General features: G+C 36.5%; 1 long non-coding RNA gene and 1 other non-coding gene across 3 annotated transcripts; one reads left to right on the top strand and one right to left on the bottom strand.

The window, feature by feature from the left end:
• Positions 1-157,420: 157,420 nt before the first annotated feature.
• LOC141515181 (uncharacterized) lies at positions 157,421-265,141 on the bottom strand. Of its 2 annotated transcripts, none has more exons than XR_012476236.1 (3): positions 264,035-265,141; positions 171,977-172,093; positions 157,421-159,251 (listed from the first exon to the last, which is right to left on the bottom strand). It is a non-coding gene; the product is annotated as an uncharacterized LOC141515181 (long non-coding RNA). The 2 variants fall into 2 exon arrangements; XR_012476237.1 differs by lacking the exon at positions 264,035-265,141 and adding an exon at positions 182,225-182,609.
• On the top strand, positions 162,208-162,311 carry LOC141515681 (U6 spliceosomal RNA). The gene has a single exon (XR_012476439.1). It is a non-coding gene; the product is annotated as a U6 spliceosomal RNA (small nuclear RNA).
• Positions 265,142-288,358: the final 23,217 nt, after the last annotated feature.

Genomic DNA, 288,358 nt, shown 5'->3' with positions numbered 1-288,358 from the left:
AAATTTCCTCAGCTGCCTCTTTTTCACCATAAATACCTTCTTCCATTTTTCTGATGAGATTGTCTCTCCCTGAAGTGGTTCTTGCCTGCTGAATCTGTTCTGTCTTTCAATTAACTTCTTTACAACCATCTGACCTTCCTCTCACCCCCTTGGGATACCTGACCCTTCCTGCACCTGCTTCAGGAAAAGACCCTGATTCTGCAATATGCCAGTAAAAAAAAAAGCCACGAAATCCCACCCACCTGCTCCATTCATTTCCCTTGTTTCCTCTTTTCTTTTAAATTATTACCATTTCTGTTCAATCAATCAACACATATTTATTACAGCTGCCATATGGCAGATCCTGAGTGAAACATGGAAGAGGAGAAACATAAAAACAAGAACCAAAAATCTCTGCCTTCAAAGAGCTGACATTCTATAGGGGAAACAACATATATTTAAGAATGTCTTTTTGATACAAAATATACGTAAAAGACCTAGATGGGGTCTCCTTTAATTACTTTTGTTGGAGATGATATAAAGATCAGAAGACTTGAGAAAGACTTAGACATAATCCAGTCTCTTTTCTTCAGGCAGAAATAGTGGTTTGGGGGGTTTTTCTTTTTTAGCATTTTTATCATTTCATGATTTTTTGGTGAATATGGGTAATCCCCTAACACAGATCCCTATGAGATGCTAGGAAAGAAAGGGAACAATCATTTGTCCATGACTTTATGGGGGGGTCAGACACAATTCTAATATCACATTTGATCCTTACAACAACCCTAGGAGGAAGGTGCTATTATTATCCCTATACACAGATGAGGAAACTGAGATTAAATGACTTGCCCAGAGTTGCATCAAGGTGGTGAAGTAGATAGAGTGCTAGTTCTGAAGTTAGGAAAACTCATGACTTCAAATCTTACTTGCTTGGGCAAGTCACTTAACCCTGTTTGCCTCAGTCTCCTCATCTGTTAAATGAGCTGGAGAAGGAAATGACCAACCATTCAAGTACCTTTGCCAAGAAAACTCCAAATGGAGTCACAAAAATGTTGGACATGACTGAATATCAACAACAAAAGGGTAATACAGATAGTCTGAGGTCACATTTGAATTCAAATACTCCTGATTCCAGGTTGGGTGTTCTATTCATGATGCCACCTACAATAAAAATAGTGAAAGGTAGTGTGATGTAATGTAGATAGAGTAATGAACTTGAAATTAGGGAGATATGATTTCAAATCATGCTTCAGATACTAGATATATGATGCTAGGCATCTAATTTAATCACTTTGGGTCTCGGTTTCCTTGTCTATAAATTAAAGAAGTTGGACCTGATGACTTCTAAGATTCTTTTTAGCTCTAAATTTATGATTATGGGATAGGGAGCAAGGGAGAAGAAATCATTCTTTTATCTGATAATAAGAGTCTTCTCATTGGGTTCAACTGGACATAGAAGTAATGGAAACATAGTTCCTTCTTGGGTCTATATTCAGCATCTTTCTTGTTTAGTTAGATCTGCCAAGTTTGCTGTTAGAATCTATGAGAACTCAAAGCCCCTTGGAAGAATCATAATAGGACTCTAAGGGATGGGTTGTTTCTCCTCCATTTGTGTGATCTCATCAATGTGTGATGAGATCTAGTGATGTGGTTCTTATCTACAGAGAAGGGAGAACAGAAAAGTTAGGGGATTAGAAGTCATTTCAATTATGGATAGGTTGAAAGAATATTTAGGTAGGTTTAACCTGAAAAAAATACTTTTCATAGGGGAAGGGGAGATATGATAACTATCTTTAAGCATCTGAAGGGATGTCAAAAGAATTAGATTCGATTTGTCTAGTCAAAAAGCACAGAAGTTGGAGAACTGGATGAAAATTAAAGAGAGGTAGATTTTGGCTTGACATGAAAAAAAAACAATCTTCCTAATAATCTAAGAATAAAATGAAATGGCCTGCCTTGACAAGTCATGAGTCTATCATAATTAGGGACCTTCAAATGGAAGCTGAATGACTATTATTTAGGTATGGAAGATTATTGTTCAGTTTTGCATTGGACTACCTTGCCTCCACCATCACTTAGTACTCTGAAATTCTGAGATTTTATGCTTCCTATTTTATAAGTGAGAAAATTGAAGCAATGCCCAATATAGAGCTAGTAGGTGTCATAACCAGGACTATAATCTAGGCATTCTTATTTATTATATTAAATTATTTTCATTTATTATTTCAATTATTTTTAAATTAAATTTTTTCTTTACATTTTGAGTTCCTAATTCTCTTCTTCCCTTTAGTCCATTCCCCGTCCATTGACAAGGCGAGCAAAATGGCATCAATTATACATGTGAAGTCATGCAAAACATATATAAACCATGTTAAAAAAAGTGAAAAATATGCTTTAATCTGTACTTAGTTTATCAGTTTTATCTCTGGAGGTAGCTAGCATATTGCAACATGAATCCTTTGGAACTGTCTTGGGTTATTATCTCCATCAGAGTAGTTAAATCTTTCACAGTTGATCATCCTTACAATACTATTGTTACTCTGAGCAGTGTTCTCCTGGTTCTGTTCACTTCTCTTTGCACCAGTTCATATAAGTCTTCCTAAGTTTCTCTGAAACATTCTGCTAATCATTTTTCCTAGAACAATAGTATACCATCACAATCATATGCTACCACATTTTTAGCCACTTTCTAGTTGATGAACATCCCCTCAATTTCCAATTCTTTACCACCACAAAACAAAGCTGCTGTAAATATTTTTTTTACATATAGATTCTTTGGAATATAGACCTAGTACTGGTATTTCTGGGTCCAAGGCTATGCACAGATATATACCCTTTGGCCATAGTTTCAAAAAATTTCTCATAATTGTTGGACTAGTTTAAAACATACTATTAGTGTGTTAGTGTCCCAATTACTTCACATTTCCTTCAGCATTTGCCATTTTTCTTCTTAGCCCAATCTGATAGGTGTGAGGTAAAATGTCTCAGAGTATGTTAGCGTCCCAGTTTTTCCCATATTTCCTTTAGCATTTGTCAGTTTCTTTCTTTAATGCTAGCCCAGTCTGATAGGTCTGTCTCAGAATTGTTGTAATTTTTATTTATTTAATCAATAGTGATTTGGAACATTTTTCATGTGACTTTTGATAGTTTTGATTTCTTCTTCTGAAAGCTTAAGTCCCTTGATAATTTATCAATTGGTTCACAGTTTTGTAAATTTGGCTTAATTCCCTATATATTTGAGAAACAAGTCTTTGATCAGAGAAACTGGTTGTAAAGTCTGCAGCTCTCCCCCCCTCCCCAATTTCCTGTTTTCCTTCTAATTTTGGTTATGTTAGTTTTTGTTTGTGAAAAAAAATGGCATTCTGATTTTCATGTGCTTTTAAAATTCAGAACTGGAGAGAATTAAGAGTTATCCAGTCCAACCTTAACTTGAGCAGGAATTCTTTTAATGACATCCCTAATAAATGGTTTATCCAAACTTCTCTTGAGGGGTAGCTAGGTGGCACAGTGGATAAAGCCCTGGAGTCAGGAGTACCTGGGTTCAAATCCAGTCTCAGACACTTAATAATTACCTAGCTGTGTGGCCTTGGGCAAGCCACTTAACCCCATTTGCCTTGCAAAAACCTAAAAAAACAAAACAAAACAAATTTCACTTGAAGCTTCTGATGATGAGGCACTCAATACTAGCCAATGTACTTTGTTCCATTCTTGTACTATTCTAATTTTTAGGAATAATTCTGGGAAACTTTAAACTGATTTTTTTAATTTCTGAAAACTTTTGAATTTTCAATATTGAAAAATATTTTACTGACATTTGTTTCTCTGCTATGTCCATCCATCGGCCCTAGAGTGACTGAGGTCAAACAGAAAAAATAGTATAATTTCTCTCAATCAATCTATCAGCAGTCATTTATTAATAAAGTGCCTACTGAATGTTAGGCACTGTGCCTAAATTATATTTGTTGCTTTTTTTTGGCTATCCCTTCATTCTGTTGAGTCATATTATTAGGATAAGCACCATATTTTGGGGGGAACAGCTGAGATAGTATTTGAAGGTACAGTTAAGTAAAACTTCCTAATATAATGATTGCCAATTTTCTAATAATATAGTTAATTATTTGATATGGATAGGTATTTTAGCCTTAGTAGTGTGAAACCATACCTTTATATTCAGCTTTAATTTTGACATCTTTTTTTATCTTCATTTGTATTTTGAAGTCATTTTGCATAATTATTTTCTGTTTCTTCTTTCTTTACTCTCATAAGTCTTTTCATGTTCCCTTTAATTCTTGATATGATTATGGACTTAAAACTGGAAAGGAACTTTGATACTCATTGCTCCCCTTCATTTTAGAGATGAGGAAACTGAGGCTTAAGGATAGTATATGAATTATTCAAGTTCACACAGAGGGAAGCATTAGAACAGAATTTGAACCAAGGTCCTCTCACTCTTACCCTGTACTTTTCACTATACAATGCTGTCTCTAAGTTGAAGGAATAAATGACTTATTTATGCCTTTATTATTGATTTCCTCAAAAGCAATGTACCTCCTTTCTATTCATTTTCTGATGTTTTTCTTTCCTTGATTTTAAACAGGAAAAGGAGAAAAAGGTGTTCTATATGGCTTCACCCAGTTATACTGTTTCAGAGAAAATCTGAAAACCAATGTAAAATCTAATGGGGAACAGAAGACTTAGGTGGGGATACTTGATTCAAATACTTTTCAAGTATTTATTTGAAGGACCGTTATGAGGAAGAGAGATTAGACTTATTTTGCTTGGACGTAGAGAGACTTAGGAGCAGCGAAACATGAAAAATCATTTTCTAGCAATTGGAAGTGCTTCCAGAGTAGCATGGGATGCCCTGAAAGGAAAAAAAAATATTGAGTTCCTCATGAATGGTGGCCTTTAGGAGGGGGCTGGAAGACTACTTGTTGAAGATATTTATTGCTTTCTTCCTTTTTTCCCACAAGACCACAGAGACAGGATGTAAGTATAAATTCTAATACCTGGCTAAATCTCTGGATAATTTCTGAATCTGAGAGTTGGAAGAAACCTCAGAGGCAAACTGGCAAGCTCCTACTTTATCAGAAATATAAAATCCAGTGATTACCTAACAAAGTGTTGGAATCTGCACTTGCTATCCTTTTTCTCTGAGGACTTGTAGAAAAAAAAAAGAAAGGGAGAAATAGAAACCCTAGCCTTAAAAGAGTCTCTGTTTTAATTCAGCTTTGTACATCTCTTCCCAGGGGAAAGTATAGGCACTCGATTTTAGATAATACTTTCCAGTTTTACTTCCAAAGGCAAAAGAAGGGCAGTTCTAGCAGCTGGATGGCTTCCCACCTCCATTCTGTCCTTGGAGACATGTGGCCCATTAAAAAGAGCCCACAGATTCCATGTCAACAGATGTATCTCACATTTATTCAGGGTACAATGGATAGTATGACTCACTGTACTGCTAATGCAATCTTTTTTTATTTAGAAATTATATCTTAAGTTTGTACAGACAAAAGAGATTAATCAAGCTATTTTAGGGACAGAGGAAGAAGTTGGTGAATGTATGACTAGCACTATATAGGTATAAAAGACGGAGTTTGATTTTCGACTTAAAATTTTCCTAGACTAATAAAATCCAGGAACTGGAAGGGATTTTTGAAATCCTTCAGTCCAACCTGTACCTTAAACATGAGGTCTTTCCACTGCATCCTGGACTTCATGTGAAGAGTTTTTATGGTACAGGAAACTTAGTCTATTCCATTTTGGGACAGCTTTAATGGATGTTAGGAAAAATTTCCTTTTATTGAAATTAAATCTGTCTTCCTACAATTTCCACCTACAGCTTCTGGTTTTGCCCTCTTGGGTCAACCATAAGAAGTTTAATAGTTCTCCCATGTGACAACTCTTCAACTTCTTAGAATTAGGAGGGGGTATGGCATAATGGAAAGAGTAGGATAGAAGCAGATTTTGTATTTGGACTAAGCAGACTTAAGTTCAGATCCAGTGTCCCTCTCTGACTACCCAGATGCCTTTGGGCAAGTAGCCAAAAGTCCTTGGGCCTCAGTCTCCTCATCTTTAAAATGAGGGCTTTGGACTATATGATCTCTGATGTTCCTTTCAACTCTAAATCTATGGTTTTATGAGCCTCAAAATGGGTAATGTTCTTTTTTCCTTCCCCGAGTCTTCTCCATTTCACATTTAATATCCCCAATTCCTTCAACAAGTTTTGTTAGAGTTTAGTTTTAAATACCATTCATCATCCTTATAGCTCCACTTTGTGCATGGTCTGGTTTGTATCTTCTCTTTTATATGACACCTAACACTGTACATAGCATTTCTATTGTAGTCTGAAGGGAGCAGAGATGGCCTTTTGAGTTAATGGATCTTGAATAACCTGAGAAATTTGTGTTGAATTTTGGTGATTTGAGCTTTGGGCTGTCATAGTAGGAGGGGAACAATTTACCAATTGTCCTTTAGGATGCCACAAAAAGACTGTTTCATATGCCTTAAATGTGGATTAAACTCACATAGTTCTGACTTTATTACAATATTGTAAGATTTAAAATTTCAGGCTCCTAAATTTTAGGCAAAACTTTGCCAAATGCCTCAGTAATAAAAACGAACAAGTAAAAGCTACTATCCTTACAACAGCTCTGTAGGGGTGGTTAATATAAACAATATTATTCCCATTTTGAGAGTTTAGGAAACAGAGACTCAGAGAAGTTTAAATGCCTTGAACAGGGGTCACACATCTACTAACTGAGAGGACCACACCCTGAATAGACTTTCTAGCTCTTAGACCATTTCTGTTCCATATGATAGTGCTGTGCTTTTCCCAGGGCCTTTTCTTTGCAGTCCTCTGTGCCTAGGGATAGCTATGAACCCTTTCCTTACTCCTTTCGAAGCTAATCCAATGTTATACCACAGTGGAAGATTCACTTGTCTCTAGGCTTAGATGACATGGATTCAAATCTTACCTCTCATGACTGCTATCTATGGGACTTTGGACAAGTCATTTAACTACCCTTGGTCTCAGTTTACTATATGAAAAAAAAAGAGGGAGGGGTTGTACTAGAGGGCTTCTGAGGTCCCTTGGTATATGATTTGATGGTTTCCTTCCCCCTTCTCCTTCTTTTTCCTCTTCCCCTTTCCTTCCTTCTCACTTCACAGATGAGGAAATTGAGACAAATAGAAGTTAAGTGACTTGCCCAAACTTAGTAATATAGGTAAGATTTAAACAAGTCTTCTGATTACTAATCCAATGTTCAAATTGACAGAGAGCACTATCCAACTTGGCATTTTTTTGGGGGGGATGTTATGTGGGTCTTAAGTATGGCTAAAGACTTTTAGGAAATTCCAGGCAGTCTAGCAAAACTAACATATCAACTGAGTGTTAAGCCTTATGCTATGTTTTATTCCCATAGTACCCAACTCCAACACCCCAAAACAGAGTTAGATGCATTTTTCCATTTTCTTTGTTTTTTTTCTGTTAATTTTCCTTTGCATTTAAATTATCATTTTTATTTTCCTGCTCCTGCTTCCTTCACTCTTTCTCAGTTCATTGAAGTTTTCCAGGCACTTCTTGTATCTTTCATATTCTTCATTTCTATTGCATAGCCCTAGATATTTCTTCTAAATCCATCCATAGATCCATTGAAATGAGTTGGATATGGGTCTGTGAGTCTTTTTGAATAATTCCTCTTCTCAGTAAGTGTTGATGGCCTGACTTCTCATCCCTAGTGATTTTTGCCCTTATCCTCTCACAAATCCTTTCAGGAGAACCTACCCTAATTCACTAGAGGTCTTCCCTTAAGTTTTTAGGATTCCCTTGGCATCAGTTGAATAGGTAATCGATCCATCTGTTATGCCTCACCTTTGCTACATGACTGGCTGCCTTCTGATCAGACATCCCCTTGAGGATATCTCACTTTTTGCATTCAAATGAACCTTGGAAATAGACTACAGTCCACTAATATTCACCATGCATCTCTCCATTGCCTCCTGGGAGTCTTGAAATTTTGATCCCTTGAAAACTGAAGAATTCCTTATTTGTAGTGAACAGGCATCATCAGAATAATGTTAGTGATTTTTTTTCTTGTATTCATTCCCCACCCCCTTACACAAAAGAACAAATTTCAACATTCACTTCCAAAACCTTGTGTTACAAACCCTTTCCCTTCCTCCCCCTCCCCACTCCCCCACATTGAGAAAACAAGTTACTTGATATAGGTCGAAAGTATGTAGTCATGAAACACATTACCACAATAGTCATGTTGTAAATGTAAACATAACCCTCCCTCCCCATCCTCCCTTCTGCACAAAAAAAAGAGAAATCTCAAGAAAAATAAAGTGAAAAATAAATACGCTTCAATCTATATTCAGATACCATCAAGCTCTGTCTTTGGGATGGATAGGATTCTTTATCATAAGTCCTTTGCAGTTCTTTTGGAGTAGGTTATTCACAGCTGATCATCCTGTAATATTGCTGTTTGTATCTAGTACATTTCCCATTGCATCATGTAATTTTTTTTTTACTGAGAGTATCCTGTTCATCATTTCCCATAATAAAACATCATTTTATCTCAATCACATACCACAATTTGTTCAGTCACTCCCCAATTTAGTGATTTTGAAAAGTGTACTTTTGTATTATTCTAGAAAATGCTATTTGTTTTCCAAAATGTTACATGGCCTGGTCTCTTTCTTCTCTCTTGACTCATTGTCCATTTGCATTTTCTATCTAAGATATATATCACCAGATTATAGTGGCATTCAAGCATATCTTTTTTTTTTTAAATGGCCATACTTTTTTTTTAGGTTGTTTGTAAGGCAAATGGGGTTAAGTGGCTTGCCCAAGGCCACATGGCTAGGTAATTATTAAGTGTCTGAGGTCAGATTTGAAACCAGGTACTCCTGACTCCAAGGCCAGTGCTCTATTCACTGCTCCATCTAGCTGCCCATTCAAGCATATCTTACCATGCTAAAGAAAAATTTGGCATTTTGTGTTACAGTTTTCATTTTTTTAAGTGAAACTTTGTTCTTGATTAAAAACATGCTTAGTTAAGTTTTGATTTCTTTAATTTGAAGGATAAAAAGAATGTCTTTCATTATTAAACATTTAATAGGTATTTGAGGAAGAGAAATACTCTAGGTTCATTCCCTAAGAAAATGTGTGATATATATATGTATGCCACTTATATTGCTAGGAACATATATAGTCTTCATAGATAGAGAAACATATGGATAGACAGACTGGTAGACAAGATAGACAGATGGATGGACAGAGAGACATACAGCTAGATGGACGGATAGATGAATGAATAGATGGATAGATGGATGGAAGGATAGATGAATAGATAAATACATAGATGTATGGGTAGATGAACAGATAGATAGCCAGCCAGATAGATAGATAGATAGATAGATAGATAGATAGATAGATAGAAAGGCAGATAGATGAGCAGGTAGGTAGGTAGATAGATTAATTACTATTATGGGTCGTCCTTTGAACTGAACGTCATAATGAGGACAATAAGATGTTTTGTAGTCCTCATTAAGCAGATGTGATTGAGGCTTATGTGCAGTTTAGAGTCTGAATAAACTATCTCGGTTTTTAATATGTTTATTTCTAATGTCTAACACATAGTAGACACTTGATACATGGATTTTTTTGATTGTTTAATTTTTGTTAGAAATTTGACATAGTGTTCTGCACATAGTAGATAATATACTATGTAGTAGATAATATACTATGTGCGGAACACTATGTCAAATTTCTAACAAAAATTGAACAATCAAAAAAATCTATGTATCAAGTATCTACTATATGTGTTAGACAAAATCTGTTAACCCAGTCAGTGCTAGCCATCTGCACAATGAATGGTAAAGCAGGCAAATTGACCTTTTTTTTGCCATCCCCCATTACAACAAGGGGTCTGATCCCTTAAGTGAGCCAGTCTCTTATTCTGGAAGATTTTTGGTTTCTTGGTTGGATTAGAACCTGACTTGTTATCATGGCAACAGCCAAGTACTAGGAGGAAAACAATCTGATTAAGCTACATGAGAATATTTACATTTTGGAACACCCACTCAATCTGCAAATATTTCTCAAATCTCTATTAGATATACAGATCTGTGCTAGACAATGAGGACATACATAAAAAAAGAATAAAACAGCCCCTTTTGTACAATAGTGGTAGAATGCTAGACTTGGAATCCGTTACATTTGAGTTAGAGTCCTGTCTCAAATCCTCAATAATTGTATGATAGTCACTAAACCACTCTAGGTCTCAATTTCTTCACCTGTAAAGTGGGAATAATAATAGTAGCTGCCTATTGCTATAAGGCTCAAATAAGATAATGTGTGCAAAATACTTTGTAAATTGTAAAAATATTTTTTGGAGATAACCCTGTTTTCCAGAGCTAAGACCCACAAGCCTTTTTTCTTCCTTCCCTTCCTTTTTTCTGCCTTTCTTTCTTCTTTGTCTCTTCTCTTTTTATCTTTCTTTCTCTTCCCTCTCTCCTATTTTTTTCTCTCTGTTTCTGTCACTCTGTCTCTATCTCTATACGTTTCTGATTGTCTCTTTGTCTTTCTTATTCTTTCTTTTCTTTTCTCTGCTTCTATCTCTTAGTCCCTATTTCTTCTTAGTCCCTATTGCTTCTTTCTTCCTTTCTTTCCCTTGTCTTTTTCTCTTCTCTCTGACTTTCTCTTTCCTTTTTCTCTCTCTTTGTTCTTTTCCCTCTTCTCTGTCTCTTCTTTTTATCTATCTCTCCTCTGTATTTTCATCTGCTCTTTCTCTTCTATTCTTTTTCTCTCTCTTGCTCTCCCTTCTTGTTCTCCAACTCTTTATCCATCTCTCCTCTCCTCCTAAAGGTTCTTTTCAACTATGAATTTTGTTTTCTAATTCATTTTCCTCACCAAGAATGGGGTTTTCCAATCATCAAGACAGTATTTCCAATGTAATTAAAACTAAATGATCAGTGTTGTCACAAACCAAAGGCTATCCAAATTTATACTCCTATATATCAGGTTTCATCATGTTACTTCCCTGCTCAAGAATTTTCTTTAGTGACTTGCTATTATATTTATGAAAATCCATAAACCTTTTACTCATTTCTAAAATATACAGAGAACTGAGTCATATTTATAAAAAAGCCATTCCCCAATTGACAAATGGTCAAAGGATATGCAAAGGCAATTTTCAGATAAGGAGATCAAAACAATCTATAGTCATATGAAAAATTGCTCTAAGTCATTACTTATTAGAGAAATGCAAATTAAAGCTTCTCTGAGGTACTACCTCACACCTCTCAGACTGGCCAATATGACCAGAAAGGATAATGATTATTGTTGGAAGGGTTGTGGGAAATCTAGGACACTATTACACTGTTGGTGGAGCTGTGAACTCATCCAGCCTTTCTGGAGAGAAATTTGGAACTACGCCCAAAGGGCAACAAAAAATGTGCATACCCTTTGATCCAGCAATACCACTACTGGGTCTATACTCTGAACAGATGATGAAAAAGGGTAAAAACATCACTTGTACAAAAATATTCATAGCAGCCCTGTTTGTGATGGCAAAGAATTGGAAACCAAGTAAATGTCCTTCAATTGGGGAATGGCTTAGCAAACTGTGGTATACGTATGTGATAGAACAGTATTGTTCTATTAGAAACCAGGAGGGACGGTATTTCAGGGAAGCCTGGAGGGATTTGCATGAACTGATGCTGAGGGAGATGAGCAGAACCAGAAAAGCACTATACAACCTTGATGGACTCGCTCATTCCATTAATGCAACAATCAGGGACAATTTGGGGCTGCTATGGAGAATACCATATGAATCCAGAGAAAGAACTGTGGAGTTTGAACAAAGACCAAGGACTATTACCTTAAATTTACCATAAAAACCCCTGATATCTTATTGTCTGATCCTGCTATCTCTTATACTTTATGTTTCTTCCTTCAGGATATGATTTCTCTCTCATCACACTCAATTTGGAACAATGGAATACCATGAAAACAATGTAAAGACCAACAAATTGCCTTCTTTGGGAGTGAGGGAAGGGAAGTAAGATTAGGGGGAAAATTGTAAAACTCAAAATAAATAAAATCTTTTTAAAAAAAAAGAAAATACATAAACCTTTTGCTTGGTTTCTTAGAATCCTTCCCAATCTGACTCCAGCCTGATTAATATTATTCTTTTCTTAGTTGCTCTGTAATCTCACCAATAACAGCTAGGTGGTGCAATGAGTGTAGCACTGGGCCTGGAGTCAATAAGGAGTCAATAAAACCTGAGTTCAAATCCAGCCCTAGACATTTACTACTTATGTGACCTTGGGAAAGTCACTTAACCTTGTATGTCTCAGTTTCCTCATATGTTAGATGAGCTAGAGAAGGAAATGACAAAATAACTCCATTATCTTTGCCAACTCCAAATGGGGTCATAGAGAGTTAGATATGATGAGAATGGGTAAACCAACAACTTTAACCAAACTGACCTTTTTGCTGTTGCCTCTATATAAGGTTCCATCCCCTCGTTCTGTGATTTGCACAGGCGAATTTAACCCTAGTCTAGAATGTTCCCTCTTCATCATTAACTCTTGGAAACTGTAGCTTTCTTCAAGGCTTATAGCTCAAGTGTGACCCTCTTGTAGAATCCCTTCCTATTTCCCCCAATTGTTAATACCATTCCCCACTAAAAGATCTACTTTACATTTTTATATACATAATTATATATATATATATATATAATATATACTCATAATTTGTTGTGTTTTCTATAGAAATTAAAATTCTATTATATCACCCATATTTATACATACTTACATAAATATGTATATATACATTTGTATAAAACTTTACTTTATAAATTATTTCCCTTTGAACTTAAAACAAGGTCCTGCCCCAAGAGTAAGCTCTCTGAAGGCAAAAACTATCTCAATTTTTACATGTTTATTTTTTAATATCTAGCACATATAGTAGGCACTTAATACATAGATTTTTTTTTCAATTGCTTAATAATATTCTACCAGTTTTTCTGAGTTTCCCATGAAGTGGAAAGTTCCTTCTACTTCCTTCCTCCCCATCAGCAATGTACCACTCCTGAAGGTTTCTGTACATTCCATCAGACAAATGAGCCTCCGTGTTCAGGGTTAGCCTGACCCAGCCCAAGGTCCTTTCACATAATACTGAGAAATGACAAAGGAATTGGAAAATTACACAACTCTTCTTTTAGTAACTTCAGTCTTTTGCTAGAATAATAACCCTTTAGCCATCAGGGGCTGAATCCTTCATTTTTGCAGGAAGTTAGTATATCCTTGAGTTTTCCATGTCTTTTCTTGCCAGCTGTAGGCATTAAAGGCTGTTTATAGGGTCAAGGGAGCCCTTTCTACTCTGTCTAGATAAAGACTTAGCAAGAGCCCCAGCAGAAACTGAGTCAAGACCACCCACTTATTTCACATAGTCCAGTAAAGAGCAGATGATGATTTGATGAACAGTGGTGACCTAGAGGAAAATGTATGCATGTAGCAAATTACTAATTAACCACACAGCTTTGCTATATAAATACCTTTGAATTTCCACTTCCAGATTTCTGGAAAAGCACTACTCAGAATGACTATAAGGTTCTACTGTTAAACTCTGTAGAAAATTTAAGACAAGAAAATAGTTTTTTGTTTTTAAAACATACATTTTGTGGTTTTTTGTTTTTTTTTATTCTCAGACTATCTATCTGAATTCTTTCTTCCAGAGAGCAACATCTCATTCCAAGATCCTGTAAAAATTTGATAGTATATGCAATGTCCCAAACTCATCATCTTTCACCTCTATAAAAAGTGAGTGTGTGGGAAATGCTTTCTCATATATCATCTTGTGGTCAAGCTTAATCATTATAATTTTGAAGCGTTCTGTTTCAATTTTTTCAAGAAATGAAACTTTTTTCTCTTCTGAGCATTCAAATATTAAAATAAATCAATGAATAAAATCCCACCTTTATTATGAAAATAACTGTTCACGACCATTTCTGTGTTTCATTTTAATTATCCACCAACTTAGAGCCTCTAATTGTGCCTTATGGGGTGAGAATGCTACCATCTGTGGACTCTGTGATGCATTGAGGAGGGGGAGGCTGCTAAGGACTCTGACTTGATGATGCTGAGAAAAATCTGGCTTTGGATTCATTGCTTTGTAATCATCAAGAATTATTTCTCTTGGATTGGACCCCACAGAAGTCCCCAGAATAACCCAGAAATAGCCCACTAAGATTCTTGAAGGAATGCTCTGTTACATTCAAAGGAGGTTGCTAAGAATTCAGTACCACTGTTATTCTGCCAACATGTTTTTTTCCCCAGGATCTTTCAAGATGGCCCTAGAGAGTACCACTGAGTCTGTCTTGAATTTGTTTGAAGCCTTAGTTTTATTTCTAAGTGTTTTCCATCTGTCTTCTCATTTTATCCTCAAGAAAACCTTGTCACATAGATAGGCCTGGGTCAGTTCTAGATACATTAGAGGGGGGAAATCATCAAACTGAAGTGACAAGGGATGAGAAGGGGACAGGAGAACACAGGAAAGTTCTTGAAAGAATGAGGAGGAAGAAAAGACTTAGGAGGGATTTGACAGTTGTTTTCAACTTCCAAAGGAGTATCCAGAAGAAGAGGGATTAAATTAGTCAACCCAAGTCACCTGCTGGAGCATATGACCAACTGTCTATCAAGCATCATCTAGTGACTATTCCGGAGACTTCTCAAACTTAACATGTTTTAAATAATAACTGACATTTATATTTCAATTAAAAGTTTGCAAATTACATTACATACATTATTACAGTTGTTTCTTATAACAACCCTGAGGATATGAGTATTACCGGTATTTATAACCATTTTTCAGATGAGGAAATGGACCCACAAAGAAGTTGATTTGTCTAGTTAGACAACTGGAAGATGCCAGAAAATGGGATGTGAACCCAGGCTTTCTTTGAACCCAAGACCAATTTCCAATGTTTGATCTACCATGTATACCATTTCACTTTGCTCCTGAACCTACCTCTTTTTCTCACTTTTCTAGTTTTGTGTTGGGTTCCATTAACCTTCTAATCACAAATGTTCTAAACTTTGGAGTCATCCTTGAGTCTTCACTGTCACTCATTCCTTAGAATCAGTCACCAATTCTTGCTGATCTTTCCTCTACAACATCTCCTACCTCCAACCCTTTCTTGTTGGATGTTCATCTTGTGGTTCTCATCAATTCAATCCCTCTTTGGGTTTCTCCTACACTAGGCAGTGGTCCCTAAATGCGAAAATCTCCCTACCTTCAGGTATTCCCCTCTCCAATCCATTTATACTTGACATAGCTGCCAAATTCCTGTGGCACAGGTCTGAACTTGTCACTCCCCTACTTGGGAATCTAATATCTCTAGTATTAACATTATAGAAAATACATTGCAATCTCCTCTAATTATCATTTGAAGATCTTCAGAATCGACTTCCAGTCATTCTTTCCAGAATTATTGTCTCTCTGTCTCTGTCTCTCTCTCTCTCTCTCTCTCTCTCTCTCTCTCTCTCTCTCTCTCTCATTTTCACTCCATATTTGCTTCATCCTGTCTTGACCCTTTCCTTACAGATAATATTCTACCTTCCATTGGCATGCCTTCAGGAAGTCTCTGTCATTCCTGGAATTCATTGCTCCTCAGGGCTCTCTTTTGATATCCCCCAGTGTGAGAGAGTAGGTGCTGAATCATCTTCATCATCATCATCATTAGCATTTATGTAGCATTTTAGGATTTGAAAAGCATTTGTTTGGAGAGTGATTGATTTTATTAGAAAGGATACTCTTTCCATAGATGCTGATTGTAACACCTTCATCTTAATATAGAGGGAATGAATGAATGAATGAATGAATGAATAACCAAACAAACAAGCATTTATTAAGTCCCTACCATGTGCCAGATGCTCCTGTGGGCAGAAAAAAATGTCACCTTGATGACCATCTTTCCTGGTTATGAATTTAACTGCTCTATTCCTTGGAAGAACCCCGTTGCTTGGCTTGCCACCTGTCCGAGCTTTTGTCACAATATGGCATCAGAGTAATATAGTAGTGGAGAATATTATTATCCATAAAATCATTATCATTGTTAAATAATTGGTCAGCTCTATATTTAGTCATTAGATGTCACTATCCAATGGTTTCCATTTAGTAGTGAGCAGACCCCTTAGTGGTAGTACAAAGATGTGTGCGAAAAAATGCATAACTATGAAGAATTTGACAAGTAGGATATTAAATTCCTCTGAGGAATCACAACACTTGTTTTTGTCATTGTTGGAAGGGATTCACTCAACAATTAACAATAGGAACAACAAAATCCATAGGAAACCTCTTCTCAAATTCTTAAATAACAAATGCAACCATGTGCAAGGGAAAGAATCCAGAAGATCTGGGTTTGAATCCTGTCTCTGACACTTACTGACCATATTACCTTGGGACAAATTACTTAACCTTTTTTTTTAAGTTTTTTTTTTTTTTTTTTAGCAAGACAGTGAGGTTAAGTGGCTTGCCCAAGGCCACACAGCTAGGTAATTATTAAGTGTCTGAGGCCGGATTTGAACACAGGTACTCCTGACTCCAGGGCTGGTGCTCTATCCACTGTGCCACCCCAAATTACTTAACTTTTTAGAGCCTCTGTAACGCCATCTGTAAAATGGGGGTAATTGTGCTATCTATATCATACAGTTGTTGGGAAGACCAGGTGAGATCACAAGAAGGTGCCTTATTACTTGGGAAGTTCTCTCTAACAATCAAGCATCTTAGATCTAGAATTGAAAAAGACCTAAGAGGTTGACCCAACTCCTCATTTTTTAGCTGACCACACTGTTCAAAGTCACCCAGGTAGTAAGCCTCAGTGGGATTTGAACTCATATCTCTAACTCTAAGCTAGTGCTCTTTTAAATTTTCACTGACTCAGTGGCAATGAGTGAATACTGGCAGTATTTTCATTTGGCTCTGTTTTACTGTTAATATTTGTATTATCTTTGAAAGGCCTTGGTTTGTTTTAGCACAGTTTAGGAACTTAAAAAATGTGAATTGAAATGAAGCAAAATCATTTGTGGAGGAACTCCTGGGAAGGTACTGGTCACTATCCAATCCAGTAATGCTTGCATTCTGACCTCTCATTTTTATTTCAAGAGTTCACCGGTATATAGACCTACAATCAAGGCAAAGAGTCTCCATTGAATTGTTTTTCTAAAACTAATCCCCAAGCATTTAATAAGCACCAATTTGAAATTATATAAGAAGAAGCTTTGAATGGTGGATATGTAGAGGGCTAGTCTTAGAATCAGGAAGACTTGGATTCAAATCTTCTCTTTGAAAAATATTAGATATATAATTCTGGGGCAAATCCCTTAACCTCCCAGTGCTTCTAGATAGCTTTCTAAAACTCTTTTAAGTTGTTAGGGAATTGTTGATCTGCATTAGAGGAGGGAGTCTCCATAGTGAGAGCTCACCATGCAGATAAAAATCACAGACTTGTAGAACACCATGTCAGGATGCTGTTTTGACTCATATTTTCATTCTTCTTTTGGTTTTGAAAGCATGGATTTATTAGAAAGCATTATGGTCCAATGGTGAGAGTCCTGGACTTGGAGTTTTGGTTTTTCCTTATCTATAAAACAAAAATGGTAATATCTTCAGAACTTACCTAATAATATTCTTGGGGAAGTTTTATGGGGGAGGGGAATATATGAGATGACATATGTGAAATGATGTCTAAACTTTGAAATGTTATGCAAAATGCCAATTATTCTTAATAAGCAACCCTCCCCTCCCCCACCAAAGTGTTCATGAATGTTAGTTATACTTTGCTTCAGGAATGCTGATTATTGGGTAAAACCAGAAAATGAACAAGCTGGGACATCTTCTATGGAAGGCAAGTTTGAACTATGATGTCTTGACTTCTGGCATGTATGGTATCCGTGGTGCATTTCCCCATGAATTTTACTGATTGGTCACATGTCAGCAAATTTGTTTAGTCATTTATCTGTCTATATGAAGGGATGCACGTCCACAGATTTTACACAAAATATTCAAGGAAATTGTATATCTTTTTCCATAACTGGTTTCTAAGGTTGAGACTAGGCCAAGTTTTAATGGAATAAATAACCACATTTGTCATATTTTAGCATGGGATCAGATTATGGAAAGTCCTAAATTCTCATCAGAGAAGTTTATATTTGAACAGAGTTGCAAAAAGGAAATTATTGAGCAGAAGAATGAAAGATGAAAATAGTCTTTAAGAAATTTGAACCTGCAAGAACCATCTAGACCAGGTGTCTAGTAGACTTCAGCCAATCCAATGGTAGAGGAATGCCCAGAATTTGAAACTAAACTTTTAACTTCATAGAAATGAAATTTAAAAACCCAAGAATATCAAGCCAAATGGGTGTGTGTGTGTGTGTGTGCGCGCGCTCACAGAGTAAAAAAGAGAGAGGGGGTACCAAGAAAGAATGCAGAAGTCATTTTAGGATTCAGGTTATCAGTCAGAGGTAATTCTATCTTCTCTCTGAGACCCCCATGGAAGCAAGTCTTCCCAACCTGCACAAGATTTACCATTTTTGCAGGTCTAAGAAGCAATGATCCCTGGATTGGATGCAGTTTATGTGTCTTGAAATGGTTAAATCATACTTGTGACTAAGCTTTCTTTCCAAGATGCAATCAGATACCTTGGAGTCATTATTTTTGAATATGTTTGTTTGGATTTTAGAAGTGAACTTCCTGGTTTGGCCTGAAGGGTTTATAAGGGTTGTGACCAATCATTCATTATGATTTAGCCCATAACAAGATAGATTGCTAATTAAGGTTAGATTGGTTAGGGATATACTAACACCAGTAACATAAAGACCTGCTGCTTTGAGGATGTGGGAGGTGATTAGGTATTAACTTTCCTCCCAAAGGGGCCTTAGCTCTGAAATCACATGGAAAACTCCAGCCTAAAGAGGAGAATACAGGCTTTTCACAATCTCAGCTCATTCCTCTCCAACCTCAGAGGAGAACTTTGAGGGAGATCTCTAAAACAAAGCTCAGTTAGAAATGCCTAATATCTCAGGTCTTCCACAAAGCATTTACCAGGATCCATTCTAGAAAGACACTTAATGGACCAAATTTATCAGGCATAGGACAGCTATTTATTTATTTCATCACACACACACACACACAGAGTGCTTAAAATGCCCATAAAGCACTGACAAATACTTGAATAAAAAGCCTCCAACTACTATTATTCTCTTTCAGGAGATTGATAGTTAAAACAAAAAAAAAAAAAAAACATGAAACACTTTGTGGACCTGTTAAACAGACTTAACCTTTGTATTGGCTCTACGTTGTCTGAGGATCTCATTCAAGGTTATCTTTTGGAGACCCAGAGTATGACTTGGTTTCATAATCTCTTGGAAATAGGTATCTTGCCTCTACTTCTGGCATTGGAAGAATTTTCTTCCCCTACTCATAGAAGCTCAGACTCCTATCATGGAGGACAGAGAGCGAGAGCGAGAGCGAGAGTGAGAGAGAACAAGAGAGAGAGAGAAAAAGCGAGAGAGAGAGAGAGAGAGAGAGCAAGAGAGAGAGAGAGAACGAGAGAGAGAGAGAGAGAGAGAGAGAGAGAGAGAGAGAGAGAGAGAGAGAGAGAGAGAGAGAGAGAGAGAGAGGTCAAGTTGTAGGTATTATTGGGAGTGACTCTATCATGGGGCCATTGAAAGGGGAGAGAGAACATGTACAATTTCTTGGAAAGTACTTCCATACATCAGAACAGACTGGTTCCCCTGATTACTGCCATGGGCACCATTTTACTTTGTGCAGGTGTCTTTTATCTGCATGTACCAACATGGTAATTACAGGACTTCCTGTAATCAGATTTGAGCCCCCTTTGAGCTCTATTTTTATCTTAAAAATCAGAGTCAAACAAACTGGTTCAGGACTTAGTTGAGAAACTATTTCAGTTAAAGATATGCTAGACTTCTCCCCTAGGCAGTCACTCTTGAATGGAAGGCAAAAACTAGGTGGAAAAATCCCAGTGAGATTCAAAGGTCAGGAAAAACAGATTTTGTCGTTCAATTGTTTTTCAGTTGTAGCCAACTTTGTGACCCGACCCCATTTGGTGTTTTCTTGGCAAAGACAGTGGAGTGTACTAACAAAAATGGAGTCCTCATTCTTCTCTGGACCTTATGTCACAGGAAGTTAAATAGTCAGGTAGATCAAGAAGGAACTTCACACTTAGGATTTTATCCAAAGGACCTCTGCTCAAGGTTAGAGAAAACCAGGAACTTTTTTATTCCTACAAATATACGTAGATGATCATTAAGATTACTCAGATGGCAATTTTAGAAGTTGAAAGGTTTATTTTTTCCATTTTTTTGCCTGACTTTCCATTTGGATGAGGTTACTAATCTTACTTCTTGGAGAAAATGAAAGCATTACTTGGAGATCCAATTCTTTCCATGATTAATTTCATTTTTAACATTTTAACATTTAGAACAGAGTAATATTTAGAAGGGCTGGTGTGAGATGCATCAAAGCACAGTGAAAATAGCATTGGAAAATGGATCCAAAGACTTAGTTTCCAGTTCCAGTTCTATTACTTGCTGATCTTTGGGCTGTCAATAAAAATTGTCTGGGCTTTCAGATTCCTCAGTTATAGGCTTAGAGTGCAAAGAAACTTTGGAAATCTTTGAGATTAAGGACTTCATTTTGTGGATGATGAAATTCAGGTAATTTGCCTCAAGTCACATAAGTGGCAAATAAGGGAGAAAGGTAACATTTGAACCCACGTCCTTTGATTCCATATTGAGCACCCATTCTTGAGAAGGATCTGGACTATACCCAGTGAGGTTCCTTCCAGACATAATTTTGCAGTTCTAAGAGATATCATGAGAGTAGCATTTCTGTGATTAGAAAGTGATTTTTCTAGGATCCCAGAATTGGAGCAGGAAGGGACCTCAGAGTATAACCCAACCTTTTTATTTTACAGATGAATCAGAGAGGTTGTGACTTAGTTAAGTTAAACCAATGATAAGTGTCTAAGGCATAATTTCAACCCAGGTCTTCCTGACTTTGACTAAGACAACTAGATGGCCCAATAGAAATAATACCACATTTGGCGTTAGGAAGATTGGTCTCTGACATTTATTTACTTTGTGTCCCTGTGTAAGTCACTTAATCTTGTTCGTCTCTGCTTCATCTTCTCTAAAATGAGTTGGAGAAAGAAATGGCAAACTGCTCCATTGACTTTGCCAAGAAAATCCCCAAATAGGGTCATGAGGAGTCAGACACAACTGAACGATGACTGAACAAGAACAACACAACGACAACTTCCTGACTTTAAATGTAGCTCTCCTTTGCTCCACAAAGCTCTCGGCCTGATTGACTCTTCACTCCATAGATAGAGATGCAGCAAGATGGAAGGGAGGCAGTCATTTGTTTATGGTCATAGAATTAAAGATCTTTATTTGGAAAGGAGCTCAGAGGTCATTAGTCCAACCCCTCTACTTTAAAGATGAAGAAAATATGGACCAGAGAAGGACAGAGAGTCACAAATATGAGTTAGAAAAAGAGCTCAGAAGTCATAAAATACAAATGGTATAATAGATAGACTCTTGTACTTGGAGTGCCAAAGACTTGATTCAATTACCACCTCATCTACTTACTAGCTGTGTGACACTTGCCCTATCCAGACCTCAGTTTCCTCATCTGTAAGGATAGCTAGATGGCACAATAGGTAGAGCACTGCCCTAAGATTGGGAGGATCTGAGTTCAAACTTGACATCAGATATTTACTAGCTGTGTGACCTTGGGCAAGTTACTTAACCCAGATTTCCTCACATCCAGTTATCTCCAGTCATTTTGATTCATATCTGGCCAATGGACCCAGAGAAGAAAGTGAGGCTAGTGACTTAGCATAGCATCCCCCCTCATTCAAATCAAATTCATGTGTATGTTGTGGCATCACCTCCCTGATGTCATGGACTTCTTTGAGAATGAAGGACAAAAGTCATCACTCCTCATCTATGAAATGAGAAGTTTGGACTTGAAGACAATTTGGGTCCATTTCAACCCAAGATGTATGGTTCCTCCATTTCATAGATGAAGAAACTGAGTCCCAGAGAGATGTCACACTACTAGTAAATAGTATTCAATCACTTCACCACATCATTAAGACTTCACCTTTGTAGTCAGAAGGGACAGGAAAAGGCATAATAATAATAAAGAATAATCCCTTTAGAATTAACTAGGAGATGCAGTGAATAGATCTCTAGGTTTGAAGTCAGGAAGATCTGAATTCAAAACCTGTTTGAGACACTGAGACCCTGGGTTAGTCACTGAACTTCTGTCTGCCTCAGTATTCTCCACTGTAAAATGAGAATAAACATTGTGTTTTTCTTGGCAAGGATACTGAAATGGTTTGTCATTTCCTTCTCCAGCTCATTTTACAAGGAAACTGAGAAAAACAGGACAAGTGACTTGTCCAGGGTCATACAGCTAGTATCTGATGCCAGATTCGAACTCATGCAGCATTTTATCCACTGTTCCATCTAGTTACCCATATAAAGTTTAATTATTATTAATTATCACCATCATCATCATCATTATTATTAGCTATGTGACTCTGGGCAAGTTACTTAACCTCTGTCTGCCTCAGTTTCTTCAATTGTGAAATGAAGATAATAATAACACTTACCTCTCAGCATTGTTGTGAGGATCAAATGAGAAAATGTTTGTAAAGTGCTTAGCACAGTGGGTTAATAATTGCTTGTTTTCTTTCTTTCTTCCCTTCTATTAAAATAATCAGTTGTTTTCTTTTATACTCTGATCACCACCCCTAGTACTAAGAGGATGTATATAGCCAATACGGTTTAGTGGAAAGAGCCCTGGCCTCTGGAGGCAGAGGACCTGAGTTCAGATCCCATCTCTGACATTACCAGTATGATTACAAGTCATTTAATCCCTTTGGGCCTCAGTTTACTGATGATGGTGTTGGATTGCATGGCCTCTGGGGTCCCTCTTTACCTCCACTGTCCTGATAGAGGTTGACTAAGGTGGATCAGTGACTTCTTTGATTACACATCTTAGGAAGTTGTCCAAGGCTAAGTGGTCAAAGTTAGATGAGTTGCCTAGGGCCACCTAGTCACCAAATCTCAGTGGCAAAATTTGAATCTGAGTCTTTCTGTCTTTAATGCCAGCATTCTATTGGTGAATGCTAGGTAATGCAAGTGCAATCAGGAGGACCTGAGTTAAAATATAGTCTCAGACACTTGCCACTTAGTAGCTAGCTGTACGACCTTGGGCTAATCACTTCACCCTGATTGCTTTGCATCCAGGGCCATCTCCAGTCCTCCTGATTCATATCTGGTCACTGGACTCCAAAGGAGAAAGTGAGGCTGATGACTTCAAAAAGCACCTTCTCACTCAAATCCAATTCATTTGCTTGTCATGGCGTCACCTCTCTGATAGCTTTCCAGAATGAAGGACAAACACTATCCTCTAGTAGAACTTTATAAAGCATGTTACCTTGATTATCTTATTTGATCCTCACTGATGATTAAGTAGCATCATCCCCATTTAAAGATGAAGGTCCTGAACTCCCTTACTCCTCCAAAGGAAAAGTGACCTGTCCAAGGCCATGCAATTAGTATTTCAAACCCAGCTCTTCTGACTCAAAACCAATCACTCTCTTTACTACACCAAGATGGCAACACTTTGGGTATCTTTCCAGAAAGGATCCTGTTAATCCCCTTTGAGAAGACCCAAGACTTGAAGCAAAGTAGAGAAGCGGACCCAAATGGTTGATGGAGATACTCACTCTGAATTTGTTTTCCTCCAGAACCCTTTCCTTTGGGAAGGTCTATGAGTCAATGTTGAAGTTAGCTATTAATGGCTAGAACTGGCTGGACACCTGAGAATATTCCATCAGTGGGACCGCATTCCCTGTGCTGAACAACTCTGCTTTCGTCTGTATTGATTTCCACTAAAGCAAGTTATCTGAACTGCTGAGCTTCCTGTTGGCTCTGCTCTTTGGCCAGTGATGCAAAGACAAAGCTTGCTTCAGCCCCCCCCCCCCCCAAGGATCTAGTTACTTACAACAGAATCAGCACAGCTGTGGCATCAACAACATCCAAATGCCAACATTGAGAAGAGGGAAGAAGCTATTTGGGTACCACATGAGGTCATTTAGTACTTCATCTTTTTTTTTTTTTTTGGTAAATTGGAGCAGTGTTTTGGATAACAATTATTAGTCATAATACTATGGTTGAATATGTTCATTTGGAACTCTTAGATCTGGTTTTCTTGAGGATGCTTACTTTCTATATGGGATTCCCCACAATCTCCATTCCTGTCCATTGCATCAGATTCCAGGGATGAGTTGATTTGCACAAAGCATGTCCAGTTGGCATTTTATATATAGTCAGACAGATTTGCGTCTGTAGTAGTTTTCTCTCTTTTGACATGCTCATCAGTGACCTTACCCCATTAGCAAATGGCTCTGACTTTTTGAATAATTATTTAACATTTTAAAAATTTGCTAGATTCCAATACCTCATGGAAGCAGCCTTGCTTAATGGATAGAATTTGTAAATAAGCATTAATTAAACACTTACTGTATGCTAAAAAAAATGTAGGACAGGACCAAGAAGACCTGAGTTCAAGTCCTATTTCAGACTACTTATAAACTCTGTATGGTCGAGTTACTTAACTTCTATCTACTTCAGTTGTCTCATCTGTAATGGGTATTATAGCACCTTCAGCACAAGTGACTATTCAATGAAGTATTATGTGCAAAGCAATCTGCAGACCTTAAAGTTGTATGTAAATACAAGATATAATTATTGTTGCTATAGGTTTTATTATATTTAAGATATTATATAATTTCATATAAAATATTTTAAATATATTCTTGTTATAAACATTATACATTTAATACTTTAGTGTCCTGTGAACACCAAGGTACTCAACTGATGAAAACTTGATAACTACTCTTTAGGGAATGGAATGATTTTTTTTCCTTTTTCTTTCCATTTAATTTTCTTTTGCTACTAATAGAAAATGGTGGAATTCCCCAAGAGGTCTTAGAAAAATATGACTCCATTGAATAGTGAATAGGGTTTTATGTTCATAGTATGAGGAATTGAAAGAAAGGTTGTGTTGAAGGGACAGATTAGAGAACTATAGGCAGTGGGGAAAATGATTGTTGGAGACCTTGGTTTCAATATTTTAAATCTGTTAGAGGATGCTTGTGGTTTCCAATATATGAACCACAAATCTTGTAGCTATTGAAAGGGTTAAAGAATGTATTTGTCCACTAAGAATGACCGTTTTGTCTATTCATTTTTATTTTGCTCCAAGTAAATCTATATCCTGACTCAGTGTAATGAATAAGAAAACATACTTCCTGTGGGCTGAATCAGCAATCTGTCTCATTCATACACATACGACTATTTTTCAAATGTAGGCAGATGCGAGTATTAACAAAACACAAAGTCATTGAAAAACTCTGCTAGCCCTTCCTTGGACACCATGGTGGTTCAGTGAATAAGAGTACTGAGCCTGGAATCAAAAAATCTCCTCCTGTGTGTAATTTTTGACCTCAGACACTTACTTACTAACTATATGACCTTGAATAAGTCACTTGACCCTGTTTGCCTCAATTTCCTCATCTGTCAAATGAGTCAGAGAGGAAATGGCAAATCACTCCAGTATCTTTGCCAAGAAAATCTAAAATGGGGTCATGAAGACTCGGATATGACTGAAATGACTCATCATTAACAGGAACAAACCTCTTCCTGCTTTGTAGAGGTGGGGCACAATGCATGTGAAATATTTCATATACTGTTATATTGCTCAGATTTCTCTGAACCGTTCCCCGCCCCCTGCCACCCCCCCTTTTTTTTCTTTGCAATGAGATCACTCAATAGGTAGGGAAGAATGAGAATGAAGATGATTAAAAATTAACTTTATCAATAGAACTTTTTAAAAAGTTTTGCTGTCTATACACAATGACTACAATGCTTTAAATGTAAGAGGAAAAAAGCAAAAGAATGCTTTATGTTTTTAAAGATCAAACTTAATATAATGATCAAAGGAGAGATGAGAAGATATACTTTCCTTTTTTTTCTATACAAAGACAAAAGGTCTGTGGGTATGGATTATTACCTCTCTTGTCCAATTCAGTTCATAAGTTAGTTTTCCTTCTTATTTTTTCTTTTCCATTTTATTCTTTGATACAAATGTACCTCTTAGCCCAAGGTCCATTTATGTAAGACTCTTCTCATTGGCTAAGATTGATTACTCAATGTTCCAAGCCCATGAAAGGGGCAGTATTTTTTTGTTGTTTGTTTTTTGCAAGGCAATGGGGTTAAGTGACTTGCCCAAGGTCACACAACTAAGTAACGATTAAGTGCCTGGATTCAGATTTGAATTCAAGTCCTCCTGGAGCCGGAGCTGGTGCTCTATCCACTGCACTACTTAACTGTCCCCCTTCCTTGCTTCTTAATGAGAGTTTGCCCCATTTCCAGATATTGTTAAATGATTGGTTCTCTGTGTTATGGTCAGCAGCAGGAATTGGTCAAATTTTTCTGAGGGTCACAGGAAAGAATGAGGAGAAATTGCTTTTAGCCAAACTGAACCAAGTCACATGTCCTCTGTTGAACAATGGGGCATTCTTGCTAGGTTTAAATCTCTTCCTCCCACCCCCAGTTTGTTAATAAAGTAATAAAACTTGGAGTTGGTGAAGCAGACACCTGGCACACTGGTCATACAGTTCAGCTTTACATTGTAATCAGCTCATCCCTGGGGCTGAAAATAGCATCATTACCCACAGTGGAGAAAATGTGAGAGTGCAGGAAGGAAGACAATACTTAGCCTGCTCTGGTAACATACACCCTGCCAACCATGCTGTGGATGATCCCACAAATTGCATACATGGGAAAGTCATGCCCCCCCTCCCACCTCTCCAATATGTTGTGTCAGGAAAGACCTACACAGTTCTCTAGGATGGAGGGATGCCAAGTGCCAGGTCAGAGGACAAAATACTTTCAAGTTTCCTTGGGTTACTAGTTTCAGCTCTCACACATTCTTCTGCCAAGCTTCATGACCAGTGATATTGAGGCTGAGGAGTGAATCCAGATTTGGAAACATAAGAAGGGAGTCCTGGGTTCTCCTCTGAAGTAGTGTCAGATCTTATAAGAATGAAGCTATATGTGGTCTGGATTGAAGGATAAAGAACTGAGGGATTACAAATTCAAATCCAGCACTAGCTTGAAAAGAAAGGACACGGGAAGTCACTACCTCAACCGGCTGGGACTAGTCCAGGACTATTTGTCTTGGCTGGTGACTTTTGTCTTTACAAGACCCAACTCAAACATACAATTGCAGTTAAATTAATAGGGACAGAGACTGGACCTGTGATTTTCTTGGTTTAGCCAATGAAGGTTGGCACTTTTTCTGCAACTTACAGTCTTAGAAAGTAGTCTATTTGAGGAATCAAACTTGTGGTCATTCCTGAATGTGCCCAGAACCAGATTAAAATGTAATTGGGAAATGTTTAATAAAATAAACAAAAATACAATATAACATGGATAATGATAATTTGTGGTTTTCTAAATTAATATGTGGCCTGCCTGAAGGGGTTTGTTTCTATTTGAGTTTGACAGTCCTGGTACAATAAGAAGAATGAGAGGTTAAGTAGCTTGCCCAGTGTCACAGAGCCAATAGCTATCAGAGGTAAGATTTGAACCAGGCTTTCCCTACTTCAATGACAACCTTCTATCTAATATGACACCACCATCACCATCATCATCACTAACACCACCATTACTACTACCACCACCACCACCATCTCTATCATCATTAGCATCATCATCGCCACCACCACCACCTCCACCATCATTAGCATCATCATCACCACCACCACTACCACCACCACCACCTCTATTATCATCATTACCACTGTCACAACATACTTAGCACTTTAAGATTTGCAAAGCACTTTATATGTAATATCTCATTTGATCCTTAAAACAGGTCTGAGTGGTTGGTGCTTTTCTTATTCGCATTTTACAGACAAGGAAACTGAGGCTGAATGTTTACATGACTTTTCTAAGATCATACAGCTAGTAACTGAGGCAGAATTTGAAGGTGTCTTGCTTAACCTAAGTTCAGCACTGTATCCACTGAACAACCAATTTACCAATAGCTGAGTTATCTAACTGCTTCTAGCTGTCATTGAAAAAGTGTTCTAAGGTTTGCAATAATTATAATTATAATAATTATCACTTTGAAATAATAACAATAGCTAGTATTTATATAGTATTTTAATCCTTAGAAATCATTTTGTGTATTTCATTTGATTTTCACAACAATCCTATGTGGTAGGTTTTTATAGAGGAGTAAACTGAGGCTGAGGAAGGCTAAGTGAACAATAATTTTGTGAGCTATGTGCTAATGTTGTACCCATTTTTCAGGTGAAGAATTTGAGACTCAGAAAAATTAAGAGATTTACCCAAGGTCACAAAGCTCCTCAGGAACAATCCAGCATTTGATATACCCAGTGAGCTCCTTGTTGTGTTACAAGTGTTTTTATCTGCATCTTACAAATGAGGAAGATGCTGGAATTCTGCTACCAGGGACACACTATAGTTGGGGGGTTTTATAGGTATCAAGTTCAAAACTCTCTCCTGTCCATCATACTGTCCCTCTTTTTCTATTGTACAGTGAAATCAGAAGAGCTAGGTTTGAGTGTTGTCTCTGATCCTTGCTCGTTAGGTTTGAATTTGGACAGCTCCTTTAACATTTCTCGTTTATTTTCTCAAGAGTATTATGTGTATACAGCAGCAGCAATATTGTTTTAAGAACAACTTAGAGTAAATGAGTTATTTTGACTACTATAAATACCCAAATTAACTATAGAGGATTTATTTGTTTGTTTTTTGCAAGGCAATAGGGTTAAATGGCTTTCCCAAGGCCACACAGCTAGGTAATTATTAAGTGTATGAGGTTGGATTTGAACTCAGGGACTCTTGACTCCAGGGCCGGTGCTCTATCCACTGCGCCACCTAGCTGCTCCTCTACAGAGGATTTATAAAAGAAGATATAATCTTCATCCAAAGAAAGAAGTAATAAATAGAAGTATAAATAAAATGCTTTCACATACATATGTAAATACATGTTTGTATACATACCAATATATCTAAATATATAGGTAAATATGCATGTATATTTGTGTCTAATGGTAGCCATCTCTAGGGTAGAGGAGAGAAAAGGAAAAAAGAAATTTATAGGATAACTTTATTATATAGATAAAAGGAATAGCAAGTGGTACATAATAGATTTGCAGTTTTATGTGAATCATCTTTTTTAAAACAAGACTATGATAAGGAAATGTCTGTTTTAGTTCATAAATTAAAAATAAAATAAAAGTTTAAAGAGAGCATTAGGGGTATAATTTATCTTTGTCATATCTAACTCACAGGGTCTTTGTAAAGGTCAAATGAACTAGCTGAAATAAAGCAATAAATAAAGACAAACTGCTAGTCATCATTACCAGTATAGTTACCATCATGCTGAATAGTGAGTAACGACCCCCAATAGAATTCAATTTTATAGATTCTGTGTCTAGTTGTTACAGCACAAAACAATTGTGGGCAATGGGGACATGTTGTCCCCAGAATTTTTGAGAATAAGTGAATCTCTGAGTTAGAAAGAACCGCTAACCTTTGCTTGGAGAGGTACAGTGAAGTGTGCCCACTAACTCTTGAGACTGTCTATTCCATTCTTGGAATGATTAGATAATTGAAATGAGCCTCTCTTTAGCTTTCCCTCCTTGAGTTTGTTCTGTTCTCTGGGGTCAAGTAGAATCAAGGTAATTTCTCTTCCACTTGAAGTCAGTTACCATGTTTTCCATTAGCAAATTTTATTTACCCAAGACTGAGCATCCCCAGTTTATTCAACCAGTACTCATATGATATCCTGATTCTTTTTTATGCTTTACTGTAATCATTTAAAAATTTATTTTTTTTATTAACACCAGCCTATTTCTCTCTCTTTTCACCTCTTTTTCCCATTGGGGAAAATAAAGTAGAAAACAAAAGAAAAACAATTATGTATTATTAAGTAAAACAGACTCCCACATTGGCCATATTTTTAAAAAATCAATTTTCTGCTTTTTAAATTTTTTCCAACTAAATTCTTCAAGGTATAGCTTATCTAAATAACTGGGAAATGGGGGCAGGGAGAGGAAGGCATTTTAGATAGAAGGATAAAGTCATAGAATTGAATCTGTATGTCTAGGTACTGTCAGGCTAACTGGCTGGGCTGGCTCAAGGGGAATCTCTGAAGGTGATTAAATGAGCTCATAAGTTAACATAGCTCTCCCTCTGTATGGCGGAAGAGAGAAGAAAGCAGTTTTGCTTAGATTTAGATTTAGAGCTGGAAGAAACTTTGGAGGTCATCTAATCCAATTTTCTCATTTCATAACATCAGCATACTTAGGATAGAGTCATTAAGTAACTGCCTTCATATTCCCCCAGAAATTAAGTGGAGAACTGAGATTCTTTTCCTCTGCTTCACTTTGTTTCTTAATTATATATGGTGATATAATGTATCCACACTCCAACTTTGTTATTATTATTATTATTATTATTATTATTATTATTATTATTACTGTTATTCATCATTGTTTGGAGCATTTATATCATTATTACTAGCACCATTATCATTATTGCAATCGTTGTTTACAGCATTAAGACACAGGCTTTGTTGGTATCAATCATGGCAATCAAAGCAATGAGAACTGGCATTCCCTAAAGTCAAGAATTAGCTGGTTGGGCCAGTCACTTATCCCCATTGCCTTGGAAAAAACCCAAAAAACAAATACTAAAATAATGAAGAATTAGCTGGACAATCTCTCTACTATTATTTCTTACATGGAAAAAATACAACCAAATATACATATATATTTATGTATATATATATATATATATATTTCTATATTTACATATAGATAAGTTTTCTTTGCAAAGTCAACATACAATAAACATTTATTAAATTCTTACTTTGGGTTAGGTACAATGCTCAATGCTGGAGTTATTGAGAAAGTGGGTTTAAAATATATGTAGCATTCTACTCTATCTTCTCTTCTGCTCTTTCTGAAGCTAACACTAATGGGGCCTGATCATAGGATCAGGAGTATTTAAAGCTGAAGTGACTGATTAAAATGACCTCAGACTCATTTAGGGAAACTCTACATTTCTGACTTTCTCTCTGTTTTCACCTTTTCCGACTTGCCATTGTGTTGGTGACAGAATGCCCTGTCATTTCCTCATCCATCTCCTTACAGTTGCCCTTATAATAATCTGCTGTTATTGTTGCCAGCTGTTTGCTAATTATCTTCCAGGTGTGTCCCTGGAGATTTCAGATTAGCGGGGCAGATGGCATGCTCCATTTCTAAATGGGTACAAAACAGGTGTTATCAATCACATACTGTTCGTCAAAAAATTAATCTACAAATATTTTTGAGTCCCTCCTAAAAGCTAGGGCTTCTTTATTAAAGTATGTCAACATTAAGAAACAATTCGGGAGAAGGGAAAAAGAGTGCATATTGGGAAGAGTACTAGACCTCAAGTCAGGAGCCATCTTGATCTCAATCTTGCCTCTGACACTCTTTTTTAAAATTTTTTTTTAATTTAAGGCAGTAGGATTAAGTGCCTTCCCCAAGGTCACACAGCTAGGCAATTATTATGTGTCTGAGGCTGGATTTGAACTCGGGTCCTCCTGACTCCAGGGCCGGGTGCTCTATCTACTGCATCACCTAGCTGCCCTCTGACACTTTCCAGCTGTTACCATAGGCAAGTCAGTTAATTTCTCTGGTTATGAGTCTCAGATGAGATAAAGGGCATGAAGGAGTCTCCAAATCGAAGATCCACTATATATTTCCCTGAAGGAAAAGAAGAGACATTCAAGGTCAAGGGTTTGTATTTTCTTTTTTATTTTCCCCCAATGGGAAAAATAGGCCAAAAGAGACTCCAAGGTTATGTAAAGGGAATCATAGACACACTAAAACTTTGGTCCTCGGGGCTTTTAAGACCCATTCTCCATCAGTTACTTTTTTTTCCTCTCTTTACTTTGATATCCACACTTACAAAGACATAGATATATACAGTGTTTTATGCAATGTTATATTTTTATCATAGATTCACAACAATTATTTTATGTTGAGATTTGATGGCTTGATTATATGATGTCATTATCTTCAATAATTTTCTCTGTATGGAAAAACATTTGCAATGGGAAATATTCCTTTTATTTTTTTTCAAAGGTGGGGCTTTGACTTGTCAATAATGATGACTCAATGATAGATAACTGATGGCTGGACTGCCCATGTGATATCAAGAGGATGAATGGAAGTCATTGGCATACATGGTAGATCTTCCCATGGCAGACCTATGAAAAGATATGGGCAAGAGTTTTGCAGGCTTGGTAGGCATGGATGATATAATCTGTCTACATGGAAGGAATAACCATACTGACAAGGTCCCAAAGCTACTGAAATATTGAAAGAGAAGGATGTTCCTTTTACTTCATTATTTCCATTATTATTGAAGATATTACTTCATTATTTCTATTTCTATTATTATTATTATTATTATTATTATTATTATTATTATGGTTCAATTGTGAGAGTAAGAATAAAAAGGATCATTTCTGAGCTTATGGCAAGTCTTAAACAAGTTATAACACCAAGACAGGCAAACTGATTTGCTCTGTGGAAAGCCCAGGAGGACTTTCCTTATTGCTATTTGTCCTTCATTTTGGTAGAGGACCATTGACATTGCAGGATGATGTTTTGACTCACGGGTGAATTGGATTTAAATGAGAGAGAGTTGTACAAAGTTATCAGCCCTCATTCTCTTTTCCAGAGTAAGTACAGTGGTGGGACAAAAGTCAAATAGACTGGTGATGGCCCAGAGGATGACGTCTGACTTAGCTTGCCTCCATAGCACCTACTTCTTCATGGCTTATTCACCCATTCCACCAGGGGAATTCTTCACATGCTCAAGGTAGACACTCCGAAATCATTAACAGGTTTGGGCCCTAGTGGTTACACTCAGCCTGGTTAAGCTCATATGCAGAGAGGCTTCTGTACTTGCTGCAGCTTTTTAGAGCCACAGGAGGAGAGTTAAATACTAGGTAGACACTAATGTGGACGAGCATCCCTATAAGGAACTCGGCAAGCCCTTATGCTAGAGGTCCTAGTCTTCCTTGAATACCCCCTACACCCCTATGTACACCTATAGACAAAGAAAATATTATACACTTTTATAGTCCACGGTCGGTGCCTTATTGTATCCTTAGAATGTCTTTACAGCAAAATTATATATGTGATAGCCTTTAACAACATGTAATGGATAAATGATATTATTCAGTTGAATAATAATTCAATGACTAATAAAGTCAATTAATTCCTTTTACTTTCTTTTAGTTTTTGTGCCAAGAACGTTACTGGCACTCTCATCTTCTTAGTCCCTTAGACTTAAAACAATAATTACCTTTTGGCACTTCCCTCTCTTCCATGGCCCTCTCCCAACCCCAATATCTGGCAATTGTGAATAATCCCAATCAATTCTAATTTTGCCAAGTCTGTGATATATATCCCTTCCTCTTCACTGACCCTCAATCCAGTCCCTCATTGACTTTTCCTTGACTATTGTAATAACATTCTAATCATTTAATCTTTTCTCCCTCCAGTCCATCTTTCACACAGCTGCCAAATCAATCCTTCAAGGGCACAGGTCTGCCTCTACTGTTCGGAAGTTTTCAATATTGTCCCTTTGACTGCAGGACATAATCCAACCATCTAGGCCGGATATTTAGTTCTATTTGACTCCCTCAGCCTACTTTCATTCTCCTCCTCTATTTGAGACCTAAGTTCCAGGCAAACTGGGTCACTAGGACTTAGTCCAGGGCTTAACACAAAGAGGACAGTCCACCGATCTCTCCCTTCCAGAAGAAGGGCTTGGTACACATTTCTGCCTTATCTGGGTTGAAATCCATCTCTTCCTTCAGGGTTCAGCTCATGAGTGATCCTATTCTTCATGAAGTGGTCCCTGATCTCACCAGTTAGAAACTTCTTCTTTTTCGCATCTCCTCAGAATGTTTTAGTTCGTTTTTGTCTCTAATACAGGCTGCCTTGTATCATTCTATATTTGTGTCCATTTCTATCGGCCTCCAGTCCCCCAATTTGTAATCTTCATACAGAGACTTTGTCTTTCGTTCCTAAATCCCCAGCCCCCAACACAATGATGCGTGCAGTAGGTACTTAATAAGTATTAGTTGCATTAATGAGCATGGTGATTTGACCAATCATTCAGTAAATATTTATTAAATGTCTAGCTTGCCAGTCATTGTACTAAGTGCTGGAATACAAAGACAAAAGGGAAATAATTCCTTCCCCTGAGTAGCTTACATTTTAATGGGAGAGAAGATATGTACACAATAAATATACAGGGGAATCAGGCTAGAATTGGGATTTCATTGTTACAGAGAACTCCCAAGTGAGGAAATTCCTTTTATTAAGGCAAGTCAACACCTCTGTATTTCGTAGTTTTAGAGCATTGTCTAGAACATTGAGCACTTACATGACTTGCCTAAGGACACAGTCCATGCCAGAGGTGAGACTTGAACCTAGGCTTTTGTAGTTTCAAGACTAGTTTTTTCTTTATCAAATATATATTCATCAACACCCAAACATATATATATATATATATATATATATATATACATATATATATATATATATGTATGTTTATTTGCAAGATAATGTCCAAAGTCACACAGATAATTATTAAATGTCTGAGGTCAAATTTGCACTCAGATCCTCCTGATTTTGGGGCCAGTGTTCTGTCCACTGAGCCATGTATCTGCCCCCCACATACATGTTTAATCTATATCTATATGTCTATCTATATATGTATATTTATATGTATAAATATATGGGCAAAAAGTTCAAATCATCGTAAATCTATGTATAAATTCTAGGTAGTTTGGGAGGAAGGGCATTGAAATGGAAATGGCTAGGAATCAGATGACTCAATGGATAGAGCCTCGAGTGTGGATCAGGAAGATCTGAGTTCAAATCTTTCCTCAGATACTTGCTAGCTGTATGGTCCTGGGCAAACCACTTAACTCTGCCTCAGTTTCCTGTAAAATGAGCCAGTGAAGCAAATGTTAAAACCACTCCAGTATCTCTGGCAAAAAACCAACAAATCCAAATAGGGTCAAGACTGAAATGATTCAACAATAGTAAATTAACTTGAGGTCCATAGGCTATACCACCCCCCCCACTGCAATACCAAAAATGCAAAGATAGATGTCAGAATCTCTGAAAACCTGGATGTGAAAGAAAACATTACATCTTTATTTTCATTATCCTATAACTGAAATTTAGCATTTCTTTGGAAATAGGCAGGAAACATTATTCCGAGCAAGGGTTCAGAGACTTGACTAGAATGCTAGAGATCCATAGCAGCCCTAATGGAAGTGATGCTTGAGTTGACTTGGAAGGAGACCAGGTAATTGAGGGGGGGGAAAGAATTCCAAATATTAAGGGTCAGCCGGAGCAAAACACACACACACAGCAGTCTCAGAAACGGAAGGAAGCCCAGTCTTGATTTAACATAGTCTGTAAAGAGGTAAAAAGTCCTGGTTTAGAGATTAAGTGCCTTGAATTGCATTTCTACTACTTGTTACCTGTGCAGCCTTAAGTATATCATGGCTTGTCTATGCCTCAGTTTCTTGAGATGAAAAATAAGGGATTATCCCAAAGACTTCTTCCTCTGATCCTAAATCCTATAGCTGGAAAGAGCAATGCTGACTCACCACAATACTTCTAACAAGTCACCATCAACTCCTTGCTCTAACATCACTAACAACACCAATTTCTTCATTTCCTGAGGCAATTCATTTCCTTTTTGGAGAGCTTCAATTGTTCAGAAATTTTCCTTTTTTTAAAACTGAAATATGTCTTCCTGTAACTTCCACCTACTCTTACTATTACTAGTTCTGTCTCCTGGGGCCAAACAGAATTGACCTAATTCCTTTTTGCATATTGGCTTCCTGAATTTCAACATTTCCTTCCACTAAGAAATTTTAAGACTACTCTTTAACATGATCCCTACTAGAGCAGGACAGGCCACCCGGCATCATGTCTGACAAATGCTTTCCCTAGATCCTGTCAAATTCCTTCCTTCCTTCCTTCCTTCCTTCCTTCCTTCCTTCCTTCCTTCCTTTCTTTTCTTCTTTCTTTCCTTCTTTCTTTCTCAGTTCTCTAGGCAACTCTCAAAGACTATATGTTACAGAAAATAAAAATGATTACTATTCCTATAGTGCTCTAAGATTGAAAAATACTTCTGCTATATTACCTCATATAGAGTCAGTGAAGTAGGTGCTATTATTTATTCCCATTTGTACAGCTGAGAAAACTGAGGTTAAGAGGTTAAATGGTTTTTCCAGAATCATACACTAAGTGATGCATCTGAGATAGATTTTGAAGTTAGTTCTTTTTGGACTCCAGGCCTAGGTTTCTATTCAAAACTGCAAGGTGGGAAGGAATTTCCTTAGGATTGAAGTCTCCTAATCCAGTGAAATCATAGGTCTCACCTTTATACTTAGTGTCTCTGCCAATAAAACCAACTCTTGGAGGTCCTTTGCTTTGCACAATACATAATAGGCACTAAATAAATGCTTGGGGATGTATTGTCAGAGAGAGCTGGGACATGATCCTCTGGGGGCCTACACTTCAAACCCCTTCTTCCTCTGTTGCAGTTGGCTAAGATAACTGAGATCCCAGGATCTAGTCAGCATTCTGCCTTATTTCTGAGCTTGCTGAGCGTGCCAGCAGACTCACTCAGCTTTTGCTTAGGGCAGACTTTTCCATCTTTGACAGAGATAGCGATGGCAACTATTTTGGGAACTCTGATTGAATCTCTGCAAAATTCTGTGTACACTGGGAGATGACCTGAAGCTGCTGCTGTTCATAAGTCTACATTCCCACACATCTCCATCACCGGAATCTCACCGAATCTGTCAATGACTTTCCTGTGGGGAGGTAGAGACAGAAGAGTGTTTGAGGCCTTTTCTAACTACCGGATGTTAGGTGAAGGGTGAGGTTTCCAAGCCTTCCAAAAAAAAAGTCCTTTTTGCCTCTTGGCCCACTGATGATGACTTCTCAATTATCTGCTTGCACATTCTTTCCTGCTTGGTAATTAGTACCAGCTGTCTCAACTTAAAAGGGAGGAATCCCTTTGAAATCCTCCCTATCCTCCATGCAAATGTGCCACTGAAACGTGATAATTAGGAACTGGACCGACTACCACAGAGCCATGCGTTTCCTGTGAATGCTGTTGGAGGGGAAGAAAACATCTGTTGGGTTGTGTGCCTTTTAATTTTCAAAATGATATTTTTTCATAAAAAATATGTAACAACAAAGGAGGCAGTGTGATTCAGTGGTAGAAAGACCAGTGACTCTCTAGGTGCAATGAATGAATGTACTTTCCCTTCTGCCATTTATTAACTATATGGCTTTGGGCCTCAGTTTCCTCTTTTGTAAAATGAAGAGGTTGACTTAAATGACCTCCAACTTCCAACTCTAGATTTGCAAACCTATTATCTAGGGCAGAGGTTTCTTATGTTTTTAAGTTTTTCCAATTACTGAGGTAGTTTTCAACATTAGTCTTTTTTATAAACTTTTGACTTCCACATTTTTTCTATTTCTTCTCTTCCCTCCCCCTTCCCCATGACACAGTAATCTGATATAGAGTGTTCCAATATTTCCATATTAGTCATGATGTGAAAGAAGAATCAGAACTAATGGGGAAAAAGACATATGAAAAGAAAAAAACAAAACAAGTTTTTAAAATATTTTGTTTTTCCAACTATGTGCAACAGTAGTTTTCAATAATCATTTTTTGCAAGGTTTTGAGTTTCACATTTCTCTCCTCTCTTAAATCCGTAGAACAGACATTCTATGGGGTCTATGGACTTTTAGGGGATCCATAGGGAAATATATTACTCTTTAATTTCAATATAATCAGTTTCCTTTGTTATCATTTTATGCATCAGAAACACTATTTTCAGAAATATTCCTTAGGTTTTACCAGACTGCCAACAGGCCCATGATGATTACAAAAAAGAGGAGGTGATGAACCTTTAGGAATAGCAAGGTAGCACAGTAGATAGACTTCAGGGTCTGGGGTCAGGCAGACTCATCCTCCTGAATTCAAATCCAGACTCAGACACTAGCAGTGTGACCCTGGGCAAGCCAAGTTTGCCTCAGTTTCTTCATCTGTAAAATGAGTTGGAGAAGGTAATGACAAATCGCTCCAATATTTTTTTCCAAGAAAAACCCCAAATGGGGTCATGAAGAATGAGACTCAACTGAAAAATGAACCCTCAGGTTGGGATTTAACCTTGACAAATAATCTCTTTGGAGCACTGGAGTTAGGCAGAGCAAGTCTTTTAATCCTGATTGTACAGATGGAGACTCAGAGAGATAATGTGTTTGCCAATGATCACATAGCCAGTAAGAACCTGAGTCAGAATTTGAATTTGGGTCTCTTGTGTCCAATTACTTTCTATGGCAAATCAGGATCTGTTATTCACACAAAGGCAGCATGACCAGTGGGTTAATTTGCAACTGACTGGGAGATTCTGAAGACCAATTTACAATTTAAGTCATTGGACAGAGGGACTTCTAAGGCAAAATGAAACAATCCCTGTTCTCAAGGAATTTACATTCTATTCTACAGAGAAAGAATATAAGTTTTTCTGTTTGAGGCAGACCTTACCCCATCTTCATAGTGTCACTTTTTGTTGTAGGACCCTGCGGAAGAATATAAATCTTAAACTTGGTTGGCTAAGTAACATAGTGGATAGAGTGTTGAGCCTGAAGTCAGGAAGATAGGAGTTCAAAACCAGCCTCAAATACTTACTAGCTATGTGACCCTTGGGCAAGTCATTTAACCTCTGCCTCAATTTCCTTATCTGTAAAATGGGGAAAACATAACACCTATCTCTCAGAGTTGTTGTGAGGATAAAATAAGAAATATTTTGTTAAAGTCCTTAGCATATTGCCAGACACATAGAAATATTCCTTTGTTGTTCAGTGGTTTTTAGTTGTGTGGAGCTTTATGACCACACTTGGGATTTCCTTGACAAAGATCCTGGAGTGGATATGATATGAAACAATATAATACAAACATAATAATATGTTATAACATGTTATAATATGCTATAATATAAGGCATGGCATTATATGACATAGTAAAATTAATATGATATAATGTAATAACAGTTCATTTTACAAATGAAGAAACTGGGGCAAACACAGTGAAGTGATTTGCCCAGGGTGACACAGGTAGTTCTGAAGTCAGATTTCAATTCATTAAGATGGTTCTTTCTGATTCCATTCTCTCCATTGCACCACATAGCTACCCTACATAAATAGATGTTTGCTGTTAACTAAGCCTAGTAAACTGTCATAATATATACTCTTCTGGCATGGATACTACAAACATCTTAGCAAAGACTATTATATACCTGCTTTACTTATTCATCCCAGAATTTTAGAGTTCTAAGGGATGTCTGATATCCTCTATGAGTCTAATCTACTCTACTCCATGCCCTCTATTCCATAAAGAAGGGTCATTCAGTCTTTGCTTAAACTCCTTCAAAGATGAGTAATCCAACATCACCAACAGTTCTTACTATAGTTTAATTATGGTGGTGAGAAAGTTTTTCTTTACTAAACTTGGCTCTTTGCAGATTCTACTCAATTTTCTAAGGACAAAGAAAATTGATGGCATTTACAGATCCTGAGTGGGTCATATGTGTACTGTTCTCCTTAACTGAACCTATTTATTCTGATAACTTGAAGATAAGCATGGCCAGGAGAAGAGCTCTAATGATGTTTGTTTCATTATAATTATGAAACCACTCAGTTGTGTCTTCCCCATCATTTACTCAAGTGGTTGCTAAGTAATTTCCAATCCAATCACACAATTAACATGAATGGAGCTGACTGCTAGCTGGCCAGGAAATGCTTCTCTCATCACTCATTCACATATTAAGAGTTGTCATAAATTGTGATTGGTCATGGTGAAAGATGCTTTTCTCATTTTTCAATAAATAAAAATAAAGGATTGCACAAAGTTTGCCTAAATACTGTTCCATCCATTTTTAAATTTGGCTTCTCATTTAGCACTATATAGTATGGTATGGTATGGTATGGTATGGTATGGTATGGTATGGTATGGTATGGTATGGCATGGCATGGCATGGCATGATATAGATTATGGTATAATACAGTATAAAATAATTGAGTCTAGACTAGTGTCATATAATATGGGTATGATATGAAACAATATAACACAATAATGTTATAAAGCATGGCATTTCATGACATAATAGAATTAATAAAATATGATATAATATAATACTATGATAAAAGGGAGTGATTGAAGAACCAAGGAATCCTAAATTCAAGTCTCTTCTCTGACATATATATATATATATATATATATATATATATATATATATTTAATAGTGAGGCCCTAGACAAATAACTTATCAGTATTCTAGATAACTATTGAATGCTGTAATTTTCAGAGAAGGTGGTAAGCTTCGATTAGTCAAAGAAGTTTCTTATCTAGAGCTCTCTATGCTAATTAAATCATAGGTCTAGTCCCACCCAAATAATGATAATATATAATATGGCATGATATACAGTTTCATATTTTATGGGTCTATAAGTCATAAACATCACAATCTGCAAGGAAATAAAATTCAGGATGACACTAAGGGCAATGGGAGGAAATAGGGTGGGAATAAGCAGGTTATAAAATATTGCAAAAGATAATTGCTTAAAGGATGTAATAATCATGGAGATAAATGGTCAGAATAGGATATAATTAAACAGTTTCCTAAGAAAGAAGCCAGAGTTATCAATAGTGACATGAAAAATGCTCCAAATCACTAAAAATGAGAGAAATTTAAGTTAAAGTAACTTTGAGGTTTCACCTCATGCCTATTAGATTGGGGAAAAAAGTCAAAAAATGAAAAAAGACAAGTGATGGAAAGACTATGGGAAAATAGACACAAGTTTCTAAACATGCACGTATTTGATCTAGCAAAACTGAATTGTCCCATATATTCTTTTTTTTTTTTTTAGTTATTTGCAAGGCAATGGGGTTAAGTGGCTTGCCCAAGGCCACACAGCTAGGTAATTATTAAGTGTCTGAGGCTGGATTTGAACTCAGGTACTCCTGACTTCAGGGCTGGTGCTCTATCCATTGCGCCACCTAGCCACCCATTTTTTCTTTTTTTTTAAAGGTGTTTTCTTCCCAGGGTAGGGATATAGATTTGGGAAGGAGAAAAAATAGATTATTTTTGTTAGTTAAAAACAATTAAATTAACTTAAATATTAAAGGAAAAAATAGAAGGCATGACAAGGAAACAAAGATGAATCGATCATATAGTAATTCCATAGGTTAACTGATATACAATCTTCTTGCTCAATGTAGTTAGGTGGTGCGGTGAATAGAGTACCAGTCCTGGAGACAGGAGGACCTGAGTTCAAGTCTCACCTCAGGTACTTAATAGCAATGTGACCTTGGACAAGTAACTTAATCTTGATTGCTTCATATCCTGGGTCAACTCCAGTCATCCTGATTCCTATCTAGCTACTGGACCCAGATGGGTCTGGAGGAGAAAGAGAGACTGGTGACTTAGCACACCATCACCTCACTCAAATCCGTTCACTTACTTATCATGGCACCACCTCCCTGATGAAAAAGAAAGACAAACATCAATCAAAAAATCCAGAGGCAGGTCCCTAGATCATTGGGTGGACCCCTGTGCTGGATTTTTGGGAAGACACAGACAAGATTTGTACAAGGTATGGTTACCATTTGAATCATTGACTACACAAATGGGATCATGGATTTGTCCAAGGGTAACAGGAATAAAGGGTAAAGGGGAATCTGCTAAAAGAGAATAGTTGTATTTCTTTCTTAAAGGATGTAATAATCGGGGTGGCTAGGTGGTACAGTGGATAGAGCACCGGCCCTAGAGTCAGGAGTACCTGAGTTCAAATCAGCCTCAGACACTTAATAATTACCTAATTGTGTGGCCTTGGGCAAGCCACTTAACCCCATTGCCTTGCAAAAACCTAAAAAAAAAAAGGATGTAATAATCATGGAAAGATATGGCCAGCAAAAGATATACATCCAAGGGAAATCTGAGGGAATGGTAATTATTTAGTTCGGAGAAGAGAAGACTAAGGGATTATTATAAAGTGAAGCGTGTTCAAAGGGTTCTCTGTCTCTTGTGACCATCCAATAGTGGATACCGTTGTTGCTGTTTTTGTTGTTAACTTAACTAAGCCTAGTAAACTTTCATAAATTATACAAAGGAATGATAAGAAAGAGAGAGACCTGACATTTTCCTCCACCAAAACAAGTCTCCTGCTTCTCTGAAATCTAATCTTAAGAGATGACTGGGACACTGAGACATTGTGTGACTTGCCCTTGGTTCACCCAGATGCTAATTCTCTGAGGTGAGACCTAAACTCTGATCTTCCTCCAAGGAAAGTTTTCTCTATTTGTTGAGTCAAAGTGAGCACACAAGTTAAGTTATAAAAACACATTCTTTCTGTCTCGATAATTAGGAATATTTTTATTTTTAAAAGCATCAAATTGAAAAAACCAACACTCTAGTAGCTGAGTCAAAACCACAGCTCCTATTATAAATTATTTTTAACTCATAGGAAGACTTGCTTTTGCAGAGACATTTTAAGATATTTTCCAGCTTGAGATAGATAAAGCAACTTGGGAAAAAAACCCTTAGATTTCCAGGGAAGGAAATCGGGGGGGGGGGGGATTATAGAATTCCTTTTGTGCCCAATTCTAATTTCACATATCTCTTTAACTAGTATTTTTGTCACTTGGCTTTTCTGTCATAGGGGAAAGCTGTGTGATATATAGACTAATGTATCATAGGTTATGCAGCTCTACTCTGATTCAAAATGAAGCTTTACCTGATGGAATTACACTTTTATGTATTTGGCATCTTGCAGGTTGACCTTTCACATCCAGGGCTTGACTTCTCCAAATGAGGATTTTTCTGATTTAAATAAGACTGGTTGAAGTTCAATATGTGGCAGCCCTTGATTCCTCTGACATTGTCATTTATCTTCTTGGTGTTAACCAGTAAGAAGTCTGACCTAATGAAATGGGCTCAAGGGCAAAGATGATCCCATTTGGTGCTGGCTTCCTGCTACTCTAAATTCCTTCAACCCTTGAACTTTTTTTCCCATTTCCTGACCAGACAATTCTTATTCTGTTTTATTGCTGGGGAAAGACCCTGGATTTAGAGTCAGAGAAGGTGAATTTAAATTCAACTCTGCTTCTTACTGTGTGTTTGAAAGAAACAACTAAAATTTGGTTCAAACAGATAGTAAATTGCTAAGGAGAGATTTGAACCCAGGGACAGGATGTCTACTATGGCATGCTCCCTCTTCAAATGATCTGAAAGGACCTAGAAATAAAAGAGATTGTATGGACATTTGTCTTTCTTTTTAAACTTGGCAGAGAAAAAATGATATATGAATCAGCTGTAAAGTTGGGCTAACTCTTAAAGGTTCTTGTAGGATGATTCAAAAATTCCCTCTAAAGTGATGGAATAGTGATGCCCATCTATGTGGGCGACTGATACATTTCCTTTTTGGGTGGATTAAAAATATACATGCATTGATGTTTTTTGTTTTTACATCATCTTCTTTTCTGAGTATATTTCTTACCCCTCATATTCATTGTTTCAAAGTAAGAGGTGGGAAGAGATTAAGCAAAACAAGAGAACACATCTCCTGAGTTTCATAGTGTATATCATTCTCCACCTCCATAGTGCCCACCTCCCATTTCCGTAAAGAAAGAAAGAAGGGGCAGGTAGGTGGTGCAGTAGATAGAGTACCAGCCCTGAAGTCAGGGGTACCTGAGTTCAAATCCGGCCTCAGAAACTTAATAATTACCTAGAGTGTGACCTTAGGCAAATTACTTAACCCCATTGGCTTGTCAAAAAAAGAAAGAAAGAAAGAAGATGCATATAAAATATGCATCTCTTTTTCTAGTTTTGTTTGGATTTTATGACTGCACATAGCAACTGATAAAATGTATATCATATTATTATATTTATTAATTATAGTACAGTATATTATGTTATATTAGTAGCTAAGCAGCTCTGTGGGTGAGATTGCAGGATTTTAAATCATGAAGATCTGAGTTCAAATTCAGTTATAGATATATGATAATACTTATCTCCCACAGTTTTTATGAGGATCAGTTAGATGATATTTCTTTCTTTCTTTTTTTTTTTAGGTTTTTGCAAAGCAAATAGGGTTAAGTGGCTTGCCCAAGGCCACATTGCTAGGTAATTTTTATTAAGTGTCTGAGGCCAGATTTGAACCCAGGTACACCTGACTCCAAGGCCGGTGCTCTATTCACTGTGCCACCTAGTCACCCTGGATGATATTTCTAAAGCAATTTGTGAACTTTAAAACGCTATATAAATGCTAGCATTATTATTTTTATTATCGTTATTATTGGTGTTTTAAAAATTAAGTTGAACTAATTAGATGTTATTGTTGTTGAGAATTTTACCATTATGCCTGAAGATACTTGGAGACATTTTAGATATTGCAGGATCCTTGATTTAGTGCTCATCTCATGTCCTTTTGGCAGTGAGGCGGCACCATAGAGTGCAGGACCTGGGACCAGGAAGGCTCATCTTCTGGAGTTCAAATCTAGCTTCAGACACTCACCAGCTGTGTAGCCCTGGGCAAGTCACTTAACCCTATTTGCCTCAGTTTCCTCATTTGCTAAATGAGATGAATACATGGTGAACCACTCTAGCATATTTGCCAAGAAAACCCCAAATGGGCCCTTGAAGACATGACTCAACAACTTTGTGATAATCCTTTTGTCTTCTCTTCTCCAAACTAAATAACGATCATTCCCTCAGCTTTCCCTTGGATGGATCTTCTAAGTTTGAATTTTTTTCAAATATTTGCCATCAAATGTTTGACTGTTGAAGACCTTAATGATGATATAAAAGAAACCCTATTCATATCCAGGCAGAACAAGTGAAGGAAATTTTAATTTTGGTCAAGACTAGGCTCTGAGAAAATTTTTTAGGAACAATTAAGTGTCTAGGACATCTTGAGTTTAGATTTGACTTCAGACACTTTAACTGTGAGACCCTGAACAAGGTATTTAACACCATTTGCCTCAGTTTCCTCCTCTGTAAAAAGTGGATAATTACAGCACCTACCTCTTAGAATTGTTGAGATCCAATGGAATAGCATGGAGTAAACTTTGATGTATCATACAAATGTTAGCTATAATTATAATCCAGTTTTTCTCTGATAGAATAGTTTTTTTAGGAATTGAATGAATCTCATTCCATTTCAAACAGATTCACTATGGGGTTGAGCAAAATAAGATACTGTTTGAATCATAGTTTGGGGGTGGGGGGAGGGAAAGAAACATTTTGGCAAATTAGTGCTATTCTGACCAGTCTTTAATTCATAGTTTAATTCAAAAACTCATAAAAAAGACATTACTTCTAAGAGAGCATGTAGAATGTTATATTTTTGACTTTGTTTTCTCACTTTCTAACATAGGAACAGACATATTAGGTGCTCAATACATGGGGGCTGGTTGGTTGATTGACAGGAGAGGTCATGTAGTAGAATCTCATTTTACAAATGAGGAAACAGATTAAGAGAGTTAAGTTATACAAGATCACACGGAAAGATGGTGTAGGACCTTGGTTCACCTATTGGTCTTGCCATTTATAGCCTATGTGCCCTGGGCAAGTCACTTTCCCCCCTGTGGGATCCAGTTTTCTCATCTGCAAACAAAATGACCTCTAAGGTCGCTTCTCCTTCTAGATCTGTGATTGGAGAAGAGAGGGAGTGGCAGAGGTTGAATTTGAACCCAAGACCTTGATTCCATCTAGCATGCTTGCTATAGTGCTACACTAAAGCCAGGGTCAAAGATAATATCCATAGTCTGAGATGACTATGATTTAATGAGAGATATCATATATATATATATATATATATATATGTATATATATATATATGTGTGTGTGTGTGTGTGTGTGTGTGTGTTCATATTTGTGTTTGTATGTGTACCTATGTATGCATATGAATACATGTATAGCTAGGTGGTGAAGTGGTTATAATCCTGGGCCTGGAGTTCAAGAGACCAGTTCAAATCTGATCTCAGGCACCTAAGTAGCTATAAGACCCTGGGCAAGTGGTTTAACCTCTGCTTCAATTTATCTTAATTTGCTCAGCTAAAAATGAGACTAATAACAGCATCTACCTCCAAAGGTTGTTGTGAGAATCGAACGAGATAATATTTGCACTATATAAATGTTAGTTATTATTATCTATGTGTATATATAAACACATTTATCTTTATGTATGTATATATCTGTCTCTGTGCCTATCTCTATATCTATATTCCTATATATCTATTTATCTAAGCCTTGATATAGCTGTCTATATAACTATGTTTCTATCTCTGTGTGTAGTTATGTTACTTATATATCCATCCATCCATCCATCCATCTTTCCATCCATCCATCCATCCATCCATCCATCCATCCATCCATCCATCCATCCTTCCTTCCTTCCTTCCTTCCATCCATCCATCCATCCATCCACCCACCTATCCATCCATCCATCCATCCATCCATCCTTCCTTCCTTCCATCCATCCATCCACCCATCCATCCATCCATCCATCCACCCACCCATCCACCCATCCATCCACCCATCCATCCACCCACCCATCCATCCATCCATCCATCCATCCACCCACCCACCCATCCACCCACCCATCCATCCACCCATCCATCCACCCACCCACCCATCCACCCACCCATCCATCCATCCATCCATCCATCCATCCATCCACCCACCCACCCATCCATCCACCCATCCATCCATCCATCCATCCATCCATCCATCCATCCATCCATCCTTCCTTCCTTCCTTCCATCCATCCATCCATCCATCCATCCACCCACCCACCCATCCACCCACCCATCCATCCACCCATCCATCCACCCACCCACCCATCCACCCATCCATCCATCCATCCATCCATCCATCCATCCATCCATCCATCCTTCCTTCCTTCCTTCCATCCATCCATCCACCCACCCACCCATCCATCCATCCATCCACCCATCCATCCATCCATCCATCCATCCATCCATCCATCCATCCATCCATCCACTGATTGATTCAATCATCTACCCACCTATCTGTCTCTGTATATAAACAATGTATTTATCTATCTAGGTAACTATCATTATATACACACAAAGTGTCATGATCTAGCCTACAATATAACATAATTATTTGTATTATTATGTCTGTCAGTGTGCTTAGGGTGTGGCTCAGGTATACTGGCACATCCTAAAGGGGCATTTTCATCTGACCTTTGAATTCCCTTCTCCCCTCCATTTGATCTCATACCTGATGCATGCCCTATTCATAGCTTTGGTAGAAGCATGGAATTTAGAGTGAGAAAGACCCTTATATATCATTAAACCCAACCCTCTCATTTGAAAGATGGGTAAACTGAGGCAAAGTGACTGCCCAGGATCAGCCACAGAGTTGGAATCCAGGTGCTCTGTCTGCAGAACAGAGCTTCACTTTGGGGTAGGGGTATCTTGTTAGAAATCCTGCATTATCATCATGGATTAGATTTGAGTGAGGGGGTATTATGCTAAGTCACCAGCCTCACTTTCTCCTCCAGAGTGAGGTGACCACATATGAATCAGGATGAATGGAGATGATCCTGGGTGGGAGGCAGTCAGAGTTAAGTGACTTGCCCAAGGTCACACAGTTAATATGTATCAATTATCTGAGACTGACTTTGAACTCAGGTCCTCCTGACTCCAAGGCCAGTGGTCTATCTAGTGCAACACCTAACTGCTGGGAATACAAAGGAAGGCAAAAGACAATCTATGCTCTCAAGAAGCTCAAGGTCTAATGGGAGAGACATTGTGAGAACAACTCTCAGTGATCAACTGAAAGAAGGGCTGGCATTAAGAGTGATCAGGAAGGAGTGGTTAGGTGGTGTAGTGGATAAAGCACCAGCCCTGGAGTTAGGAGTACCTGGGTTCAAATCTGGCCTCAGACACTTCATAATTACCTAGCTGTGTGGCCTTGGGCAAGCCACTTAACCCCATTTGCCTTGCAAAAATCTAAAAAAAATAGTTAAAAAAAGAGAGTGATCAGGAAAGGCTTCTCCCCAGAAGGCAGGATATTAGCTGGGACTTGAAGGAATCTAGGGAAGTTAAAAGATGGAGATGATGAAGAGGGAAAGAATGCCAAACATGGTGGGGGGGGGGAGTAGCCAGTGAAAATGCTTGGAGTTAGGAGAGTTTCTCGTCTGAAGATTAGCAAGGAATTAGCGTCATTGAATTATTTAGCATATAGGGTTTGGGAAAAAGGTGTAAAAAGAATGGAAGGGTAGGAGAGGGCCAAGTTCACATAGTAGTCATTTAAAATGTTTGTTTAATTAAATTGAATAATCCTCATCAAGAGATCCTGGGTTTAAGCCATGCCTTTGGAACATTTTGGTTTGTGTGACCCATAGCAAGTCACTTAGTATTAGACAACCCTTTAAGAATAAGAGTTTCATCTGCATTGTTAGAGGGATTTCCCTCCTTGAGATTTCCCGACACTAATAAAAATCACAGGCCTACGACGACACCAACAACAACAAAATCAATAACTGTTTAGGAGACCTATTCAACACATAGTATCATTTTAGGCATTGCTATGCATCACTGCATTCGAATTTTTAAATATGGTTAATTAAAATAGACTATTCACATTTGTCTCTTAATAGGCAATCTGGAATTATGTGGATTTAATAATTATACATCTGAATCATTTTCACTTACATAGAGATGAATAATATTATATTTCATTAAATCATATCTTACTGATTCCTCTCTACCCAAAGCTCGTTTTTTTCCCCTCCTACACTATCTTTTCTCTTATTTTCAATTATTCTCTTTGTACTTATTCAAGGTATATACTTCTATGGACTTTTTCTTTCTCTCTGCAGAATATAACCCTTTGAGGGCAGATGTATTTTCATCTCTGTTTTCATTCTGCCAATGTCTAGCCCAGTAGCTGGAACTTTTAGTGGTGTCTGACTTTTCATGACTCCATTCTGGAGTGGGTCGACCATTTCCTTCTCCAGAATTCCCATTTTACATTTATAGTAGGTATTTGATAAATACTTATTATTTGATTAATAATTAAGGAGGAATATGGCAGGTATGAGCATTTCCCAATATAATATAAAAGCATAGGAGAAGTTCTGTAAGGGATGGCACACAAGGCATATATGGCCACAAAAGAGGATGGACTAGAGGTGACTTATTGATAGCTTTTTCTGTTCTTTACTTGCTCTGTTAGGAGAAGTTGAAGGTCTCCTGCACATGGGTTTGGACACTTTGTATAGCAAACATATAGGAGGAGATGGGCAAGAGTCCACAGCACAGGTTAGCATGGGTGGAGGGAATGTCCACTTCTATGAAGTCATCTATTGCTTACTGAAATATTTTACTGAAAATTGCCACCCAATGATTCTAGACTGGTAGTATTTTTATACCCCCTAGTGGTTGTATGGAATATTGAATTAGCCCAGAACGGAACATTCAAAGAGGGCTCTGGGAGAATCTGAGACATCTGGATAGGTCTGCAAAAAGGTAAGATTAGGGTCCATTCACTTTGGCACTAAGGCAGGGTAGAGGCAGGACTCTACATAGAACAAAGGTGATTCAGGATGATGTTGAATGTTGTTCAATTATTTCAGTCTTGTCTAACTCTTTGTGGCCTCATTTGGGGTTTTCTTGGCAAGTACACTGAAGTTGTTTGCCATTTCCTTATCCAGGTCATTTTATATATGAAGAAACTGAGGCAAACAGGGTGAAGTGACTTGCTCAGTGTTACATAGCCAGTAAGTTAACTGGATTTGAACTCAAGTCTTCCTGACTCCAGTTCTGTGCTCTATCCACTGTTACCTAGCTGCCTTCTGGTGAAGATTCAAATAGAAAACTGATCTTTATTTTGGTCTTTCTATTCCACAAATATTTTGGGGGAACTAATTGTGGGAAGGACCTTGCATTTGGGGGATGTGCTTGGTGAGTTAGGAATAGATGTAGAATAGTAACTAGACAGAGTACTGGATTTGAAATCAGAGTTCAAATCCTTCCTTTCAGTCCCCTCCTTTCCCCTTCTCTCCTCTCCTTGCCGCTCCTTTCTTTCTCTGTCTTTCTATTTCTGTCTCTGCCTCTCAATACATATCTATATAATATATTATTATATATTATATATCATTCAATTCATTTGCTCTGAGCTGCAGTTTTCTCATCTGCAAAATGAGGAGGTTGGACTAGATGGTCCCTAAGATTCTTTCTAACTCAAACTCTATAATCCTCTGACCTAAGTTTGCCTGATTTTTTTCTCCTCCTCAAGCTGCTCTGCATGGGTGAAGTTTGAGAGGAAGTGGCCAGTGAAGAGAGTGAATTCTTACTGGAAATGTTTCCTCTTTCCCAGCTTCTTACTGGGGAGAGACATTCTCAGGAACCCTGATTTTTGTATCAAATGAATCACTGCTCCTCATCCATGCTTTGTGTTATGCAAGTCTCCATTTTTAACTTCTATAAGACCCCAGGCAACTCAGTCTCTTAGAGATTTAGGTTCCTCATTTGTAAATAGGAATAATATCCCCCATCTGCCTGAGTAGAACTCTGGACTACAATGGTTCCATGAAATTCATTGTAGCTCTAAGATCTATGATCCTACAACAGTCTTTCCTTAGAAAGTCAAAGTGATGCAATGAGTTGGAGACAAAGGACCAGAATTTAGACCTATGGCCTTGCTACTTTCTACTCAAAATGGTTTTGGATGAGTCATTTAATCTCTATGGAACTCAGCTTAGTTACCTGGAAATGAGAAGGTTGAATTGTGTATAATTTTGAAATTTCATATATTCATTTGTTTATATTCATATATGTAAATTTCTTCACATATTGAAATGTGTGTTTGTTGATAATTGTAATGTTAGAAATACATGAAATATTCTAAAAAAAGGAAAACTTTTTATTTTTAGGTTTTTGCAAGGCAAATGGGGTTAAGTGACTTGCCCAAGGCCACACAGCTAGGTAATTATTAAGTGTCTGAGGCCGGATTTGAACTCAGGTACTCCTGACTCCAGGGCCAGTGCTCTATCCACTGTGCCACCTAACCACCCCTGAAAACATTCTTGATCATGAAAATGAAAGACTTGTGGATGATAGTAAGATAACAACTATGGCTCAAAGATTGAATGGGGTGATCTCTGGAGTATCATCATGCTTAAGTTCTATGATTGTATGTAATCTCAAAAAATCAAATATAGCATGACTTTTTATAAGTAATGGAGGATATATTGGTGGACCATGAAACAGCTGTTTAACAAAAGAGAGGACTTTCCCACAGGATACTGAAATTTATGAGGAGGCAATAGCATTTGCAATACTTCTTTCTCAACAGATCGTTGGCCAAATTCAGTCCAATACTACCTTTAGCGAAGATTCATTAAAATAGTGAATTACCAATTGCAGCTTCCTGCCTCAAAAAAGCCATTTCCCTTGGGTCTTCTCCTGAAGGTCAACTTCTCAGGTGTGGGCTGTCAGCTGTGGATTATGTCCCAGGGATCTCTTCCCAAGAGGGGTGGAAATCTTCCTACACCTTTCAAGAGTTTCCAGTTGTCTTTGGTCCTGTTCACCCAGGGAAAATTTCATTGCTTCCTGGAGTATTGGAAGGTTTACTATTTTAAATATTATTATCTAAGGGAAGAGGAAATATCAATGTTTTGGAGAGAACAATGGAGTTGGAATCAGAGAAACCAGGTCCAAATCTCACCTCTTGTCATTTATTCTCCATCCTCCCTATATCACCTTGCACATTATCAGTTCATCATCTTTGGACCTCAGTTTCTCATTTATAAAATATGAGGGATTGGAGGTGATGGCTTTGAAAGTCCCTTGCATCTCTAAAAATAAATGATTCTATGAATAGGAGAAGAGAGAGAGAGAGAGGACAAACATTGCTATAAGGAGATATAGGGCTCTTTGATCCTTTTCCAAATTTGTTTCATTTTCATAAGACATTTACATGTCTTCACATAATTTCTTTTAATAATGACTTCATTTTTTGTATGTCCTTCCCTCTCTCTCTCTCCCCTCCTCCCTCCTCCTGTGTTTTTTCCCAGTTCTTATAATTCAGGTGCTTTTCCCCCTCAGGAAAGAACAGAATTACAGGTCTCCGTGACTATTCTAGCAGGCCTTTAATCAATATGAATCAAAGTTAGAACTAGGCTTCTTGAATCCCTTGCTATTAATCTCGTTCTGTGTTATATTAGATTATTTTTTATTTCCTATCCTTCACCTAGTTTAGGATAGAGTGTTGTATCATGTCTCACAACAATTTTTTTTAAGCCTTAGGGATTTGAAAACTCTTGTAAGTCTGATTTTTTCTGGCTGAATCTCCTTTACAGCTGTCTTTTTTGTATCAAATCTATTAAGTTCATGTCCACAGTGTTTTTGCCTGGTCTCTTCACAGGGAGTGTTGAACAAGGAGATAATCATAAGTTCTGAGAGTGTTCCTTCCCAATTTATCACTGGTAATATTTTATCATCCCACAGATGGAAAATGGGCATAAGATCATTTAAAAAAAAGTAAAAATGAATAATTTTGTTCCTTTTTGAAATTTTAAATGAAAGTTCAAAATTTTTCTAAGTTAATAAGATAGTTATTTATATTACCTGTCCGTGTCTCTTTTGTCTTAGATTTCTTGACCAGCTTCAGTGCAAAAGCAAGAATACTGGCTTGAATTTTAAGCCTACTCTTTTGGTTTTAGGACCTCTCTGAGCCTCAGTTTCCTTATCTATCAAATCTAGATGATAACCCAGGTCCCAGTCTGGTTTGTGGTAAGTATCTAATAAATGGGTGTTGATTAAATGATTGATTTCAACCCAAGGACTACTGACCTTGGTGACTTTGGTCTACACCAGCATTTGATATTGCAATAGGGAATTAGGGATTAGGGAAGCCATTGCGTTAAGGAGAAATATTGATCTCAGTACTTAGACTCTTGTGGTAGTGGTGGTAGAGAAAACTGCCCTGGCCACTTATAGAGGTTCTTCCTTCTCCTGGTTCATGGTTCAGTTTATTAAGATAATGCAGCAGAGAGTTTCTTATAGCTTCTTACAGAAAATGCTGGGGAAATGGTGAATCATTTCTATTCTCTGGTTCTTTTTTGCTTTATTGGTCAGAGCAAGAGGCTGCAAGGTTAATTACTGTTATTTAAAAATTTAAATGTTTTGACTCCTGTTATTTTGTTATTATTGTTATCATCATCATTATTAGCAATGGTTTATAGATAAACATAATTTTTAGAGTATCCTAAATTTGAGTTTTTGCTATAGTGAGTATGAGAAGAAAAGGAATCTTGTGAATATTTGAGCTAAATTCAGCTGGTTTGGGAAATCACCATCCCAACAGATTACTGGGGGCCTCAAAACCCAGTCTCCGAGAGTTCAACCTAGGCCTTATCCTTGACTCCTCATTCTTTCTAACTCTAAGTCAATCTCTTGCCATGTCCTGTCAATTCTACTTTTTCAAAAATCTCTGCCTATTTGCCCCCTTCTCTCTTGTGATACTGCAACCACTAAACCCTCATTATTAACAATTGTACTATTGCGATATCTTTCTGATTGGTATACACATCTTATTTTTCTCCCTATACCAGTCCATCTTCTATTCAGTTAACAAATTGATCTTCTTCAAACCACAGATCTGATTTGACCATGTCACCTTCCCCCTACCCAAATAAACTCTAGTCACTTTCTGTTGATTCCAGGATCAAAATAAAAATAAAAGAAAATTCTGGCTTTCAAAGTCTTTCCTAATCTGGCCCCTTTCCACCTTCCCAGCGTTCTAATACCTTACTTCTTCTCTACCCCTTAATATACCCTACACATTCTGCAATCAGGGACAGTAGTTTCCTTTCTGTTCCTTTCCAAAGTACTCCATCTCCTTCTACTCAGAACATTTTAACTGTCTGCCTTACCAGAAATGCTCCTCATTTCTATCTTTCTTTGGGTCTCAGCTAAATCTCAACAATGAAGACTTTCCTGCATTCAATGTTAATGTCTGCTCTGTTGATTATTTCCACTGGATCTTGACTATATTTTGAATCCATATTGAAAGATTGTTAGAAAGATTATTGTCCTTTGGAATCAAAGAAGACTATAGCATCAAATGAATGATGGCACGGCATGTACGTTATGTTGATTATGATGAGGGGAATGCTGGGGAAAGACATCCTTCTCACTGTCAGAATTATCTTCACCCCATGACCTGATCTAGTATGAAACAAGGTGTCTGGTGATGATCCAGAGGCTGTGGGTGTCCTTGCCCTTATGGATATGTGTCTCTCCCATTAATCTTGTTTTTATCTTATCCCTCCTGTTAGAGTCTTTTGAGACTAGGGACTTTCACCTTTCTTTGTTTTCCCAATATTACAAAATATTCATTGACTGACTTCCTCTTGGAGGCTAGACTAGTAAGAATTTTATTTTTGTTGAAAAATGTGGAAGTCATCCAATTCTGGGGAAATGGGACCTTTGACTTGGACCAAATCTCTCAAGTTAATTTAATTAAATACATGAGGACTGGTCAGTTTTTCATCACAGGTCTGTAGGTTCTTTTCTTTATTGATTGGAGAGGCAAAGGGGAGTAGATCATTCAAGAGGTCACACTTTGAGTCAACCATATGCGACACTATGAAATCATTTGTTTAACTCTTCTTTCTGAACTTATCAATCATTGGTTGAGTCACATGAAAGCTACCCTTAGAATGCTTTGATTCTACGTTTCTATTTTAGCCTGTCTATTAGGCTCCAGACAGAGTTAAATCGCTTTTTGTCGTTGTAGCAAAATGGACAAGTGCGCCCCTATTGCCACCATGTAAAATTGCTTGATAAAGACAATTCCAGGAGCAGATCTGTAAGTTTTCAGAGAGTGTCAATCCCCTTATTCCTTTTTGAAAAGGAAATATTAATCTTGCTCTAGCTGCCTTAGGGTGATCAGTCCTACATTTCATTAAAAGTTTGTGGATTTTTGTTAGCAGGTTTTCCTAATCTGGTTTTAATGATTCTCAAAATGTACAGACTGGCATTAGATTTTCTTAATTGTCTTACATGTTTCCTTCCCATTAAAATTTGGTGCCGATAAGATTTTTAGCAAATACAGTTGCAACTATTTCTTATTTAAAATAATAGATTTATGCTTTATATGAACTCCCTGAAGGAGACCAAAGTATTCACAAGAAACTCTTTACCTATTGTTACAATCTGGTCCCTGAATTCCAGTTTGAAATCTTCATTCTCTATCTTTCCTTAGCATAGGTTAATGATTTTATATTTATTGGGTCAAAATGATATTTGGATTTCAATGGAGAAAGATTCTATTAGGTGAAGTTGTTTAATGTGCTTTTTCCATGGATCAAGATAACTTGCCATCCATATACAAATAATTAATAATATGTTTTGGTGCAACTCTAACTGGAAGCCATGCACAGTTCTGTTTAGAACTAATGATAATGAGTTTGAGGCTACAGAGACCCATAAATGGAACCCATGAAGAGGGAAATCATTCTGCAAATGGGGTCAGCCAGTACAAAGGCAGAGAAATGTGAGGAGTTCGTAGAATGCAGTGTTTAAGAGACAACAAAGTAGGACAGTATGGCTGAATGCGAAAGTGAGAAGAGAAAAGTGTTGTGTAAGAAGACGAGAAAAATAGATCATATATAGCAATTCCATGGCTGTATTCACTACTTGAATGTTGGCGAGTAGGGGAGAGATATGGTCAGAACCAAAGTTTAGCAACTGTGTGAAGAAGGGGTTGGGAAAAACTCATCCTGTCTCAAAGCAGAGATAACGGGGGGATATTAAGACCACACACTCTATACATTTTCAGAAAGTATTTCAATATTGAATGGCTTTACTTAATTGCTTTTATCTGTTACAAAGGAACATCCTTCAAAGGTGGTTCTGACTAGCCAGTTCAATCTGACTGCAGCATCGGAGTCATATAACAGCCATACAAAGAAACAAAATCAACATATATATATATAAAATCTATATCTATCTCTATCTCTATATCATCTATCTCTATCTCTATCATCTCTATCTCATCTCTATCTCTCTCTATCTCTATATCTCTATCTCTATCTCTATCTCTATCTCTATCATCATCTATATCATCTCTCTCTCTCTCTCTCTCTCTCTCTCTATATATATATATATATATATATATATATATATTAGATTTTTGCAAGGCAAATAGGGTTAAGTGGCTTGCCCAAGGGTAATTATTAAGAGTCTGAGGCTGGATTTGAACTCAAGTACTCCTGATTCCAGGGCTGGTGCTCTATCCACTGTGCCACCTAGCTGCCCAATTACATATACTTGAATAACCAGGAGTGTGCTGGTAAATGGGGCAGCTTTGTGGTAGAGTACCAAATCTGAAATCAGCAAGACTTGTCTTCCTGAGCTTACATCTGACTTCAGACTAGCTAATGTGACCCCAGGCAAGTCACTTAATTTCCTTATGTCAAATAAGCTGGAGAAGAACTGTCAAACCCCTCCTGTTTCATTATCAAGAAAATCTCAAATTGGTTTCATTGAGAGTTGGACAAGATGGCAATGACTGAACAATTACAACAAAAAAAAAGTGCTGGTGAATGTTTCACAGCTGGTTTTCTGAAAAATCAAATCAAATAAAAAAATTTAGCCATGACACATTTTTAAGTTTAATCTGGATTACAAATGTTTCCACCTTCATTTTTATTATGTCTAAAGAATGAACTAAACAATAAAATCAAGCTCTGATTTTCAGTATTTATTGATTTTCATTTTGCTGAAAATTTAGCTTTGGACTCTGACTAGCCATTTCAGTATGGCTCCAGTACACCCCTGGGTATGGCAGTCATACAAAGAAAAAAAAAATCAATAAATAATTTTTTTAAATAGGGGGAGAAAATTTGATCACTATGACTTTCTTCCTTCCTTCCTTCCTCTCTCTCTTTCTTTCTCTTTCTTTCTCTCTTTCTCTCTTTCTCTCTTTCTCTCTTTCTCTCTTTCTTTCTTTCTTTCTTTCTTTCTTTCTTTCTTTCTTTCTTTCTTTCTTTCTTTCTTTCTTTCTTTCTTTCTGTTTTTGTAAGGTAATTGGGTTAAGTGTCTTTCCCAAGATCACATAGCTAGGTAATTATTAAGTGCCTGAGGTTGGATTTGAACTCAGATCCTTCTGACAGTACTGTCAGTACTCTATCCACTGTGCCACCTAACTGTCCACTATGATCTTTTCCAGGTCTACATCTATGTTTATATGTTCCATACTTGTATTTCCAGGGCACTTTCTTACAAATCTTGTCATTTCTACCTTCTGAATACCTCTTGCATTTGTCTTCTTCTCTTCATTCACATAATCACAACCATATTTTAGACCCTCCATCATCACCTAGACTCTTTCTTTTATCTCTAACTCATTCTGCTGCCTCAAGTCTCTTTTCAACTCAAACTGTGAATTTTCTAAAAGGGAGGTCTAATCAAGTCTCTTTTCATCCCTTCTCCCTCCTGTAAGCCTCCTATCACTGGGTACACAGTAAGCCTACAATAAATGCTTATAGACATACCTGACTAATCAGTTCATTGGATCAGAAGAAATTTCACATCTTTCTCTTTTTCCCTTTCTTTTCTATTCTGGAAATGTCCTAGATCCCATAGAGAAGAAGAAGAAGAAAAGGCAATGTTCTCTCTTCCCAAACCTTTTAAGAGACTTCTAAGAGTGTCTCTAAGCATTTGGAAAATTCAGATTTGAAAGCTATCTAGTCTGACCTGGGTGCTTGTGCCAGTGACGGGGGTCCATAAACCAATTCAAATAGGCCCCTGGAAACCTGAGGTGCTGCTTTTCCTCTTCAGCTGACTCAGATTACCTGATCACTGTTGAGTGAACTGCCTGGCATTTGGAAATAGCTGACTGCAATCAAGAGCCCAGCAGTTTAGAGTGCTGATTCTGTACTAATTGCTTGCACAATTACCTCTTCCCCCACCGGTACATTCTTGCTAATAAGAATTGCTCAGAGTCGGGGATACACTGGCTAATGGTACCTGGATTTAAATTCTGATGACCTAGGGACCAGGTATTTTCCCCATAGGGCCCTTAAGCTATAGCTTGCCTCCTTCCCACTGGAAACAAGCTTGGGGGTGCTGACCCTGAGAAGTTTGTGAAACTTCTTCATGTGAGATGGAAAGACAGAGGAGACAGAGAAAGAGACAGAGGGAAGCTTGGAAGGAGGGGGCAAAGAAGGAGGAGAAGAAAAGGAGAAGAAAGAAGAAAAGGAGGAGAAGAAAGAGAAGTAAGAAGAGGAGGAGGAAAAGAAGAAAAAGAAGAAGGAGGAGGAGGGGAGAAGAAGAAGGAGGAGGAAAAGGAGGAGAAAGAAAAGAAGAAGGAGAAGAAAGAAGAGAAGGAGAAGAAGAAAGAAGAGGAAAAAGGAGGAGGAGAAGAAAGAAGAGAAAAAGGAGGAGACAAAGGAGAAGAAAGAAGAGGAAAAGGAGAAGAAGGAAGAAGAAAGAAAAGGAGAGGAGAAGGAGATGAAGAAAAAAGAGAGAAAAAGAAGGAGAAGAAGAGAAGAAAGAGAAAAAGAAAGAGAAGAAGAAAAGGAGAAAAGAAGGAGAAAGAAGAAAAGAAGAAGAAAGAAGAAATGGAGAACAAAGAGGATATGAAGAAAAGAAGAAGGAAGACAATATGAAGAAGAAATGGAAGAGAGGAAGAAAAAGAAGGGGAAGAAGAAAAAGATGAGAAGTAAGAGGAAAAGAAGAAAGAAGAAAAGAAAAGAAGGAAGAAGAAAAGAAGGAGAAGAAGAAAAGGAGGAGAAGAAGGAGGAGGAGGAGGAGAAAGAAGAGAAGGAGGAGAAGAAAGAAAAGACAAGAAGAAAGAGAAGAAGAGGAGAAAGAGGAGAAGAAGGAGAAGGAAGAAGAAGAAAGAAAAAAGGAGAGAGAAGGAGAAGAAAAGAAGAGGAGAAAAAAGAGAAAAAGAAAGAAGAAAAGGAGGAGAAGAGGAGAAAGAAAAAACAAGAAGAGAAAGGAGATAAAAGGAGAAAAAAGAAGAAAAGAAGAAAGGAGAAGAAAAGGAGGAGAAGAAAAGGAGGAGAAGAAAGAAGAAGGAGGAGGAGAAGAAAGAAAATAAGAGAAGGAAGAAGACATGAAGAAAAGAAAGAGAAGAAGAAAAAAGAAGGAAAAGAAGAAAAAGAATGAGAAGAAGTAGGAGAAAAGAAGAAAGAATAAAAGAAGAGAAGGAAGAAGAAAAGGAGAAGAAACAAAAGAGGAAGAGGAGGAGAAGAAAAAGGAGGAGGAGCAGGAGGAAATGGCATAGAAATAGAGGAGACAGAAAAACAGACTCAGAGGAAAGAGATAGAGACAGAGAAGCAAGCAGACAGACAGACAGACAAAGAGACAGAACAGAGAAGGAAGGAAAACAGGGAGGGAGCAGGGGAGAAAGAGAGGAAACAGAAGGAAGGAAAGAAGGAAGGAAAGAAGGAAAAGAAAGACAGAAAAAAGAAAGAAAGAGAAAGAAAAAAGAAGGAAAGAAAGGAAGGAAGGAGAGAGAAATAGAGAGAAACAGAGAGAAATGAAAAACAAAAAGAGACAAAGGAAAGAAATAAAGACAGGCAGGGAGAGCAAAGAGAGAGGGAAGGAAGATGAAGATGAAGGAGGGAGGGAGGGAGGGAGAGAGAGAGAGAGAGAGAGAGAGAGAGAGAGAGAGAGAGAGAGAGAGAGAGAGAGAGTGAGTCAATTGACAGACTCCTGTCTTTGACTATCTCAGTTGGAAATCTTTGAATAGCAAATGTCTTTGTTTCATTCAGATCAGAAGGCCATAGATTTAAAAACCAGAAAGATGCTCAGAGGTCATCTAATCCAACTCCTTTATTTTATAGATGAGGAAATGGAGATCTAGGGAGATAAAATGACTTACCCTCAGTGGCACCAACAGTAAAGAAACAGCTGGAATTTAAACCCACAACCTATGATCCTCAGGGGCAGCTTGGGGGCTCCATAGTGCTCAGAGCACCAGCCCTGGAGTCAGGAACTCATCTTCCTGAGTTCAAATTTGGTCTTAGACACTTACTAACCATGTGACCCTGGGCAAGTCACTTCACCCTTTTTTGCCTCAGTTTCCTCATCTGTAAAATTATCTGCAGATGGAAATGGCAAACTTCTGTAGTATCTCTGCCAAGAAAATTCCTAATAGGATCACAGAGAGATGGCCATGACTGAAAATGACCTTACCTCTGATTGTAAAATGACCTAACCCAGTGCTTTTCCATACTGTATCATAATGCTTCATGCATGAAGCAGCTTCTTTAAGACTCTGGTTTTTTTTTTTAATGATTTTCTTTGCTAGGGAAGATTCTATGGTCAGTCTTCATCCAGAATATAGATTTTAGCTTGGGGGTCGCCAAGGGGGTTCCCAGATGATATCTGAAGGTCTTTGAAGTTGGATGAAGAAAAAGACAATACATCTTCCTTTTCATTAACCTTTGGCTGTAATTTACCATTTACTTTAAATCTTTAAAAGCATGATTCCGAGACACATGCTTCTGTGGGCTTTCCCAGACTACCAAAAAGATCCAGGCCATCCTAAAAAGCTTAGGAACGCCAGGACTAGAGGGAAAACAAATTACCAATGTCAAAGCAGCCTGTCTAATTGTTGTATCCAATTTGAGCAGCTTGGGAGCTGGCTGTGATGGATCACTGGGTAGAGCTGTGCTGCAGAGGTATCGATCTTATTGGGTAAATGTCTCTCAACTGTTGGGAAATACCCCCAGAGGACAGGAAGGTCACAGCATCCCAGGGAAGAGGGCATCATTGCTCATGAGACATGCAGCCAGCCCAGTTCAACTCAGTTCAACACTTGAGGCTTTCACCTTAGCTGACATCCACCCACTAACGTTCTGATGAAAAGCTCAGTGCCAACCGACGGGGGTGGCATGAACCTCATTGCATATTCATGCTTCCATCTCAGTAAAGCGATTAAAGGTAGAAGGAACCCAATTTCATCTAGGTTCTCTTGCAAGCATAGCCCCCTGTTTAACAGACATCCAGGAGGGTGGTGCCATGAACAGATGGGTCACGGTTTTCCTGCTTCACAATGCAGCAGTTTGAGTCATCTGCTCATTTTCTTTTTAATGAACATATTTTGGTCCTTCTATGTGGGAGAAGGAGCTGGCATTTCCACCTACTCAATCAAGGAGGGAAACTCTCCATGGAGGTTTCCTTGATATTAGGAAAAGCTTCCTAAGAAGTAGCGATGTTCCAAAGTGGTGGTGGGCTGCATCACGTGATAGAGGCAGAGATGTGACTGGACTGAAAAGAACCAAGTTCAAATCCTGTCTCAGACACTGTAAACCTGGGCAAGTTACTGTAACCTCTTTTTGCCTTGGTTTCCTCTCTTGTAGAATGGATATAGCAACATGACAAAGATTGTCCTAAGACATTTTTTTTTGTAAATTCTGAAGGACCGAGTCAATGGAAGCCACCTTTTGTGAGGCAGCATGATATAGTGGCTAGTTTGGGCTGGAAGTCAAGGAGATGTGGGTTCAAATCTTGTTTCTGAAATATTCTGGTTTTGTAATCTGGGTGAATCACTTCATCACTATTCAAGAGTATTCACTCCTAAGCCTAATAGAAAGAGATAAGGAATTTCTTTCCAGGAAGTTCCCAGAGACAGAGACAAGAGACAGAAATAGTCAGGGAGAGAAAGAAGTAGAGACACTGTGATCTCTTCTAACTCACAGGTCAGGTTCCCTTCTATTCTCCTTCCTCCCCAAACAAAGCAAAACAAATTCCTCTTTGTGTAGCTCTTATTACAAGGTGCAGTTGCAGTCTTGTTTTAAGCTCTGACTTTGACATTCTGAACCTCAATATACTCAGCTGTAAAATGGGAATTCGAATACTTGTATTACTTACTTTCTAAGTATGGTTGCAAGGAACATGCTTTATATATGTTAAGTTTCTCAGTTCCTGTAAATGATAACTTTCTTTTTTCAGTTATCTGATTTATTCTGAAATCTTTTCTCATTCTTAAAAAACGTCACTTCTTTTGACTTTCCGTTTCTTGTATCCTTGAATTAGGATTCTTTGTTTTTAGCTTCCACAGTGATTGATTCTTATTGATTCATATTTTTACAACCTTTGTCAACATGAGAAATCGTTGAACTGTTCAGATTCTTAATCTTTAAGATGAAGAAGAAAGACCTGGAATAGCTTGGGTTTCATCCATTTCTAAATCCATAATCCTAAATGGGAAGCATCCCATAATCAACTCTTCTTTGATCTATTATTATTTTTGATTCAGAAAAAAGTTACTTGCTTCATGTAACTCTGTGTGTGTGTGTGTGTGCGTGTGTGTGCGTGCGCGCATGTGCGTGTGTATGTATGTGTGTTCACGGAGGGGTAGTGAAGAGTAATTTTATATAGTCATTTTGTTGCCTTCTGTGTAATTTGTCAAATGACTGTCTATCTATCTATCTATCTATCTATCTAAATAACTACAGCTCAATTTGAGAAGTTAGTCATTTCTGGACAAGTTCTAGGCTTGGCAATAGGTTTTTTTTTTCTTTTCTCTTTTTTCCTGAAGTAAGGCACTGTGTAGATACTTCCCTCTAGAGTCAGAAGACTAATGTTGAAACCATTATCTTATAATGTAATTTTGTTATCTCTTATACTTTATTTTTTTTCCTCAAGGATATGATTTCTTTCCCATCACATTCAACACAGATCAGTGTAGACCATGGAAACAGTGTAAAGACTAACAGACTGCCTTCTGTGGGGGGTAGGGGGCAGGAAGTGAGATTAGGGGAAAAATTGTAAAACTCGGGGTGGCTAGGTGGTACAGTGGATAGAGCACTGGCCCTGGAGTCAGGAATACCTGAGTTCAAATCCGGCCTCAGACACTTAATAATTACTTAGCTGTGTGGCCTTGGGTAAGCCACTTAACCCCATTGCCTTGCAAAAAAAAAGAAAAGAAAAGAAAAAGAAAATCTAAAATAATTGTAAAACTCAAAATTAAAAAATAAATTTTTAAAAAAACTAAGGCTAAGTTTGTTTATATCCCCTGTCTCCACCACCCTCCTTTCCCTGCCCCCAAGCTAACTACTTGTGTGACTAAATTATTTAACCTTTCTGGGTTCTACCATATGTAAAATAAAAGAGATTAGACTCTCTTGTTCTCTGGGCTCTCTTGTGACTCTAGAACTATGCACTATGGTTCCAGAATGAAATACAAGACTCCAGATGTTGTCTAATTAGGGCAGAGCAGAATTGGGAAGGAGACTAGAGGAGCCAAAGAGAGATAGGAGAGACAAATCCATATGTATTTTATTGTCCTATATAAAAAGGTCAGGCTGATAAAAGAGGACCTTAAGTGGTAATTTAGGGAAAGGGTAGAACAATAAAAGTGAAAAGAGAGATTGCAAAAGAAATAAAATGACAGACAGGTCTAATCCCATGACCAACAATAGAGGGGGTCACGAAAGAAATAATGCTACCATGTGTTTGTTGCTTGAGGGAATAGCCAAAGGTCAATAGTTTTTTAGAATTCTCCAGCCTGCATAACCATTCTTATTATATACAGAACAGACCATCTACTAGGGTGAGGTTAGATTGTCTCTTAATCCCTTTTCTATTTAAGAAAATAGAGCACTGGGGAGATTTATCTCATTCAAGGAACTTTGAAAAGTCCAAAGAATTAAAACAGTCAGAGTATGAGTTAGTTGACAGTTGAACTTGGAGCCCCAGGGAGATAATAGAGGACAAGGCAGTTAAAATACATGTGGTTCAGTTTAGATAATCAAAAGTCAGTAGTCATTTTTTAAGGACCTACTATTTTGTGGGGCTTTGTGTTAGATGCTGGTATACAAAGTCAAAAAATGATACAATCTCCATTCTCAAAGAACCTACCTTTGATCAGGAGAGAGAGAGAGAGAGAGAGAGAGAGAGAGAGAGAGAGAGAGAGAGAGAGAGAGAGAGACTGACTGTGACCTCTTCTGACTCTAAAATCTCTGATAAAATAGCCCTGACTTTTCTTACTTATAAAGTAGGAATTTTGGTGGAGAGCCAGAGACCAAGACAGAGACAGATAAAGAGACAGAACATGAAAAACAGAGGAGAGGGAGGGAGGGAGGGAGGGAGGGAGAGAGAGAGAGAGACAGAGAGAGAGAGAGAGAGAGAGAGAGAGAGAGAGAGAGAGAGAGAACTATAGGTTGGACGATTCTTGAGGCTATTGAGAGGAGGAGGGGGACCATTTCCTACATGTCAAGAGCTTGTTTAAAGCAGAGGTAGGAAGTCATTTGTTGAATATAAGGAGTAGTGAGGAGGCCAAACTGGTTGGAATGGAGGAATATGGGCTGTCAAGCCTTCTCTCATCAGTGCTATGGGTCAGGCACCAAGGGATATAAAGTTCAAATAAAGGGGGTCTTGTCCTTTGGGAACTGATTTTTTTTAATTGAACTTTCCTTTTTATAATTTTTTTATTAAAGATTTTATTTATTTTGAGTTTTACAATTTTTCCCCCAATCTTACTTCCCTCCCCCACCCCCCACAGAAAGCAATTTGTCAGTCTTTACATTGTTTCCATGGTATACATTGATCCAAATTGAGTGTGATGAGAGGGAAATCATATCCTTAAGGAAGAAACATAAAGTATAAGAGATAACAAGATCAGACAATAAGATAGCAGTTTTTTTCCCCCTAAATTAAAGGTAATAGTCCTTGGTCTTTGTTCAAACTCTAGAGTTCTTTCTGTGGATACAGATGGTATTCTCCATTGCAGACAGCCCAAAATTGTCCCTGATTGTTGCACTGATAGAATGAGCAAGTCCATCAAGGTTGATCATCACCCTCATGTCACTGCTAGGGTGTCCAGTGTTTTTCTGGTTCTGCTCATCTCACTCAGCATCAGTTCATGCAAATCCCTCCAGGCTTCCCTGAATTCCCATCCCTCTTGGTTTCTAATAGAACAATAGTGTTCCATCACATACATATACCACAGTTTACTAATTCATTCCCCAATTGAAGGACATTTACTTGATTTCCAATTCTTTGCCACCACAAACAGGGCTGCTATGAATATTTTTGTACAAGTGATGTTTTTACCCTTTTTCATCATCTATTCAGGGTATAGACCCAGTAATGGTATTGCTGGGTCAAAGGGTATGCACATTTTTGTTGCCCTTTGGGCATAGTTCCAAATTTCTCTCCAGAAAGTCTGGATGAGTTCACAGCTCCACCAACAGTGTAATAGTGTCCCAGATTTCCCACAACCCTTCCAACAATGACCATTATCCTTTCTGGTCATATTGGCCAGTCTGAGAGGTGTGGTGGTACCTCAGAGAAGCTTTAATTTGCATTTCTCTAATAAGTAATGATTTAGAGCAGTTTTTCATATACCTATGGATCGCTTTGATCTCCTCATCTGTAAATTGCCTTTGCATATCCTTTGACCATTTCTCAATTGGGGAATGGCTTTTTTTTTTTAAAAATATGATTCAGTTCTCTGTATATTTTATAAATGAGTCCTTTGTCAGAAACACTAGTTGTAAAGATTGTTTCCCAGTTTACTACATTTCTTTTGATCTTGGTTACAGTGGTTTCATCTGTGCAAAAGCTTTTTAATTTAATGTAATCAAAATCATCTAGTTTGGGAACTGATGTTTTAAGGGGAAACAACTTGTGTTTACCTCAAGAAATCCCTTTGGAAGGATGCAGGAAAGATCTCATATAAAAGGTAATACTTGAACAGAACTAACAGAGTTAGAGATTCCAATATGTGACAACAAGAAGTGAGGCCTTTCTGGCTTTAGGAATAGCCTGGGCAAAGTCTCAGCAATAGGAGATGGAGTACTATATATACAAAGCAGCAAGTATGACAGTTTGGCTAGGATATAGAGTACATGAAGGGGGTTAAACAGCTTGAAAGGTTGAAAGAATAGGATTGAGAGAAAGTTTTGAAGGAATTTAAAAGCTAAACAGAAGGATTTGTAACTCAGAAACAATAGGCAACTTCTTGAGCCTGGGAACAGCTTGATCAGACATGCACTTTTTTTCCTTTCAATTTTTTTCCAAATATATGCAAAAAATAAATTTTCGACATTCATCCTTTTACAAGCTTTTGAGTTCCATGTTTTTTCTACCCTTTCCTCCCTCTTCCCATGGCAGTGAGCGATTTGATATAGGTTGTAAATGTACAATCCTATTTAACATATTTCCATATTTATTTAGATATTTACTTTCACAATAGCACCTTGGAAACTGTGGTATGTAGACTCCAATGCAAAAGCTATTACAGTAATCTGTAATCAAAGGTTAATACAGTAATAAATGAGAACATTCACTTATTCAGGCCTGATATTTATTTCTGAAGTCTTGGAGAGTGGGAATAGCTGCATTCCATGATGTCATCATCGAAGATCATTGACATACCTGAATAGTCCTAATGTCCATTGTGGGTTTATCACAATATGAAAAGTATAAAACTATTGTTACTATCAGTCATTTTTTAGTTGTGTTCAACTCTCCCTGACCCTATATGGGGTATTCTTGGCAAAGAGACCAGAGTGGTTTGCCATTTCCTTATCCAATTCTTACAGCCAAGGGAACTGAGGCAAACAAGATTAAGAGACTTGCCCAGGGTCATGAAGTGAGTAAGTGTCCAGATATGAACACAGGTAAATGTGTCTTCCTGATTCCAGATCTGGAACTCTATCCACTGTACTATCTAGCTGCCCCTGTGAAAAGTATGAAAGCCCTATATAAATAGGAATTATGAAAGGAAAATTAAATGATAGCTTCCATTAGTATAGTCATTACTGTATTTGACAGTCCTGTTATTTTTGTCTAGGCAATCTGATTTATTAGGTGCTGAGAAGATGTTTATGCTGCATCACAGAAACTACTTTCATAATTGGGTCTGTAATCAAAAGTGTCAGACACTTCTGTATTTTCAAATGAATTTGCCTATCACCCAGTATGAGCCCTGTGGCGATTTGGCATCTGTCACATGGAAGCATTGCAAAATAAAACTGATTTAGTTATGGTGACCATTTCTCTGGCCAAAGTTCAGGATTTTATGTTTATCTTTGCCCTGTTCCCACAGACAGAAGCACCAAAAAACAGGACCAAATAGTTCCATTTTGTACAGTCCACCACTGCTCTCTGAGCACAGGAGAGACAAGGAGACACTAGAAAAGACCTTTCCAGAAGACGGGGGTGGGGGTGGGGGTGGTATTGATGGGAAGGGAGACTTTGTCTTTCTGTGGCTTCCCTGGGTTTACATTTGTTTGAAGGAGTTATCATTCCCTGGATCCAGGCACTCTGGCAAACCCACTAAAAATGTTGATGCTAATTAAGAATATGCATAAGAAGGAGCAAATATTTAAATTTTTCAGGTGTTCATTTCTATATGTATGCAGTATTTTCCATCTACCATAGAAGGCTTTTAGGCCACTATGTGGCATAGTGACTAGTGCCAAGCCTGGAGTTTGGAAGATTTCTGAATTCAAATCTGTTCTCAGACACTTAGCTGGGTGACCCTGGACAAGTCACTTAAGACTGTTTGTCTCAGTTTCCTCATATTTAAAATTACCTGGAGAAGGAAGTTTCTCACCACTCTAGGATCTTTGCCAAGAAAATCCCAAGTGGGGTCATAAAGAGTCAGACACGATTAAAACAACTGAACAACAACAATGGGAACTTTTGCTCGAGTCTGTCTTGAACAACTTCTTGTGTGTAACCCTAGATCTTAGCTTGTTCCTCAGCAAAATGAGGGTATTTTAAAATCTATGATCATGTAGCCCCTGATTTCTTTACCTATTAAGAAGGAACTATGAAAATTCCACTATTACCTTCATGGGGTTGATTTTGGAATTAAATATAGTAATTATTTGGACAGACAGTATGAAGGAATGGTTGGAAGGCTTGTCTTGCAATCTGAGGACCTGAGTTGGTTGTTTATGTGAGACCATGGATAAGTCACTTACCCTCTAGTGCTTTAGACCTGTAATATTGAACTCAAATAGAAACAGATCCCTTTGGACCATGTATTGACTTGGAAAACCATAAGTTAATATCATCAGCAGCAACATCATCATCATCATCATCATCATCATCATCATCATCATCATCACTAATCTTTATACAATGCTTCCTGTGTGCCTTGGTTTCCTCAGACATTAAATGTGATAGAAACAGAAATGGGACCTCTCCAGTATCTTTGCCAAGAATGCTGCATTGGCAGCTAGGTTCCACAGACTGATCAACAGCACCATATAATTTGTGTCAGATACCATGTTAAATGTTTTATAATTATTATCTCATTTGATCCTCTTATTATCCCTATATTATAGATATTTGCCTATATATAGACTTGCCCAGTTATATGATCTCATACTGACAGGTAGCAAATAACTGATGTTGGATTTGAACTCAGGTTTTTCTGACTCCAGGTTCAGTGCTTCATCCATTGTACTCCCTATTATGATGAATTTTTATTTATTTTGTTAAACATTCCCCAGTTGCATTTCAGTCCAGTTTGGGTTCTGGAATTTTCCCGGCTGCCTGCAGAGGAGTTTGACACCTCTGTTTCAGGCATCTCTCTAAGACAGAGTTGCTGGTGTATTGCTATGGATAGAATCCTTCCATCCATAGAAAGAGTTTCCATACTGAAGGTTCCCCATAACTGATGAAATCTCAGATCTAGACCATTCTTTCCTCCTGTTTCTGACTCTCCAAAAGGGTCATTATGTGGATGGGTTTTGAAAATTATGAAATCCTTATGGAAAATAATAGGAAAGAAAATAGAGTTTTAAAAAGCTTATGATTATTTGGAATTCTATAGTTATTATATTACTTGCTCCTCACAGAAGTCCTGAGATGTAGGTAGTTTAATCTCTTATTAACTCCATGTTACAGATGAAGAAATTGAGTGAAAGGAAGTTAAGTGGCAGAATTGGAACTGAAGTCTTGGTTTTGTGACTAGAAGTTCATTCTCTACCTTGAGCACTCAAATGGATCTGTGATCTCATCTCTAGGGATCACCCTAACATCACCCTCCCATCCTTCAACAGAGTGAAAATTGCAGACTTGATTTCTTCAGTTGTCAGAAGGAGGCCAATAGGACAGGGGCTTTATCTAATCTTGTCCCACTGGCATCCCCCTCCCCTTAGTCTTGCCTTTATCACATGACGAGTCCATCTTCTCTTTCCATTGTACCTTTCCCCAATGACAATTTTTGTTTTTGTTCCTTTTTAAACTTCTTCACTGGTCATATATTAGGCCTGCTCTCCCACAATGGCCTTTTCCAATGCTGTCTGTATGTTATTCATTTTCAATTCTTCAAAGATTGATATGTCCCAAGTCTTATTCCCACGAACCAACATCAGTAAAATGTTGATATCAAAAAATTGAGTCTTTGTGTCCATGGGAAGCCAAAGGTTATTAAAGAGATGTACAATTTCCTAAAAGCAATGCTTCTACCACATCACACAGAAATTGAATTAGGGGACAAAATGTCAGCACCATAAAGTAAATGTCAGAGAAGAAGTAGGAGAGACAGAAATAGGGAAGTAAAAAGGAAACATGAGTTTTAGGGAAAAATAATTGGCTCTGTTTGACATATTGAGTTTGACGTGCCTATAGAACAAGGTTAAATGTGAGCTCTTTGAGAGAAGACTAATTTTCTGTATCTGCATCCTCTGTGCTCTCTGCTGGAGCATAATAATTGCTTGGAGATTGGTTGATCAAGATGGAGATGTCCAATAGGCAATTGGAAATGCTGATTATGGTCTTGTATTTTGAATTAGGAACTCTAGAATCAAAAGGAAAGTGGAGGTGTTAGCCTGGAGGTCCTATGTCCTATGTTACTCATTTTGATGGTAACAAAATGTTTTTAGAAAAATTTTGTGATTTCTTTCGAGATTATTCAACTGCTTGGTAGCAAAAATAAAAAAGGCAGATGGAGATTGCCTAAGGTTGAAGGTTAGTACAGTGAAAATCACAAAAGGTCAAGAGGTAAAGGAATACATGAATCATATCTTTCAAAATTGAACAGGGAGGAAAGTGAGAACAGAATAATGTTTACAGATAGAAAGAACTGATGAATAGGATCAAGCACAAATATTCATTTAATTTTTGAATGTCATTTTTCCCAATGACATGTAAATGAAATTTTCAACATTTGTTTCTTAAAATTTTAAGTTCCACATTCCCTTCTTCCTTCCTCTTTCCCTTCCCTGACATGGTAACTCATTTGATATAGTTTATATACCTGCAATCATGCAAAACATTTCCATATTAGTCATTTGAAAGAAAACACGACTTGTCCCCCCAAAAAATGCCACAAAAAATAAACAGAAAATTGGTATGATGTCTGCATTCAAATTTCATCAGTTCTTTCTCTGGAGGTGGACAGCATTTTTTTTCATGAATCCTTTGGAATTGTCTTAGATTGCCATATTACTGAGAATAGCTATATCATTCACAGTTGATCATCACACTATATTGTTGTTATGAAATCTAAGCATTCATTAGTTGCTTCCTATGGGCTAGTATTGTACAGGCTAAGGATAGAAAGACAAAAAATGAAACAATTCTTGTTCTCATGGAGTTTGCATTCTATCAGGGAAGATAATATGTGTATCTGTAAGCATATGCAGAATTAATATAAGGTAATTGGTAAAGGAGTTACTGGGAGTTAGGGGTTAGGGTAGAATCAGAAAAGTCAGCATGTAGGGGATGGGGCATAAGCTGTGTCTTCCCTATGAGGTAAGGGTAGTACCTCTTCCAGGCTTGAAGGATGGCCAGTGAAGACTCAGAGATGGAACACTTAGTACTGCGTATAAACCAGAGAATCCTGTTTTTCTTGACTATAAAATGCATGAAGAAGAGTAATGAACAATGACTTTGGAAAGCTAGATTGGGCCCTAATTGTAGAGGTCTTTAAGGGCTAAACAAAGAAAATCATATTTTATCATAGTTTCAAGATAGAACCACTGGAGGTTATTGAGTGCCTATGCTCTCTTAAGTTAGGAGAGCCCCTAGGGATAGAAGGTCCACAGTCAGCAATAAAATTGTCATATGAATTATCTTATACAAAACAGAAAGATCTGAGACATAATCTTTATTCAGTGACAAGTAGGAAGAGATGGAGCAGAAGAAACTAATCCATTGTGACACAGACCATAATGTGAGATAACAGGGTTTCATGCCATTGAAATGCTCATTAAATTGTTCCTGCAAATGTGAAGGTCTTATTTACAAAATTATCCAGCCTCCGGCCTCTGATCAAAGTTTGAGATGGCAATGTCGATCACATGGTAATATTGACTGTGACATGGCAGTTGTTTTACATTAGGATCTCAGTTCATTAACCCATCATCTTGCAAAATTAGAATTGTTCTTAATGCCTTTCAGATTTACCTGTCATCCTTATCTGTAGCAAGATCGTAGGAAATGCTGGCAGGACTTTAGGAGATCGAAATAAGATCAGACTAAAAGGAAATATGGAAACAGTCTTATTTGTTAGTTGTCTATCTAGTTGGTGTGTGTGTGTGTGTGTGTGTGTGTGTGTGTGTGTGTGTGTGTGTGTGTGTATGTGTGTGTGTATGGGGTGGAAGGGAGGAGAAATTACAGCTCTAGGTGCTCATTAAGCTCTTATCTATACAATTCAGATTTCTAAAGAGTAGTCGATAGTTTGGGCAAGGATATTGGCCTTCTGTTTAACCCTGTTCAATCCACTTTTGAAGTATTGTGCTTGGTTCTGGGTGCCGTATTTTAGGGAAGACATTGATAAACTGAAACATTTGGTGGAGGATGGGAAGATGGCTTTGGACTTGGTCTCTAAGTTCTTTCCCATCTCTAGCTCATGGATCCCTGACAAATGAGGTCCCTACTCTAAAACTAGTTAATCTAGAGGAAAAGACAAAAGGTATACTTTCTTTTTTCAACTTATAGCAGATGGTGCAGTGGACAGAACACCGACCCTGAAGTCAGGAGGAACTGAGTTCAAATCCAACACTTCTAACTGTGCCACCCTGGGCCGGCAACTTACCTCCCATTGCCTCACACCCAGGGCTATCTCCAGTCATCCTGTCCATATCTAACCACTGGACCCAGATGTCTCTGAAGGAAGAAGTGGGGCTGGTGATTTAGCACAGGTCCCCCCCCCACCACCACTCAAATTCAGCTCATGTACTTGTCATGGCATCAATTCCCTGATGTTATCCTTTTTCTTCAAGAAAGAAGGACAAACAATGACTATAGTGGCTGGAGAATTCTCAAGTTGTTTTAATAGTCTTTTAATTCCTCAAAATAGGGAGGAAGTAAAATGAGGAAATGATCATTCTGGACTTGGTTGTAAGATCTAAAAGAAATGACTGATTAGTAAAGTAGAAACAATGATAATAGCTAGCATTTAAGTTAGAAATTGCTTTATATGTTAATTCATTTGATCCTCACAATAATCCGGGGAGGAAGGTGCTACAGAAAAGGAAACTAATTTTACCCAGGATTACTTATTTTTATTTATTTTTAGTTTTTGCAAGGCAATGGGGTTAAGTAGTTCTCCCAAGGCCACACGGCTAGGTAATTATTAAGTGTCTGAAGTTGTATTTGAACTCAGGTCCTCCTGACTCCAGGGCAGGTGCTCTATCCACTGCACCACATAGCCACCCCTTGCCCAGTGTACTTGCCTCCCAGTACTGGGTTCTATCTACTTTACCACCTTGCTACCCTGAAATGATAGGATTATAATTGAACCTATAAATAAAGCCTATAAATGCTGATGAGATCACTGAGAGAATGTAAAGAGAAGAGGAAGGACCTGTGACAGAGTGCTGGAATACAACCATAGAAAGGGAAATTCCTATAAGAGTATATTTAACATGCTAAACATGAATTTACCCCAAGAACTAAATATTCTCAGTGGTATGGCATGAAGTATGAGTATGGAGGGGTTAAGTGAGAATAAAGAGTTGGGGATAGGGCCGCTAGGTGGCACAGTGGATAGAGCATGGAGTCAGAAGGACCTGAGTTCAAATCCAGCCTCAGACACTTAATAATTACAGAAATTATAATTGACAGCTACTCTATCCTAGAGACTGGGTGATTACTTTTTTTTTTAATGTTGTAGTGTGGATTCTCATTCAGGTCGGGTTAGATTAGGAGGTCTTCTGCTGTTTATATCAAGTTAGATTATTTTAAGTTTTAATTTTAAAGTGGAAATCCATAATCTCAAGTGCATTTGGAAAATGGCGACTGGAATTGGGAAGGAACATGAGGGTGTTCCATAAGAAAACCAGGTGAGTAATTAGGAATGTTTGACCTGGGAAATAAAGGAATCAATAGGAATGATTTAGTTGTCCTTGGATATATGGAAGGCTATCATGTGTAAGAGGTTTAAACTTGTTCTAACTGGCCAGAGAGGGTAGAAAAAGGAATGGTTGTTAGAAGTCTCAGTGAGGCAGCTTTCAGCTTGATATCATGAAAAACTTCCTGACCATTGGAGCCACCTCTTTAGTTTGTAGATTCTCCTCACCTGGAGGTCTTCATGGACAGCTTTTGTGATTATTTGTCACAAATTTTGAAAAGGATTAAAACTTATTCTTCAGAAGAATGACCTACTCAGACCTATACTCAAGGAATGTTATTTTGGTAGTTGTGTAGAGGATGGACCAGCAAAGGAAATATTAAGAAAGGCAGGGAGACCAGTTAGGAGGCAATTACAGTAGGCTACTTGAGGGGTGATATGGACAACTGGGACAATAGTTTTGTGGATAAAGAAAAGGAGACAGATGCATGAGATATTGTAGGTGGAGAACTGGCAAGATTTGACAAGTAAAAGGGGATATGAGGGTGGGGTGAGGGGCAGAGATGAGACGAGCTGATTATAAAGTTGGTAATTCAGAGGTTGAACAAGATAGCTTCCAGAGAACTTTTCTCATCTGGAGATTCTGTGATTTTATGAAGCTTTGCCTTCTGAACCATTTATCCATTGTTCCCAGTTTTGTCCTTAGAGTCAAGCTGTACAAATGTAATTCTTCTCTTACAAAGAATTTGCTCAAATTCTTGAGGACAGCTATCATGCCCCCCCCCCCCACTAGGAATCTTCTCCAAGGTAACATCTCCAGCTCTTTCCTCTCATCATTTTTTGAGTTTCTCTTTTCCTAGACTAACTCTTGTGGACATTTCCTTATTTCTCAATATATATATGTTTGCACAGTGATGGGATTAAGTGACTTTCCCAAGGTCATACACAGCTAAGTAAGTATTACATGTCTGAGGTCGGATTTGAACTCAGGTCCTCCTGACTACAGGGTTAGTGTTCTATCCACTATACCACTTACCTACCCCTTCTCATTATATTTCATAAATGTGGTGCCCTGAATTGAACAAAATACAAATGTATTCTGACAAGGGCAGGAAGCACCCAGTCCATATTTCTGGACTTGATATATACATGATTGCTATTTCTCAGTCTCTTTTGCTATACATCACTGGACTCATCATCTCTCATCCAACTCTTACTTGCAGCTCCAAGAAGCTATAGCAAATACTACTCCAGTAAAAACCATTTCAGCAGAAAGGCTAAATCAGATTGAGGTTAATTGACAGGTCTTAACTCATAGTTGAATTAGGGAGATGTTTACCCCCAATCATATGAAAACTAGCCCTGGCAGAATGGGCAGATAAGAATAAATTATTCCAATGGTCATGAAGACAGCTGGAGCAACTGCTATGACATGCTTAGAGTTTGCTGAGACGTAGAAGATGCCTAGATCATCCATGCATCCATAATTTGACTCTGGAAGAAAGAATGAGGCTTGCCTCACTTAAATACAATTCACATAAAAATCAAGCTATCATTGATCCTATTAAAAATGAGGGATGAACACCACCACCAACACCACCAACAACTTAACCTATTCTATTCCCTTCCTATGGTTGTATTCCAGCACTCTGTCACAGGTCCTCCTTCTTCTCTTTACATTCTCTCAGTGATCTCATCAGCATTTATAGGTTCAATTATAATTGTCATGCAGATGGCCCCCAAATCTATATATATATCTAAGCCATAGTTTTTTTTTTTGTACTCCAGTCTAGGTATTTGTTGGATATCTCTTCTTATATAGCCATAGCCATCTCAAATTTAACTTGCCTAAAATACTTTCTACTTAAACTCATTTTTCTAAGTACCCTATTTCTATCAAAGGTATCACTGACTCCCCCCAGTCACCAAAGTTTAAAACTTTTGAATCATACCCAATTCTTTCTTTTTAGGTTTTTTGTTTTTGCAAGGCAATGGGGTTAAGTGGCTTGCCCAAGGCCACATAGGTAATTATTAAGTGTCTGAGGCTGGATTTGAACTCAGGTACTCCTGCCTCTGTGCTCTATCCACTGTGCCACCTAGCGGCCCTATCCCCAACTCTTTATTCTCACTTAACCCCTCCCTACTCATACTTCATGCCACACCACTGAGAATATTTAGTTCTTGGGGTAAATTCATGTTTAGCATGTTAAATATACTCTTATAGGTTGCTTAAGGTTTAGAGAAAGTTCTTTTACTCAAAACATTCACATAAACTAGCATTTACTGCCTTATTTTTTATAGAGAACTTTCTTTTCTTTTTTCAATACTATTTTATTTTATTTTTTCCAATTACATGCAAAGATAGTTTTCAACATTTATCTTTTTTAAGCTTTTGAATTCCACATTTTCCCTTCCCTCCCCTCCCCTATTCCCATGACAATGAGTAATGATATAGCTAATACATGTACAATAATGTTTAACATATTTCCATGTTAGTCATATTGTGAAAGATGAATCAGAATTAAAAGAAAAATCATGAGAAAGGAAAAAATAAAGCAAGATTTTTTTGTTTTTTGTTGTTTTAGATTTTTCAAGGCAATGGGGTTCAGTGGCTTGTCCAAAGCCAGGCCAGATTTGAACTCAGGTACTCCTGACTCCAAGGCCAGTGCTCTATCCACTGTACCACCTAGCCGCCCAATAAAGCAAGATTTAAAAAGCAAAAGCTATGCTTTGATCTGTATTCAAATTCCATCGTTTTTTCTTTGGGTGTGGATGGCATTTCCCATCATGTCTTATACAACTGTCCATGATCACTGAACTGCTGAGAGGAGCTAAGCCCATCATAGTAGATTATCGCACCGTGTTGCAATATTGCCCTGCTTCTACTCACTTCGCTCAGCGTCACTTCATGCAAATCTTTCCAGGCTTTTCTGAAGTCTGCCTGTTGATGATTTCTTTCTTTCAGAACAACAGTATTGTATCACATTCATTTACCATAATTTGTTCACCCATCCCCCTGAAATTCCAATTCTTTGCCACTATGAAAAGAACTGCTATCATTTGCATGTGAGGTTTTTTTCCCCTTCTTGGAATATAGATCTAGTAGTGTTATTGCTGGATCAAAGAGCATGTGCAGTTTTATTGCCCTTTGGGCAGAGTCCCAGATTGTTCTCCAGAATGGCTGAATCAAGAGAACTTTCTTTTCTAAAGAATAAATACTTCAAGGAGGAATGATTTTTCCTCTAGGGAATCAGCAGCAAAGGTTAAAAGGTTGTTAGTTCCTCCCCCACCCCACCCTTGATCTCTTTTTCATTGATCAATGTTTCATTATTAACACAATCACCATACTAGGTTTAGCACTTTTTAATGACACTACTGCAATAGGACTACCAATTGGTCTCCAAGACTCGAATCTTTGCCTTTGTCGATTCATTTTCTACACCATTGCCAAAAGGACAACCCTAAAGCACCGCCTTGATGATGTCATTCTAACTCAGGGATCAATATATTATGGTGACTAGACAGTAAATAAATATTGGATTATGGATCATTTATAAAATATCCCCCTTTGTTAAGCATTGTTATTGTCTCAGATTCAGGTTTTCCTACTGAAGCATTTTCTGCAAGCTCCCTAGTTCCAAAGTCTCTTACTCACCGACTATGGTCTCTGAAAAAAAGAGTCCTCCAACTTCAAGGACCTAACCCTAGGATGCACTAGGTGAATAGGGGCTGGAGGAAAAGCAAATGTAGATTTATTTAATAAAATTAAATTATATTTAATATTGGGAAGATTTCCAAAGGAGGACTTTGGAACAGTAAAAGCAAACCCCAAAAATGCCTATCTAGTTCAGAGAAGTTTGTTCCTTGTACAGAATGTTTCAGAATTTCTTTTGAAGGCAAGGTGATAGACTATTACCTTTGTAGCTCCCTTCCCACACTGCAATGTTGCTGGCATTGCACTTTGCTGGGAAAGACACTTGCCTCTGATAATACCATGGCCTCACATGTGTTAAGCCAAACCTTTGTCATACTTCATGCCATATGACTGAGAATGTCTAACTCCTGGGGGGGGAAAGTAGGTGTTTAGCATGGTAAATATACTTTTATAGGACACTGATAAACCAGAGGTTTGGAGGAGATTCTATTAATCAAACAGCCATAGAAACTAGGGAGTTGCCATGTTACCTTGTTTTTGTAAAGCCCTTTCTTTTTTAAGTATAAATACTTCAAAGAGGAATGACTTTGGCAGTATGGGGACTCCCTCTACTGATGAAAGCATCATTTTTTATTAATAGGAATATTGTGGACAGGGAGGGGTGGGGAGAGAGAGAGACAGACAGAGACAGAGAGACAGAGAAAGAAACAGGGAGATAGAAAGAGTCAGTGAAAGATATAGATACAGAGACAGGTAGAAACAAAAGCAGAGACAAATAAAGAGACAGAATTACAATGAGAGAGGGGAAGGGGAGAGAGGAGAGAGGGGAGAGAGAGACAGAGACAGAGACAGACAGAGAGACAGAGACAGAGACAGAGAGACAGAAAGGAGATATACAGAGGCAAAGAAAGAGGAAGAGATGGAGAGATAAAGACAGAAACACAGAGGCAGAGGGTGATGAGAAAGATAGAACGATGTGAGTACCATACAAAGATAGACACAGAGAGAATCAGAGAACAGTCTGACTCTTTCTGAACACATTTTTTTTTTTTTGCTATGGATTAAAAACAACCCTTGCTTAGCCTGGACTTGAAACCTTTTTAGCTTGGTGAGGTATTGCAAAAATTTGTGTTCCAATGGGTGGAATCACCTCCATATCCTGTTGAGGCAGTAGGATTGGCAGAGAGAATAAAAACTTTCATCTTGCATTAGCATCAGTAGTAACAGTAATGCCCCTCAAAGCCCAATTCATTATCCAAGTCATCAAGAGTGAGGGTACACTAGCAATGCAAAGGAAATATAAAGCCAAGGAGGTGTCTACTGGAGATTTAAGATAGCTGGAGTCTGCTAGTAACTGTGAAGGGCAGGTGACAGGAACCCCGCAATGCTAGCAGATTGGTGATGTTGCTGATTGATTTTGTACCGTGGCCACTAAGGCTAAGAAATCAACGGTGTTACTGGCTAATCCTACTCAGAATCAAGACTGTCGTCCAGATACAAAAGACAGCAAAGCAATGACAGCCGTGATCCTTCATATTTTAGTATCGAGAGAAGGCAAGATGCATGGGAACAAACAAGAAACCACAATCTCCGACTTGTTATAAATGTCTCAGGACAGATGACTCTGACCACCAAAGTGGGCAAACCACAAGTATACATGAAATAGAGGGAAGACAGGAATTCTGTCAAGTAATCAGATTAGTAAGAAGCCTCACCCATTACAGTTAAGGGTTTTAACCTGCAATTGGAAGCAAAAGTCAAAGAGATAAGGTGATAGGCGCTAAAGCAACACATCAATCAATCAAACAATCATTCACCACCAATCAAAGATCTTATTACAGGGACTTGAGAAGCAATGAATTCAGAGAAAAGAGAGAAGCACTGAAACAGGAGAAGATTTCTAATCAAATCCACAGTCACAAAAAAAGTGCAACACAACAAAAATGCAGGCAAGATCCAGTGAGAAACCGAAAGCTTATGCATCATTGATATTAAAGAATGAAAGACAAGTATATCAAAGAAGGTGAATACCCTTCCAGGTCCTCTCTGAAAATGGAAAGCAGTGGGATTGGATAAGTTTCATAATTATTGGCTCAATTTACAAAGGTGCATGAATTATTGGCCCTTTACCGGTTTCTTCTAGACAAACCTGATGTTGATCTCACCTTTTTTTTTAATAGAAGACAATACTTATTTTTCATCAAAAGATGAAAACACCAGCAACTCCTTGGTAGGCAATGTCAACATGAACTCAGCCAATAATATGTTGACAAAGCACTGAACAAATGGCTGAGTCATGAACATTTGTTTGTGGAAACAGACTTGATGATAGTAATTCAGAGGTAGATCATTGCTGCCGGAAATTTTAGAAGGGTTTTCCTGACAAAAACATAGACTCAGTTATTGATGTGGAGTATACAAATAAATAGTAGTATAAGTTACTGATCTTTTCTTATGTGGACACTCTACTTCCTGAAAGGGGCAGGAAAAGGACATCTGTGTAAGGAAAAACAAAGAAAACAAGCTTGAGGAGAAAAAAAAAAAAGATGAGACCTAAGCAAAAGGAGCTAATTTATATCTGATCGTTTTTAGGACTTTGAAAATTCTAGCTGATAAACTCTGAATCAAAGAAATATTTAGTAACTATGGGACAAATGTCTATTGACTATTTGTATCATACTTGATAGACATGTGATTTGGGACTTTTAGCTTAAGATAGAGTTGGATTCTTATGTACAAGGATGCCCCTGGTTGGAGGCAGGAGAAGCCAGGGAATTAGATGGTATAAACTATTAAGAGAAGCTACTTGTGGAAATCAAGACATGAAAAGCCAAGAGAAGTAAGAAGTCTGCTAAACCAGTTGACTAGAAAAAAACAACAGAATGATACCTTAGATAGAATGCTGGACCTGGAGTCAGCTGAGTTCAAATCCAGCCTCCAATACTAGCTGTGTGACCTTGAGCAAGAAACTTAATCACTACATCACTACCTACCTCAGTTTCCTCATCTGTACAATGGGGATAATATTAAATAAAGTGCTCTGCAATTCATAAAGTGCTGTACTTAAAGTGTTACTTATCTTCATCATCATTATTATGCCAGCAGTTAGTGGATGCTGGGAACTGATCTGAATGGAGGAAAGTTTAGATATTAGTTGCTGATCAGAAAAAGCAAAATGCTTTTCTTTGTTCCCTCACTGAAACCTGGGAATGTGCAAGTAAGTTGTAAATTAATGGCAGTACCTCTGGGGACTATCTCTGACCTTCCAAGATGAGCATAGATGAGATGAATGGAATGAGTCTACTGAATAGATGAGGAAGTCTCTAGAGACTTGAAGACGGGAGTTGTCAATGACTATGCCCCATGGACTACACTGGAGGAGTACTTTGCTATAGTAAAAACCACACAACAATTCATTAGCATTTAAAAAGATTTAGAATCTACTGAAGACTTACCAACACAAGACTTTTTGGCTAAAATTAAATACCAGAAACTCATTATCTTGAGAAATCCCTGTACTATGGATGCAGATCTCAAAATATTTAGAGAATTCAACCAATATCTGTACTTGAACATGATCACTGAGTGTGATACAAACCAAACTGTTGCTCACACTGGCATATCACAATGCCTTGGCATAACAGTAACAAAAACTTAAGAACAAAATCTTTTTAAAAAATTCTCTATCACAAATACTCATAATCTCCAAACTGCATAGAATGAAAAATATTTCAAAATATAGAGTCCTGGCAGATGAGATCAAAATCATGTTGAAACAGGTTGAGGTAGATAGGTAGCTGGATAGCTTTCTTGTTGACCCCTCCACTATAGAATTGTATGCAGCCAAGGAGTTTTCAAAAAGATTACAAGGGGATCAATTTATATTCTGATATTTTTATTGCATTATAAAAAAGCAGTGCCTGCACAATAATCCATAGGATATTAAATATAAATATAGGAAAATGACAACTAAGAACAATTTCTATGTAAAATCTGCTCATTGAAAAAGATCAGAGTAACATCAATCTAAAGGTAGAAGTCACTTCAATGTCCATCTAAGTATGGAGACTAAGGATGTATTGACCAAAATCATATAGGTAAGAGCTGCAGAGGATCCAGAATTAATTCTCTTTTCCATGTACTATCCTGTTTCCCACTTAATAAGATAACAGTACTAACAATCTCCCACATCACATTTACATGGAACTAAATATTTTTAAATGTTTTACTTACATTACCAGGGCAAGTCATGTCCCCCTCATTTCCTTTTCTCTATGATACCCTAATTCCCAGAGCTTATTGGAAGGGATACTGGTCTCCACCAATGAGGAGAATCCCATATCAAATGGACTTTGGGACTCAAGTAACATGTAAAATGGAGAAAAGAATATCATCTATCTCACAGGGTTATGGTGAGCATCAAATGAGCTAATATCAGTAAAATATTTCACAAAACTTAAGATGCATAAATGTTCACTATTATTATTCCATCATTCTTACTTGATAATAGAAAAGATAAAGAGAGAAGAGGAGCATCCTTTCATGTAAACTGCTTTTTGTCTTTCTGTCTTATTTCTCTTCCTTCTATGTGCAATTACAGGTGGGGTAAAGGAAATGAAAGAAAGGAGATGAACCAATTATAGTTGCGTGATTATGAGTTGTCAAATAACTGGTTAAATGAAAGGGGTTTTTTTTTTGCTTATTTAAAAATTTTAGTTGATGGATATTTCTGACCTTTTGTAGACAGCAGAACCCAATGCATTATCTGAGCAAAATGAATTTATTTTTTTGAAAGCTCAGGGTCAAGCTTGCAAAGAGCCCTTACTTTTTCCCCATCAAAAAGAACATGTTTTCATTTCCCAGGCCTGTTGGATGAACCTGAACTTGGTAAAAGTCAATAGGGGGAGGGAGAAACTGGGCTCGTGAATTCAAACTTAGAGTCATAAAGTTCAAAATTGTCTGCTGAAGCATCTCAGGGCAAGTTAACCTTTGGGGCAAAGCTGTATAATTTGTTATTTCCAAAGCAGCCTCCGTGTTCTCTGTCACTGTGACCTCTGCAGGCAGGTGAGTTTCAATATAGAAAAAGAGAGGATTAATAGTATGTTAAGAGAGTGCCACCTAGTGACCAGATAGTGCCAAGATCTTGGAACCAACACCTGGGAATTTTCTCTCATTTCATAGAAGTTTACACTCCAGTTGATAATTAATTCACTCCTATTTTATTTGGGTGATAAGATCTTTGAAATGGTCTGCTCATATGGCAGACTTCAAAGCATAGATCTTGCAACTACACTCTGTCTTGTAGATATTAATTTCTATAGCCCATTGTCTCCTATATTAGAATGTAATTTCCTTAAGGAGAGGGTTCCTCTCCTCCTCCCTTTTGTATTCTCAATGCTTAGGACAGTGTCTCTCATGTAGGAAGCACTTAATAAAAGATTTTGATTGATTGATTGATGAAGATGATTCATATTTTGTAAAAAAGTAGACTTTTTGGATATCCATTGCTTTCCTATCAATTACCTCTCTCCACATCCCTTCTCTACTCTCTTCCCAGAGTATAATAGCAACCAACTTAAAAAACAAAGAGGAAGAAATGGGAAAAAACCCAGTAAAACCAAACAATGCATCAAAAAAGAAATCTTTATGCAGCAAGAAGATATTTAATGCAGTGTCTCCCACCTAAGCAAAGGAAGGGGGGCTTGCCTTCTGGGAGCTCTTCTTTAGGGCCAAGTTTATGAGAAGCTCCATTTTATTCAGGGGAATATAAATGAATGAAATAGAAAACTGAAAAATAAATGATCATAACTCATGCATTAAACATGTAGGCATATATGTGTGTGCATGTGTTCATGAATGTCCAGTTTTTAGTATTCTTTGTTTTTAACCAAAGAAGCATTAGTAATAATAACAATAATAATAATAATTCTTATTATTATAATCATGAATCTCCTCTTTGAACAAGATGAAATATATGGAAGTATCTATTCTAGTATTATTACTAAAAAACAAACACATTCATCCCCTGGCATGCAAGCATCACCATATGGATAGGAATAGACAAGCATGCAGTTGTACATCATGTGTGAATATGTTTATATGCATCAAAACACACAGGTTTAAGCATACATATAAGTTGTTCCAAAAGTTTCAGTGCAGTTTTACACTATTACACTATTAAAACAGAGCCACATTAAGATTTTTGGAACATCCTGTATATATATTTATGTTGATCCATATTTGCATATTTATACAATGTCACTATGCATGCATATATTTATTTATATATACACATGTCAATTTGCATGCTCATGGGCCAATTATTTTGACTTATGTATTCTTATGCACGTGTATCACTTAAGGTCTGAAAAACACTTTGTGTTCATTTAGCCAGTTAATAAATATTTATTTAGTATGGACTAAGTGACACTTAGAATACAAAAAGAAGGCAAATGACAATCTCTGCCCTCAAGGAGCTCAAAGTCTAGTGGAGGAAGCAACAAGCAAAATGTGCACAAGTAATCTCTCTGATTTAGCCTCTCTGAACCTCAGTTACCTCATATATAAAATGAGGAAACTGGACTATCAGAGGTATCATATTTACTGCTTCATGGGGCCCCCCAAAATCCTTATATAGTTTGACCCAGATTAAGGTGAAATTGAGAGATTTGAAACAAAATAAATAAAAATAAATACAACATAGATAATGTTATTTTGTCATTTTCTAAATCAGTAGGAAGGCCACAGGGATCCAATTCTATTTGAGTTTGACTTTGCTGAGCTAGATGATCTAGCCCTAAATATATGATTCTATGAAATATATAGGTAAGTATATTCAGAATATAAAATAATTTTATATGTATATATATATATAAATATATACACAGTGCATGTGTGTATGTTATTTATATATGTGTGTATATATTTATATCTATCTCTACCTGTGTCTGTCTTTCTTTTGCTTTCTTCCTTTCTTCCTTTCTTCTTCCTTTCTTCCTTTCCTTTCCTTTCCTTTCCTTTCCTTTCCTTTCCTTTCCTTTCCTTTCCTTTCCTCTCCTCTCCTCTCCTCTCCTCTCCTCTCCTCTCCTCTCCTCTCCTCTCCTCTCCTCTCCTCTCCTCTCCTCTCCTCTCCTCTCCTCTCCTCTCCTCTCCTCTCCTCTCCTCTCCATTCCTCTCCATTCCTCTCCATTCCTCTCCATTCCTCTCCATTCCTCTCCATTCCTCTCCATTCCTCTCCATTCCTCTCCATTCCTCTCCATTCCTCTCCATTCCTCTCCATTCCTCTCCATTCCTCTCCATTCCTCTCCATTCCTCTCCATTCCTCTCCATTCCTCTCCATTCCTCTCCATTCCTCTCCATTCCTCTCCATTCCTCTCCATTCCTCTCCATTCCTCTCCATTCCTCTCCATTCCTCTCCATTCCTCTCCATTCCTCTCCATTCCTCTCCATTCCATTCCATTCCATTCCATTCCATTCCATTCCATTCTTTCTATATAGCTACCTCTATCTATCTCTAGATATATAGATAGATGATATAGTAGATGCTGGACCTGGAGTCAGGAAAACTCATTTTTTCTGATTCCAAATCTGGTCTCAGACACTTAATTGCTGTGTGACCCTGAGCAGGTGACTTCACCCAGCTTGCCTCAGTTTCCTCATCTGTAAAGTGAGCTGGAGAAGGAAAATGGCAAACCACTCCAGTATCAATGCCAAGAAACTTCCAAATGGGGTCATTAAGAGTTAGACACAACAATATATAAACATGCATATAGAATATATTCAGAATATCAAGAGATACAAAGTATAAATATATGCATATATGTATGTATCTGTATGTCTCCATATCTATACCCCAAAGATACACTTGGAGAGAATTCTTTTCAGGAGAATAATTAAATTCTACATGCATAGATTTGGAGTCAAAGGTTTGTCCAAAATCTCCATTTTTTTCTGTAGAGAAAGGGGTAATGAGGTCATTTTTCAGGCTTTAGGAACAAAAATGAGAAGCTTTTTCCAACAACTGAGAAGGGGCTGCCATCTGTAGGTCATACTTAGATTTGCACTAGTAGAATGGAGATGGTCAGTTAGACTCTGTTCTCTTCGTGCCCTGGCCTGGCCAGGGCCTTATCCCTTCACGAATCTTGATAGCAGCCTGTGATGAAGTTACAGGGACACAGAAGTCACACTTGTGAAAGATGATGCTGATGAGACAGACCCAGCAGGGCATCTAGGGTAATAAAGGAGGCACCTGGTACTTTCCTGGTTTAAAGGCTATTCAAAGAACTTGTTCAAATAAACAAAGTCATTATCAAAGTTGGGAAGAACGGGAGGCTAGATGGCGCAGTGGATAGAGCATCGGCCCTGGAGTCAGGAGTACCTGGGTTCAAATCCGACCTCAGACACTTAATAATTACATAGCTGTGGGGCCTTGGGCAAGCCACTTAACCCCGTTTGCCTTGCAAAAAAAAACCCTAAAAAAAAATTGGGAAGAAGTTGTTCCTCACCCCAAGATGCTCTGACTCATGATATTTTCACTGGCTGCCCGATTCCTGTCCCTAGCTCTCCCTCATCATCCTCACCTCTTCCTTCCCTTTCTGCCTTTAAGTTTGTCTTAAAAATCCCACTTTCTGTAAAGAAACTTTTCCTGATCCCCCTTAGTGTTAGTGGCTTCCCTCTGCTGAGCATCTCCAATTTATCCTCTATATAGTGGGTCTGAATTAAGTTTTAGGCTTTCACATAGTTGTATTCAAGCTGTCTCCCTTTTGGACTAATAATAAGAAGAACAGTAACATTCATTTAGTGCTTACTGTATGCTAATTTGTCTACAATGATCTCATTTGATTCTCACAATGAACTTTGAAGTATATATCATGTTGAATTGCAAATTCAAAGAAATAGCTAAACAGCTGCCAACTGTGAGAGGTAGGTTTTATCACTATCTCCATTTTATAGTTGAGGAAACTGAGGCAGACAGGTCAAGTGACTTGCCAAGGGCCACAAGCTAGTGTCCAAGGCTGAATTTGAACTTGGGTCTTCCTGACTCCAGACCCAACTCTCTGTCCATGGTACTACCCTGCCATACCCAGGGACTCTTGATTTTTTTTTTAATCCCTGGCTCTTAGCAGAGTATTTCTATATACATAGCAGGTAATTTTATAATTATCAGTTGCATGAATGAAACTTTACTTATACATTGACTTCTAGAGAGACTGACCTTTCTATAGAGATAATATAATAGGCTCTTAGACATTTAAGCTCAGAAAGTCTGGAGTAGGGAAGCCAAGTTGGATTTGAAGCCCTGGGTTTGAATCTTTGATTTCACTGCTTGCTGGCTAGACAGCTAGTGAGGTATCTGGGTGGTTCAGCGGATAGGGCACTAGACTTGGAGATCAAATCTGACTTGAGACACTTACTAGTGTGACCCTGGGCAAGTCACTTCTCCTCTGTTTGCTTCTGAAGAAGGAAATGGCAAGCCACTCCAGTATCCTTACCAAGAAAACCCTTGGTCCATGGGCTCACAAAGAGTTGCGCACAACTGAACACCACCTAAGCAAAGTCAAAATCAACTGTTTTTTTGTTAAGTGACTTCTAAGTATCAAATGGTAGGTGTGGGAAGACTGAAATGAAGCAGCTCCTGTCTCAGTCTCCTCCAAAGAAGGATCCTTCCTCCTCCCTATTAGTAAAATAGGCAAAGGAAGGAGGTAGTGCTAAGTGATTTTGACTACTTTCTCATTTGACTAAAAAAATCTATTTAAATAAATAATTCTCTCTAAGGATACTTTGAGAAGGGAGAGGATCCCAGCATGGAGGACTATAAGCCCTGTGAAAAGACACAGAGGTATCAGCGTTCAGTGCATTGTAAATAGATAGATTTGGCTGGAATTGTCTTTGAAGAGGACCAATGACATCAGCAGGGTGATGTCTTAACTTGCAGATGAGTTGAATTTAAGTACAGATTGCACGAAGAGAAATGGTGTGAAATATCTGGAAATATTTTAAAGTGATAAGCCGCTTTCTATTTCAGCCCAGAGGTAATAGGATACTAACGAATTTTCTTAAGTAGGGGAGTGATCTGGGCAGATCATCTTACAGGAAGATAATTTTGGCAGCTGGGTGGAAGATGTTTTGGAGACTTAGCTTTGCTTTCTTCACCTTTAAAATAAGGACTTAGACCTTTGATCATGAGCTATTTTCCCTTGATTTCCTTGGTAATCTTATGCTTTTTGATTTAACGCAATTAAAAATCTTATTTTGAGAAGGGGTTCATAGACTTCACCAGAAGGCCAAAGTTATCCTGACTGAACCTTAATCTTTGGAGCCTCCTAATTACTAGTCTTTGGGAATCCCCTAGCACCATCCACTATGGAGATAGGAATAAGAGACAATCAGGTGTAGAACAAAGACAGACAGTCCGGCTTCATATCTTGGCCACCCTTTATGACCAATGTGATCTTGGACAAATCATTTTGCTTTCCCCCATCTGTAAAAACCAAAGGATTGGACTAAATGACCCTCTGAGATCCCATCCAGTTTTTTATCTTTGACCTGGTTATGAGTGGGGATGTCCCAGAAAAAGTTTTAAGTCTAGGGGCGGCTAGGTGGCGTAGTGGATAAAGCACCGGCCCTGGAGTCAGGAGGACCTGGGTTCAAATCCGATCTCAGACACTTACTAATCACCTAGTTGTGTGGCCTTGGGCCAGTCTCTTAACCCCATTGCCTTGCAAAAAGTTCTAAGTCTAGAAGATAGGAAGATATTGGCAGTTAGGTCATGAGAACCACTAATGACTTTGCGAGATATTAAAAGGAATTAGATCAAGAGAAAGGCAGAAACATTTTGTTTCTAAGATGTGGCCTTGGACAAATCACATCACTACTATTGTTCTCAGGTTCCCTATCCATAAAATGAAGGAGTTAGATTCAATGACCTTATTTCATAGATGGAGAAACCAAGGCTCACAGTGCATAAGTGATTTGTCTAGGGTCAGACAGCTATTATAATGACTTTTAAGGTCACTCTTAACTATAACTGTAGTATCTTAATGTAAAGTCCATGTAGTTAGAGAGGGACTATTCCATTTTCATTAAATTTGTGTCTAATGCAATATTGCTAGCTGGCAAGGTAGTTGGGGTGCTAGACCTGCAGTTAGGAAAATAAGTTCAAATCTGGTCTTAGACATTTCCTAGCTCTCTGACCCTGGGCAGATCACTTCACCTTGTTTATCCCAGCTCCTCACCTGTAAGATGAGCCAAAGAAGAAAATGGCAAACCACTCCAGCATCTTTGCCAAGAAAACCCCAAGAGGGAAGATAAGGAGAGTCAGATATGACTATAAATAACTAAACAACAAAAATACAGTGCTGCTGCACGTGATCAGAATGCCTGGAGATTATTTGCTTGCTGAATGATGACCAAACCAGTATAGAAAAAGTCAACCCAGTGGGCATTTCAAGGCCCAGAATTCCTCTGGGTACAGGCTTATGAATCTTGCCACCTCGGACAAGCTAGTCTGTTTACTCATGGGTTCCCCAGAATGTTTGTCCATCTTAATCATGTCCCTGACACCAACTGCCAGATACTTCTTCTCAAGGAATTTCCTTTCCTTTCTCACTGCCAATTTTTAATGCAGTGTGTTGTAAATTTTTTTTGAAGAGGAATGGAAAGCAGTTTCTAGTCAAGCGTTTGGACAACATGAAATGAGACCCTTGGAGAGCGTATGTGTCTTTTTGCTTGTTGAAGCCCCAGGTCTCTGGAGAAAGGCTGCTTAACTCTCTTTTCTGTTTTCATTTCTAGATGTCAAGTTGGGTATTTGGAAGGAGGAAGTGTATTCTGACTATATCTAAGCATCTCTACTCTGTGAGCTCTTCATTCTCTTCATCCTTCCTGTCTTTGTTATCAGTAAAGGGGGCAACAATGAATCATGTAATAACTGTATCAAGATAGGGAGATGGTTTTCTATTGTTAATAGGATTTTTGATGTCCCTAAAAAGGGAATGTCACTCCGTAATGATGCTCAAATTTGTCCCAGAATTTCAAAAAGAAAAGTTGCAATTTTACCTCCAGTGCTCAGGGGTAGAGGGGAAAAGGCCACAGAGATTCTAGAAAGAGACAACTGGAATTAAAATAGAGGTAGGGACATTAGATGGACATACAAATGATTTCAGATCTTTTCTTTGTTGATGCCTGAAAGACAAAGAAAAAGGGAAAGAGTGGGGAGAGAGACATAATACAGAGACAGAGACGGAGGGAGGGAGGGAGGGAGGGAGGGAGGGAGAGAGAGAGAGAGAGAGAGAGAGAGAGAGAGAGAGAGAGAGATGCCAACATGCCTGGGGGCTGATCAACAATAGCAATCTACTTGCTCTTGTTCTTCTCCTCACTTTTAGACAATCCCTAAGGACTAGTTAGAAAGAATGAACTCCTTTGCAAGATTCTGACAACTAGAACCAGGGCCATGTAAGAAAGCTTCAAGAATCTATGGAAGTCACTTAACAACACTGGAGGGGGATAGGGTACAGCTAGTGACTTTGTTCTGAATTCTTACTGCTAAGGTATTTGTCTTTAAACATAGCCTAAGATTACATTAATATTTCCCCCCCGCCTTTTTTATTGAACCTTCCATAAGGTAGAACTCCAAGGTCTCTTTTCCCATAAAATTATTCACATCATTCACTCTCACAATAATCTGGTTTCCACTCTGCTCATATCCCCCAAACTCCTCCCTGAGAGAAGGTCACCAGTGAGTTCCCAATAGATCACATTCAGAAGTTTGTTGTTAGGTAGCATTTTTCTTGACCTCTGTGACATTTGACATGAATTCATCCAAGAATAACCAAGCCCTTTCCATCTAGTGCAATAAGAGGTCACCTTTACATTAAGCAGACAAATTCAGCAGGCAGTTGCCAAGTATAAAACTGAACCTCAAATTCTACTTGAATCTCTTAATAGCCACCATGATAAGATGTTACAGTATACAAAGATAAAGCTCCTGAGTTTTCCTTGTGAGGTTTTAGTATTTCCAAAGGAATCCAATGCTGAGGAGCTTCACGGTGAAAAGTGAAAAGAAATCCTTCACTGGCAAGAGTGGCGGCGAGGTTGAGAAATATCTCAGTCATGGCCACCACGCCATTGACACGAAAATAAGCCTGTTAATCAAGGGAGGCTATAAAGAGAAACAAACATTCCCAAGTACTTCTTTCAAGGGTGGGAGTTCTCAAAAGCAGTCCCAATATGGCTCAGTGGATCTTTTGAAGGCAAGCACTGAGGCATGACTGCCGAAATAAAGTCTCACTTGAGTGCCGCCATGGCTCCCTAGTCATTATGGCCCTCCACGTCTGCACACACAAGCTGTTGTTACTGTTTGTTTTAAATAGTTGAATTCAGAACTGACTCTTGAATGGCCTAATTCATTTTTTATCCCCCAAGATAACCAGATGTTTGACTCAATAATAAAAAAATAAAAATAAAATGTTATGCTTTAATCTATGATACCAAAAAAGCTTTCCTCTACTATTAGGTGATAATTTACATATTTAGATTTCCTTTACTGATGGTTTAGACTTTGACTTTTGTAAATTTTTTTTAAGACTCTCCCACTCTAAAACTGAAATCTAATCTATCTATGATCTCATTGCGTTTTCACAGCCACCATATGAGACAGGCAGGGCAGGTCTTATTTTTGTCTACATAATAATACCTATTACTTGTATTCAATGTAGAAATTTATGAGGTACTTTCATACATGAATTCATTTGGGTCTCTTAAAAGCTCTTTGAGGCAGGTAGGATAAGTATAATTGTCTCCATTTTACAGATGGAGAAATTGAGATTAGAAGAAATTAAAGGACATATTAAAGACAACAGTGGTCTGGAATAGACCATGGAACTAGTATATAATGGGACACAAATGAATTTGAATTACCTGTCTTGGCAGTGGGAAAAATTATTCTTTTTTAAATTATATAAACATTTTATTTGTTTTCCAACTATATACAATAATAGTTTATACCTATCATTTTTGGTAAGGTTTTAAATTTTACACATTTTTTCCCCTAACCTCCCTTCCCTCTGCCCTGCCCCCCTGCCCCCACCACAGAAGGGAATCTGATAATCTTTACATTCTTTCCATGCTATATGCATTGCTCAAAATTGAATGTGTTGAGCAAAAACACCATATTCTTGAGAAAAAAATAAAACAGTAGAGGTAGTAAAGTTATGCAATACATAAGACAACTTTTTTTTTTTAAATTGAAGATAATAGACTGGTTTTTGTTTAAATTCCACAGTTCTTTCTCTGGATACAGATGGTATTCTCTATCACAGGTGCTCTAAAATTGCCTGATTATTGCACTTAAGGAATGAGCAAGTCCATCAAGCTTGATCATCACTCTCATGTTGCTGTTAGGGTGTACAATGTTTTTCTGGTTCTGCTCATCTTGCTCAGCATCAGTTCATACAAATCCTTCTGGGCTTCTCTGAATTCCCATTCCTCCTGGTTTCTAATAAAACAGTAGTGTTCCATAACATACATATACTACAATTTGTTCAGCCATTCCCCAATTGATGAACAACCTCCCAATTTCCTATTTTTTTTGCCAAAACAAACAGAGCTGCTATGAATATTTTTGTACAAGTGATGTTTTTACCCTTTTAAAATAATCTCTTGGGTGTCTAGGTGGTGTAGTGGATAAAGCACTGGCCCTGGAGTCAAGAGTACCTGGGTTCAAATCCGGTCTCAGACACTTAATAATTACCTAGCTGTGTGGCCTTGGGCAAGCCACTTAGCCCTGTTTGCCTTACAAAAAAAAAAAAAACCTAAAAAAAACAATCTCTTTAGGGTATAGTTCCAGTACTGCTATTGTTGGTTCAAAGGACATGCATATTTTTATTACCCTTTGGATGAAATTCCAAATTACTCTCTAGAAAGGTTGGATCAGCGGTGGCTAGGTAGCACAGTGGATAAAGCACCGGACATGGAGTCAGGAGTACCTGAGTTCAAATCCGGCCTCAGACACTTAATAATTACCTAGCTGTGTGGCCCTGGGCAAGCCACTTAGCCCCATTTGCCTTGCAAAAAAAAAAACAAAACTAAAAAAAATAGAAAGGTTGGATCAGTTCATAGCTCTACCAACAATGTATTAGTGTCCCAGATTTCCCACATTCCTTCCAACATTTATCATTATCTTTTCTGGTCATATTGGACAATTAGAGAGGTATGAGGGTCCTCAGAGATGTTTTAATTTGTATTACTATAATCAGTATTGATTCAGAGCAATTTTTCATATGACTATATATAACTTTGATTGCCTCATATGCAAATTGCCTCTGCATATCCTTTGACCATTTGTCAATTGGGGATTGGATTTTTTAATATAAATTTGACTTAGTTCTCTATAGATTTTCAAAATGAGTCCTTTGTCAGAAACACTAGCTTAAAAAATTGTTTCCCAATTTACTACATTTCTATTGATCTTAGTTACAGTGATTTTGTTTGTGCAAAAGCTTTTTAATTTAATGTAATCAAAATTTTCTAGTTTGTTTTTAATGATGTTCTCTATCTTTTTCTTGGTCATAAACTGCTTCCCTTTCTATGAATCTGACAGGTAAACTATTCCTTGTTCTCCTTGTTTGCCTATAATATTGACTTTTATGTCTAGATCCTGCACCCATTTTAAGACATTCTTTTATCATGACCCATACATTAGAAATACCTCGGATAGGGTATTATGAATGATATGTTAACTATACTAACCTCTAGGAGGAAGGAGAAAGAAAGACTTATTCTGAAATAAGAAAAATGATGACCGCTCTCTCCCACCTTCCAAAAGTCCAATAAAATAGCATCTACTCTGCTACCTATTATTCCAAGTTTTTACTTTTTGCCCTTGCTCCGTAGGTCTTCCCCCAAAGTTACACAAGTTAACGAAATTCTCTCCTTATGAATTTCTTTTCTTGAAATATTATGATTAAATGAATACATACTAAAATATGAATGACTCTGCACCCCTGACATAAGGGTGATTTGGTTTTTAAATCCACATTAACAGTTAAAGATGAAAGCTTTAACAGACTGAGGGAAATTTGGGGAGGAGGTGGAGAGAATGAACTCAATCTCCCTTCATATCTAATACTGGTTTCAAGTCCCTTTTTGACCCCCTAATTGATCCCCCTATCCCTAACCCTAACCCTAAGAATTCTCTTCTCCAAGACAGATACTCCTTGGGAGAGAGAAGAAGTGAACGTTCATATATCTTTCATCTTCAGGGCTGGCTGATATCTATCCCTATCACTATCCCTAGATGTCAGAATCATTCCATGAAGATGGAACTTGCCTCTGGCTATTTAGTCAAAACTCAAAAGCAAACTGAGAGGACTTCTTTTGGTGACCTGTCTTAATACTGGATGAGCCCCTAAATTGAGGTTAACCTTTGAGGCAATCACATTTTGAGGGAATCTCAACCAAAGGTTTCAAATATATCCTTAAATTGTCCAAGGATCCCCATAACAACTCTGGCAGGTAGATGCTATTATTATGCTCATGTTACACTTGGAGAAACTGAGAACGAGATGGCATGCTTGTCAAATTTACCAATGACAGTCAACTTTGGTTAAATTTAAGAGAAATCTAGATCTAGAAAGATCTTAACAGGTCAATGAACTGAATTAAATACAATTTTTCAAAGCCCAAACTATGATTTCATCAATTTAGAAATCTCCTAATAAGGAGTTTCTTCTATCCACGTGATTTGTAACCTAGATTCTTAGGGGGTATTTAGATGTTAAGTGACTTGTCCAGGGTCACACAGCTCATATATGAGAATAGCTCTTGATACATTATCTCTACCTCTATTAATATGAAATTTAATAGAGATAACTAGGGATTTCTATTTGAATTTTTAAAAATTAAATTCTAAAACTGAAGAATGAGACACATGGGACTGAGATAAAAGTTTGTCTGAAAAAAAAAGCTTCAGTGAGTGGGTCCTCAGGGTGACATAACAGCCCCAAATAACAAAGTTGTCCTAGAGTTGAATTAGAAGAGGCAGCTAGGTGGTTTGGTGGATAGAGTCCTGGCCAGCAGTCACGAAAACTCTTCTTTGTGAGTTGAAATCTGGCCTCAGATACTAACTAGTTTAGTGACCCTGGGGTAAGTTACTTAACACTGTTTGCCTCAGTTTCCTCATCTATAAAATGAGCTGGAGAAGGAAATGACAAACCACTCCAGTATTTTTCCAGAAAACTCCAAATGTGGTCATAAAGTGTCTAAAAAGAACAAGGACAGGCTAAATTAAAAGAGACAGAGTGTTTGGATTGAGTCAATAATTGTGTTATTCTCTGCCCTGGGGTGGGGGTGGTTCACATCCAGGGTAATGCATTAAGTTTTTGGAACCACATTTCATGGAAGATAAAGAAAAGTTGGAACCTGTCCTGAAGAGGGTAACCAGGAGGAGGAGGATGATATCAACTAGCATTTACATAGCTCTTTAAAGTTTGCAAAGTGTGTGACAAATATCTCACAGTTGAGGCAACTAAGGCAAACAGAAGTTAAGGGACTTACCAGGGTCACCCAGTTTATGAGTACCTGCAGGTGGATTTGTACTAAGCTTTTCCTTACTTCCCTTATTCCAATGCCTTGTATATACAATATCAATAAATATTTGATGAATTTAGTCCGCCAGTACCCTTGTCTCCAACTTGTCCAGCTGTACTTGATTTCAATTCTTGAAGTATTTATGAAATACAATTGTGGTTTCCACATTGTAAGATTAGGGATATGGGACCTTCGAGATCTGGAAAATCAGAGTAAAATTGTTGGCTCTCCCCTTTGTAGCAGAGAAAAAGTCTGAATTTATCTTTTATGGTGTTTACATTACCTTCTTGTAAAATTTGGGTTAAGTATTTGATAATAGGCCATTACCTGTGATTGAATTTCCATTTATTTTCTTATGCAGACCTGCAATATATGGAAGCCCTTGATGGAAAAAGCTGTTTGAGATGTACCTGAGGACGTGTCATAGGAGGACTTGTTGAAAGATTGGGGCATATTTAGGGTGGAGAATAGAAAATAGAAATGGGGGACATAATGACTGTCTTCAAGTATTTACAAGACTGTTATTCATGGAGAGGGATTAAGTTTGTTTTGCTTAGCCTGAGGGACATAGCAATTATAAAATTGTAGAGAGGCAGATTTTGGGCTTGATGTCAAAAAGAATTATCCAATAATTAAAGGTATCCAAAGTGCCTCTAGAAGTAATACATTATCTCTCTTTGGAGGGATTCAAGCAAAGAAGGTTGGACATCCACTTGCAATGATACTACTGAGGGAATTTCTCTTATTCTTAGACTAGATGAATTGTGAGGAGCCTTCCAGCTTTATGCTACTGAGAAAGGCTAGATGGGGAGGTACGATTTGCAAGAAGTTGCTTTGAAAGTTCTCTGGGTGCTTTGGTAGGTTGATTGTGAACTCTATAAGAATCAAGAGTGGGATGTGATAGTTAAAAATAGCTAAAGTATATTGAAATTCCATTAATAGGAAATATTGTCCAGGAAAAAAAATAAGATGATGATGAAAGACCTGATCTATTGTTCATTTGTGCAATATTTTGATTTCACTTGGGGGAAAGCAAAACAGACATAAGGTAAGAAAGTAAAAGCTATACGGAAAGTAAATACAAAGTAATACTGGTATGGGGCAGCTAGATGGTGCAATAGATGGACTTAGTCAAGAGTCAGGGAAACTCATCTTTTGGAGCTATAGTTTGACCTCAGACAATTATTAGCTGTGGAATCCTGGGCAAATCACTTCGCCCTACTTGCCTCAATTTCCTTAGTCATAAAAAGGATCTAGAGAAAAAAAATGGCAAACCACTCTGATATCTTTGCAAAGAAAACCCCAGTGGAGTCAGAGAGAGTCAGATACGACTAAAAGGACTGAACAACATCAATATTGGGGTGGCAATGGGGGAAAGGGCAATAACAACTTCAGAGATGAGAGAAGCTATTGTGTAGAAGATTATTTTAAAATGAACCCTGAAAGACTCTAGAGATTCTTAGAGGTAGAGAAAAAGAATGAGTCCAAGCAAGGGGGGCACACATAGTCCAAAGACCTGGAAGAGATAGATTTGTACACACATATATCCATATCCATATACTACCTATATATAATATATAAAATATATATATATATATATATATATATGTATATATGAATGAGATAGGGCAAATAGTCCAGTTTGGTTGTGTGAAAGGGAGTTATGTGCAAAAACCTTGGAAAACTGGGATGGAGCCAGATTTTGAAAGGCTTCATATACCATTCATTCATAACTTCCATTATGATATCCATCCATTCTTGTCCTTTGATCTATTCTTTGGCTTAATATTTGTTTTTATTGTTCAGTTGTTTCTTTGTGTTTGACTCTTTGTGATCCCATTTGGGATTTGTTTGGCAAAGCTACTGGAGCGATTTGCTTTTTCCTTTTCCAGTTCATTTTTAACAGATGAGGAAACTGAGGCAAACAGCTTTCAGTGACTTACCCAGGATCTTGCAACTAGTAAGTGTCTGAGGCTACATTTGAACTTAGTTTTTCCCCAACTCTAAGTTCTAGATGCTATTCACTGTGTCACCTAGCTAGCATTGAGTTTCCATACTAGATCTAATTAAGTTTACCTAATCTGACTTTTCTCCTAGTTACACCCTTTGAATTTGAATACTGGAATGGTCAAATTCAAAATATTTTGGTTTCCTGGAAGCTCCTTAGTCACCAGATGGCTCTCTGGCATCACTGGGTGGTCAGCAGTATAGCAGTATTCCATTTTCATCAAACACTTGACCTTTTTTCTTGGCTGATGAAAACTTTTTTTTTGGCAGATGCTTTTGCTTCCATTTGGAAAACTGCCCTTGAACTGAAACAAGCCATCTTTCCAAACTCAACACGTTCACAAATGACCTTATTATTTTCTCTCCAAAATTCACTCCTTATCCTTACATCATAGTTTCAGAAAGGGGGAAAGGAGAAGCAAGGTGTTTTTTACCCCAAGACCTGAAGTTGAAGGTCAAACCCTGGAATCCACTTTGACTTGGGAGGCAGTGTGGCATCATGGAAAATGATGCAGGCTTTGGAGATGGAAGACCTGGATTCAAATCTCACCTCTGTCACTTGTTACCTCTGTAACCTCATGCAAGTCATTTAAAGTCCTTTGTCCTCTGTTTCTTCCCTATAAAATAAGGGGAGGAGGCATTATACTAGGTGACTTCTTTATTCTTTCCCATCTCAAAATATGTGATTCTTGGAACCTCAAGTTCCAGTCTACCTTTCAAGAATCCAAAATTTAATATTTACAAGAGGAGTAGATAGTTTTCCACAGGATTGTAAAATGCACAAAGGGACTGCTCCAAGATCACCCAGGGACAGGCTTTGGACCTGGATTTCTCCTAACTCCATCACTGATTCTGGTGGACCACATAATCTTTCATTTGTACAAAGCATGGGACCCGGAGCTTCAAAGATGAATAGTACACAGAATGAGGAATTACTACAAGCATAGAAGGTAATTATGATTTCATTGGGACTGTTAGTACAAACCGAAAAGTGACAGAACGGATCTGTGGGGCCTAAAGGCGGAGGCTGCTGCCCAATCCTTCACAAAGGAACCTGCTTCTCTCCTATCTTAAAACTGGATTTTTATTATTCAATTACTTTTGATCATATCTTACTTTTCATGACTCCATATGAGATTTTCTTGGCTAGGATACTGGAGCGGTTTGCTATTTCCTTCTCCAACTCATTTTTACAAGTGAGAAATGGGAGACAAACAGGGTCAAATGACCAAATTTTTGCTAGTTAGTGTCTAAGGATGGATTTGAACTCAGGAAGATGTCTTCTTTGACTCACTCCAGTACTCTGTGCTTTATGGTACCACTGAGGCTGAGACTGCTGGTAGAGCAGCTCAGAAAAATAGGAACCACCTCAACCTATGCGATGGAATCTACACTGCGCTAGCATATCACAGTGACTGAACTGTGTGTTCCTGGGCAAGGAAGAACAAGAGATCTAGGTTTGAGGGTTTTTTTTTAATTGGCAGACCAGCATAGCTCTGGTTCATTGGATCATAGCTTTAGACCTGAAAGAGACCTCAGAGTCTATCTAACCCAGCTTCCTCCTTTTACAGATGAAGAAACTGAAGCGCACAGAGGTTGAGTGACTTATCCAAAGTCACACAGGTAAAACTGGAGGTGGGATGTGAACCCAACTCTTCAGGCTCAAATCTAATGCTTTTTTCCCCACTATTCTATGATTTCTCGCTACTTGAGTCTCTTTTCCCTTCATAGTGTTTTTTTAATTCCCTTGTTTTATGTGATCCCATGGGGAATGACTTGGATGAACTGGAATCTGCTACAAGCTGCATGTTGCTGTGGAACCAGAATACACCAAAAGGTGCATCAGTGATGACTTTTCATTAAAAACTAGTTGTATTGAATTAATTGCAATAAACAAAATCCAAGCAACTTCATCCCGGAGCATCCTCAGATATACTAACCCTAGTTTGTTTCAGAACCCTTCCCATTTCTCTTGCTTCTATTAGCATCTCCATGTTTTCTTTCCACTAAAGAACATAATCTGTTATGACCTTTTTAACCTTTTAGAAGATGGTCTTTGTGAGTTGTTCTGATTGAAAAAAAAATCATGGTCAGCATTTTGATGATAGGTTTCTTCTCACCATAGGCTAATTTTTCCAGTGACAAATCATTTTTTTGTTGGAATTTTCCAGCTTAGTATCGTACCTGCCAAAACTTGTGCTTTCGCCTTTGAGAATACAGAATAATCTTCATACCATAATATTCTTTTGTAGTAGAATTTCATAGAGGAAGTACCTTAGGAGAACTACAAATGAGGTGCTCTGGCAGTTTAGGAAGGAGAGTATTAATAGCTGAAAGGAAGGTGATGACATTTGAACTGGGTTTTGAAAAGGGTTACCATTTAGTAGGCAGGTATAAGGCAGGGAGAATAACATGAGTCAATATTTGGAGATGGGCAGGTATGTTTGAGGAAATGTTTAAGAAGAATATAAAATAGAAATAGAGGAGTGGAAAATATGTAAAAATTGTACTGGAACCAGAATTTAAAAGCTAAAGAGATAGCTTGGCATATAATAGGGGAACCATTGAAGCGTGAAAAGGTTCTCATAATTTTTGTCATCTGCCCTGTTTGTCCATAGGACGAACAATGGACCTTTCCATCCACCCTGCAACTGCACTCTTCTAATCTTTGTTTGGTCTTCTTACTAAAATGGAACGTTTTTTGTAAGGAGGTACTGCTTTGTTTTTCTCTTCAGGTCAGTACAAAGTCACATATTAAATATTTAATAAATACTTCATTCGTTGTATACGTTCATTCATCCCTTTTTCCCCCCAATCCTACTTAAATTGCCTTAATTCAGACTTTTAATGTTTCTTCCTTGAACTACAGCTGTTGATTCTCCTTTTTTAGCAGATGAATCTTAAATTTACCCTATTCCCATACTCCTCCTATGCTTCAGAACCTACAGTGGGTCTCTATTACTATATCAAATCAAAACTTTTCAGCCCACTTTCCAAAGTCCTTCATAATCTGATGTCATCTACTTTATTTCTCTTTGCTTCTCCACTCAACACTTCCATTTGACTCATACTGATCATCTTAATGTCCTTCACATGAAACATTCTCATTCCCAGTATGCAGCCATGATCCGTTCTATTCTCTCTTCTGGCATACATGCCAACTTTGTCTCTAGTTCCTTAAATTCTAAACATCCCCTGTAGTCCCATCTCCTTCATGTAATGTAGACTTCTCTCCAAATGGAGGGCTTATTTTTCCAGAACTCATCTTGTGTTAGTTATTATGGATAGCAGAGAATTTTGCTATGATAGTATGTCCTATTGGTTTTATCTGTGCACTTTTTAATTTAATCAACATTATCTATTTTGCATTTTATAATGTTCTTTACCTCTTCTTTGATCATCAGCTACTCACCTTTCCATAGATCTGACAGATATACTATTCTTTGTTCTTCTAACTGGCTTATTATATATGATAGTATATTTTAAAAAGATAATAAAGATTTTGCAGAGCTGGAAAGGAAGGTGGGGCATTATCAGAAAAGGGCTATTGAAACAACTCAAGGACTCCACTAGTTTTTCAGGCTCTGTCAAGAAGTCAGGAGGAAGCCCTTCAAGATATTTAATGGACATTAGGAGAACTGCCTCCTTGGAGGAAATGGGAGCAATGAGTAAAATAGCCTGAGATGATAGCGAGCATTTGAGCAAGGGAATGAATAAATTAAAAAGCATTTATGGAGTGTTTATTAAGTTAAGATGCCCCAAACTTGTTCTACAAGCTGGGAGTATACATGAAAAAATGAGATCATCCCTGCTTTGAAAAATTGAATAAGACTTACACATAAGTCAGTTCAACTGCAAAGTAGATAGAAATAGGTGGAAATTCTAAGGATAGATCAACAAGTCCAGTCGTCTTTAGGTAAATCCTAAAGAATAATCACAACCATAGAGAGATAAATTGTAGGAAAGTAAGTGGCAGAGTAATTAGAGATCTGGGCTGGAATTGGAAAGACCCGAGTTCAAATCTTGACTTGCATATTTATTGGGGTCATTTAGCCCCAAGTTTCAATATAATATACATATATATATATATATATATATATATATATATATATATATAATAGATAATTATAGAGCCTCCCTCTCAGGATTGTAGTGAGGATCAAGAGAAATATATTGGTTAATCAATAAACATTTATTAAGTCTGCCAAGACAAAAGGATCTAAAGAAAGGCAAAAGGCAGTCACTGCCCTTGAAAGCTCCAAATATAATATGTGAAGCATTCATAAGCTTTTAAGTGCTAGATAAATGTTAGTTAATATGATTCTTGGGTCTTCCCTCCCAACAGACTGTCAGCTTACTTTTGAAATCCCATCACCTTTCCCAGCTCCTTGCCCATAGTAATTGGCTAATAAATACTTGTTAGATTCTATGAACTGGTGGATAAACTTTCCTTATTGTCAAAAACTATCCGACCTTAAAGACCTGAGTCCATGCCAATAGGCTGTCAACATTCCACAGTGGCCCTGTGGAATATGAGCATTGGGTTCAGATCTGCTGGGTCAGGTGTGCTTTCCAAGATAGACTCTTTAAAAGATGCTGATGAGTTTATTCTTGACTTATTCAACAATAGCTGATTCAAGAGCTAATCACAGGGGCACATGTAGGGACCAGAAAGAAACAACTCCAGGTCATTTTCATGAGAAACAAAGCCAGTGGCTAATGCAGGAATTTTTTTGCTTGACTTGCCCTATTTCTTGCAAAATATTTCTTTTTTTTTTCCTTGGGGGTGGGTGGAGTGCAGAAAGTGGAGGATTGTTCCTTGAAATAAAATCATTTAAAATTTGTTTTAAATAAAAAGAACGATGAGGAATTTCTTATTCTTTGCAGGGACCCAAGTTGCCAAGCTTCAACCTTCACAGAACATAACTGGTTACAGCTTGTCTTTCTATTAAGAACCAAATTCTTTTGACACAGACCAAAGGAAGCCTGCCTCTCACAATGCAGTGATAGGGATCTTTACATTACAGTTTCACACTAATAATCCCAAAGAAAAAATTGTCCTCAGGCAGAAGTGATAAGGGGGGGGGGGTGGCAGTGAAGGGGTGAGGCATACATTGGCTTTGGCCACTAGGCGTCCTCATTGTGCAGAAGATGGGGATGTCAAAAGGCACCATGGTGCCACCCTCTTCCCATTTTGTTGCCATTTAATTTAAATAGCAGAATTTTTGCTATCTTGCTTCAAGAGTAATAGCTTTCTTCTGAGGAATTACTTCTTTAGAGTCAGGGGCTCTGAATTGAGCAGAAATGAATGAGGCATATGCAGAGAAGCGGCAAAGAATTTATTAAGCATCACCATGGACCAAAAGCTGTAATGAGCTTTGGGGGAAAGCACTACAAAAACAAAGAGAATTTTGTTGTTGTTCTTTTTTAGGTTTTTTTGCAAGGCAATGGGGTTAAGTGATTTGCCCAGGGTCACACAGCTAGGTAAATATTAATGTCTGAGGCTGGATTTGAACTCAGGTTCTCCTGACTCCAGAGCCGGTACTCTATTTACTGTGCCAACTAGCTGCCCTGAGAATGTTTTTTAATTCAAATTTAGAGCCAATTTTACCACATGTATCATTTTTTGCTTTCTCTCTCCCTCTGAATCTCAGTTTTCTCATCTGTAAAATGGGCCTAAACTAGTTCTTCTTCAAATTTCTGTCTTCCTCTAACTATATGATTCTATGTTAAGAATAATAGGGGCACCTTGGAGACACAGTGGATAGAGCACCAGCCCTGAAGTCAGGAGGACCTGAGTTCAGACCTGGCCTTGACATGTACTAGCTGTGTGATCTTGGACAAGTCACCCCCATGGCCTCACAAAAAGAAAAAAGAAATAGTTGACATTTATATATAATTATATGTCCATATTGTACTTTTTATATATCAATATCTCATTTTGATCCTTTGAAGAAGTTACTATTACTTCTATAGAAGGGAAAAGTGAATATCAGAGCAGGTAAATAATTTACCATTCTTCAAGGCAGGCTTAGAACTCAGATTTCCTTGACTTTAAGTCCAACCCAGGCTATTATTACTCTTGCTGCTTACCTCTATCTCTCTGGAGAGTGAGGCTTCTGGTCCATTCAAGCCCGAATCACCATCTGATTTCCTATTAAGAGAATTAAACCAGCAAAGTCTATAGATCCAAATGGGAGCTTGATTGAGCAATGTAGGCATGCCATGGCAGTCCACCTTTCTGTGCATAAGTGCAAGAAGCACTATGGCTATGCATGGGAGTAGGGAATTATTCTACAGATACTGAAGGTCCATCACTGACTTCCAGATGTTCATACCCAATGTAAAGCCCTATAATAGATGGTGTGAGGTTGCCCAGTGGGGGAATATTTTCACACAGTAACAGAATTGGGTTTTTTTTTGTCCCTGTTGAGGATCTGTTTATTCTAGCAGAAACAGAAAAACAAGAAAGATCATCCAGATACATAACACAAAAGTTACAAAGTGCACTCAAATCCACAGTCTAGAAGCTGGACATCTGGTGGACTAAATCCATCTCCAATGATGCAAATGAATAATCAGGAGGGGCAGGGAAAGAGGAAGGGCAGAGAATTTGGAACTCAAAATCTAAAACATGTTTGTGTAACTGGGGAAAAGTTCTAAAAAATAGATCAGAAATTGATACCACATGGAGATGAATTATCCTCTGATCATCATGCTTGGTTCAGATTATTTAAAAGATGTGAAGATTAGTGAAATAGCTTTTCATGATCACCAGATCATCAGATGTAATAATATGAAAGATGCCAGTATTATTGCTAGTCATTAATGACAGCGAATACTTTCCAGTAAGCAATAATAGGTCAGTTCATTATTGTGTTTCTGTTCAATTTTCTGTTGTTAAGTTAATACTTAAATAAGAATTTGGGCTTTCATCATCACTATTATCAATCACTAAACTAATAAGCGCTTATTAGATATCTAGCATGTGTGAGGTACTATTCTGGGTTTTGGAGAACTGCATGGACAAAAATAACAAAATAGAAATAGCTCCTCTCCTCAAGGAGTTTACAATCTATCAGCATAGATAGAGATAGAGATATGAAAAATATGAGAAATTTTTGGAGCCTACATTCATAATATGAAAGAGGAATTGCAAAGAGCAAGTATGTGGTCTAATAGGAAGAGTGTTGGAGGTAGGACCAAGAGGACCTCAGTTTAAATCTTGAATTTGCTACTTATGACACAAGTATCCTTGGAAAGCCTCAATGGGTCTGTTTCCTCATTTGTGAAATGAGGATCTTCAAGTTGTCTTTCAGCTAGAGAGCCTGTGAATGGTGAAATTCAAGCCTATTTTCAATTGCTAAAGAAGATCCCCACAGCCACTCACAACCAACCATTCATTAATCTTGGTGTCTCACAAGGTGGTTTCAAGTGTTAAATGTGTGACTGAATGTAAAGTGTTTTGCAAAACTTAGAACATTATATAAATACAATTCACATCTTCCCAAGTTATCCTGCCCCTCCTACAGATATTATTCATTGTTCAATCTTTAGTGATTAAATATCCATGTGTATATATATATATATACACATATATACATATGAATATATTTGGTTTATCTACGCATGCATTGATAACTTGGAGGTATGATGAATAGAGCTGCAGTCAGAAATCCACCACCTCTCCTACTACTCCATCATTACTATTATGTCCACTGCTGCTACTGCGACGATTACTATTCTTTATTTCTGCTACTTTTATCATTGCTACTATTACTATTATTGCCATTATTACTGCTACCATCATTACTTTTACTACTACTGCTACTATGACTATGTTACTGCTATTACCACTGTGGAAATGATTACTATTACTGTTATTACTACTACTGTCATTGCTATTGTATTTAGTAGTGAGCTCTTATGCTATGACTACTAAAATTATTACTATTCCTATTATTACTACTGCTTCTCCTACTTTAGCTACTATTACTACTGCTACTATTAAAACGACTAAATTTACTACTCTTCCTATTCCTACTACTATTGCTGCTACTACTACTGCAATTGATGCTACTACTAATACTACTATTGTTACTACCACTATTACTATGATTACTATTACTACTGCCTCTCTTGCACTATTACTATTACCACTACTATCACTACTACTGTTATTACTACTGCTACTACTATTACTAATACTATATTACTTCTCTTACTACTATTATTATGATTACTACTATAGCTTCTATTGCTATTACTACAAACTATTACTACTGCTGCTACTGCCATTGCTACTATTGCTATCACTATAATTGCTACCATTACTGTCATTGCTGCTACTACTACTACTACTACTACTACTACTACTACTATTACTAATCCTCCTTCTCCTTCCTCTTCTCTGCCTTTTCCTCATTTTATAATGTTCATGAACTATAGATATGGATATGGATATGGATATAGATAGATATGGATAGATATAGATATAGATATATAGATATAGATATAAATATGGATATGCATACGGATACAGATATGGATATAGATAGATATAGATGTAGATATAGATATAGATATAGATATAGATATAGATATAGATATAGATATATGCTATGTAGAATTCAAACAATGATTTTGAATCAGAGAACCCAGGCTTGCATTTAGACTCTGCCACTTCATTCTTGCAAGTCCTTGGACCTCAGCTTCTCATGTGTTAAAATTAAGGCTTGGTTTCGCCAGTTTCTGAGATCCCTTTCAGTTTTTTTTCACAATATCCTATGTACTGATATACACATGCACTTTCCAAATTACAATGATCTATCTTTCTCTTCATTTTTTTTATTGGAGCTGTGAGCAGATGACCTTCCTCCTTGAGCAATGAACTATGAAGTCTGAGCTTATGGGAACAGACTTTAGTTAATGACTTGCGGGGATCTAGGAGTGGGAGAAGGATACTCATACATGCTAATATCTTATATGTCTGGAATGCTAACTATTAGTTATTTGAACGGAAATAACCAACTCCTAGTTCTTCAAGATGTCCTTACAGATGATAGTTTGAAAGTGGTAACTCTCAAAGAAATGAATAAAAGAGAAAAATCACTGTGGTTGGCTGTGTAACCTTGGACATGCCACTTACCTGGGAGTCAGCTTCCTTATGAATAAAATGAGAAGTTTGGACTAGATGACCTCTAAGGTCTCTCTCAGTTTCAGACCTAAGATCCCATGATTCTTTGAATATGGCATGACTCCCAAGAATACGTATTTAATTAGTCAGAGTAATTTGAGTTACTTAGAATAATTTCATGGCAATTTCTCACCAGAGTGGGTATCCTAGCATTAATTTTCTGATGGATGGTGAAGGTTAGAATCTAAGCATTAATTTTCCATTGGCTTATAAGTGTTCCTCAGGAATGTAGTCATTTTGTTCTCTTAGGTACTTCCTGTATGGCATAGTATCTACCATAATAACAAGTAATATCCTTCATATTGATACAGTGCTTATTCATATTATCATCTTACTCATACACATGTACTTTCTACTGTACACGGCTTCACAGACATGTGAAAGAACACTGTCCTTAGTTCTAGAATCAGATGCTAAGAGATTTAGCGTAGCACAGAGTTAAGGGCACTAGTCTTCCTATCTGAAATGGTAATCAAAATAAATTTATAATTTGCTTTCTGATCTAGCACGTAGAATGGTAGAAATATACTTAAAACAGAGGTAAGATAGAATTTAGAAATAAATGAATGATAAAGGCAAAATATGATGAAGCATGGGAGCTTCTGCAACTGGGGCAGCAGTCCTTCTGAATTCAGACTTCAGGACAGCTTCAAAATCTATTAAGAGGTCAGAATTGCTTCAGGGATCAATAGAGGGAGAGTGAAATTTTTCTGTCTAATAATATTAACCTGAATATACTGTATGGAGCTTGCTATCTGGGGACTGGATGTACTTATGGGTATGAGAGGAAGAAAAAGATCAGAAGGGGAAAAAGCATGAAAGAAACTAGAACAGAGAAATGAAAGTTGAGCCTAAATATAGGTTATCTAGTCCCGAAGTCTGAACTGGAGCTAAGTCTAATGAATAATTAGTGAGAGGTTAAGTAGAGGTGTCCAGGCTGGGCTCACATGACTCATTCCACTGAATGGAAACTGGAAGGAAGGATGCTGGGTACATATGAAACCTTTCCTCATGTTTGTTTCATTCATTAATTCATTAATATATTCATACGTTCTTTTAAAAAGTGTTTTTAAAGCATCTACAATATTGACTGGGCACTGTGCTTGAATTTATGTATTTAATGATAAAAACCAAAATTGTTTCCACTCTCAAGATAAATTTATATTCCACTGGAGAGAAAATCAAACAAATTCTTGCCTAGCTAATTCAATATAAAATGTAAGCAAAGAAATTACAGAATACATATGGATCTATATGTGCATATTTACATATACATCTGTGTGTGTATATATACAGCCACACAACACACATATTTGCATATAAATAAATATACAAAAATGTAAATGAAGTATCTACTATGGACCAGACACTATGCTGAGTCCTTGAGATGGAGTTGACTTAAAGGAACAATTGTTTTTGCTGTTCACCCCAATCATCATGATTGATAATGATAGCAAAGAGATCAGATCAGGAAATACTTAAGGAAATTAATTCAGACTATTCACTACAAGATCAGATCCTGAAGTTGAAATTTAAATATTTTGACCAAAGTAATGAAAAGATGGGACTCAATGGGAAAAAACCCTGATGTTAGGGAACATTGTAGACAAAAGGAAAAGGGTTGGCAGAGGATGCTATGGAGAGATAGTATCATGGAAACAATGAACATACCCTTAGACAGAATTCGGGAGATAGTGGGAGAAAGAATAGCCTGGGGTACTTTGGTCCATGGATCACAAAGAGTCAGGTATGACTGGACAACTAACTGAACAATAAAAATTGTGGATGGGATAAAATGAGTCAAAGAGATATTAATTTGAGGGTAGCTCACACAATTAGATCTGCATGGTACAAACCTAATATACATCTATGCATACATGTATTTAAACATGTATGTACAGATATATGTTTATATCTACAAATAATGTGAGTATTTTACATGCATACTGAGAGGGTAGGAAGTAACATGGGTAAAACACATAACCACACACATGTATGCAAATAACCTATATGTGCATCCATATTGGATTATCTATATTTACAACATACACTATCTCTACATGAGTACAGACCTGCATGCAGAATACACATATAACATGTAACAAGAGAGTTTTTTAAGAGTTAGCATGGTGTGATAGCTAGAGAATCAGCACTAAAGTCTTAAATATGGCACCTGTGACTTTTTTTTCATGTGCCTATGAGCTTATGTCTTAATCTCACCACCCCAGGATGGTAAACATCCAAGGATGTTTATAGAAGAGTTGCTAATCGCCATCTGCATGGGGAGTTTCCATATTTCCAACCTGGGAATTCACTATATCAATGAAAAAACACATATCTTGATGAAAGCAAAAAGAAACACGTATATACACATACACTCCCACAGGATTTATGTAGTATATATTGCTTTTGTATTTTATAAGTGCTTAAGCACGCATATATAATTTTGAACACAAAAACCAACTCAAGATTTCAATTGCCTTTTCAAATGTTTTCCTAAAGTCATTTAAGACACACCCTGACTCTTGCCTGTGTTTCTTCTTTTCTTTTCTTTTTTTTTTTTAATATCAGTGTGATATAAATTGTCTTGTTTATGTGTGTGTCTGTGTTGAGGGGTATCTTCATACAATAAGTCATCACAATAGCAAGTCCAATGACTCCTTGACCTCAGGAGTGGCCTCGAAATAAGGAAATCCTATCCTTTCTGTGGCTGGGGGACTGAAGGGTGGAGTCTTGTTATTCTGCAGAAAACGTCAATGGAGCTTACTTATTCAAGGTTTAATTCAGAGCCAACATGAAAATCATGGTGGGGGGAAGGGTAGAAATAAGACTCTTGTTTCATAATTTAGAGGAAATTACAAAAATGTATGTGGTCAGGATGCCCAATAATTGGTTCTGGGGATGGAGGTAAAATTCAGACTAATCTGAAAGCTGTGACAGATGCCTTCAGTTTCATAAAAAGGAAGCAAGATGAAATTCAAAGCCCACCTTCCAACTAGTAGAACAGCCATTTATGAATCCAAGGGTCCTGGGAAGAAGATGAATCTCTACTCACCTCACCAGATTTTGTGTAAGTCTTAATATAATGTATAACAGGAACACCAGGTGTAAGGGCAAGGACCCAGGGAAAATTCGTAAAATGAGTCATTTGACATGGGAAGATTGAAATTAAGATTGTTTGAACTGCTTTAAACCACACTCCCCCTCCCCAACCCACCTTCAAGCTGTAGTTCACTCCTTGAACTCCATCAGAGCCAACCTTTTTCAAGGTTCAAACAAGACCATTAAAACAATAACAGGGTGGTTCCCTCCCCCCACCCCTTACACAAAGACACACATACTATTCTTAGAATTAGAAGTTAAAAGAAACTCTGCAAGATTACATCAATCAATAATATGGATGCCAGATACTATGATGTGCTCTGTAGATATAAATACAAAGAAGGAAATGGTCACACGGAATTCACATTTTGTTTTAAATTTTAGAAAGGTTTTATTTATTTTGAGTTTTACAATTTTCCCCCAATTTTGCTTCCTTCCCCCACCCCCCAAAGAAGGCAGTTTGTTAATCTTTACATCATTCCCATAGTATGTATGCATTGATCTAAGTTGAATGTGATGAGAGAGAAATCATATTCTTAGGGAAGGAACATATAGTATGAAATATAGCAGAATTACATGATAAAACAACTTTTTTTTAAAAAAAATTAAAGGTAATAGTATTTGTTCTTCATTCAAACTCCACAATTCTTTCTCAGGATACAGCTGGAATTCTCCATTGCAGATACCCCAAAATTGTGCCTGTACAAAAATGTTCATAACAGTTCTGTTTGTGGTGGCAAAGAAATGGAAACTGAGGGAATGTCAGTCATTTGGGGAATGGCTTAACAAACTGTGGTATATATATGTCATGGAACATTATTGTTCTATTAGAAACCAGGAGGGATGGGAATTCAGGGAAGCCTGGAAGGATTTGTGTAAACTGGTGCTGAGTGAGATGAGCAGAACCAGAAAAACATTGTCTGCCCTAACAGCAACATGGAAGTGGTGATCAACCTTAATGGACTGGCTCATACCAACAGGGTGACAATCAGGAATTCACATTCTAATGGAGGGAAATGTATATATAAAAATACTGAGAACAAATATAAAGTAAAAAAATAAAAAGTATATATTCATACACATATGAATGTATACATATATACATATGCATATCTAAGCATGGATATATGATATATAATCCATATGGATATTATATATATATATATATATATATATGTACATGCATACACATACTGGATATATTGGATATCCGTGTATCCATATTTATGTGTGTAAGTATTTGTATGTATTGCATATATGTGTATGTCTATTTATATGAAAAGTTTTGGTGCATTTTAAGGTTTAATAATTTAAAACTGCACTAAGACTTTTGGGATGCCCTGAATAATCCTGCAATTCTGTGAGTCCTTCCTTTGTCCCACAGAAACTCATATCAACATTCAACTTTATGATACTACCATGAAGTCTTGGACTCAGATGAAAAGGAAATGTCCTTGAGGGCATTTCAATAAGTCCAAGCCCAAGGCGGTCAACCCTGTTATATGTCTTGGACTGCCATGGAAGGGAAAAGAACCTGGGGTTGCCAAATGAGCAGCTCTACTTTACATCATGTATATGCATTCACAGAGCAGTTAAAAACAAGCTATCAGGGAATAGAGGACACTAATAGTTGGGGGACTTGCAAAAGGCCTATTCACAAGAGCATGTTCAAGATAGGTCAGTTTGACTGAGTTGCAAAGAGTGTGAGAAGGGAAGAAATGTCCAGAGTCTGGAAAGAGAAGATTGGTTCAATTTGTGAAGGAATTCACAATTTAAACATAGTTTATTTTCCTGGAGGCAAGAGAAACCAAGGGATTCTCAATAGTCTTCTCCAGCATCACAATTCAGAAATGCTGAATTTATGGCACTCAGTTTCCTTTATTTTCCAACTGTCAAGACATACATTGCTATTAGAAAAACCATAATTTTGACTGTAGGGATCTTTGACAGTGAGTTGATGTCTGTTTTTTTTCAGTTATGCTGCCCAGATTTGCAATAGATTTCTTTCCAAGGAGCAAGTGTCTTAATTTCATGGCAGCAGTTGCCATTTGCAATGATCTTTGAGTCAAAGAAAATAGAATATGACACTACTTCCATTTCTTCTTTCTCTGATTACTAGGAAGTGATGGGTGTCAAGATCTTTGTCTTTTGATATAAAACTTCAAGCCAGTTTTTCCATTTTCCATTTTCTCCCTCCTTAAGAGACATCTTAATTGTGCCGTAGAGTGATATTGTCCTGCATATGTGGAATTGTTGCTATTTCTCCTAGCAATCTTAAATCCAACTTTTGATTCATTCAGCCTGGCATTTTACATGATATACTCTAAATATAAATTAAATAAATAACATGACTATATACAATCTTAGCCAATCAGTACTCACACTTTACCCTGATTGAATGCCTTCCTGTAACAAAATACAGTATATGTATTTTAGTTCTCATTATCCAATACTGGGGCCATCTAGCTAATCATCTTCTCTTTTTAGGAATTACACTGCTCAAATGACAAAAAACCAAAACGGGATATAAGAAAACATTCCTTTTCAGAAGTGTTTTGGGGGATGAGAAGTGGAGAAGGAAAGACAACTCTATGGGTATGAAACATTGCATTTAATGTTACTTTTAAAAATGTATTGATTGATTTTGAGGGGCTTCAGAGATGGTATTTTTCCCTTCTTCTCCTGCTTCATTTTTGTATTTGTTATAAAATTTTTCATTTTAAGGAAAAGATGGCTTTTTGAAAGGGAGAAAGGAAATAAATATAAGGAAAATTAGGCCACAGAAAAACAAGTATATCATTAAAATCTACTCTAAAGAAAAGAATTTCAAGAAGTTTCATGGAAGGTAAGTTCTCTGGACTCTCAACTTTGGGTTGTAAAAGATACCACCTTTCAGAACTTTCAAGAACTTTTCCCGAGGAGACACCAAAGTAAATTGCAAGGGTGGAATTAGATTGTAGAACCACTCATTTCAAATATAGTGCCCTTTGCAATGCATGTATCCCTCACAATATTGCGTGCATCATAGACACAAAATAATAATGCTTTGATTGGAAAAATTATATGGACAGTTAGATGAGCTGGAATGCTGTGTTGATGGGGTCAAAACAGAGTCAAAGATCATGAAGAAAATAATCTCACAGATCTCTGTCTTTTCTAATATTTCATTTATATTTGCTTTTTAGTTTTAAGCTTTGTTCAGGAAACTAATGAGGATCTTGCTATTGCCAATGACAGAGTAACTTGCTTAAATTTTGAACAGAATAGAACAAAAGCTTTGGCAAAATTAGTAATAATAATAATAATATTGATTGCTAATATTTATACAGTACTTAAAATAGACATTATCTTGGTTGATTTATGCACACAATAATAGTGTGAGGCAGGAGTTAAGGTAACTGAAGTCTAAGATTTGATGACTTGCTCAAAGTCACATAGATATTTAGAAGCAGTATTTGAAATCAAGTCCTCCTGATTCAAAATCCAATATGACTAGAGATCCCTTGGAAAGTTAATAGAATTATGCAATATAGCAAATTTCTCTAGGGGATTTCTTTACATTATGAAGGTACAAACAACCTACTCTGGAAGTTTGCATAGATGTCTCATTCAAAAATCTCTTGAATTAACATTGATTTTCCCCCCTGTCATTCATATCTTGCTTGTCTGTAAACCTCTCTGGTGTATAAGGAAGCTCAAAGAACAATAAGGCAGTCAACCCTGGCATCCTAGGGGAATATAACAGTGAAGTTCATTACTTCACTTGATGATCTCAGAATTGGAGAAGTTATTCAGGATATGTTTTACAGCTTGGGAAATGATTGCCTATGACTAGTGATTGTCTAACTCATATGACCTGCAGTTTTATCATCTCCAATGGAAGGAAAACACACTTATTTAATCATCCAGAGGAAATGGGGTCAAATGAGCAGGTGCGAAAGCATTGTAAATGGCCAAAGATACTTGCCCCCTCTGAAGATTATATGTTTATTGGAGGCAGCACAAGTGGCAAGAAGATAATGGATTTGAAGTCACAGAATTAGAGAATTTTAGAGTCTGAAGAGATAGTGGAGAACATCTTTTTCAACCCAGATCTTATACAATGCATAAGACAACTTTCTAGCCTTTGCCTAAAAATCTGAGGAATATCTTAGGGAATTCCCTAAGATCTTAGGGAAAGTACAAGGGAATAAATGAGTGAATGAAAAAGTATTAATTAAATACTTAGATCCTAAGGACCTTGTTGACTCATGGTGATACAAATAATATCACCATACAAATAGCAAGACTTTCAATAGTTCCTTTTATAAACTGTTTCTTGAGAACTACAAAACATATCGGAGGATTTGACTCCTAAGGCAGTCATTAGGTTTTGGAATAGTTCTGTTACTATAAACACTGATTCTTGTCTTATAAAACTATATTCCTCTCTACAATTCAAATCCATGGCTCTGAGTTATATCCTCAAGACCAATCAGAGTTATCATGCTCATCCTCCCTCTCCCATGTAGCATCCTTTCAATCACTTGAAAACAACTCTCATTCTCTCAATGATGTGCCCTATCCTCCAAATCCTCTCTTTCCCAGGCTAAAAAGAAATCATAGACTATTCACTTGCTCTTCACTTGCCACCTTCAGAATTGTCACTGTCATTGTCCTTTTCTAGAGACTCTCAAGAATACCAGTGTCCTTTCTCAGAAATAAACACAATCATCCAGATAGGATCTGATCCAGACAGGCAGAATATCTTTGACTCATTATTTCTTTATTCCTTTTCATTATTCCTTACCTAATGTAGCCAGAAATCACATTAACTTTCTTGACTGTCGCAGAACCAGATGGCTTGGGCAAAAATTCTTCTCTTTCTTGGGACTCAGTTCCCTTATTTGGAAAGTAATTTCTAATATTCCTTCCAATTTTGCTATTCTGCGATTTTTAGTTCTGTTTTACTTTATTCTTACCAAGAATCTTAGCTTCCTGAGGACAAGAAGTATTTCATTTTTGTCTTTAGATCCTTAGAATTTAGCAGATGCTTAATAAATGCTAATGAGTTAATTGATTTGTATGAACAATTTCATGACAATTTTAACTTTAGAGTTCTGTGGTTAGCTTTCTTAAAAGGGTAAGCAAGGACCTGAGTTCTAATTTGACCTCAGACAATAATTGCCTAGCTGTATAACCTTGGGCAAGTCACTTAACCCCATTGCCTTAAATAAATCAATAAAAAAAAATTAAAAAGATTAAAAAAGGTAAGAGAGCAGTGGGAAAACTAACGAATCAGGGAGTGGTATTGTCTATCACAAGTTGTTAAGTTGCTTCTGCTTAGAGAGCAAAGGTAATATTCATAACAACATGCCTAAAAAGCAACTGCATGGAATCAAAATAAATAAATGATATTAGAGTTTATCCCTAATATCAGAAAACAAATAAGCAAACCAAAAAAAAAAAAAAAAGACAAAATGGGTATCTCTGATAATGTTGGGTATCATGCTAATCTTTTCCTGAGATTGTGGAGAAGTAAAATAAAGGTCATGTTTCTACTTCTATCAGACAAAAATCTTGACTATGAAGAACAGGGAGAAAGGTTCTGAAAGCAAATAATTGAAAGAACCCCTTTTTGCCTCTCCTAGGTGGAACTATGAAACAGAAAAACATAAATACAACTAAAGTTGTGTGCCTAGTCACCAAAAAGTGGACTAGGAAGGTATTCTTTGAAAGAGGTTCTAAAAGAATGTCAAAAATAATCCACACTCATGAGCCCCATGGTAGAGGTTGAATGGATGATAACAACAACATCATTTGTCCTTCCTTCTTGAAGAAGACAATGATATCAGGGAGGTGATGCCATGACAAGCGCTTGAGTGAGGGGGGACTGTGCTAAGTTACCAGTCTCACTTTCTCCTCCAGAACCATCTGGATCCAGGGATCAGATATGAATCAGAATGCTCAAAGATGGCCCTGGATGTGAGGCAAGCAGAGGTAAGTGACTTGCCCAAGTTCACACAGCTAGTAAATGGCAAGGGTCTGAGGCTGGATTCAAACTCCCATCCTCCTAACTCCAAGATCAGTGCTCTATCTACTGTGCCACCCAACTACCCTGAATGAGTAACGGAGGTTGAGCAGATGGAGCTCATAGCCAGCAGGAAGAGCTAAAGGTGATGGTGAGGAGTAGAGATGGTACTTGAGGAACCTAGAAAAGTTTTCCAATATCAATTTAAAACTGCCCTCATTCTTGTTATCCTGGGCACATGTGTTAGGAAGCATAGAGCTATTTAAAGAAGTGACATTGCAGCCACTCATAGGAGTGACTTTCTAAGTTTCTATCCCTCCCCTTACAACCCTGAAAATTTCTATTATTCGCTACAGGCACATGAATTCCCTGAGAAGTTGAGGACTGTTTTCCATTTGTTTATGATTGGTTAGGAACATTTTTTTACTACATAGGTTTTCTAGTTAGTTATGTTTGGTTACAATGGTTTAATTAAATATTATTTGAGTTCTGATGATTTTCCTAGTTTCTGTGCTAAGTCTATAATAATAATAGATGGGGGTATTGACCTGAAAATTTGTTTTCCCTTCCCTCATAATGAGTTGAAGGTAATGTGTAGATAAAATGGGTAAAGAGGAAGACCCCCATTACTCCTGCTATCATATTCTCTTCTATTTTGATGGCAATTATTAGCTCTTTGATATCTTCTATCTCTGGGTATTGATGAGAGAGAGAGTCAAGTCACAGTTAAGTAAACCTCTCTTCTTCCTAACATGGTAAAGCAAATGGTTATGTTTCTTATTTTTCTGCATTCCTTTTTCTTTGATATTAGCAGAAGACCATTGATCTCCATCACCTTTTCCAACTCTAGTCTTTCTCCCAATATAAAATTCCTCCATTTTGATAAGGGACTTTCATGATCCTCCTGGCTAGAACATCTCTCATCTGTGCAAGTCCCATTCTCTCCATTTTTGAATTCCTCCTGGGTTCTCTATTTAGGAAGCACTCCAGGCTCTCTAGTCTTCATTTCTGAGCTGGTTCTGCTTCTGAATTTCTGGATTTTAACATTAAACTTCCCATATGTACCTTTTCCCCATTTTCTCCTCCTATTTTTCAAACTCCTACTTTTCAGGTCTCTTTTTTTTATTGTCTTTTCCCCTTAGAAAATGAGCTCCTAGCAAGGAATGATTTAACCTGTCAGATATATGGATAGAGAAGAATTTATTACTAAGCAAGAGATAAGTAACATGATGGAATAGAAAATAGATAATTATGATTACATTAAATTAAAAAGGGGTTGCACAACCAAAGCCAATGCAACCAAGATTAGAAGACAAATGGCAAAATTGGGGGGGGGGTTACAGCAAGTTTCTCTGATAAAGGTCTCTCTCAAATTTATAAGCAACTGAGTCAAATTTACAAGACAAACCATTTCTTGGGGCGGCTAGGTGGCACAGTGAATAAAGCACCGGCCCTGGAGTCAGGAGTACCTGGGTTCAAATGTGGTCTCAGACACTTAATAATTACCTAGCTGTATGGCCTTGGGCAAACCACTTAACCCCATTTGCCTTGCAAAAAAAAAAAACCTAAAAAAAAAGACAAACCATTTCTTAATGGGTAAATGATCAAAGAATATAAACAAGCAGTTTTCAGATGAAGAAATCAAAGGTATATATAGTCATATGAAATAATGCTCTAAATCGCTAATGATTAGAGAAATGCAAAAGAAAACAACTCTGAGGTATCAGTTCAAACCTATTGATTAATATGACAGAAAAGGAAAATGACAACTATTGGAGGAGTTGTGGGAAAATTGGGACACTAATATACTGTTGGAGGAACTGTGAAGTGGAGTTGTGACCTGATCCAAACATTCTGGAGAGCAATTTAAAATAAAATCCTAAAGGCTGTAAAGTTCTGTATATCCTTTGACTCAGTAATAGCACTGCTAGGTCTATCTTTCAAAGAGATTTTTGAAAAGGAAAAGGATGTATATGTATAAAAATATTTATAACAGTTCTTTTTGTAGTGACAAACAGCTAGAAATTGAGAAAATTTTCATCATCTGGGGAATAGCTGAACAAGCTATGGCATAGGATTGCAACGAAATACTATTGTTCTTTAAGAAATGATGAGTAGGATGTTTTCAGCAAAACCTGGAAAGACTTAGACACAGTGATGCAATGTGAAGTGAGCAGAAGCAGGAGACCATTGCACATAACAACAGTAATATTGTCCGATGATCAGCCGTGAATGATTTAGCTATTCTCAGTGTTACAATGATCTAAGACAATTCTGAAGGACTCATGATATAAAATGCTATCCATCCCCACATACAGAACTGTTGAAATCTGAACGCATATCAAAACATACTATTTTAATTTTATTTTTCTTTATGTTGTTGTTCTTTGATCTGTGCTTCTTTCATGAAATGATTAATATGGAAATTAAAAAGAGAAAGTTAAAAAGAAAGAAAAAGAAAATGAGCTACTTGGAGGTAGGAAACATATTTCTTTTTGCTTATATTTTCATTTTAGCTCTTGTTACAATGTTTGGCACCTAGTAGACACTTTAAAAATACTTGTTACTTTGCCTTATCTTAAATGAGCAGTTGTTTTTGCTACTTACAAGTCTCAAAACAACTGGAATTGTGTTTCTGGTAAATTATAGTTTATGTATTCTGTCAAAATGCAGGGGGATTATTTTGAATTAACTCTGGCTAATATTACAAATAGATTTCCTATTTACTAATGACATTTTTGGATTCCATTTATTGTTTGTTTTGAGTTAGATGTTTCCTTGAAATAGTCCAGGAACATTCTTGTACATGATTTATATCTGTCGTTGCTGACTGAGGGAGTTTCGTGGGGTTAAAGGTCCTTCTGTGTTCCAGATGGTTCCCTGCTCACAGCCTTCTTGCACCTAAGGAAGCTGTCGCATCATCTCATCCTTAGTTTCTTGTACAGAAGGTTTCAATGAAGCAAGGGTCATTTTGTAGGATTTCAAGGTCATCAGGAGCAGTAAAGGAGGAGTGAGACAGGGGTTTGGTAGATCTGGGCTCCAAGTCTAGTTCTGAAACCATTCATGTGACCAAGTTACTTGACTTCTCTGATTCTCAGTTTCTTCATCTGTGAAATGAGTTGGTTGGACTAGAGGGTCTTCAACCTCTTCTCAGTCTGACATGTTTGCTTGCCTCTTGGAAAAGGAATATATAACCTTTTTCAAGAGGTCCTGGACCTCTTGGGAAATCTATGAAACTCTATGGGTCCCTTCATAGAACCATGTTTGGAAATGTACCAAAGGAAATACAGAGGATTATGAAGAGAACCAATTATTCACAGAGCCCAAGTTAAGAACCTCTGATTTGGATAAATATGAAAATTCTTAATTTGAAATTGACCCCCCCCCCCCACAAGCTAATTCCTTTTACCACCCTATATACACTTTCTAATCCAGGCCAAGTAAAGTGCTGGATGATGTTAATACTCAGAAGTCCACCTTCTACCTCCGTGTCCACAATCTAGTACCTCTTCATTTTCTCCTCTTGAAGTCTCTAGCTCTTATCCAAGTTCACGTCAAATGCCACCTCCTATATAGTTATTCTCATCTCTTGATTATCAGTCGTCCAGTCTCTACCCGTTACCATTTATATTTACTTTGAATATTCTTTGTATTTACTTCTCTGTGTTACTTGCTATTTCCCACCAGTAAAAGGCAAGCTCTTTGAGGCCAATGACTATCTTATTTTTGTCTTAGTATTCCCAGTACATTACACACAGTAAGTGCTTAAATATTTTATAAATTGAATGGAATTATGATCTATAAATTTCTGACTAAGGGCAGGAGGAGTATATCTAAGAAAAGTTCTGCAATTTATTATTCTTTAATCCCAGTCTCTCAGTTCCTAAATCTATCTCAGTCCTCTTCCTTTCCTCTTCTTCCTGACTATCCAATCCCATTCCTGAGGAACTATTTGAGAAATCACTGTGTTTTTGTCATCGTCTGCCTTAGTTTCCTCATCTATAAAATAAGTGTGGTAGACTAGATGGTTTGTAAAAATCCCTTCTGACTCTAAATCTATGAACTCTAGAAGGGTAGTGAGGTGGTATAGTGGATAGAACCCTGGCCTTGGAGTCAGGAAGATGGGAGTTCAAGTCCAGCCTTAGGTACTTGACACTTATTAGTTGTGTGACCTTGGGCAAGTCACTTAACTTTGCCTCACATCCGGGGTCATCTCCAGTCATCCTGATTCATATCTGGCCACTGGATCCAAATGACTCTGGAGGAGAAAGTGAGGTTGGTGACAACACAGTCCCTCTCACTCAAATCCAATTCATGTACTTGTCATGGAATCACCTCCCTGAGGTCATGGTCTTCTTTAAGAATGAAGGACCAACATCATGACCTTATGTTCTTATTTGTTATTTATCAGCTAGTAGGGATGTACCACTCTTGTAGTTCCTTCTGGATTCTGGGAGAACAATGGCAGAGGACCAAAAGAATATGTTTGCCCCATGTTTGCTCAAAACAAAAAAAAAAAAAATCCAGGTGGACAGATGAGCAAAGGTCAAAGTTTCAGTTGCATAGCTAAGCATTTGAAAGGAATGAAATCTTTAGCCCAGTGCCTTACACATACAAGGGGGCTCCGTAAATATTTGTTGAATTGAATTTCCTGAATCGAATTCCAATTAGAAAGTCAGAGGAACTGCCAAGAGATAGCTCAGCAAAAAAAGAAGGGGTTGAAAACAAGACTCCTGTTTCAACATAACATACTGGGCTCTTGCTCCTTAATCAGTCCTCTGTCACTCCTTTACCTTCTGTGAAATATTATGATGTACCATTGGCTTATTATTTCTCGGAACTGTAGGACCAGATGATTCTAACTGGGATCAATTCTAAGGTGAAAGGAATTTGATTATAGCAAGGAATTCTCAAAGGAAAGGTTTCAACTGAGGTTATTCTTTATCCCACAGTATAATACAAGGTCCTGAACTGAATCTCTAAAACTATGGAAACCACTGACGCCATAGCAAACAGTTTTGGGGGGCGGTTATAAGCACAACTAGTAAAGAGCCAAAAAAAGAATCCCCATGGAGATTTATAACAGCTTATTCCATCTATTTTCTACATAGACACATAGAATGGCAATTAGATAGTACAGTGGGTAGAATACTGGGTCTGGAATCAGGAAGACCTCAGTTTCAATTGGACACTTCGCCAGCTTTGTAACCCTGGGCAAGTCACTTAACTTATTTTACTTCAATTTTCTCATCTGTAAAATGGGGATAATAGATGATGAGGAGGATGTAAGTCATCTACCTCTCAGGTATTAGATACTAGTAGAAGCTAGGAGATACAGCGGATAGAGCACTAGCCATGAAGTCAGGAAGACTGAATTTTGTGAGTTCAAATCTGGCTTCAGACACTTAACCAGCTGTGTGACCCTGGGCAAGTCACTTAATCAGTTTGCCTCTGTTTCCACATCTGTAAAATGGGGGTAAAAATAATGATGATCATGATGGTGATGCTACCTTCTCTCAGGTACTAGGCACTGAGGCAGCTAGGTGGCACAGTGGAGAGAGCATAGCCACGAAGATAGGAATACTGAACGTCTTGAGTTCAAATCTAATCTTAGACATTTTCTGAGCTATGTGACCTGGGTCGTCACTTGACCCTATTTGCTCAGTTTCCTCATCTGTAAAATGAACTGAAAAAAGAAATGGCACAAATCGTTCCAGTATCATCACCAAGAAAACCCCAAATGGAATCATGGAGAGTCAGACAACTGAAAAATAATTTAACAACTACAACAAAAATCTATCAGATTTGCTATGAGAATAAAATGAAATAATAATTGCAAAGCACTTAATACAGTGTCTATGTTATAGGTACAACATAAATGTTAGCTATAATTTTTAAATATGGATATACACACAGCCATATACTCTATACATAGGTATACATATAATCTGTGCATCTGCATAGATGTATAATTACAGATTTTTATTACACAAAATTATAGAATTTTAAAATTATACAATTTGAATACAATATACATTTTTAAAATTATACAATATAATTTTAAGTCTTCTCATACTATGCACTCAAATAAATGCATATTGCTTCCAAACCTCAGCTACCAAAAGAATGCTATGAGAAGTCTCCAAAGCTTTGAGGTAGTTACTATAATTGGAGCATATTGTAGCCTCCTTGGCTTTGAATGGACCTTGGATTTTCCTTTTAAGCTGAATACTGTATTATAGGACAAAGAGTTTTATCTCTTGCAACAGGGAAAGCTAAGAATAACAGCTCTTTATGAGTCATGCAAACACATTCCAACAGGGGCTTTTTTTTCTTTTAAACATCTGGATCGGCTCTTCCTGCCCTTGCCCTCCACCTCAGCTCAGGTAAAACTGACATGCGAGGGATAATGGACAGTGGCTATTTTTATTTCCATTGAATTTCATTAGAGGAACTACAACAACAACAAAAACTTCATAAGGACAAACAATATTTTATTTTCCTGGCTTTGGGTTCAGAGACAGAAAGCATACAGAAGTGACCTTTGGGGACAAGGATTGTAGGCGACTCCTTCTTTAACTTGGGCCAATTTTGCAGCAGTGGAGAGAAGCCCAGCAGTGACTGGTCTCTTTGCCAGTGTTTCTTGTGGATAAAATCATTTGTTGAAGGGACACATGCCTTGGGGTTGGAAAGAAGCCCAATGGAGCAGAACCCTGGCACCCTTTCTTAGCTCCCCAGTAACAGCCCTTGCAATTTATGGGAATCAAGTTTCCATTGCGATTTCTTAAGGATAAAGATAGGAACTGCTTTTCTCTTGTGCTAAGAATTCCTAGATGATAGCTGTCCTTTTTCCAATGTAGGTCAGCACCTTTGGATCTTAAAAGGGCATTACTTTCTCAGGTCAATGTCAGAGACAGAACATAAAACTGATTGCTTCCATTCTTCTTTACCTATTCCATCATCCTGGCTCTCCTACATAGTTGGAAACTTTAGTGCCAGATTCATTGAATCAAGAGCTTCTTTTCCCAGTTCCTTCAAGATTTTTAAAAAAATTATAATTTCTCATTAAAATTTAAATGAGAGAGAAGTGAGAAGTTATCCATCTTCCCTTTCCCAAGTTCATGCTATTTTTCCTATTGATGTTTGCTATCTGAAGGCTTCTTTTAAATTGAGGCAGAAAATGTCTATATAGGATCTCCCATACTAAAGAAAAATGTGAACGCAGTGATGTCACTGTGAACATAAAACCTTGGAGAACTATCAGAGAGATGAGGTCTAGTTTCACACGCTCCATAAAAATTCTCTGCTTTCTCAGCTTTGACTTCCTGCGTTGAATTTGGAGTGAATGCTGGCTATATATAATCTTGAGTGGGTGTGCAGTTTGGAAGAATTACTTTCCTTTCTTCTGTCCCTACCAAAATATGGGAACCAAGAAAGAAAAGAGATGCTACAGATGTAGGTGGGTTGCAATTCAAAAATAATATATTTCATGGGACTTTTAGTCTGTGTTGTTCTCCTCTCTCTCTCTCTCTCTCTCTCATTAGAATAGTGTTTCTAACTGTAAATTTGAAGAACATTAACTTAGCATGATACTATCCAAGCCAATCCACTACCATTTTTTGTGCATATGTTTTTAAAATGGTCTTATTGATGCTCCTTATTTTTATGTCATAATCAAAATCTGCTACTCCCAATTCCTTCCCTTGTAAGAAAGAAAAAAAAAAGTTGGAGTTAGATTTGGAGCTCAGAAGTTGTGGAGGTCACATTGCTGACATCATTACCCATTTGACTTTGGGCAAGTGATTTAACATTGCTAGACCTCAGTTGCCTCATTTGTAAAATGAGAAGTTTGAATTGGAGGGCATTTGCTAGCTCAAAACCTATGACCAGAATGAAAACCAGTTAAAGAAAGATAACTTGTAGAGTGAACCTATCTGACAGTGTATACGATGTTCTGGAAGCTCTGTATCTTTCTCCTGATCTGTTGTTATTCTGTCATTCAGTCAGGACAACTCTTCATGACCCATATAGCATGGCTGTCCCTTCTATGCTCCATTATCTCTCAAAGTCTGTCCAAGCTCATAATTGTTGTTTTCATGACCCTATCTATCCTTCCCATTCCCTGCCATCCCCTTTCCATTTGATTTCACTCTTTCTTCCAGTAGGAAGGAGTTATTGTTTTTGTTAACTCTTCTCTAAATATTTTTTTCAAAGACTCAGAGTTGAGTTTCTCTTTGCCTCAGAGGATGATCTCTCAAGGGAAGTCTGCTCTTAGATGTCTCTGATGTTGAGGGACATCAATAGGGATCACCTTCCCCCAAAATGTTGGTGATTCTAGTGTCCCTGTCAATCATTCAAAAGTTTCTTTATCTCTCAATCTACCTCTCTGAGACTCATTTTCCTCTCTAAACTTATATAGCAATCAGAGGTCTCCCAGCAGTTCAAGAATCATATATCTCCCTGCATAAACACAGGGCCATCTTTCCTTTGAACTTCACATTCTTCCTGAGCAAGGGTATTACATAAAGTTCATATATAGCATATCTCAAGGGTCTTCCCAAAATGGATGTCATAGAGTTCCTCTAGAAAAGAGGACTCAAGGTTTAGTCAGGTGTAGAGAATGATTTATTTCTCTCATTAGAAAAACTGCTTAATATAAAAAGGTTCATTATAAGGTATTAACCCATATGGAAATATAAAAATATCTCCATTGACCTATGACAGTCATACTCTTCTTGGAGAATAAGGATAATTTTGTGGGATTAAGGGACATATATCTCACTTTACCTTCCATTTGAGCAACTCATGGAGTTTAGATCTTTGCCCAGTCAAGATATGATTATCTTTAATCCTTTAGATACAAGATGACTCTATATAGCCATATTCTTCTCTGAGTAGTTCTTTCATCTAATTAATTGATGCTTAAATTCAAAGCTAGAAATCAAAAGTGATGACAACGGTCTTTATTAAAGGGGACATAGGGGAAATATTCTTCTTCAAACATTGGTTCCTGTCCCTCATTATCAAAGAAGACCAAAATGACACTATCAAATTTCAGTGTGTCTGACTATGGTTGATCAGACCAATATGAACTCCGAATGCCCTACCAAAGGTTGGGCACAAATAATCCATGTGAACATCTGGGGAGGGTAGTTTAAATGTAAATATGTCACCTTTTTTTTTAAGATGCTTCCATCCCATCTTCCTCATAGAGTGCGATCCTCTCACTGATGAGGGCACGCCATGCTGGGCAGTCTTGTGCCAGTGTCTCCCAAGATGAACAGTCAATTGTAAAGTTCTTCAATGAGACCTTCAGGGTGTCCCAATATCACTTCTTCTGACCCCCTTGTGAGCACTTGCTCTATGTGAGTTCTCCATAAAATAGTTTTTTTGGCAAGCCTCAGTCTGGCATTCTAACAATGTGTCCTGCCCATCGCAGTCATTCTCTCTGCAGTACTGCTGGATTGCTAGGCAGTTTAGCTCCAGAAAGGACCTTAGGTTCTGTTATCTTCTCCTGCCAGGCGATCTTAAGAATCTTCCCAAGACAAACATTATAGATTCATTGTAGACTCCTATAGACTCAGGTGACAATCATCTTAATTCTTTCAAATAATATCTTATTTTTCCCCAATTACAGGTAAAAGTAGTTTTTAACATGTTTAAAAAAAGTTTTGAGTTTTAAATGCCATGCCTCCTTTCCCCCTTATCTCCCCATCCCTGAGGAGCTAAGTAATCTGATATAGTCATATAAAACATCTCCAAATTAGTCACTTTGTCAATCATCTTTATCATAACTCTATAGTCATGGGGATTAATCATGTCAACACATCAAAAGGACATGCTCATGGGTAGAGTGCTGGGCATAGAGGCAGGAAGAATTGAGTAAGTCCTTGGACTGTTACTAGCTGCATGACCTTGGGCAACTCACTTAACTGCTATTTACCTCAAAAAGAAAGGAGGGTCACTTACATAAAGAACACTTTAATTTTTTAATTTTAAAAATGTAAAGTTTTTTATGTTTAACTGTATATTTATTTATTTTGCTAAATATTTCTCAATTACGTTTTCATCAGATTCAGGATGCATTAGACTTGGGTCCAGTCTTTAACTCTTCTGGCCTAAAGCACTGAGAAATTGAATCAAATGCTACCTGAAGTTGAGGCCAGCTAAATGACTACTGGGTAGCCAGGTGGCATAGTAGATAAGAGTACTGGGCCTGGAGTCAGGAAGACTGCTCTTCCTAAGTTCAAATCTAACCTTGAAAACTTGCTAGCTGGGTGATCCTGTCAACACTTTACCCTGTTTGCCTCAGTTTTCTCATCTGTATACTGAGCTGGAGAAGGAAATGGCAGACCACTCCAGTATCTTTGGCAAATGGACTCCAGATGGAGTTACAAAGAGCTGGAAACAATTGAACAACAGCCATAACTACCAGTATATGTAGTGAGGCACAGTAATTTTTTTTTAGGTTTTTGCAAGGCGAATGGGGTTAAGTGGCTTGCCCAAGGCCTCACAGCTAGGTAATTATTAAGTGTCTGAGACCAGATTTGAACCCAGGTACTCCTGACTCCAAGGCTGGCACTTTATCCACTGTGCCACCTAGCTGCCCGAGGCACAGTAATTTTTAAAAAGATGTATGGTTTTCTTTTCAGTCTTACTCTCATAGCCTTTCTTCTCCAGTTGAACCTTTCCTTTCCTGTAACAATTATGTCATCTCAACTTTGGAAAAAACCTAACAGCATAAAAACTTCTCCTGGTAGTTATACTATGTTATGTATTTATACTTCCCATCTCTTATTGGTCTTGTTTCCTCATCAGAATTAGAGTGTGAAGTGTTGCCTCTTAGTTCCCTTACTCATTTACACTGACATTGATGTGAGAGGCTGCATGGACTCCTAAGTAGGGAGCTGACTCTGTGGTCAACAGGTCCTTCCTTGGTTTTAGTCTTGCTGCTGACACATATGGCTGGGCAGTCCCTTGGCCTAGGACAATGATAGCATACTCAAATAGAAATGGAATCCTCCAGTCCAAATATAAGGATCACCACTGGCAGATATTCACTTATTTTTAAAATTCAATGTTATTTACATATTATACTATTTTTATTTATTTTGTTATTTCCTTCATTAAATTTTAATCTGGAACAGATCTCTCAGAAATTCTGTGGGGGCCCATTTTTGGCACTTTTACTCTAGGCAATTCTAAAACTATAAATTATAAAGAAAAAGTTTCCCCATACCAATGAAATCTTGTCTCCCTATCACAGAGAGAAACCTAAGTTTCTTCTTCTCCCAGATTGATATTTTTTTAACTGGGTAAAAGAGGCTATTTTTTGCTTCTTTTCTTTCTTATCAAGCATAATCACTAAATGGGTGCTGCCAGACCTAAGTGGACAAAGGCCAGTATCTCCCACTGCATCCAGGGCCATCTCCAGTCCTCTGATCCATATCTGGCCACTGGACCCAGATGACTCTGGAGGAGAAAGTGAGGTTGGATGCCTTTGCCCAGCCCTCCCTCATTTAAATCCAATTCACTTGCATGTCATGGCATCACCTCCTTGATATCATGATCTTCTTTGAGAAAGGACAAAACCAACAACGACAACAACCCTAGCCCCGTGATTTAAAATTCAGAGATGTCAAACTTGTAGGGCAAAACTCTAGTGTAGCTTGAATCAAAATAAAATGTATTGGAGAACTGTTTAACAAAATAAATCAAAATATAATAAAAATAGGGGCAGCTAGGTGGCACAGTGGATAGAGCACTGGCCCTAGAGTCAGGTGCACCTGAGTTCAAATCCAGCCTCAGACGCTTAATAATTACCTAGCTGTGTGGCCTTGGGCAAGTCACTTAACCCCATTGCCTTGCCAAAAAAAATCTAAAAAATGCAATAAAAATAGATAATGTTATTTTGTGCTTTTTTCTAAACTAACAAGGCTGTCTTTCTAATTGAGTGTGACACTACTGGTTTACATTTTTAAAATTACCTTTATATAGGATGGGCAGCATTTTGGAGTGGTTTGGCCTTACAGCTGGCAAGACTTGGGTTCAAATTAGACCTCAATATAGATGACGGGGACAAGTCATTTTACTTCCAGTGCTCTAGACTATATGCATCATATAATCTACAAGACCATATGATGCAGAGAAGTGTTCAAGCTTCATTGGTAAAGACCATGGAGAGATAGCCTTATATCATTGAGAGATCCTTACATCAGTTTCCATCCCTGTGTTTTACTGTAGCACTAGATTGATAAAGATAATAGATGAGTAGATAGATTGATAGAGAGACAGACAGGCAGAGAGAGAGAGAGAGAGAGAGAGAGAGAGAGAGAGAGAGAGAGAGAGAGAGAGACAGAGAGACAGAGAGACAGAGAGAGAGTCAGGCAGGCAAGCAGGTAATACTCTGTTTCTGGTTTTATCCCTCTGCATCATTCCATGAAAGTCATCCCATGTTTATCAGAATTTTTCCTATGTCATGTCCTAATTGTACAATAATAAAGAATCTAATAATGATTTATGGGAAATCCTTTCACTTTTAAGAAACCTCTTGTGGCCAAAGAAAGTGGTGATTAAAAGGAAGGTTCTTTTCATCCCTGTTAATTCTGGTTGCCACATTTTCTTCCTTCCCTGGCTTAAATTTATTGTACTTCTTAGCTACGAAAGAACAGAAGGAATAGAAATATGCCTGTGGGGCTTTTGTTCCTCTGCCCAGAGTGACTTTTTCTTGGATTTATTTCTGGTACCGTCTGTATTGAAATTTCCTTCCTCATATACAGTTTTGGTTCTGTCCACCCAGCTGCTAGCTTTCTAATTCCTTCCCCGTCCTTAGTCACCTTCTTATTTTCCTATCGACTGTCCTTTCGCAACTGCCTCTCTACTTTTCAGTTTCCCTTATCTCTTTATCCACCCCCATATGTCTAGCAGCAAGAAAAGACAGAATTTCCAGATTAAATGTCTTTTGAATCATGACCATGCTGTAATTCATCACAGATGATCACATTTGGAGGTTGTCTGTCACTTTGTAGGAAAAAAAAAAAATTGACATCACAAACTGTCTAAGAAGTAGAATGTTTCATTCATTCCATTTTTGAATGGAAAGAAACTTGGTACAGGTGAAATATTTGGAAGCAGATGGCCTGCTTCTGTATCAGTTCTGGCAATTAATTAATTAATTACTTTTTTGTGAGGCAATCAGGGAAAAGTTACTTGCCCAGTAACATAGCTAGTAAGTGTCAGTCTTCTGAGGTTGGATTTGAACTCGGGCCTTTGTGATTCCAGGGCTAGTGCTTTCTATTCACTGCATCACCTAAGGCAATTAATTAACTAGTTTCTTCCTTAAGGATATGATTTCTCTCTCATCACATTCAATTTGGATCGGTGTATACCATGGAAACAATGTAGAGATTGGAAATTGCCTTCTGTGGGGGGTGGGGGGAGGGAGTAAGATTAGGGAAAACATGTAAAATTCAAAATAAATAAAATCTAAAAAATGAATTTGAATGTTGCACTTTTATATGATTTAACTATTCTCAGTGATTAAAAGATCCAAGATAAAATGTTAAAATTTTTAAAAATTTGAATATTAACAAATTAATTAACAAAATTATAGATCATTTTCACTAATGAATGATCATATTTGAATATACTCACTGACATGGGTCTAGAGTTAGCTTAAATATAGTGGGGCTCTGGGACCTCTGCAGTTTTTATGGGAAACCATGGATGAGAGTCAACTCAAAAGGGGAAGATTGGATGACATTGTCATTTAATTATTGAAGTGTGACCTTGGGCAAGTCACTCATCCTTTAATCCTCATCCTCATTATCAGCTTAATTACCATTTACAATTTAGTTTCTGTTATGTAAAATGAGACTGTTGAACTCAATGATGTCTCTAAATCTAGGATCATATGAAGTAGGATGACATAAAGATCCAGAGTCAGGATGGCTCTGGGTTCAAGATCTGCCCATGACTAATTGAGTGTGTGACCCTGGACAGGTCATTTAATCTCTGTGTGTTCTAGATATCTTGGGGAAGTCTTGGGGAAGGGACTCGCCTGCATCAGTAGAAGATGCTTCCTCACCTGAGGTTTGCTTAACCAATGAAATCAGAGGTCTAGTCATAACCTATCTCTCTGATTTTCATTATAAAAATCAAGACATATTGCTTTTTTAGGACCAAGAATCTTAGTCATAAATTTCACTGATGGATGCATGAAAATAACCTGTAATTATCTCTACAATGTCAAGGGCTGAATGATCATATTTGAAGATACTCCCTGACATGGGTCTGGAGTTAGCTTAATTATAATGAGGCTCTGGGACCTCTGTAGTTTTTATGGGAAACTATGAATGAGAGTCAACTCAAAAGGGGAAGATTGGATGACACAACATATTCTCTCTTCAAGGGAAAACCTACAGAACTATTGAGGAATTGAATTAGAAGCTGGAAAGGAAAGTATTTGAAACCCAAATAATTATCTCCAGGTGTCAAGGAAGTTATTAACAAGTCGGGTAATTAATTCTCTGTCTCCAGAAGGCTTTTATTGATGGGAACCAGTTTTGTTTTAGTTTTTTCATCAGTTTGATGGAAAGATGTTTAATCCATTTCTAGCACAGAGTTGCTGATGGGATGGATAATGAGGAACGAAACCAAGCAAGGAGGTTGAAAGTCAGTCAGTCAACAACCATTTATTAAATGTTTACTATAAGTTAGATAGTCTGATAAGTGTTAGGCTATACAAATAAAGGCAAAATGTCCCTGCTTTCAAGGAGTTTACTTTGTAATAGGAGACATAATGTATGAATAGCTATGTACAAACAATATCAAAATTAAAAAAATAACTCTTATCCTCTAAAATGAGGTGGGGTGGGGAGAAGAGAAGGAAACAGACTTTTCTTAAGAGCCTACTATGTGTCAGACACAGTGGTAGGTGCTTTTTAAAAAACCAAATATTTAATTTAATCATTAAATAAGAACTATGAAAAGATGAATTGACTTCTGCCCAACTACTGTTCAAAACTTTAAGCTATGATTTGCAGGATATCCTCATCAGAGGTTCTTGGGTCATTCAGATTAGTTTCTTTGGGTTTTATCATTGGAAGTTTGGATAATTTTTATTTCACTTAAATGGGGTGGGGGGAGCTAAATGTAATCTGAAAGAGGAAGGCATTAGTAACTGAGAGGAATGAGGAAACTCTCTAAAACTATAATCAATCAAGCAATCAATAAATATTTATTAAGTTTTTTATCATGGCAGAAGGAATTCCTCATGCTGTGAGTTTCTTACCTGAATAGAAATCACATCTCTGGACCAAAAGAAAAAAATTGTTAGAGTCCTATAGGTTTTTAATTTCTCAAAATTCTAAATAATAAATAAAAAGAAATTAAAGAAATGAATAAAAGAAAACTATTGAATTAACAAATAAAACTAGGAATTGATTTTATGTAAAATCAATAAAATAGATAAATCACTGGTTAATATGATTACAAATTAAAGAGAAAACCAAATCACTAGTATCAAACATGAAAAGGGTGAATATACTTCTAATAAAGATGAAATCAAAGCAATTATTGAGTTATTTTGCCCAAATATATGCCAATAAATTTAACAATTTAAATAATTTAGAAAAATACCTACAAAAATAAAATGCCTAGATTAATAGAAAAGGAAATAAAATATCTGAATATACTTAATTTAGAAAAAGAAATTGAATGGGCCATGAATGAGTTTCCTAAAGAAAAAAGATCAAGATCAGATGGATTTATAAGTGAATTCTACCAACAGTTAAAGCTAAACTAATTCCAACATTAAATAAATTATTTAGAACAATAGAAAAAGGGAGTCCTACAAAACTCCTTTTAAGAAACAAATATGGTGGTGACACAAAATTATAGACCATTTTCACTAGTGAATATGTATGTAAAAATACTAAATAAAGTACTATGAAATTACTATAGTATATCTATATATCTATGTCTATCTATCTATATACATATATATATGGAGAGAGAGAGAGAGAGAGAGAGAGAGAGAGAGAGAGAGAGAGAGAGAATAGTGATTGAATGGGAAAGCAGGAATCATTTACCATGAGGAAAATTATTAACAAAATAGGTTACATTAATAACAAAGTAACAAAAATCATAGGATTATATTGAGATGCAGAAAAAGCTTCTGACAAAATCCAACTCTTACTCTTATTAAAAAATTTGAAAGCACAGGTATAATGAATTTTTCCTTCAAATGATAAGAAGCATCTACTTAAACTATCAACTAACATTATTTGTAATGGGGATAAGCCTGAAGGCTTCCCAATAAGATCAAGAGTGGAAATAGGATGTCCATTATCACTAATAGTATTCAAAATTATATTTAAGATGCTAACAATGGCAATGAAAAGAAAAAGAAATTGAAAAATTAGAAAAACAAAAGTTCAACAATATCAAAGAAATTAATGAAAAATGTAAATGAAGGAGCTTTGCCAGTACCAGATCTTAAACAACATAATAAGACAATAATTATCAAAACTAGCTATAAAATAGAAAAGGTGGATCAGTGGAATAGAGTATGCATACAATACAGTAGTAAATGATTTATGGTAACCTCGTATTGGACATATATAAAGATTTGAGATTTTAGGATAAAAATTCACTCCTGTAAGAATTGTTGGGAAAGCTGGAAAGTGACCTCCCAGGAAATGGGTATAGAACAATATCCTATACCATTTACCAAAATAATCTTAAAATAGATACGTATAGAGGCGGCTAGGTGGCATAGTGGATAAAGCACCGGCCCTGGAGTCAGGAGTACCTGGGTTCAAATCCGGTCTCAGACACTTAATGATTACCTAGCTGTGTGGCCTTGGGCAAGCCACTTGATCCCATTTGCCTTGCAAAAACCTAAAAAAATAGATAAATATAAAGGGCAATATTATAAGTACATTAGAAGAACATGAATATATTTACCTACTGGAATTATGGATAGGAGAAGAATTTATGAGTAAAAAAAGTAGAGAGCATTGTGAGATATAAATGGATAATTTTGATTATATTAAATTAAAAAGGTTTATACAAATAAAATCAATGTAGCCAAGATTAGTAGGAAAACAGAAAATTGGGAAAGAAATTTAACGATGTTTTTCAGATAAAAGTCTTATATCTCAAATATAAGAGAAGTTTGCCAGATTTGTAAGAATATGAGCGATTTCCCAAAGTAAACGAACAGATAGTTTTGATGATGAAGGGCTCAATGCTATATCTAATCTAATGTAATCCAATCTAATCTAATCTAATCTATATCTTATCTATACCTATATCTATATCTACATCTATCTCTATCTCTATCTCTATCTCTCTCTATCTCTATCTATCTATCTCTATCTCTATCTCTATCCCTATCTCTATCCCTATCTCTCTCTCTATCTCTCTCTCTATCTCCATCTCCATCTCCATCTCCATCTCCATCTCCATCTCCATCTCCATCTCCATCTCCATCTCCATCTCCATCTCCATCATCATCTCCATCATCTCCATCTCCATCATCTCCATCTCCATCATCTCCATCTCCATCATCTCCATCTCCATCTCCATCTCCATCTCCATCTCCATCTCCATCTCCATCTCCATCTCCATCTCCATCTCCATCTCCATCTCCATCTCCATCTCCATCTCCATCTCCATCTCCATCTCCATCTCCATCTCCATCTCCATCTCCATCTCCATCTCCATCTCCATCTATCTCCATCTCCATCTCCATCTCCATCTCCATCTCCATCTCTATTTCTATATCTATATCTAATCTATATTTAATGCATATGCATAGTCTTATGAAAAATGTTCTAAATCATTGTTGATTAGAGAAATGTAAATTAAAGCAACTTCAAGATATCTCATATATCAGATTAGCTAAAACGATAGAAGGGGAAAATGACAAATGTTGAAAGGAATATGGACAAAGTGGTACACTAATACACTGTTGGTGGAACTGAAGCTGATTTTGGAGAGACAATGAGAAATATAAACTATAACAAAAACGAAATAACATTTAAATGGTGAACTAAAAAAAGAAAAGTTAGACAATTGAGTGGGGGCTTGATTAGAGTGGGGAGAGAATCGAGGCAAGGAGACCAGCTGCAATAGTCTAATGTGGGGTAGCAAAAAGGCTGAACTACGATGGTGGTTATGTGACTGGAGAGAAGGAAAGGTGTAGGAGAGATGCTGTGAAGGCAGAAATGATTAGATTTAGTAATGAACTAGGGTAAGTGAAAATAAGGAGTTGGCGATCACTTCAAGCTTGCAGACTTGGGTGACTAGGAGAATAGGAGGGCCCTTAAAAACACCAGGTAAGTTCTAAGGGAGGAATGGGCTGGGATACAGTGTGTTAACTTTCCTAGGATTATTTTCATTATTTATTGTTTCTCTGAAATACTATGAATTCTTAGATCAGAGACATCTATCTGATCAAATACCTGCAATCTTGTCCTACTTGGCTTAACAAAATCAAAGCTAAGAACCCAAACCATAACTAGAAAAATATATAAGAAACAAAGAGATTCTCTGAGAAAACATAATCTAACATGATTAAGTACCGGCTAGATGACAACTTAATTCTTCACCCTAGTTATTCTATATTAGTATATTTTGTTTTATTTTGTTTTGGATTTTTTGCAAGGCAATGGGGTTAAGTGGCTTGCCCAAGGCCACACAGCTAGGTAATTATTAAGTGTCTAAGGTCAGATTTGAACTCAGGTCCTCCTGATTCCAGGGCTGGTGCTCTATCCACTGTGCCACCTAGCCACCCCTCATTAGTATATTTTGTGATAAATTTCTCATAGTTTCAGTATAAATAATAATTTCCTTGTAAAATTATAATTCTTATCTACCTAAGCCTCAAAGTATTCAAAAACTTCAATTGTATTATTTCATTTGAGCAAAGCAACATTCCCATGAGGTAAATATTACAAGAATTTTTGTCCTTCCTGATTTTATGATGTGAAAACTGGGCTCAAAAAGAAAAGGAAGTTTCAGAGATGGAACTGGAACTCAAGTTTCCCCCCTACAAGTCCTTGATCTATCTGTCATTAGCTGTAAAGGAGTTTTCCTATTAAAATGTTAAATATAATATCTTAAAAGGAAATTAACAAACAAATCTTTGCCACAAAATGACCTCTTGTGGCCTGCCAGATTTTAAATTGTTATTGTCTCTTTAGTTCAGTCATTTTTCTCAATAGGTTTCATCTTATTCCTTTTCAGTGTCCTTGATAGCCCTCATATTCACTTGTTTCCTAAGCAGTTTTAGTCAAAGAGGTTCATCTTAATTATTTCATTTCTTTTCACTGATGTCCCTAATAGTAGCAATTAGAAATCTTATTATTGTATCATTATAAAACTCATAGAATTTCTACATGTTGGGCTGTCTTCTTCCCCCCCTTCTTTTTTTTTTTTTTTTGCAAGGCAATGGGGTTAAGTGGCTTGTCCAAGGCCACACAGCTAGGTAATTATTAAGATTTGAACTCAGGTACTCCAGACTCCAGGGTCGGTGCTCTATCCACTGTACCACCTAGCCATACTTTCCCCCCTTTGTTTTTAATGGAATAAGTCTCTGGGAGGGAAGAGGAATTGTAGAAAACATAAAAAGAAAAGATTACTAAAATTAATCAAAATTATTTTGATCAATAATTTATAAACAAGCAAATATTACTACTATTCTAAACTTAAAGGAAATAATAACTATTCTAATTAGAAAGCAGTTCAGTCTAGTAAACAGCTTATTTAGTATCTGTTGTTTTTTTTTTCAACATCACATTCATTCAATAACCCCTAATAGGGGGCAGCTAGGTGGTGCAGTGGATAGAGCACAGGCCCAGAAGGACCTGAGTTCAAATACAGCCTCAGACACTTAATAATTACCTGGCTGTGTGACCTTGGGCAAGTCACTTGACCCCATTACCTTGCAAAAAACCAAAACAAAACAAAAAAAGCTCCTACTAGGACACTAAGAAGGGCTTTCTCTGGAGAAGCTCAGCCCCTAAGTAGTTTCCAATGCCCTATAATAGAAAGAACACTGAATTTGGGGTCAAATCTGGTTTTATATTCCAGTAATGTTATTTACTAAGTCAGCTAAACTCCCAGGACTTTGGTTTTCCCATTTGTAAAGACAAAACTGTTGAATTCAATTCAATTTAACAAACATTTTTCAACTGCCTAATAACTTATGTAATGGAGTTTTGATGTCCACAGATCTCATTAGATTGCTTTGTTAATGAAACTTCCCTACTTGGATAATCTGATGAAGACCTATAAAGTGAAAGTCTGGAGAACATTTGTGGACAGTTTGTAAATGGTTCCAACTGGTTGATTATGTGCCTTTTTTTTCCTGGAGGAAAGGGCTCTTCTTTTCTATTGACTGTAGTTGAGTTAAAAAGTCCATCTTCAGCCATCTCTCGATTGCATTTGCATCTGGGGGGAAATGAAGGTAGTTCCAAGAAAAGAGGAATGGACTGTCTTGGGAAGTTATGGATCTCACTAGAGACCATAGCAAAGGCTAGATAACAATTTCTCTAGATATTACAAACAGGACTTCTTTCCAATATGGACTGAATGAGTTCTGAGGATGCCTTCCTAACCTGAGATGTTCTAATTGTGCCTCTGTGACTATATCCATGATCCAGAAAACAAGAGAAATCGAGGAACCCCAGAACCCCAGAGACACTTAGAAATACAACAGAGAGATCCAAAGAAATCTAATATGAAGAAATCCAAAGTCAATGTAAAAAATTAAGTGTACTGAGTGTAACTGACTCTGTACTTGCTATAAAATACATGGTCTTTTCACTAGAGTTTACATTTTGTGGGGGAAAACAAAACTCGAGTGAAACAAGTTAGGGATAACTTAACTTTTCTTATTATATTGTAGTTAGAAATCTGGATTTTTCTAGAATAGAGAAAGAAATAAGGAAAATGGAGATTAAAGAAAGTGATAAATCTCATTCAGATTCTCCATAATCAAAGGGATTTATTATCTCATTGATTCAAGAACTGCTTCAGTTAATATCAGTTGCAACCCATCCATGACTGTCCATCTTGTGGAACTCTTGTCCATGTGCTTTCAAAAATTTAGACACAAGGGATCCCTCAACTTCTTATGTTTGTATACGTTTCTCTTAACATCAGGAGGGAACCAGTGGAGCATTCTGGTTATCTACCTGTAATCCTATGTTCATATTGTGTGGCCAGGCCATCTTTTTTTTCTTTTCATGCAATTCCCTGATGACATCCTTTACCCTTTTTCTTCTTCAGAGTTCCTTGTTATTTACAAGTTACCATCTGCTCAGATCCATCCATGTTTTCTGCGGAATGTTTATCTTTAGTCCTTCAGCGGCAGCAATGTTCCATGTCTTGCTCCCACATAGCAACACCAGCAAAAATGTGATATTGAAAAGATGAATCGTAACCTTCATGGGAAGCTTGGGGGTCAGTAAAAGAGCTTTGTAATTTCCCAGTTTCCAAAACATGCTTTTCTTTCTGTTCAATTGTGCTACTTACAGAGTAATTAAATTTTAGAGATGGAAGGTACTTTGGGAGACATCTAGTCCATCCTTCTCATTTTACAGTTGAGAAAACTAAGGCTCAGAATTGTTAAGTGATATACTCAAAGTCATAGTTCTCTGTAACTTCTTCAACCAACATTGGTTCATATATACATATACATATACATATACATATACATATACATATATATATATATATATATATATATATATATATATATATATATATATATACACATTTTCTCTCCCAGGGACATTCTAATTGTTGTCTTTCTATCCTTAGTGCCCAGTCCACAAGAAATAGATAAAGAAATTGGAGATGAATTCACTTAGGGAAAAAAAAGTCTGTTCCAAAATCCAAGAAATTTAATTTAAGAATTAAGAATTTAAGAATACCTCAAAGGACCAAGCATATTTTTGTGCCAATTGGAGGTCTACTTTTTCCTGAAAGGACTTATTAAGTGGAACAATTGATTGACACAGAATAAACACATAATGTCCTCCAGGCTCTGCCTACTTCCATATGATCCCCAAGTTTTTTTTTTTCCCTTCTCAGAAACTGTAATTTACGGAAACCAAGGATCAGGAAGTTGAAGGAGGATGTGACCAGGACTAGTAGGTGTCAAAGTCAATATTGCAACTCAAGTTTTATTAGTTATAGAATAGAGAATATTAGTTATAGAATATTAGTTCTATTCGTCATAGAATGGAGAATTACTAGTTAACCATAATGTTCCTGAAGGATAGAACTGGGTTTGCTGTTGTTGTCTTCTTGTAGAATAGTTGACAAAAACAAAGTCTTGAAATCAGACTACCTAGGTGAAAATCCTTTCTCTGACACTACTAGCTATGCAACAGTGGGAAAGACATTCAAACCCTAATACTTTATATGAATTTAAGTTATAGAGCCATGTTGGTAGAGGATATTTCCTGGCTGGAAATCTTTTAATAGCAAAGAAATTATGTCCTTTCCATAATCACCATCACCAATCATCATTCTTGGTGCCTAATACAGTAACATGTTCATCATAGAAAACTTGATCAATGTTCCTGTACCAGAACTGTGAATCTAGTAGCAAAATTCAGGAATATAATTCTTTCTCCTAGCAAGACAGACTCATAGGACAGCATCCCCTTATCCTTCTGTCAATGAAAACATTTGAATGTCACTACAAACCATGTCTAAAAGTCCCTATCTGAATTCAGCAAAGGAATATGTTCCCCTTTTAGAGAATCTATCTTTCTTACCAGAAGAACTTTGGGAGGAGTACCAAATATAATAAAGGTTCAAATGCCTACATGACTTTGATCAGGTCAGAGAGGGTCAGAAAGGGCACTGACACCCAAGTTTGAGAAATGGAGTTCAAATCCTACCTCTGGCATATACGACGTGTGTGAACTTGAGTAAGTCATTAAGTGAGTCACAAAATGAGAAAGTTGGATTAGAAAGGTCCTGAGGTATTTTCCACATCTAAATTCCCTGGAACCCAGTTTTTGTATCTATAAAAGGAAGAAGGAGTTGAAATAAATGACTTTGAAGATCTCTTTCATATCTAAATCTCTGATCCAATTCCACCCTGACCAAGCAAACATAGGTTCATCTATGATTCTGTGGTCACAGACCAGAAAGCACGTCAGAGGCCATATAGTCCAAAATTCTCCTTTTATGGAAGAGGAAACTGAAGTCCAGAGACCTCACTTCATGAAGGTCACACAGGTAGTAAGCAAAAGAAGTCTGATCACAATACATTTATGCTGAAACCAAATCAAGGGACTTGGATAAGGAAAAACAGTCAGTGACTGGTTAGGATGAATTATTTTCAAGGAAATAGCAGTAGTACTGAAGTTTTAATCTGTCCTTCTGGAAAGCAGCAAGCATCCATTAAGGTAATTCAAGGTACTCATCATCTACAGCTGTTGCTGCTTAGGAAAAGAGGCACCAATGAAGCAAAAGGCTTATTGGCAATGTTCTATGACCTGGGGTGACCCTGCTGGCTGGTGTATACACAGCTAGTTCCACCTGGACTGTGTCAGTGATCGATGCATCAACACTGACAGGTTTCATTCTGATTAAAGCATCAATGTAAGAAGCCAACAGAGGAATCTGAATTCCAAGAAAGTGTATTTGATTTTAGGATGTTGTAATTGAATATTATATCAAGAATGAAGGAAGTGAAAATTTTTTTGTACCTTGTTCTCATCAGACTAAGATACTCCGTTTTATTGCTGATGTCACACAATATCTACAGGACACTGATGCTCTGGAAGGAATCATGAAGGAGATCCCAGATGGTGAGAGGGATTTGAACATGTATCACATGAGGAATAGTTGAAGGAATTGGGGTTGAGATAACTCGGGAGATTGTAATCTCTGTCTCTAAATATTTAGAGGAGTGATTTATAGGGGTAGGGGTTGGACTTTATTGTATGTAGTTCCAAAGGACAGATCTAAGATCACTGGGAAAAAGGTTATAGGGAGGCCAATTTTACTTAATATAAGGAAGACTTTTTTTTAGTTTGTGGAGCTGTCCAACAATAGGTGGCACAATGGATAGATTTGGGCTTGGAGTCAGGAAAACTCATCTTCCTGAGTTCAAATCTGACCTTAGACTCTCACTAGCTGTATGAGTCTGGGCAAGTCATTTAATTTTATTTGCCTCAGTTTCTTCATCTACAAAATGAGCTAAAGAAGGAAATGTCAAAGTACTCCAGTACCTTGGCCAAGAAATGCCCAAATGGGGTCACAAAAAGTCAGACATGATGGAAATGATTAAACAACAGCAGTTAGAAATGCATTAGGCTTCTTCTGAAGCATCTCTAACAAATGGTTCTCTGGTCCTTGATTTTCAGTATTAAAAAACTGTGGCAGTCCAATCCATTGTGGAATTATACTACCAACACTCAGTTACTCATTTTAAAAATATAATACTATTATTTGATCTATCTACCTCATTAGGTTGCTATGAGGAACACAATTTACAAATTATGAAAGATTTTCTGGCTCTGAGCTTACCTATCTACTACAACTCTATAATCATTCACAATTTAAAAACTATATATCATGGTTCAGTTCAATCTGCTGAGTTTTATGAGAGATGAAAATGAGAACTGCTAGGAAGAGTCAAACATGGAACCAAGAGATGGGGAGATTGGCTTTCAAAATATTCAAAGTAAAGACCAGGGGAATCCCATGGTCTGAGACTCTGAAAATAAAATCAGGACAAGATACATAGGGGGAAAAGTAATTCTGATGAGGGAAGAATATGGAGAAATTGCTAAAGAGTTCATTGGAACTGGGTAGAAAATGCTCGGTTGAACTCATATTTACAAAGGTGATCTTATAAAACTGAATCTGAGAAAGAGGTATAGACTACAGGAAGTCTGTACCAAGGTTGTGATCGATCTGTTCCCCAGTCTGATCATCCATACATCTCAAGAGCGAACTTGGAAACATTCTAAGAGTGGAATTCACCAGCCCATTCCATTTCTGTAGGTTTCTAATTCTTAAGAGCTGCCTTATGTTGAGCTATAACCTGTTTCTCTGTGCCTTTGTTTGCCTAGGATTTTTTGACTACATTTTATTTATTTTGTTCAATATTTCCCAAATGCATTTTGAACATTTTTTAGCATTCAGTTTTTGAAAACTTTAAGTTCTAAATTCTCTCCCTCCCTCTAGCTTCTTCCCCACACATTGAGAAGGTAAGCAATGTGATAGTTTGTACATGTCAAGTCTTGCAAGTCTTTCCATATTAGCCATCTTGCAAGAGAAAACTCACACACACATAAGAAAAATGAAGTGAAAAAAATGTGCTTCCATCAATTATCTATTTGGATATGGAGATCATTTCTCATCATGTCCTTGGAATTTTCTTGGATCATTGTCTTAATCACAGTAGGCAAATTATTCATAGATGATCATTGTACAACATTGCTGTTCCAATGTATATTGTTCTCCTGGTTCTGCTTACTTCACTTTTATCAGTGCATATAAGTTTTCCCAGGTTTTTTTTAAATCAAATTGCTTGGGGCAGCTAGGTGGTGCAGTGGATAGAGCACTGTCCTTGGAGTCAGTAGTACCTGAGTTCAAATCTGGCCTCAGACACTTAATAATTACCTAGCTGTATGTCCTTGGGCAAGTCACTTAACCCCATTGCCTTGAAAAATCTAAAAAAATAAAATTAAGTTGCTCATAATTTCTTTTTTTAACCTACCATCATTATATTCCTTTTTTAATAGTGATAATAGACATTTCCATTGCCACACTACTGGGATATGGTTTATACCATCTTATCTCAGTTGTTTATAATACCATATTTCTTTTAATCAAGATCTCTACATTTTTTCCCTTTTTAAAAATTAACCTATTTATTTTTCTGATTTTATATATAAAGACAATTTTCAACATTCATTTTTTAAAAGTTTTTCCTTCTCACTCTTCACCCACCCTAAGATGGCTATGTGACACATATTTCCATATTAGTCACGCTGTGAAAGAATAATCAGAACAAAAGAGAAAAAACACCAAGAAAGAAAAAACAAAAAAAATATTTTTAAAGTGAAAATACCATGCTTTGATCTGCTTTCATTCTTCATGGTTCTTTGGATGTGGATGGCATTTTCCATCCCAATTCTTTTGAAATTGTCTGTGATCACTATATTTTTGAGAACTTAATCTGTCATAGTTGATCATCAACAGAGTTGTTGTTACTGTCTACTCTTCTGATTCTATTTACTTCATGCACATCTTTTCAAGTTTTTCCTGAAATCTACCTGCTAATCATTTTTAAAGAACAATAATATTCTGTTATATTCATATACCACAATTTGTTCAGCCATTCCCCAGTTGATGGATATCCCCTCAATTTCCAATTCTCTGCTATCTCAAAAAGAACTGCTATAAATATTTTTGTACATGTGGAATTTATCCTGTTTTTTAATGATCTCTTTGGGATACAGATTTAGTAGTAGTATTGCTGGATCAAAGTTTGCAGTTTTATTGTCTTTTGAGCATAGTTCCAAATTACTCTCCAGAATGGTTGGATCAGTTCACAACACCATCAGCAATTCATTCACGTCCCAATTTTAGTGGTGTCAAGGAATTAGAAATTGAAGGGATATCTGTCAATTGTATATAATTGTGATGAAATACTATTGTGTTGTAAGAAATGATGGACAGGATGCTCTCAGGAAAATAATGAAACGATTCACATTAATTGATGTAAAGTAAAATGAGCAGAGCCAGGAGAACATTATATACAGTAAGGGCAGTATTTTATTATGATCAATTGTGAATAATGTAGCTGTTCTCAGCAATACAATGATTTTAGATAATTCTGAAGGATTTATGATAAAAAAAAAAAGCACTGATAGGGTCTGATTTCAGATAGAAAAATAGTTTTCTTTATTTTGTCTTATTTTTTCCACAACATGACTAACATGGAAATATACTTTGCATGACTGAACATATATACCCTGTACATTCAAAACTCCAAATTTTTTTCAAAACAAATGTTAAAAATTGTTTTTAATTTTTAATTAAAGGAAAATGATTGGGACACACAGAATAAAACGTAGGGGGAGGCATCTTCAAGTGGAGAAGTGGAATAAAGATCTAGTATTAATAAAAGACAAAACTTAACTATCAGAGTCCAAGATCCCAGGAAAAGAGTGCCATTTGGAGAAAGAGTTGAGACTAATGACTAGAAAGGAGATAGAATGATTGAAAAGGAATAGCTTAAAAGAGCCACAGTTTAAAAAATATCTGATCAGCACAATGATCAACCATGATTCTAGAGGGCAGATAATTAAGTATTCTACTCATCTCCTGTTAAATAAGGTAATAAACTTAAAGTACAGAATAAGATAAATTTTGGGATATGTCAATAAGGTATCTTTGTTTTGTTTAACTGTGTTTATATGTTGCAATGGTATATTTTTTGTATGGGGTCTGTTGGAGTTTGGGAAGGAGAAGAGGGTTAGGTACAGTAATACAGGAGAAAAGATAAAAGGGTTGTTGAAGTAATTTTTAATGCAAAAAAGAGAAGGAAGTTCAGTAGGAAACAGACAAGACAGATAAGTTTGCAATGAATTCACTGAAATTATTTAATATACTTTGTTTAAAAGCAAGATATTTATATATAATTGAAATGAAATTAGATTGTGTTGTAGGAAATTAACAGAATCAGAACTTTGAAATAGGATTTCACATGCAATCATCTTTTCCCCCCTTGCTTATGGAAATACTCATGTATGTGTTGATGTTAATTGAATTCCAAATAACAACTGATAAAAATTATTTCTCAAAAATAAAATTTGAAACACATGATAATTCTTCAGATATGTGAACATAGTCATATGCTTTTCCTAAGCCTGTTCAGACCAGTGTTTGATCTCTTCATTCCTACCCTTAGATTTCACACTTTTTGAGATGCCACTCTATTCTGGTCATCCTCCTTTGAGCATTTCCTAATTTGTCAATTTTTCCTTTTAAATGTGGTGTTCCAAACTTACACACGATTCCAGATGTGCTCTGACCAGGACATATGGAAAACAGCTTATATCTGCTTTTGTTGGCCCAGGAGGTAAAAACAAGGTGGTAGAATCAAAATTTATTAAGTGCCTATGATCTGCTAGGCACTGTAGTTAAGTCCTTTATATATAAATCTCATTTGATCTTGAGATAAAAAAAATAAGGAAAACTGGTCTTTTCATCAGTACATATAGGTCCTTCCCCCTCCTCCTTTTATTTTAATCTCTTTCAGATAGAGAACTATTAGTGGTATTCTTTGTCTAAGTGTATACATGATTACACAGCCCTTTGGGCATAGTTCAGAATTACTCTCCTGAAGGTAGAATCAGTATACAACTTCACCAACAGTGCATTAGTGTCTCAATTTTCCTACATCTCTTCCAATATTTATCATTTTCCTTTCCTGTCCTAGTAGCCAATCTGATAGGAGTGTTTGGGGCATGATGAGTAGCTCTGAATTGCTGGAATTTGCATTCCTCTAATCATCAGTGATTTGATAATTTTCCCATATGATTATAAATAGTTTTGATTTCTTCATCTGAAACCATCCTGCTCATATCCAATTTACCAATTGAGGAATGAATTTTATTTCTATAAATTTGACTCAGTTGTTGATATATCTGAGAAATGAAGTATTTATCAGAGAAACTTGCAGCAAATTTTTCCCATGATTACTAAATTTTTACTCCATTCTATATCCCATCTGTTTCTCTCTCTTTACTGTGTTTATTCTCATAAGCATTTTCGTTCTGTCTTTTACCTCTCCCAATCTGCTCTGTTTTTGTAAACCTTCTCCCCGGCCCCCATCCCCTTTTCCTCCCATTTTCCTGTAAGGTAAGATAAATTTCTATACTCAACTGAGTATGTATGTTAACTCCCTTCTTCGAGTAAATTCTGATGAAAGTAAAGTTATGCATTTCAACACCCTCCTTTCTCCCATCTTCTGGTCACCGTAAAAGCTTTTTTTTTTTTTTAAACCTTTTTAATTTGAGATAATTTACCCCAATCTACCTCCATTGGTCCCCCAGGGTATTCCTCTTTCTCATCCCTTAATTTAATGCTTTTAGATACTCATCTGATTATATTCAATTCACATCCATGACATCTGTTTAATATATACTCCTAATTGCCTTAATAATCAGAAAAATTTTAGGAGTTACAATATCATTTTCATATGGAAGAATGTGAACAGTTTAACTTTATTGCTACTTTTTCCCTAATGTTTCTTTTGAGTCTTGTATTTGAAAGTCAATTTTCCATTTAGTACTAGTCTTTTCATCAGATACTATTGAAAGTCCTTTATTTCATTGAATTTTTTTCCTGAAAGATTATATTCAGTTTTGCTGGGGAGTTGATTCTTTGTTGTAATCCTAGTCCTTTTGTCTTCTGGAAGAAACTACTTAATCTTACATTAGTTTGATTAGGGGTCCATGATATTCAAATTATTTCTTTTTGGCTACTTGCTATATTTTCTCTTTGACCTGGGAGTTAAGAAATTTGACTACAATATTCTTGGGAGTTTTCATTTGGGGATCTCTTTTCAGAAGGTGATAGTAGATTATTTTGATTTTCATTTTACTTTCTAGTTCCAGAATATTAGAGCAGTTTTTCTTGATAATTTCTTGATAATTTTCTTGATAAAAAAGATGATGTCTAGTATTTTTTAATCACTATTTCCAGGTACTCTTTTATCATCTGACCTATTCTTTTTTTGTTGTTTTTTTTTAAGTTTTTTTTTAACAAGGCAATGGGGTTAAGTGGCTTGCCCAAGTCCACACAGCTAGGTAATTATTAAGTGTCTGAGGTCGGATTTGAACCCAGGTACTCCTGACTCCAGGGCCAGTGCCTTATCCACTGTGCCACCTAGACGCCCCTGACCTATTCTGTTTTTTAAGGTGTTTTATTTTGTTCATTATTTTTGTGCCACCTTTATCAAACAATTTTCTTGATTTTCTTGCAACACTCTCATTTCCCTTCCCAATTTTTACTCTATACTCTTGATTTTTAAAATCCTTTTTGAGATCTTTTATGACTTGAGACCAATTCATATTTTTGAGACTTTAGATATGTTTTGACTTTGTTTTCTTCTGAGTTTGTTTTGATATTTCATATCACCATAATAACTTTATATACTCAGAATCTTTTCCTGCTGTTTGCTCATTTTTGCTAATCCATTTCTTTATTCTTAACTCTATGTTTAAGTGGGATTCTGCTTCCAGAGTAGAGGGGTCACTGTCCCAACTTTCAGATTTTTTTTGTACAAATGCTTTGAGTTTATTCTAGGGAATTATCTGTAAGGGAAATTTTCTAATTTTTTCCCAGGTGGTATAATCTAGGAAAAAGATGTGTTTACTATTTGCATGGTCTGTGCCTTGATCTGTGAGCAACTGCAAATATTCCTTTCTTCCTTGAAACTATGAGGGGGGTCTCAATCCCCTTGCAGTTGCAAGTACTGATATTCTAGTGACCCTTCTTGCTCTGGAACTGATATCCAGGACTTTGATTCAGATGCAGGTATGGGAAATGCAAAGGGATCTCTATAATCTGAAAAGGGGTTTGAATCCCCTTGCCATCTGTGGACTGAGAGGTGTTGCAAATAGCACTGCCACCATTGATTCAGTAACCCCCAGACCTATTGCTATTTACTAGGGTACTGTTATCTACTTTCATACTTTCCTGCCAACCTTCTAGGATGTCTTAGGCTAGAAAGGTGTTTGACTTTGATCTTTTGTGGGTTCTTCACTCCAGAATTTGTTTTCTCTTAAATTTAATTAATTAAATAATTTTGAATTTTACAATTTTTCCCCTAATCTCGCCCCCCCAGAAGACAGTCAATTAGTCTTTACATTGTTTTCATGCTATACATTGATCTAAGTTCAATGTGATGAAAGAGAAATCATATCCTTAAGGAAAAAAATAGCGTATAAGAGATAGCAAAATTATATAATAAAATAATATTTTTTAAAATTGAAAGTAATTGCCTTTGGTCTTTGTTCAAACTCTACAATTCTTTCTCTGGATACAGATGGTATTCTCCATCACAGATACCCCCAAATTGTGCCTTATTGTTGCACTAATGGAATGAGCAAGTCCATTAAGATTTATCATCACCCCCATGTTGCTGTTAGGGTGTACAATGTTTTTCTGGTTCTGCTCATCTGGCTCAGCATCAGTTCATGCAAATCCTTCCAGGCTTCCCTGAATTCCCATCCTTCCTGGTTTATAATAGAACAATAGTGTTCTATTATGTACACATACCACAATTTGTTCAGCCATTCCCCAATTGATGGACATTCACTTAATTTCCAATTCTTTGTCACCACAAACAGGGCTACTATGAATATTTATGGACAAGTGATGTTTTTATCCTTTTTCCTGATCTCTTCAGGGTATAGACACAGTAGTAGTATTGCTGGATCAAAGAGTATCCAGAATTTACTTTGAGGCATTATTTTAAAGTTGTTTAAAGGATTTTGGGATGAGTTCAAGTGAACCCCTGACTTTTCTCTGCCATCCTGACTCCACCTGCCTCCCCTCCCCCTCATTTTTGCCAACTCCCCTTGTATAAGTTGTCCTTATTCTATTTGAATATAAGCTCCTTAAGAGTAATAATACTCATCATTTATATAGCACCAGGCACTCTGCTAAGAACTGCACAAATATTATCTCATTTAATCTTAAATAGCAATCCTGGAAGGAAGGTGTTATTCTATCCTCTTTTTTTTACAGCTAAAAAAAACTGAGGCAAGCAGAGATTTATTTTAAGTGCTTGCCCAGTCTAACACAGCTAGGGTGCATTTTGAGGTTAGATTTGAACCCGTCTTCCTAACTCCAGGCCCCTATCATAGATAGATAATCCTTCTTGTCCTGCTCATCTCACTCTGGATTCATTAATACATCTTACCTTAATGCCTGTATTTCATCTGCCCCACCATGAGTTCAGCATCTTTACATTCAGTATAATCCATGGCAGACTCACATCATTTCCTTATTTGACCAAAGATTGGATTTGTTTCCTTTGGTATCGGGGGTAGAATTTAGGAGCAATTCCTAGAAATTTCAAGGCCCTAACTTAGGCTGGATGTCTCAATTAGAAACATTCAAAAGTGGAATAGATTGTCTTGAAAGGGGATTCCCCATTGTGAGAGGTCTTAAGTGAAGGCTGAACACCTGCCAGCAGGTGTATTGTAATGGAAATTCTTTGGAGAGAGATCTAAGTTGCCTAGGTGGACACTGAGATTCTTTCAAACTCAAATTCTGTGATTCAGTGAAAAAGTTAAAGGAAAGGGGATAAGTAGTAGACTACAATCTCAAATTCCACCAGAAATTTGACCTAAGAGAGATAAAATACTCCTAAGAAGTTGTTATTGTTATTGCTGAGTTATTTTGGTCTTGTCTGACTCTTCATGACCCCATTTGAGATTTTCTTGGCAAAGATAATGTAGTGGTTTGCCATTTCCTTCTCCAACTCATTTTACAGATGAGGAAACTGAGGCAAACAGGATTAAGTGACTTGCCCATGGTCACTCACCTAGTAAGTATCTGAAGCCAGATTTAAATTTAGGAAGATGAGTCTTCCTGACTCTGGGCCCAACATCCTATCCACTGAAACATCATCTAAGCTACTGCCATGTTCTTAATAATGTAATCTTTCTAACAGAAGTGCAAAGGCTTTAAAGGAGTTGCCTACTTTATCAGTTCAGATTAGTTTTAGAAATTTAAGCATATATAAGAACATTATACAAAGTCTATATAAGCATGTAGAATTCTTCATATAAGTTTATATAAAGTATATATAAAACCCTATCATGAAACTTAAATGTGATACAAAAGTAACACGACCTTGAAAAAAAAGTCTCAAATTTGCTCAGTAAAGCCAATGAGCTTATGATCATGAAAGCTAAAGGGCACAAAAGATGCTTTGAAATAACTATGTTGTTACTATTTAATTTTATTTAAGTATTAGTATTTAAATTCATTTTCTATGCCAAGGAAATCCAAAATGGGGTCACAAAGAGTTGGACGTGACTAGAATAACTCAACAAATTTAATTTAAATTTTTTTTCTTTTTTAATATCAAAGAAAGGTTCAAGTGTTGCTCCTGACACATACTAACTGCGTGATATTGGCCAAGTTTTTTATACTCTCAGGGTTCTAGGCAATTCTCCAAACCTCCAAGCTACAATCAAGAAAAGGGTTCAGCCTGCCTTGGGAGAGGGATTCCTCATCTAGGAGTTTCTTTTACCAGTAAAATCACAGTTCTAGTCATTACATCTATAAAGCAAAACTTGGTAGCAATTGAAGCAGTACAGAAGTAGGAAACCCTGCTATAGGAAATTGTTCTCCCTCAACGGAAATCTTTAAGCAGAGCTTGTACCACCATTTATTGGGGGAGATAGTAAGTTTTCTATCAATGGAAGTCTTTAATCAGAAGCTGGATAACCATTTATTGGGAAGTTAGTAAGTTCTCCATTAATGGAAGTCTTGTGGCAGAATCTAGATCACTATTGGTTTTTTGCAAGGCAATGGGGTTAAATGACTTACCCAAGGTCACACAGCCAGGTAATTATTAAGTTTCTGAGATGCAATTTGAACTCAGGTCCTCCTGACTCCAGGGCTAGCTCTCTATCCACTGTGCCATCTAGATGTCCCTAGATCATCATTTATTGATGAGATATTGAGTTCACAACCAGTAGAAATTTTTAAGCAGGACATATACCCCAATTGTTGGGTATTATAGTTTATTATGTCTAAAACTAACAAGAACATCAGAGGCTTTCTTTTCCAACGCCCTCATTTTACAGATTAAGTAAGACCCAGTAAAGTAAAACTGCACGATTTGCCTAAGATCCTCCATTTGGATTTCTCTTTAGGTATGGTTTAGACTTAGATAGCAGCTGAAGTCCTTTCCAACTCTGAGCATCTGTAATTTTCTGTTGTTACTAATTGACTGTTTTCTTCCTTTTTCACTAAGATCTTAGATAATTAGATAATTCTTTTCTCCATCCAAAAATCATTTTTAAGGGCCATTATGCTAATAGTAGCATATTGGGATAGGAATAGGGACTGAATATAAGTAATTAAATCTCATCTACCAATGCAAGACAATAACTAATGATGATGATGATGATGATAATGATAAGGCATTTAGGTAGCACAGTGGATAAAGTGCCAGATTTAGAGTCTTCTTGAGTTCAAATCTGGCCCCAGATTCTGAATAGCAGTTTGGCCCAGGGCAAATCACTTCACCTCCTTTGCCTCAATTTTCTGACCTGTTAAATGAGCTGAAGAATGAAATGAGAAACCTTTCCCATATCTTTACTAAGAAAACTCCAGGGCAGCTACGTGGAACAGTGGATAAAGCACCAGCCCTGGAGTCAGGAGGACCTGAGTTCAAATTTGACCTCAGGCACTTAATAATGACCTAGCTGTGTGGCCTTGGACAAGCCACTTAACCCCATTGCCTTGCAAAAACCTAAGAAAAAAAAATTTTAAAAATTTAAGAAAACTCCAAAAGGGGTCATGAAGAATTAGAAACAATGAAAAATGACTGAACAGCAACCAAAAATTAATAATAATAGTTTCATAACACCAACAACATTCCCATTTTATAGATGAGGAAACTGAGTTTGATCGACTTTTGCTACAGAGTGTCTGAAGCAGGATTTGAACAGGAGAATAATTTATATAATAGCAACACTATTAAGACCACAAACTTTGGAAGACATAAGAATTCTGATTGATGCAATGACCAAATATAATTCTCGAGGACCAATGATGAAACAGGCTATGCTCTTCTTAACAGAGAAGTGATGGACTCAGGGTGCTCTTTATGTTTTTTAGATTTTTATCTTTTTAATTTTAGTCAGGAGAAAAATAAGAGTTCATTATGTGATACTACTCATAAATACACACAAACACACAAACACATATGGAGAGAGAGAGAGAGAGAGAAAGTAAATAACTAAAATACCTATGCTCCTTTGCCCTTGAGGCTTTTCTAATCTAAGGTTGTTTATGGTAGCTTGAAAATTTTCTTTTTTAGATGGTATAGGATTTGTGCTGCAAAAATTTGAGACTTTGCCAGTATGGAACCTCCTTTGAAGCTTTTTGGCATTACATGAGTAAAGAAAATATGCAGTTAGGAAGCTGTTTGGAAGGGAGGGTGAAGTTTTCAACCTTTGAGAGGTAACGTATTCCACTACTTAGCCCACACAAGAATGTATCATAAAATCTGTATCCTCTTTTTTGACTCTATCCCTGACTCAGTGAGCTAATCATTTCAAATTGTAGCTTTCTTGCTTTTCTTACCTACAAAATGAAAATAATGGGACACTCCTACCCACACATTGAGGCTGGGTAGTTTAATGAATTGTTTGGAATAGGTTGGAAGATAAAAGACTGTAGAGAAGTGTAAATCATAGTATAAATGTCAGCCATGAAATTAGGGAAAAACAAAAGCAGAAACACAAACACACTTCAAAAGATTACTGAGAATAAAAACAAAATTTAAGAAGTGGAGTTAAAAATAGCATGAAGGTAGTTAAATATTTCATTAGTATCCTTCATAACATCATATTTACAGTTTGGGGAATAACTCATTTCAAAATATATGTGTTAGCAGTTCATTCAGCATGTTGCAAAATGATAAAGAACATGGCTGGCCCCCCACAAAGAGATGAAAAGTCATATTTCCTCTACTTCCTTTGCAGAGATTTAGATCCATAGATGTAAATTATCACCTAAAATGTCATTTTTTTCCAGTGGGTTTATTAATTTGCCTGAATTTGCTTTTATACTCTTTTTCCTATTTAAGACTAATATTTTTATCAATGGTTCTTTGGGAAGTAAAATTAGGACCAAAGATTCAGAGAAAAAAGCTAGGTGATAATAAAAACAGACGATGGCAATAAAATTTATTAAAAATAAATATATTAATGAACTGCAACTGATGCCTTCTAGGTACAGTGTGGTTTCTGGCTTTCTAATGAGGTGACTCTCCTTCTTCTGGGAAAAGGCCCAAGGTCCCTTTCCAGGGGTTCCTTGGGATGCATCTGTAGCTTCATTCAGAACTCAGCCCAGGTACCCCATGAAACCTTCCCTTATTTCCTCTCCCACTGCCAGAATCGTTGCTGCCCTAAACTCTGAATTTACTTTATATGGATTCATCAGTGTGTATATCTTTCCTTCAAGGGCATGTAATATCCTTGAAGACAAGGGCTCTTTTATTTCTGTCCTTTAATTTTGAGTGCCTAGTAAAATAATCAACTTATTGTAGATTGCTTGTTGAAATGGGAATTAGGATTGACCTAGACCTTCCCCCCCGCCACCCTTTATCTGTGGAAGAAGGAAGTGCTTGTATGTATCTGTCTGTTTAATAAGAGAGTTGGGATTTGTGATAACTCCCCCTACACCTATATATTTGTTGCTTCCAAACCTCATTGTGATCTGGAGATGACTATGGTTTGAGAAAGCCGCCTTACCAGAGAGCACAAGCTGCTTTGATCTTATCTGACCCCTTCACAAAAAAGAAATACATTGGCCAACATGCCTTTCCTTCAAAACAACCCATCTCCTGTCCCACAGTAACACATTGTCCCTCATGTGTGTAATTCTCTTATCTTCACCTCTAAGTCTCCCTGCCTTTTCTTAACCCTCAGCTCAAACCCCACCATCTGTAGGAGGCTTGCCCTGGTTCTCCCATCTGCTAATGGCATCTCCTCTCAAATGACTTTCTATCTACTCTGCCTGAAGTTTCTTGTTAAAGGTGAAGGAAAAGAATATTAAACTGCATTGAGATTTAACATAAAAAAATAAAACCACAACAAAAAACAAATCCTAAGGTCTTGTCAACTGGTCCCATCACTTTCTGTCAAATAGAGGGAGAAGAAAAGAAAGTGGTGTCAGATTTTATATTCTTCAGCCCAAAGATCATTGCACATGGCAGCTGCAGTCATGAAATTAAAAGATACTTGCTCCTTGGAAGGAAGCTACAGCAATCTGGACAGCATACTAAAATGTAGAGACATTCCCTTGGTGACAAAAGTCCATAGAGTCAAAGCTATGATTTCTCTAGGAGCAATGTATGAGTATAATATTTGGACTATAAGAAAAGCTGAGTTCTGCAATATCATCGTTTTTGAGTTGCCCTCACTTTAATTAATATAATGTGCAAGTGAGGTCATCATTTATTGGATGTCAAGGTCTTCTTCAATTACAAAGGACAACAATCAAAACACACACACACACACAGAGACAGACAGACAGACAAACAGACAGACAGACAGACAGACAGAGAGATCAGTCAATACTTAATGAAATTAAATTAGACCATTCCCTGGAAGATCAAATGAATTTTTTGGTTGCATAATGAGAAGCATTGGAAAAGAAAGACCATTATGTTGGGAAAGATTAGAGGCAAAAAGAGAAGGAGAAGGTAGAGAATGAGAAAGTTAGATTGTTATTTAACAATGAAAATGAGCTTGGACAAGCCTTTGAGAGATAATGGAGGTTAGAAGGACCTAGCATAATATGGTCCATGAGGTCAGGAACAATCAGACACAACTGAAAGACAGCTATACTCTAAAAGTATCTTAAATGCACCTGGATATTGAGAACAGGCACCATGATTTTGCTTATCTTTCTAGGTGCTTAGTATCTAGTAAGGTCTTAATAAATGTTGGGTGACTGATTGACTTTGTTAGGTCTTACCTTAATGGAAAGACTCCAAATATAGGACAAGTGATGAATCCAGAGGATCCTAGATTTAAGGCTAGAAGGATTCTTAAGAAATCATCCAGTCTAATTCTCTTATTTTGTAGCTAAGAAAATTGAGACGTACAAAGGGAGTCACTTGCCCAAAAGGGAGACATACAAAGGGAGTCACTTCCCACCACCACCACCACCACCACCATTATCAACAAAAATAATGGTAATAACAGTGGTAACAACAAGTCTGCATTTGTGTTATCTCATTTGATAACATACTAAATGCTAGAATTTGAATCCAGGTTCTCTGATGTCATATCTTTTTATTTTGGGGTTTTTTTCAAGGCAAATGGGGTTAAGTGGCTTGCCCAAAGCCACACAGCTAGGTAATTGTTAAGTGTCTGAGACTGGATTTGAATCCAGGTACTTCTGACTCCAGGGCTGGTGCTTTATCCACTGCATCACCTAGCCGCCCCTCTGATGTCATATCTAATTCTCATTCCACTTTACCAAGCTACCCAAGGACTAGTGTAGCTAAATCCAGAAAGACTCATCCCAAGGAGCAGCTAGGTGATGCAGTGGATAGAGCACCGGATCCAGAGTCAGGAGGATCTGAGTTCAAATCCAACCTCAGACACTTAATAAATACCTGTGTGACCTTGCGCAAGCCACTTCATTGCCTTACGAAAACAAACAAAAAGACTCATCCCCAGAGTAGCCACAGGAAAATAAATGTTTCAGCCATAATAATAACTAATTGACATTAATATGGTGCTTACAATGTGCCAGACAATGACTTATGGGCTTTTACAACTATGACTTCATTTGATCCTCTCTGGAAAGCAGGTGCTATTATTAGTCCTCTTTTGCAGATGAGGAAACTGAAGCAGTTAAACATTAAGTGATTTACCCAGGGTCACATAGCTAGCATTAATAATAATAATGATAATAGCTGACATTTATATAATATTTACTGCCTAAAAGGTACTGTGCTAAATGCTTTATAACTGTTATTTCATTTGATCCTCACAGCAATCCTAAGAGGCTATTTTTCTCCCTATTTTAACAGATATCCCTATTTTAACAGATAAAGAAATGAAGGCAAAGAGAGGTTAGGTGACTGTCTAGGGTCACAGAGTCTGTAAGTTCTGAAATTGAATTTGAACTCAGGTCTTCCTAATTCTAGACTATCCACTCCACCACCTAGCTGCCCCAAAATAGATACTTGGAAGTCTTAGTAGCTATAAGAATTAATTTCAGATCTTGCCTTGAATACTTGCTAGTGTGATCCTGGCCAAGTCACTTAATCTCTGTCTGACTCAGTTTTCTCATCTATAAAAGAAGGATAATGACAGTGCCTACTTTATATGGTTATTGTAAGGAACACAGGAGGGAGCATATGCAAATCATTTTTGCAAACTTCAGAGCACTTAACGTTAGTTGTATTACCGAAGATATCAAAAGACTGATCTGCACTGATAGAGCTGACAAACTGAGTTTCTTGAAGTAAAAGTCTATATTTTACTTTTATGTCATTTGACTTAGTCAACCATTTTCATGGAATTGAACAGTTCATTTATTTTTAAAATAATTTTTTTAAAAGTCAGCTCAATTTAACAACTGTTTTTTTTTCATGGTGGCAGTGGGGTTGAGGTAATAAATTTGGTTTAGAAAGTATCTTCTTTTTGTCCTGAAATCCTCCAATTCCAAAGAATTCCAAACCTCCCACTTCCTAATTTGAAGTGATGATAATTAGAATGATTTTCCTCCTTATTCTGTATCCTGGAGAAATACCCCCCTTGAGGCTAATAAACAGTCAGTACAATCTAGTAAATTCAAATGCAAAAAGTGCATTTTCTTCACATTTTCCTAAGGTGATGGGCAAGGTGGTAGGCAAAGGTGAAAAGAAGTACCAGCTAGTTGGCAGATTCATGGAGTCATTTCAAAGGTGACATACATTTTCAAGGCTCAGAGGAACTTGATCTCATTTGTCTTTGGCAGTATATTGTTATAGCACCTTGATATTCAACCATGTGTTTCAATGACCTTGGATAAATTATTCAAACTTTTATTTTTTTAAAAAAAGTACCCTTCATATTAAAATGCTTTGACAGAGTAGGGTCTATAAATCTGGGGAGGAATGTGACATTTTCCTATCATCACTTTTTGATAGTCTTTATTGATTAAAGAAATCATGATAACATGATATACAAGGACCATTGAGTCAGACTTTAAAAAAAATACCTCATAATTACTAAAGTTTAATGAATGCATTTTGGCATGGATGGTTTGCTCTAGGTTCCTACAACCTGTTATATGCATTAGGGGGTGTTATGATGTAATACCGTGACATAATTTCCAAGGATCACAGAATATCAGACTAAGACTGAACCTCCAAAATTGGTTAATCTATACTGCACATGCTCAGGGATAGTTTTTACAACAGCCCATGCAAGTGGGATTTTTCTTTCTGTTGAACATACTCAATTCACTCAGAACCACTGAATTAGAAGAGACCTCAGCAAACTTTTAATCTTATCTGAACCAAATGAAAATTGTTCTCACTGTTGTTGATTGTCCTTTATTTTTGAAGAGGACCAATAACATCATGGGGTGATTCATACATGAATTGGATTTAAGTGAGGCAGAGTTTCAGCCTCACTCTCTCTCTTCCAGAGTCATTAAAGTCTAGTGACAAGACAAAAGTCAAAATGACAAGTGATAACTTGGGAGGCAGGGGATAACCTTGTTATCTTTGATGTCTGACCAAGCTCTAAGGACTCTATAGTACTTCCTTAAGTTGCCTTCATGGATAAATTTTCCCATCCACCCATTCCATTGGGAAAGTCTTCACATGCTTGGGGTAGACATCCCTTTAACCTTTCAGGTACCCTCAACCTGGTTTAGCCCATCTGTTGAGATGCTTTTACAGGGGTGTGTTTACCATACATTCTACAACATCTTATAGCTACAAGTGAGAGTTAGATGAATCAAGTGGACACCAAAAGTGGATGAGCAACCCTGAAAAGGGCTCGGCAGACTTTACACCAGAAGCACTAGTCCTTGAACACCCTATAAACCCTCTCATAGAAAATATAACATACTTGAAAGGTGATCACCCCACCTGATATCAAGGTCTTCTTCAAGATTAAACAAAAACTTCCATCTGTGCTTGAGGGTCTCTTGTGATGAGGTAGATTCTTTTTCTTTTATTCATTTCTAACATACCATTAGACTTAGACAGCTTTAGACAGGATTAGGAAAATTTATCCTTCTGTTGAGCTTGGAAAGAATATTGTTTTTTGAGTAAAAAGATATGGATTCATGTCCTCTCTTGATACTTAATTTAGACTAGACCTCAGTTTCTTCAGCTATAAAGTGAAGGACTTATACCAGATGAATTTTGAGGTTGTTTCCACTTCTCAAATCTGATCTTGTGTATCGAGACAGAATCTACTTTCTCTTGTAATTTCTACCGGCTACTTCTGCTTCTCTTCTAGAGTCAAGTTAAACAAAGTATGATCTGTCTTTCACAGGTCGGCATATCAATTAGAATTTTTCAACAGACAAGAACTAAGATATATTAAGTATTTAACCTTTCAGACATGTTGCTAGGTACTGGGAATATAAAGAAAGGCAAAAGACAATCTTTTTATCTCAGGGAGGTCACAGTTTGATGGTGGAGACCACATACAAACAACTGTGTGCAAAAAAAAAAAAAGATATTTTGAGGTTAAGCTGGTGAGGACTCTCATAGGGTGGCATCAAAATTAATGATGGGATAAGGCTTCTTCCAGAAGGTAAAACTTAGGAAACAGAGATAAAGAGAGAGAAATTTCCATCCATGGAGGACAGTGAAAATACTGTTAGGAGATAGCACGTTGTATGGGAGAAAAAGTAAGGAGGTACATTGTCACTCAATGGCAGAGTATATGGAGGGCAATAATGAATAAGAAGATGGGAAAGGTAAGAAAAGGGTCAGGTTTAAAAGAAAAAAAAACAGAGGATTTTATAGTTGATTCTTCTGGGAATAGACAGTTGGGTTTACTAAATAAGGGGAACACAATGATCAGATTTGTACTATTGAAAGAGCAATTTGACAACCAAGTGAAGCGTGGATTGGCCAAGAAACTATCAATCACCTTCATGGCCTTTTTTTTCTTTAATCTAAACACATCCATTTCACATAGAATCACTGAATTGAAAGGGATCTCAGAGGATATCTAATCTAATCTATAACTTCACAAAAAATCCCCTGTGTGTTATACCTGAAAAGTAGTTGTCTGACTTTTGTTCAAAGACCTCTAGGTAGGGGAAATTCATAATGTCTCAAGGAGGTGAATTCTACTTTTATTTTTTCATTTTTTATTAAAGATTTTTTTATTTTAAGTTTTACAATTTTCCCCCTAATCTTACTTCCCTCCCCCCACCCCCCACAGAAGGCAATTTGTCAGTCTTTACATTGTTTCCATGGTATACATTGATCCAAATTGAGTGTGATGAGAGAGAAATCATATCCTTAAGGAAGAAACATAAAATATAAGACATAACAGGCTCAGACAATAAGATATCAGTTTTTTTTCTAAATTTAAGCTAATAGTCCTTGGTCTTTGTTCAGACTCCACAGTTGTTTCTCTGGATACAGATGGTTGAATTCTACTTTAAACAGCTCTCATTAGTAAAATTTCCCCTCCTTCACCCAACAAATTTGTATCATCTCTGCACCACCTAAATGTTGCATTGCTCTCTTTCTGTCCTCTAGGACTAAGATGAACTCATCTTAATGTCTTTTGTGCATGACTGCCCTTCTAATACCTGAAAATGATAGCTTGTCATTGGATAAAGAAATGGCAAACTATTCCAGTATCTTTGCCAAGAAAACCCCAAATGGCATCATCAGTAGTCAGATATGTCTGAAATGACTGAACAACAACAGCAATGACATCGACAATGATAAGCTTATCTTATTTCCACTTTTGGGGATTCTTGATCTTTTTGGGTCATGGCCTTTACACAGGCTGAGAAATCCAGTGGAACCCCTTCTCAGGATCAGATTTCAAAACTCATAAAATAAAACACATGGAATTACAAAGAAAACCAATTACATTAAGATAGATTTATCATAAAATCCTAGTTTTAAAGTTCATACATCTCACCTTAAGAGCTTCTGGACAGTCTTGTTATCTTTCAAGACAAAGATTCCCCACTTCCTACAGTTCTAGGTATCATTCTCTGACTAATCTCAAGCTTATTGTGAAATCCAGGGTGCAGAATTGATCACCCTATAAACCCTCTCATAGAAAATATAATATACTTGAAAGGTGACCTTGTTAGGTCTGATCATTGCAGAAAGCAACACCACCATTAGTAATCCCCTACTCCTGGATAAAATGATTCTATGCAGCCCAAGATCTTTTACTATCACATCACACAGTACACTATTGGCTCACGTCAAGCTTTCAGTCCACTGAAACACTCCAATTTATTTTTTGTACAACCTGCTGTCTAACTCTGCCTGGACCATCTGAAATCTAAAGGTAAATTCTTTCAGCAATGTGTAAAATTTGACATTTATCCCTGATGGATTTCATCTCATTGAATTTAAACTAGTGTTGTAGCCTTTCAAGATTCTTTTGCATCCTGACTTTGCCAGCAATTTATTAGCTCTCCCCACTGTCTATATATCACCAGCAAATTTGATGAGCATGCCTCCTATATCTTTATTCAAATTACTTATGAAAATATGTAACAGCATAAGGCCAAGCAGAGATGGGGCACTACACTAAAGACTTTCTTCCAAATTGATACCAAATCATTAATGACTTCTCTTGGAGTCTGACTATTCATCAGCTCTGGTCCCACCCCATTGGACTAACATTTAACCCATATCACTCCATCTTTTTCAAAGTAATAGTATGAGATCATTTTAAAATGCTTTGCTAAAACTGACAAATGAGAGTGAGGACATTTCCCGGATCTGCTGATCTAATCACCTTATTCAGAAAGAAAGTATGATTCAACTACCATGACCTGTTTTTGACACAGCCATAGAAGATTTCTATGATAACCACTTCTTTCTCTACATTCTTATTTTCCATCCCTTTAATGGTACATCTCAGGATGTGGTTAGAAATTGAAGTTTAGGGGCAGCTAGGTGGCATAGTGGATAAAGCACTGGCCCTGGAGTCAGGAGTATCTGGGTTCAAATCCAGTCTCAGACACTTAATAATGACCCAGCTGTGTGTCCTTGGGCAAGCCACTTAACCCCGTTTGCCTTGCAAAAAACCTAAAAAAAAAAAAGAAATTGAAGTTAAGATCATTAGCCTGTTGTCCGTTGACTCTCTTTTAAAAATTCAGGAAAACATTTCCCCTTCTCTAATTTTGTCATAGCTGTTTCATTTTCCACAATTTTTCAAAATTTCTGCTAGTGACTGAACAATCATCACAATTTTTTGAGAATCCCAAAATGCCACTTACCTGCTATGTATCCCTTTTGCATACACTCAAATATTCAAATGGATTTTTGATCCTAACAATTCTAATGATGTAACTACAACCTCTATATGCTTGCTCATCCCATGGGACTCATCTCCATGCCTTTCCATATGAATATTACCAAGAGTCCATCCATCATAACTGGTTTTTCTATTGACATTACAAGGATACCAATACTGGCAACCTATCTGCCATCTCCTTATCATATGATCAACTTGCATTCTCTTCCTAAGATAAATTCCCCAATGATATCTTCTCCTATTAGTCCTTGAAGTTTCTTGCTGGTTGCTGTTCATATAACAGCTAGCCTTTCCATTCTTTTGGTGCAATATATATTATATATATATATATATAATCTCCATTTCTGGAATGGAGTTGATAGTTAATAATTGCTTCTACTGCATTGCATTGAACTTGTTATATTTATGTCATGTCATTTTGTGTGCTGAGTTGAGTACAATGGAAATCGAAAGATGCATGATGGGTTTAAGTGGATTGTATATAAATTCATGCTAAGATAGGTATGCATGGAGTGAAGGTCAAATGTGCACACCAGGGTGGTCTCAGCCCATATTCTCTGCACTCCTCTGGATGCCACAGATGGACAATGTAGGCCACCGAATTAAATGAAATGATCAGAATGGGCTGGATTTCATTTTTTAAAATTTGTCATATTTTTAATGGAACTAAGATGTTCCGTGACATGAAAATCCTTTGTTTCAATATGAGTATTCTCTAGTTAATGGGATACAGCTGAGAATTGTGGAAAAATTGATCTCAGAAGAATCAACATGGTAGTTGAGTCAAAGGGCAATGGAAAGATGCATGGTGGGCGTAAGCACATTGTAGCATAATATCAAGAAAGACTTGCAAGCTAGGATCTATGAAATCCACTTCATCACAGACAAGTATTTTCAGCAAAGAAGGTGGGCTGGTTACATAATGAAAGCATGTGATAACAGATGGATAACCAAGTTGATGCAATGATAGCCACAAAATACTGAAAACTTAGAGAAAGGTCTCCAGGGAATTGGGTAGATGAAGATTTATGGAAGAACATGGACAAGAATAGACATCACCAATTCACTGCCAAATCTTATTATTTCTTTCTTCACAACATTATATATATATATATATGTATATATATATGTATATATGTATATATATGCATATATAATATATATGAAAGATTCATGTATATGTGTGTATATGAAACACGAAAAAATATGATACATAGGAAACTATATTTATATACATTTCTACAGATGAAATCTGTGAGGGATATATATATATAATGAGAAATATGTGTATATACTCATAAATCTATAAGCATATGTATATATCATATGTGCATATGTGTATATAATATACACATACATATCTCCATATGTGGAGAGAGACAAGAAAGAGGGAGGGAGAGACAGGACAGAGAGAGAGAGAGAGAGAGAGAGAGAGAGAGAGAGAGAGAATGAATACTCCCGAGTGGGTGTATCTTTCACAAACTGTCAGAAGGAAATTAGATGTTGTCATGGCAGTTTATGTCACAGGACAGAGGTTCACAGATCTTGCATGGGAAGGAACAGCTTCATAAAGATTAATCAGAGAATCAGAGATCTATTACTAAAATATTGAACTTAGAATCAAGAAGACTTGGATTCAAATTCTAGTTAGGATGCTTACTGGGTGTATGACCCTGATTAAGTCCTTTAATCTATTTTTTTAATGATTTGCAAGGCAATGGGGTTAAGTGGCTTGCCCAAGGCCACACAGCTAGGTAATTATTAGGTGTCTGAGGTCAGATTTGAACCCAGGTACTCCTGACTCCAGGGCTGTTGCACTATCCACTGCACCACCTAGCCTCCCCAAGTCCTTTAATCTTTATAAACTTGTTTTCCTCAACTTTAAATAGGGAATATCTGAAAAAAAATCTTGGTCTATGAATGTTATGAAATATTATTGTATCATAGGAGATTTTGAGATAGGTTTCTCTGAAACCTGGGCAACCTGTATCAAGTGTAGCAGAGTGAATTGAGCTGAACAAGGAGAAGAATGCATCCAATAACAATGAACATTTTATTAAAGGTAAATTACTATATGAAAGGTTTGAAAACTCTGATTAATACAATGAAAATTTGTCCAAGATTACATAGTAGAAAGTTAGAGATGGGATTTGAACTCAAACCTCTGACTTCGGAGCAATTCTTTTCCAGTTATCCTATACCTCTTCTATTTTAGCTGATACAGGCATAACTTTTTAGGTGTAGTATCTTTAGAATGTCATAATATAAATATGGAAATATGTTTATCATAGTTATACCTGTATCACCTTTATTAGATTGCTCTCAGTCAAGGGGGAAGGGGGAGGGAAAAGAGGGAAGGAGAAAAATGTGAATCTCCAAACCTTACAAAAATGATTGTTGACAACTAAAATAAAAATTAGTGCCATAACATATTATTTTAAGAGTGTTAAAATAAGATGCCTCAATGTGCTGCATCACTTTGTAGGGGGTGGCAGTGGAGAGAGATGCTTATAAATGGTCACAAAAGCAAAATAGACATTGACTTTGGCTGCTGGTACATCACCAATTGGCAAAGGGACCCTTCATAATATTTTTCTCAAAAGGTCTATTGCAGAGCAAAGCCAAGACATTGATGTGTCCTAAAATAAGGTTGGAACATTATGCCATCCCTCTCTTCCCTTCTCCACAAACAAGAAATGCAACTTTACTTTCTAAAAGACTAGTTTAGTTCTGGCTTCAGCAGCACATATACTAAAATTGAAATGATACAAAGGTTAGCAGGGTCCCTGCGCAAGGATGACACGCAAATTTGTGAAGTGTTGCATATTTTTGGCTAGGTGGCACAGTGGATAGAGCACTGGCCTTGGAGTCAGGAGTACCTGAGTTCAAATCCGGCCTCAGACACTTAATAATTGCCTAGTCGTGTGGCCTTGGGCAAGTCACTTAACCCCATTGCCTTGAAAAATCTAAAAAAAAAATTAAAAAAATAAAAGACTAGTTTATTTCAGTTTAGAAGTTTCGTCATAAGAATTTGCATTTATATAATACTTTGATGTATAAATCACCTTCTTCTCAGAACTGTGTGAACGAGATCACCCAAGGATTAGCTTCCCCATTTTAGAGATGAGGAGACTGAGGCTTATAAAGATACAATCTTTTGCAAAGTCACATAGCTTGTAAGAGCTGGGATAGAGACAGGAATTTGACTTAAGATTTCATTAGCATAGAGAACCTGCAAATAATGTCTTCTGCCAAGGTAGACTGACATCTCATCTGCAGTTTATCCTTTTAGGAAGTTGATTAGAACACTGAGAATTTAAGGGATTTATTAAGGGTCCCAGGATCAGCAAGTCCCTATGTTGCCCCTCTAACCCTAAGGATTTGGAAACAGTACTGAAACCCAGACATCATAGCCAAGTCCAGTCCTCTTTTGCATTACACCATGCTCTCTCTGCCAAGCCCCCTCCCAACAGTGCAGCAAAATCACAGCTATCTCTATAATAACAGGGATTGCAAGATAATGTTTTCTTGCTTTCATGGTTGTGAAGCTATTGATCACATCATCCAAACTAGCACACATTGCAGTATTGTTCAATGATTATATGTGCTAGGTCATCACCACTCTCTGCTGAGCTAGGCAGCTCTTTTTTTCTTTCCTCTCCAAAAAAAAATACCTAGGAACACAGCATAATTTCTAAGAGCATTTGCATCATCTTAGTGGCATTGGACTGAGGAAGAGAACTCTTAATAAAGCTCATTTTCTGTCCCTGATGTGTTCTCCTTTAACGAGCATTGCTATCTGCTGAATGGTTTTAAGATTGACTTGAACAAATAGTTATGGATTTATAGAAAATGGAATTTACTGGTATTAAAATGTTATTGTAAAAGAATTTCAAAATTAAACATTGCAACTGCAAAATTCAACTCACCACCCATCCAATCTTTCCCCCACCTCCTCCCCCACGCACTTTGGACCACGTGGGACATGGGAAATCCCACAGCTAAGAATCCAAGGAGAATTGTGGCTACCAAGATAGCCTTGGATTGGATAGTCTTCTCTGTGTCAGCTAGAAGAATATTCTTCTTTCTCAAGTGGTAAATGGGCTTCCCAACAGATTCAGGCTTTTGAGATCTCTCCTAATTCTTATAGCCACTCTTGGACTCTGCAAGCCCCTCTGTAGAGGCAGGAAAGGAAGGTAGGTTCCAGTTCCAGGTGGTTCTATTATAGTTTCCAAGGGATGCTGATACAAAAAGAATTGCTTCTGAAGTCAGACAACTGAGTTCCAATCATATCTCTGATAGTTCCTACATTTATGGCCATGTAAATACTAAACTTTATTTTCCTCTATTAGGAAAAGACAAGATGCTTGAGCATGATGAACTCTGTGGTTCCTTCCAATTCTAGATTCATGATACTATAATGCTATCATAGAAAACTCTGCTGTGAAGTGGACAGCAAGGTCCCAATTAGTTTGACTAATGAATCTCCTGACTTTAGGCTTGGTGCTCTATCCACTGTACCATTAACCTGAGTCTTGTATATATGTATCTTTTATAAATGTGACCACATCCACCATTAAAATGTAAGGTCCTTGAGTTCAATGATTCTTTTCCTTTGGTGTTCACATGTATTCAACTTTGTAGTCATCAAAGTTATGATCATGTAAAATGTGGTAAATGATTCCAACCCAAGTGACATATACAATAATGTGAGCACTTCAAGTTTTGTGTTATTTGTAGTAATTGAGTAATTGTAATACATATAGGGAGAACATGAAAGCTTTAATGGAAGCCATACTGGACTTAGGGTCAGGAGATTTGGGGTGAAATATTGACTCTTCCACTTAGTATGGAAATATGCTCCTCATGACCATTCTGTAACTTTTTTGAAGTTATCAACTACACAGTAGAACTACATATTTCCACAAGATTTACTAGTAAGGTGGTTTAGTGTGGTTTTTTCTAATAGGGATAAAAGTTTATAGTTTTGTTTTAAATCTTGGCTTTGGTTTCATCTTGAATTTTTTTAATTTAAAGCAATGGGGTTAAGTGACTTGCCCGAGGTCACACAATGAGGCAATTATTAAATGTCTGAGGTTGGATTTGAACTCAGGTCCTCCTGACTCCAGGGCCAGTGCTCTATCCACTATGCCACCTAGCTGCCCCTCATCTTAAAAATTGTGACTATAGAGGTGTATTTGGTGAATTTATAATTATTTGCTTAAATTGACTGCATAATAAAATCAAACTGTGTATTTCAAAGTCAAAATATTTTGAAAGGAACTAAATTATAGGCATGTTAGTCATTTAACATGTCTGAACCTTTGTTTCTTTGTCTATAAAATAAGGGCTAAAAAAAATAAGGGCTATAATATTTTAAGATTGTCGTATGATGAAAAAGAGCTGACCTTGAAGTCATGGAGTCATGTTCAAATTTTGCCTTAAATACACCCTGCTTATGTCACCCTGGGCTGGTCAGTAGACTACTAAATGATAAACTACCTTCTCTAAGTCTATCAGACATAGGTTTTGTTGGTCTTAACTTCTAAGGACTCAAAAGAATCGCAAAGTTAAAAAAAAAGAGTAATTCTTCTGGAATTGTTGGAGTGATCCCTCAAACTAGTCTTCATGGATTAGGCTTCTGGGTCACTTTCTACTAGCAACTTTTCCTTGTTTCCCACCATTCCTACCCCTGCAGTTGTTAGTACTCTTTTGCTTCCTCAAATGATCTCTTATTTAATATTATGTTTTTATATCACCAACTACTTTGATCTCAACTTCTTTGTAGTCCATAAAATAAATTCTAATTTAAGAACTGCTGAATTAGATAAGACGATATTCTTTCAGCAATCAGCTGTACATCCAGATGTTCATCTACCTCTCAGCCAAGATGTCCCAGGAAGGCTAAACTCTGTTCTCAGATGATCCTGGGATATTTTCAAACATTCGCCAAATGTCCTCCTGTGGCCTTTCTTCCTTTGGACTCCTTCAGGCAGTTTTTGCAACCCAAGATCATGATTGTCCAATCAATTTATCAAAAAGCATTTTTTTAAGTACTGACTGTGGAACAGAACCTCAGCTAAGCTAACTGGGGAACAAAAACCAAAGGAAAAGAGTCATTGCCCTCAAAGACCTTTTTTTATTTAATAGCAAAGGGGTTAAGTGACTTTCCCAAGGTCACAGAGCTAGACAATTATTAAGTGTCTGAAGCTGGACATGAACTCAGATTCTCCTAATTCCAGGGCTGGTGCTCTATCTACTGTACAACCTAGCTACCCCAGGACCTTACATCTTAATGGAATAGATGTGGACACAAAAATGCGATATATATATATTGCATTTTTGTGTCCACACATATATACATACATACATACATACACACATACATACACACACAAAGAAAAAAGGGGGGGCAAGATAGGTGGATAGATTGCCTGGCCTGGAGTTAGGAAGACTCCTCTTCATGAGTTCAAATCCAACATTACTAGTTGTGTGACCCTAAGCAAGTCAATTAACTCTGTTGGCCTCAGTTTCCTTTTGTATAAAATAAAATAGCAAAAGAAATGGCAAAACACTCCAGCAGCTTCACCAAAAAGACTCCAAATGGGGTCATGGAGAGTCAGAAAGGTCAGAAATACCTGAACAAATACAAAGAAAATAGAAGCTAATCTTGGATGGGCCATCCATTCAAATGATAAAATGCATCCAGTGATGAAAAAAATTAAATTTTAGAAATATATGCAAAATTAATAAAAAAAATTTCCATGGCAGGGGAGGAGAATATCCTCTTCTGATCATTTCTATCAGACCATATACTTGGGATTAATCTTTGAAGACTACACTTCAGATTTCTATAGTCTTATTAAGTCTTTCAGAGCATTTTACTCATAACATCCCTGTGGAAGTAGATAGGAGTACTGCCATCCTTGTATGACTTATGATGAAATTGGGGCTCACAGAAAATTAATACCACAGACAGCCACTTAAATATGGAAGATTATTAAAATAGGAGATACTTAGATTGCTTTGGTAAGAAAATAGCTTTGAATCAATAATAACAAAGATAGTTGGTTCTAAGCATGAAAAATATTGAATGAATTTTAGATGTTTCTTGGAAATTGAGGGCAAGTTATCTTGAAATCCCAGAATGGGAGTTCATTAAAAGTGCTCAGCCACTCTGCTCATGAAGACTCATGTGTAACCCTAAAAGATCATCCTTCCCATCCTTTGAAACAATAAGCTATAAATAAAAAAGAACAATGACAGGACCATGTTGGTTTCCTCCTGACATATCCTGACTAGGAGGCAGGATTAGGCAGAATCCCAGGAATGCTGAGCCTGTGCTAAGGAGTGAATTGCAGACTCCACAATTGGATTTCTGAGCAATGTGAGGAGATTTTTCAACTATTTTCTAAAATAGTCATCCTGGGCCTTTAGCATGTAGAGTGATTTTCTAGACTTTAAAGAAATTAAATCTAGATATCTGGTGACTGTTTGCATGGGTCATTGTTTTCCTTCTCTCCACTCCATTACCACCACACATCCAAATGGTAGGGTGCAATAAGGTTCCAGATTCTGCTTATTAAGATAGAGTCTCAGCATGTCTCCCTTGTTATTGGAGGCGACTGGGAGAATATGATGGGAGATGCAAAATCGTATTCATAGATATTCAGTGATTCATTCCAAAGGTATAATAAATGGCAGATCCTCAAAATTTAGCATTACATTTGAGGTCTGCCTTATAACTAGAAGACTGCTTCAGGGCAGGTTCCCAATTCATGTTCTCTCCATGTTTCTAAAGTGTGTGCCATGATACCTCATTAAGGAGGGTCTTTTATCTGAACCAGTTGACTCATCATTAATTAGTGCACACTTTGTTAGCTAACACAGTGCATCAGCTTGTTTTGCCTGGAAACCATAGGGAAACCAGAAGATGGAGGCCCTGATAACTCTCAACCTGGATTCTAGATGCAGTCGAAGGTAATGAGATGACTTGAGATAAGAAGTTAGGAAAGGAGAGCTGTAGCTAGTGATCTTTGTGTGTAGGTTATCTGATACAAATTATAACCAGTTGGGGGTGGAAAGGTGGTGGTGCTCCTGGAAGGTAGAAACAAGCCAGATAGAGACTAAGGAGGACTTCACCTCAGGTGAAGTCCTCCTTAGTATGTATGTATATGTATGCATGTGTGTATGTACACACACACATATATGTATGTATATAGTATGTATATGTATATATAGTATGCATATGTGTGCATGTATGTATAGTATGCATATATACATACATGTGTATATGTGTGTATATGTATGTATACATATATGTGTGTGTATATACATATATATGTATATACATATGTGTGTATATGTGTGTATATGTATATATATATACATATATATGTGTGTGTATATACATATATATATATATATATATATATATATATATATACACATATACATATATACCCATCCTTGGCAGAGTGAAAAAAGAAGAAGAATCACCACTGATTGGCAGCTTATTGTTCTAAATAATTACTCTGTTGAACCAGGTCCAAAGTTGTTTTTATGGTGTTCTAGGACTTCAAATGCTCATGTCCTATAAACGTCAGTGCATAGGGGCAAAGCCCCAGTTAGCCTCTCCTAGTTCTAACTTGAAAAAAATGAATCTCCACCTGGATGTTCACTTTTATACCAGTTTATTTCTCTCCATCTCTTCGTTTCCTCATCTAGAAATCAAGGATGACAATCTTGGCCAATACCTTCCTCACAGAGTTTTAAAGAAACTAACACTTTGCAAACCTTAGTACGCTATCTATCATTGTTGAATGATCTAAGTCATGGAGCAATTTTGAAAATAAACATATATGCAGGCACCTGAGGCCCATCAGAGGCAAAATGACTAGAGCTCTCAGTCTTGGAAGAAAGGGGGAAAGGACAGAGTGAAAAAAAGAGGAAAGGAAGAAAAGAGGGAAGAGAGGAAGGAAGGAAAGAAAAAAAAAGTTCTGCCATATAGCTCTGAATTTAGACTTAATGCTCCCTCAAAAATTCCTTCACTGTGTGACCTTGAGAAATTTTTCTAAGCCTAGATTTTTTCATCTATAAAATGGGGAACAATGAGAACTCATTTCATTGGATTGTGTAAGGATAAATTGAGAAATAAGTGTAAATATAAGTGCACACACACACACACATATACATATGGTTATGGCAAATTTTAAAATATAAATGTATATTTATAATATATATTAAATGCTATGCTATAAGGTGAAATGATATAATATTCTATAACATAAATTTAAATTATAAATAAATACAAAAGGAATTCTTAAATGACATTGGCAGGTATTAACTTATCCCTTTGTGATTTCACTTCTAACAACATCATTTGGCGAGCTATTTTCTAGAATCTGTCACACGTAGTAAGTCCTTAATAAATGCTTTGGGGGGAGGAAGGCGGGGTAGGTGTCATTGTTATTATTCCTATTTAACTATGCTATTTGTACTACATGATACAGCAATAAGACATCTTTGACACAAACAATTTTGCTTTAGGACACAAAGACAGATTCCTTTTTAGGATAATAGATTTATTTGCATTTGAAAGTTTAGCATAGTGTTAAGTCTTTAATAAAAAGTGTTTGTTTCCTTTCTCTTTTTTCTCCCTCCCTCCTTCAATTCTTCCTCCCCCCTCCCTTCCTTCTTCCCTTCCTTCCTTCCTTCCTTCCTTCCTAGCTTTCTTCCTTCCTTCAGCCTCCATCAACCTCAAAGTACATTGGGATTCTTTTCTCTGATGATAACTCAATTATAGAAGGGCCTGATCAGTAGCTTGCCCAGGCCTGTTTCTGCCTTTCAGACCTCAATGCATCTCTAACTTCTGAGAGTTTTAATGATGAAGCATTGTACTCCCTATCCAGGGACACTAAGCAGAAAATGCACCTCTCTGGGCTTTTCCCTTGGGGTATAATCCACCCAGACTCTGCTTCCTAATCTTTCCTGGAGATAAAAATATCTTCAATGATGGGTATGTCTATCCAGTACTTCCTACCCAGCCAGTCCAAAGTCCAGTATATTGACTCCATATTGATTCTTGGTGGTTAATCTAATTTTGATTAATGCCTTGCCAGAGTTTTGAAGGATCTCTGTAAAGAGGCTCCCTCCCCTTGAGGGGTCTTATAACTGTTTTTGTGTTCATCTCAGCAGCCTTGTGAAGATTATGGACTTCCTTTTTGTATCATCTTTTTAGATAACTGAAGAAAATACTAAGTTTCAATAAATGAGAACAAAAATGTACTTTTTCATATCCAAAATTCGTAGACTCCTTTAAATGTATCAATGAAACCCAATTATGAACTCCTACTTTGAAGTATGTTATTTTTTCAGTCTGAAGAAAAACATTTCTTTCTGGATAAGTCACAGGCTAGGTGCCAGCAGGTTGAACTAATCCCCCTAACTAGAAAGGGGGAAACATCAGAAAACATTTGGCATTTTGGTAAGTTATAGTTCAACAGACTACATCCTCTAAGGAGAGCAAGTCCTCTCATAGAAGTTCAAGATGCTACTTTTTAGTGAGCATCCTTCTAACCACTATGGAGGGTCCTTGGATTCATGGAACTCTGGTCCATTGTCCCATCAGTTTAATCAAGAAGCATTTTAATGATCTTATAGGTGCTGAGAGCTTATAAACACAAAAATCAAAAAGCTGACATCAAATGGGGTCATGGAGAGTCAAACATGCCTGAAAAAAAGGGACTAACAATAATAATGGTGGAAAGATTGAGGGACCTGGAGGCCATGGCTTGAATGAACCTTGGCTCTGATAGGATTTGAACCCTGATCTCTGGACTTTCCATTGAGTGCTGTTTCCTCAATGCCATGCTCCCTTTATTAGTGCCCAAAGAAGTATAGATGAGTTTAGATCCCTTCCTGTTAAACTTGAAGGAGAAGGAAGAGTGGGAGTCATCAAGTCTAATCCACGCCAGGAGCACAGATTAGTACTGATGTCAAAAATTCTGCTTTGATTCATCAGGAAGGCTTCAGAAAAGCCAACAGAAAAACTTAATTATCCAACTGGGTGTGGCCACCGATTCCACAGACTTTAGGGAGCTTCAAATCCTATGACCCAGCCTTAGTACATTCCTGCATCATCAGTTACTTACCAAACAGCTCTAATTAGGTTAAGAATCTCAAATATAACATGCCCAAAGCTCAATGTTTCCCCCCACCCCCAAACCTTCTCCGTTTTTTAACTTCCCAATTGGTTTGTAAATTTGGAGTCATCCGCAACAACATCCTGGGAAACTTCACAGCAGTCTTTTTGTTATTACTGTTGTTCAGTCATTTCAATTGTGTCCAACTCTATATGATTCTGTCTGGGCTTTGCTTTGCAACGATTCTTGAGTGGTTTGCCACTTCCTTCTTTAGCTCATTTTACAAATGAGGAAACTGAGGCAAACAGGGCTAAGTGACTTGCTCAGAGTCACACAACTAGAAAGTGTCAGAGGCCAGATTTGAATTTAGGAAGTTCAGACCCAGCATTTGTATGCTCTGTGCCACCTACTTTCCTTATAAGTCTTTAGGTACCATGTAAATTGGCATTTCCTAATCTGGGAGCTATTTAGTGCACAGTTTGCAAGTTCAACCTAAAAGGTCAAGTGAAACTGTTTAAACAATTCTTAAAAGATAAGACTCAATGCAGGTAACCTGTACATTTCTTTGAAAATAAACTAAAACTTTAAAGTGACTCTCTGGCTGTTCCACTTGCCTGAACTTCAGTATACACAAGTGATGGAGATACTGGGCATTATGATGCCCAAACATGTCTAAATCTGAATTTGTCTAATGAAAGTTCTGTCAGATTGGTGGAGTTTCCCTTTGGACCTGCCTTTTATTGTTTAGAGTTACGATGGAGGCCTGGTATAGGAGACTGAATTTGGAGAGGATGCGAATCCTGCCTAAGATTAGCTGCATCACCCTGGACAAGTCACTTAACCTATACAATGTCCCCAACATCCCTTCCAGCTCTACATGCTTGATGGTATAACCCTAAATCTTCTCTCTGCAAAGATCCCATCCACCTGGGTTGAGGGGGGGGAGCTTAATTCCCTTTCCAAAAGGGAATTCTCATCTCCTACCGTCTAAGAGTAGAGGAGGTCAGGAAGCATGCTCCTTTCCCCTGTTTTTCCAAAGCATCACATCTATTCCTTTCTTCTAAGGATATCTTAAAGAATGAAACACCACATAATCTTCAAATTGTATTTTAATTAATGGAGAGCTGACAAAAAAATCACAAAATCAGAATGAACCCTCTGAAGGGTAACTTGCCAGTGACTCATTCCGATTCAATCTATCCTTGACTCCAGAAAACAAAGACCCAAATGCCAAAAACAATAGAAATTAGAGAATGAAATAATTTTCTTATTATCTTTTGAATCAGCCTGTGACTTATTGCTGTTGGGAGAATTGCACAACCACCTCTTTGGTTGTGGTCTGATATCCTCACCTTAGGCACTTGTCATATTTCAAAGGACTTTTGACTTCATTTGGCAAAGCATTCCTTCTTTCTTTAGGCCTTCGTGATGCCCACGGGTAACCAAGTTTGATGCAGTTTGACATCACCCTGAGGACAGAAGAATACAATGTTGAAAAAAAATAAATTCTATGTTATTTTCAGATAAATGAAAAGAGTAAAAGTTACATAATCCAGATATCTAGTTGGTTTTTTTCTCATTTTTTTCATTTTCTCACTCTCTCTAGTGTATGACACTGTTGGTCACCCCCTTCAAGTTTCAATCACATATCTCTACTTCCCTACTTAACATCTCCACCTGGATTTCTCAATTAACACATCAAAAGTCAAATTTGTCAAATCTTCCCCTGAACCAAATCCTTCTTTAAACTTCCTTATTGAGAATACTATCATTTTTCCAATTTCCCAGGCTTCAAGTTTTGAGGTTATCATAGTCCATTTCCTGTCTTATTCTCACCATATCAGGTCACCAAATCTTGCCAACATTTTCTTTGTAATATTTTCCCCAGTTGTCCCTTCCTTCCCAATATAAAAACCTTAGTTTATCAAAGGATCTTAATCCAGAGTTCATGAACCGGTTTCAAAAAATATTTTGATAATTATAATTCAATAAATTATTGAATTATAATTATCAAAATACTTTTTCTATATTGGTAGCTACATGGTGCATTGGGTTGAATTCAAATCTAATCTCAGATACTTACTAGTTATGTGATGCTGGTTCTGCTTTTCTCAGTTTCATCATCTCTAAAATGGGGAGAATCATAGAACTTACCTCCCAGGGAAATTGGGAAGATCAAATGGGATAATTGTAAAGCATATGGCACTATATTATTATGGTTCTACATATTTTATTTTATGTATTTAAAAGCATTACTGTGGGGCAGCTAGGTAGTGTAGTGGATAGAGCACTGACCCTGGAGTCAGGAAGACCTGAGTTCAAATGTGACCTCAGACGTTTAATAATTACCTGTGTGATCTTGGACAAGTCACTTAATCCTATTGCCTTGTAAAAAAAAAAAAGTATTACTATGAGAAGTTTGTCATCTTCATCAGACTGTCAAAGGGTACTATGACACAAAACAGATTAATGACTTGTTTTAACTTATCTCTTGGCCTCCAGCCTCTCCTTCTCCTAAACTGATTTATATTCCCTTTCCATGTCCATGACCTGCTGTTTTGCAAGCATCATTCCCTTGCTCAATAATCTTACAATACCTCCCCATTATCTATAAGGAAAATATCCAATCTCTAGCTTGGCATTCAAAGTGCCCCCAGTCTGCCTCCTACTTCCCTCTTCAGCTTTCTCTCTGATCACTCCATTTTTCCTGATCTATGATGTGATGAAAGGGTGCTGAATTTGGAATAAAAAAGACTAAGGTTCATGTTCATCTTACTTAGTTCCTCTATAACCCTGAGCAAGTCTTTTAATTTCTATGGTTCTCAGTTTTCTCATCTGTAAAATGGAGGTAGGGGTCAACTAGATGACTTCCAAGGACCCTTCTACTCTAAATCTGTGATCCCTGATGATCCCCAAACGTCCTCTAATAGATCCCCAGTCAACCCATATTTATTGAGCATCTTCCAAGTTCAAGGGTCTATGACAGGTACCATAAAAGGATGGTACCAATATGAACAAAGAGGTGAGTTTCAATTTCACAGGGAAAATAAGGCAATGACATAAACAGCTAAGATGCAATGTGGCTCATGATGAGAGACTTAAGAGAGGAAACTAAAAAGAGCTAGGAAGGGCAGTGGGTTGAAAAGGGAGATACTATAGGTTGAAAGTATTCAGGAATAGTGTGTCCAGCCTCCTTTGAAGACTTCCCCTATCGCAATTACATACGTATTGTCTACCAGATGAAGCCATTCCTAAGTGACTTGCCCCAGAGCATTCTTGAATTTTGCACATACGTGATTATGTATTTATGTGTGGGGCAGCTAGATGGCACAATGGATAGAGCACTGGCCTTGGAGTCAAGAGACAGGAGTTTGAATCCTGCCTCAGATACTTCTCATTTACTAACTGTGTGACTTTGGGTAAGTCACTTAACCCTGATTGCCTCTCCTCCAGGTCCATCTCCACTCATCCCAATTCTTGTCTAGTCACTGGTCGCAGATGGCTCTGGAGGGGAAAGTAAGACTGGTGACTTCGCACAGGCCCCCCTCTCAAAGTACCCAGGTTCAGATTCCACATTTCATGCTTACTACTACTTTTATGACTAGATAATCACTTTCACCTCTCTAGGATTCAGTTTCCTTATCTATAAGAATGGGAAGGTTGGGGTCAATCAGGTATTATTGACCTAAGCATCATGAACTTGTTTTCTTTTCTTTCTTATTTTCTTCCTTCCTTCCTTTTCTTTCTTCCTTCTGTTCTCTTCCTTCCTTTTGTTCCTTCCTTCTTCTGTCCCTCGATTCCTCCATCCCTCTTTCCCTCCCTTCCTCCTCCCTCCCTCCTTTTCTTCCTTCTTTCCTTCCTTCCTTCCTTCCTCCCTCCCTCCCTCCCTCCCTCCCTCCCTCCCTCTCTTCCTTCCTTCCTTCCTTCCTTCCTTCCTTCCTTCCTTCCTTCTTTCCTTCTTCCTTCCCTTCCTTCACTTGATAACTTCCATATACAGAGACTGAGACCCAGACCAGGTTAATCGCTTGCCCAAGGTGACATAGGAGTTAGAATCTGAATCCAGCTCTTCCCACCATGCTACCATCCTACCTACACTGAGAGACAGCCAGGTGGTGTGGTATATAACGTGTCATAAATACAAAAGCAGAAGGAAAACTGTTCCTACTTTAAAGTAGTTTAAAATCTATGGAACTTTAATTCTCTATATAAAAGAGAGATGAGCTAATTTGGGGAGAAGCAGACATTAACCAGCACCTAGGGGGGATCCGGGGAGGTTGCATATGAAAAGTGGCACCAGGACTGGGCCTTGAAGGTTTGTGAAGTGTTCCTTCTTCCTTTCAATGTATGGGGAAACCATTATAGGGGCCTAGAGACAGAATTCTGAGAGGAATTCTACATATAAGGAAAAATAAGAAAGACAAATTGCCTGAGCCATAGTGTGAGTGAAGGGATATAATGTATTATAAGACTGGGAAGGTCATTTGGGGCCAAGTTGGAAAGGGCATTAAATACCAAAAAGCAGAGATGATGGAGATGGGATACTGAGGTTTGTAGTGGAGTGAATTGAGATCTGGTAGCTAGAGTCTGAAAGACCTGACTTCAAATCCAACCTCAGACTCCAAGTAAGACTTTTAACTTCTGCCTGCCTCAGTTTCCTCAACTATCAAATGAAGATAAGAACAGCATCTACTTTCTTAATTGTTATGAGGATAGAAGATCATATTATTTGCAAAAAAAAATTTGCAAGGCTTAAAGTGCTGTATAAATAGATGCTAGAAATAAACGACAATATGATATTCATAACCTAAAGAATGAGCCGGCCTGTAACTGAGATTTATTCTAAATTGAATGTGGGAATTAGACAAGCCCTTTGAAGAGACAACAGAAGTAATCTACCCCATTCCAGGACCCTAATCCTCTACCTCATTACCTAGAAAAATGTGTGAATGTGCAATTGTGGGTATAGGAAATACCTTTCCAGGTTTATTGCCTACACTAAGCCTATTAATAATACTTCAGGTAACACCTTTCATCCAAGGATCAGCAAACACTTAAAAAAAACATTATCTGGGAGCTCATATAATTATCCCCCTTCTGCAAAGGAGAGGCCCAAAGAATGGTTGAGGAAGGCCACATTCTTCATTAATAATAGTTTAGGGACAAGGACCCAGCTCTCCTCGGTGCCATTCCTTTGCTCTTGGAGCATGGTAATTCTTGAGGATGAAGGAATGTTATATAATCACAGAATTTAGAACCTGAAGAGAATTTAGAGATCATTTAGCCCAGCCATTTTGCAGGTGAGTAAATTGGAAACTGAGGTCCAGAGAGACCCATTAGGTTGCTGCCTTGTCCTGAAAGATCTTGCCACTGATTCTTCCTCACTATGAGTAGTGGGGCATGCACCATTTTTGCTTTAAAAAGCACACTATTTTTTGAATTAATTTAATTTTTGAAAGTTTTATGACTTTTTTTTGCACTGTACTCATTTCTAGTAATACCTACGCCTTCAATGACACCTCCCTCATAACAAAGAACAGTTTAGAATAATTATTCATGTCTGTAGCATGGACTTTAGCTCTCTATATAAGGGAAATATGTTTAATCAAGTCTTTACTGAATACATAATGAAATGAATGGAGGTTGAACTAGGAAATCATGAAGTCTAAAACAATATAGGGCACTTCCCAAAGTTGTCAGGCTAAAGAGCAATATAATCTATGAGCTTAGCCTTCATTACCTTATTCTTGGATTATTGAACTGGGCTGTTCGTCAATTTTCCTCCCTCAAATCTCTTCTCATTGCAGTCCATCTTCCACTTTGTTGTCCATTGATCTTTTTCTTAGGTTTTTGCAAGGCAACGGGATTAAGTGACTCGCCCAAGGCCACACAGCTAGGTAATTATTAAGTGTCTGAGGCCAGATTTGAACTCAGGAGTCAGTGCTCTATCCACTGTGCCACCTAGCCGCCCCTTGTCCATTGATCTTTACAAGATTGGCAATGTTGGCCCCTATTCAGAAAAACTCTGTTGTCTCCCAAATATAAATTCCTCTATTTGGATACTGATCCCTTTATATCTTTTGTCTTCCTGTATCTTAAATAGCTAAAGCAGATGCTATAGAGTGCCTAGAGTTCAGTTAGACATCCAAGATGCCAAGATCATCCATTGCATCCCAGACCATAGCCCTTCATCTCGACTTCTGTTTTGCCACTGTACTTTGATGACATCTGAAAGTCAAAGATAACTTTGTGCAATTCGGCCTCACTTAAATTTAATCCCCCACAAATCAAGGTTTCATTCCATAATGTCATTGGGTCCTTTTCAAAAATGAAAGCCAGACCACAACAGCAACAATACCTTATTAAGCTTCATGTACTCTGTCAGTCAGGGATATTACCTTCACCCTCCACGGGACACCACATCTCTTGACTTGGAGCATTTTCACTGGTTGGCTTCTATGACTGCCATGCATTTTTTTGCAAGGCAGGCAGGGTTAAGTGGCTTGCCCAAGGCCACACAGCTAGTTAATTATTAATTGTCTGAGGTCGGATTTGAACTCAGGTACTCCTGACTCCAGGGCCGGTGCTTTATCCACTGTGCCACCTAGCCGCTCCTGCCATGCATTTTCTTCTCCTCACTGCCTCCTTCCACTTGTACAGATAGACTTAGAAACTGAGCTTCCAGGAATTCTACAAGCCATCAAGTCTAGCTTCCTAATTTTATGAATGAGACATTTGAGGTTCTTTGCTTTTCTTCCTGAAAATAAAGAGGGGATATCAGATCCAGGCAAATAGAAAGCTTTCTAAAGGTAAATCCAATGGGACCAAAAAATGTTTTCTAATAGGCAAAATAAATTGAAGAATATTTTGGGTATTTTCTCCTGGTCAATGAGTATTTCCAACCTTTGTTCCTACATTTCTCATTGATTCCATTTTTTGCTTCTACCTATCATCTACCTTGATTTCCCTTAAATTTTATTTGTTTTGTTTTTATATGGGAAGGCATTGCATTTTGTGTATCTAGATAAAGGCCTTTGACATATTTGGGAGATGTCTTGCAAGTGATCTAAGATGAAAAATGAATTCACAAATATGGATGGGTAATGACGCATACCAGTGAAGAGGACACCTATATCAGTGAACTCACTGAACCTATGAAACTCTGAAATATAAATTTATACAATTTGTTCAAAAATAATTTTTGAATGGGAAAATATTTGAGGAAAAGTTTGGAGGTTTGAGTGAATCACCAATCCAATATAAGACAACAATATGATATGGGAGCCCAAAGCTTTCTTTAAAAGTTGCAGAATGATGGGCAGCTAGGTGGCACAGTGGATAAAGCACCGGCCCTGGAGTCAGGAGTACCTGAGTTCAAATCCGACCTCAGACAATTAATAATTAACTAGCTGTGTGGCCTTGGGCAAGCCACTTAACCCTGTCTGCCTTGCAAAAAAAAAAAAAAAAACCTAAAAAAAACCCCTAAAAGTTGCAGAATGTCCAGATTGAAGGAGAATCTGGTTTCAATTTTAGACTTGTGCTTTTATTAAATGACACTGATACATAACTTTCAATGGCAATCAGTCAAGAGCATTTATTTTTTTTAATTTTATTTATTTAAGGCAATGGGGTTAAAGTGATTCACCCAAAGTCACAAGGCTAGGCAATTTATTAAATGTCTGAGATCACATTTGAACTCAGGTCCTTCTGACTCCAGGGCTGGTGCTCTATCCACTGCATCACCTAGCTGCCCCTCAAGGGCATTTATTAATCACTTAAGAAAAAATCAAGGAAGAACCTTTACAAACCAAAGTTGATGATGATGATGATGATGATAGCAAAGGAGTTGGAGATAATGCCATACAATGATCAGTGAGAAGATTTGGAGATGTTTATCCTGTTAAAGAGAAGACTTAGGGAATGCTATGATCATTGTTTTTATATGTTCAAAAGGCTGCCATATGGAACACTCATTTTGTTCAACCCCAGAAGGCAGAGCTGGGAGCAATCAATGGAAACTGTAAGGTGGTATGTTTCAGTTTAATATCAGAAAAAAAAAACTTGGTAAGTGGAATATGTTGACTGGGGAGAGAGTGGGTTTTCCCTTTATAGAAGTTACCAAGTAAAAACTGGGGTGTCCACTTAACAAAAATATTGTGGAGAATTTTCTTGTTAAGAAATATATTTGGATTAGGTGATCTCTTAAGGGTGTTCTGAATTTCTCTGATCTGGATTCTATGCGGAGGGACATGCTCAGACCTGTGCAACAGGAAAGCCAATTTGGCAACTGTGTAAAGGAAGGATGGGCCAATACAGACTACCTTTCTCAATCAATAGAAGTCCTTATTTTCTGCATCCCATGTATTTTAGGCATCGTGGAATTTCTTTAAAGTTAGGATGTTTCTGTCAGCATTTGAGGGGTAGGATCAGGTATGTGTGCTATGTTTAAGGGTTGTGTTAAACAAGGGAAATTAGAAAGAAAAGATATTCTCTTTGGATGAGAAGGAAAACCCTATAATGCTTGGAAGTTCCTATCTCTTCTAAACCTTTACTCTGTTAATGTAGATTTTGCTCAATTCATGAGGTCACTGGAAGTGAATTCAAAAAGGAGGCAAGATACAAAAGCAAACATGAATTTGATTTATTTTAACCAACAAAGAAGGTGTGTGTGCTCAAGGTAGAAAGCTCTAGATCATTTTATCGGACTGAGAAAAATACTTGAAAATATCTAACTTGACTGTCCCTTGTATTTTCCTAACAATGCCTCTATAGTCTCTGCCTAACTCCTCAATTACCTGATTGGGCTATTTGGTGTCTCAGATCATAATTAATGGGGAAGAATATAAAGAAGGAAAGCATCAGGGCTACTGTGGGCTCTACACTGAATTGTAGGAGCAAGAATTGTGTCCATAAGAAAGAGGAGAAAGAACAGGGAAAGGGGTAAAATCAAGATGGTACAGCAGAAAAATATTGCTTTAACTTGGATTAAGACATCTAGTTTCAAGTCTTGGTTTTTGCCAAAAACTATTTCTGTTGACATGCAGCTTTGACAGTTCAGTTTCCTCTTCTGTAAAAAGTGATAATGATGTTTGTTATATATTTCACAAGGCTTTTAAAATTTTAAAGTAAATTCTCTAACTATAACTATATATATGTATATATACATATATATAGGTATATATGTAGAACTATAAAAAAAAAACTATTCGATGCCTTCCTCCCTTTCTAAGTATTCTGCAGAGCAGACTGCATGTTTCTGCTCAGTCACACTGTCCCAGGTGCAGACTTTCTTGAGGTTCCCAGATGATAGTATTCTCTTTCCCACTCAAACTTCTTAGAGTATTTTGTTTGAATCTCTTTTTAAATTGATCACATTCTGACTTTTATTAGTTATTCCCTTGTCCTATGACCATTCCACAATGGGCTAGTACTTTCTTTGAAGGCAAGAGTAGTTTCTAATTTCATCTCTGCATACTCAGTACTCAATGTAGTGACTTTCACATAGTAAGGACCTAAGAAAGAAAAGAAAAGAAAGAAAAGGAAAGGGAGAACTACAAAAGACAGCAAAAACAAAGGGAAGCATGAAAGTAAATGAATGAAGCAAAAGTTGTCTCTACCTTAGTTGCCTTGATTGGAAAATGTAGATCACATACAACATATTTACATATATAAATACTTATATTTTATGTATATATGTGTATATATATTTATATGTATGTATATAATTTATATGTATGTATGTATAGATATCTATATTGATATCAATAATGATATATTATATATATTATTCCACTTAGCTACTAAAAATGAGATAATATTACCAATTTTAATTTCATAAATTTTGGGGGGAAGAAAGTTGTCTTACAAACCTTAGAGTGCTTTCTAGATAAATATCAGAGTATTATCATTGTTTGAGGATGTTGTTTCTTAATATGGGATTGACCTTATTGAAAATCTCAAGATTACCACTTAAATAGCCCATCCTCTACACATTTAATTAAAAAAACCTGTTATTAAATCCTCACTGTCAGGTCTTGTTCTAAATACTGTAATACAAATAAAAAGAATAAAACAATTTCTAATCCCAAGAAGATTCCATCCAAATATTCCTGTTCACTCATGGTAGCTTAAACCACTGGTTCATTCATCTGAGAAATGGGAAATTAAGGCAGAAGAAGCCAAAGCATTCATTCCTTATTTATTGTGACCAGGAATGAACCCTAAAGTCAATGAATCATGGATTCAGAATTATAGAGGACTTTAGGGATTACCTACTACAACCTCATCATTTTAGAGATTAGAAAACTGATACCAGGAAAGTCATGAAGATAATAAATTAGAGAGTCAAGATTTGAACCCGTGTTTTTTTTGCTTCAAAATTCATTGTTCTTTTTTTTAGGTTTTTGCAAGGCAAATGGGGTTAAGTGGCTTGCCCAAGACCACACAGCTAGGTAATTATTAAGTTTCTGAGACCGAATTTGAACCCAGGTACTCCTGACTTCAAGGCTGGTGCTTTATCCACTATGCCACCTAGCTGCCCCTTCATTGTTCTTTTCATTGGGTGGTTACAGCATCCTCACCTCCCATCCTCTGCCCCACAATTCACATTGGGAACAAAAAGTAGGTAGACTCCAGAGGTAAATATTGGCAAGAATGGAAAACTTAGGGGCAGCTAAATGGTGCAATGGATAGAGCACTGGCCCTGACGTAAGGAGGACCTGAGTGCAAATTTGTACTCAGACCCTTAATAATTACCTAGCTGTGTGACCTTAGGCAAGTTACTTAACTTAATCTTGCAAAAATCAAAAAACAAAAAAACATTAATGAAGAACCTAGAAAGTCAACTTGTATGTCTCCAACAAGTACAACTCGTACTTGCTCCATCAAACCCAGTTCATCTGAATCGTATTCTGGCACTTGGGCTATCTCCCTTCCATTCTCTTTTATACTTCCTCTCTCTCTATAAGGAGGCTAGGCTCCCAGAACCCGAGACAAGGGACCTGAAGGTATGAAAAAGGGGGACTGACCACATTTAGAAAAGGAAAGGATCCAGGGGGGAATGACTTGTAGGCAATATCCTCAGTAAATTATCAGCTCTTCATAAATGTGGGTGTATATTTGTGTTTGTGCTTGTGTTAGGTTTCCATTCATTTTCCACTCTCTTTTCCACTTTCTCTATAAGGAGGCCAGACTCTCAGAATCTGAGGATTTGAAGGTATGAGGAAAGGGACCACATCTAGAGAAGGAGAGGATCCAGGGAGAAATAACTTGTAGGCAATATCCTCAGGAAATTATCACCTCTGCATGCATGTCTTTGTGAGTGGATGTGTGTATTTGTGATTGTCTGTGTTAGGTTTGCCTTCATTTCAAAGAGAATAGATCAAAGTTCTAGACTGATTATACCTCTCTAGTTGAACTCCCTTCCCTTCATTTGCTTTCCTTTCCCTTCCCTTCTCTTCCCTTCCCTTCAAACTATCAGAATCTTGCTGCCTCTCAGTCCTTCATTCACATCCATTAAAGCCCCACTACAATGAATAAGCATATGATTAAGTTAAAGAAACAAATTAGAGGCAATTAAATGTTTTTTCAACTCTCCCACATACCTGAAACCAAAGCTGTGAAAAAAGGGCGTGCCTCAGCTCATTAATTGCCAAGAAATATCAAATAATCTTTCTTCTGTTGTATTTTCCCTGAGGCGTGAGCGGGCTGCCTTCCCACATAGACATCCCTTTGCCTTGAGTCAAGGCATGTTTCTAAGACACACCTAAAGGAGGGGGGGAGAAAATAATGAAACACGTGTCTTATTTAATTTGCAAGTCTTGCCACATCATTTCACACATGAATTTCTTATCCTTTGGCTATATATGACTGACTATATTGTCTTAGAGAAGCCTCCTTTGGAGTCAGAACTTTCATCTACCCACTATTTCCTCAACTCTTATAAATCTTTGGCTTAGCCAATAGCTAGACTCTTCTCTTTATTCTTGAACCCCATTGAGCATAGCACAAAGTTTATTTTATGTCATTATTTAGCTCGAAAAACAGACCTTAAATTCTTTTAATACTAGTAGTCTTCACAAAAGGAAATGATTTTAAAAATAGCCCCCGGAAGTATAAGATGCTGAGCAATCCTGGAATGGAAATTTGGTGGAACAAATTCTGGAATTTTGGTTTTACAAGACCAAGGTACAAATTCTTCCCCAAAGAAGTATCTTGAAAGTTAACTCACTTCCATTGGCATCAATTTCTTCATCCATAAAATGAGGTATTTGAGGACCCTTTTAGCTTTAAACTCATGGTTTCTATGATCCTTCTTCAGATCTATGAACCTTTACCTTGGACGAAATAGAGGTCAGTTTTTAGTTTAGCTTAGTCAAACATCTTTTCCTAACAGGAAAGTTACAGTCATTTACAAAGATCTATTTTAAAATCAGAAAATCTTTATTTTCATCTCTTTAATGGTAAAGGAGTATTTTGACAAGTATGTCAAAACAACTGTTTTTTGATGGACTTAGTGTTTCTAGTGTTTTCCAGAAATTGTTTGCTAAAAAAATTATCTTTGTTAGGGAAAATTTTCATTGACCTCATAATGAGATTGTGTTTATAAGATATTACGGTAGCAACAACTTGAAAGTGAAAACTGCACTTCAAGGACCGGGTTTGTTCTGGCCATACAACATCAACCAACTAATTTTACTGATTTGTTTTCTCTACTCAATTTGTCTATTGTTCTGTCATCCTCAGGCTCCCCTCCCTGACAAAAATTTCCAAAGGAAACAAAGGAATATGTGTTTATTTGATTGTCCAATTCCTTTTAAGCTTTGAGAATAAGTACTGTTGTCCACTGTGATGACTAGAAACACTACAATCACAGAATACTCATAGCAATATAACTCCAAGAGATACTCCCTTTTTGGTCACCTTAGAGCTCTGTTTGAAATCACAAAGCCATATATTTGGAAATTTTAGATAGATTGATGGGGATGATATATTTTTTTTTGTTTGTTTTTTGCAAGGCAATGGGGTTAAGTGACTTGCCCAAGGCCACACAGCTAGGTCATTATTAAGTGTCTGAGGTCAGATTTGAACTCAGGTACTCCTGACTCCAGGGCTGGTGCTCTATCTACTGTGCCACCTAGCCACCCCTGGATGACATATTTTTAAAAAGAGTTTGGGAGCCTGTATTTTTGAGACCCAATTTTTCTTTTATATATTTTGGAAAGAAAAAGAGATAGCTAGTTAAGCATTTTGTCAGTACGGCATATAAAAACTCTTGGAAAACATTAAAACACAATATATATATATGCTGGCTACTATTATTGTGTATAGGGTAGATTTGAGGAAACATGGCAGCAATGCTATGCTAAAACAAGTCTTGAAATCTTTCTGTACCCCCTGCATTGTTCAGATTTATATATAGGACAACAGAATTAGATAATTGGAAAGTTTTGGTATTTCTGAATTGTTGCTGCCTACCTATAAGATTGGTAGACCCCATGAAATAGAGAGACCCATAAATGTGGGTTCCCTGCAAATCAGTCTCTTGTTAGAGATACCATTTATAATACTTATTTGTCACTATGACTGTAAAATGAGGATAGCAATAGCACAGTTCTCAGGCTTATAATGATAAATGAGATAACATTTTTAAAGTACTTAGTATAGGGTCTGACAAATAGTGGGCACTGACTAATTGATAGTTTCCTCCTTTTTCTTCTTTCTTCTTCCTTCTCCCTTCTTATTCTTCTCCTCCTCCTTCTTCTCCTTTCCCTCCTCCTCCTCCTTCTCCTCTTCCTCCCCATTTTCTCTCCTCCTCCTCCTTCTTTTCTTCTTTGTCCCTCTTTCCCCTCCTTTGTCTTTCTCTATCCCTCTCTCATTGGCGTGTATAGGAACCAATTCTTTAATTTTGGCTATATTACCCCATCTTAGGCAATAAAGTAAACTGGTTTGATTTGAGAGATATGAGGCCAGGTTTCTAATCTTGCCATGGGGTATATGTGTCTGAAACAACCTTGAACTATTTTTCCATCCCAATTCATTGAGTGATTTGCTAGCTGCCCTTTAGCTTCACAACAAGGAATGTTTCCAAAAGTACTTTAATCAACATTAGGACATCCACTCTTAAGAAGAAAGTACTAAGTCATTCTGAAAATCCAACACAACAAGTGATTCCCAAACCTCTCCTCCCAGCAGGAAAGACTTCATCCATTTTAACAAGCCCCTGAGACAAAATATGAATTCAATCTTTGCCAGCAGGAATTGCACACATTTTCATGACTCACCAAAACAAAATAGCAATATCCTTGCCAATGTTTGTCCTTTCCTTAGCTAAAATAAAGGATAATGAGGAGCATTAGATTGTGTCCTGGGCATAAGTAATTTTGTAAATGAAGTGAATAAATATCAAGTGTGCATCTTTTGCTTAAGATGGGCAAACAAGATCCAGTTGAGGGGCTTGGCAATTTCTTAATCTGATGCAAATTTTGAATAAAAACTTTATTCCTTAAATCAATTAACTATTTTTAATAGAAAGTATAGAAGATTAAAAGAAATGATTTCCTAGGGAAAAGGCAAAAAAAAAAGAGGATTTGGAAAAAGGTTAATTAACCATGAATTATTCCTCCCCATCCTGATTCCTCTCAGAAACAGAGTGAATCATGGTACCCAATTGCTGATTTTCTTGGTGATCTTTTAAAAAAAAGTTGAAATATCCAAGAAAAATGTTAAATTGAGAAATGGCTGACTTTATAGGGTTGGTTGTTCTGAAAGGCAGCAAGCTTTCTTTTTCTGCAGGGAAAGAAATCCTTCATTCCCCTATTTGTTTATTTATTTTGAATTTTACAATTTTTCCCCTAATCGTGCTCCCCCCCCCACCCCACAGAAGGCAGTCTGTTAGTCTTTACATTGTTTCCATGGTATACATTGATCTAAGTTGAATGTGCTTCATCCTCTATTTGGAAGAATGCACTTCAATGCTTAGCACAGTATGTAGCGGGTCCTTGATTATTTGATTAAGAGAAAAGATGAGGGGGAAAAATACCATGAGAATACAACCTATATCTAGATGAAAAAGGGTAAAAGCATCACTTGTACAAAAATATTCATAGCAGCCCCTGTTTGTGGTGACAAAGAATTGGAATCAAGTCAATGTCCTTCGATTGGGGAATGGCTTAGCAAACTGTGGTATATGTATGTCATGGAACACTATTGTTCTATTAGAAAACAGGAGGGATGGGAATTCAGGGAAGCCTGGAAGGATTTGCATGAACTGATGCTGTGTGAGATGAGCAGAACCAAAAAAACACTGTACACCCTAACAGCAACATGGGGGTGATGATCAACCTTGATGGACTCGCTCATTCCATCAGTGCATCAATCAGGGACAATTTGGGACTGTCTGTGATGGAGAAGACCATCTGTATCCAGAGAAAGAATTGTAGAGTTTGAACAAAGACCAAGGACTATTACCTTTAATTTAGAAAAAAACTGATATCTTATTGTCTGATCCTGCTATCTCTTATACTTTATGTTTCTTCCTTAAGGATATGATTTCTCTCTCATCGCATTTAGTTTGGATCAATGCATACCCTGGAAACAATATAAAGATTGGCAAATTGCCTTTTGTGGGGGTAGGGGAGGGAAGTAAGATTAGGGGAAAAATTGTAAAGCTCAAAATAAATAAAATCTTTAAGTAAAAGAAGGAAAGGAATATAATCTATATCTAAAGCAAGTTATTAGATGATTTCAGAAATTTGCATTTGGCTTAAGAAGTCAAGTGAAATTATTTACCTGTCTGTGTGTCTTTCTCTCTCTCTCTCTCTCTCTCTCTCTCTCTCTCTCTCTCTCACACACACACACACACACACACAAACACAAACACACAGAATATGAAGTAGGCCTGGATCCGTCTCCTACCCTGTCCTCCCTCTTGCCCTCAGGGTCTTGCTTTATCATAAAAAGAGGCAAAACTATCCCTGGAGCCAGTTTAGCTTAGTTTCCCTGTCACAGCTTCCTGCCCACCTAAAAGCATAAAAAAAATCCCAGTCATATGGAATCTTAGGCCCTCCAACTTGGTGGATTTTTGAAGATCAAAGAAGTCTTTAATATATCTTACCCCTCTAACCAGACTTGTTTCTATATGTCCAAAAAGAGTAGGAGGGCAAATTCAGAGTTGTGTGCCATTTTATCTTAATGCCTAACTATGCTATGTAGAGAATAGCCAACCTCCTTTTGTAAACTTTTCAATGACTTGTTAGTGAATGCCTCATTTTGTCCAAACATTGTTACATGAACTGAGGGAATACTGGCATTGACTGCCTTAACTCTTCCTCATCAGTCTTGTGGATGAAATGCAGATCCAGAATGAAACTGATATCCCCATTTTTTTTCGTTGTCTTTCTAACTTTTGAATGGTAACATTGAAATTAAGGTAAACTTGGGGGGGCAACCAGTGTTTGAAAGTTTGCCATCTTGCCCATGTTACAAGATTGTGTTGTGTTTCCCGAACTCTTTCTCTGTTTCTTCTCTGTGTTCAGGTTATCTGTAGACTAATTCCAATGAAAATATCCCTCTGTTTGTGCATCCATTGGGCTTTCCCCACATGTCTCCATTATTTTTCAAGTTCCTGATTTACTCACATGAATATAACTTCATAATATGCACACCCCTTTTATAATTATCCTATAATTGTTCATAATTAAGCTAGGGACATCTAGGTGCCACAGTGGATAGAGCGCCAGGCCTGGAATCAGGATGACCAGTGTTCAAACTTGACCTTAGATATTACCTAACTCTGTAACCACAGGCAAGTCACTTAAGCCTATTTGCCTCAGTCGCTTCATCTGTAAAACAACATTGCAGAAGGATAAGGCAAACATTCCAGTATCTTTGCTAAGAAATACCCAGATGGAGTCTGAATAACAACTTGACTAGTGTGACTAAGATGAACGTCCAGTTGCTAAAACTGGAAGAGAGACCACTTAATTTACTTAACAGGACTAGATCTATTTCTTTTGGGAAATATTCAGATCTAATGAGATCATATTTCTAAAAAGCACTTAGCAGAGGATCTGGCACACTGTAGATGCTATGTAAAAGTTTATTCCATTTCCTTATTCTTGATGTGTCTTTCTTTTTTTTATTATTATTTAGGTGTTTTTGCAAGGCAAATGGGGTTATGTGGCTTGCCCAAGGCCACACAGCTAGTAATTATTAAATGTCTGAGACTGGATTTGAACCCAGGTACTCCTGACTCCAGGTCCGGTGCTTTATCCACTGCGCCACCTAGCCGCTCCCAATGTGTCTTTCAACACTTAAATTCTTTTTTTTTTTTTATTTTGCAAGGCAAATGGGGTTAAGTGGCTTACCCAAGGCCACACAGCTAGGTAATTATTAAGTGTCTGAGACCGAATTTGAACCCATGTACTCCTGACTCCAAGGCCGGTGCTTTATCCACTACACCACCTAGCCGCCCCCAACACTTAAATTCTAATATAAGCCTCGTTCCACCAAATGTCAAGAAGATTCCTTGTTTAAACTCACTAGTCCAACTAATACTTTGTGTCTTTTGGTAAAGACATCTGAAGTCATGGGTCTTGGCTTTTTGTCCCCGGAGAAATTCTACTATTTTTCATACAAACTGTCATTTCTAAGAAATAGCCCTGCCCTAGGACTTCTGGCAACTGGTTCATCAGTTGGACTATTATTTATGCCTCTTATTCATCCTTATAGATTTCCTATCATTTGTCAACCAAGAAGTCAACAAACATTTATTAAACCTCATACAATGAATCAGGCTTAGGAGATACTCTCTCCCTCTTTATCTAACTCTCTTAATTTCACTTTTTAAATAATCCTAACCTGCTTTATTACTGTCTCTTCAACCCCACCACCTTGCAAAAGAAAGAAATGTGTTATATCTGACTACTCTCCTATGATCTACCCTTTCCCTCTATCACCTACAACCCCCTCCCTCCTATTCCCTTTCTCTCATCCCCTTCCTCTCATTTTATCTCTAGGATAAGATAGATTTCTACATATCTGTTCAGTGTGCAGTGTCCTCTCACTCTAAAGATCACTTGCTAATTAGTTATCTCTACCCCCCCTTCCTTCTTCTTTGGAGGTTACCAGTCTTTATTTCCATTGGTCACTACAAGAAGAAGAAAGATCAGAGCAAGGATAGATGGAATAGAATGTTATATCAGCTCATCTCTATGACACCCAACTTGATGGGCATACTAACAAATTTTCCCTATCCTCCTTCCCTTTAAATCTGAAGTTCCCATACTCTAGATGTCTTTTTTTTTATTTTTACAAGGCAATGGGATTAAATGACTTGCCCAGGGTCACACAGCTAAGTAAATATTAAGTGGCTGAGGTCATCTTTGAACTCAGATTCTCTTGACTCCATAGCCAGTACTCTAATACTAGTTGTGCTTTTATTTCTTTTTAAAAAACATTTATTTTCACATAACTACAATAGTTTGGTTGTAAAGTAAGCATAATTCCCTCTCCCCACACAAAGACAGAGAAACCTCATGAAAAATAAAGTGAGAGAAAAAGAAAAAAATATACTTCAGCCTATGTTCAGATACCATCAGCTCTGTCTCTAGGATGGGTCACATTCTTTATCATAAATCCATCAGAGAAGTTGCTTCAGTATTTTTCCCCACAGTTGATATCGCTGACTGAATTTTTCTCCATCTATTCCTCCCCACTCCCATTTATTCTATTCTCTCTCTCTCTCTCTCTCTCTCTCTCTCTCTCTCTCTCTCTCTCTCTCTCTCTCTCTCTCTCTCCTTTTCCTTTGTCCCTCCTCAAAAGTGTGTGTTGTGGAGCAGCCAAGTGGCACAGCAGACAGAGCAGCAGCAGCCCTGGTGCCAGGAGGACCTGAGCCTAAATCCAGGGCAAGCCACCCAACCCCACCACCTTGCAAAAGAAAGAAATGTGTTGCATCTGATTACCCTCTCCTATGATCTACTCTTTCCTCTGTCACCTACAACCCCCAGCCTCCTATTCCCTTTCTCCCATCCCCTTCCTCTCCTTTTATCTCTAGGATAATATAGATTTCTGTATATCTGTTCAGTATGCAAGTTGTCTCCTCTTTGAGCCATTTCTGATGAGAATGAAGGCTCACTCATTTCCCCTCACCTCCCCCCTTTCACTCCATTGCAAAAGCTTTTTCTTGACTCTTTTACATGAAATATCTTAGCCCATTCTGCCTCTCGTTTCCCTTTTTCCCAGTAAATTCCTTTTTCATCTATTACCTACATCTTTATAATATGTTATACCTTCGTATTTGATTCCCTCCTGTGCCTTGTCTATAGATGCTCCTTCAAACTGCTCTAATAAATGAGAAGGTTAATATGTGTTATCAGTATCATCTTCCCATGCAAGAATATATGTAGTTCATTAAATCCCTCATAATTTACCCATCTCATTCACCCTGTCTAATCTTCATCTGAGTCCTGTACTTGAAGATCAAACTTTCTGTTTAGTTCTGGTCATTTCAACAGGAAAGTTTGAATGAAATTCCTTTATTTCATTGAATGTTCATCTTTTCCCCTGAAAGAGGATGTTCACTTTTGCTGGGTAGTTGATTCTCAGTTATAATCTAAATTCTTTTGCCTTCCAGACAATCATATTCTAAGCCCCATGAGCCTTTAATGTGGATGCTGCTAAGTCCCGTGTAATCTTGACTATAGTGACATGGTATTTGCATTGTTTCTTTCTGGTTGCTTGTAATATTTTCCTCTGACTTGGAAGTTCTGAAATTTGACTATAATATTCCTGGGAGTTTTTTGGGGGTGGGGGATCTCTTTCAGGAGGTAATCAGTGGAGTCCATCAATTTCTACTCTACCCTCTGCTTCTAGGATATTAGGGCAGTTTTCCTGGAGAAATTCTTTAAAAATGAAATCAAAGCTATTTTCCTGCTCATGACTTTCAGGTAGTCCAATAACTTCTAAATTATCTCTTCTGGATCTGTATTCCAAGTCAGTTGTTTTACCAATGAGATATTTCATATTTTATTCTAGTTTTTCATTCTTTTGGTTTTGTTAAAATTGTTTCTTGATTTCTCATGAAGTCATCAGCTTGGGGGCAGTTAGGTGGCACAGTGGTTAGGGCGCTGACCCTCGAGTCAGGAGGATCTGAGTTCAAATCCAGCCTCAGACACATAATAATTACTTAGCTATGTGACATTCAGCAAGTAACTTAACCCCATTGCCTTGCAAAAGACTAAAAACAAAACAAAAAAAGGCATCAGATTTCCTTAGCTCCATTCTAGATTTGAAGAAATTGTTTTCTTCAGAGAACTTTCTTATCTCGCATTCTTCTTCTCATTGACCTTTTGGACTGTTTTTTTTCTATTTGACCTAAATTGGTTTTAAAAATGTTTTCCTTGACATTTTTTTTGTATTTCCTTCACTAAACTGTTTACTTGGTTTTCAGAATTTTGCTACATTGCTCTCATTTCTCTTCCCAATTTTTCCTTTTCCTCCCTTACTTGATTTTTAAAATCTTTTTTGAGCTCTTTCATAGCCTAAGACCAATTCCTATTTTTTCTTGGAGGCTTTGGATATAGAAACTTTGGCTTTGCCTTCTTCTGAGTGTGCATTTTGATCCTCCAAAATAAGTATCTTTGGTCAGATTCTGTTTTATCTGTTTACTCATTTCCCCAGTCTATGACCTGGTTTTAATGTACTTCCCAAATTTGAATGTTTTGGGTGATAATCCCCAAGTGCCTCAATTCCTTCAATGTCTTAAGAGAGGTTCTTACTGCTCTCCTGGACTGTTCTTTGGTCTGTGGATGACCACAAGCACTTTCCTTGCCCTAGAGCCGCTCTGCTCTGAAAATAGGGAGCCCCAGACTAACCAGTGTCTGAATATGGACAGAACAACAGTGTCCTGTACCAGGGATAATGGACCTTGACAGCCTTTTCTGGGTTGAGTACTATGGAAGCAGCTGCTGGGTGGCTCCTCAGGCAATATTCTATTTCCCAGGCTGGGGCTGCACTGAGGCCTATATAGGTGGGAATCTACATTTATTCTAGCAGTTTTCCCACTGACCTTCCAAGTTGTCTTTGGTGATCTCTGGGTTGGGAGGTCTTGAAACCACTCCCACTGCCATGAACCCATTCACCCCCAGGGACCCAGGCACCCCACAGGTTGTTCCTGGAAGGCTGGAGCTCATTCACTGGCACCGCGTGGCCCTGGCTGTGCTTTGGCCCCTTGTGACCCCAAGGCTCTGTTCCAGAGCCTTCCCATGGATCTTCCAAGTTATCTTGAGATGGAAAATTTTTTCACTCAGTTATTCTGGGGTTCTGCCACTCTAAAATTTGCTTATAATTTTTAAGAAAAATTTTAAGGTATTTATAGCATCCTGGAAGAGAGTGTCTGGGAATTTCATCCTCCACATGGCATTCTTGGCTCCCTGTCTTTTATTTCAAACTGGCTGATTGCTTATAAGGGACATTGTTAAGTAGTTTTCTTGACCTTTAGGGTCTTTCTATCTCTAAGGCTCCATGATTCTCTAAACATTTCTAAGGAATCTAGTTAATATTTAATGACTGATGATTCATAGCTTATGTACCGCATTTTAAAAATCCAGCTAAAGAGTAGAATCATAGAATCCTCAAGGTGAAAAAAGAACTCAAAGATTATGAATTCTAATCCCTACTAGAAAGCACTAATAAGTTCCATTACAACTCCAAGTATTGGTCTCATCTTTGTTTCAATACTTTCAGTAATGAGGGACTTACTACATCTCTATAATAGTCCTTTATGGTTTTAGAGATCATTTATTGTTAGAAAATTCTTTATTTGAATGGAAATATGACTCTGGGTAATTTTCATCTATTCATTTTTGTTATATCCTCTAGAGATACCCTGATTAATTATATTTTCTCTTTAAAGAATTTGAAGCCCTTTGAGAATTTGGAGGCACCAGTCATATCCCTCTGAGATTTTCCCCCCTTTAAGCAAAAGATTCCCTAATTTCTCATCATTTCCATTTTGCTTACCAATCCAGTCATCTTTAGGAATTATTTCAACTTTATTAATGGTCTTCTTAAATATGGTACCCAGAATTAAATACACTATTCCAAATGTTGCCTACCTAGGACAGAGTACAAGGGAACCATCATCTGCTCCTACTTGGGATCCCATAGCTCTGTTAATACAGCCAATATTGAATGAGCCTTTAGGCAGTTGCACCACTCTCTACACTCTCTAGGTTTTAGTAATGCAATTGAACTTTCCAATTTTGGCAGGGGTGGGGGGCTTTTCATAAATTAGCTTTCTTATCCTTAGGTGAGAATCAAGAGTAATGAGTTCATTGATGATCTCTGAACAAGTCACTAAGCATAAACGAGCATTATTAATAGAGGTTATCAGTATTAAGTTTTAGTGAGACCCTTACTTGCTGTGTGAGGGGCAGCTGGGGGGTGCAGTGGGTAGAGCACTGGTCTTACAATCAGGAGGAAAGGAGTTCAAATCCAGTCTCAGACACTTGCCATTTACTAGTTTTATGACCTTGGGCATTTCACTTAACCCTGGTTGCCTCCCAACCAGAGCCTTTTCCAGTCATTCTGGTTTATATCTAGTCACTGGACCCAGATAGCTCTGGAGGAGAAAGTGAGGCTGGTGTTTTAGTACAGCATCCCCTCACTCAAATTCAATTCATGTGCTTGTCATGGAATCACCTCCTTGATGTCATAGTCTTCTTTCAGAATGAAGGGCAAACAATAATAACTTACTGTGTGACCCTGGATTAGTCACTCATTTTGTCTATCTCAGTTTCCTCATCTGTAAAATGGGCTGGAAAAGGAAATGGCAAACTACTCTAGTATCTCTGACAAGAAAAATCCATATGGGTCAGGAAGAGCCAAACATAATTGAAAGGACTGAATACAAAAATCAGTGGGAGATTGATGAGAAGACTCAGGTTAAAATTATAGAGACATAGATAGAAACAATTCTAATGAATAAGAAAAGGTTAAATTGTGTAAGGAGACAGGTGAGGAGATACAGGGAGCTCATCGGTTAACTTGGATGACCTCTTGTTTATATCTAGAAGATGAAAAATAACTTTTTCTTAACATAATATTCTTATTTTGCCAATTTATAAAACTGACTTAAGGCTAGTTACTATTGTCAGATCATAAAGATTATTAATGGAGGTTCATTAACCCTTTGGTGGCATCTTGGTTAGCATTTGTTGAAGAAAAGTAATTTGCTGAAAAAATTATTGAAAGGATTCACAGAGAAACAATATGGTACAATATTCTGTAATGTTCATATGATCAATCACCTGGGGAATATGAGGGAGATGGGTTACAACCCATTCTCTCCATGAACTCAAATCAAATGTCTTGTCTCTAATACTACTTCATTATGTCCCCCACCACCCCGAACTTTTACTTTCTTTCACTATGTAATCCAGCTCTCCTCTTCTTCATTGGTTATCAGTCCCTCACAGCAGATGTAATTCTTACTGGGATCACTATAGTCGTAGCTTCTCTGGTATCATTGGGAAAATTTTTACACGCATAGTCCCTCATCCCAAGAAACCTACTCCCTGCCCTCTGTTCACTTTTTGACTATAAAAGGCATCCCACAAATGCTCTGTGCTCAAGCAATGTTCAATGAATGCGTGTCCCTCTTCCCTTTTCATTTTGAATGAAACAGAGTGAGTGGCAAGTCTGGGCAGGCAGAGATGTTATGATCTCATCTCCCTTTACTTTGTCCTCCAACAGAACAGTCTTCCGAACTTTTGTATTTCTGTCCAGGTTACTGCCCTTGCTTTGAAGCACCTAAATTTCCAACCTTGGCACCATCTCTGACTCCTCATTCTCCATCATTTCACTTCATCTAATCAATTGCCAAACTGTTATTTTTACTTTATTTCTCATAAGCATTCCTTTCAATATGCTCACATAAGCTGCCCCCATTGCAATAATCCTGGACCATTGCAATAGTCTTCTTCTTGGTCTCCCTGCCTCAGTCTCTTCATTGTGTAAACTATTTTCAACATAACTGCCAAAGAAGTTTTTAAGGGATAGATCTGACTGTGTTTACCTCCATAAATATTAGTGGTACAGTAGACAGAATTTAAGAATCTGGGTTTAAATTTTGTCTCTGCTATTAATTATGTGACCTTAGACAAGTCCTCTGTCTTCCATGGATCTCAGTTTCTTAACTGTAAAATAAAGGGGTAGAACTAGATGGTCTCTAAAACTATGATCCCATGACTTTGAGAGCAAATTTTTTTCAGCTTCATCTCATCCTTTTAAAAATATTTGTTTTTACTTGAGTTTTATAATGGATATAATTGTTAATATAATTGTTTTTGTTAAGTTATGTCTGATTCTTCATGACCACTTAGACCATAGCATGTCAATATTATCTATGAGGTTTTCATGGCAAAGATACAACAGTGATTTCCTTTTCTAGCTCATTTTACATATGAAGAATCTGAGATCAACATGTTTAAGGGCCTTGTCCAGGGTCACCCAGCTAATATATGTCTGAGGCTTGTTTTTGAATTCAGCTCTTCCTAATTCCAGGTCCAGTTCTTTTATTTACTGATCCATCTAACTGCCCCCCAGTTAGCTGACTGTTAATATAATACATGTAAAAATTATAAATAAGTAAATTATACACATTGAGGAGAGATTTTTTTTCTGATAGGAAGAGGTGATCCGAAAAGTTTGGAGACCACTGGATGTGTGGATAGCACAGGAAGACCTGGGTTTAAATCATGCCTCTGTTATTTTGCTAACTTTGTGAATCCAGGCAAATCATTTCCCCTCATTTATGCTGTTTCCTCTTCTCTTAAAAAGAGCATAATAATACCAGAAACATCTATCTCATAGGATTTTTGTAAGGTTGAATTGAACTAATGTATGTCAAATGTCAATCACTATTCTTCTTCTCTTGTGATTTCCCCCAGCTCCCCAACACACATAGTGAACAGTCTTCCCCTTTTTTGATAGTCAGGGTTCTACACAAGGGAACTGCTTCAGTAAAAGTCCCACATAAATAAAGAGAATTGTGATGAGTCAGTCAGTAAACAATGATTTTATTATTGACATATTATTCACCCATAATTGCCACCTGTAGGGAATTTCCTTCTGCCTTTGTCTTCTTTCATATTACTTTTTGTTTTAAAAGACAGTGGATAGAGAAAAGCTGACAAAAGGATTAGATCTCCAGGCTTTTTTGTCATTGCTGCTATTGTTTGAGTTTTCAGGGTTTATAACCATAGCCAGTACTCTCTTTTAAAACCAAAAAAACCCAAAAGTTGTCTTCTGGGGCCAATAGCACCTTAAAATTCAAAGGCTAGGGAGAAGACAATTGGAGAGAAGAAGAAAGAAGTAATCAATGCATGGGTTTCATAAAATAGGACTGCAGAAAATAATTAGTGTTTAAATAGTACTTTTAAAGACAAATGAGACATTTGTGATTGATCTAGGTACAACAGACATTATTATCCTCTTTTATAGTTGGGAAAACTGAGGCTTGAAGACTTTTAGATGATTTAACCTGGGGCCAAAAATCTAGTAAGGGTCAGAAATTATAGAAGCTAGTATTATATAGTAAAGGTTTTGTTTTGTAAAGTGCTTTCTGGAAAGTGTATACTGCCTATGTAATATATGTATGACCACCGTCAGTGGTATAAATGAGGCTTACAGGAAAGCATTGGTAGATTATCTCTGGAATCTTGCCCACCTTTCTCCAAGGGAGACTTCACTTCCTGCTTTGAAGGGAATAGGAGAAGGGTCACATTCGACTGCCCTGGTCCCATTTGAGAGAGTTTGTGGAACAAGAATGATATTTATCCTCCCCCCCCCCAAAAAAAAATCTTTTCTTAAATATTGCTGAGCTAGAGGCACAGCTAGTTTGGAATAAAAAGTCACTAATTTCCTGGTCACTATCCTTTAAAGGAAAAGAAAGGACTGCCCCAAACTTTATAACCATTAACTAGGTCCCCTACCTTCCAAATTCTGGTTATACAAAAGAATGTCAAAAATAGTTAAAACTCACTTCCCCAGGCAGAGAGCACACAGAAATCAGTGAAGTTCTACTATTTCGAATATGCTAAAAGCTAGGCTGAGTGGGTAGTGGGTGCTATAGTGGAAAGAATGCTGGGTCAGGGGTCAGGAAGATCTGAGTTCAAATCTGAACTCAGACACTTACTAGCTGTAGGACCTTGGGTAAGTCAGTTAAGCCTGTTTGCTTCAGTTTCCTCATTTGTAAAATGAACTGAAAAGAAGATGGCAATCTACTCTAGTATCTTTGCCAAGAAAACCCCAAATGGGGTCATGGATACTCACAATGGAAACAACAAAAAAACAACAGAGTAAACAAGTTCTTTAGATAGGAATGAGAAGAGATATTGCTCAACCAAGAGAAAGGCTTGTGTCTCACCCAAAGGGAAATTCCTTAAAGTCTCTAGGGAAGCAAAACGGACATCAGACACCCAATGAGGAACTAACTTTCCCTATATCTGTGCAAGAATACTTCTCTTTCCTCTTCCTGGAGTCAGTCCCAATAAAAGTATGAGACCACAGATGTTCTCCTTTGAAGAAAGAATGCTCCTCTTCACCAAAAACTTTCTTGAAAACATTTTCTCTCCTGCAAGCATGTAGTATGTTGTCAAAATGTTCTCTACCAATTTAGGAAAATCTCACAGAAAAACTCAATTTTGGGTAATAAATCTGAGTTACACATTTACATTTACATTTATCCTTGAAACAACTCTGTGAGGTAGATGATGATTATCATCACTATTTTATGGATGAAGAGATTGAGGCTCAAAAAAGATCAAATGATATACAGTGATGTTAAACTCAGAAATGGATCCCAGTAGGCTGCTTTGATGACTTAGAAAACCACAAGTTACCATTATCTAGGTTGTATTGTATTTTTCTTAAACATTTCCCAATAACATTTTACTCTAGCTCAGGAGACACTTGGGAGTTTTATTGCCTGAGTTTGATCCCCTCTTGTATAGTAGATAGAGCCCTGGACTTGGAATTGGGAAGAATTGGGTTCAAATCCTGCCTTAGACCTTTTCTGGGTAAATCATCCTCTCAAAACTTCCATTTCCTCTTAGGTAAAAAGACTATTTTACAGAGAACTCATATAAGGCACAAACACTCACATAGTGGTCAGAAGAAGCAATACAAGGACATCCTCAAAGTCTCTTTGAAGAATTTGTGAATTCATTAAATGATGTGGAAGATACTGGCAAAAGACCACCTAGTCTGGCATATCTCTATCAAAGAAGGCATAGAGTTATATGAGCAATACACAATTGAAATAATTCCAAAGAAACATGAGATGTTCAAATTTAAGAGAATCCACCCTAATGGTCCTATGAACTGTTTGTGTCTAACCTGTGGTAGAGCCTTCTGAACACATATTGGTCTGATCAGTCACATTCAGACCCACTGTGACTTGCTTCTGATATGGTGATGCCATTTTGGTCCTCGTAGAGAATGCAGGACAATAACTAATCAACCAACCAATCTAAAATGAAGGCAATGGAACTCTTGCTTCTGATATTCCTTCCAACTATAAATTTATGAACCCTAATATTAAAAGAAGGGAAGATGGAGGTTGAAGATGGGGAAGTCACAAACTAGAGCCATTGATAGCCCCATGTATGCTATTTAAAACCTATCTTGGGGTGGCTAGGTGGCACAGTGGATAGAGTACAGGCCCTGGAGTCAGGAGTACCTGAGTTCAAGTCCGGCCTCAGACATTTAATAATGACCTAGCTGTGTGGCCTTGGACCAGCCACTTAACCCCATTTGCCTTGCAAAAACCTAAAAAAAAAAAGGAAAAAAACCCTATCTTACATTTTTTTGTTGGTATAGCAATAGCTAAATCATATACTTCATGTGTACAAGTCACTTATATCTATAAAAGTAGCTATTGAAACAAGATTGGGATTCCTAAGAAATAACATCAGGCAACATGGGCTTGGCATGTCCTCAATTTTTGACACTTTTTGGTGACTAACTACAACTCATAATCACCTTGAAAAGTAAATATTGCTATCTCTCCCTGGTTAACTCAGAAGGAAATACTGTGCAATTTTTAAAAGAGTTTTCCCTTCTCATGTCCTTAAAAGATCTCGAACCAGTGTCCACAGCTAAACCTTATGGATTTTATGGTTTACTATTTCTTATCATCAAATAAATCTTTCCTCTCCCTTTCTGCTTTTCTAATTTTTTTCCTTGATTTCAATATTTTTTGTTAATTCAATTATTTTCTTAGTGTCCCTTTCAGGGCTGCTATAGCCAGCTTGAGTATAGTGAATAACTTTTTGGATTAGTGCTGCAAACTCTCCACTGCTTTTCCAGTAGAATGGAAGTTTGTTGAAAGCAAGGAATGGGTCACTTTTCTATTTTTATCCCAAGAACCTAAAACATAATCTCAAACAACAACATAGATTTATTGTCCCAGTCACTGGGCTACAAGCATTAGGAGTATGAATTTAAAAGATATTCAGTCCCTGACCTCAATGTGCATACTTTCTTCTTGGGATTTCAAAAATATGTCCAGGAATGATGGCCAGGGAAGAAAGAAAGCTTTGGTTTAGGCTATCGTGGGGAGTAGATTGTCATGACTTTTGCAGATGTAATGATGTTTTTGATTTGATCATTATTTCCCAAGTAAAAGTTAAATAGAAAGAAGGGAGTACATAGTGGCAAGGGTGATAATGTGGTGGTAATGCTGTCTAGGCTTTGGTGGATGGTTGAATGGGATGAAGAATGGGATGTAGAGGGCTCAGGTAAAATTGGAATCATTCACCTTCCAAACACAGGTTTTAAAAATGAGTGGATGAATCCATAAACTCCCTGAGCTGTAGGGAGGGGAGTATTTGTAGAGATAATTAATAAGTATTTGTTTATGTATTGATAGATTCTGTGAGCAGGAATTCCATATAATTTCCCCCAAAGCCTTGAGATCATGATGAGAAGGGGAAGCAGTATCCATTCTTGGCACATATAATTAAGACCCTGACTGTGAATATGTAAAATAACCCAGCTGTGTTCACATCCCTCATTAGGATTCCAACAGACTTATATAAGGGAGGAATTGTGACACAATTTACTTTAATGTTTCTCAATTCAACTTAAATACTCTTTAAACATCTACTTTCTATTGAGTGCAAAACTAGACTCTGGAAAAACCATGTTGTCTTTCCTTTTAAAAAAAAAATATATCTCCAACCAACTGAAGCAATGCTTCACTTTGCTATCTTGGCCTTCTGAGTCGACCCAGGTGAAGTATTGCCCAAGGAATTCAAGGCAGCATGCCAACTTTTCTGAGCTGCCTCCTTGCTGGGAAGAGAAGGCGAAGAACTTTTGAGTCCCTAAATGTCTCTAGCAAAGAGGTGTAAAATTACAAATTCAAACCTAGAAGGAATCTTAGCATCATTTAGCCCAACACCCTTGTTTTACAGTTAAGGAGACTAAGGCTCAGAGAGGGAAGTGATCTGTTTATGGTCATATCAGAGATAGAAGAGCTTGAATTTCAACCCCGGCCCTTTGAAATCCAAGACCTTTCCCAGTAGTCTATAGTGCTTTGTAATAGAGAAAAAAATCTCTCACTAACTTAGATTTCTTTCCATGGAAAAGTTCAAATGATAGTGAAAGATAAGGAAGATATTTTTTATTGTCAAAATGAACTCTATTACCCCCCCCATTTAGTGGATGGTAACATGATCATATGCTCTAGAACCATAAGGGACCATGACTAGGATTCAATACTCCACTTTCCACCTCCATGAATTCCTACAAATCTTTGTCAGCACCAGGAATACTCTCCCTTCCTCTTCATCACTTCAATTCAGAATCCTTATCATCTTTCTACCTTAGCTCAGGTGCTACTTCTCCATAAAGCCTCTTTTATCCCCCTCCAGTTGTTAGTACTTTCTTACTGTTCACTTTTTCTTATAACATATAGTCTGTAAGACAGAGAAACCTGGGTTCAAATCCCATCCCCAAATAGCTGTGTGATCCTGGGCAAGTCACTTAAATCTTTCAAGATATTAGGTAATTCTCTGTGTTCCAAAGAGGATGTAAAACAAGAATATTTTATTAATGTATAAAAAACATTATTTGTACAAAAAGAGAATAAATAAATATTAAAAAAAACTGCACCTAGTAGAAAATGTTTACTATACTGTATTTCCCTATGTGAACGACATCCTGGGTTTAGTTCCCTTTATAGTTCCCATCTCTAATTCCCCAAAGAATGAACCTTTTTGTGGGTAGGGATTGTCATAGCCCTTCGCATTGTATTTCATAAATGTCTGTTAAATTTAAATGAATCATTTCTTTTGACAGATGAGGAGATTATGCACAGAAAGAGCCTTTCAGATACTAGTATAGAGTTACCTGGTGCCAGAGATAAATTTTGAACCCATATGTCTATAGGTTCTAGGTCTCTACTGTATTTCATTGTTATTTTTAATGAGCCTAGAAGAAAATTGGCACAGGAACCTATTTAATCAGTTTTATTTTGTTTCCTATAACTAGTACGTGTCCCCCACAGTGTCTTTGTTCCTGTTTCCTTTCTTTTTACTTCTCCTTTTTTTATATTATTGTAAGAGGTGATGGCTCAAAGAAGAGTTAAAGGTGTTACAAATCAAACTTTCATTTTATGGATCAAAAAGAAAGCATTGAGCACCCATTATCACATAGAAGCAGAAATGGGAGGTGATAATGGAGCATTTGTCTTTTGATTCCAAATTCTGTCTTCCTACAACAGAACATTACCCATCTTCTTCCCTTCTGGAATGTAGATTTTATTACCCCATCCTCCACATTTACAGCTTCAATATATTACTATTTCCTTTTGAGCCTGTATTTTATTTCATCATTTTGGCTTCTACCTTACTCTTCATGTTTTTTTTAAATTACTACCTTTCTTTTTCTTCTATTGTTCCAGTGAAGAAGTCATCTGCATATAGGACAAGTCAGCAATCTTGTTTTTGTCCTGTTTTCATATTTACCCTCTAAAGATAGATAGGATCAAGTCTTTCTTTGGAGATCTATCAACCACAGAAAGAGAGAAGAATGAATGGACAACCTTTCAATCTCATGCACCCGCCGTGTTGGCTTCATTCTACCACTCATGAGCTCTTCTGTCATGTTAGGACAGCAAGGTCGCTCAATGCTTAGAGTATGGTGGCTGGAATCAGAAAGACCTGAGTACAATTGTGTGACCCTGTTTAAGTTGCAAATCTCTATTTGCCTCAATTTCCTCACCTGAAAAATGGAAATAAAAATAACAGTATGTGATTCCTGGAATTATTGTGAGGATCAAACTATACAATATTTATCAACTACTTAGTATAGTATCTGACCCTTAGCAAGCATTTTGCAAATCTTAGCTATTGTTATGTTGTTGCTATTGGTGTTATATGCTCTATATTTTAGTATCATATAGAATATAATAGTTTTCTGTTAGAAAGACATTACTTATTTTGAATGTAAAATGTTTCATAAAAATTTTTAAACCTTATTTTTACCACCTGCATCCTTTGGCACATTTTGTTTTTTTCCTAAAGTTCACCAAATGGCCAGCTATTTTCTACCATTTTATAGCATATATCTGTGGCTCATACATCATGCCGTCTGCTCTTCCTTCCCAATTTTGAGAAAGGTCTCCCAGAGCCTCGATCCATTCTCAGACATTTACTAACTTTGTAATTCTGGGCAAGTTATTTTATCTCTATTTCCCTCATTTTTTTCATCTATAAAGAAATAATATCTATCTCCTAGGATTGTGAGAATCAATTGAACTAACATACATAAAGCCACTTTATAAATCTGAAGGCACCATTCAAAAGCTAGCTATTATAATTAAGTCAAAATCTGGTATTGCACTTGGTCTTTTATTTTAAAAATCTTCCCCTCTCTCCTTTGTAAATATGATTGTTAATATTTCTTGTTTTGTTTTGTTTTGCTAAATATTCACCTTTCTCCCATATACTATGGAAAATAACAGACAAAGGTTTTCTCAGAGAAACCTTTAACATAGAGACCATTCTGTATGTATCTTGAACTCTGATAAGCAGTACAAGCTTATAGGAGTATATGGAGGAATCAGAGTCAGGAAAACTGTGAATTGAATCCTATCTCTGACACGTTAGTTGTTTGACTATCCGGATGTTGTGATTCTAAAATAAATTTCCCTTTCTATTCCTTTATTGGTGTCTTGGCATTACTCCATATTCTTTATCCAAAAACATTTTTAAAATGGGGTTAGAGAATGATTGTAAGTGGTACTCTCTCATTTACTTGCTCATTGATTAAAGCAGTTAAGATCTTGTTAATTCATTTTAGTAAGGTGTCATGAATGTTGACCTTTGTGTTTACCTATTTTATGATGATTTGCTATAGATGTAGTGTACAGTACTGGGTTTAATTGTTTTTGTATTCTGCAACAGTTTGATAAGTTTTTTCCATCTTTCTTTAGATCCTTCTGATTTGTTATTCCTTTAGGCTCAGTAGTCTTCTATTAGATTTAACTACAATGATCCCAATGGGCACCCATTTTGTTTCCCTTTGTTACTACTGCAAAAAGAGTTGCTGTTTTTTTTAATAGGAAGGTCTTTTTTGTGTGTCAGTAACTTCTTTTGGTATGCCAACTTAAAAATGAGATTTCAAGGTTAAAATGTATAAACATTTTTGCAGTGTTTATAACATAATTCTATATAATCTTCCAAAATTGTCCAAATAGTTCACAAATGAATCAAAACACCGATGTCTTTACTTACATTCAATGTTATTATTTTTATCATCTTTGTTTGCTACCTGGATGGGTATAATGGGAACCTGAGTTGTCTTACTTTTCATTTATGATTCTTAATGATTTTGAATATTTTTCCTAATCAATTTTGGTAATTTCTTTTTCTTTTCCTAAGGATGATATGCATATTTTGGACTAGTTTTCTGATAGACAATATCTCTAACTCTTAAATATTGTGCTGATTTTCTATATTTTTGAAATTGGAATTTTAGTAGAAATGTTTAATGGAAATATTTTAATTGTTTGTATCCTATTTTTTAAAATTCAAAATAAATTCATTTTATTCAGGAATATCAAATATTTTTTAATTTCCTATGCAACATGATTGAAAAAGAATGTTTCCTCTATAAGTAATATAAATTATATAACCTTCTAGTCTCATCTTTTATGCTATTTAAAATTAGATTGATGATCCATTTGTGACCTACAAAATTGTTCATCTGATCCCTTTTCCCACCAAATTATTAGTTTTCCCCAAAGCTTTATTGAGTTTTATTAAATACTAATTTTGATATTCATTTAATTCTAAATTTTACTTAGTAATGTATTTCATTGATATAATTTTCTCTGTTTAAAATTTAGTCCTGGTTAACTATTCTCTACAGTGTAACTTGAGATCTGGTAGTTCCATTATCTTTCCTTTTCTTTTTAATTTGTTTTCATTTTGTCTTTTGATATTCTTGGGCTTTTCTTTTTCCATGTTATTTTTATTTTGTTAAATTCTATGAAGCAACCCATTGATACTTTAAATTGCTGTAGCATTAAATATGTAAATAAAATGGAGCTAATACTATCATTATTACATTAACATGGGCCAACCATGAATAATTCTTCAATTATTTATTTTCCTTATTTCTATAAAAATTATTCTACAGTTCTACAAACATAAGTTCTAGGCATCTTAATCAACTAATTAAGATACACACACATAATCTATCTATCTACATGTCTATATGGTTCAATGCAATTTCCCTTTCTATTCATTTTCTTGGCTTTTGTTGGTAAAACATAGAAATGCTGATGACTTTTGCAGATTTATATTATAGCCTAGTACTTTGCTGAAGCTTTTTATTTTCCTTATTAGATTTTCTTGTTGATTCTGTGGTATTTTTCAAGTAAATCCCTCTGTCATCTGTAAACCTGTTGCTAATGCTTATTCCTTTTATTTCCTTTTCCTGTCTTATTGCTATAACTAGCATTTCTTGAACTATGTCAAATAAAGTTGATAACAGTGAACATCCTTTCTTCACCCCTATTCTTCGTGGGTAAATGCCTAATGTTTCGGCAATTCAAATAATGCTAGCTTTTGGTTTTAGAAAAATATGCTTATTTCCACATTAAGGAAAATCCATTCCTTCCTTCCTAATTTTGAACACCTAGATTGTCTCTGTATGTTTTTCTCTTTCTGTCTCTCCTTGCTTTCAAGCAAGTGCTTTATCAGTTTTACTTATCATTAAAGAAAATAAATTGCTGTTTTTATTTACTATTTTGATTTTTCAGTTTTCAATTTTCAGCATCTAAAGTTCAAAACATCCTCTTTTGAATTGATTGTAGATTTATCAGCTTGCTGATTTTCTAATTTTATAAGTTTCTAGTTCAATTCATTTTCCCTCTTTTTATCCATTTTGCTAATATAAACATTCAGAGATATACATATGCTTCTGAGTATCACTCTGACTGCATTTTATGAAATTTAGCCTGTTTTGTAACAATCATGCTTTTCTTCTTAAAATTTTTCAGTTTATTTGAAAACAAAATTGCAACTCCTAATTTGAGGCATTATAAATTTTATTCCAACCTTTAACTTGTAAACTGTATGTTTCCCTGTTTTAAAAATGTTTCCTATAGATATCATAGTGTTGAATAATTGGAAAGACTTACACGGCTTTATTTTCTTCTTATAGGTGAATCAAATCTGTTTATGCTTAGTATTGCAATTATTAAATTTGACTCTACTACCCTTTATGCCTTTTGCCAAGATTCAAGTGGGGACATATTTTAGGAGTTATTCTCCTCATACTAATCCTCCCACCTCTTCATCAGCTTGGTCTTTCTCTTTAGCACCCATATTCAATGTGTAATAATCCCATCTTCCTGCTCCTTAATTCTCTCCCTCTTCAAGGTCATCTATTTCCATTTGATCTTATTCTAGGACATTTGTTAACCAAGTTCTAGTCCCTTGATATTTCTCTTGCTGTCTGAAATCTCAAATGAACAAGACCCTTTTTATATCCTTCATAATGAAAATAATTTTTCATTAGAATTCATTGATTCATTTATGATTTAATTGTCTTGATCTTGTTAAAAGAATTTTGGCTAATTTGCATTTAAAAAGCTTAATGTCAGGCAAGTGTTCTCAGAAATATCTGGAAATACACACAACTTTGTGTGCATGAAAAAAGAAAAGCATATTTTTCATGAAAATGCTAGCTTTCTGAATAGGCAATGATAGCTTTTTATTCCCTTGGTTTTTTATTTTTATTTCCTTAATAATGAATATTTTATAATTTTAGGTTTACATTTTGATGAATGATTTCCTTTTTTTCCTGACATCTTGGAGTATCCTTTCTGGACACTGAAAGTAAAGTACTTTTCTGGACCATCTGAATTTGGAGTTGATTTCCATTGGTGGTCTGAAAATTCTGGGGATCTGCATTCTCATCTCTGCTTTCCATACCTCCAGGAAATTTTCATGTGTGAATCATAGAAGCATTGGCCTTTAGTTCCTTTTTGTCTTCCTATTTTTTTCTATGAGTCTAATAATTCTCAGATAATCAATCTCTCCAAGATCTGTCTTTAAACTCAATATTTTATTTATAGCAAATGCAAAATTTTTTCCAATTTTATTATTTCTTGATTTGATGTCATTTTTCTGCCATTCTACTACTGTTTTCTCTTATTATTACTTTTAAAATCTTCAGAGATTCTGTCATTTTGTTAAGAGTCTTCATTTATTTTCATTTACAGTGGACATGTTATTTTCATTTTATTAGATTTTTTTTTAGGTTTTTGCAAGGCAAACGGGGTTAAGTGGCTTGCCCAAGGCCATACAGCTAGGTAATTATTAAGTGTCTGAGACCGGATTTGAACCCAGGTACTGAACTGACTCCAGGGCCAGTGCTTTATCCACTGCACCACCTAGCTGCCTCTAGATTTTCTTTAATAATTATTTGAACCTCTGTCTCCCACCCTTTCTTTCCTTCTCTTTAGGCTTGAAATGAAACATCTCTTCTTGAGTAACTACTTTGTCTACTTTCTTAAGGAAGGGCTAGTTTCTTTTTTCTTTTCTTTTCTTTTTTTGTTGTGACAACTCTTATTCAATCCTAACTGATTTTTTCCCTTCTGTTTTCCTTTCCCCTTTTCATAATCTACCAAAGCTTGCACTCTGTCTCCTTTTTTTCTTCTCCCTATCTTTTCCTGAAATTTCCTTTTTGTTCTTTTCTGCTGCTAACCCTAGAGATTTCTCTGCATTTGTAAGAGCAAATGCTGTAACCTTAGTTGTTTCTCTTTTTCTTTCATTCTAAGTCCTTGAAGTTGCTCTAGCTGTGCTCACCTCCTTTTTATGGGTATCAGCTCTTGGCTGGTATGCATAAATAGTTCCTTTTTTACCTCAAAGGTTACACATTATTCTCTTCTTTCAGGAAGCCCTGCTGTGTCCTTGATCTTATTTGTAAAACATTTTTCCTGACTATATATTACATTCAGATGACTTCCAGAAGCACATCAATAGTAGGTCACTGGCTGTCCCCTATGCCAACTAAACCCTTTCTTTTTCCCTTAATGAAAAACACCTGGCAAAAGATTAATTTCTTCCTCCCTTGTTACAACTCCATTTCACATTATCATTTCCCAGGGCAAATCCCCAACCTGGTTCCTCCTTTTACTGAAACTGCCAATAAACTAATATCTTTGTAATCATGCAATGCCATGTATTATTGGGGGAAGAAATACAATAGAGACAAGATTGTTTTCTAACTGCTCCCAAGGCAGTAAGGGAACTCTAGTCCAGAGAAAAGTGACATTATTGAGAATCCTATACAGATCGCAGTATCATAGAGAATTTTTGGAGGGACCCCCCCCACCCAAACATGAATCTCCTCAACAATAGCCCAAGTTGGGGGGGCTCAGTCCTCCAATGATAGAAGACCTACAGTGGTAGGGAACTGCCCTTTCCCATTTATTATTTGTATGATTTTGGACAACACCCTTGGACAAAGTCCCTCTTGGGGACTTAATTTCCTCATCAATAAAATGATGATTGAAAAAGATAGCTTCTGCAACATTTTAAGTTGTGAATCTACTGTCTTATGATTATACCATTAGATTAGAAGCTTCTTGAAGGCAAGGCTTAATTTTTACTGGTTTTGCTACTATTTAGCACGGTGCTCAGAACATAGTAGGCACTTAATAAATATGTATTAATTGATTAAGATTATATGAAATGGACTCACTATATTCTAAGTTATACTGCTTCAGTTCTGAAAATTTTTAGGAAGTCTTTTTTTTTAAATTATAAACTTCAATGTAGCTGTGATCTCATCAATTGGTGATCTCATTTGAAACCTTACTTAGCATGATAGGACTTGCCAGAGCTTATCCTACTCTGGCATAGCCTCAACAATCCAGGGTCACCTATACTGAATGATGAAACATTGGCATAGAACTTCATAGAAGTTTCCTTTAGGTTGATCCCAGATCTATCTACTGATCCCTTACATCCCTTGATCTTATTGCTGTCCTCTAGGGCCAAACAGATAAAGTTTGAACACTATTCACCTTGACAACCCTTCAAATATTTGAAGTCTTTTTTTTTCCCTCTCCAAGCTAAACATCCTTAAATCCCTGAAACGGTTTGCATATGGCATCATCTTCAATTCCATCACCATTCTGGCTACCTTCCTCTGTATATCAAATGAGACTTTGCAGAGTGCTTAGCACAATCCCTGGCAAGAGTAGACAATAAATGCTCCTTCCTTCCTTGTTCCAATTATTAATAGCCCTTTAAAAATCAGGTGCCCTTCCCCAAATTATCAAGTTACTAGATTATAGGAAGAAGAAAAGTGATGAACTCTGAATGAGGGGAAGACATAGTAAGCCCCAAAATCACCATACCTTTGAAGGGGATAAATCAAGTTTTTAATCCCATTTTAATACCCACAAAATTCTTCCAGCAGTTCTGTTTGTTTTACTCAAGGAAGTCTCTAAACCAAATCCAATTTGTCTGCTGATCACATCAAACTCCTTACTTCCTCAGACTTGAGTTATTACAGATATGTCCTTTGGATTCATCTCAATTAAATTAATAATAATGGTCTAGAGTCCATTATCTCTTGTTGGGCAGCTGCCTTTTTTGTGAATCTGTTCTTTATAACAAATTTTCTTTTGAAAGATCCTTCACTGTCTTCCAAAGGTGATATAGGTTTTTTTATTCCTTTCTCTCACTTTTTCTCCCTGTCCTTTCCCATAATTCTTTATGGAAGGCAAGATAATGATGTTGGTGATAATGATGATGATGATGATATTTAGATACTATTTTAAAGCTTTATATCTAGTATGTCATTTGTTATTGAAGTCCATTTCATAGAATCATAATCAATTAATTATAACAATAACAAGGCTATGAGATGAATTGCTATTATCATTGCCATTTTATAGATGACAAAACTGAGGCTAAGAGGTTAAGTGACTTACTGAGGGCCACAAAACTCAATAAAAAGCTAGCAGTAATCTTTGCTTTATTTCTTTAGTTTCTTTTTCCTGCTCTTTGATCTTTCTTTAACTTATATAAATCACCTCCTTATTTCAGTCACTGACTGCCTAGAATTCCTCTAGAATGGAAGACAAATCCCACAGTGTTGTGACCTTTAAGGTCCTAGCTTATTCAATTTTAATGTCTTCCAAAGTGAGAAGATGATTTTTATTCTTTTCTTTCACTTTTCCCCCCATTCTCTCCTATAATCATCTATGGAAGGCAAAATAATGATGCTGGTAATGATGATGATGATAATATATACTATTTTAAAGTTTATAAAGCACTTTAGAGACCATATTTCTATGTTCTATGATACAACCAAGCTGGCTTATTTGTTATACTCCTAATTCCTTTCCTCCTTTCTCTGTGCTTTTTCTCTAATGTCCCAGAAATTTCTCATCCTAGAAGTTCATTCCATTCCTCAACACTGTCCTTGGACTTCACACTTTGGAACCCCCCTCTGTCCCTCCCAGATTCTCCAATTAAAGGAGACTTCAGTCAGCCACATCTTCATTCCTCTTTAGGCTGTACTCCTTTATCTATTTCCTCAGTCTTTCTCTAAAATTTTCTTATAATGGATACCTAATTCTTTGACCTTGTCTTCTCCAACCCTCCCCCACTCTTTTTTCAACTTTATTTTAGAGTTATTTTTTCACCATTTCGAAAGTAAACTTCTTTAGGACAAGGACTATCTTTCTACTTGTATTTTTATTCTCAATGTCGGAACATGGTAAACAATAAGTCCTTACTGACTTGTTGACTTGACCCTGTATGTAGCATTCCACCTTGGACCTCTGTGCCTTAATTAAGACCTTGTCCAGGACTTCTGGCCAAGATGGCAAAGAGAATCCAGGTCCTGTGCTAAGGTCTCCTGATGTTCCCTCATAAACAATATGAAACAAACGTCTTAGTAGAAGTCCTATTAAAAAAAAAAACCAGAAAGAGAAGCTCAAAAACAACAGGTACCTCAAAGTCTGTCTTTGGGGATTGGGGGTGTGATGAGTGCAGAGAGCCAACAGCCAGTGGGGGAGGGGCGAGAGCCAGACTAATCTAAGATCAGCCCCTGGGTCTTTTGCTGTGGGAATCAATTCACTCTGAGGAACAACCAGAGAGTGGAGGTGTGGACATGGGACTGACAGTCTAGGATTTACAGGATGGGCTAGAGAGTAGATTCCAGCCCCTTGCACCCCTACAGCCCAGAAGGAGATATTACATCCAATGAGAAAAGCCTCTAAACACTCCTACTGGCCAGCTGGAGATATTATGCTCAGTCAGTAAAGCCTCTAGGGATCTCAATACCAAACCTCTGTGAACCAGCCCCCTTCCCCCAGTACAAGATCTTAGGAAAATGAAGAAAGACCAGCAGAAAGGGGGAAGCATAGAAAAATTCCTAGAAGGAAAAGACCCTAATTCAGAGAGACATAGAACCCCCTGAGGAGAATATAATTTGGTCTCCATTACAGAAAGATTTCCTTGAAGAAATCAGGAAGGAGTTTAAAAATAAATTGGAAAAATTGGGAAAAGAATCCCAAGAGAAGATTAACACCTTGCAACAAGAAAACAAATCCTTGGAAAATACAATTGGACAAATGCAAAAAGAAAATAATTCTCTCAAAACCTCAATGATCAAAGGGAAAGCTCTTGCAAAAATAGAATTGACCAAATGGAAAAGGAATTACAAAAGATAAATGAAGAAAATTCTTCTCCCCAAAAAAGAATGGAGTCTATGGAAACCAATGAATTCATGAGACAAAAAGAACTGGTTAAACAAAACCAAAAATTGAAAAAAAATAGAAGAAAATGTTAAATACCTCATCAGCAAAACCACTGACCTCAAGAATATATAGAGAAAAGATAACCTAAAAATTATTGGTCTTCCTGAAAACATTTAAGAGAAAAAAAAGTCTGGACTTTATAGGACAGGATTTAGTGATGGAAAAACTGCCCTGATCATGGAACTAGAGAGCAAAATAATTATTGAAAAAAATACATTGATCCCCTCTTGGAAAGGGATCCCAAAATGAAAACACCAAGGAATATTGCAGTCAAATTCCAGAACCACCAGATAAAAGAGAATATTCTGCAAGCAGCCAGAAAGAAACAATTTAAATATCAAGGAGCCACAGTAAGGATTACACAGGACCTGACAGCATCAACGAACCTGGAATGCAATATTCTGAAAAAGCCAGGGAGCATGGAATGCAGCCAAAAATCCAACATCTGGCAAAGCTGAGCCTTCTCTTCCAGGGCAAAAGATCGCCATTTAATGAAATAGGAGGCTTATAACTTTTCCTGATGGAAAGACCAGAACTTAATAGAAAATTTAGATTTCAAACAGGAGACTCAAGAGACACTAAAAGGTAAATTTTTTAAAAAGGGGGGGGTGAAGAAAAAAAACTGTTATCAAATAAGATGAAACTGGCAATATTCCCTACCTGGAAGAAAGACTTTAACAACTCTTCAGAAGTGTAACTATATTAGAAAGAATTTAATTAGTCAGAAAAGATGGATACACATGACTTATTTGAGAAACTGATATCCAGTAAGATGAAACTGGATATATTCTTCCCTGGGAGAAAGACTCTAATAACTCTCAATAATTGTAATTCTACTAGAGAGAACAACCAGAAGTGATGGACACTTATGGCCTTTCTGTGACTCAGATAGAATGATTTAAAAATAATACCTCCTTAAAAAGGAGAACAGTAAAAAGATGGGAGGATGGAGGGGATTGAATGGGGTAAATCTCAGTACATTAAGAGGTACAAAGGACTTATTACAATAGAGGGGAAGAAGGGAGGAGTTGAGAGCTACCTGAATCTTACTCTCATCAGATTGCCTTAAAGTTAACATATACACAGTTAGACTAATAAATTTATCTTACCTTTAAAGTGTTAAAAGGAGAAAAGGGGAGGGGAAGGAAAGGGAGAATCAACAGAAGGAAGGGAAGGAAGAAGGGGCAAAGGGAAAGGTAGAAAAGGGGGAGGGGGTTGGATATAGGATGGCAAGCACACTGAAGGTGACAGAATTCAGAAACAAAACACTGGGGAATATGGATAAAGGGAAAAGGGGGGAATACAAACAGAGGGAAGATAACATGGAAGGGAATAAAGAGTTAGTAATTATAACTTTGAATGGGATGAACTCTCACTTAAAATGTAAGCAAATAGCAGAGTGGATTAAAAACCAGAATCCTACAATATACTACTTACAGAAAAACTCATCTGAAGCAGAGAGATATATGTAGAGTAAAGGTAAAAGGTTGGAACAAAATATACTTTGCTTCAACTGAAGTGAAAAAAGCAGGGATAGCAATCCTTATCTCAGACAAAGCAGATGCAAAAATAGATATTATTAAAAGAGATAAAGAAGGAAACTACATCCTCCTAAAAGGTACCATAGACAATAAAGTAATTTCAACACTTCAGACAATATAAAATACCTGGGAGTCTACCTGTCAAGGGAGACTCGGAAACTTTTTGAAAACAATTACAAAATATTTCTCACACAAATAAAATCAGACTTAAATAACTGGGAAAATATCAACTGCTCATGGATAGGCCAAGAAAATATAAAAATGACAATTCTACCTAAATTAAACTTCCTGTTTAGTGCGCTACCAATGAAAATTCCAAAAAATTAGTTTAATGGCTTAGAAAAAATTGTAAGTAAAGTCTTATGGAGAAATAAAAAGTCAAGAATCTCCAGAGACTTAATGAAAAAGTGCAAAAGAAGGTGGCTTAGCCCTACCAGATCTAAAATTATATTATAAAGCATCAGTCGTCAAAACTGTCTGATATTGGCTAAGAAATAGAGTGGTGGATCAGTGGAATAGACTAGGTGCTATCGCAGGAAATGGTTACAGTAATCTATTGTTTGATAAACCCAAGGAGACCAGCTGCTGGGATAAAAACTTTTGGGAAAATTGGAAGTTAGTATGGAAGAAACTTGGATTAGACCAACACCTCACACCCTTTACCAAGATAAGATCCAAATGGTTACAGGATCTAGACATAAAAAACAATATTATAAGCATACTAGAAGATCAAGGAGTAGTTTACCTGTCAGATCTATGGAAAGGGAAGAAATTTATGACCAAGGAAGAGATAGAGAACGTCATTATAAACAAACTAGATAATTTTGATTACATTAAATTAAAAAGCTTTTACATAGATAAAACCACTGTAACAAAGATCAAAAGAAATGTAGTAAATTTGGAAACAATTTTTACAGCTAGTGTGTCTGACAAAGGACTCATCTCTAAAATATACAGAGAACAGCGAAATTTTTTTTTAAAAAATCAAGTCGTTCCCCAATTGACAAATGGTCAAAGGATATGCAAAGACAATTTACAGATGAGGACACTAATATATTGTTGGTGGAACTGTGAACTCATCCAAGCTTTCTGGAGAGCAATTTGGAATTACACCCAAAGGGCAACAAACATGTGCATACCCTTTGATCCAGAAATACCACTACTGGGTCTATACCCTGTAAAAAAAAAAGGGTAAAAACATTACCTGTACAAAAATGTTCATAGCAGCTTTGTTTGTGGTGGCAAAGAAATGGAAACTGAGGGAATGTCTATCAATTGGGGATTGGCTTAACAAACTGTGGTAAATGAATGTTATGGAACACTATTATTTTATTAGAAACTAGGAAGGATAGGAATTCACAGAAGGCTGGAAGGATTTGCATGAACTGATGCTGAGTGAAATGAGCAGAACCAGAACATTGTACACCCTAACAGCACCATGGGGGTGATGATCAACTTTAATGAACTTGCTGATAACAACAGGGCAATAATCAGGCACAATTTTGTGATGTGATCTGTATCCTGAGAAAGAATGGTGGAGTTTGAACAAAGACAAAAGACTTTCTATGCACCTTTAATTAAAAAAATTGTCTTATTATATAATTCTGCTATATCTCATACTATATGTTTCTTCCTTAAGGATACGATTTCTCTCTCATCACATTCAACTTACATCAATGCATAGTGTGGGAATGATGTAAAGACTAACAGAGCAAGACTGGGGGAACAATTGTAAAACTCAAAATAAATAAAACCTTTCCTAAAATTAAATAAATAAACAATAAAATAAAATAAATAAAACCTTTCTAAAATTAAAAAAAGATCTTGCCCAAAATGCACCCTCCCCCATCATGTCTTCTTCATAGAATCCCTAGCTTCACTCAAAACTCAGTTCATGTATGATCTCCAATATGAAGCCTTTCTTAACTTCCCAGGTTATTAGCTCCTTCTTCCTCCACAACATATTCCATGTTTATTTATCTGGCAGGTGTTGAATGCATTCTCATATTTCTTTTTCCAGCCCCTAGTCTGAACTCCTTAGTGGAAGGAACTTTTTTCCCCTTACAACACTGATGAAAGGGTCTTGAGAAAAGAGTGTTTAATAAACACTTCATGACATGAATTAGATTTTCAGCTGTTCCTCCATTTTGCTTCAATTCTTTAGCTTTTTTACTTTTCTTCTATTTTTCTCTAAAATTTCCCCTTCCCCATGGACATTCACTGCATCCTGGTTCAATTCTGACCTTTCCATTGATGTTATCTCTATTTTAGTTTCTCCATCAGGTTTCAAGGTGTTCTTTCTCCCCCTTTTTGAATTGCACCAATGTTGTCTCTATTACATTACTCTTCAACCTTCATTGATGCTGCTGCTCTTACTTGTTTGAATCATATCTGACCCCATTTGGGGTTTTCTTGCAAGAGATTCTAGAGTGGTTTGGTATTTCCTTCTCCAGTTCAAGATGAGGAACCAAAGTAAATGGTGTTGAGTAACTTATCCAGGGTCACACAGCTTGTAAGTAACTGAGGCTTTCTGGCTCCAGGTCCCAACACCCTATTCACTAAGCCACAAAACTTCCCCTGAATATCCTTTGTAGTGGGGCCATTATCTTCTTCATCAGATCACTCCACTGCTTAACCTCTATGACCATGTTGGCTTCTTCCAACTCACTTATGAGGTTTGTTTGACTCATTCATTCCTATGTGGTAAACTGGAAAGGATTGATGATTTCTACATCATTTGTGAGGAAATTACCATAGGGAGGGCAAAGTGACTTGCATTTCAGCAAAAGGGACTCCTAGACTCCTAGAATTTAGAGTTGAAAGGGATCTTCAAGGTCATCTAGTCTACTTTTTTCATATAAGACCTCCCATAATAATAGCTAGTGTTAAAATTTAAAATTTACACTGTGTTTTGCAAATATTATCTCATTGGGTCCTCACAGTAATACTGGGTGGTAGATGCTGTCATTATCTTCATTTTACCAATGAGGAAATTGAGGTTGAGAAATAATAAGTGACTTGTCCAAAATCACACCACTAGGAAGTGTTACAGGCAGAATTTTAACTCAGATTTCTTAACTCTAATTATAGCATTTCATCTATTGCTCCACCTAAAAATACTGAGGTTCACCAAGATTAAGAGATTTATTTGATATCAGTCTAGCATTAAAATTTGGAGGTAATCTTTACATCTGAGTCCCCTGACTACAAGTTCAGTGCCCTTTCCATTCTATCACATGACTACCATTATTATTTCAGTTAGATCAGGAGAATTTTTTTACATAATTTAAACATGTATTTATATATATGAATGAATACATATATAAATTTGTGTTTGTATATTTTTATGTATTTATATATAAATATGCATATAGACCTGTATCTCCCTAAAATATCATATGACACATATGCATATACACACACGGCATATATACATGCCTGTGCATGCATGAAATAGTGTGCATAGCCTCATGTGTTTTGTGTGTGTGCATATGTATTAACATGTATGTATGTGTGAATAATATAGATGCACACACAACACACATACACATAAACATACATAGATGTACAAATACATGTGCATAATAAACATGTGTGGGCATATATGTGTTTCTCTGTATAAACCATACATGTGTATGCATGTGTGTAAATTCACATGTGTGTATGTGCATATATGTATATGCATATATAAATTCATTATTAGTTGTCCTTCATTCCTGAAGAGGACCAAAATAATATAACTATGTTGGACTGAGGGTGCAATGAGTAAACAGTGACTGATCAGACCAATATGAACTTGGAAGGTTCTGCCACAGGTTGGATATAAATGTCTTTAAATTTTTCCCTCTCTTGTTTCTTTTGAGCCACTTCAATTCTGCTTTGTTCATAGAGCACAGCTTGTTCCTTGATGTTGGCATGCTACATTGGGTGGTCTTGTGCCAGTGTGTCCTATGTCATCTAATCTATTCCAAGTTCATCAGAGAGACTTTAAGAGTGTCCTTGTATCATGCCTTCTGACCACTATGTGAATGTCACCCTCAAGTGCATTCTCGTTAACAGGAGTGGGGAACCTTTCCTCTACCAAGGTCAGATTAGTTATTTATATTCCTGAACCTTATAAATTTAGCAGCTTAAAAATTAGTCTGCTATATTTGGTCAAGTATTTAGCTAATTCACTCCTAAAAAGTTCCTAGATTCATTGAACTTTGAGGCCGCTTGAGGTGCCATGGCATTGCCAGACGGTGGGTTCATGGGCTGGACATTCCCTGCCCCTGCTCTGTAATATAATCTTTTAACCAAATCTGTATTTGGCATTTGAATATACAGCAGTGGAGGGAATCAGAAAGACTCATCTTCCTGAGTTCAGCTCTGGCAATTTCGTGATCTTGGGCAAGTTGTTTGTCTCAGTTTCTTCATCTGTAAAATGAGTTGGAGAAGGAAATGGCAAACCACTCTGTATCTTTGCCAAGAAAACTGAAATGGGCTTCACAAAAAGTATGCCAGAGTCAATTGTGTTACATCCCCCCCCCTTTACTCAGGGCAGGGGAGTGGAGGAGAAGGAAGGAAGGAGGAATGGGTCACATTTACTTTGTTCAATCTACTATCCAGAAACTTGGAAAATTAGTAAAGAAGAGAAGAGTGGCACAAAAAGATTCCAGTTCCTCCGAATTTCCACAATACCCTTGGAGTATATTTTATTGATTTTTTTTAAAAATGAGAAAAATTGGTATAATGGACTGAAGGACTGATCTCAAAGTCAGGAAGTTTTGAGTTCAAGTCCCACCCATCACATATTGACTACATGACACTGGAGAAGACTCTCCAAGACTAAGTTACAGGGAAATTGTTAATTTCCATTGATAGAGAGAGTTTTGACTAGGGAGTTCCCTCTACCAATAAAATCAAATTCTATAGAGAAACAGAAATTGATAGGAAAGTGAGTTTAGTCTCAAAGGTGCCATAACAAAAATATTCAATTTCATTTTAAGTCTCATCTATATCCCTTGAACCTGTCATCATCAAGACCACAATTCCCACTGTGAATGGACAACTTCACACTAGACTGGGGGAGGATCAGACACTCCAAATGCTGTCCTTCTCACTCCTTGCATGCTAGGTGAAATTATTCAGGCAACCAGCATCAAGCATCTTGCTATTTGCCAGACAATGTACTAAGCACAGGGGCATACAAAGAAAGTCAAAATCAATGTCACTCCTCAAGGAGCTTATATTCTAGGTGTTCACTCAGTTCACAAAGGTATATTGGTGAAACAGAAAACCTCCCAGTTCCTTTAATCTCAAATGGCTTTGAGTATAAGCCTGACAATGGATTGAAGTCTAAAAATTAGCCTTGCTAATAACATCAAGATGATTAATTTTTTGGTCAAGGTTGAACATGTGAGGACTGTCTGCTGAGGATTATAGGATTATAGCTAAAAGAAATTCAAAAACTCATCCAATTCAACCCTCTCATTTAACAGATGGGCAAACACAGAGCAAAAATAGAGCAACTTGTCCAGTATTAAGTGGTAAATAGCGATTGGAATTTAAAGAAAAGACTCGACTCCAGATCACTGATTCTTCATTTTTTCTATGTATTATGGATCTCTCATCAATCCCTTGTTAGAATGTTTTTAAATGCATAAAATAAAACATGTAGGATACAAAGAAAACCAATTTTATTGAAATATTTTGATATTGAAAAATAGATTAAAATACTTTAAAATTTTAAAATGTATTTTATTTTAAATTTATGGAATAAAATAAACATTTGTGTAACAGTATAATTTTTAAATGATTACACATGAAACTGCAATCTATTATGGACAACTTGCTATTCCTTTTAAATATATATGTGTATATATATATATATATATATATATATATATATATATATTTAATTAAGTTATCATATAAATTTGTTTTTTCTTTCCCCTCACCTTTTTAAAAAATAGTCTATATGCCCCAGGTTAAGAACCATTCTTATTCAGCACCTCATCCCTCTCCCCCAATTCAGTTTTTCTTATTATTTATAGAAAGTACAAGGAAATATATAGTTCATGAAATTATTATTATTATTATTTCAAAAGAACCTAATAAACTTGACATGGAAGTAGTTGCCAAATCTATATGTGATAGAAATATTATGTTAAAACAGTATTCATTTTATCTGTTCTGTATGTATTTTTGTAGGTTTTACTTCCTTCCCTCTATTGTGCTAGCCAGTGTGTGACCAGCCAAAAGTCACTTGTTTGCTGTGAATTATGTAAGTGTTGGGGGGGTTTTTGAATGTTATCTAAAAGTCTTGTTACAATTTACAAACTCCCATTAATGTCACCATGCCAATGCCATGGGCATGATTCATAGAGGCCAGTTTGTAAAGTGGAAACCTATTTTATTTAATCACTACACTTTCCTGGAGAAATTCTAATGTATGAGAACATGGCAGGGATTTGGTCTCTAGGGAGTGATGGAAATAAATATTGAGAAACCATTCACTCAGAATGGATTTTTGTGTCATTTAGGAGATCTCACTTGTATCTGAAATGTGAAAAGATGGGCTTCTAGGGGTAGCTGCTACTCACATTCCGAGGGTGAATACATTCTCAATTACAAACTATTTCTGGTAATACAAGCAAGTTCTGAGAGCTCCATTGTATCTCAAATAGAAAATAGCTCTTTTGATTCTCTGTTTTCTTATTCCATATGTCTTGGTCCCAAAGAATAGATTCTTTTTTTAGGTTTTTGTAAGGCAAATGGGGTCAAGTGGCTTGCCCAAGGCCACACAGCTAGGTAATTATTAAGTGTCTGAGGCTAGATTTGAACTCAGATACTCCTGACTCCAGGGCTGGTGCTCTATCCACTTCACCACCTAGCCACCCCTAAGAATAGATTCTTTCTTAGCAGTGAAAGAGATATTTGAAATTATGGGATCACAGATTTCAAATTAGAAGAGACTTTGGAGATTATCTATTTCAACCTCCTTATTTCACAAAGACCCAAAGGGATTAAGTGAGTTGACCAAAATCATATAGGTAGTGTATTATAAATAATTAATAATAATAAAATAACTAGTCTTTACATAGTGCCTACCAGTCTCTGTCCTGTGCACTTTATAATTGTTACCTCATTTTGTCCTCACATCAATCCTGCTAGGAAAGGCTGTCATCATTCCAATTTGATAGATAAGGAAATCAAGAGAAATATAGATTAAATGATCTGCACAACCATTAGGTATCTGTTTAGCTTTGAACTCATTTCCAGAGTGATCACTAGACTTTGCTTGCAACTCTTCAGTAGTAGGGAATTTACTGCAATATTCCATTTTACTTTTGGATAGTTTTAGTTCTTGGGATTCGAACTTCTTGATAATTTCTACCACGTGAGTCTAATTCTGCTTTCTGAGACCAAGCAGAATAGCTTTAACACCTTTTCCATGAAACATGAAACTCCATTTAATTTCTTGGATCCTGCTCTCCCTTCTCTCTAGCCCCCTCCCTTATGTCTTGTGTTCTGCAGAGTAAATATATTGGGTCCCTTTAGCCAGGTGTCATATGGCACAAATTCAAGACTTGCCTTTAGACACTTGCCAATTTATTCATTTCTAGCTGAAACCTTGCAGCTGAGAACTGAACACAACCAATTAATAAATAAATGAATGTAATAAGTCTTTTTAAATACCCATTATGTGCCATAAAGAATGAAATAATCCTATTCCCTAGATTGAGAGGGACAAAAAGCATAGATGCAAATGTATACAGAAGTAGAAAAAAATAAATGCAGATATACTATACAGTTAATTACGAAGGTTATGCGGGAAGGAGTGACTGAGTAAAGACTGAGAAAAGTGTTGTTTCAAAGATGATCCATGATCAAGGTCTTAAAGGAAGAGAATACTCCATGAGATGAAGGTGAGGAGAGAGGGCATCCTAGGCATAAGGGAAGCCAGAACAAAGTCAGAGAGAAATTGGAAATCAAATCACTTGTGTGAGGAACAGAATGCAGGAAAAGAAATAATGTCCAAAGCAGTTGTTGAGGTAAATAAAAGAGTTCATATTTTATCTTTCAATTGTGATATGATCAAAGCAAAGGACAAATCATTTTGATCCTGGCTGTGCCATTTTGTATTTTATATTTTGTGGTAATTTCATGAATTTACATTTGTGAAATGAAAATAATTTCAAATGGAGAAATTCTAGCATGTTCTTTTCTAGATATTTTAGGGAATATCATATGGAGCAGACAGCTCCTTCCAATGGGGCAATCAGGAATACATAGAATACTCGTTTCTTAGGGCGTGGCCTCCATATTGCTGTCCATGGGAATTTTTACTCTAAAGATAATTTGGAGGCTTCTCTCCTGAATCATTCATTGCCCTGTCATGGCAAAGGAACTTGTGTAGCACAATGAAACTATGAGCTATGACATGTAGGGTTACTCAAGATGGATAGGTCTTAGTGGAGAATTCTAGAATTGATCCACTGAAGAAAGAAATAGCAGACCACTTAGTATCTTTGCCAAGAAAGCTCCATGGGCAGAATTGGAATTCTAATAGATATGACGCTGGAATATGAGCCCCTCGGGTCAGAAGGGTCTGGCGGGCTGTGGTGTGTGGGGTCATAAAGAGTCAGACACAAGTGAATGGTTGAACAACAAGAACAACAGCATTTCATAGACTTCCATATGGAACTACTTTAAACTAAGACAAGTCAGCTCAAAACAAGGTGATTCACACGGCTTATACATGGGTCGCACTCTGAGAAATGCAATCTCCTGGAATCTTGAGTGTGTGCGTGTGTGTGTGTGTGTGTGCAACAATAAAAACTCCAAGAGATTTTACTGTGAAAAAAAGATACTTAATATTTTTCACAGCACTAGATTTTGAGTCAGGAAGACATGAATTCAAATCCTGAGTAGCTTTGTGACCCCAGAAAGTCACTTAACTTCTGCCAACCGCAGTCTCTCAATCTGTAAAATGAAGATAATGATAGCATCTACCTCCTATTGTTGTTGTGAGAATCAAAGGAGATAAGTAAAGTGTCTTGTAAACTTTAAAACACTATATGTATATAGTTTATTGGTATTTAAAGTCACATGATAGGATAATAAATTGAAGAAATTGGTTATAGCTAGAATAAAGAAAAGAAGATTCAAGAGGAAGGGGGAATAATTGCATTCATTTGAAGGGTTGGTCTGTGAAAAAGGACTTTTTAGTTTGACCCCAGAGTAATGGGTGGAAAGTACATAGAAGTAGATTTAGATTTTATATCAGATATATTTCCCCAAAACTAAAGCCTTCAAAAAGTTGGATAGAATCCCCCAAGAAGTGCTAGGCTCTTCTTGCTGAGAGGTTTTCATTTTTTTTACAGAGAGGCATATTCTAGTGGCCATTATTTCAGTGTATGGGTTGGATTAGATAACTGTCATGGTCCCTTTTTACTTTAAAATTCTGTGATCCTACAAGCTAAAGTGGGATGATACGGGTCTCGTCTCAGACTTTGTTGAGTAGGTTGTCAGTCTTGTCCAACGCTCTCTGACTCCATTTGTATTTTTCTTGACAGAGATGCTGGAGTAGTTGGCCATTTCCTTCTCCAGCTCATTTTATAGAAAAGGAAACTGAGGAAAGCAGGGAGAAATGACTTGTCCCTTCAGACAACAAGTAAATGTCTGGAGCCAGATTTAAATTCACAAACGTAAGTCTTCCTGGCACTCATCCCAGAGTACTGGTATTGAAAAGATTCTGAAATCCATTATTCTTCATTAACCACAGAGAAATGATTGAATTTAGTACTCAATGAGTATTAAAAAAATAAGTTAAAATAAGCTTGCTGTTCTATGGCTCCTGTTTCCTAATCTAGGTCATTGTACCCTAGGTGAGCTCTCTCCTGCCCCCCATGAAGTAGCCCCATTGGGCCTTCAGATATGCATCTCCCCACTTTTTCTTCAAACAAATGGAAAAATTTGAGAAAGATTTCTCTTTACTCAGGTACATTTTTTGGCTTTGCCCAGTTACCCCAATACCCAATCTCTGCATGCAAGATAAAAAAAATTATAGGGGGTGGATAGGTGGCACAGTGGATAGAGCACTGGCCCTGGAGTCAGGAGTACCTGAGTTCAAATCCAGCCTCAGACACTTAATAATTACCCAGCTATGTGGCCTTGGGCAAGCCACTTAACTCCATTGTCTTGTAAAAAACCTAAAAAAAAAATTATAATAAATCATCTCAAACCTTCACTGTATCACCAGAAGGCTCAACTTTCCCATGTCATTCAGTTTCAAGAAATTAAGTAAACTTTAAAAAAATACTTTTCCTAAGACAAAAACTGTTTATAGCTCTAAAAACAGGCACATGATCAATATTCAACTGGAATTTCATAGCTATGACATTATATATCACATAAATAAATTCTCAGGCCAGCATGGTTCATTGGAAAGGGTACTGGCTCTGGAGCTGGGGGACCTGTGTTCAAATTGTTTCTATATTCCTTCCAGTCTTTGTGACCCTGGCAAATTCCTGTTTATCACTGGTAAATTGAAAGACTAATCTTAAAGTCTTAAAATAAATTGTAACACTAGATGGCTATGATCTTATGATTGTAAAATGTAAGACAATAGTCTTTTCTTAATAATAAGATATGTTAAAATATTTTCTAAGTAAAGAAACATTAACTATTAAGATGCTATTAGCAACTATTAGAAATAAAGAGTTCCAACTTCAAAGAAGGAGTGGAACTCTGTGGAAAATGTATCGGATTTGGAGTTGGGGGTTGTGGATTTGGATAATTGTTCTGCCTACTCATTACCCATGGTCAAACCAACTCAATTTCCTAGCCTCAGTTTCCTCCTATATAAAATGAGGACATTGGACTAGTGGAATTCTAAGTAGACTTCTAACTCTAAATCTATCATCTTTTGTTAATGTTGCAAAGTTTATAGGGTCAACCACACTTACTCATAGATGATCCCTCATCCATCCCCTTGACTTCTTCCCAAATTTAATTATATTAACTTGAATTCTAGAGTTCCCTAGAGGTAAGTTTTAATATTTTAATTAATAAAATGACCTCTTTATTGATTAATAATTTAATTTTATTATAATATTATATGAAATGTTTTTTGCATAAAGATGTATACAATATAATAAATGTACATAATGTCCATACAAATATGCTTAATATGCAAATTAAATCAGGAAGATAGAGTACAGGCTGGGAATCAGGAAGGTTCATTTTTGTGATTTCAAATCTATCCTAAGATGCTTAAATAGCTTTGCGATCTTGTTTGCCTCAATTTCCTCATCTGTAAAATGAGCTGAAGAAAATGACAAACAACTCCAGTACCTTTGCCAAGAAAATTCCAAATGGGGTAACAAAGAGATGGATACAACTGAAACAACCACAAAAAAATAAAATCAAGACTCCACCTCAGTTCAATAAATATTATTAAATATAAGATAGAGGAAACCTCTTTTTCCAATAATAATTCCATTTATTCTCTAAATATTATAATTCTTAATGCTCTTTGATTAAATAAATATCAAAGCCACAAAAATATGTAATTGATTGTCAATATAAGATATGATATTACAAAGATATAGTAAAATATTTCGATATTAAAATATTTCATAAACCATAAACAGAGTCACCTTAAACTCTCACCACAACTTCATGTGATATCTCTTCACTTGCTAGAAAACACAGCCTCATACTATGCTATAGAATGAGTTTTTCCTTAGGATACTAAATAAAATCCTTTCTCGAAAAGCCTCTTCACAAGACAAAAGTAAAAAACAACTTCATTAGAAAAGATCTCTTCATTTCCTTCTCTGTTTTCTCCTTGTAGATCCTCATGGATAAAAGTAAAAACAAACAACAATTAAAACCAACTTTTCCTTTTCCTTTCTTCTAAACCATCATTTCAACCTGTCAGCTCAAACTGCCTTTTCTGCAGCATTACATTTGGTTCTTAAAGATATAATAGCAGTATTTACCATTCAGAGAGTTAAGTGAAATGGGTGTTATATAAGGAAAAAATACCATAAAACATTAATTGAGATGTCTTAGAAACCAGTAGATTGCAACTCCTTGAGATTTTCAAACATTGACTGAAAGTCCTCTTGTTAGAGAAGATTCTTATTGAAGAATCATTTCAATGTGGCCTCTGAGATGTCTTCCATTTCTTGGATTCTGTAATTTAGTATTTGTAATTCAGCAAACTTTGTGGTGAAATAAATTTATCATTTAGTGAGGGCCAGCAACCCAAGTAATATGCTCCTATTTTATAAAGTCGTGAAAAATAAAATGTAGTAAGTGATGATAAGGTGTTAGATAAAGAAAAAGAACATCATTTCTCAAATTTGGTGGAGATATACTCTCCCTGAGCTATAGAGAGATGCATGCCAAAGGGACTCACAGATAGAAAAATAAAGCAAGCAAAAATTGAATTAATGGTTATCTGACTTTATCCTTCACTTGGCAGCAAAATATTTTTGTGTGATATAGCCAAAGACTGACTATTATCGTTTTTATTTATGTACTTAGAAGCCCTCAAAGTGAGCTACTACATAAATCTAAAGAAGATTCCACATAAGTTAAACCAGACACTAGTTTGAATAGCCATTCTTAGAACAGCCTATTTTATGAGGAAGAGTCAGATCCCTTTGGTGGAGGAGTGATTTGTTTCCTCGGCTAATTGCGGGCTATTAATCTCATCATAATTACTCCTAACTATCTGTTTGTACATCATTACCTAATGGTGAACATGATTTTGTAGAGACCTGCTAAAGTGTGTGAAGTCTGGTGGTTGCTCTTCTTAAGAAAGCTTATGGAGCCAGAAAAGGATCATGGGGTCATAGAGGCCATTGTCTGAGTGCTAAGATAGATGAAAAGTGACCTGTGCCTGCACTCACAGTCGCCAATGAGTCCCATGTGTGACTATCATCTCCACCGACTGTTACTGCAGTTAATGTGTCAGGCATCTTATTTTTTCATTGTATATATATCATTCAGGGTTTTTTTTTAACATTTTTATGTGTATTGATATATTTCTATTTCACATTCTTTCCTAATATATCCCTTTTACCCACAGAAGTCATTGCTTAGTTGTAATAACAAATAAAAGAAAAGAGAAGGAAAAAAGGAAAGTTCAATAAAACAAAAACATTAATAATAGATAAGTGGTGCAGATCCTGGAGGCAGGGGGACCCTCAAACTCGATCTCAGATAATTATTAACTGTATGATCCTCAGGAAATCTATTTGCCTCAATTTCCTCATCTGTAAAATGAAAATAGAGAAGGAAATGACCAACTAATCCAGTGTCTTTGCCAAGAAAGCCTCAAATGGGGTACTGAAGAGTCAGATACAACTGAAAAATGAATGAATAACATTTATATTGTTCTTTCTATATGACAGACACTTTCCAAATTTTATCTTCTGGGAGGGAGGTATGATTATTATTTCTAGTTTGCAGATGAGGAAACTGAGGCAGAGCATATAAACTAGTAAGATCTGAAGTGAGTTTTGAATTCAGGCCTTGTGGATTATACTCTTGAGTACCCTAACTACTCCACCACCTAGTTGTTTCCTATTTTACTTGAATCTGATTGTGTATTCAATAGTCCCCCTCCTCCCTTCTCCACAGTGCCTCATCCCTTTCATAGCACTTTCCAAAGAGAGGGGAGAGGTACTTGTTCATTTCCTTTTCAGGAGTAAGTTTGATTATTATAATTCCAAGGCATTCAGCTTTATTTTCTTATTGTTGTCGAGGACTTCCATTGTGGTTATCACTTTCTAAATTGTTTTTCTGATTCATCTTAATTCATTTCTTATCTGTCTATATCTATATAAATCTTCCCAATTCTTCATATTTGCTGTTAATAATGCTCTATTTTATTCATGTACCTCAGTTTGCTTAGTTATTCCCCAGTTGATAGACATCAACTTTGTTTCTAGTTCTTGTGCTATCACAAAAAATAGTTATAAATATTGTTGGTGATACAAGATCTTTTCCCCCAGGTACTTTATTTTTTAAACTGAGACAAAAATGAATTATTCTTAGCATTCTGAATATTCAGCATGGGTAACATAGGATATTATTATCATACATATCTAGATATGTTTTCTTATAGCCTGGTACTCTTTCAAAAGATAAATATCCCAACTCTTCCATGCACAGTAAGACATAGAGGTGGTAGATTAAAAAGTTAGGAAATGTAATATAGTGGAAAAGAAGCTACGTTTGGAGTCAGAGGACCTTATCCCAGAAAGTAAAGGCAAAAAATCACGATCATGATCTGGTCATCTATAGAAACAAAAAAATAACATAATTAAAACAGGAGTTGACTCAAGAGAGATACAGGAGTTGTGTATGATTCATGTAATGAATTACAGAATAGTTACAAGGGAAATGGTTGAAATTTTAGCCTCAATGGAAAATTTAGAAGTGATAGGGAAAATCCAAAATTAATGGCTTTTCATAGTGATGCATAAAATTACTAGAAACTCTTAAGTCATAACAATACAGAAATACTTTTGGTCTAAGCAGACATCATTCCAAACTGTTGTAAAGGCTGATAATTGTCACAAACCTTTAGATATATTTAATATAACTGAAAATCAGATGGAGCCTAAGAAAAACCAACATTCCAGGAGGGGAACAAAAGGTCCTCTGTGAGTGAGAACCACAAGAAATTATCCAAAAAGTATGCTGATGAAAGAAGCAATGAATAAAATTGCATTATGCAGATTAGTTTCTGCAATATGGTAATTCAAGTCCAGATCTTTGCCACAAGAAACAACAGAAAGGTTATCTTCCAGAGAGTCATCAATAGAGTGTTTACAAAGGAATAATAGAAAGTGTACAGCAATAGTAGAACTCAAGGTCATGAAGGAATGGTGTGAAGGCATTATTGCCCTGTTTGTTATTGGAACAAAGGAGTCAAAAGAATTACTTTTAAGTCTATATTTTATATACTTGTACATAAATTATACTTACTATCTATTTGCTTATAGAACATTTCAAGTACAAAATTAACAATAGGATTGAAATTAAATTAATTAAATTTGCTAGTACTATTTTGTGTCTAAACTCCATGAAAATATAAGACGATATTAATAATACATCTAGAAATAGATTTTGACCATAAAATAGTTATTTCATCCACACATGCAACATCAAGAAATATCAAATATAAAAGAATAAAAAATAGAATAGAAGATGGGTACGGCAGGACATTCCTCAATGCATCAATATTATGGGACCATTAGAGGCAGCTAATTGATGTAGTGTACAGATCACTGGACTTTGAAGTCAAAAAGCTCTAAGTTCAAACTTGCCCTTGAATATTTACTAATGTTGTGACCTGAGTGTGTCATTTAAGCTCTTTCTGCCTTAGTTTATTCAATTGTAAAATGGGAAACTAAGCAGTATTATAGGTAGAGTGTTGGGCATGGAATCAGGTCAATTCAAATTTTATCTCAGGTACATATTAACTGTGTGATCCTGGGCAAGTCATTGAAAATAGGTCTCTGTTTTCCTCAGTTTCTCCTTCTGTAAAATGAGCTAGGCACAGAAATGGCAAACTCCTCTAGTCACAGACATGATTGAAACAAATAAAATGAGAATAATAAAAGTACCTTCCTCTCGGGGTTGTCATGAGGATTATATAAAATATTTGTAAAGCATTTATCATAATTTCTAGGGGTGGCTAGGTGGCATAGTGGATAGAGCACTAGCCTTGGAGTGAGGAGTACCTGAGTTCAAATCTGGCCTCAGACACTTAATAATGACCTAGCTGTGTGGCCTTGGACAAGCCACTTAACCCCATTTGCCTTGCAAAAACCTAAAAAACCTAAAAATAAAAATAATAATTTCTGGCACCTAGTGGACATTTAATAAATGCTTCTCCCATTGCTTTATGAACTCTAAAACTTTGGAAAGAATGAAATGAATCAAAATAATGTAATAATAATAATGATTATATTTATATATGTGGTATTTTAAGATTATGAAAACACTTTACTTACACATGTTAGTTCATCTGATCTTCATAACAAGTCAGACAATTACTGATTTTGTTATCCTCACTTGACAGATAAGGAAACAGAGGCTAAGAAAAATTATGTGATTTGCTGTTTGAATATAAACTACATCACATTAACCAATGCTAAGATGGGCTATAAGTATTTCTAACTCTAAAACTAGCACTCCAGCAACTGTAGGCGTAATCCAAATTTCTTTAACTTGACATTTCTGGAAATTGCCATGACACACACACATATATAAATTGTATGTGTTTGTATATGTGTCTATACATGCTGTCTATGCATACATACACTTACATATATATGTATATCCATCATTAAATCCGAGTCTTTTATCTTAAGACCTAGTGACTATATGCTTTTTATAGTTTAATGATGAAACAGACATGCTAATGGCTCTCTCTTTCTCTCTGTTTTTGTCTGTCTTTGTCTCTCTCTGTCTGCTTCTCTGTCTCTGTTTCTGTCTCTCTTTTATTAATAAAATATGTCTTGTGAAATTTTTTTTCACCAAGAGGAAGAGAAAGTTTATAGCTAATTCTGTCTTCTCTTCAAATCAAATTGTTTGCTTCATATGGATGGGTAAACCAGCCCCTCCTATGCCCCAAAGAACCCTTTGCAATGATAAACATATGGTATCATCAAATCACAGGCCCTGAGGGCACAAGGGCTTCTCCTAGATGTCCTTGGTCCAAACTCAAAGGACTGATGCAGAAACTGAGCTCCAAAGCTAGGCAATGCAATTTGCTTCTGATCTCATAACCATTTCATCACAGGGCTAGAATCTGAGTCCAATCTTCTGATTCCATTTCATTACTTAATAAATATTTTTATCTTTCATTCAATAATTGAACAGTTCCTAAAACAATATTGTGAGTTAGGCCCTAGGAGCCATATTAATTGTAGAAAAGAAATTGCCTGCTCTTCAGGAGCTTACAGTCTAGCAGTAATTAAGTCTGCTAAATGGTTCCACAACAATAATGAGCATTATTTTCCCAATGGAAATGACAGTGAAGAAGACATATTGGTATCTGCTTTACTGCTATAATCCAAGGACTACTGGTTTTTTCCATCTGATTTGCAGCTGAAATCTCCTCTTTGTATCCTCTTCCCCTGTTACTATGAAAGCTCCTGGAAAACAAGGACTGTCTCTGCTTTTCTATTTGTTTCTTTAGCACAGTTTGAGCATTTAATAAATACCTATTCATTCATTCATTCATCATTCATTCATTCATTCAGTCATTCAAGATAGGAGCATTTACAGCTATACTGTGTACCTAATAAGTATCTTGAAACGTCTTAGTCTATTCTAGCAAATTTTGACTTAGAAAATGTTTTTACACACACACACACACACACACACACACATACACACGCACGTTAGATAGGTCATTACTGTATCAATTAATTAGTTTCTATTGTGGTATGTTTTAACTATATACAAGGGAAGGAATAAGATTGAAAATTAATTGTGAGCACCAGAAGTTGCAGAAATATGATTAAAGAATTTGCTGAGTACTTGGGTGGAACAGCCTCAAAAAGGAGAAGCTTGGTGATCAGGGATCATTAGTTTCCTTAGATTTTGGTGAACTTTCTATCTAGTCCAGATTTGGGATGTCTGGGTCCTTCAATGAGTTTCAAAGGGAAGTTAGAGGTTCTCCCTTAGGAGCATTTAGTTGAGTTCCTACCTCATATCAACAGTCAAGGGAGTCGTTGAGAATTGATTAATAAATCAGACAGAGAAATCAATGATGAGAAATGGAAATTTATTTAAAAAAAACAGTGAAGAGGCAAATTTGAGTAGAGTAAGTCTGCAGCAAGCTCACCCTATGAATCTCAAATCTTTTGTTAAAAGTTTTGTCTCAATAGGGCAAATGGGGAAAAAAGTAAAGCCAAACAGCCATAACAAACTGAATGTTGTGTGTGTATAAATTTTCCTAGGGAGATGTGATGAGAAAAAGTGTCTCCATCCTTTTTTTGCAGAGGACTATGAGTATGGAACTTTGTATATACATTCATTTTCTGGGAATGTATTTAGTTTTGATTAACTGCCTTCTTTTTTTTGTAAAAAAATATTATAAAGAGGTTTTCTGGATAGGGAAGATATGTTTAGAAATAAGATTGATAAAGATTTTTAAAATATCAATGATCAGACTTCAGACTTTTTAAAAATTTGCTTCAATACCCTGGAGATTTTTTCCCCTGCCTTTCAGAAAATCCCATGGTTTAAGTTAAATGTCTTATTGAATACCAGAGAGTCTTTGCAACCCTTTTCACTGCCTCACCTGCAGCTGCTCAGAGGTGCGTCATATTTCCTTCCTGACCCTGGGAACGTCATGTTAAGGCCTGGATTTCTAGGGAGTACTAATCTCCCAGCTTCTGAATACGCACGTCATGCTTCCAAAATAGGCCCCTGGCTTCTGATTTTCTGTTTAGGTCTATCTGATTGTAGGAGTGCCTGCAAGACTGATTGCAATGATGGTTTTTCCCCATCTTTATCAGCTGCCGCCCCGGATAACTATGCACCAGCCAGAGACATTAGGAGGGGACAGAGGAAATCCTATAGAGGAACAATTACGGGAAGTTGACATAGTCATTAAGAAGTTTGGAAAAATTAAATTAGAAGAAAGTGGGCTTTGGCTCTCCGCCATTTTGGGGATGTGAAGAGAACTTGTAAGTGGGAATGGTTTTAGGAAAAATAAACACAAAATTCATTAATGAAAATGGCAAGTAAGGATAAAGACTAGTTTAAAACATCCCTTGGAAAATCAAGAAGGTATAAAAGAAAACAAATAGAAAAGGACTATTATGCTTTGTTTTTAAATTGCTTAGTATTATAACGGACTCTTCTGAGCCAGTTTCTTTTTAAGGACAAAGATGTTCTTATACACAGGACCAGGTAATACTGTTTCCCAAGCAAATCTTTGATTCACTGAACTGTTTTTTTTTTTTTTAGATTGAAAGGAAACATTGCCTATTCCTTTTACATTTAAAATCAACATCTGTAGGGGGGGGGAATAAGAATATGGATTGTTAGGAAGACAAAAAAAATGAATTCATGATGAGTAATTTTGACTCGATCTCTGCAGATTAAATCATCTCTAAAAATAAATTGGTGACACTGTTAAAAGAAAAAACCTTTCCTTGAGTAAGGCCTAGATGTGTCCCATGGGGACAGGGAATGCCCTGACTGATCACTTTGGTATAAAATATCAGCTCTTTACCTGTTAGATTTAAACTGTTCACCTCCAAACTGACAAGTGTAGTGTAAAGCAATGCTTTATCACATTGAAGAATCACTTGATAGAATTAGGAAAGTTAGTAATAAAACAATGAAAGAACTTTAGAGCAGAGAGGGACCTTAGGAATTTATTAGTTCACTCCTTTCATTTGAACTATAAAGAAAGAAATAGAAGGCCAAAGTTAAGAAACTTTTTTGGTCCAACAGAGAATCATGTCTTCATAATTCTGACCTAAAATTCTTTTATCTTATTACCTTATAGAAGACATATCAATCCTTTCTTGTTGCAGGAAGGAGAGAGTCCCCTTTCTATAAAGGATAATGGGAGAATTTTCATGAAAATCAGCATTTATTCATTAATTATTTGCTTATTTTTCATTCACTATTCATTCCCTTATTGACTGATTGATTCATCTATTTTTTCTTTCTCTTCTCTATTATTTTCTCTTTCCTTCCCTCCTTCCATTCCTTCTTTTTTCCCCCCTTCTATTTTATTGGTGTATTTTGTTTTTATATTTACATTTTAATTACAGATTACACCCAAACCAATTTAAGAAAACTAAAAATATAGTGACCACATTTACAAGTGCATGTAATGTACATCTACCACCCTTATAGCAAAGTAAAACAATTAAGAAAATCTAAAAATAGAGTGACCATATTTGAAAATGCATTTAGGGACAGCTAGATGGCACAGTGGATAAAGCACTGGCCCTGGAGTCAGGAGTACCTGGGTTCAAATCCAGTCTCAGACACTTAATGATTACCTAGCTGTGTGGCCTTGGGCAAGCCTCTTAACCCCATTTGCCTTGCAAAAAACTAAAAAAAAAAAAAGAAAAGAAAATGCATTTAACATTGTACATCTACCCCCCCTTACAACAAAATAAAACAATTAAAGAAATGTAAAAATATAGTGGCCATATTTGAGAGTGCATGTAACATTTTATATCTACCCCCTTATAACAGAGTAAAGCAAAGACATCAAAAATATAGTGAACAATTTGAAAGTGCATGTAACATTGTACCCCTTCACCTTTCCTATTTTTTTTTAAAATCATTAGGTTGTGAGCAACTTGAGAGAAAGGATTGTCTTTTACCTCTTTTTATTTCTCATGATTTAGCCCAATGCTTGAATCTAAGTAATCACTTAATAAATCTTTAATGATTAATTGATTAGCTTTCACTGTTTTCTACCAATCACTCTATTGGGAGAAAAAATAGAAAAGAAAAAACAAATTCCTTGTAACAAATAGATTAACTAAGCAAGACAAATTCCTTCACTGGCTGTAAACAAATGAACAGAAAAAAAATCCAGCATATTCCATTCTGCATCCTTAAAAATGTCACCTCTCTGTGAGTTGGTACATGTTTCATCAGTCTATTGGAATCATGAATGGTCTTTATATTGTTCATAGATTCTGAAGCTTTCAAGCTGTTTGTATTTCAGTGTAATTATTTTTTAGTTAATTGCTCTTGTTCTGCTCATTTCATAATAATTACTTGCCATTTTCATTAATAACATCAGCTATTTATATTTTTATTTATATAGTACCAGCTATATGTGAAGTATTATGCTGAATGGTTTGATCCTTACAGCATGATTGGGAGATAGATGCTATTGCTATTCCCATTTTACAGCTGAGGAAACTGAGGCAAATAGAGGTGAAGTGACTTGACAAGTGTCACTTGACTAGTAAAATGTCTGAGCCTGGATTTGATCTGGATCAGGTCTTTCTGACTCCTTTCCCAGAGCTCTATTCAATGATTTTAAATTAAGTAATATTGTAATTGATTCTTCAGAGACACCTAACTCTGCCTTATGTAAAAATCTTCAGAATTGTTTGTTCTCAAAATGTAAATGTTATATAAATTGTTGATCTCGTTCTATTTACTTCACTATTTATTGGTTTGCATAATTCTTTTCATGTCTCTTTGAAATAATCTGTTTCCTCATTTCTTATAGCACAAAAATATTCCATCACACTCATATACAATATATTTAGCTATTCCATTATTTAATACATATTAGGTCACTTAAGGTTTCTTAAATATTATACTATATATTAAAAACACAATATGTGTGGAAGGAATTAGCATTATTTTGTAGACATTGATTTCAATGATATAGGAAGTTTCCAGTGTGGAATTTCCCTCTATCAATGCAGATAAGCACTTGGTCTGCAACTTAGAGAATTACATTAAAGTCTTAGAGAGGCCAAAGCTTTGGGGACATTGAGAGTTAAGTCACAAAGCCAGAGGTAAGATTTCTCAGGTCTTCTTGACTCCAAGTCCAGCTGTCTATCTACTATTCTGCTTCATAATGATTCATAATGACAAATTATTTGGCTATGTTATATTATAATAATATATTTAGAGTATATTACAGTTATTTGAACTGCTTGCCCTTATGCTAAATGGTCCCATACTGCTATGCATCTTTGCAGTGTGAGTCTGCTTTTTTGGGTTTTTTACCTTTATTTTTTCCCCCGTCGAGTTTTTCAGTTGTCACTTCTTGCTGCTCTCAGTTTTCCTTCCTCTAGCAACCTCTCCCCATTTCTTATTTTCTGTCTCTTGTGGGAGGAGAATTGACAGTAAGGCTTGACAGTAAATGCCTCTGAATGGGGGCTTGAGAACTTTTACTAATTACGTTCTTAGTCATTAGTACAGGAAAATTCTGACATTCATTTGACTTTTTGCTTTTATCTTGGTTCTTCTCTACTATCTCGAATGCTGAGGCTGCCAGTTAAGTTATTTCCAGATAATTAAAGAACCGTTAATATAGCCATAGATGGAGATGTACCATTTGGACTGAACTTCACAGGAATAAGTGGAGTGAATATTTAAATCCTATTCATGCCTTTGTTTTTCTGAACTACTAAGTATCACTAGAGAAAGATAAAATCAAATTAATTTCATCTACTGGAAATTCATGGTACATAGCCTCAACCAAGTCTATGTTGCTGACCCCAGATCTTTCTATTGTAACCTTATTGACTCTCTCTCTTATTCCTCTCATGATTTTGCCAACTTTGGTGGGGGGGGGCTCTTAAAGTCTTACCTACAATTCTTATTCACATACTTGTAATGGATGATTTAAGCAAAATAATAAAATCCTAACATCAAAATGGACTTTAAAGAGTCTCTAATGAAATCCTTTTCATTTACAAATCAGAAAACATACCCAAGGGTCAGCCAGGTAGTAACAATGGATAAAAAGTTGAGACTGGACTCAGGAAGCCTTACCTTCCTAAGTTCAAATTCAGCCACTTACTAGCTGTGTGACCCTGGGCAAGTCACTTAACTCAATTTGCCTCAGTTTCCTCATCTATAAAATGAGCTGGAAAATAAAATGTTAAACTGCTCCTGTGGTTACCAAGAAAACTGTAATTGTTATGAAGAATCAGACACAGTTGAAAAAAATGATTTATTTCTGATTCCTGAAACAGACTCAAAGGTATCAAGTTCAATCTCAAATGGCAGATATGGAACTGATATCCAGATCTTTTGACTTCCAAATTTAGCCCACTTTCCATTATGTTATGCTATTTCTCTATGGAGAGATAGTAGATAGTGACCTACCATTATAATCCATCAAAACTTTGGTTTAAGCTCTGACTATGACACAGATGACATGGCAAATCTCAGCACTCAGCTCTCTAAGACTATGTATTCCAAAAAGGTGGTGATCTGCATTGGTAGAAGATGTTTTCTCATTTAAGTATTCTATCAAAGAAATTACACGTCCATGTCAATCCTTTCACTCCTGAGAACAATGAAGTCATCATATATAAATTCAATAGCCTTTCTTATGAAGGCAATGCAGTATAGTGGAAAACATGTAGGATTTAGGGTCAGAAGTCATTTTTTTTAAATCATCTGACTCTTCATGACTTCATGGTGGAGAAGGAAATAACAAACCATTTCAATATCTTTGCCAAGATGACTCCAAATGGGGTCATAAACAGTCAGACATGATAGAAGAACAACATTCTGCTGTTGTCTAACCTAAACTGCATTATTTATGTTTCGTTCAAAGTGTTTATTTCAGGAACGACACCATTGTGATATTGTCCAACATAAATTATATTACTATGTTTAATTCAAAACAGTGGTTTAAGGAATGACATTAGGACACTGATACTCCAGGCAGTGTTCAGAGGAGAACAGTCAGAATAGTGAAGGCTTTGAGTCCATATCATAAGAGAACTGGTTGAAAGAATGGAATATATTGCTCCTGGAGAAGAAAAGATGGAGGGGGACTTGAAAGCTGTCAATAACTATTTGAAAACTTACCATGGGGTGGGCAGGTTTTCTTCTGTTTTGCCCCAGAAGGAAGAACTAATAGTAATCGTTTGTTGTTGCAAAGTAGAAAAATTGGGCTTGATGTCAAGAAAAAAAAGCAAAACTTCCTAACAATGAAGAGTGATCCAAGACTGGAATGTATTTCTTCAGAGAGGCAATAAATTCTCCTCTTGGAGTTTGAGAGCAGAGGGTTTATGACCCTTTTTGATTATATTATAGTATGGTTTCCTCCTGTATATAGGTTGATCTAAGTGGCAGCTAAAAACTCATCCCACTCTTAAATTCGCCATAGAGAAATAGCATAAAATAATGGAGAGTGGGCTAAATTTGGAAGTCAAAAGATCTGGATATCAGTTCCATATCTACCACGTGAGAGTGAACTTGATACTTTTGGGTGCAAAGGTCGACGGGACTGCTTGCTTCCTGAGTGTTCTTTGCAAAATGTTCTTTGCAAATAACCCAATTTTGGTTATACCTTAGTTTCCTCATCTGTAAAATGAAGTTTTTGAACTAGATGACTTTTAAAATTCTCTTTCAGCTATGAATCAGTCATAAGATAATACTATGATATCTTTGGACCTCATTTTAAAATTAATGTTGAAGTAGCTGAACTCTGAGATTCCTTCTTTTAGTAGTTATAGCAGGTCAGTCTTGGCTGTTTGAATCTCTAGCTCTGATCAGAGCTCTTTGTAAATAATAATTAAAAATGCCTTGTCATTCATTACTTCATCTATCTCACAGAGTGTTTTGAGGAAACAGCTTTGAGAAACCAAAAGTATTATTCAAATGTGACATGCAGCATTGATGAGATTGGATCTCTATGGAAGAGATATATTGGAAATGAATTTTTGCACATCATATTGAAGAAAGAACATTGGTAGTTATATGACTTATTTTTAAGATGTCATCTAAAAGGTGAAGAGTTACTAAGGATGCTTTGAGATAGAATCATCTTAGATAACTGTACAGTCATCAGGGCTAACCACTGAAATACATACACTGTATTCACTGTAGTAGAAAATATGAACTTCAGAATTGACTTGGAGAAATAGACTGTCTTAGGGTTATCCAAGTGTATGGCAACTGATTTGGGGGACTTAGGAATTTCCACAGAACAATCAATCAGTCTCACTAATGATTCTGTAACCAAGAGAACCTTATTTTGAGCATGTTAGCTCATAAAATGGAAGACTCTTGCCTTAATTTGAGTTAACAAGGGAATGAGATCAAGATCTGTTCATCTATCTATCTTTGTGTCTGTCTGTTCTCAGGAGAGAGAGAGAGAGAGAACAGTATTTTAAGCTAATAAGAAAGAGTAAATATGAGGAATTTAAGAGGAGCAAGGAAAGACTTTGATGAACTGATGCAATATAAAAAAAGCATAACCAGAAAAATTTTCACCATTGATTACACTAAAAGGCATCAGAATTCAGATCAGATACAATCTAATCTTTGTTCCAGAAAACTGATGATGAAGTTCACTTCCTTCCTCTCATTAAAGAGGCAGGGGAGCACAGATATGAATTGTTGAATATCTTGGCAATTACTATGCTGTTTGACTTTGTGGTTCTATGAAGTGGTTCTTTGGGGGGGTTGGGGGGAAGTAGAGAAGGATAAGTTAGACAAGGGTGTTAAAAATCAAAAAGTTTCAATAAAATATTTGTTTTATTTTTTTAGGTTTTTTTTTTTCTTTGCAAGGCAATGGGGTTAAGTGGCTTGCCCAAGGCCACACAGTTAGGTAATTAGAAAGTGTCTGGGGTCAGATTTGAACTCAAGTACTCCTGACTCAAGGGCTGGTGCTCTATCCACTGCACCACCTAGCCGCCCCCTCAATAAAATATTAAAAGGATAAGGACTAGATCTGTGATCTTCTTAATATTGGGAAATTCAAGAGGAGGAAACTCCTGCCAATTCAGATCATAAGCTGATAGCCTTTGAAAGCTTCCTAGAGCACTGACTTGCAGAGTGTCATACAACCAGGATATCAGAGACAAGACTTGAACTTAGAAGTTGTCCTTCTGGTATACCACATTAGTTCTAATAAAGCATCACACACACACACACACACACACACACACACACACACACACACACACACCGTTGATGCAGAGAGAAAACTCAACTTAATAGGCGATGAGTCTGACCCAGCCACATAGTTCTTACACTCTTGTTAACTGAATGACTGAGACAAAAAGTGAAATTAAATTTAATGGTTAGAGGTCCAAATTCAAGTATAGAGTCAAGTTTGTGTATTGAGGCTATTGGATAATAATCATTTCTTTAAGTCTTCTTTTTAATCTGAAGGTTATGATCTGGGAATTAATCAAGAAGATGGTACCCTACCAATGGGGTTACAGGTATGGGGAAATTCTGTTTCAGGTCTGGATTGAACTGGCCAGCAGATGAAAATGCTTCCAACTCTGCAATGCTATAGGATTAAGAATATAGATTTAGGGCCAGAAGGAACCTTAGAAGCCATCAAATCCATCCCACCCATCCCTGTTTTACAGATGAGCATGCAGTCAGCTTTGACAAGGATATGAATCACCTCACTGAATTCTGGGATAAAGTTGAAGTGAGACATTGGGTACTAATATGGCAGTAGAGGAAGGCATAGGTTATTCTGGAAGGAAAGAAAAAGAAGACTGATTTTATGGAATATATGAAACATATTGTCCAATCTGGGATCTAGAATGCATCTAAAATGTACTCCTATTTTAATAACAAATTAATTGAATTAAATTTATTTTTAAAACATAGCTCAGTCAAGTCTATTTATGGGAAATGTGGCTGGTGACACTAGATAAAAGCATTTACTTGCCCACAAAGTTTAAAGATATAAATGATCATTTTGATAGTGGTGACTAAACTCCATGTCAGACACTTGTGAAGAAGGAAATAAAGGAAAGACTCATTCAGTCTTTAAAAATTGACTCATTATGACAAGCACAATCTGAGTCTAGGGCATTGTCTGATGACTGCAGTTTTAAACTTACCCCCTGAGAGATAGTGAATAGAGTATTGGTCTTGCGGTTAGATGACCCAGCTTTGAATCCCAGATTTAACCCTTTACTAGTTCCATTATGCTGATCAAATCCTCTGGTTGACTCCATTAAAATGGAGGTTTTAAAACTTATATAATTTATATCATGGGAAAGCACTTTATAAAGCCTTAAAGAATCATAAAATGTGGCAGCATTAATTCTTTCAAAACGATTTGTTACATTTTCTAATAAACTTTTGTACTTAGACTGAATCAAAGGAGTAAGAAGGAATAAAAGATAGAGATAGATGGATAGATGATAGATAGATAGATAGATAGATGGAGCATTTATTAAAGGCTAGGTCCTGTACAAATACTGGTGATTAAGAAAAGTTGACTACCAAAATTTATGCAAAAGAAAACATGATCCCTCCCACTCAGGGAATCATCAATCTAGAAAACAGGTCTCAAGCAAAGTCATCCCATATGATCAGTAGATGATAAAGTAGAACAGTGTAGAGATTGTGTTGAACTGCGACAGGGTTCAGGAAGCCCTGAGTGCAAATCCCCCCTAAGTCAATAATGATTCTTTTGACCATGGACAAGTCACTTAACTTCTCTGTTTACTGCTAGCCTTTTAACATTTTAAAGCATGTTTTTATTTTGAGATCACAACAATAGAAAAACAGAAAGCATTACACTGCATTTTGAGAAGGAATAATTTTTGTAACATCAGCACTTAACAAATGTTAATTGATTCATTGAGAAGTCGAAAGTTGTTTCCTAATCCTAGCATGTTCCCTTTGCAGTTTAGAACTGAGGACTTCTCTCAAGATTCAGCTTAAATTCCTTCTGCTAAAGATCCTTCCAGTTTTCCCAGTTATTTGTACCTTCCCCTTTCAGATTACTTTCTCTCAATTTTGTATATTTGTTGTAGATACTTGCTTGTTTAGGGCATCTCTCCCATTAGAATGTGAGCTTCTTGGAGAGGAGGAACTGTTGTTATCTTTCTTTGTATCCCCAGACTTAACACACAGCCTGAGATGTCTTAGGCACTTAATAAATGCTTGTGGATAAATTAATTAATTAATCATTTGATTGATTGATGTTTGTTTCCCTAAACCTAGAATCTTACCTTTGCTTCTTTGCATACCCAGCCCTTAGCACCCTGCCTGAGACATCATAGGCACTTAATAAATTCTTTTTAAAAAAATGATTTAAGGCAATGGGGTTAAGTGACTTGCCCAAGGTCACACAGCTAGGCAATTATTAAGTATCTGAGGCTGGATTTGAAGTCAGTTCCTCATGACTTCAGGGCCTGTACTCTCTAGTTACCCCCCACTTAATAAATTCTTGATGAATGAGTTAGTAATAGGGACCCCACAAAGATCCAAGTTTGATGCCCTTGGTGGGGCACTATCCTCTTGAAACCATAGCTTGCAAGTGTTCCCAAAGGGCTTCTTTAAGGCCAAGATGGAGTAGAGATTTGGCATCCTTTACTTTATTTTCCATTTCTAGTGCAGTTAAATGGTACAGTGGATCTAGTGCTAGTCTTGGAGTGAGGAGGACCTGAGCTCAAAGCCAGCCTCACACACTTATTAGCTGTATGACCTGGGGCCAGTCACTTAACCCTGATTGTCTTGATGGCTCTGGAGGAGAAAGGGAGGCTGATGACTTAGCTCAGCATCCTCTCACTCAGATCCAATTCACATGCATGTCATGGCATTACCTCCCTGATGTCATGGTCTTCTTTGAGAATGAAGAACAAACATCATCATCATCATCACTTTCCATTAGTGATCCAAAATGTTACACTCGCTTCACTTCAATATTTCATTATTACATATTCACTCTATTCAATACTTTAATCATTATGGAAGGAGAGGATCATTGATTTAAAGATAGAAAAGAGCCTAAAGATCATCTTGTCCAACCTCTTTCATTTTCCAAATGAGAATGATGAGGTCATGATAAGAGCTTTCCCAGGGTTACTATTAAAAATAAATCAGAGAATGCTAAAGATTTAGTTTACTCAGATAGCAAGGTATTTGCAAAGAGTATTTTCTTTGGAGAACAATATTCTTTGATTTAATGCAGGAACACTGCTTCATTATATGGTCTCCCACAAGGTGCAGAGCACTACTCTCTTATTTCCTGATTTGTAGGAAAGCCTATCCCCTATTGCTAAGAATATTAAACATTCTGGTTTTAAAAACATTTATAGTTTCTGGAATCATGTGGGCCCACAAAATTACAGCATTTCAGAGTGGGAAGCATCTTCATCTGCTGGCCAGTTCAACCCAGACCTGAAATAGAACTCCCTCTATACCTGTAACCCCATTGGTAGGGTACTATCTTCTCATTGATTAGTTCCCGTATCTCCAAAGTCATCTTGAGGTTTTTTTAGGACTTTCTTTGAATTTGAGAGTCCACTTGGGCCCTGAAATCATTTGAGATTCTTCTGGATTCCAATTTTGAGAAGAAAAGTATACAAAGCCAACCCTGTTTCACATTGTTGAAGATATGACCCTGGGAAGACATGAGAGGACCTGGCGGTCTCCATCATGTTGGTATTCCCGACCTGTTATTCTATGTACTTCAGGAAGTTATCCCTTGGGTGAGTTCCAGGACTCTGTCTTGGCTGAGCTGAGTTACCTGGCTCCTAATGGGAAAGTTCTTTTCACTCTATTGCCTGGTATATGGATTCTCCTATATTTACTTTCTCTGCCTTATAGTTTACTAATGAATAAGATGAATTGTGGGAAGGTAACTATTATTTGACAGACAATCTACTTTTGGTAATGAAATAGATAATTTTATAGGGAGGAGAGGGCTACCTACTATGGGTCAGACACTATGCTATGTACTGGGGGATACAAAAAGAGGCAAAAGATAGACCCTGTCCTCAAGGAGCTAACTATCATTAGCATTTCTTCCAAATATAGAGCAGAAGTTAACTATCATTTGATAAGTATCTGCCATGTTCTAGGAGTTGTGTTCAGTCACTGGAGGTTACAGATTCAGAAAAAAAATAAACTTGCCCTTTAAGGAGTTTTTATTCTTAGGGGAGGATCTGTCATGTAATCCAATAGTCATGAATGATGATTTGGGTTTGAAGGAACTCATGACTCATTGGATCAGGAAAGTTCACATAGAAGTGTCTGGCTGAAGTGGTGAATGAAAATAAGGATTTTAAGAGGCAAAGGGGAGGTGGATGGATGGAGAAGCCTACCTTTAGCACTAGTTCTACCCTCTGGAAATAGAGCCATACTCAGTTTAATTGTTTTAGGTGTTTTTTTTTTCCCCAAGTCATCTCATAAGATCTTAGATTAAGACCTAGAAGAGACCTCAGGGTTCATTTAGTTCATTATTTTACAGGTGAGGAAGCCAAGGTCCAGGAAGTCTGCCTCCCCCAAGGTCACCCAGATAGTGACCATTGGGAAGTGAAATTTGAATCCGGGTCCTCTGACTTCAGAGACAATACTCTTTCCATTTTTTTTTTTCAATAGTGCCAGGAACGTGGCTGGTTTGAAAAACACCTTTCAGGGCCAGGACAGTTGTCCATTCCTTATAGACTGTTATTTCATAACCAGGAAAACCACTTGAACAAAAAAGACATGTAAATCACGGGGTCAATTTAATCTCAGTGGGATTAACGACATTTTGTTCCAGTTCAGTTGAATTAGTGACTCGGATTATCTACCACACAACTCCCTTGACACAACTGGGTCTGGAGAGAGACAAGCAAAAGTGGAAGAACCAGACTGGGAAGAGACAAGCAACAGGAAGCAGCTTCTGGCAGTGACAACAGGGGCTTTTGGACCGCACATGAGGGGAAAAGGAAGCCAAATACAATGTTAGAGTGACCCTCCCACCCACTTGAAATCCTTGAAATCGATGGCTGTGGCAGAGAGATGCCTGTGGGAGGGAACCCTTCCCAGCTCTTGTCTCTAAACCCTTCCTCCCTCAACCAGTTCCCCTCAAAATTCTAGGCATTTTACCAAGCTTCTGGAATAATAATAATAATAATAATAATAATAATAACTAATATTGATTTTAAGGCTTACAAAATCCTTTACAAATTCTCACTATATCAGTCAGTATTATGCACATTGTTGAGGACAAGGTACACATAGTAAAGCGCTTTGTGTATGGAGTATAGATATATACATGTATAACAAGTACCTTTATAGGTGCATAAGAAATATTTATTTAATTGAATTTGATCCTCACTAAGTACTATGTGTCTTATTTTCTTTTCTTTACTGATGGGAAAACTAATTAATGACTTTCCTAGGTTCACACAACATATCATTGATTTGAACCCAAGTCTTTCTGACTCCAAAGCTAGCACCCCGCCCCATTCCTAGTCCATGCTGCCTCAAAGGCAACAGTCACAATTTTGAGAGTTGAAAGGGTCCTCAATGGTCATCTAGTCCAATCTAAACATCAAGAAATCTCCATTATAATGTACCCAGCAAATGAACTCTGCAAGAAGTTTTCCAAGGGGGAGGAACCCACTCCTCTTGAGAAAACATATTCCATTATTGGACAGCCAATTGTTAAGAAGTTTTTCCTGACATCATGATAAAATTTTTCTCCTTGAGATTTCTATTTATTGCCCTTAATACTTCTCTTTGGGACCAGTCAAAACAATCCTGATCTCGTCTCCAATGACAAATGCTTTAAGGCAACTATCATGTTCTTTCTGAGTCTCCCCTTCTCTAGACTAAATATGCCCGATTCCTTCCACTGACCAATTCATCTATCAATAAAGATTTCTTAAGTGCCTACTTTATTCTAGGCACTATGCTAAGGACTGGAGAGGAGGGGGGAGATACAAAAAGGGGCAAAAGACAGAATCTGCCTTCAAGGCTTTTCAAACCATGGGAATCAGAATTGAATATGATACTCAAATTAAAGATTGATAAGGGCAAAGTACAGCAGGACAATTAATTTCTAATTCCTTGAAGTCAAGCCTCTCCTCTCCTGATGCAATTCAGTTACACGTTGCCTCAGGAATGATACTGTCCTTCAAATATGGCAATCCATCTTATTTGGGGGTGAGGCAGGATGGTGTATTATCATAATTTTTCCAAGGTTGCCAAGAATACAGCAAAGGATCAGTGATTTCAGAAAAGTCTGTGTATGTGTGTGTGTATCTGTGTGTTGTTCATGGTTACAATTAGTCGTTGCCAGAGACAGGATTTGAACTCAGAATATTCCCAGCTCTAAGCCCCACACTGTCCACTGCTTCCATATTGCCTCTAAATTTGTTCACAGTCAATAGACTTATGTTTTTACTCATGGCAACTAGTAGAAATATTTTTGCTTTCCATCATAAGATTACACTTGAATGATTCTTTTAAAGTATAATCATAATGGAAAATGTTGCTTACCTCCTGAGAAAAGATTGATAGAGTTTGAATGCAGATTGAAGCATACTAATTTCACTTTCTTTGACTTTTTCATGTTTTTCTTTTTAGTCTTTTTTTTTAACAATATGACTAATTTGGAAATATGTTTTACATGATTATCATATATATAGCCTATTTAAAATTCTTACCTTTTAGGGAAGGGTTATGGAGGGAGGAAAGAGAAAAATCTGGACCTCAAAATGTTAAAAAATATGTTTACATGTAAATGGAAAAATGTTATTTAAAAATAATTTAAAATTTAAAATATTTAATAGAGTCATAAGACTATTGCCTTTTTAATAATCCACTTTGATTTTTAAAGACTATGAAAAATAATTAAACCTTCAAAAGGCAGAAGTTGAATCATATCATCCATCTTGACTAAAAAATATACTACTGGAACAAAATCAAATTCATGTGTAGACATAGCCACTGTTTTGATTCGATTTGGTGGGATGAATATATATATATATATATATATATATATATATATATATATGTATATACATGTATATACATATATATATTTCAAGGGAAATCTTCAATTAAGGATTAGAGGTGGGGTAGATTAGTGGGTAGTGAAATATGAAAAAAAGATGACCAATAAAACTTTCTTTTAATGAACAGAAGAAAATAAAAGTACAGGTGAGATGGAGCAATTTTGCTACTAGTCAGTTAACTTATTCATCATCATCAACACACATTCATACAGTGTATCTTATGTCACATATTTCCATATGGACATACACACACACACATACATATATATATATATATATATATATATATATAATTTCTTTAAAAATAAATTGTTCTATGCACTCAATTTGGTATAGAAATCTATCTTACCCTAGAGATAAATAGGAGAAGAAAAGGATGGGAGAAAGGGCATGGGGGAGGAGAGGGGAGGGTGTAGGTGATAGAAGAGAGGGAAGATCATGGGAGAGGGTACTCAGAAATAACACACTTTTGAGGAAGGACAGGGTGGAAAGGAGAGAGAGAGAATAGAATAAATAGGGGAGGGGAGAATAGGATGGAGGAAAATACAGCTAGCAATAGCATTTGTGGGAAAAAAATTATTGAAGCAATTTCTCTGATGGACTTATGATAAAGAATGCTATCCATCCCAAAGAAGGAACTGAGTCTTCCCTCCTGCCTCCTCCAAGGTCACCCAGATAGTGACCATTGGAAGTGAAATTTCAATCCGGGTCTTCTGACTCCAAAGACAACACTCTTTCCATTTTTTTCAATAACACCAGTAATATGACTGGTTTGAATAAAGACTGAATTTTGAAGCACAAAAAAAAGGCAAATTGTTCATCATTCGTAATTTCTTATATAATCATCTTTCTTGTTTTTTGTATAATGAAATGTGTTCATTGGTTAATGTTGTCAATTTCTAAATATAAAGCAAATTAAGGGGAAAAATAAAGTCAGTGTCCTTGGGACAGTAAATTTTATTTTAAGGAATTTGAGGGATGAATATAGGAAAAAATTTCTGCTATTGTTGTTTAGTTTTTTTAGTCATGTTTGATTCTTTATGACCTTACTTGGTATTGTTTTGAATTTTTTAAATAAATATTTTAATTGTTTTCTAATTATATACAATAGGGGTTTCTAGCTATCATTTTTTCCCTAAGGTTTTGGATTTTACAATCTGCCCCCTCCTTCTCCCTCCCCCCCACCACAGAAGGCAGTCTGATAATCTTTACATTTTTTCCATGTTATACATTAATCAAAATTGAATGGGTTGAGAGAAAAATCACATCTTTGAGGAAAAAATAAAATATTAGTAATAGCAAAATTATGTAGTACTTAAGACAACTTTTTTTTAAAATTGAAGGTAGTAGTCTTTGGACTTTGTTTTAATTCCACAGTTTTTTCTCCATTGCAAATAACCTAAAATTGTCCCTGATTGTTTCACTGAGCAAGTCCATTAAGGTTGATCATCACCCCTATATTACTCTTAGAGTGTACAATGTTCTTCTGGTTCTGCTCATCTCCCTCAGCATCAGTTCATGCAAGTCTTTCCAGGCTTCTCTGAAATCCTGTCTCTACTGGTTCCGTAACATACATACATACATACATACATACACACACACACACACACACATATGTGTGTGTGTGTGTGTGTGTGTGTGTGTGTATACCACAATTTGTTTAGCCATTCCCCAACTGATGGACATCCCCTCAATTTCCAATTCTTTGCCACCACAAACACAGCTGTTATGAATATTTTTGTACAAGTGATGTTTTTACCCTTTTTCATGATCTCTTCAGAGCATATACCCAGTACTGGTATTGCTGGATCATAGGGTATGCACATTTTTGTTGCCCTTTGGGCATAATTCCAAATTACTCTCCAGAAAGGTCCAATGAGTTCACAGCTCCACCAACAATGTATTAGTGTCCCAGATTTCTCAAATCCCTTCCAACATTGATCATTTTCTTTCTTTGGCCTATTGGCCAGTCTGAGAGGTGTGAGGTGGTACCTCAGAGAAACTTTAATTTGCATTTCTCTATTCAGTAATGATCTGGAGCAAGTTTTCATATGACTTTGGATTGCTTTGATTTCCACATGTATAAATTGCCTTTGCATATCCTTTGACCATTTGGCAATTGGGAATAGCTTTTTTATATATAAATTTGACTCAATTCTCTATATACTTTAGAAATGAGTCCGTTTTCAGAAATACAAGTTGCAAAAATTGTTTCACAATTTACTACATTTCTTTTGATCTTGGTTACAGTGGTTTTGTTTGTGCAAAAGCCTTTCAATTTAATGTAATCAAAATTATCTAGTTTGTTTTTTATGATGTTTCCTTAGTTATAAACTGCGTCCCTTTCTGTAGATGTGACAGGTAAACTATTCCTTGATCTCCTAGTTTGCTTATAACATTGTCTTTTATGTCTAAACCCTGCACCCATTTTGATCTTATCTTGGTATATAAGTTGTTAGATGTTGGTCTAATCCAAGTTTCTGCCATACTAACTTCCAATTTTCCCACAGTTTTTATCAGAGAGAATTCTTATCCCAGGAGCTGGGCTCCTTAGGTTTACTGAACAGCAGATTACTATAATCATTTCCTGCTGTCTCTTTTGCACCTAGTCTATTCCACTGATCCACTACTCTATTTCATAACCAGTACCAGAGAGTTTTGATGACTGATGCTTTATAATATAATTTTATATCTGGTAAGGCTAAGCCACCTTCTTTTGCACTTTTTTCATTAAATCCCTTGATATTCTTGACTTTTTATTTCTTGTATGAATTTAGTTACAAATTTTTCTAGCTCATTAAAGTAATTTTTGGAAGTTTGGTGGGTAAGGCACTAAATAATCAGTTTGATTTTGGTAGAATTGTTATATTATATTAACTAAGCTTATCCATGAGCAATTGATATTTGCCCAGTTATTTAAATCTGATTTTATTTGTGTGAAAAGTGTTTTAGAGTTGTTTTCATAGGGTTCCTGAGTTTGCCCTGGCAGGTAGACTCTCATGTATTTTGTATATTGTCTGCAGTTACTTTAAATGGAATTTCTCTTTCTAGCTTTTGCTGTTGTATCTTGCTAGTAATATATAGAAATGTTGAGAATTTATGTGGGTTTATTATATATCCTGAGACTTAGCTAAAGTTGCTAATTGTTTCTAGTAGTTTTTAGATGTTTTTTTTTTAGGATTCTCTAGGCATACCATCATGTCACCTGCAAAGAGTTTTATTTCTTCCTTCCCAATTCGAATTCATTCAATTTCTTTTTCTTCTCTTATTGCTAAAGCTAACATTTTTAATACAATATTGAGTAGTAGCAGTGATAATGGGCATCCTTCTTTCACCCCTGATCTTACTGAGAATGCCTCTAGCTTATCCCCATTGCATATAATGCTTACTGTTTATCATTCTAAGGAACAATTCAATTATTCCTACGTTCTCTAGTGTTTTTAGTAGATGGAGTTTTCTTGTCAAAGATACTAGCATGCTGGGGACAGCTAGGTGGTGCAGTAGATAGAGCAGCAGCCCTGGAGTCAGTCGTACCTGAGTCCAAATCTGACTTCAGACACTTAATAATTGCCTAGCTGTGTGAACTTGGATAAGTCACTTAACCCCATTATCTTAAATAAAAGTTAAAAAAAAAAAGAACTAAGACCCAAGGGACATAAATTTCAGTGCGATCTAAGCAATCAATCATTCAATCAATCAATCAATCTTTGCTCTATATTCAATCTAATTCTAAAAATAGACTTCTCTTACTTAATTCTCTGGGAAAGCTGATCCAGCAGGGAAAGAGGATAATCCTGAACATGCAAAATGTCTTATCCCTCTAGACAGACACCTTTTTTATGATTCCATAAAAGGTTGAGAACTGACTCCAATTATAATTGGTTCCTGTCTTCTTTGGGAAATCATTAAGTCTCAGAGCTATTTGATCCAGGGTCTTTTTAGCTGTTCAATAGGGAAGGATTCTTTTCATGGATGATGGTGCCCTTTACTCTTGAAATGTATATTAAAAGGGAAGATGTTAGAAACAAACAATTAGTTTCGAGATGAGAAGAGAATTTTACTGAGCATAGACTTGCATCGATGGTCTACATAATAACACCTTGCTTAATTTAGTTCTTCATTCTGGCTTCCAGTAATTTTTCTACCAATTTCTTGCCTTTAGGGAAAGAGAGAAAAGGAAGCAGAGTATAATGAATAGGGAATTGAACGTGGAGTAGGGAAGAGCTAAATTCAAACCCTACCTTAAATGCTTACCAACTATATGACTGGACATGTCATTTAATCTTTGCCTGCCTCCATGACTACAGACTTAGGATAAAAACAAAACCTATATGTCAGGGTTGTAGAGGATAAAAAGAGAAATTAAACTCTGAATGCTTTAAATGACTATAAAATGCTAACTAGTATTTCATTTAATTTCTCTCTGCCTCAGTTTTCTCATTTGCAACCTTTAAAGTTCCATCTAACTTCAACTGGTGATCCCATGAATATTTTATACCTTAGTAATTAAAAAAATCAGAACTAGAAGATATTTCAAAAATACCTGTGAATCTTTTTTTGTTAATTTATAAATACATTTTCCGACTCTCTGAGGGTAGTTAATTCAATTAGCTTCAAGTAATTGATTCACTTTATAAATTAACTTCTATTAGTTTCTTATCTGATAATGATGATGATGATGGGGGTGACTAGGTGGTACAGTGGATTGGGCACTGGACCTAGAATCAGGAGGACCTGTGTTCAAATCTGGCCTCAGACACTTAATAATTATCTAGCTGTGTGACCTTGGAACAAGTCACTTTGCCTTGCAAAAAGTAAAAAAAAAATATCCTGATGATGATGATGGTGATAGTGATGATGATGATGGTGGTGATGGTGGTGGATTGGTGGGATGGTAGTGATGATGATAATGATGATGATGATGATGGTGGTGGTGGTAATGGAGGTGATGATAATGATGATGGTGGTGGTGGTATTGGTGATAGTGGTGGTGTTGGCAGTGATGGGGATGATGATACCTTACTTTTAATGCTTTACAGTGGACTTTTCATGTCTATTAATTCAATCAGGAAGAGGCATTCATTTAATAAGCACTTTCTGGAATAAAGAAGCATTTTATTAAACTTTTATTATCAGGCACGATGGTAAGCACTTTACAATTATCAACTCATTTCATTCTAGTAGCAACTCTGGAAAATAGGTGTTATGATTATTCCCATTTTAGAGTTGAGGAAACTGAGTCAGAAAGAGGTTAAAGGACTTGTCCAGGTTCACACTATTATTATTTAAGGTTGGATTTGAACTCAATACTTTATTCATTTCACCACCTAATTGCCTCCTAAGCATCTACTCCCTCTGTCCAGAGACAGTGGTAAGAACTAGGGATATAAACAAAATTGAAATTATTTTTCCTCTAAAGAGGTATGCATTTTAAGAGGGTAGACAACTGATACATATGGAATTGCAGGCAAAATGTATGGAAAAAGAATAAAAATTAATCTCCTACAGAAGGTGGAATCTGGGTGGAGTTTTGGAGGAAATCAGAGATTCCAGAAGGGAGAGATGAGGAAGGAGAGCATTTCAGTAATGGGGAACAGTTAGTGGAAACCCTTAGAGATAAGAGATAGAGTGTTGTAGATGAGCAGTAGAAAGTGGGCCAGTATATCTAGACCACAGAGGGGAATAATAAGTAAGTCATATGGAAAGGGAGGAAAAGAAAAAATGTTAAAGAAATTTAAATGAAAGATAGAGGAGGTTTTATTTGATCATTATAATATTAGATAATCACTAGAATTTATTGAGTATGGGGAATGATATGGTCATTTTAGGAAAGTCATTTTAGTAGCTTGAAGAAGATGGATTGGAGTAGGGAGAGCCTTGAGGTAGGGAACTCAAATAGGTGACTCTTAAAATACACCAGGTGAGAGGTGAGAGGGGCCTGAACTCACATGGTGAGAGGCCATCGTGGTGGCTGAATGAATAGAGAGATGGGTATGCACATGAAAGATGGGGGGGGCATAGAATTGGCAAGATTTGGCAAAATGTGATACTAGATAGAATCATAAGTTTAAGAACAACCCTCACACAAAAGTGCTCAAAAACTAAAAACAGGGAAGACTTCATATAATGGGTAAATTACAATCTTAACCTTGAAAGAACAGAAGATACTTTAACAGATTGAGATGGGTTTGAAGGGAGTTTATTCTTAGACACCAAAGATGATATAGGATGGTATTAGAAGTGATTTAGGGAAGAGGATAGAGTATAGTCTAGTTTGTCTGGACTATCTACAGGATTGCAGCATTTAAAAAGATTCAAGAGATATAATGTCTGGGTGATTTAATCATTTTATCAATGCCAGCATTTTAATAAAAGAATGGTCATTGGATCATCTCTCTCATATCAAAAACAATTATGGTAGTGGGTTCACAGCTTATATGCCCATTGGAAGAGGTTTGTTCCTGAGGGTGTCAGTCTGCTCTGATTGGTTAATAATTGGCTAATAAGGGGTGGCTAGGTGGCGTAGTGGATAAAGTACCGGCCTTGGAGTCAGGAGTACCTGGGTTCAAATCCGGTCTCAGACACTTAATAATTTAGCTGTGTGGCCTTGGGCAAGCCACTTAATCCCATTTGCCTTGCAAAAAAAAAAAACCCTAAAAAAATTGGCTAATAAGAGCATGAACATCACAATGAGGAACTGAACCTATTTAAATCAACTTTGATTATATCCTGTATTTATAAATAATGCCTAGACTTGGACAATCTATTAAAAGAATCTATCCCCATCCAAACCTGAGTAGGATATAGTGGCTTCCCCACCTGAATTGAATCTGCATATTAATTCCATCTCATTTCAGTAATGTTTTTCAAGAGCCTAAGCCTTAAAAATCAGGACTTTAGAAAAGGGATGCAGGTCTAGATCTCCCCAAATCATTGACTGAAAATAATCATTCTTCTCAAAATAAAGGGGAAAAATAGAAGTAGGGTTCAAAAGATTTGTTGGAGTCAGATTGTGGAAAGGCTTTAGGCAGATAATGCATCTGTTAGAGAGGAAAATAGATCTAAGTTAGGAAGATACAGTAGTCAACAGGCATTTATTAAAGGTTTTTGATGTGTTAGACCCTTTATTAAGCACTGGGAATAGAAAGAAGGGCAAAAGAAAGTCCCAGGCTCTCAAGGGGCTAACAGTCTAATGGAGGAGAGAAATTAATTGTGTACTAACAAGTTCTCCAGTATAAATTGTAGTTAATCAACTAACACCAAAATTAATGGGGTTCGAGAAAGGTTTTTTACAGAAGGGGCAACAGTAACTGCAACCTGAAGTCAGCCATAAATCTTTTTTTAAAGTGTCTATTATGAGGGGTGGCTAGGTGGTGCAGTGGATAAAGCACTGGCCCTGGAGTCAGAAGTACCTGGGTTCAAATCCGGTCTCAGACAATTAATAATTTCCTAGCTGTGTGGCCTTGGGCAAGCCACTTAACCCCATTTGCCTTGCAAAAAAAAGTATCTATTATGTGTTAAAAAAAAGGCAAAAAAAAAAAAACCCAGTCCCTAACCTCAAGGAGCTCACAACTGAATGGGAAGGCCATAAGCAAATAAATATGTTCAAGCAAGTGATATAGAAGCAAAGTGGGAAATAATTAAGAGACGGAAAATACTAGACTAGAGAGTGGTTGGGAGAGGCTTTAGATAGGACATTAACTGGAACTTGAAGAAAATTAGACAAGTTGAGAGGGAGAAGATTCCAGGTATGAGAGACAGCCAAGAAAATATTGAAACCTGAGAGATAGTCTTGTTTAAAGAGTAGCCTAGAGGTCAATGTCAGAAATGGAGTAACATAAAAAAGCTGGAAAAGTTGGGGGAGTGCATAGAATGATTAAATCATGGAGGACTTTAAATAGAGGATATTGCATTTTATCCTAGAAGCCATAGGGAACTACTAGATGAATGGAGAATGGATAGGAATGGGGAAAGACTTGAAATAGGCAGATTCATCAGCAGACTATTTATTGTAGTGGTCCAAGCATGATATGATGAGGTCTTGCATCAGGGAGACAGGAATATCAGAAGAGAAAAGAGGGGATATTTGAGAGAAGTTGTAAAAATTAAATGGACAGCTCTTGGCAACTGATTAGATATGGAGGTTGAGAGATAGTAATAAATTAAGGATGACCCATCAAGTTTTAAGCCTGCAACATGCACAGTGATGCCTTCAACTGCAACAGGAAAATTAGGAGAGGGGAAGAAGACAAAGTTCCATTTTAAACATGTGGAGTTTATACGGTCCACTGGATATTCAGTCTGAGATGTCTGAAAGAGTGCTGGATATGCAAGATCAGCAGAAAAATAGGGACAATAAAATAGATTTGGGGGTGACTAGGTGGTGCAGTGGAGAGAGCACCAGCCCTGGAGTCAGGAGTACCTGAGTTCAAATCCGGCCTTAGACACTTAATAATTACCTAGCTGCATGGCCCATTGCCTTGCAAAAAAACAAAAAGTAGACTTGAGAATCAACAGTGTAGACATCGTAATTAAGTCCTTTGGAGCTGATGAGATCACCAAGTGAAGTAGGGTAGAAGAAAAATGCCAGGGGTAGGAGATAGAGATAAGGAAAGAGGAAATTCCAAGCTAGGTCAGTTGTCAGTGAAAATGTCCCAGAATGACCTATCCCCAGTTAATGAGGCTCTGAGACAGGTGGCCAATAAAAGTGGAAAGGGCAGTGATGGACAGGATTTTGCAATATTGAGAATAGGAAGAGAGAGAGAGAGACTGAGTAAAGAAATTAAGAGTTTTAGGGGTGTAGAATGGGTGAGTTTAAAAAGGGTGAGAAAGCAGCAATGTAGAGAATTTGGATATTTTGATCTGATTGGCTTCCCATCCTCCAGTTCATCCTCCACACAGTTTTCAAACTGACCTTCCAAAAGCATGACTAGGTCCCTCCCTCCTCCATTGAGTAAATTCCAGTTACTAACTTTTTGCCTCCAGGATCAAATATAATATCCTCTGTTTGCCTTTCAAAAGCCTTTCAGAACCCAGCCTTTTCCTACCTTTCCAGTTTTTCTGCACACTACTCCTCTCCAGGTGCACAGAGATCCAGTGGCTCCTTGCTGTTCTTGCCACGTGACTCTCCTCCCAATGCCATGCATATTCACTGACTGCCACCTGTGCCTGGATATCTCTTCTTTGGTGTCCCAGCCTCCTATTTGCTTTCAAGTCTCATCTAAAGCCCCCCATTCTTGCTCTATGCCCCTTCATTGAGGGTTGTCCCTTTGTTGCATGGATCTCATTTGAGCAGAGCTATTTGCATGTTGGCTTCTTCTTTAAACTATGAATTTCTTGTAGGCAAGGACATTTTTTTCTTCTTCCTATCTTGGTATCCTTAGTGCTTAGCACAGTGGCCAGTACATAGTAGGTCCTTAGTAAATGTCTGACAGACTGACTAATTTGACCCTGGTCACAGATATAGCCAGTTACTAAGGTAAGATTAGAAGCAAGATTTCTAAGATTTTAAGTCGAATGTCCTTTCTTTCCTCCTTTTGTCTTTCTTCTTTTTCTCTTTTTTCTTCTTTCCTTCTTCTTTCCTTCCTTTATCTCTCTTTATTCCTTCCTTCCACTCTTACTTCTTTTTTCCTCTTTTTTACTTCCATTCTTCCTCTCTTAAATTCTCTCTCCCTTCCCTCCTTCCTTCCTTCCTCTCTTTATTCCTTCTTTCCTCCTTCCTTCCTCTTTCTGTTTCTCTCCTTCCTCCCTTCCTCTCTCCCTCCCCTTCCTTCCTTCCTTCCTTCCTTCCTTCCTTCCTTCCTTCCTTCCTTCCTTCCCTCCATAATCAAGAGTAAGTGACTTATCCAGGTCACACAGCTAGAAAGTGTCTGAGGTAAGATTTGAACTCAGATCCTCTTGACTTCAGGGCTGGTGTCATATTGTCACCTATTTGCCCCCTTTCTAATGTTCTTTTTACTCTATCACCTCCTAAAAATAATTAGATGATATAGATGAAGTGCTTAGTCATAAAACATAAATAATTTTAAATGTTCCCAATTTCCAGGATTCTAGAACTCTTTTCAACTTTTTTAACCTGACCTGTAGTTTATTTGACACCAGTTGACCCAATAAGCACTATACCGACTCTGTTAATGACTTGCCTAGGGCACTTGGAGGTGAAATGATTTACCCAGGATGATTCTGAGGCTGAACTGGAGACTAGGTCTTCCTGACTTTGAGACTAGCTCTGTATGCACTCTAATATGATATCTCTTAATACTCTTTTACCTTATAGTCAACTCAGACTCATAAAAATGAGTTTTTATCATAAAAAAGAATTTTTAACAAAAAATGAATATCTCTACTTGAAATTCAATGAAATGCTATCAAATATTCTATATTAAGGGGAAAAGGTAATTTCCCCCCAAATTTAAACTGTTTAAGTATGTTTGAATGGACAGAAATAGGGAGAAAATCAGGAAATATTCATTCTTTTCAATATAGCCATAAGTCATGTATGTTCAAGAGGACAGGAATTAGATTTGTGATTTCATTGATATGAGAACTCTCAGGTGATTAAAAAAAGTTTTAGTAATGTAGGCAGGTACCTTCTCTTCCACTTATAATATTAGTGAGTGGCCTAGCTAAATGCAAGCTTATCTGAAATTCCCCAAGTTGGTCAGTATTTATTAGAGGGTAGACTCGAACCCAAGTCTTTCTGGCTTCAAGGGTAATTTTTCTATCCACTCAATGATTCTTTTCAAGCTCATATACAATCCTCATAAAAGATAATCATATACTAGTCAAAGCTATCAAACTCAAAAGGCCAACAAAAACTCTTGCATACTAATAGAAGTATATTAAAATACAATTGATAGATGTTTAAAAAACAAATAAAAATGCAATACAACATAGATAGTGTAAATTTAAGGTTTTCTAAGTCAATATGGAGTCCACAGCAGGTTTGACATCACTGACCTAGATCATAGGGTATGTACAAAATAGCAGAAATTAGGATACTATATTATCAGATACAGTGCCATGAAATAACAATCACATGAGAATAATATGAGCAAAAATTAATCTAAAATTACAACAAAATAGAAAAAGTCATTAAGCATTATAAGTTTAAAAATAAGTAAGAAACAAAGTGTATTTGAAAGACAACAACAAAAAATAATGATACAGAGAAAAATCTTTGGAATGTAGTCAAAGTAATTATTGGTGGCAAATTTCTATTCTCATTAATAAATCAGAAAAAGGAAAAAATGGATGCATTTTACTGCTTTTACTTTTCTTCCTATCCCTTGATCTTAGCACAGTGCCTACTATATAGAGAGTAGATGCTTAATCAATGTTTGTTGACTTGACCAAGTCAACAGACATTCAAAACAAAATGGAGAAAAGAGAGAAATAAGAATAAATAAATTGAATACAAAACAAAATAGCAATTGAATTGAAAGTTATATCATGTAGTTCACAATTGTCTTTTCCTGGTTCTCTGATTCCATTAGTGTAAGAAATCCCCAATGCATAAATACTTGAATTTAGTTACACATTGACAGCTCATCACAATTTATAGTCTACAAAAGTTCTAAAGAAATATTTGTGAGGATACAGCAGCATATTTTTAAAAGTGTTCATTCTGACTAAGAACACTTTCTACTGAACATGAGTCTAATTCAACTTCAGAAATAGCGATCAATATAATATAATCTACACATTTTAATAAATTTAATTTTAACCCAATAATTTACATTATATATCAGTAAATTTGAATTTTTAAAAATAAAATATAGAATTTGTAAAAAAGAACACATTAAAAACAAAAAATAAAAGAATTTTCTCACAATACAAAAAGCATTTATTTTCAATCAAATGTTAATAAGAGAAACCTTGGAAGCATTCCCACTCAAGCATATACATAGCAAGAATAATTTAACTGTGTTTATTGTTTTATTAGGATGTTTAGAAGTTGCAATAAAACAGGAAAAAAAGATTTAAGTTGGATTAACATTGGACATTAAAAGATCAAAAAATAAACTACCTAACAGGATACACTTGTATTCCGATTTCCTAAATAATGGAATCTCCTTAGAAACAAAGAATCACAGAATGTCAGCGGCAGAAGAGACTTCAGACATCATCTAGTTTAATTCATACCTTAGTGAATATATCACTAACAAGAGCTCATCCTGCTAAGGATTTGATGACCTGAAGATATCTCTAACTCCCAGGGCAAAAGACATTTCATTATTGGATGACTCTAAGAGTAGGAAATGAACTTTTTCTTATATCATATCTAAATCTGTTTATTTTCAACAAGACTCTGGGGCTGTTAAATAGATGAAATCACATATATTTTTGAAATACTAAATAAGTAATATCTCTCTCTTCTATGAAGGTAATCAGGAATTAATTGTTGGAGGATGGTTTGACTTATCAAGAGATGTCATTAATGATTTATTGTTGAACCCCCCCCCCAAAATTTTTCTCAGTCTTATCCCCCTGTGAAATTACTCTGTAAGTCATTCTAGCAAAGGTGTTTTTTTATGAATTAGGGATTAGGGTTGGACCTGTGATTTCATTGGGCTAAGGAACTCTAAGATGCAGAAGTCTCTTCTACCAAAGCAGTTGGGAACCTCCTCTACAGTTTATAGTTTTAGAACAACTGTAGTCTATTTAGACAAACCACATCTTGGAGATCCTTGTATTCTAAGAGGTTACATAATTAATCCACCGTCACATAGAGTATATGTGACAGTAATAGCTTAAGCTACATCTTATTGCCTCTCTGTCCATTATACAAAAATGTTTCTGATTAATAACAATAACAATAATAGTAATAGTGATGACAACAGATTTATATTTTGAAAAGTTTCTTACATATATAATGTCTTATAAAGTGATATTTGTAAAGGCCACTGGACATAAGTCATGCTAGAACTGTATTGATACACCCAGAATCTATAAGGTTTTTATAAGTTATATCTTCCTAAGGATTTATACATATATATATATATATATATACATATGTGTGTATGTATGTATGTATATATGTGTATAGACTTCTATCTATGAATAGAAGAGAGTATCCACCCCAAAGAAAGAATAAGCTTATTTTGAACTAATGTAACCTGGAAAAGTAATGAAGCTTTCAAAGCTTAGGAATTAACCTAACATTAATTCCTCTATTTGGGAGAAAACAAAGGCCACCAAAAACAGCTTTGCTATGACAGGAAGTGTCATTGAACAAGGTCAGATATATCGATAGATAGATAGATAGATAGATAGATAGATAGATAGATAGATAGATAGATAAAACATTTTGCTCCTAATGCTGATGAAGTTTTTAATTCCTTTAGCAAAATACAACTGGATTATTTAAAGAGAAAAGGTGAACATGATATAAAATAGTTCAAAGGATTTCATGAACATCAAAGTATTTTTCCTAAATAAAAACTGATGAGTAAAATGAAAATGAATCAGATACATTTCCTATAAAATGCATAACCTTGAGAATTAAAAGACCATTTAGTCATAGAATCATTGACTTTCAACTTGAGGGCCATCTAATGTCTCCCCCCAATTTCATAGGTAAGATACTGAGGTTGAGGGATTCTATAGATCTGAGATTCATTGTCATTGTTTAAGCTGAGAACACATGAAATACAAATCTCTGCTATGTCTTTTGTGCTACTTTATTTGATTTGAAATCTGTAATCCTGAAATGACTATCTTATGACTCTCGATCTCTCCTTTTGGAGGTTTCGAAGAACGGGTATGACCCTTCGAAAGGGAAATGGAGTATATTTTTGGAGAACCAGGAAAGAAACTTTAAAAGTCAACCAAAGTAACATCGAATATGATTTTGGAGAGGTTGTTAACTTCAGTAACCAGGGCAATAGATAAATAATTTTACATACACACACACACACACACACACACACACACACACACACACACACACAGACATTTTAAAGCAAACCAATTACTCTGTTATCACCCACCTTTGGATGGTTGATATGTTTGATCAGAATTCAGGGGAGATTGTGTATCAGTTTTATGACCCAAATTCCTCTGGCATCATCTTGCTAAATAAGTTAGCTTCACTGTAATGTGGAATCAACAATAAAGCTTTATTGTGATGTGGAGTTAAGGTTATACTAGTGGGGCATGTGTAGAAAGATTCTGCCAAACCTCCTCCAAATAGAAGTCCAACAAGTTACTTCATATTTGATGTCTGAAAACCATCTACAAAGGTACCAAAAAAAAAAAAGCTCATTCTCTGTAGGTTGGCAAAAATACAACAACAATGAAAATTGTCCCTGATTGGGACCTTTCCACCTCAGGAGGCAGAAGGTTAAGAAAGGAAGGAAACAAGAATTTCTTAAACACTATTTTTTTAGGTATTATGCTCTAAAGGGTGAGAGATCACATAATTTTAATAATTTATGGCTATTTAGTTAAGTGATGTTGCTATTAAGGTAAGACCTTTGTGCAGAGACCAACGATTAACACTCTATCTATCATTCTCACTACCAATGAAACCAAGTAACATGAAAAAGTTAATAGGAATGGCCCAGAGGTCTTAAGAGCATCTATGTGAGACAGGAAGGGACTTTAGAGATTCGATCCCCTCATTTTATAGATCAAATGAGATAACATATGTAAAACATTTTGCAAACCTGAAGGTGTTACATAAATATCAGCTGTTCCTGTTGCTGTTTACAGATGAGGAAACTTCCCACTTTTCATTCTGGCTCTGAACATTAAATCAGATCAATATTTCCACTGCTTCTGGAAAGTGTATGTCCATCAACTAGCCTGTTGATCTACTCACCATCCCTGTGACTTTCCAATATGTATTATTTTCCCCAATAGAATGTAAGTTCCATGAGGGCTGAAATTGTCTCACCAGTATCTTTATATGGACAGTATCAAAGCAATGAGGCATAGAACAGTGCCTTAACAAATTTGCTTTCCTCAGTGTTTTCTTATTCCTTTATTTGATGCTATAAAGGAGAATGGTGAAAACCATTTTGGAAAACAGAAGTTATTTATGACCTAAATTCACAACGAGCCTAAATAGGAATACTTCCATTAATAACAATTGTTATTAGTAACAACTTACAATAATGTAGGGTTGTTATTTGTCCTTCATTCTCAGAAAGAACCATGCTATCAAGCTGACATCACATGTGCATGAATTGGATTTGAGTGCTGTGCAAAGTCACCAGACTCACTTTCTCCTCCAGAGCCATCTGGGTCCAGGAATCAGATATAGATCAGGACAGTTTGAGTTGACCCACAAAAACAAGGAAATTGGAAAAAGGAAAAAAATGCTGGCATCTCCCCAGTTTTAGTATTTGACTATTCATCTGAGAGAGAAATGATCATTTCTCTCACTCTAAATGCAGAGATTTGTGAAACATATTATCTATGGTGAGTAACAACTGTCAATGGAAAAAATTATATCAATCTTACCATAACTGGTTATACTCTAAAGGGTCATTTAAGAATAAGTGATCCATGTTTGGCCAAATCATTCACTACTTAGAGCCAAGGTCAAAGTAAGTGGCAAAAGTTATTTTAAAAGGGTAAATCTGAGAAGATGCTGAACATGATAAATATGAATCTATCCCAATCTGTAGTATAAGAAAATAATTAGAAAGCCCTTAGGACAGGGGTACTTGGAACTTAGAACCATATAAAAGTTAACTATCACTATCATCATCATCATCATCATCTGGCATGGTATAATGCTAGATAATAATCTGCATGGAGTCATGACCTATTTATCTTTGTGCCTCTCCTATTTACTAATAGATAGTAGATACTGGATAGTAGATACTGGCTAATAGATAATAGATAGGTGCAGTGGACAGAGCACCAGCCCTAAGTCAGGAGGACCTGAGTTCATATCTGATCTCAGACTCTTACTAGTTGTGTGACCTTGGGCAAGTCACTCAGCCCTAATTGCTTCACATCCAGTGCTCCATATCCATATCTGACCAGCAGACCCAGACGACTCCAAAGAAGAAAATGAGGCTAGTGATTTAGCCCAGCACTCCCTCACTCAAATCCAATTCACTTGCTTGTTATGACTTCACCTCAAGACTGAAGGACAGATATCATCATCATTACAGGGTTCTGCACATATGAGGCACTCTATAAATCATCCTTGAATGACTTCTTTAATCCTTAAAGAAGTAATATCACATTTGCCTGCTTTGAAATACAAATCTAACAATCTCTCATTAAATCAAGTCTTGACTTTTAGAACCTTTCATGGTCTGCTGCCAGCCAATCTTCCCAGCCTACCCACCCCTACTCCTTCATTCCATCTACATTCCAATCTAATTGGCCTTGCAGTTCCTGAAATAACCTTCTTCTTCATACTTTTGCATAGACAAGCAATATATTCCTCTGTCTTTTAAATTTTTACCTCTGTTTCCTAAAATCCCTATTTTTCCCTCCAGGCTCAGCTCATGTAGCATCTTCTGAAGAGCAGCCTGCTTGATTGCCTTCCATTGTGAGTGCTTTCCATCCTCCAGTCAACTCTATGCATATCTTTTCCCTGTTGTATCTCCTCAGCAAAATGTAAGCTCTTTTTCTTGCCTGAATATCCCTAATATACAGTAGGAGCTTAATAATTACATCTGTTAGCTTTGGAATCTTGTTATTTTCTAATTGAAATTTTGTTTTATTTTTTTCAATTATATTCAGTGGTAGTTTTTCAACATGCATCTATGTGTAATTTATGAGGTCCTCATTTTTCTACCACTCTCCCTTCCATCCCCCTTCCCATGATGGTAAACAGTTTGGTAAAAGTTGTACATGTACATTCCTGTTGAACATATTTATATATTAGTCATATTGTGAAAGAGGAATTAGAACTAGGGAGACAGGGAAAATAGCATGAGATAAAAGGGAAAAACATGAAGTTTTAAGAAAGATAACATGGTATTCTTTGTTATGCATTCAAACTTAATTATTTTGTCTGTGGATGGTATTATCTCCATGAGACAGCAGGTCTCTCAGGGTTCTTTTTTGTTAATCTTTGAACTGCTGAGAGGAGCTGCACCATCATGGCTGATCATCTCCTAATGGTGTTGTTAATGTGTACAATGCTCTCTTGGTTCTGCTCCCTTCACTCCATTCATGCAAGCCTTTTCATGCTTCTCTAAAGTTGATTTGCTCATGATTTCTTATGGAACAATAGTATTCCATAATATTCATGTACCATAACTTGTTGAGCCATTCCCCAATTGATGGGCATCCCCTCAATTTCCAGTTCTTTGCCACTACAGAAAGAACTTCTATAAATATTTTTGAACAAGTGATATGTTTCCCATTTTTTATAATTTCTTTTGAATATAGACCTAGTATTGGTATTGCTGGATCAAAGGGCATAATCAGTTTTATTATCCTTTGGGTATAGTTCCAGATTGCTTTCCAGAATTACTGAATAAGCTTAGAACTTCACCAACAGTGTTTTAATGTTCCAGTTTTCCCATATATTCACCAACATTGATCATTTTCCTCTTTTGTCATCCTAGTCAATCTGGTAAGTGTGAGGTCATGCTTCACCATTGTCTTAATTTGCATTTCTCTAATCAATAATGATTTGGAACATTTTTTTCATATGACTGTGCATAACTTTAATTTCTTCTGAAAACTACCTGCTCTCATCCATTTATCAATTGAGGAATGACTTGTAATCTTATAATGTTGATTCAGTACTCTATATATTTTAGAAATGAGTCCTTTATTAGAACTCATAAGAAACACTGGCTATGACATTTGTCTACCAGGTTTCTGTCTTCTTCTAATCTTGGCTGCGTTAGTTTTATTATTATGAATTTTTTTAATTTAATATAATAAAATTGCAATCCATTTTGCAACTTATAATGTTCTCTATTTCTTGTTTGGTTATAAGTTTCTCCCCTCTCCATACATAGATCCAACAGAGTATTTCTTGATCTCTTAAATGACTGATGGTATCATCTAATTTCTAAATCTGGTACTCATTTTGACCTTATTTTCATATAGGATATGAGATGTGCATCTAGGCCTAGTTTTTGCCATACTCTTTTCTAGTTTTTATCTAATAGTGAGTTCTTATCCCAGAAGCTAATGTCTTAGGGTTGTCAAACAATAGATTATTATAGTCATTTACTGCTGTTCTATTTTCCCTATCCTTATCCATAGGTCCATTTCTCTATTTCTTAACTAGTACCAGGTAGTTTTAATGATTGCCCCTTTATGATATAGTCTCAGATCTGGTAGACCACCTTTCCTTTCAATTTTTTTTCACCATGTCCCTTGATATTCTTGCCCTTTTGGTGCTCCAGATGAATGTTGGTACTATTTTTTTCTACCTTTGTAAAATAGTTTTTTTGGTAATTTGATTGCTATGGTTCTGTATACTGAAAAATAATATAATTTGAGAAAAATTGTCATTTTTATTATATTAGCTGGATCTAAACATGAGCAATTGATATTTGTCCAATTGTTTAGATCTGACTTATTTGCATGAAATGTGCTTTGTAATTGTGTGCATTTCATTTCTGAGTTTGTTCTGAATATGTTATGTTGTCCACAATTACTTTAAATGGATTTTGTTATTTATACAAAGAAATGCTGATAATTTGTGTGGGTTTGTTCTATATTCTGCTACTTTGCAGAAGTTGTTCATTGTTTCAAGGAGATTTTAGTTGATTTTCTAGAGTTCTCTAAGTATACCATCATATCGTCTGCAAAGAGGGAAAGTTTTGCTTCCTCACTGACAACTCTAATTCCTTCAATTTCTTTTTTCTCCTCTTATTGCAAATAGCTTTGGAATCCTTAAAAATGCACAATATTAATCTAAATGAACACAAGTTCAGCCTGAAGAAGTATTTGAAAGCATATTTATAATTGCAAATAAAGTAGATTAGTAGTAAAGAAGTATATCTGGTTACTCCACTTTTGCAAAAAAAAAGTGGCATTAACTTTAGTTTTGAGTCTTATAAAAGAAATGTCAGAAAAGTACCCTTTTCCTACCTTTATTAAAAGCAACCAGGTGACACAATGCACCAGCTTTGAAGTCAAAGGATCTGAGTTTTCAAATCTGGTTTCTGAGAGTCTCTGGGTGACTCTGGACAAGTTATTTCACCTCTACCTCAGTTTCCTCACCTGCAAAATGAGGATAATATTATTTATCTCAAAGGGGTAATGTGAGGATCAAATAAGATAATAATTATAAAGTTCTTAGCAGAGTATCTGATCCATGGTAAGTACCTTATAAATATTAGCTATTAAAAATGGTTCTTTCTTGGTAAGAGGGTCCACCTTTTCCCAAAAACCATTTCTATGTATGCAACTTTGTCCACTAGATGAAGTCTGCCCCTGCTCCATTAAGTTCTCCTCCTGCTAGAGACTAGATTGATCAGATGGGACTAGCTAGCCTCTAGCTATATCTTGAACAGGGATCATCAAAGAAAGTCATACTATATAAGTCAATTCTTATTCATTTATTTTTCCATAATCTGCCTATTAAATCTTGAGTTTGTGGAAAGAGTATTCATTGCCTTTAGGTTCAGAAAATCTGGCTTCATATTTCACTTCTATGTATCTCTATGACCTTGGGTATGTTGTTTGTCCTCTGCGGTCATCATTTTCATCAACAGTTAAATGAGAGTTGGGACAGCTGGTTTCTGAGGTTGCTTTCATATTTATGATCCTATGGATTAGAAGTCTATATGATTTTTTTACTGTTCAGCCATTTCTGAGTCTTTGTGACCCCATTTGAGTTTTCTCAGTAAAGACAGTGGAGTGGGTTTACCATTTCCTTATTTGGCTCATTTTACAGAAGAAGAATTGAAGTAAACAGGGTTAAAGAAGCTGATTAGAGTCACACAGTTAGTAAGAGTTTGAGGCTGGATTTCAACTCAAGAAGATGAGCCTTCCTGATTCCAAACCCCATGTTCTATCCACTGGCTAACTGTACATATATTCATCAAAAATTTATTGAAATATTTTACTATGAAAAGTGCAATGGGTAATAAAAATGAATAATGCATGCTCCTTGTCCTTAAGAATATATACTTAGAGGAAAAAAAAATTAGCTATATTGCAAGGTTATACTTGAACATAACCATATGTACACATGCTCCCATTCTCCCCTTCCCTTTTTTCCCTCAACCTACTCCTTATCTCCTCAAATATACAGTATATACATAATATAATATATATATATATATACAACATTGATAGTTCAATAAATATTGATGCTTTTATATTCATTTGGTCTAAATTTTTACTCCATTTAATTGAGTAATTAAAAATGACTGTAGATCATAGCCCATTATGGCAAACTTCAAACAAAAAGTGAAATCCTTTGATTAAATGAGTACTGTTTTGTTTATTTTCGCTTGAAAAGAATTATCCTCTAAAGTGCAGCTATCTTTGTTATAAAGAGATGTTTTTGCAGGGCAATTATTTCTTGTTTCATAAAATTTATATTAAGATTAAATTTGGAGTTAACATTAGGGTTCTGGAACATTTTACTGCAAAGTAAATTTCTAACAAGTAAAAATTTTGCACTTCCTTCTGGCTCATATGTTCTTGAAAAAATAAAAATTGATCCTCCATGTGGTAACAAATGCAGCAAACTTTCAAAATCTCACATTGAGAAATCCCAATATCCCCCAATTATATAGCAATTTGAGATTTATGAAATACTTCCTTCATAACAAATCAGGATGTAGACAGTCTCAGTTTAGAGAAAGGAAAACTGATTTACAAAAATTACAAAGTGACAGATTTAGTATCACATAGCTATAAAGTGCCAGAGCCAAGATTTGAACCCAGGTCTTCCAACGCTAAGTTCTAGCATTCTTTCAATAATGCTATGTCGAATAGAGCTTTAAGATTTCCCCAAATTGAAGTAATGAACATAAAAATAAATTATCCCAAATGCTGTTTGTCCCAAATCTGCTATTGAAGATGCAGTGGTCAAAGATTTTAGGAACTTGTTTAAGTTTCCTGGTAGTTGCAGGTTACTGTATTTATTACTTATTTGTTTGATTTTCATTCGTTCAGTCATTTTTTTTTTTGGTTTTTGCAAGGCAGTTGGGTTAAGCGACTTGTTCAAGGTCACATAGCTCATAAGTATCAAGTGTCTGAGGTCACATTTGAACTCAGGTCCTCTGGACTCCAGGGCCACTGCTCTATTCCCTGTGCCACCTAGCTGCCCCATTTCATTCATTACTGACTTTTCTCATCCCTTGAGCTTGCTGACTCTTAATCTATTTTTTTTTTCATTTGGTAACAACTTGTACACATCACGTAGCATATTTGCCAAGAAGAATCAAAAGAAGGTAAAGTTGAATCTGAAATTGGCCTGTCTTTGTCTAGAAATAGAAGCTTGCCAAAATGAAGATGTTTGAAAATATTAAGAGAAATTGGTAGATTGTTCCCATGTTATCCATTCTGTGCCTAACCCAATGAATTGTTTATTCAACTGATGAACTAGGACTTCTTTGTGGCCTGTCAACACATTTAAATACTGATTGTTGAGTCTGGCAAGCTCAATCCTTGAAGTTTAGTTATGTAAACTTACAGAGAAAGGCCATCAGGACATGTTCCTGGCAATACCAGGAAGGACAGACTGGAGAATATCTCAAATTTTATAAATTTCAAGGTTACTGTTCCAAAGATTGAACATGTTTGTGACACAGGTAAGAGAATACTTTGTATTCAAAATGCATTTTAAGTGAATTTACCCTAACTGAAAATCTGTCAGTATCTAAAGTAATGAAATTTGTTTCAAAGAATGATTTCTTTTGGTAATGAGAGTTTATCAGAGTTGGTTCTTAATTCTTTTTTGTCCTGGACTCCTTTGAACTCTAGTGAAGCCAATAAATAGATTCTTTCTCAGGATAATGTTGTTAAATACATAAAAAAAACCTAAGATTCAATCACATTCAATCACAATATAATTATTAAAATATTCACACCTGAATATTAAAATATCCTGACCCCAAGTTAAGAACCTCTAATATAAGGAATTTTTTTATGTAGATTCATCCTTCCACATATGCAAACTGGTAATATAATGGTGATGAAAGCTGACCAGATCAGTTAGAGACTCTATGGACACCCAGCTAGGTAACACAATCACACCTTCTGACTATAAATTTGTTGCTCAGTCATCTACACCAGGCTGCCTGTCTTGGATTTCATCACTTGTGTGTTAAGAACAATTGCAAGTATTCTAAATAACGCATCATGGGAAACACTCACTTGACATTCTGACACAAGTCCTCCTAGACAAAGCCCATAGAAGGCAGGAAAATGTATCATTTTTATACAATCTTGAGCAATAGCATTTTCTACTTATCTGTCCAATTTGTGGGTTTTAGTAGGGCTTGCATTTCCATCAGGCAGTCCAAAAAAATGTGTAAAAAGAAGGTGTCAGGGCACCAGGAATCAGAGAAATGTCCCATACGAGGAAGGAAAACAGGAAAGATGAATGAGCATGATCTGAGACAAAAACTAAAGCATATATAACCAGAGAGCAGGTTTTACAAGCTGTTACTTCTTGGTTTTTTAGGGACTTACCACAAACAGGCTTTGTTATTCCAGATACTTTCGCTTCCCAAGAGGAAGGAAGATTATCTAAAAGTAATCCAACTTAAAATATTATATGATCCAGCAAAATGTAGTACCAGACTGCAAACCTCAAGAGACCCAGCATATTTGCTTAGAAATAACTGACTTTGACCACAACCTAAGACATCCATCTATTTACAGAAAAAAGTACATTGAGTAATGCTCACCATTGACTTCCCAGCACCTCCTCATTATTGCTTCTTGTCTTTCTAAAGTTTCCTTTTGGCGCATTTCCCATTTGGCTCCCTGAGTTCTGGTTGGCCTGTGGAATGTGTATAAAAAAGCAAGTCCTGTTTATTCATTGTGAAACTGACCATCGGTCAGTCATTCAAACATACCTGCTGCCCAGCCAGCGTGGAGAAAGCCCTCATGGGATGCTGCCCACCGGCCAGGGAGCACTTTGCTAGAGTCCCGCTTCTTAGGCCGCCAGGCAGTTGGCGTATTCCCCTCTTGAAATTCCAATGAAAATCTTTGGACTGTCATAAAGAAATATAAATATCAATAAAGAAATATCAGTGTATGGATGTATATATATGTGTGTATGTGTGTGTGTGTATGTGTGTGTGCTTATAAACACACATATATACATATATATATAAATAAATGCTTTGAGCAGCAATGAACTATCTTCTAGTCAGAAGCTCTCTCAGAGGTCCAGAAATATTGACCCCCATTTTTAGGCTTTCAAAATTGTTGAACTATGGTCTCCAGTGGACTTGTATTCTGGAGAGTTGGAAGAGATTTAATAGGTCATCTAATCATAATGCCTGAGACATGCTTTACTAAACTATTTTTTCTGATATGCTTATCTGATTCTCTCCCATTCCATTTATTTTATAGATCAGGAAATTGAGTTCCCTAGAGTAATTGTGTGTGTGTATACATATATACAGATATATGTATATACATATATATGTGTGTGTGCATGTATACTTAATATATATGTATACTTTAACTCAAATTTTCCCATGAGTCTTGTGGCTTTTGTTCTGTAATTTTGTAAAATGTGGAGAATTCTGAGAGATACAAATGTTACCTTTTGAAAGTGTATATATGTCCCTAAAAATCACCATGCTTTGCAAAATTGAATAATTAAATAATCCACCTTTTTTTCAAATATCCTTTATATTTGGATATGTTCTTAAAACTAAACTAAACCAAGAAAGATTAAATTACCATTATAAGAAAATTGAGGCACGGAACTTAAAATATAATAGAAACAAGACAGTAATATAATATAAGTGGTTTCCAGTTTTATATTTAATAACTTATAATTATGAAATCTATGTTAAATAGTAGTGGCATCTGTAAACAGTTTGGCAGCTCCCTTGTCCCCAGAGGGTTCAAGCTAATGAGGTTAAAGGCTATAATATAAATAGATAGCAGCCTCAGGAAGCCACAATTGTGGGACAATACAAATGTTAAATGTTCAATTAAGAAATTTATAGGGGCAGCTAGGTGGCACAATGAATAGAGACCTCTCCTCCCAAGTTAGAAGGACTTGAGTTCAAATCCAGCCTTAGTCATTGACACTTAGCTATGTCATTCTGGGAAAGTCTCTTAATGCTGATTGCCTTGCTAAATTGAAAAAAAAAAGCTGCTTCTAAAATTTAATTTGAGAATTTTATATTTGATCCTAGAGACTGTAGGGAGCTAATAAAGTTTACTGGGTAAGCTGGTCAGACTCTCCTTTAGGAAAATCACTTTGGTAGTTGTATAGAAAATCTTGATAAAGGGAAATCAGTTGGGAAACTATAGAATGGTCTTTGTAGAGAGGTGCTGAATAATGGTAGTGTCTGCTGAATAATGGTAGTGAATAAAGGGAAAAGGGGACAGATTCAAGATATATAGTGGAGCAAGACAAAAATATTTAGCAGCTGATTGGACATAGCAATGGAAATGAGTGACGAGTTGAAGATGGCACCAAGATTTCATACTTCTGTTCATACTAGAACAACTGTGTTGCCCTGGACTAAAGGCTAAACGAGTTGCATGTGACTGCTTCTTCCTGCAAGCCAACTTCTGCCATTTTGCATTTCTCCATGCAGCATGTAACCAGACTTGACTAAGAACTTATTAGTATTAAAGAAGTAGTCTCTTGACTTTTGTTTTTATGGGATCTATGCTGATGTTAGCTCTGTTTTTAACTCTGTTGCCTACGCTGTAATATTGTTCTCATATTTACATATATAGTTTTGGATATTTGATCTTTGACTCAACTTTGAATATCTTCAATATAAATTATATCAGCTTGTCCACATAGTGAAAATACTTATACTAACTACCTGGTTCTTAATGAAGAGAAATATCATTTTATTTGCATTACTATGAAATCTGTGCTTTTTATGTTGATTTTATTTTAATTTATGGAATAAAGCAAGTATTTCTATAACAGAATATAATAAAAATGCCCATGAAATTAAAAATCTATTGTGTACAAATATCATGTATGTAATAATATATAACATATTAAATTTGTAACAAAGCTTTCACATAGATCTCTTTTTTCCTATCCTAGAGACCATTAGGCAAAAATATGTATTTCTATTTAAACTCATTCTATACATACTTCTATTTATCATGCAGATAGCATCTTTTTTCATGTATCCTTTATACTTGCATATCTATTATTAAAATTAACCAGGAACTAAGAAAGCAGGGGATGATTATATTATTATCATCATCATCATCATCATCATCATCCAATTATCAGAAAATTATACTTCTCATCTTGTTGGATAAAGTTCAAGTAGAATTAGTGATAGGTAAATTGACATTCTATTAATCTATATATTCAAAATTCTGTGGGGAGCAGCTAGGTGGCGCAGTGGATAAAGCACCGGCCCTGGAGTCAGGAGTACCTGGGTTCAAATCCAGTCTCAGACACTTAATAATTACCTAGCTGTGTGGCCTTGGGCAAGCCACTTGACCCCATTTGCCTTGCAAAAAACAAAAACAAAACAAAACAAAAAAAATTCTGTGAACTCTTGCTTGGGGTAATGAAATACTACTTTTTGATATAGAATTAAAGTATTAGTATGTAAACTTATCATTAGGATAGTCTGTCTCTGAAAGCATCTTCATTACAGTTCAAGTGACAAACAGGTAGACAGGGAAGGCATGCATCCCATGTTTTCATGTGACTTTGATCTCTTCTCTTACATCTTTGTATTTTGTATTTTTTATTTTATACAGTTTAGAAATTTTGAGTTAATTTCTGGTTATTTGGCCATTTTAAGTTTTTGTGGATTGCTGTTATGCCTGGGCACTTGTAGCAACAGTTCTGTAATTCTGTTTTGGTATAGCTAATTAATTGAATTTTCTAGGATAACTTGAGATTCATTTTTGAAATGAATTGAAATTGAAATGAAATGAAACAATTTATAAAATAAAACCATTTTCTGATGCATGGTTGCAGCCAAGTCTTGGTAGTCTTGTTGTTAGTTTTGTTTTTGTTTGAATTGCCATTGGTAATGACTGTCCTTTATTTAGCATTTTACATTCATTCCGGGAAGAAGGGTAATAGAGTAGAAAAATTGTTAAACCTGGAGTCAGGAAGACCTGAATTCAAATCTGATCTCAGATCGTACTAGCTGTCTGACCCTGAAGAAGCTATGAGTTTGGGGAGTTTTTTTGCACTTAATAGTAATTTATTTTTTTCAATTACATGTAAAGATAGTTTTCAACATTCATATTTGTAAGATTTTGAATTCCAAAATTTTCTCCCTCCCTTCCTCCCCTTCCCATGACAGCAAACATAGGCTATACATGCATAATCATGTTAAGTACATTTCTATATTAATCATTTGTAAAAGGAGAATTAGAAAAAAGGGAAAAAACAAAAAAGATGAAAATAGTATGCTTTGAATTGCATTCAGACTCTATAATTCTTTCTCTGGGTGTGGATAGCATTTACCATCATGAGTCTTTTGGAATTGTCTTGCATCATTGCATTGCCAAGAAGAGCTAAGTCTATCATAGTTGAGCATTGCACAATGCTGCTGTTATTGTGTACAAAGTTCTCCTGGTTCTGTTAAATTCACTTTGTTTCATTCATGTAAATCTCCAGGTTTTTCTGAAATCCACCTGTTCCTCTTTTCTTATAGAAAAGTAGTATTTTCATTGCATTCATATACTTGTTTAGTCCATCCCCAATTGATGGACATCCTCAAAAATTCTAATTCTTCTGAGTATCCAGTTTGCCACATCATCCAGTTTGCCTCAGACTCCTCAATTGTAAAATGGAGATGGAAACTGGAGAAGGCAAAGCACTCCAGAATCTTTGTCAAAAAAAGCACAAATGGGGTCACAAAGAGTCAGACATGACTAAAACAACTAAGTAACAACAGCAAAATTACATTATCTCAGTGGATCCTCATAAACAATGAACTATCATTGGTCCCTTTAACATATGGAGAAATTTTAGTCAAGAAAGTTTAAATGATTTGATTAATTAGATAAACTTGTCTTCTGCAGGTTGTATGATGGACCAATTTTTATGTTTCCATATATTTTATGAGATGAGAGAAAGAATGTTTAGACTGCAAAATTCAAGTCAAAACCTTCATAAGGGTCTCATGTGCCAAAGAAGCTAACTTTGCAGTTCTAGAAACAATTGACTGAAGTTGTAGAATCAGTGAAATGTTCAACCCAAACCAGTGGCCCACCATTTGGTCTTCCAAGTAATGAATCAATTTATCATAAATTTTTGATATTGTCAATTGACTAATGTGGCATTGAGTAGATAAAAACCAGTGTGTCTGATTCCACAAAGGACTGCTTTGGAGTCAGAGATTGTGAGTTCAAATCCCACTAATGACCCTTAAAACCACTGGGTCTTCAGACAAATCCCTTCAACTTCCTGAACCTCAGTTTCCTCATCTGTCAAATAAAGGGGTTGGGCTCGATGGCATTTGGTATTCGTTCCAACTCCAGATCTATGTCATTTTAATAATAAATTTTCTGGGGGCAGCTAGGTGGCATGGTGGATAAAGCACTGGCCTTGGAGTCAGGAGTACCTGGGTTCAAATCCAGTCTCTGACACTTAATAATTAGCTAGCTGTGTGGCCTTGGGCAAGCCACTTAACCCCATTTGCCTTGCAAAAACCTAAAAAAATGATAAATTTTCTGCAAAGTCTAAAAGGAAAACACATTTTATAAAAATTTATGATTGACCTCCCTATTCCCCAGCAGGAAAGTGGAAGTAGAAACGCTGTGATGTTACCAAAACATTGAGCAAACTCACAGACTGCTTTGAAGATTCTTTTCAACAGAAGAATTTGGAACCTCTGATAAATAGTACAGCTTGTGTAATCTTAGCCTGGCATTTGCTATTTATTCAGAATACTTCCAACAGACTCATGTTTTAATTCACCCACCACCAATTGTCATCACAGACTATTTATCTAACCTAGGCACACTCTCCATAAGTGTCCAAGTCTTTTATTTTTTTCCCTCTTGCATGAGCATTTATAAAGTAAGCTACTTAACTATTCTGGCTAAGTAAGTAAACAGACATTTTCAAGCTTCCTTAGATACCTATTCTGTTTACCTTAGACAACCAAGAAGACTCTAGAGACACTGGTGAGAAAAAGAGTGTTCTGGCTTATTTGCTCTGGTCTGGGGCACCAGTCACTCCTCAGAGGGAAGAACAAGTTTCTTAGGATTTCATAGTCTGACTGACAGAATAAATTTTTACTTGTTGAAGGGATGTTTAGCCTGTTAAGAAAACAGAAAGCAAATTACTATAAATTAATAACAAAAGATGAGAGGTTCACTAGAGTCCTCCAGGCCTTAAAGCCTACCCTATGACTTTTAAGGCTTTATGACAGTATTGTGGCCTGAATTTCATTGAAATAAGCAAGAAATTGCTCAAGTATATTAGGTTATGCAACTCCTGTCTACATCAGTATCAAGAAAATGCATTAGATCCAACCTGGCAGAACAGCCTTTGTTTTTATTAGCAAAGATATTTATTATTGCTGTTTTTTTCGTGATAGTTGCTTCATCTTCCACAAAATATGACTTAACTTGTCATAGTAGTTAGCCATAGCTAACTGGTAATGGTTTATAGGGATGGCAGAGAAAAGTGAGAGACAAACATAACTGTCAAATTAGGTAAATTCATTGTTGTTAATAGCCACACCATCTATTTCTTTTCTTTTCTTTTAGTTTTTTTTTGGGGGGGGTTTGCAAGGCAATGGGGTTAAGTGGCTTGCCCAAGGCCACACAGCTAGGTAATTATTAAGAGTCTGAGGCCGGATTTGAACTCAGGTACTCCTGACTCCAAGGCCAGTGCTCTATCCACTGCACCATCTAGCCACCCCCTATCTATTTCTTTTCAAAGATAATCTCTTCTTAACTCCAGTGATACTTAGTGAAATACTCTTTTTATAGTAGATGCTCAATAAATGCTTAATTATTGAACATGATGGCTAGCATGATATTACAGATAGAGGGTCATCCTTGGAGTCAGGAATCCCTCAACTTAAGTCCTCTCATTGAACAATTATTAAAACCAGACATTCATGGAACCCATGTCAAACTTAACTCTTATCATTTTGACAAGGACATGGACTAGTAGAGCAGGGGAATAGACTAGACCTGGCTTTCCTTTGATTTTTAGCAGAGCACTTGACAAAGTCTGTCCATGAGGATGAGATAGACAAAAGTCATATAAAGGATAAAGTTAGATAGCCATGGAACTTGTTAGATGATCTGGCCTCAAATTAGTTATTAATGAATTGATATCAACTTAGAGAGAGGTCTTTAAAGATGTTCTATGAAATGTCCTTGGTCATTGGCTATTTGACATTTTTATCAGTGTGAGATGATAGCTAGTTCATTATATTCAATGGGCAGTAGATGATGGGGGCCTGGAGTCTAGAAGAGAAGCAAGAGTGGGGAATAATATACAGAGATGATAAACATGAAAGTTGATGAGCAGCCAAGTCAGAGAGTAATTATATCTATCATGTAATTAATCTAATTGAAGACCAAAGATTCTTCTCTAAACTCCATGGGACCTATCCATTAGACTACAGCTGAAACCTCCCATATGTATCTCCCCCCCCAATTAAAATGTGAGCTTCTTAAGAACAGATACTTATCTTACTTTGTTTACCATGATCCTTTGCACATTGGAAGTCCTTTATAAGTGCTTCATTTATTTATTCACTCATTTGTATCCTTTAGGCATATAAGATCATGATAATATTGATGACGCTGGTGATGTTGATGCCAATGTTGACATTGATGATTATGATGACAATGATGATGATGATGATGATGATGATGACAATTTTTAAGACTCTAAAATCTTTACTTAACCTTCTAGGTCACCCTGACAGTCCTCCACATAAAGTAAATGCTCATCCACTTGATATCACTAGGTTCATCTCTTTGTGTGGGCTAACACTATTCATTGTCTCTTAGGTATAGGTTTGTAAAACTGGGACACATCAAGTTGTTTAATATGTTATGCCTACAACTTGGGTAAGCTATCAACACATGGAGAGGCGATGCTTGCCTAGCCAAAACAAGTGATTGAAGTGGTAACAGTAATAATTATGAGATTAAAAATAACATCTGAATAATCCTTTATTGTTTTCAAATTATATATTCATTTTTATATTTCAGATATATCTATGTTGTATATGTATGAATGTTGGAATATATATACAGATACATGTGTAGATATGTAAATTGCATATGTATATTTAGATAGAAACACAGCAACCTATTTAGGTAGAGATGGTAGGGATTCATAGCACAATATTTCTAAGGTGGATTAAATGAACATCTAAGAGGTTAAACTATCTGTCCAAGATGACATGGTCAGTAAATGTTATAGATTGACTACAATCCAAAAATTCTTCCTTTTTCTTGGTGTTTCTTCTGCTATAAAAATAAGAATGGGGATAGATATAAGTTCTATGTTTTCTTGGGATAGGGAATTTTCAGAGGAGGTTAATTCTATCAGTCTAGGTTGGAACCTTCTCTACAATTTAGAAACTTAAGAGTATTGCTTACAGTGTAGAGAAGTTGGATGATTTGCCCAGGAGCATACATACATATAATCACGTACATATGTTGTATCTATATATCTATGTGTATATATATATATATATATATATGATAACTCTGCATATATATATTTCTATATTTATAAGCTAAATTTTTATATAACTCATTCCCACTGTAATCTTCTATATTTTATTTTATTGCCCTTAAAAAGGTATTCAAATGCTTTTCTATCTTGCTAAAGGAGTTGATGATATGTATGAAAAAGGCTAAGTATATCTATAATGTGGAGTTTTGTATAGTATTATGAAGTTATTTTCTATTCCTATTAAAGATGAATTAAGAGGAAAGAAAGTTGAGCTTCAATGTCATGATAATTAGAATCAAAGAATTCCAGACTCTCAGAGATTTTCATCCATCTAGCTTTTCTCTAACCACAATTTTCTGTTCTTTACATAACATAGAAAGATTAAGAGATATTCTAGTACAACCCATTTGGTGAGAGTCCTCTGTTGGGTATCTTCTCTACAATGTCCCCAACATGTTCTCATGCAACTCTAAAATTTGAAGACTTACAGAAATAAGTATTCTATCATTTTTTATAGCAGCCTATTAATTGCTAGAGAGTTCCAAATGTTAAGAAATCTTTCCTCGTATTGTATTTAAATCTTTTTTTATTTGCAGTTTCTATCCATGGCCCCTAGTTCAGCTCTTTGTCTCAAGCTTTTCCTATGACAGCCCTTTCTATTATTTATTATAACTATCCTGTTTCAGAACCCCAAATCTTCTCTTCTCTAAGTTAAACCCCTCAAGTTTCACTGGTCAGTCCCTTTTATAGGATGTGGTTTCAGTTCTCTAAACCTCTAAGACTCTGAACATATTCTAATTTCTCATTGTCTTTCCCAATATGTGATATATAAAATTGAGAACAATACTCAAGGTATAATCTGGCCAAGACAGACTCTGGCATGGTTATTTTTGTCTCCTTGCTATAGAAATAGTTGAATTGATAAAAACAAACTAGAAAAAGGAAGATGACAAGTTTTCCATTGAGGTTCTACTTTGAAGCTTGGCAATAACCTTGATATGATCCATAAGTTTGTTTTAAAATATTTTAAAAACTACTTCTACATGACCAGTTTCTTTGGTAATGCTATGGATTATATATATTATACATACATACATACATACATACATATATAACTTATCTTTTCCTCTGGATCCTATTCCATTCAATGTTTTGTCTTCCCCTATTAGAATTTAAACCCCTTGAGAGTAGGAAACATCCTGATTTTATCTTTTAAAAAATTGTATCCTTAGTCCTTAGAGCAATGGGACGTAGAATGTTACTTAATAAACATTGTATATCATGTCTATATGTATCTGTCTATATAAATCCCTGTGTGTCTTTAAATAAATATATGTATATATATATGTATATATATGTATTTACATATACATACATATATAAACATTAAAACATATACCCAAACATTTTAAAATATCATTCTGAAAAGGGATCCATAGGTTTTATCAAACTACCCAAGAAATCAATGCTACAAAAAGATTAAGGCATAGGGGTGCTCTCAGATAGATGAAATGGGGTTTTTTTGTTTTTTTTTCAAGGCAGTGGGGTTAAGTGGCTTGCCCAAGGCCACACAGCTAGGTAATTATTAAGTGTCTGAGGCCGGATTTGAACTTAGGTACTCCTGACTCCAAGGCCAGTGCTCTATCCACTGTGCCACCTAGCCGCCCCATGAAATGAATAGATCTTAAGAAAAAATTAATGCAAGAGGCCATCAAGAATAATGTAGATTCCCATCTATCAAAGCATAATTTTTCCTAACTTTTTTTTAAAGAACTATTTTACTGATGTTTTTATTGATAAGCTTTGTTTAATTACAACTGACAAACAAGCAACTACAAAACACAAAATATACTCCCTGCAGATCACTAAGCAAAACAACCCTAATGTTTATAACAAATAATAGTTATTTGCCTTTGGCATTGACTGTTAAAAGAAAGGAAGATGGTGTTTTAGCATTAAGAACCCAAATTTTGGAACCGTTTAATCTTGCAATTAGTAGGGGGTGAGTAGAATGTTGCCATTTTTTTTATCACTTTCTTGGATTTCCCCCAATTTTTTAATTCTTTAATACTCATTTGTCTTTTTGTTGTAATAGTGTCCATTACCTTGATATCTGAGATTGTATTTACTCAGTCATTATACATTAATTTCCCTGCTTCTTCTTCTCTAGTTCTCTTCCAAAGAGATAGATTCCTTTTGTTTGTTTTTGCTTCTTTGGTCTGGATCTGTGACTTTGTGGGGCTTTCCTGATGGGGCTATCCTTGAAGCAAGGCAGTCTGTAACTTAGTCTTGGGGGTACAACCTAGGGCACTAAAAGATTCTGTGCCTTGCTTTTGATCATACATTCATCATGTGTCAGAATCCAGACTTATATCTAGATCCTCCTGATTCTAAAGACAGTCCCATATCTCAGATAAGTTGTCATATAATAAAAGTTAATATTTGTATTGCTCTTTCTATGTGCCATTCTCTCACTTGATCCTCAAAACAACCTTAATATCATCTCCATTTTAAAGATGAAGAAACTGAGACTGGCAGAGACTAAATGACTCACCCAGAATCACAAGGCTAACCACAAGTATATGAGGTTGGATTTGAATTTGTTTTCCTGAGCCCAGGACTCTATACTGCCACCTGTCTCATGTAATATCTACCTAAATAAAGAAGGAACATATTAGATACCTCTTTTATTCAATTATACTTTCACTATCAACAAATATGTTAAACTTTAACAATGAGTATCTGAAATGATCATTATTACCACAATCTATAAAATAATGATACATTAGAAAACAAAATTGAAAGAAATACAAACAGGTAGGTATATTTATACTGATCTACATAGGTTACTAGATGACTTTTTAGTAGCATACTGGCTTTTTCTCCCAGGCTTAAGCATTAACTGCCTCTGATATATGCTGCACAGCTTTGTTATTTCAGATATTTTGTTAACAAAAAGTCCTTTCTGATAGCTTTTATTTAGGTTTTCAACCCCTTAATCTTTTAGTGTCTTCAACTCTTGTTTAATACTTTTTATGTGAGGGAAAAACACAACTCTTCATTTCCACCATCGTAGCTATCATCCCCAGATCCAGGAGAGATATTATAGCCATACAATTCACATACATCTTTAGGAGAATCCCCCCCCACTTTAAAAATGAAATTTTCATCCATCTAGCTTTTCTCTAACTACAATTTTCTGCTCTTTACATCACATAGAAAGATTTTTTTAAAAAAAAAATCAATTTGATCCAGGATACTATAATAAAACTATTCATATATTGGGAAAAGGGTATTCCAAAAGAAATAGAATGTAGAAACAAAATCATTTCATATCAAGGAAAAGGAAAAGAGGGAAGGAAAGAAGAAAGGAAGAAGAGAGGGAAGGAATAATGAAAGGAGATAGAGAGGGAGGAAGGAAAAGAAGAACAAAGTGAGAGAAGAAAAGAGGCAAGAAGAGAAGGAAGCAGAGGGGAGGACAGAGAAAAGAAAAGGTCATTATATTGATTGAATAATATGTGGAACTAATACTCATGTCCAGGAGTGTCACAAGAATATAACATAGAATTCACAAAGTTGGGTTGGAAAGAAGGATTTTGGAAGACAGACTTTTAACCAAGTTATAATAGCGTCCCAGGAGGGCTTTTTCGAAATTTGTAAGAGGTACAATTATGTTGTGGTTTTTGATGTGAACAAAAAGTCACAGACTGAGGTCTAAATCAGGCCAAATACGGTGACCTGGTTAAAATTTTGATTCGTACTGCTGGTGCCCTGAATCCCACACAGTGCACTCTCCAGATGACATTATCTTAACACCAGAGAAGATAAACATATTTTTGCTTAAGTTTCTACCATGATCAAGGCAAAGCTTTTGGAAGAAACTTAGCCAATCCACAGAGCGTTGTGAAACTGATGAGAGATTCAGATTACCCACTACTTTGCCTCTGTGCCAGAATAAATGTAGTATTTAGAAGTCCTTTCCTGTAGGTACCTAAGGGAAAAGGGGAATTTTCACTGGGACAAAAAAAATGATGTTTGGGAAGGAGGTAAGGGCACTGATAAGAGGAAATATTAATCTCTGTCTATAGGGTATTTACTCAAGGTGAGTGAATTACCATGCTATTTACCCAAGACAAATTTTCCCAGGCACCACTTGGAATGACCACATGGCTTTAATTCAATTGAGAGATTAAACATTTGGTTATAGCTTGAATTTTTTTCATTTTTCAAATCTTTTGGCCAAATCCATTTAGTAGGAATTCTCTACAATAGCAGCCAAGCTTAGTGACTTTCAAAGATGGAATTCTCCAAAAAGAAACATGGGCTTTACAGATGGCTTCATGTGATAGGTTGTATCTCCTGGGAATGTGTTATTGATTCCTGTAATTTTTGGCTGAGAACTACCTAGTCACCAGGCTGAATAAGAACCAAAGGTCTCCATTAAACTGTTGAACTATGGGAGATCTGCTTAATTTCAAATCAAGTTAACAAATTCTTATTATACTATTCATGAGTGAAAGCATTGGGTTAGACACTGTAAAAGACAGAAAGTTTATATAAAATGTAGTTTCTGCCCTCTTAAAGTTTGTAGTCTAGTAGGGAGATGACAGCTTATAGACGATTTGGAAAGCATTAAAAAACAGGAAAAACAGGATTTTAGGGATTGAGAAATCTGGTTTCTCATTGATGGAAGGTATCAGGAGACACTGAGGTGAGAGGGAGAGAGGTAGTTTTGTGACATTCCTTAAATTGGGTGACCTTTGAGAGGAGGATTAATCTTGTGATTTCTCCAAAATTAGGTAATTTGTAAGTTGAAATTTAGCTTCACAAAAAAGTAGATGTAGGGAAAATAGGTTGGAGCAATTCCTTAGGTAACCTATTTTTCCCTCAACCTTGCTGATAAGGTGGTTTCAGAGTTGTTTTAATTTATGTTTCATTAATGAGTAGTGATTTAGATAATTTTTATATGACTATAGATAATTGATTTCTTCTGAAATTGTATCTATATATCACTTAAGCATTAATCAATTGAGGAATATTTCTTATTTTTGCAAATTTGGTTTATTTTTATACTGAGTATATATATATATATATATATATATATATATATATATATATTTGTGAAATAAGGACTCTATCAGAGAAACTTGCTGTGTTTTTTATAATACTTCAAAAATGATATCTTTTCACATCATGTAATTTCTCTGATATCTTTTTAAATTAGGTCTATTTCTATTTTTGCTTTGTTTGAAATTATGATTCTACCTCTGCAGTTTTCACCTAAACTAAAGCTCCAGAGCTTTACTTTGATCCTATGTGTCTTTCTGTTTCAAGTGTATCTCTTGTAAACAACAAATTGTTGTATTCTGCTTTATAATTTATTTTGCTCTCTGCTTTCATTTTATGGGTGAATCCCATTCATATTCAGTTATGATTACTAATTGCATACCATTATTGTATACCATTTTCTTTTGATTTTCTCTTTTTTTTTCCTGTCCCTCCTTAGAAGTCTATTTTGTTTTTAACTGTTGTCACCTTTAATGTGGATCTGTTAATCCCTTTTATCATCTCCCCCTTTTGCTTATCTCCTGTCCTTCCTGTTTCCATATTAGGGTATGTTACTTTTCTAAACATAACCAAGTATGTATATTTGTTCCTCCCTTTTTGAGCCTATTCCAATGAGAGTGAAATTCTAACTTTGCCTATCACTCTTTTCTAGCATGCTTCCTTTAAATAAGAAAAAATTCCCATTTTCACCTTTCCCCTTATCCTTCATTCACTGCATCCCTCTTTTATACTCTTCATTTTATTGAAGATCATCCCAAAGTAATCAACTCACGTCCATATCCTCTATCTATGTCAGGGACAGGGAACCTCCAACCCACAGCTTTATTGTTGTGGCATTGCCAAGGCAACTGAAAGTAGGACTAGAAATTCATATATCTAGGAACTAAGTAAGTGTTTGATCAGATAAAGCAGACAAATGATGCTTTAAATATCCAAATAACTCTTGGCAGAAAAAAAGCCCACCCACCCCCAGTCTATGTAAATCCTTTTTAACTTCCATAATAAAGCTAAAGTTCTTAGGAGTGACTTATATCATCTTCCTATATAGGAATGCAAGCAATTTAATTTGAGTCCTTTATGAATGGTTTTTCAGGTTTACCATTTTGTGCTTCTCTTGACTTTTGTGTTTGAATGTCAAATTTTCTATTTAGCTTTGATCTTTTCATAAGGAGTACTTGAAAATCTTCTATTTAATTAAATATCTATTTTTCATCTCAAACAGTCCTCCTCTCCTTTAACAGGGAAACTGCTAAATCTTGTGTGATCCTGGTTATGGCTCCATGATATTTGAATTATTTCTTTCTGGCAGCTTATAATATTTTTCTCTTTGACCTGGGAGCCCAGGAATTTGACTATAATATTCCTAGGAATTTTCATTTTATTATCTCTTTGAACAAATAATCAGTAAATTCTTTCAATTTCAACTTATCCTCTTGATCTAAGATATCAGGGCAGTTTTCTTTGATAATTTCTTGATTTAAAATTTCTAGGTTCTTACTTTTTTACTGTCTTTCAGGTACTTCAATAATTCTTAAATGATCTCTTAATCTATTTTCTAGGTCATTTGTTTTTCTGATTGTATATTTCACATTTTCTTCTACTTCTAAGAAATTCTTTTGACTTTGGGGAAGGGGGTTGATGTCTCATGGAGTCATTAATTTCCATGTGCCCAATTCTCATTTTTAAGGAATTATTTTCTTTGGTGAGTTTTTTTTTACCATTTGGTCAATTCTGTTTGTTGAGGTATTATTTTCCTCAGTATTATTTGTTCTTCTTCTGCCAAACTCTTAATTATCTTTTCATAATTTTCTTGCATCATTTTCAATTTTTTCTTCAATTTTTTTTTCTCTCTCATCTCTTTCTTTAACTCTTCCAGGAATTCCAGTTGAGTTTGGATACAATTATCATTTTTCTTTAAGGTCTTTTTGGTAACTATTTTCTCATTGTTATTTTCTTCTCAGTTCATTTATTGACTTTCTCTAATACTATGGTGGGTTTTTAATGTTCAAATTCTTCTGTTGTTGTTAATTGACCTTTATTTCAATTCATTTCTTGACTTTTAACTTTACATTGTATTGCTCACCTTGGAATGGGAAGGCACTGCCCCAAGATTCAGGCTTTTTTGTGCTGCTGTTTTCAAAGCTAGTTCTATGGGTCTGCAAATTTTTTTATGCTTCTAAAAACTGTTATGATCCTCAGAGAGTTATGATCACTGTTTTCCTAATCTGTATGTTGGTCTTTACTTAGGAATGGTCCTGTTCTCCCAAAGCCACTAGGGCTAGCACTCTCTTTGCTTTTAAATTGTTATCAGGGCTCCTGTTCCCTTGTCACTGACCGCCCCCCCCACACACACACACATCCCCCCAAGCTCCTTTCAGTCCTAAAACTACAAACTCAGGAATGAGTATGTATAATAGGGTTTTCAGTCAGCACTAGCTAAACCCACTGCCAGCAAAGGGCCCCTGACAATTTCTTTCTGACCAGTTGGTTTACTCTGTTACAGACTCTGGACTGAGAGTCCACAAGCTACTGTTATTTTTCAGCAACTGTGCCACTGCTGTGCATGTAGGTTCTATACAAGCCTCTACTCTTTCTGACAAATTTCTCTTGCTGGGCTCTTAAATTTTGTTGGACTGAGAAAATGTTTCAACTCAATTTTTTTTGCCTCTGTTGCTCCAATACGTAACTTGAGTCATTTAATTAAAGGTATGTGGAGGGAAATGTTGGAGCTCAACTAAGTAGCTGCCCCAATCAACTCAATTTTTTGTTTCCTCTGCTGATCCAATATGGAATTTGAGTCATTTATTTAAAGATGTTTGGAGGGAAATGTTGGGGTTCAACTGAGTGACTGCTTCTCCTCTTACTATTTCTATTTTAAGATAACATTTTTCTCCTTTGATCCTGGGTTCTAAATGCCCAGGGTCATTTATGTAAACACTTTATTAGGGATTTCTGAACAAAAATGAGTCTATTTTAAGGGGCATCAAGAGTAGGGTGAGAGGCATAAATAATGCATGCAGAGTCATATAAGTCCTAAAGAAACAAATTTTGTTAAATAGATTCTATATGTAAAATAAGTCAGGCTCAAAGGACTCACCATGGATTAATTTGAGATGGGAGATTAAATGTTACCAAGGAAACTAAAAAAATCTCAGCAAACACAAATTCCATGAAACAAAAAGTCAAATACCATACAATAATGATCATCAAAATTAAATATCATAATAATATCTTCTTTTTGTAACCTGATAACCTACACCCAAAATCCATTTATCTTGAGTGCCACATGTTCCCTTGGACATTCTGGAAAAGGATTCATTCTCAGGGTAGCTCTGAAGGGAGATCAAGGAGAGAGAGACAGAGAGACAGAGAGAGACAGAGAGAGACAGAGAGAGACAGAGAGAGAGACAGAGAGAAACAGAGATAGAGAGAGAGAGAGACAGAGAGAAACAGAGATAGAGAGAGAGACAGAGAGAGACAGAGAGACAGAGAGAGACAGAGAGAGACAGAAACAGAGAGACAGAGAGACAGGGACCTAGAAACAGAGACAGAGACAGAGAGCGATACATATGCATATATACATATATATGTACAGAGAGATATAAATATATATGCATATATGTACATTTATAGACATACACACATACAGACATATAAAAATACACACACACACGCACCATACTTTAATAATTTAGAATTTTATCACCTCCTATCATCAAGACCCAATAATATCTTATGACCTCACCTAAGTAGAAAGTCCCAAGGAACCTCAAAGATAAGAATAACTTGAAGAAGGCTTTGCCATTTTCTCCCAACATGAATTATTATATATTATTAGTATCCATTATAAAGCAAAATATACCCATCAAATATTTTAAGTTTTTAAACATTTTAACACATTTTAATAGCTCAAGTCATAATCTAACAGTATACAGATTAAAAGAGATGTTTTTTCCCAACAATATTTCTAATATAATGGTTACACAAATTTCACAATATAAGAAAACAATTAGAAATACAATAATAGCATACATAATACCAAGTTCTTAAGTCATTAAACAAAACACTACCAGTGGAATGATTGCAATTCAATCAAACACATTTTGAATTGCATTCAAGCCCAATTAGAGTATTTACATTTACTAACATATATACAATGCTTGTCATGTGCCAGTTCTTTACAAGCATGTTATTCTCACAACAACTCTGAGAGGCGTATGCCATATTTTATTCATACCCTTTTCAGATTAGGAAACTGACATAGACAAAGAAAAATTCAAACAATGAGAAGATAGAACTCATTGGAGAAGACCCTGATTTAGGAAAGATTGAAGGGAAAAGGAAAAGAAGAAGGCAGAGGATGTGATGGATAGATAGTATCATAAAAGCAATGAACAAAACTTTGGATAGACTTTGAGACACATAGACCATGGTTCATGGGATTACAAAAAGCTGGATTTAACTGAATAATAACAAAACTTGGCGTAAGGTCACAAAGCTAATAAAATTCTGAGACTGAGTTTTAATGTAGGACTTCCTGATTCATTCATTTTTCCAATAGTGTTGCCTTAAAATGGCAAATGTATTTTGTATTGTCTTATTTACCATAATTGCCCAAATAGAGGAACATAAGTTACTGTAAATGAGACCACTATGATTAAGTTTAAAAATAAGATTTCAATCCAAAAATAGATATAAATTCAAATTGGATTCATAATCATAAAGAATAATCAAGCAAAGCTGCTCATATCCTTTTTTATTTATTTAAATCAATGGGGTTAAGAGTGATTTGCCCTAGGTCACACAACTAGGCAATTATGAAGTGTCTGAGGCTGGATTTGAACTCAGGCTCCCCTGACTCCAGGGCAGGTGCTCTATCCACTCTGCCACCTGTTCACATCCTTCTTAATGAAATCCAATCCTCCCTCAAATCTCTCTTTTCAAAACACTAAAACACTTTACTTTTAAAAAGTAGTAGTAGTAGTAGTAGTAGTAGTAGTAGTAGTAGTAGTAGTAGTAGTAGTAGTAGTAGTAGTAAAAAACAGATTTCCACTTTCTACCCATTCTTCTCTCTTCCCTACTTGGTTTGAACTTTGTCTTTATATAGTCCCCCAATTGACTTTTGATTAAAACTCTTTAAAGCTGGATCTTTCTTGTTTCCTTTTCATATTCAAATTCAACACTTCTCTTACTCTCTTCAACTTAACTAATTCCTCAAGTCTTTATTTCCTCATTCATATCCCAAGCTACCTACAGAACTAAACTTCATTCAACTGAATTTTCCCTTTATAATACATTTTTTTATTTCACAAAACCATTTAATTGTAATAATATTTCTCCTGGAGTTTTTAAAAGTTTATAAAGACATAGTCTTTTCCAAAACTTTTGGTAACATTGCTTCTAGTATACCTAAACAATTAAGTTTTAGTATATGATTTACAGAAAAAAAAAGTGATAACACAAAACTTTTTTGCAAATTGACTTTTTTCCTTAAAACTAATTCTAGAGTAGTACCACAAAGTTCACCAAGATATTTCATCATTTATGAAAACATTTAAACCACAAGTTGGAAATTTACTGTAGATAAATTACATTTTAATAAAAAATTTAGACTCTATTTAGATTATAATGCCATAAATTATAATGGGTGACATAGTCATATTCTGCTTCTTGACTTAGGAAGTTCTGAGAGATTGAAAGAGGTTTCCCTCTTTTTGGTGGTGATTTCTAGAAAGAATGTACTCCTTAAGAGTCCCATGTTTTCTGTAACTTATAATGTTAGTTGCCCAGAGCACTGGAAGGTGAAGGCACCTGCCCAGGACCAAAGCTACTATGCGTCAGATATAGTTTATTGTAAGCTTAAAAGGCTGGAATATATACTATAGGAATAGGAAACCATTTAAAGTTCTATAACAGGAGAACCCTTAATATAAGCTGTTCATTCAGTCAATTGAACAAAGGCTCAATTCCAACACAGGCCTTCTTGATTCCAAATCCAGTCCTTCTTTCATTAAACCATCAGCCAGTGGAATAACCTTTGACCAACCTCTCTAAACATATAAAATTTGAAAAAATTCAACTTTTTTTAAATTCTGTAGACAATCTCTAATGTCCTTAAGAGGTAACATTCTATGATTTGAAAGTGAGGCATTTTCATTATAGGGAAAGTATTGTTGGGTAAGTATAGTGGATGTAATAGATAGAGAACCAGAGTCATGATAACCTGAATTCAAAATGCTTACAACCTACTTTTGACATATACTAATTGTGTGAGGCTGGGCAAGCATTTATGGATAACTATTTTTAGCAGTGGAATGAACATACTGATTCTTTGATTATTATTTTTCCCCAACATTTTTTCAGAAGATGATCTTTCTCCTTGGGTTTCCATAGATGCCCCATTTGTTCATTCATCATCATGCAGAAGACCAAATATGGCTGGTTGTGTGATGCTGGGCAACTCATTTCACTATTTATATTCTCAGACAACAGGTTGACTATAAATTGTACAACTTTTACCAGACTGTAAAGGGAGGGTGGTAGAAAACCATGTAATTTATAAATATTCAAGTGGATTAATATTGAAAATCTTTCATATCATGTAACTGAAAAATACAATATCCATCTGAAAAAGGCTATAAATTATAGCTGGGTAAAATAGTCCACACCCTTAATCCCTGCAACTGTAGGAGACTGAGCCTAGTGAATCACTTGATTATAGAAGTTCTAGGCTGCAGTCAGGCTGAAACCTAAATTTAGGAGTAATATGGTGAATCCCTTGAAATAGGAGGACCACCAGGCTGGCCAGTCAAACCATGTCTCAGCTGGAGTGGGTCAAAGATTTTGTGCCTTTCAACAGTGCAATCATTTTTAGTGGTTACTGCATGTTCAACATTAGTGAAGTAGGGGGACCCTGCTTAAATTTATTTTTCTAAAATGTTGATAAATTATAGAAAAGCTTCTGTTCTGAATTAACAAAGAGAATTTTCTCATCCTAGAATATCATATAATCTTGGTTTGAACCCTCTCCCTCTCTCTCTCTCTCTCTGTCTGTCTCTCTCTTCCTAAAAAAAAAAGTCTTCAATCTAATTTCATCTATGAACAAACTAGTCTTGGCCATATTTGGTCTATTAGAAGATGTTGAATGAACAAATGGGGCATCTGTGGAAACCCTAGGAGAAGGAACATCTTCCAAATTAATGTCAGGGCAAAAATAAACAATCAAGGAACAGGTCTGTTCATTCCACAGCTAAAAATAGTTATACATAAAAATAGAGTCGAGTGTTTTACCAAGTCCCCTGGCAACGAGAAGGACTGTTGCAGTGAGGTGTAAGTCCTCAGGATTGGAAGAGATGGGCAAACAAGCTAAATGGCTGAGTTATAAACACTGGCTGCCGAGAGGGAGGCATCGGTAATAATGAAATGTCCCATGGGAACCTCAACATGCTGGACCATAAATCTAAATCGCTAACGTCAGCAGGACATGGAACCTCAGCTACAACAAAAGACCTTGGATGGCTGGGGAAGAAAGGTCA

This window comes from Macrotis lagotis, chromosome 2 (genome assembly GCF_037893015.1).
Source record: "Macrotis lagotis isolate mMagLag1 chromosome 2, bilby.v1.9.chrom.fasta, whole genome shotgun sequence".
Taxonomy (NCBI): Eukaryota; Metazoa; Chordata; class Mammalia; order Peramelemorphia; family Peramelidae; genus Macrotis; species Macrotis lagotis.
The sequence above is the reverse complement of the archived record's forward strand: the minus strand, read 5'-3'. Positions and strand labels throughout refer to the sequence as shown.